We start from the raw sequence: 288358 nt of genomic DNA on the forward strand, positions 1-288358 counted from the left end.
TTACTACATTCTGCATAGGTGAAAGCTAAAAATGGATAATTATAAATGAAATCATAGTGAAGAAATCTTCTGTTTGTTCTGAGTACAGAAACCTCACCACTCAGCAAGACTTGCCAGCAGCATACCACCTGCTATGTTATTTATTTCATCTGATCTCTGTTGTAGAGGCCATTCAAAGTCCCTGTCCTTATTACTAAACCTTGGTATTTGTGTTTGCTACCAAGTAGGCTAACTGTCTTACCATGACCATGACCATGGCCTCAATTTTTCTTTGGAAAATGCTACTGCTGACCAGTAGCAGTAGAACCATGAAAACAAAACAAAAAAAAACAGAGTCTTCACAGGAACTGTATCTAATGTATAGAACTCACTGTCAGACTAAATATGAGTGGATACAAATTTTGCTGAACTTAGAGCTTAGTTCATACATCTTTTCACTTAGGCTTTCTGATAATAGCATATTTGTTTTAATAGTCACAAAAAATATTGTGACTAAACCAGCACCATGTCAGGGAAGGAAAAGTGAGAGAGAGCAACAACATAACTTTCAGAATCATGGGAACCATCTGAAAAATAGATCAGAAAGGCAATCTGTGCCAGCAAAGAGCAACACTGCCATTGCTATGTTTTCTATTTAATCCAAACATGATTACAAAATGATTCAATTGTTAATTGCAATTACAGTCTTGCAGTGATGTGCTACAAAAATAGATGCATTAATAAATGTTCAGTGACTTGAACAGGGTGGAATTGAATTACACTTAAGTGCCTAAGTCCACTTAAACACCCAATAAGTGAAATAGAATCTGCCCCAGAGTAGATTCTATTTTATTCTTTTCTGGATACCTAGACAATCATATACATCTAGTTTTCTAAGTGCTAAAAATGCCACTGATGCACAACTTGGCTTTGTCTTCCTGGAAGTGTATCTATGCATATGAACTGTCAACCTATGAATAAGTGGACCTTTTGGCACTTAGATGATTAGATAAGTAGAGTAACTAGGGGAAGTCAAGCAGGGCAGCAGCCTCAGGCATCACTAAGATGGGGGCATATGGTTCCTGTCCCTTCCCCTCTAGCCTTTGCCATGGCAGGAAGAGTCCTTCACTGCCCAGCTGGAGGAACCAGGTGCAAGGACACCCAGGCAGGTAAGACCAACACAAAACAAAACAAAACAAGACCACTTCATTCAGTGTGCCTTTAGTTTAAATAGTATACCAGCCCAGCTCACACAGTTTCAAGGCTTTTTCGATAAGTGAACAGATCAACTTAGGAATGCTCTTTATCTGGCTGCCTCTTGGCTTTCAACATATTAAATCACCATCAACTTTAAAAACAGCTCCATACTAATGTAGATGTCAGTACTAATCACTTTTCTGGCGTCATCAGATTTTGAAGTTAAAGGGGAAGTTCTGGGCTTTTTCTTTTTCTTGAGTGTAATAATATCTCTTGGGCGGCATATCAGTTTGGTATATACCAACAGCAAGTCAAATTGTGGCTGGCCTTTTAGGGTTCAAAGAATAAAGTAGAGTACAAGAAAAATGCCCTCACGTGCACATTCTGCAGTGGAAAGCCAACCCCAGTGGTAGGGTCAGCATTTTGCAGAATGGCCAGCTTTTCAGGAGTAACCCAAACCCATAAGCTGACCTCAGAGGTGGCAAGCCACAAGCTTATCAACCTTGTCATCTTTCCACATAAGACTTCAGAGCTGGCCAAACACACAGGGGAATGCATGCATTGAGCCCTGAAAAGGTACAGCATCTGGTGAGTGCCGCCTTTGCGTCATGGACTTCCAGAGTTCCCAATGGGCAGTGCAGTATTGCAGAGCCTTCAGGGTAGGCTCATGTCTGCGAGGCACAATCTGTCCCATAGTTTACAGCAATGATCTCAGCCCAAAATATACCCTATTGCTATAGTAACATTCTTCTTTTCAGAGATTATTCTTTTAAAAAGTGCTCTAAATGGATCATAACTAGTGGGGGTGTCACTAGAAACAGATGATAAAGGGGAACATAAAAAGTCAATTTAAAAATGATTTCTGTTACATAAACCAATAGCTTAGTTTTTTCAGAAGGGAACTGGAAATGATGCCAACAAATGCCACAATGGAATATGCAAACTGTCAGTTCTGTTGATTCCTTCTCCCTTACAGGATTAATTAGAGTGGACTTAAAGCAATGTCATTTAGTAATGAAAGGCTCATATTAATAGAAAGAATAAAGGTAAATGCCGATGAACTTTGAAAGGAGGTAAACTCGCTGGCCTGCTCTTAAACCTTCAGAATGTTTTCTAAATTGACTGAAAAGAGAAATGTGTGAAGCTTTAATACAATACAATATAGTGGACCAGATTCTATTCCACTTTTGCTCTATTAAGACCATTCTAAATTAGAAAATACCACTCGTGTAATAGGAGGCAGGATGTTCCATTATATTCAGAATGATTTAAATGCTTTCTCACTAAATAATTTATACATATTCATGTTCTATAAAACCTGTAAAATATACATGGTATTAGTTCTTCTGAGTCACTTTTCAAAGTGTGTTTCTTAGCTCTTACTTACACAGAATTCCAGAAAGCAATTAGCTTTACTGTACAGTTCTCTCACCCTAATGCTTGAGTCACGTTTAGTAGGGAGAATGATGGCATAAATACTATTACTGACATAAGTTTAAACTAGAGAGCCTTTGGATCAAAAGATCCTGATGTTGAAGGAAAAGTTGTGAATATAAGAAAAGACACCTTGGCCCTACGTGTGTGGACATTTGGTTCTTTGTGGGACAACTAGCAGCGGCACATCTTGTACCACTGCTAGTTGTCTCTGGGGAACGCCTGTGCTATGTGCGCCCTCTGGCACATGGCAAGTTACTCCACATGTAAAGTTACTCCAGCACCGGGCTGGCCCCAGAAACCTTACCTGGGGTCCTAGGGGCCTCCTGGGGCTGCAACAGTGGCGATCCTGCCATGCAGAACCTGGCTGGCATCCAAAGTGTGGCTTTGGCTGGCCAGGTTCCAGTTCTGAGTGTGCACACTACCTCCACATGTGCCACTCTACTTCATTGTGTGTGGGAGAGTGGTTTTTGTGGACCCCTTGATATCTGTGCTGGTCAGACTGCAGTTGGAATACTGCGTGCAATTTTGGGCGCTGCACTTCAAGGGGGATGTGGATAACCTGGAGAGGGTCCAGAGAAGGGCCACTCGTACGGTTAAGGGCTTGCAGACCAAGCCCTATGAGGAGAGACTAGGGCACCTGGACCTCTTCAGCCTCCGCAAGAGAAGGTTGAGAGGCAACCTTGTGGCTGCCTATAAGTTCATCATGGGGGCACAGAAGGGAATTGGTGAGGCTTTACTCACCAAGGCGCCCCCGGGGGTTACAAGAAATAATGGCCACAAGCTAGAAGAGAGCAGATTTAGACTAGACATTAGGAAGAACTTCTTCACAGTTAGAGTGGCCAAAGTCTGGAATGGGCTCCCAAGGGAGGTGGTGCTGTCCCCTACCCTGGGGGTCTTCAAGAGGAGGTTAGATAGGCATCTAGCTGGGGTCATCTAAACCCAGCACTCTTTCCTGCCTATGCAGGGGGTCGGACTCGATGATCTATTGAGGTCCCTTCTGACCCTAACATCTATGAATCTATGAATCCAAGGGTCAAAAACACCAAACTCACACTGCTTCCTTGCACTGTAGAGAACAACTGAAAGTGCAGTATGCAGTACCACAGACGTGTCTGTGGTGTCACATACTGCAAGTCCATGATCTTCTGGACGCAGCCCTTGAGGCTAATATATGATGGTTTTGGAGACTGCAAAGGAAACCTTCTTAACATATCAGTCCAGTTCTGAAAAATAACCTAAGCATATAAGTATCAGGGTTGTATTATACAATTGAAATTTCCCGACACATTCTGAGCCAACTTCATTTGATTTTATCAATAATTTATATCTAAAAATATTATGGAACTAAAGTTCATTTAGAATATGGTTTTTGTCCTGTGCTTAGAAAGTGGAATGCTAAAGTTGGTTAGTGCTAGAAAGAAAATGCTTGCATTACAATATTTTTTTTATTGAATTCATTGTTTGATCTGATTGTGCATGCTTGCACCTATTTATTAGTTTTTCTATCTAGGCACATTTTGGAGACAGATTTTTTGTTTGTACAAGTGTTTAGAGAGGAGCTCTCATTAGTACAAGTATAGGTATTTTTTCATGAATTAGCATAGGCAGATTAACATGCATCCTGGTTAGGAAATAGTTCTTCCCTATTAACAAGTTTCATGACAATGAACTTTTTTCCCACATTTTTTTGTTAAAGCATTCCTATAGGGAAAAATTGAGCTTTCATTGAAGTCTCACCTCCCCCCCTCTTTTTTTCCAGTTTTTGGAACCAATATTTTTATATGTGTATGGTTTCTTTCAAATCGTAAAAATATATATTAGTGGCGTTTCATTTTAATCGTAGAAAAATGTGGATTTGAAGTTACTTTTTTAACTTAAAATTGGGTTGTTTTTTTAAAATCAAAGAAAGCGAGGATCCCTGGTGATGATGCAGAGGGGGGACTTTTAATTTAAATCAGTTGCTTGAATTTTTGGTCTAGTTTCACTGAAGGCCTGGATGTGGCTATAAGGATAGAAAGGAGCCACAGGGGTGTTTGAGGGGAATGCTACATTGAGCCCTGCCAGGGGCAATGGTGCAAGGCATAGGCAGGCTAAAGCAGAGACGGTTTGGCCTGAGCCCAGAGAGTGCAAGAGAGGTGGCCTGAGGCTGAGAGTGCCAGAGCCTGAGCCCAGAGAGCCAGGTGCCAACAGGAGGCTGAGACTGAAAAGGCCAGAGCAGAGCCAGCAGGCCTAGGCTACCAGTCAACAGCCAGAGTAACCTGTAGACTAAGGCTGAGAAGGCTGAAGCCTATACAGGAAGGCAAATGGTGACCAAGTGACATCTGCAAGACATAGGTGTGTCTATGGAGGCAGCAGGAGGCCATGATTAAGAGCTCTAGGGGTTAAATAAGAGCCATTCAGGCACAGGTGGTGACCACTGGCCCACAGTGCAGGCACCAGTAGGTCTACCAGGGTGTCAGAGATCCCTATGGAGAACTGCGTGGTTTTGGCTAGTGGGCAGAGGGCCTAGAGTTCACAAGAGATGAGTTAGGTTAGGCAAAGCACTGGTGAGGACACTCTGGGGCTCAGGGGAAGCCTTCCCATTAATTTCAACAAACATCAATGTGTGGCAGGAAAGATAAACAGGGTTACAAAAAGGGGGTTGTAAGAAGATCAGAAGTAAGGGCAGGATTAGGGTGGCCCTAGGGAATGCTGCAGTTGCCTTGGGGCCTGTCCTGGTTCAAGGACATGCATGGGTGAAAAATTGGAACAATGAGAAATTAAACTGTACTTGGGATGAAAAGTCTGCATGCACAAATACAGACTGGGAAATGGCTGGCTAGTCTGCAATAATGAAGGGAAGGACCTGTGGGTTACAGTAAACCAGGGCTATCCAGTTCTAGGTGGCCAAGGGCCACATGCCACATGGGCCACACCAACAGAGGCTGCACACCCCAGGGGCCTCACTGATGCGAGTCACATGTTCCCCCCACCCTCTCCACACCACAGATGTGGCAGCTGCCACACTCACACAGGTGCACTGCACCACAGGCTACCCTCATGTTGTGGGCTGTGCTATCCCACCCCTAGGAAAGGAGCAGGAAATGAAAGCTAATAGAGTTGAGGAACCTAGAGACACTCAGTGCAGCAGCAGCTGAAGAAATAAGAGGGTGGCAGCTGGATAGGAGCCCAGGTGCTATACATTAACCCTTCATTGGCCACCAGTTTTACAGATCTGCAGTAGACTATAAGCTGATTAAGAGCTAACAGTGTGCTTTTACTGCAAAATAAAGAAAAAAAGAAAAAAAATCCACAGCATACTGGGTTGCAATAACAGAAGTGTCACTTGCAAATCAAAGGAAATTATTCTTCTGCTTTGTTCAACACTGGTGAGGCCTTATCTGAAGTACTGTGTCCAGTTTTGGGCCCTACATTTCAAGAAGGATGTGCACAGATTAGAAAGTCCAGAACAGAGCAACAAAAATACTTAGGGGTATGGGAGGCAAAATTCATGTGAAAAGGCCAAAAGAACTAGGATTATTTAGTCCAGAGAAGAGCCGACTGTTGGGGATTACATAACAGTCCTTAAATATCTGAAAAAGCAATTATACAGAGGATGGAGATGGGTTTTTCTCTGTTGTGGTAGGAGACAGGACTAGGAGCAAAGGCCTCAAGCTGCAGCAGAGAAAATGTAGGTTGGAGACTAGGAGAACTCTGTGACTATGAGAGCAGTCAAGCATTAGAACAAGCTAAAGAAGTTGGGCAATCTCCGTTCTTAGAAATTTTTAAAGGTAAGTTGGACAAAAACTGAGCTGGGATGGTTTAGTCAGGGACAATCCTATCTTGAGCAGCCAAACTAGATGACTTCATGAGTTCCCTCCAAGCCTTGCATTCTTATGATTCTATGATCCTAAACCATAGTGCCCATAGACTAAAGTAACCAGTCTATAAACCAGTCTATAAACTAAAGTAACCAGTTTATTCTATGTTTCACGGTTCTCGGTTGTAGCCGTGTTGGTCTAAGGACTTAGGCAGACAAAGTTCTTTGTGTAAATGCGATATCTTTTATTAGACCAACTAAATAGTTGGAAAAATTTTCCTTTACAAGCTTTCTGGCACAAACACTCATTGTCAGGCATTTGGAGAGAGTCTGCTGTTGGTTTGGGTGCTCTCCTGGGTACATTAGAAGCCAACATGCAAAAATGAAGGTCTGTAAAAATGCAAATATGTGGTAGACAATGCAAATGTGTGGCAGGCCTCTTCTCATTATCTCCCAGTAATTTGCTGGGGGGGCAGGGATGTGGAAGAGGGAGCTCTTGGGCTTCTAACTGTTGCCCTTCACAGCTACTCCTAGATCATCCTTGACCAACGCTTATCCAACCTCTTCTTGAAGACCTCCAGTGATGGAGATTCCACACTTCCCTAGGCAGCATATTCCACTGCCCCTTTGTTCTAACAGTAAAGAAGTTTTTCCTGATATCCAATCTAAACCTACTTTGCTGCAACTCCTAGCCAGTGGTCCATGTCCTGCTCTCTGCAGCAAGAGAGAAAAAGTGTTATCCCTTTTCTATACTGCACCCCTTCAGATACTTGAAGACTGCTACCATGACACCTCTTAACTACTTTTCCAGAAGTTGAACATGCCTAGGTCTCTCTTCATATGGCCTACTTTCAAATGGTTCATATGTGCAAAAGGCTAATAAAATTCATGGGAGGGGGGGTAGCTAGTTTAGTGCTATTTTCCAAGCAAACTCAGGAGCATATGTTTTTGATCATATAACAACTCTTATCAAAGAAGCCTCATTAAACTAACTTTTGAGGAAAAATAAATGATCTGGGAGCCAGACAGGTTGGACAGATCCAGCAGGGAGTCAGCATGCCATGTTGGTTTGCAGGTTAAATCTTTTGAAGTCTCTTGACTTCATGCTACAATCTTCAGCTTTGGCTGTCTATACCAGTGGTCCTCAACCTTTCATATTTTTTATACATTTTAGGGGTATTCCTAAGTGTAAATGAAAGTCCTTAAGACTCCTTGACACACTCTCACTTATATTCTGTATTATATTAATACATTTGCACTTGACCCTTTAATATAAGTGAATTACTTTGTAGGCATTTCTGCCCATGATCCTGTGTGCTGTGTCCCTAACTCCTGTAACTTCAAAGGAATTTGACAATTATGAACACTTCACAGAATTGTACCCGAAATGTAAAATTCTGACAATTCTTATTGTTTTTAACAGTGTAATTTCTGCACTATATTCCTCAATGACAGAAAAATGAATATCCAGAATGGAAATATACAGGATTTTATAATGTAACTTGGGCATCAGAATTCCATAAAAGCATATTGAATGCTTACTTAATATGATTTGAATAAACCATGCTTAAACTCATCATGTTCAATGAAAGCTTTATTCCAGACAGAACCGCATAGTGTAATCTCTTCAAACATAAATGTTTTTGCATTATTTATGAAAACTTGGCACATATCTGCCATATTTAGGAATTAGAGAATAAGGGACAGACTTTTTTTTATTTACAGCAGAAACCTCACTCGTCTGCTGCTTACTATGATTTCTACACATCTACAGCGATAATTCAGTAATCATGTCTTTAATATCCTGAGAGATTTAGACATAGTTTCCCATTTTTGCATTTGATATTTAGCCTGTGCACTCTTGATAGGCTTCTAGGTACTGTGATTAATTATTAGTATCTATCACCATCAACTCTAAAAGGCTGGTAGCACCGCCTGAAATGGCCAATCGTGTTAGTAGGTGTTGAAACGTCTTTTAAAAAGGTAAGCAGCCTCTTGCAAGTGTCTCAGTCCCTCTCCTGGATATTTAAGAGGAGCAGGCCTGAGCAATCTTGAAGAAGGAACCTTAGAAACAGCAAACCTGGGAAAGATGCCTTAGCTGAAGTTTCCTATCTTACTGTTAATTTCAGTGGTTCAGTAGAACACAGATTCTTCATAGCCCCTTGTGAAGATGAGAGAAGGTAGCCCAAAGAAGAAATAGCAGAAACAAACAGCTGTGTCAGACTGCTGACAGGTATTTGCTACAGTTTTTATTTCAAAGGACAGTGCTTCTTTTCCAGTCATTTGCATGGGACCACAGATAAACAAAATCTGAATGCAGAAGCAGTACCCATGAAGTAAAAGTTGTAACAATGAGCTGAGATGCTAGACTTTATTTTTTCAATGCACTGCAAATTAAGTGGTTTGCAAACCATGGTGATATGAAAAACCTGGGTTCCACTGTAATTAAACAAAATGCCTTGAGAAAGTAGGGTGGATTTGGACTCTCTAGGTGCTTATACATGTGTAGCAAGGCTGCTCCGATGCACTGTAATTACATCAGATTGGAGCAGAATTGGTTAATCAAGTCTACTGGAGCATGGTAATTATGTCATGCTGTTCCAGCAGTTTCCATTGTCTTGTGTATCAGCATCCGCATGCTGAAAAATGGTGGCGGAGGCACTTTAACTGATGCTCTTTCAATGTGCTTTAGTTAAGGTGCCCCCACTGCCATTTTTTAGCATGAAGACACTGATATAAGAGACGCTTCAGGTGCTTGAGAGCTGCTCAATTAAAGTGCCTCCACTCCTGGAGCATGTGTATAAATTCCCTCTGAGTGTGTAGTATGGGATCTCTGTAAGTTGGAAAGAAGTGCTTCCTTACACAAACCTTTAAAAGCATTAAATATAACATGGCATTGTTCAGAAGCATTAGCTAAGCCAGTGATTCTCAACCTTTTTAGATTTAAGGACGCCTTTGTTAGTTTTAAGACACACCTCGGAAAATGCCAACTCTTAGTTTTCTCTAGTTTTTTGACTAGAGAAAAGTAACAGAACAATTATTTTGCTGTAAAGACCTCAGAAAGACCATGACAAGTCACAGTGCTTTTAATATTATGAAGTCCTGTTGAAATCCGCAGGTAAACCCTCAACTTTTTACCAGCTATTCTCATTCCCTTCCCTCTCCCCTGCCCCCATCTCCCATCCATCCTTTGACTACAGCTACATTCATTCTCCCTTCCCCCCCACCTGTCTCTCATCTATTGACCACTTCAATTTACATTTTAGCTGACTGGCTTTCTTGCATACATACTGGCCTCTGGCTGCTTTACTATTCCATCCAGGAAGAGCACAGACCATCTGCAGACACATCCCCATCACCTGCCCACCCTGGGCAGACTACCCCTACTACAGCACCAGGGTTTCCACTCCATTATTCTGCAGGCCATGGTGGACCAATGAGGAGTGTTCACCAACATCTATGCCAGCTGGGCTGGCAACACCCATGCCGCCCATATATTCATGAACTCTACCCTTCCAGTCCTGGTGGAGAGCAGCTGCTCTATGCCAGGTGTTCTGGACCTGCAGCTATGCAACGCAACTATCCTGCCCCTCCTGATTGGGGACCCCACCTACCCGCTGCTGTCATGGATCATGTGCCCCCACACCAGCCAGCTTGATCCACACCAGGCACACTTCAACAGGTGCTGCAGCTGGAGCCTCATGCTGGTCGAGTGTACCTTTGGACACTTTAACAGATACTCATGCACCCTCACTGCCTGCCTCGAGTTTGCTGAGGCCAACATCCCCTGGGTCATCACTGTAGCCTGTGCACTGCACAACATCTGTGAGGTCTGGGGAGAGCTCTTCCAAGAGACTGGGATGGAGGAGGCACGGCAGACAGAGGATACCTGGCAATGGGAGTGTCAGCTGCAGTGGCAGTGCCAACAACTCCTGCCCCACAGAATCCCTGGGCAAGCTGCATACCTGGCAGTGGGGGCCAGAGCACCAACTGTGTAGGGCACTGGTGGACCACCTCCTCTTCCATCCCTCACAATAGGACACCTGGTTAGCTGCCCAATGGACCCCAGGCCACAGTGTACCCCTAGGACCACACGCCCTTCAAACAGTTTCCAAATATCAATCTTTAATTCCCCACAGAACACTGCAACAGACCCACCCTCCATCTCCAAAAACAGTTTCCCTTGCACCCTCTCTGCCCTACAACAGACTCTCTCCCACCTTCCTGTTGGTTGGCACAAGCCCGCAATGTGGGGGAATGGTAGACAGGAGGTAGGCTCTGCCTGGCAGCAGTCCTAGGGGTCACACCTGGGGATTAGGGGCTGCATGGCCCAGAACATGCCTACACAGGTGGGGCATGGAGCCCACAGGCAGGCAGAAGTTGGCACGGGCCACAGAGGTCAGGCCAGTGGCCCAGGGGCCAGCTTTGGCCAGCCAACAAGCTGCCTTTGCCATGTCTCTGCCCCAAGCAGGAGGCTGGGCCCCTGCTGGAGTGGCTGACTGGGCACAGGGTGTGCCTGACTCCAGCTTTTACATGTGTGCACCTGCACATTAATTAATATACCATTTATCTAGTATCTGTATGTGTCAGTACTAGCAAACTGTGCATTAGAATAATTTAATGTAAATAAATGCTGCACACATGTAGACACTGAGGCTTTCCTGTACATTAAATTAGTCTAACACATATTAAAGTGTATTGTGTAGATGCATCCAAAATGGTATATATCTTGCTTTCTTGTTTTAAAAGCAATCTCTTGAGCTATACATGAGCTGTAAATATTATCCCTTTTATTGGTATTTTTCTGTTAAATTGTACCATTAGGTGTATAGTAGTAGTAATACGTGTTAAACATTCCATGACATATTTGTTTTCTTATGTGTCCAAACCATGTTGCAACATTCAGCTTTCCTTAGTATCTCTTTCAAGTCAATTTGGCATTTTCTTCATTCCCTTTCATTGTTAAAAGGTGCTCTATGAAGTTAGGTAATATGTTTAAACAATGCAAGTCCCATAAATTTAATCTATGTAAATTATTTCATGTCAGGTTACAAAACATTTGTATTCTGAGAGCATGAAATTAACAGAACTGCTTTCCTGTCCCTCTGCTGCCCGCATCCTTCTAAAAGAGACAACATTCAGGAAACAACATCTTGATAAGTAAATACTGGCAATATTGAATAGATAATATTTCATAGGCAGTGGGAGTAGTAATGGAGTTATTCCTTTTATTTAAAAAAAATCCTAAATGCTGTCTAAATACATTTTCAAGTATTCCTTACCCCTGGATTTAGGGACCTCAGTGTACTTCAGATTTCCCTTTCCAGCATGGTTTATTATGATAAATCACTTAAGACAATGACTTCCTAGAAGTAAAAAATATATAAAATCAAAACCCAGTATGGAAAAGGCAAGGCCTTGCCCTTCATCCAGACAGGAGAATCAGCATACAGACTCAGAGTGTAAAAAACCTCAAGTTCAAAACAGTTTAGTCCTCACAAAGCCTCTGTGTCCTTTGTGCAAGAGTTTCTGAATGTCTCTTACACTATCACTTCAAGTATCTTCTATATCAGAAAAAGAACCTAATAGTTTATATTTCAGAATCACAGTTCAGAAGGGAAATCCTAGCAATGCAGGTTGCTCATATTAAATGTGATTGGGGAAGGGAAAGGAAATGGGTTGCTATTTTTATTTCTTTAATAATCCTAAATGCAAAACATTAGCCCTTTCTAACAACAAAACCACCACCAGCAGCAGTACTAAAACCATATGCCCTCCATTTGATTTACCATCAATGACTGCCTGGCTGCACACAGAGCTCTGCTTAATAGTGGCTCTAGGCAACTGCATGCATAATATTCAAAGCATGTTTGTTCGTTTATTAAAGTTGTGATAAGGATGCAAAGCATGTTAATGGAAATAAGTATATAATGTTATTCACATACAACAGAGTGCTTTTAATGTAAGTACTTTCAATGTGGTGTTTTTCTGTGAGGGGACAATTTGGATACTTTCAGAAGTACTGTCTCCAGTGGCATTAGGCAGAAAGCATCAATAGAAAACTTCTGTAAGAGATTAACTCAATTTGCTCATCATTCACATGGAAGCATGTTTCTTTACAGAGGCCAAAAGAATGTTGCTACTTTGCAGAGCAAGAGAATTTCAAGGTTAAGAGGTGTCTTTTGTAAAAGTAGAGGAAATAAGTGTATTATTGGTCTGAATAAAAGCTATGTTCTAAAGCTAGCCATTTAAAAGATTGTATTGGAGTCTTTCCTTTTTTAGCTGCAATCATAATGCTGTTATTTGCTTAGTTGTTTTCCTGGCACATTTGTGATGTTATTATCCTCCTTCTCAAGTTTTCTACCATCTTTTGTTATGGTGCTTCTCTTGTATACAATACTTCTTCCCCCACCCTTTTTATACAATGATCATTGTACATGCTGAAGAGATTAATTCAAATCCCTCCTGTGTCAAAAAGGGTTAAAAATCACATCCTGTGCTTGCTCACTCTCTCCCTCTCCTCTCTTCCAGGAGAGTGCCTCAAACAGCAAGCTTTTACATAGATTGGGCTGTGAGGCGCTCTCCACCCCTCCCATAATCCTGAGCCAGTGAGCTGAAGGGAATGCATAGCTCGTGAAGCAATACGGAAAGAGAAGGTAAACGTGTCTCTTTCACTTAGTTATTAGAGCACCCAAATAGTAGAGTAGAGACCTAGGTCCCAGTCCTACTCCAAAAACTGTTTATAAATGTTATCCAGTGACAGTTCAATGTAAAATGAAGAACCATCCTTGGTGCAGGGACAGTAAAATAAGCCTCAGACTTCCAATGCATGTGAGGTTCAGTACTCTTTAGTCTATGTGCATTGACTTCACAACTGTAGTTGATGTTCTGTTATTTTTCTGAATGGCCCAATATAGACAAATATTTGGAGTAATGCACATAGCAAATAAATTACATTTTAGGATAAATATTAATCTCTAATTATTGGAGTGTGCTTCCCACACTTATTATGCCTCCTCATGTTATAGGCAAATGAACAAATTATATCAAGTAAAAGTGAGGAGGTGTGCCATGCATCATCTGTTCTGCAATACTTGTTTCATATATCTTTTCTTAGGAAGGGGGAAGCTTAGCCAGGGCAACTTAACCCTGAATGTGGGTAATAGATCTGGGGGGTAGCGTACGGGAGGGGTGCAGTGGTGCAGTCACACCCACCCTTTAATTCCTGCTCCATCCAGAGTTTAAGCAAGCTACCTAGCAGCGGTAGTGGCAGCAGCAGCAGCATTTCTATTCAAGAAGTATGGGGGACCTAAACTACCCAAACATCTGCTGGGAGACAACTTCTGGGAGACTGACAGCAAAGTCCCACCGTTCACGCAGGTTCCTATCCTGTGTACAGGACCTCCAGCTGACGCAGGAGGTACATGGTCCCACTAGGGGGAATGCCTTACTGGACCTGGTATTGGCAACGGGGGATGACATGGTAGGAGACCTACAGATCGGTGGTCACCTGGGGGACAGTGATCACCAAATAATAGAATTCACCATAAGACGTCGAGTGGGTAAGGTAACTAGTAGGGTGAAAGTGCTAGACTTTAGGAAAGCTGACTTCAATGAACTCAGGCGTTTAGTCAAGGACGCACTGCAGAGTAAGAGTTTTAAAGAGTTGGGAGCCCAGGAAGGGTGGCTGTACCTTAAGGAAACGATCCTTTGGGCACAGAGGGAGACGATTCCGATGTGGGGAAAAAAGGGGAAAGGGGCCAAGAGGCTTCCTTGGCTGATCAGAGAAATCCAGAGCAGTCTATGGGCTAAAAGGGGGGCATATAAAAGGTGGAAACGGGGAGAGATTACTAAAGAGGAGTATACCTCCTCTGCTCACGCTTGTAGGGAGGCAGTTAGACAGGCCAAAGTTACCATGGAGCTGAGGATGGCATCCCTAGTAAAAGATAACAAAAAATTTTTTCTTAGATATATAGGGAGTAAAAGGAAGGCCCAGGGTGGAATAGGACCCCTACTAGATGGGCATAATCAATTGGTGACAGGCAGGGGGGACAAGGCTGAACTCCTCAATGAGTTCTTTGCCTCAGTGTTCCTAAGCGAGGGGCAAGACAAGTCTCTCACTGGGATTGTAGAGAGGCAGCAGCAAGATGCCAGACTACCAAGCATAGACCCTGAGATGGTGCAGAGGCACTTGGAGGAACTGGATGCGTTCAAGTTGGCAGGCCCGGATGAGCTCCATCTGAGGGTACTGTAGGCACTGGCTGACATCATTGCGCAGCCACTGGCGGGAATATTTGAACGCTCATGGCACATGGGCCAGGTCCCGGAGGACTGGAAAAGGGCCAATGTGGTCCCCATTTTCAAGAAGAGGAGGGAGGACCCAGGCAACTATAGGCCAGTCAGTCTCACCTCCATCCTTGGCAAAGTCTTTGAAAACATTATCAAGGCTCACATTTGCAAGAGCCTGGCAGGAAAAATTATGCTTTGGGGAAACCAGCACGGGTTCGTAGCAGGTAGATCATGCCTGACTAATCTAGTCTCTTTCTATGACCAGGTTACAAAACACCTGGATGCAGGAGTAGGGGTTGATGTCATTTATTTAGACTTCAGGAAGGCCTTCGATACAGTATCCCACCCCATACTGGTGAACAAGTTAAGAGGCTGTGACTTAGATCACTACACAGTCTGGTGGGTGGCGAATTGGCTAGAGGGTCATATCCAGAGAGTCGTAGTGAATGGGTTGGTATCAACCTGGAATGGTGTGGGCAGTGGGGTCCCGCAGGGCTGGGTCCTTGGACCAATACTCTTCAATGTCTTCATCAGCGACTTGGACGAGGGAGTGAAGTATACTCTGTCCAAGTTTGCGGATGACACAAAACTGGGGAGAAGTGGACACACCGGAAGGCAGGGAACAACTACAAGCAGACCTGGACAGGTTGGACATATGGGAGGAAAACAATAGAATGCAGTTCAACAAGGAGAAATGCAAAATGCTGCACCTAGGGAGGAAAAATGTCCAGCATACCTACTGCCTAGGAAATGACCTGCTTGGAGGCACGGAAGCGGAAAGGGATCTTGGAGTCCTAGTGGACTGCAAGATGAACATGAGTCATCAGTGTGACAAAGTCATCAGGAAAGCTAATGACACTTTATCATGCATAAGCAGATGCATGATGAACAGAACCAAGGAGGTGATACTTCCCCTCTATCGGGCGCTGGTCAGACCGCAGTTGGAATACTGCGTGCAATTCTGGGCGCCGCACTTCAAGAGGGATGTGGATAACCTGGAGAGGGTCCAGAGAAGGGCCACTCGTATGGTTAAGGGCTTGCAGACCAAGCCCTATGAGGAGAGACTAGGGCACCTGGACCTCTTCAGCCTCCGCAAGAGAAGGCTGAGAGGCGACCTTGTGGCTGCCTATAAGTTCATCACGGGGGCACAGAAGGGAATTGGTGAGGCTTTACTCACCAAGGTGCCCCTGGCGGTTACAAGAAACAATGGCCACAAGCTAGCAGAGAGCAGATTTAGATTGGACATTAGGAAGAACTTCTTCACAGTTAGAGCGGCCAAGGTCTGGAATGGGCTCCCAAGGGAGGTGGTGCTCTCCCCTACCCTGGGGGTCTTCAAAAGGAGGTTAGATAGGCATCTAGCTGGGGTCATCTAAACCCAGCACTCTTTCCTGCCTATGCAGGGGGTCGGACTCGATGATCTATTGAGGTCCCTTCCGACCCTAACATCTATGAATCTATGAATCTATAAGTACTGTTTTAACTTCATGGCTTCTTATAATCTACCAGATTCCTTCTAAACTCTTCAGTGCACAGGTGTTAATGTGTCCTCTTTTCTTTTTCATGGTCTTTAATGGTTCCACTAATCAAGCTATCCTTTCTTCTGCAACTCTGCTATCAGCTGCTCCTGGTAATATAGCTCCTGTTTCACAACTCTAGGTAAAAACATTAACTCAAGTGTGGAAATGTTTACTCAGGTATAGAAATAACTTTCAGTGAAACACTGGATGCACTGTCAAGATGCTCAGGAAGGCTTGGTTTGGTTTTATTTATGTATTTTCAAAGACCCACATGTTGTAATTTGGCTTCTTTTCTACCTTGGAGAACTCAAAACATCAGCAGAGGCTCTCTATGCCTGAAGAAGGGTGTTTGTACCTGAAAGTTTGCAAGGAACATTTTTACCAACTATTTAGTTAGTCTAATAAAAGATATCACATCTACCGAAACAACCTTGTCTGAAAAAGATATATACTTATTTCTAAGGACAGCAAGACTAAAGACGTAACATCTTTTGATTATTTTTGCCTAGTTGGTTGTGTTTTTTAGACATAATATATGATTTAGCACATTAACACGCATTCCAATAAAGTCAGGGCAGGGGGGGAGGTTCTGTTTCAATCTTAAAACTGAATAATATAGCCTTAGGCCTTACCTCTAGGTATTAGTAAAGCTTCTAGTTTGTTTTTAACTGGAGAAAAATGTGTATTGTGTTATATGTTGTAATGTACCATGCCATCTGCACCACCTTTTTCAAAATCCTAGATCTGCCCATGCCTGAATGAAATAGGCCTAAATTTCCTTGGAATTAGCTTCCGCATACTGTGGTATATGTGTGGGTACGTGAAAAAGTTACCGCAGAGCAGCAGATTCATAGTAAGCCTTCACCATCACATACTAGAGGTGGAATTGACCAGTACTGCACCCTGGGCAATATTGCAGTGCTCCTCTCTACAGCAGCAGGAAAAGTGCAGGGTGTGAGTGTATGTAAGGGGAAGAGGAACAGGATGGGAGAGAGGAAGATAAGGCATCCATGTATCTCCATTCCAGTGCCCCCTACTGCCCCGCCCCCTGGCAGCACCCAGGACTCATACCCTGTTCACCCATTCATCATTACACTGCCATACACATACTTTTAATTAGGTATACTTTGTTTATCTATCCGTACTCAGAGAGTCCTTTGCTAAAATTTTTTTTTTATGCCAGAATTATCAACAAAGTTCTGGCAGTGCTGCCTGGGCCTGCTTTTGCTCCTTTTCAAGTCACTGGAAGTTTGGCACGGATTCCATGACCGCACAGTGCATTGGGTATTCTCTTCTATTGTGCAGCAGAAATGAGCTGGCTAAGGTTTTGTTTTTTGTTTTTTAATCAGAAATGCAGATTTGAGTCAACCATAAATATTTTGCAAATTTAGGATTATTTCAACAACCTTCACCCCTTCCCCCCAATAATAAATCACAAAAACCACAACAACCCTTTTCTGATTTTTCAATTAGAAATGTACTCTGTTTTTAACAAATAGAAGGTTAAAAAACTGAAAAGTACATTTTGGGGGCGCTGAACAAACATTTGATGTAAAATGAAATTATTTTGATAAAATTTGATAAAATGAATTATTTTGACTTTTTACCTCACCAAAAAAACCCAAAAAACCAGAACAAAACAAATGTTTATTTCAGATTGATTTGGAATATTTTTCTTAATTTTTGTGAACTACAAGCAAACCATAAAACCCATTGTAAATGTTATTCTAAAAAGGGGAGTACCTTATTGCAGACATCTTAGAATTTTATCTTCCACAAATGCACTGACTTTTCTTTTTTACCTTTTTAACAAATTCCATAATGTATAATCTAATTAGCCTGTTTCCAGAGGTTTACACCCTTATCCTAACAGAAGTTGGACAAGAAAGCTTACAGTTACCAATTTTCATGTCACAATTCTATAACGGTAGTTTGAAGATCCTCTAAGTTTAAAACTCTGTTTTATATTTTATATTTCCTTTATAGAATACTTAAATCATGTTCTCTCTTGTCTCTTCTTAGGAATGCAGTTGAAGAGAACAAAAAATTGTATGCACTTTATGACACAAGGTAAGTCTAATGAAAAATACTTTTTAATTGTAATTATGCTCTCAAAATGGAGGACTGGCCTCTTTAAAAAGCTAATAATGTTCATGAGCACATACCTGGAAAGCTGAATACATATTCTGAGCCACATAATGTGCTTTAAAGTAAGATTATAATGACAAATATTTCAAATCCGTATGCATATCACTCAGTATCTGCCTAACAATAATTATACTTGTTAAGTGTAATCACATATGGTATATATTATAACATTAATTTATATAACTAACTTCATCCTAGATATAATTTCACAGATTTCAGTAGACTTAAACCAGAGAAGTATTTGGCTCATGAGCCATAATATAAATGTTATAGGCTTTATTTTTGGCTGTCATGCTCTTTCCCCTATCACACTCAGAAAGCAGCAAAAATTCTATTAGCATTCTTGGAAGGAAGAAAATTGCCAATCAGGGACATGTCTGGGCAAAATGAGAGTTTGAGTATGGTCTGCCTATACACTGTCCCTGTTCTTGATATCCCAAAACACCATTAAGCAACACTTCAGCAGGGAATGTGCCTGAGCAGTGTGAGGTTGTAGATAGGTACTGTATACAAGCAACCTTCCTCACTCTTCAGATATCAAAAGGTGTCGTCTACAATCTCATTCTTTCTGTTCTGCTATCTATTAAAACCATACTTTGGCATACATAATAAACTGTCTAAAGGACAGCAAGAAGTTATAGCAAACTTCCACTTTCTTTTCTAGCAACATTTTCTTTTATTACTCTGTATTACTGTAATCAGACCTTTTATTAGCCTTACCATATCAAGACTGACAACAAATCATTTCAAGTTTTTGGCTGGCGTTGTCTTGAGGTTATGTTTGTGTGTTTTAAGAGGTTTGTCATTATCAAGACTCAAAAGGAAATGTTGACAAAGAAGTCAGCATACTTCATTGAGTATATTAGGTAGATCTTATCCAGAAAATACTTTTAAAATTAGATTTACCAGTTATCTTGACTTGACCTTTCATTCAGGTATACATAACTTGAATAATAATAATAAAAAACCCAGACCACTCTTATCCTCTTCAGCTTTACTTTGTCTTTGTACAATGTCTTACAATTTCTTGGACCTCTGCTCACTCACTACTTTAAAAATATTATAAAGAATAAATATAATTATTATAAGTCATAAATACAAATGATATTCATACTGCTATTGGAAAAATAAGCAAAGTTGCTATACTTTTATCTGACTTTTTGTAATATAAAATAAATACTGCTATTTTTTATTTATTATTAATGCTCATTGTAAAGAATATTAGGGTTCTTGGGAAAGGAATTGAAACTAAAAGTCTCATAAATGAGCATCTTTTTACAGAAACTCCTTTATTCTTCTCTCAGTTCAATGAATATAGCGGCCATTCCAACTTCATCAATCTCTTGGTTTTTTCTCCCAATACAGACAGTGTTTTCCTCAGGACAGTGTCTTTAAGAATAGTACTTACAAGGCACCAAAAGCTTCTTTAATGTATTTATGTTATTTGAGTGCATAACCATTAATCTTTATAATGAAAAAATGTGGGTTATAAAGAGCCCTGACCATATCCACCTCTGCCAAATTGTCAATGGATTTTTATTTGGATGTCTGACTCATATTCTGCATAATTCAGAACTTTTCCCATATAAGAAATGGGAGTCAGGTTGCAGGAATACTGTTTAAAATCTATTCAGATAATGCATTTTCTAGCCCAGTCTTCTTGAAGCTAAGGAAATGATTTTTCTTCCAGTCATTAAAAAATAAACAATTTGGGTCAAGAATCTTAGTAAGGATCAGATTTTACCCCCCTACTGGCATTAATAACTTACTCTCCACGTGACCCCACTGAAATAATAAAATCCCTAAAATAATTATAAATAATAAAAACAAGGCACTCTCCTAAGAATGGTGATCTGTGGGTTCTGGCCTCTGCCACAGGTATTAATCCTGTTCTTTAACCAATGACTGTCTAATGTAAAAATTATAAACAGTTTTGTCAGCAACCAAGAACTTCCACCCTTCACAGACAGTAAGATCCTACCTGGGTTACATGGCCATACTCCCTCTTTCTTGTTTTTCTTCTGGCTTCATGAATCTTGGACCTTTGGCACATAGTAGGTCAACTTCATCATGAGAGGTGGAGACTAGGGCACCAACCTCATACAGAGGAAAAGGGAGATGTGGGTTTATGGCCCTTCCTGGAGAAGTGGGCTTAGAACCAAGGTCTCACAGAGTGAGGGCTCTAACTACTAGGCTGGTAGGCAGCAGCCCCTCTTCTTCTGGCATAATTTTTTCATGATGAGATGCAGCCATGCTCTCATGTCAAATAGTTTCATTCCTGCCTAAGGAATTTGGGCATTAAGTAGACTTTTGACATTTCCCCCACTGATCACCAAAGAACTAAAACAGATGCCTAAGTGGTTAATCTGAATTGCTTCTGAGTGTACATAGCTTAAGTTTAGACATCTAAACTACTTACAGATGTGAAAAAAACCAAACAGCACTTTACTTTCAGCCCAGCACATCCTCGCACTGAGTGCAGCGCATGCCCAGAAGCATCATGTTATTTTGACTCGGTTCACTCAACATCTGTATAGATCAGGTGTTTTAGCAGGGCTTTTTTTTTTGTGCTTTTATCTAATAGCTGATTGAATCAGCTGTTAGATAAAAGCGCCAAAAAGCCCTGCTGATGCACTCAATCTATACAGATGCTAGGGAGCTGGATCAAACTAAAGTGCTTCCTCTTATGGTAAAACACTGTTTTGGGTCTTTTTTTTCACTTCTGTCAGTACCCCTAGAGATCATTTCAAACTACAATGTAGGTGCCAAAAAATCTAGTACCCAAATCCTGGTTTGCCTTTAAGGGACCATTGACTTAATTTGCTTCATACTCCAGAAAACCTGACTGTATTCCACTTGTGATAACTAGGTCTCCCATTCTGTCAATGGGTAGACATATGGACAGCTTAACAACTTCTGTCAAGTCATGTTGTAGTCTGCTCCCACTCACTAGGGTCTCTTACTGGTACTCATGCGGAAAAGATGCCTATCTGACACACCAACAGTAGAGAAGGACACCCTCACCTTCTGTCCAGCAGGCTATTCATGTTATTTAATGACTGTGTAATGTAAAATGCGTAAATAATCCTGTTAGCAGGCACTGGAACCCAAGATTTTCCCCTTCCCAGCTGAGTGCCTTTACCAGTGGGATACTGATTCATACTCTCTCTTATTTATTCCCTGAGAAGTCTATAAAAGTCTAGATGTCTGTACTGAATCACTCCTCAGCATGTATAGTAGCCTTAATCTAGGCCAGGGTTGGCAATGCAGGCTGCCAACCCCCACCCCTGCCACTCTGAGAAGAGCATTGAGCAGAAGCCGCGGTGAGGAAAAGCAGGTTGGGCTAGGCTGGACCTGCACCATTAGCAAAATGCAGGTCAGATCAAATGACTAGATATCAGCTCACTCTTAGTAAAATATGGACCAGATTGGAACATCGCAGGCCAGAACCAATCCTTTCGTGGGCTGTAGGTTGCCACCTTCTTGTCTAAACATCTAGTGAAGTGTACAGAGCTTTTTTAGCTTTCATAGAATTCAGGAGGGATAGGGGACCACAGTTAGTGACTTAGGTACCAAGAAACTACTTAAGTAGCCTTCAGGCACCTTAAAGGTGAAATAAGATTTGTGTCTAAATGCCTAGGAAGTATTGCAGCTGAAGCAGGATGGATCTGGCTCACTTTTCTGTGACTTCAGTGTATATGTTCAGCATACTTCGTATATGGGTATCTACTAGATCAATTTGGAAGTTTTTTTTTTTTTTGGCCAAAACCCAAAAGTGAATCAAACATTTGCTTTTCAGCCAAAAAAAAAATCAATTTTTTAAAAAAAAATCTGAAATTTATCTCAAGGAAACAAAATTCCAACTAACTCTATTAATTACATTTTCTCAGCAGCATAAATCAGCAGGTTGTTAAAATTGCTGCGAGGCAGAGAATGCAAGTGATAGCATAATTCTCAGCCTAGTAAGATTAATATTCCTTATATCTCAAAAGATGCTGCTTCACTTTTAGCAGTGATTCTTCAGCTCCTCCTCTGGCTCTTGCCTGCCTTAGTTTTGAGTTTCTGAATCCTTTGAGCTCATTTTGTTTCTGAAGATAAGAAGGAATCTTCATAAAAATCAGCCACAATGACTAGTTCACTAAAGAAAGAGAAAATCAAGTGAAAATTATCTGACAGGCGGTTTGGACTTAACATGAAAACTGAGCCATGCCTACTCACCCTTGGTTATCAGTCCAAGACAGCCAATACTGGCATCCCTACATGGAAAGGTATAGAAGAGTCCTTCTTTCCTAAATCTATAGCCAGTACACCTTTTATAACCTTGGTGACTGATAGAACTCTTGCAGAGAATGCATAAGTTGTCAGAATGTCTCTCCATTGTATTAACTGGCTCCTAGAATAGTAATTGTCCCATTGTTTCCTCTTTTGTCACCATTCCCAGAGTTGTTAAACATGTTACTTGTGGTATGGATCAGAAAGCTGGAATTCTCATCCAGCCATCATGTTCTGCTCTCAAAAAAAAATCTACCCTCTTATGTATCATTAGAATGGAGATAACATGTTCCATCAAATCATCAATTGGCCCAGAGGGCTGCTTCACATCTAATGGCCATCAGCCAATCGATTCTCCATACTAGAGGTTTGACTCCTCACATTTGGCATAGCCATTTCCCAGGGGACTTTATCAATTGTAGTGGAGCAATCATAACATCTGGAAGAAAAGAACTCTTTCTGTTCTTGGCTTTTTGATCAGAATCAGATGGGAAATGCCTCAGTCATAGCTACTTCGCATTTTTTTTCTGTCTAAACCTTTTAGAATCCACAAACGGGACATTCTTTCACTTACAATATCTGAGAGGCCTGATTCAGTAATCATTCTCAGAGCTCCACACAAAACAGAAAAAGGTCATTGCAATATATATATTTGTCCAATAGTTCAAAGGTTAGTGTTTTCACCCAGGATGTAGGAGACTTAAGCCAAATTCCTTTCTTTACCTGAAGGGATTCAAAATCTCCATAAGAGTGCCCTGACCATCGAGCTACAGGCTCTTTGGATGCAGGGATGGAGAAGCCTGACTCAGTCTCTCATCTTGAAGCTGTTCCACTTTGCAAGGAATTAAATATTCATTGAGTCAGAGAGAAAATGATCAAGAATGAACATGCCTTTCTAGCATAGTGGTGGTTAGATGTATTCACCTATCTATGCAACAAAGGATGTTTATGTATTTTATCTAATAACAGGTTAATAAAAAATCTATAAACCTTTATTGGAGCAGGCACTGGAACTCATTTTTGCCACCTCTCCAGTAAATGTCCTAAGTATAGGCCAGAGAGCTACGCTAACTCTTTCGTTCTCACTCTGGTCCAATGAATATTTAATTACTTCATGCAGAGTGGAACAACTTCAACAGGAAGCATTAAGAGCCTCACCCAAAATAGCCTATAGTTTGGTGGTTACGGAGAGCTCCTGGGAGATAGGTGATATACTTTTGAATTTGCTCAGAGGAAGGAAGTGAATCCAGGCTCTGTTATCCATGAAGCTAACAAATAAAAAGGCACAGGCTCCCTTCCCCATATTTTGAAAGGATGGACTGACCCTTGCTTGCTTTGTGAAAGAAAGTGTGTGAGGCTAAGCACCCTAGCCCCAGGACAGGGTTTAAGGTGAGAATCTTAAGTAAAGGAATATACCTCCCTGTAGCCCAAAGACAGGATATAGGCAAACTGTAGCAGCATCAAATGGGAAAAGGAAACTACTGCTCTCAGCATAATGAAGCAGGGGGGTAGGGTAGCAACTGGGTCATCAGCCCTGGCTGCCAACTCTAGGGAGTGGGCAAATGAATAGAAGCAGCTGCGATGCTGGATCAGCCACTGCTGTACTGAGGGCAGTGCAGTAATGCTGCCTGACCCATATGTCACTGTGCCCAGGTCACTCAGCATCACATTATGCCTCTGGCTGCTCTAGTCCAGGGATATCGGGGTATCAAATTCATCCAGGTCATGTGGTGCATGCAAATGGCCCAGGCTAGACTGGCCCTAGGGACTGGATTCAGTGTGCAAAGCCAGTCTGTGGGCCCAATCAAGATCAATCTGGATCCAGTAGGGCCAGTTCAGAGACAGAAGGATCCACAGAATGATGTAGATATGAATTTCACAGGCTGAAGAGGATCTAGAACTAGGACTCTCACTAGGTAAGTGCTCAAACCATATACCCCATGCCTCTTGAATTCTTGCTTTCCCCATTACCCAACTTCAATTGTAGGGGTAGAAACCTAGGCTGTTTCTTGAAAAGCAGAAGATGTGGGTATGAATTTCCCCCATTGAAGAAGATCTAGAACTAGGCCACCTACTGCATAATTGCTCAAACCACTGGGCTCCATCAGTCAGTTGGGTGCCATCCCTCCAAACAGGACTAGATGTAGTGTACTGTAAGCAAGCAATAGGTGCCTAATGTACAGCTTGAGACAAGGGCTTAAGCTTCCAGGAGGGGTAAGAGTTCAGACACCCACTAAAGTCTACATCTAGGCATGACTAGGCTTTTGGAATCATTCTGTGGATGCCCTTGACTCTCTCCAGTCTCTGAATGGGCAAACTGGATCATTTTCTAGGGCTGAGGTACTTATATTTTAAACACCAAAATATAGGTGGCTCTTGAACCAAAAAGGATCCAGCCCGAGAGGCCTTTCTGTACATCTAGTCCACCTGTCATATAGTCCATTGAACATCTGCAATGACTAAAAGTAACTACTAAGCCTGATTGAAAGCTGGGTCCAAGAGAGCAAATGTTCTATATCTCCTTACAGTTTCCTGGCACATGTCCTCCCCTTGGACTATGTTTAAAGCTATCAACAAATAAATGGAACTAGTTACCCTATTAGGTCAGGTAAGAGAAGAAGTACTTTAATTAAGTAATAAAGTATGACAGACTCTGCAGGAGTGTTGATTCATTTACATTTCATACACATTTCCTAAGCACCTGAACAGGGCATTAATCAAAAGTACTGTATCCTCTAAAGTATTTTATTCCTATTATAAAATAGACTATCTATTAAAGAAAAGTTATTAATGTTTAAATATATTCTTATACCACATTAACTTGTTCATAAAGAATGTTCTTTCAGTGTTTCTTAATAGGTCCTTTCAGCTTTTAGGTTTCTCCAACCTTCATGTTCTCCTTACAGCCTAGCCAGGGACAATGGTTCAGTAATGCCAGAGCTAAATGTTCAAAAGTCATGAGTCAGGCCTCAAAAATCTTGAGCATTTTAAAAATAATATTTGGGTCCTTTTTGGGTACCATTTGCTTTTTATCCCTTGAGCTATGCTTCAGATCAAATTTGCAAGTTTTCCTCTACAAGCACAAGACATAGATACTTTATTTTTTTTTCATGAAAGCCAATATTTTCACATAAACCTATTATTATAGAAATTGAGAATCAATGATGAAACATCAAATTTCAGAATATTTACAATGAAATCAAGAGAGCTGATAAAACTGTGGGTGTCTACATGACTCCAAAGTGCTCTAGGGAGCACCAGTCTCAAGCACACACCACCCACTCAGGCCCAGTCCCTTTCTGTGCATAGGAAACACAGCCAGTGGTCTCCCGGTCTCTGTCTCTGTTGCAGGTTCAGGGAAGGGTGGGAGACAGAAGTCATCAAGGCAGCTTCACTATCTTATTTCTGGGTTTGGCTCTTGCAAAGTGAAAATGGGAGTGGGTGGGTAGAGCATGTTCAAGAGCTGTGCTCTAGAGAAAGGTACAGAGTGGTATAGACATAATCTGTGAGTTTTGCCAAGATTGGTTTTATGATTGTAACAGAGAACCCCTGCCTCTATTACTAGGAAGGAGGGGAGTATAACCAGAGGTAGGCTGCAGGGGGCCTGAGAGCAAAGCAGCAGTGGGTGTGAGCTGCCTAGGAGAAAGGAGCCAGAGGCTGGAAAAGGACAGGTTTCTGATTGCAGAATTAACAGCACCTGAACTTTGGGAGGAGAGCAGGAGACAGGGTCACATGACTGAAGGAGGCTGGGCTTGGGCATATAAGCCCAGCCTCTAGTTAGGGAATGAGTAGTGTGGCCCTGTGCGTACAGGAAATGGAGCTCCCAGAAACAACTGGTTGCCGTGTGGAGTCAAGCCAACCCAGGAGAGGTATCTGGGGCTTGGGAAGGGGTTTTTATTTGTGTTAGGACCAGTTAGGTTGGGGGTTTTTTGGTTTGTGGCTATAGAGGAGGAGGAGGCCATGGGTAGGGTGCCTGGGAGGCATTCCCACTATCAGGGACAGGAGCTAGATCCAACCTGAGGAGGCTGAAGCTGTAGGATTGAAACTGGAGCCCCAGGAGGGGCTGCAGCGAAATCAGAGATGAGGCCCGGGAGCTGAGGTCTCATACCAGGACTGAGGGCTCAGTCACAGAAAAAGGGCCAAGGCTAGGATGACTAGACCCTAATATGTGCTTGGAGGCTTGAGGGAAGCACAGCCCCCCACAAGCATGAGTTGGATCTATCAGCAAGAACAGAACTGACAGATAAAGGGACCATAGGAGATTATCTCAGCCCAGGGACTGCCTTCTCAATAAACAAAACAAAAAAACCAAAGGCAAGGCAGATGAGAGACTGGAGGTGAGATGGGGTCAGAGGGAGCCAGCAGGTGGGTCAGACCCTAGGACGCACTAGGTACTGGATTGACCTACCCACAAAGCTCCTTATAATGACCTTTCGGTTTTACTTTGTATTGAAAACTGTAGCTCTGTGTATGCTTGTCTTTGAATGAATAGGCTTTTTGCCATTTACTGCAAAGACTACAGAGTTGGGTTCTATCCCACAGATCACGACCCCCTGTCTCTGTGGTTTTACAAGCTGGATTCTTTCAGTCTTCTTTAATGTTTCACCCTTGTGCAAAACTTGAGAATACTGTGATGCAGTGACTCCACATTCCCCTGGGGGTGCCAGCACCACAAATGTGAGGTCAAATGAAACATGGACATGTTCTCAGACCTTCTAGGGCATGTCTACACATGTGTTTTAATGCTCATTTACTTATTTTAGTGTCACAAAAAACTGTGCACTTTCACTAATGAGCATAAAATAGGCGTATGCACCTTTTTCTAGTACCTCACTAAATGTAATGCACATTAACGAACCTGTAGACACTCCCCTCTTGGGGAAGCAAGGTGCCAGGCACCCAGCACTGACAGGTAACTCCAGAGAGGCCTCAAGCTGGGTGCCTAAACTTTAGTGAACCCATTTAGAAAAATGGGGCTCTAGCTACTTGGGGGGGTGGGGCATCCCTACTCTTAGAGAAGCAGGGCTGTATGGCACCTCCAGAGGTCATCTAGTCCAACATTTCTTAACTTGTAGGTCACGACCTGAAAGTTGCAACAATATATGAAAGGGTCCCGACCAAACTTTAAAAATGGATTCTCCTTTAAAGGAGAAAAGCCATGGCTTTTCCCTCGCAGGCTGGCAGAGCTTCCCTCTCCACACCCCCTTCCCCCTGCCCCACACACTTGGGGGCTGGGGGCCGTGGGCCAGGAGTGAGGGGCACTGGGTCGATAATTATAAATGGGTCCAAGTACCAAAAAAGTTAGGACCCACTGCTCCAGCCCAACCCCCTGCCCCAGGCAAGCCCTGCCCTATCTAACCAGCCCTGCCTGAGCCATCCAGGTTGCCCTCGGGCCTTTGGGGGGGCCTTGAGGCTCCCGGCCTCGCCTCGGGGCTCCCTTGAGCGCTGAGTGAGAGCGGGAGGGAGCCGCAGGGCCCCTCAGGGGTGGGAGCTCTGGGCTTCAGGGGCTGCGTTGGCGGAGGGAGGCGGGCAGCAGCTGGCGGGGGGAGCGCTGGGCTGGCCCCCCGCGCTGGGGCAGCAGCACCTGTGGCGCCGGCCCCAGCGCCTCGGCCGTCGACCCGCCTAGGGGGAGGCGCCGCTCCGCCCCGCTCCCCCGGGACTGCCCGGAGCCCGGCCTGCCGCTCGCCAGGAGGAGGCAGCGGGCAGGCGGGGGAGCTGGCAGCCGGGCTCCGGCGGAGGGGGGCTCCCTCCGGGGGCTGCGGGGGCTCTGCGGCCCGGCGTGGGGGCGGCAGGGGACGGTGGGTGGCGGGGAGCACGGGCGCCTCCGCCTCCTCCCTCGCTCCCTCCCTCCTCGGCGGAGCTCAGGCTAAGCCGGAGCTGCGGCGGCGGCAGGGAGCGGGGAGGGATGTGGGGCTTCGCGGGAGGCAGGATCTTCGGGCTCTTCTCCGCTCCCGTGCTGGTGGCCGTGGTGTGCTGCGCCCAGAGGTAGGGGCCGCTGGGGTTGGCCGGGCTGGGGAGGCGAGGGGGTGCCCAGCCGGCCCAGCACCTCATGGCCTCTTCTCTGCCCCCCTTCCTCCTCCACAGCGTGAACGATCCCGGCAACATGTCCTTCGTGAAAGAAACTGTGGATAAATTGCTGAAAGGCTACGACATCCGCCTCCGCCCGGATTTTGGAGGTGAGGTGCCCCGGGGAGGCAGGGCGGGGGGTGTCCCGGCTCCCCCGGGTGCCGGAGGAGGCGTGGGAGAGGTCCCTCCCCGCGGAGCAGCGATGCTGCGGGGAAGCAGCGATGGGCAGGAGGTGATGGCTTCTCCTCCTCCGCCTCCCCAGGTCCCCCCGTCTGCGTTGGCATGAACATCGACATCGCCAGCATCGACATGGTGTCCGAAGTCAACATGGTGAGTCCTTGGAGTCTTCTGCCGTGGGAGGCTTGGAGCCGGGGTTGCGGGGTGCTCGCTGGTGGCGGGGTGCAGGCTGGCAAGGAGAAGGGGAAGGGGCTGGATCTTGGCTTGGCTGCTGGAACTTGGTTGGGGACCATCCCCAGAGCCCGGGGCAGGAAGCGCTTGGGCCAGTGCCATGTTGGGAGCTGCGGGCTTGCAAGATCCTGCAGTGGAGTAGCTGGCCAAGACCCGTGCAGCCAGAATCCACCTCTTACGTTAACCCACCTCCTCGAAAGCCTGGTGGGCCCGCTGTCAGTCACCCAGGGGCGGATGGCTGGCAGGGGCAGTTTTGTAGGTGGAAGGATGGAGGTAAGGCAAATGTTGCACGTAGTCGTTGTGTCTGGCCGCAAACTTTATGGCCTCGGGGGAGTGTTTTAGTCTTGGCCTGCCGCTGGTACTTGCCTCCTGTCGGGTTGTAATCCAGAGGGCAGCAAAGGCTAGAAAGGCTCGGCGGTGCCAACGGGGCACCGGGCGTTTTGATAGGGGCTGGCTGCTCAGGAGGCGGGGGGCGGGGAGGGAGGCTGGAGCCGCCCCGCACTGCAATGAACTGAGCGCGAGGCTCGGGCGCTGTCCCAGGTGCTGAACGCGAGCAGCTCGCACGCTTCTGGTGCCAAGTGCTGCGGGGTGGGGGGGGGGGGGGGCACGGAAAGCACTCTGGGAGAAGCACCTTGACTTTCTCGTGTGCAAGATTGAGATTTGAGCTGCCCAGGGCACGAAGTGATTATAAACGGCTCAACTCGCCTCTCATCACCATTGCACGGTGTTGGTTGAATTGTTCTGACTTACTATGGAACAGAAATTGCATTTTTTTCCTTGTAAAAATAGTCTCTCTTGTTACTAAACACATGGGTTTCAACACACTGAAAAGCAGGAGTAATGCCTCTAAAAGCAAAGAGAGAAAAGTAGTAAAAAGAGAAATTGGGGGGGGGGAAAAGCAGAGGTTATCTTAGGGTTTTTTAGATACCTTGGCTATCTTCTTCAAGGGTGAGTGTGTGTGTGTGTGTGTGTGTGTGTGTGTGTGTGTGTGTGTGTGTATACACACATACATGTATATAGTCGTGTGTGTGTACACATATGTATATGTGTACACACACACACACACACACACACACACACATATATATTATACACACATGAGTCAATATACATATACACATTCACCCACCCTTGAGGAAGATACCCAAGGTATCTAGAAAAACCTAAGGTAGATAACCTCTGCTTTCATTCCCAATTTCTCTTTTTACTACATTTCTCTTTTTTTTTTTTTTTAGAGGCAAATCTTATAAATCTTATAAATAAACCTGAGATAAATCTATAGGTCTACATACACATCTGTGTGTGCGTGTGTGTGTGTTGCTGCTGCTGTTTGCTTGTTTGCATTTTTTTTGGAGCACGAGAAAAAATATTATTCTGTAACTGGTAAACTCTGACTAGAGGAAGTTTATGCAAGCCTTTCTTTAGTTAGAATTCTTCAGACCTTCTTCCCAATTTCTATTTTTTTCTAGAAGAGTGAGCTGCACTTGGGTAAATGAAGACCTAAAATATACCAGTATATTGGACTTGAGAGTATCTAAAATGAAACTCCTACCTTACATAACTTTGAAGCACTATGTACCAGCACTTCAAACTAATTATTTAGGGGGCTGCTTAAATTATTAAAAAAATAGAACCTGATGAGTTTCTGTAACTTCTTTAGCATAATCTAGTGGATTAGAATCAAAGAAAAGTAGGGCTGGAAGGACCGCAGGAGGTCACCTTGTCCAACAGCCTATTCAAGGCATAATCACCCCTGACATTGGACTGGAAGGTACCAATTTTTTTAGTCATAATACTACATTTGACATAGATTCACCATATAGTTTTGAGCAAGTCACATATTCTCCCTATATCAGGTTTTCTCACCTGAAAAATCAAGGGAGTAATACTAAGTTCTTCCATTATACTTCCACAATCTTCCATTATTCTTACAGTGTAATTCATTTACTACAGTGTCATTCATTTGAAAACTGAGCTCCCCTTCAGAAACCAGAGCTAATTATTATACTTGTTAAATATACCCTGTGGCAGTGGTTCTCAACATTTTTTTTTTTTTTTTTTTTTTTGCAAACCACTTGAAAATTGCTGAGGATCTGGGCAGACCACTTAATAAATTTTTTTTTTCTCTACAAATCAAAGCAAACAACTCATATTTTAATATCAGTAGTCTTACCTCACAAGTACAGATATTTTCAATTGTTCCACAACCTTTCTGCAGACCATGTGAATGAAGCTCGTGGACCACAGTTTGAGAACCTCTGCCCTATGGTATTAAAGGCATGCACTTTTTCATTTATACATCTTTTACTGCCTCCTGTCTATTCACTCCTGCTTCTTCCTTTCCCTCCAGCACTTTGGGAAATGCTGAGATGGATCTTGTTAATATACTTTTTCCTTTCTTAAATGTTCTGAGTAGTGCTGTAATTAAAGAATATTTAAATTTTAAGTACCCACCAACACCTTTTAATCTTTTAAGTAAGTCTGCTACCTCAGACCTGTGAATTTTTCAGGCTTTCACAAAACTCAGGCATGTGCTGACATATTTACTATGGAAATTTCAAGCATTTCCATATAGTGACAGTAGCAAAGTATACTTAAGACTACTAATTTTTTATATCATAATTTGGAAAAATACAGATAGTTGCAGTTGGAAGAACTGAACCGTATCTGTTGAATTTCATGAATGGCTATCAACTAAAATTTTAATCTCTAATATGCCATTTTCCCCTTTTTAACCTCATTAACTACGTAAATGTCTTGCAGGAATTCCTTTCTAGAAGCTGTGTAATATTAACACTAATTTCCCTGATTTTAACCAACTTTTCTATCACCTTTGATATAATAAACCTGTTGAAATTCAACTGTACATTACAGATAAAATAACCAGAGGATATACATCCTTTGATTTTTTGGGGGGGGGGTTTTGGTGAGTTGTTTGTTTTTTTTTGCATATAAATCAAAAACAACTACAGTGATCTTCATTATACTGCCTTGTAGGCAGCTTGTAATATGGCTTTCAATGATATGGTGACAACGCTTGTTACAAGAACTATAGTTTGCATCATGCTCTTTCTTGAATCATCACTGAACTTCAGTTATTCACATAAAAATCTACCAATATGAATTTCCAGTTTCTTATATTTTTGTAAAATTTGCAGCAATATTGGATTTGGGACTTCTGCAGATTTGTGGGAATTTCTGCTGAAAACTATTTAAAAAAAAACCAACCCCTCCCTGCATGCCTTAACTATCTAGACCTTTTTTTATTTAAGGTATTGGATATTGGTATGCACCTCTACAGAGTAAATATTTAACTTCTTCTTTTACTTATTTCCAATATTAATACAGAGTACCTGGCATTTGCAAAGATTTTAGGCTTTCACAAGATCTAAATGCTTTACTGTAGAATTTTTAAATAAAGGGGAGTTTAAATTTGATCTACATCTCTAGGTCTTTAAGTACTTCAAATAATTATAGAAATGATTCAGATCATTTTGCTGTTCTGTTCCATAATCTGTTTACATACTATGTTTCCATAATAAGCTCTTAAGTTAATACTTTGAAGGCATATATACAAAAATTGCAGTCTATGCAGTTCGTTTGACTATTTGGAGTACGAAGGTGGTCCATAGGGTAAACTGTGTGAATGTGAATCTAAACATGTGCCTGCTTTTTGTATAATCAGATGTACAATTTTCCACACTTTTTTGCCACTTTTTTTTCCACAATTTTCCACACTTACACCATTTGGTGTTGACATGAATGTTTGTAGTAATTATGTTTACTTGTTACATGTATTTATTTCAATGGTAAATAGATGTTCAAATTAAAATATACACAGATAGTTTGCCTAATAACATCATATCAAAAGAGAATGAAGATTGGCTTGCCCTTATTGGAGGAGCTCAGCTTTATATTCTGTCTTTAAATTTGATTTACTGCATTTTTGACTCTGTATTTGTTTTTGTGCTACAAATGTTTTGCTTGGGTAAGGTATACATGGAAAAATAAATCAACTCTTACACTTTTTACCAGCACATTAAGCTCTACCCCGACGCGACAATATCTATAAATTGGGACAACTTATACTGTAGTTCTTGCACTTGTGAGTAACCCCATAATCGGTGAATTTGCTCATTTACATAACTTTTTGGCACACAAATATTCAATCTATGATATTTTTGACATAACTAATCATGCATTTTTTTCTGACCATTAGCCAACTACTTTCAATACCAAATGCAGATAAAAAGGTCATAATAGTGGATTAAGCTACTGCACATACATCCTAACATAGTTTTAGGATGTGTCTCAGGGAACTTGTTATGGCGTACAGAACCTTTAACTTCTAGATCACCAAGCAAACCAGCTGATGTTGAGGAGGACTGAAAGTTGCTACTGCTTGGCTGTTGAGTTTTGTGAAATAAATTGTTAACATCTACTTGGTTTTCCATTCATGTCTGAAAATATAACAAAATCACCATTACAATTTGAACTCGAGCTGCTAGTTTCAATTGAAAGGTCCAGAACTAATCCGTTGCCCCCTAGATATCATCTTCTGAGTAAGTTTTCAGGTGGTGGTGTGATGTTGTGTAAGAAGCCTAGTTCCCTAATCTACACCCTTTCTATGGATATGAAGGGGATTTAAGGACTGTTATCTAGTGTTTTTTCACAGGTTCTAATTTTTTTTTAAACTAAATTCAAACCCTAAAAGCCAGTAAGCATAGTTCATGGTACAGTCACACTGCTGTTTTGTGAGAATGTTACACCTGAGAAATTAGCCTGAGAAAGTCAGTCCATAAGCCTTACAGATGTTGGTTCTAAAAAGGGTGTAAGCGTTGTTAACACCTGAAGTTTTATTTTTGTACTTATTCCATTGTAGAAGTGCAAGTAAACATACAACCTTCACTAGGTTTCTACTGACTTTCAAAGCAGTTTTGACATACCCTTAACAAACTATGCTTAATTTTTACTGTGGGGTCATCTAATATTGTTGTTAACTAGGCACAGAACTCCTATGTTGCCTTAGGTGATGGTGAATAAACAATATTTTGTTTAATGTGCTACTATCATTTACTTTGTTACTTGTCATACTAAACTGGTATCTTACTATCTTGTAAATATTTTCCGTTTTTAAAGGTGAAATTATATCATGGATTAAATTTTAACTGGATTAAGGTATTATTAAGTTTCTGGAAGAGAAACTCGATCAGGCGGAGTAATGTTACACTCGAACTTTTTCATTAAAAACAAAAATAAAGGCCTATTAGTTCAAATCTATATAATGGCTGGGTGGGGGAGTATTTATATAGCTTAATCACACATAGTAAGTGTTAGTAAATTAATTATCAAAATGTTGTGCTACCTCGCAGTGCTTCTAGATGTCTTTCCACACTTATGTGAATTGGTGATGGTTATCTGGGTTTTTTAGGTAACTTGGCTATGGCTATTTAAAGGCAGACTCAGAAATGTTGATGTCAGTCAAGCATTAACAGAAAAGGATGTACACTGCAGTCTGTAAGGAGAAGAAGAATTAATTGCTTTCCATTCTCAAGTCATTTAAATCCAGTTATGGGTGGGAACTTCATCGATATTTTTGAGAGCTTATGTACATGAGTAGTCAGATTTTGTTTCAGTGAGAATACCTATGTATATACTTAGCAACATGAACTGAAATAATAAATATAAAAGGATAGCAAAATCAGACAGGCTAAGCTGCAAAACTAATGTAATGACCTGGATGATGGAATAAAATGTAGAGTATAAAATTTATGGGTGATACCAGACTGGGCAGGGATTGCAAGCACTCAGGAGAACAGGACCAGAATTCAAAATGATATTTGGAGAATAGTCCAAAATCAACAAAATGGGATTTAGACAAGTGCAAAGTGCTTTAGTTAGAAAATAGTAAGCAAATGCATAACTACAAAAATATGCATACATACAAAACGGAGACTATATGTTGCTATTTCAAGAAAGGCAAATCTCATACTGGGATGTATTAGCAGAAGTGTTGTATGAAAGGCACAGGATGCAATTATTTCCCTCTGCTTGGTGCTTGAGGCCTCAACTTGTTTATTACACCCAGTTTTAGGAAATGCAATTTAAGAGCGATATAGACACAGTGGGCACATCTACATAAGATGCTGACTGTACAGTAGACTGATACTACTGCACAATAGCTTCACATGTCAAAAATGGTTCTAAGATGCTACTGCACTGTAGCAACACTTAAAAGGCATTCACCGACCTACTGTACAGTAACTTCAGTTACTGCCCATTTATTTAGTACTTTCCTATACAAGTACTAAACAAATGCAAAACAACCACTGCACAGTAGCATCTTGTGTAGATGTGCCCAGTCTAGAGAATAGTGAGAAGAATGATTAAATGCTTAGAAAACATGACTGAGGAGTAAAGATTGAAAGAGGTATTCAACTTGTTTTTAATCTGAAAAAGAGACTGTAGAAAGATCACATAAAACATGTCAAAGGTTATTATCCAAAGGATGGTGGTCACCAGGGGAAGCTTAAGAAGAAATTGGCTTCATCTGAAGGCTATCCATAAAGCCTAGAATTTCTGAATAGAAGTTTCAAGAGCAGGTTACACAAATATCTCTTGGGGATGCTCTGGTTATACTTGATCCTGCCTCTGTCTATTGTGTTGGATTAGCTGATCTCTTGAAGTCCCATTCGCCCTACATTTTTATGATTCTGTGTTCAGGAATATTCCTTAGATTTGATTAATCTCCCATTAAAGTGACTAGGAGTCTGCAGTGATTCCAACAGATGTTGAATTTTGGCCTCTTAATATATTGGGAGATAGTTCTTCCATGAACTGAATCATCAATACCTCTTCTTCAGCTGACAGCCTTTGTAAATGCTAGCACTCTGAAATAAAAGAAAAATGTTTAAAAATACTGTATATCTTCAAGATTCATAAAAGCTAGCAAAATCTTTTCCATGGGCAGTTCCTTGGCAAATAAGAGTGGTTCTATTAAGGAAAGAGTGACATTTATACTGTGGAGACCCTTACAGCCAGATCCTATTCCACCTATCAGGGTGTGGACCCATTTCCATTTAGAGGGCTTTAAAAGAGAAAGGTGTCAAAAAGGCAGCAGCTGTTACATTCTAATTGCTGTGTGTGAATGAACTGAGAATGATTCAAATCTAACAAAAAGAGTCCAACCCTGTTTGAGGCAGTGTTAAAGTTGGAATGGGTTTCACTACTTTTAAATCTCACTTGGTTCATATATATCAATTAGAGCATAACAGCTGCTGCCCTTCTGAAATGTGATAGGGTTTCAAATGTACATGTATCCACCCACACCTTAAACACCTACATGGACTTAGGCAGTGTACATAAGTTGCTTTTTTTGCCATTTAAAGAACTTTATTGTTGTGACTTAACAGAAGTGCACAGCTTTACAGCACTTTAAAATGGGTATAGCACTTTAAATTAACCCTTGTTAAATTAAATATTAAATTTGAAGCTCTGTATTTTACAGTACTTGAGCAACCTACAGCGCTGTAAATAATTTCTCTACACTGGTCAAATTTCTGGTGATTCTACCAGTATCCTATGGGTTTTGTGAGCTGCCGCCTGGCCCCCTGGCAGCTGCAGTGCTCATTCCCTGTGAAGAGGGGGGGGAGGGTGAAAGGGACATGCCACAGGTAAAAGGCACACCGCACACTTGGAAAGTGCAGGGGGGGCTCAGAGCTCCCCCTCTCCCCCCACCAAACACTGCACTTGTCATATTTAAGAGTACTGCAACTTTATAGTGCTATAAAAAGTGCTCTAAATTACATCACTTGTAAAACATACACAGAGCACTTCTTTATATACACACCTGGGCACCTAAATAGGATCCCAATACACCTTTCCTGAGCACCTGAAAAAGTGTTAATGCAAAAGGTGGGTGGACCCAGAACCTCAGTGCTTTTATTGTGGTTTGGGTTTAAGACTCTGATGACAGCAGTTGCAAAAAATGATGAGTTAATGGTTCTTCAAAGATTTGAGAAGGGTGGAATTGGATTGCACTTAGTCCACCTATTAGTTGCCAAGAATATGGCCCTTAGGGTATTTCTATATGGTTCAAGGCAGCATCAGATTTGAGAAACTGCACCAGCTCTGCAAACACTAGCTCCTAATCTAAAAGCAATATAAGTATGTTAGTTCACTGCTCTTTACAGAGGCCAATTAGCTCAGCATAGTACTGCCTCATGCTGAACAGACATACCCTTACATACATTTCATAGATTTCATATTTCATAGACATTAGGGCTGGAAGGGACCTTGGAAGATCATCGAGTCCAGCCCCCTGCCCAAAGGGCAGGAAGTCAGCTGGGGTCATAGGATCCCAGCAAGATAAGCATCCAGTTTTATCTTGAAGGTGTTCAATGAAGGCGCTTGAACCACCTCCGGTGGCAGGCTGTTCCAGACCTTGGGGGCTCGGACAGTAAAGAAATTCTTCCTTATGTCCAGCCTGAAACGGTCTTGTAGTAGTTTATGACCATTCGACCTAGTCGTCATCCCTTGGGGCGCTCTGGTGAACAAACGTTCCCCCAGATACTGGTGGTCACCCCTGATAAACTTGTAGGTGGCCATCAGATCACCCCTGAGCCTGCGCTTTTCCAGGCTAAAGAGCCCCAGGGCTCTCAGCCTGTCATCGTAGGGTCTGCTTCCCTGACCTCTGATCATGCGCGTGGCTCTTCTCTGGACTCTCCCAAGCTTCTCCACATCCTTTCTGAATTGTGGAGCCCAAAACTGGACGCAGTACTCCAGCTGCGGCCTCACTAAGGCCGAGTACAAGGGGAGAATGACGTCCCGGGATTTGCTTGAGAAGCATCTATGGATGCAAGCCAGCGTTTTGGTCACTTTACTAGCCGCAGCATCGCCCTGGAGGCTCATGTTTGTGGAGGGCTACTCAGACTGGTAGTTCTACTGAAGTTAATGTTTCTTGTTATGTAGGTTCTTTGTAATTTGATGTGGGTAGCATAATTTAGCTCATGTTAAGAAACAATGACACCAAAGGCTAGGATCAGCTAGTAAGAACCTGTCTTTTCTCAACAATTTTTGTTCTAGTAATCAGGACTTTAATATATAAAGAAATTAAATTCTGGCAGTGTATTGTGTTAATAATATTTAATATTCTGTGTGCCAGAATATTGTGTTTTACTGTTTAAAGATAATGGAAATCTTTGAGAGAATTGGGTTTAGTAATATTTGGTAAATGGCACATGGCTTGAACCTTTCCAGAACACACACAGCTCCACATACAAAACTTGCTGGGGGAAAAAAATCATGCAAAAAAACAAAAACAAAACCTAGCTAGGAGAGGAATCTGTTTAAGTGGGATGTTGATTTAATATTTGTAATTGAATTTCACACTACTTTATACTTGTGTATGGCAAGAAAAAACCCTTAAGTATAAACATGTATAATTCATTATTGTAAATGTGAATGAACCAATAATTTTAGCAAAATAATATGTTCTGTCAGCATTTAGGAACCAGTTGCATATTGCTCTGATAATGTAACCTGCAATATCAATTTAACATTGTGTAGAGAGGGGAAGGGAGCTGAAACAGCTGTGCTAGAAGGTTTGCATTTATGCGGGTAACTGACAGTTCCTCAACAGTTTATGATTTTTTTTCTTTCTATTAATATGAATAGTGTGTTGTATTGACATTAGTTTGTATGCCAAGTCTGTAGGGAATATTTTTATTGAATTATCAGTTGATTTGTAATTTGGAAGAAAACAAATTAAAGATGCAATAAATAAATAAATAAATAACCCACCAAAAACAAGGCCTAGGCTATTTGAATTTGTTCATATATCATTATAAATTTAAGTTTATTTGGCACATTTGCTCTCCATCTAGCTCAGGTCTATGTTTCTGGCCTTTTCTAATTTGGGCTTTCTCTGTTGTTACTTTAGCACTGGTGTAACTCCATTGTTGGAAATATTAGTAGGTCAGGCATGGGTAATTTAACCATTGAGTGATCTAGTTCTGCTCAGAACAGTGGTAAAAATGTTGAATAGTTAGTATAGGTGTTCATAGGGAACCAAAAGCTCATTCCCTTTCTAAGTGTATTTCACTGCTTTATTGTCTTTCACATTAACTTCTGCCCTGGGACTGAAGGAACTCTAACACTAGCTCTAAAAGCATCAATGCTATGCTAGGGAGGTGTGTTGCATAGGAATGAATAGGGCAGTTTGTGTTTTCCCATCTCCTCTCAGGAAATTCTGTAACTCTTAGATAAGGAGTATTATTTATTTGCCAAACCATTAGGCAATGGATCCACCTTTCCATAATAAAGCTACACAGATTACTTTATACTGTGTTTATGCAATATATAATATATTGGTACAATATATGATAAAACAGTAATATAATTGCCTCATTAAAACCACTGAGCTAAGTTCTGCTAACCTGTAGGCCTTTGTCAACATCCAAGTTAATGGAGTCACATGTGTGTTCCTGACAGAAATTGGACAATTTTTTAAAATAATGGAACAAAAATTCTGCCCTTGATTTATTGTACATCCTACTTTGATGTAAGAAACCAAGGCCCAGACCATCAAAGTTATTGAGGCGCTAGAATTCCTTTGAGAACATGGGCCCAAATCACTTTCCTGGACCTGTGACTTACAGCTGACAGAGCTGTGGCTCAAAGTACTTATATAGACCTCTCTTTGGATCAGTTTTCTAAACATGTTTCACAAAACTTCTAAACCAATAATAACATTTACCTTGTAGTGCCTTTTTTATCTGAGGTTTTCAAAGCCCTTTACAAACATTTAGTTAACCGAGTCTCACCTCATGGTGAGCGAGAGGCAAGGGATATAATGAAAACACTTCATTAATCACTGACTTGAAGCACAAAAGATCTTTAGCAGCATATAGCAACAATATCCACTAATTTAGGACAAATGAAGAATTATATATCTAATTTAAACTACAGAGATTATTTTAAAATACATAAGGAATTTTTATAGCCCTGAGTTAAGATTTATGCAAGACAGAGTTCAATGACTTATTCCTTTAAATGCAAACAAAAGACATGTAATCACAACTGTTTTAGCCCTTGATCTTTCAGTAGAGATGTACAATTGTGTGTCCAGTCACTGTCACATAGCACTGTGCTGGTTTATTAGCTCTCCACTGACTTGCAGGGAAGAGTTTGACCCAACACTGCTTCCTGATACATCTCTGTCTCTTAAGATTGAAGTACATACTTAACTAAGAGATGCATGATGTAGATAATGTATAAGATGTAACTCTGCTCTGTCTTCTGCTTGATTGCAGTCTAAACATAGCTAACTACCTTTCTCTACATAGCTCTGTCTAGACCATGTTTGACATGTAAGTTGTATCCTAGTTATAACACAAAATGTGAAAGATGCAGTCTAGTTGAGACTGGCACTCTCTATATATCACATTTATGCTAAAATTAATTGCAGAATAAATGTCAAGGGTGATATGCATACATACCACTTAAGGCACCATACAATGGTAAACCGGCCATTAAAATGTCTACACGTTATGAAGGAATTTTTTTATGGCTGGTTTGTATGGTACCTTAAAATGAGCATGTGGAAGGTCATGAGGAGGGCTGACAATCCGCTAATTATTCACTTCAGCCCCAAGACTGTATTGGAGTCTTGAACTGGCCCTCGTGCAGCCTGGTAACAGTGCCAATAATCAGCTGATTATTGGCACAAGCCCCAGCCTGCCACATGTTCAAGACCCCAGTGCAGGCTCAGGGCTGGAGCCAAAAATTAGCTGATTGTCAGTCCCAGGACCAGACCTGCACACACCCAGCTTGCTGGTGTGATCAGGATCTTGGGTTCTCTCTGACCTGGCAAGTAGAAAGAATATGATTGGGATCTCACCCCCAATTCCAGAATTGCACCTTCTGTTGTGGCATGGTAGGTGGAGCAATTCATAGGATCAGGGACTAGATCCCATAACACCATTAAACATGTGCTGGGGACCTCTGAATGTACTACAGGTGGATTCTCCATTCCATTCTGGTTACTTAGTGCAACTAAATGGTCAAAGTTAGGTACGTAGTAAGTTGCCAGCATAGTCAGTGCTTTATTCCCTACTAACCTGAATCTTCAGAATAAGGAGTAGACTGGGGAGTAGATGAGACAATTCTGAGGTGGAATATTCACATAGTTGAGCTTCATGGACCTGCTTGCAAATGACTGTGGAGGAGTGAGGTCTGGCTGGGTGAGGAAAAGCCCTACCCCACTTCCCCAGACCTGCTCCTCTGTGATCAGGGGGAACGGGTCTGCCTGAGCAGGGAACTTCAACTTCCCTGCTTATGGAGAGGCACCTCAATTTTTCCCAGGGTGCTTCTCTGTAGGTGGGAAAAGTAGTCAGGTGGTGCAGGGGAGTTAGGGCCTCTCAGGCCCCCAGAGCACCCGCCCAGGGTGGCAGGAGAGTACAAGCAGCTCAGGCTGTTATACTCTTCTACCACAGAGGTAACAGATGTTCAGTGCAATGAAGCAACATAATCTATTATCACCTTTGTTATGCAATTGAATTTCCTCCATGTGGTGCAACAAAGGGTATCAATGTCTATTTGCTCAGCATTTGTGCTGCCTTAATTTTTATGGAGGCATAAATGAGACATCAGGCAACATTTGTTTTCAACGTAGAAGTTAGAGATACAACATTTTTATGCCATTATAGTCTTAAAATATGGCAAATAAGTTAGTTTAACCCAATTCTAGTGAGCAGGAACACTGAATAATAATGTAATACTTCTTATATTTATTTTATTTTTAATATAGAAACTGAACTGTTGCCTTTGTTTTATGTTAGTAAGGCTAACACCTAACTGTATAGCTGTGTTTTTCTATACCAACCTTGGTATGCATGATGCGTTTCTGTCTTTTCAGGCTGGCACATTTAATGAATATAGGATGTTTCATTTAAACAAAAAAGAAAAAGAGCTGAAGGCCAACATTTTCAAACTTTATTGCTTAGAGATTAATACTTAAATCTATATTCATGGTCTGATCCTACAAAATATCTTATGAATGTTAGCTCCTGGAAGGAGCTCTGCTGAACTTATACAAATGTTCACATTGCAAAATTACAAACATGTATAAGCATTGGCAGGCTCTAGGTTTTTAATCATGTAAGTATTCTGCTTTTCAAAAAAACTGTCTTCTGAAAATAAGACCTTTTACATCTCTAGATACACATATAGGTGCCTAAATTTACTCACTTAGGATGGTATTTTGAAAAGTGCTTGAAGTGGTTGGACCTGCCAAAAAGCCAGAAGTTCTTGGGATGCCCAGTAGTAGAAATCTAGTTACACAAAAGAGCTTTACTGACAGAAACTTAGGTACCTACAGACTTTCAAATATCTACGGGTTAGCCAAGAGTTGTGTGGCATCTTTGGTGGAACTAAATTCCACCAAAGTTGCACTGAAGGATCACTCATACTTTGCTCTCCTGTTCCCTTCTCTTCCCTCCATCCCTCCCGTGCTCTCACCTTCTCCCCTTTGGCTACTTAGCCTCACCTGGAAGGTGCTCTCTGTCTGACCTCATGGTTAAGTTGCAATCTTGTTATATTGGTGGACAGTGTTTACATTTTCTCAGGGACATATTAGAGCCTGTGCCCCTCAGCTCTCCCCTGTTCTGGATAGATGCTTTAACTACTGGGCTGCTGGACAAAAAGTGGAATAGGTATACCCATCCACCAGCATCAAATGGATGCTTGGATGTGATTTTTAATGGAGTACATTTTTTTTTGGTAGGATTAAGCTACATTTCTGTTCAGCTAGGGTGAAGTTGAATTGAAACTGAGCATTACAGGATGCCTCTGGAGCAGTATTGAGATGCTTGTGAACATGGTGGGTAGGGACAAACAGTTTTGTAGGGCAAAATTGTAGCCCTGTAAGTCATGCAGCCCTATCCATGAAGCAAAATGCAGCAGAATCTTGCTAGGTGACTTGGGTGCCTAAAAACTATGAAGTGTCACTTATACATTTTACACACTTATACAATAGTGAAAAGAGTTCTAGGTGTCTAAATCCTTTTGTGGGTCTAGGTCCAAGCCTGAATGGAAGCAAAGGCTGTTTGTTCCTGAGCAAAAATCATCTTTGGGAAGCTTCAGATCAGTAAGTAGACTAGGTAATATTTGTGGTGGGGGAAGATGAAGGTACATAGGGCAAAATGTCTACCCAATTTGGCTGATACAGCCAATTTGCTGTATCAGGCAGTGTTCTCCTAAAATGCACTATGCTGTCTACTGAACCAGAGAAGTGTAGATATTGTGGGCAGACTGATTAGCCTGGAGGCAGTGAACTAACACTATTAGGCAGTAGTGCTAATAAACTGACCTGCAGTATTGCATAAACACAGTTACGATGCTTCCAGTTTAAGAGACAGCCCCGGTGGAGCAGCACAATGTGTTTATGAGTGCCACTTCCTGGTACTGTGAGTTTGCTGTGCTGAGAGAAGTACTTCAATCACTGGCTATAATTTTTTTTAAGGAAAGAATTGGAACATCTTGGGCGGGGGGGGGGGGGGTTGTTTTGCTTTGGTTTTTTTTGCATTTCTTGCAGACATGCACTGTGTCAGAAAATTGATTCATCCAGCCTTGATATAGAAGAGTTCCTTAAACATTGTTGAATACCTAGCTTCCAATTTCTGAGCTCACTGAAAATGAAGGACAGGAAAAAAATTATAGGGATGATCAGTGAATTAGAAAATGCATTGAAGAGAGTTGATCAACTGCTGTCTATAGTCAAAACCACTTTGGTAGCATACTCATACATTATTAACCCAGCAATAAAGCTTTACATCAAAGCAGTATATTTTTTCCTGGCATGCCCATTTGTGTGGTATTAAGATTTCCTTTTTGAATTGCATGCCTAAATCTCAAAATGGAAATCAAGAGTTTGTATGAATTAATCTCCATATCCATTAGCAAGATGTTTTCCTTATCTTTATATTGAAAAAATATTAGCTTCTAATTAGAAAATCTCATGCCTTTAGCTGTCCTAAATAAATAATGCAGCCAAAACTCTGATGTTATTCCTTACCTTCCATTAGTTTTATGTAAAATATTCTCTTTTATAATTGTGCCTTGGTTTTTTTTCTAACTTCCACCAAAAAAACCCCCAAACTTGTATGTCACTTTATTAATATGCAGGCATATAGTCTCCTGTTTTTTCAGATGAATTTCATTGAAAAAAGAGTGGTTCCACTAAGGCAACTGTTCCCTTTGAGTGTCTTTAATGATGCTAATTGAGCAGATCTCTTATGACAAAAGTTATAACCATTTATTACTGTCTCTCACCAAAAGCTTCTGAATGGATTTTTTACAGGCTAAAGGAAGAGACTGACTCTCTGTGTCTGCTGAATGAGACAATTTTCATTTTACCCTCCATTTTCTCTCCAATATTTGCCTCTACTGGGATCTGCAGTAGGATACTGACTTTCTCAGGGTAGTTATTTCTTAGTTCATTTTCCTCAGGTGGACAATCTAAAAAAATAAATAATCTCTTCTTCAGGTGGCTGAGGAAAAATTAGAAAAAATATAATTAAATTAAACAGGCTACTAAAGTATGTAGTCTGCTATTTACGGACACCCAATTAGTTAGTTATTTTGAGCTTAACTACAGCTTTTACTTTTTTAAGCACAGTGTGTTATAGCAGAGTCCTAAAATTTTCAGAAATCTTTCTTTTGGTTGATCAGAGAATTTATAAAGTTGCTTGTGCACCTATTATACTACACTAACTAAGCTATTGTTCAGTCCCACATAGTTCAATAAGCACTGTTATATTATTCTGACCTCTTTAAGGCTTATGAAAGCGAAGAAGACCCAAAGTAAAATTTTATGATAAATGTAGAGTTAATGGCAGATCACTTCTGAGGGATTCAATTAAAAGAGCAATAGTACAGTAACAATCTGAAGATTTAAAAGATGGATGTGATTAATTGCTTCTAGAGAACAGAAAGTAAAAATATAATCTTGCAAACTTTAGTGATAAATCTTTATATATAATACAATAATGGGTGGGAAGAATGAACTGGATGTGACATCGATGAAGACAATGAAGGGAAAAGATGTCAGGGTTACTTTTCAATCTGCCATTGAATTTAAGTCATCCATCATTGCCACTGTATTTTGTCTTAGTTTCTAATATTACCACTGGGTCTTTCTCTTTCTTCCTCTTTCTTTCTCTTCCTTCCTTCTTTTCAAAATAGCCGTCGACAGGTGTGTTCTGACTGAGCTCAGGGAGCTTTTGCCTGTTCTGTGAGCCTTTTATTCCTTCTCTTGCTGGGGAGCTGAGGTTAGTGAGTGGGACCCCCCTCTCTGTCCGCCTTCTCGGTGTCCCCCCCCCAGGCCCTGTCATGGTTGGGGGGTGACCCAGGGGCAAAGGCACCCGGAGGGGGGGGGGAGAGCGGTCCAATGGCCCTCCCCTTGCCTCTTAGCTCCTTGAGTCTGACAAGGTTGAAAGGGAGGTTGGGCCCTCTGGGAGCTGCAAGTGGCTCTGAGAAAGAGATTCCAGCCCAGGAGAGTGCCACCCCGCCCCCCCCCAAGAGGTCAGGGACTGATGTGACCCCCAGGGCCCTTTGGAGGATGCTGCTGCCATAGGGCATGATGCTGGGAGTCCTGGTTGGGGGCCATGTACCTTCCCCTGGCCTTGGCAACTCTCCGTGCAGTTCATGTACCCCTCCTTTTCCTTGGGGTTGGATTGTGATTCTGCCTCTGAGGACAAGTTGATGGAATTCCTGCCTCAGAGGGCAGTATCCCCCAACTCAGCTAAGGTACCCCTCCAACCCCCCATGAGGGAGGTCTCTACCCTAGTGGCGGAGCCTGATCCGGCCTCTGAGGAACCTCTCTGTGTTGGTTACTTTGTTGAGTGCCTCATTGAGTTCCTGAGATGTTTGTGCTTTCTGTTAAGGCTGCAGAGGTTATGCTGCACTCCACCCCAGGGATGCAGTGTTATAGCTTTCACCTCCGTAAGCTTGTGGGTCATGTTGGGTGCCTGTTGTGGGAAGCTCTGGCTGGTGAGTTTCAGGAACGGTTTTCTTCCTGTCCTGCAGGCTTGCTCTTCTCTGGTGCTTCTCTTTGCCCTTTTGGCTTTACCTGTCCCCTTTTCTACACCCTTTGTGCATGGCTGCTACAACTTTTGGTTCTCTCAGTGTCAACAGCTGCAGAGATCCTGTGAAGCGGATGGCCCTGTTTAACTTCCTGCTTCAGAAAAGGCTGGACGTCGCCTTTCTGCAGGAAACACACACTGACTCAGTTAATAAAGCCAACTGGCATGCCATCTGGAGGGACTGCATGTTCTTGAGGCATGGCACCTCCCTCAGCACCAGGGTCACAATCCTCTTGTCATCACAGCTGAAGTCTAATTCAGTGGTAGCCCAAGACGTTGCCCCTGGGCACCTGCTCACCATTAGCATCTTGTTAGCACAATATTGCCTCCTCCTAATTAACATCTATGCATCCACTGCTAGGCAAGAGCAGATTGCCTTTTTTGAGACCCTGACCGACTTTTTGCAGATCGTAGCTGATGGTGATGACCTTCTTCTCCTTGCTGGGGACTTTAATTGCATGGTCGATGACTGGCTTGATCGGAATGGGCCAGAGCCCCATCCGTCCTCAGCCTGGCAGCCGTCAACGGCTTTGGAGGCAGTGGACCTCATTGATGTCTGGCATCATTTCCGTGCCAATGTGAGGCAGTATACTTGGCTGAAGGTGACTGCTGGTGGGCTCGCAATGGGATGACTTGACCACCTGTATGTCTGCAGGCATCACCTGCTGTTCCTGTACAGCAACTGCATTACCCCAGCAGGACTATTGGATCACAGCCTAGTCTCTTGTGATCTAAGCCTTTCTAGGAGGACTTGTTTCTGGGAGCCCTACTGGTGCCTCAACACTAGTTTGTTGCAGGATGCTCACTTCTGCAACTGCTTTGCTCATTTCTGGTGGGTGTGGGAGACTGCAAGAGCCACCTTCCCCCTTGTGGAAGCCATGGTGGGATGCAGGAAAGGTGAAGATCTGAGTTTTTTGTCAACAATACATGCAGTTGGAGACAAGCGAGCTCCACTGCTGTGTTTGGGAGTTGGAGGAGGATGTGATGGATCTTGAGGTTGCCCTACATGACACTGGCAGTAATGTGAGTCTGCTCAAGGGTCTTAAGCTCCACAAGCAACATCTGCGGGAGCTGGCAGAGAGTGTAGCTTGGGGTGTGTGGGTCCATGCCCGCTGCCAAGAACTAGCAGAGACTGACACCCCAACTCACTTCTTTGGCCTCGAGAAATGATAAGCTGTGCAGAAAGTCATTGACAATCTTAAGACCCCGGATGGCCAAATATTCACAGACCCTGTCGAAGTCTGGTGACGTGCTGTCATGTTCTACCAGGAACCATTCACAGCTAAACCATTCTGCCTAGAGTCCACTAGACACTTACACAATGTCCTCTGTAGGCTTTGCTTGTCAGAAGCTGAGGGTCTTGAGCAAGAACTGTCATTGGAGGAACTCACAGCTGCTGTTGGGCGGCCTTACTTTGGGCAAAGCCTCGGGCATCGATTGGCTGCCCGCCAAGTTTTGTAAGTCCTTTTGGTCTCTTCTCAGCCCCTGCCTCCTGCGAGTATTTTGTGAGAGTCTCATGGACCAGACCATGCTGGTCAGCTGTTGTCAAGTGGTTCTCACCCTGCTGCCTAAGAAAGGGGATCTTGGCTGTATCAAGAACTGGCAGTCAGTATCCCTCCTGTGTGCTAATTACAAGATCTTGGCCAAGGCTTTTGCCAATTGGCTGTGCACCATTATGACTTCGATCGTCAGCCCTGGGCAGAGCTACTGCATGTCAGGCAAGACCATCTAGGACAATCTGTTCCTGCTTTGAGACCTGTTGAAGCTGAAGACTTCTTTGGTCTAAACATTGGGTTTTTCTCCTTGGACCAGGAGAAAGTTTTCAACTGGGTCAGCCATGACTACCTTTTTCAGACCTTAGAGACCTTTGGCTTCAGGCCCATCTTCACCTTTGGCTTCCGGGTCCTGTGCTGGGATATTTCTAACCTACTGAAGGTGAACAGAACACTCTGTGCCCCATTCCCCATTTTCAGGGCAATCCACAAGGGCTGCCTTCTTTTGGGAATGCTCTATGCTTTGTCCATTGGGCTCCTACTGCACGTGCTGCGGCAGCTCCTGACCAGCCTGACCCTTCCATCAGTCTCTGGCTCATCAGGCTGCCTGTCAGTCAGGCTGATGGCATGTGTGAATGACGTGACTGTTCTCCTTAGCACCCATGGTGATGTCCAGTCCTTGGTTGACTATCAACATGCCTATGAGCACGCCTCTTCAACTCACATGAACTGGAGCAAGAGTGATACCCTCCTTCTTAATCCTTAGGTTAACTGCCTTCCCCCAAAATTGCTTGGGGGTCTTACCTGGTATTGGGAGGGCCTCAAAGCCCTGGGGGTATTCCTCAGACTGTTGGTCTTTTTGGAATGGAACTGAGAGGACCTTGGTGCTGAGGTGGAAACATGCCTGCAGCAATGACTCTGACATCTGCCCAACCTCTCCAACTGCAGGCAGGTCCTCATTATCAATAACCTAGCAGCTATGATGTTGTGTCACCGGTACACTGCATTGGACCCTGCCCTCCCCCCACCAGACTTGCTTGAGAAGCTCCAGCAACTTCTCATGGACTTCTTCTGGGATGGGCATCATTGGCTCCCCTGAGCCATTCTTTATTTGCCGGTGGCCAAGGGGGGCCAAGGCTTAGTTGACATAGTGGGCAGGGTGGCTGCCTTCTGCCTGCAAGCCCTCCAAAAGCTCCTCTACTGTGAGGACTCACTCCCCTGGTGGCAGCTAGTTCACATATTTTTGTATTGGGTGGGAGGCCTTGGTTTTCACTGGGAGCTTTTCCTTCTGGATTCCAACTTCCTGGACTGGGGTGTCCTCCTGCCCTTCTACCAAAGCCTGGCATGGTACTGGCAGGCTGCCTTTTGCCTCCTGTCCCAGACCAGGCATCTGCTGTTTCCACAGTTACTGTAGGAGCCCCTGGTTTCTAACCTGGCCCTACAGCATGGGCTCCCAAGCCTTGCTTCTAGCAGCCTTGTTGACTCCCCTGTCCAATCATGTACTATCTGCCTGGAATGACACCTCAATGCAGCCTGGTCAGACTGGTTGTCAGCTGAAGCTCTGGCTGCCCACTTGGGCATGTGCTTGGTCCACTGCATAGTCCACCTCCTAGGGAATGTGCAGGCCATTTTCCTAGCAGATGCGACAGCTGACCTGGAAGACCACCTCTGAGCACAGAGAGCCCTCCCTGCTGGCAATATCCCAGGCAAGTCTTTTCTGCTGCTACCCATTGTCCTGGTTGTGGACAGTGACTTGGGTGGTGAGCCTGGCACCTTACTGGCTCTTCCCATGCCTCCTGACAGTGGTAACAGGAACCACTTCAACAAGCTTCCACCGAAGTTTCTGTATCTATGGGTGATTCTAGTCCACCATGCCCACATCTTTGCTGCTCATCTTGACATGATGTAGCAGAGGCACATAATGGTACCAGCACTCACACCGGCCCGCCCCATGTGGCACACACTTTATAAGCCCCCCAGCTCCAGAAAAACTGATAACCTCCAGTGACAGTTGCTACATGGGATACTGTCCGCCAGCACTCTTGTCTGCCACATGGACCCAGCAGCCTGCCCCTTTCCTCCAGTGGAAGAGGATCTTCACCATGCTTTCCTTGGATGCCCCCAGCTGTTGCCACTGTTTTCTGCCCTCAGTGCTTTGCTAGAGGTGCTAGACTTGGCCCTCTTGGAGGCCACCTCTCTCCCATACCAGGTAGCCAATGGGGGTGTCACCTGCCTAGCCAACTTCTTACTTGGTCAGGCTAAGATGGCTACCTTCAAGAGCTGTAGGAACTGACTTGCCAGGGCAACTCAGACTACACTCTGCAGCAATTCCAGTTTTTGGTCCGGGCACTCCTGTCACTGGAGTTTGAGCATGTGGTCCTCCAGTGGACAGTGCCTGCTCTCCAGGCTGAAGGGAGCCGTTTGGTTCTTGCACTGTGATGCTGCACCCCCCCCCCCCCCCGGGGTACCAGTAAGGCCCTTAATGGCCTGATATAGTACCGGATGTCTTTGTTTTAGACTGTGTGGGCAGATTTTGAGGGCTAGCCCCAGGCTCTGTTTTCTCTACCTGGGCCCGTGTGTGGGCTGTCCTTTTTTTGTTTTGTTGTATAGTTACCCCCTTTCCACTAATAAACATTTATAAGAGTTGAAGTCTTTCTTTCTGTCTTTCCTGATATCCCTTGCTAAATCTCCCTCTGTTCTTCTTGTCAAAAGGGTAATTTTGTTCATTGTCACTTTTCATAGTATAATCAACCCCTTTCCACTTAGACTCTTTCCCTTTTCCTCAAAATGTCGTTCCCTATGTTTGGCTTACATACCTTATTGATCAGTCTTTGGATTCTGTTCATTTTCTATATCTCCTCATCTATCAGTGTGTTATGGCTGTCAGTACATGGTTCTTAATTTTTCTGAAAGTAGAAAGGGCTTATTTTTAATGATACCATTAAGCTGTATCTTATTTATTCATTGATTTATTTTTACTCAAAGAAGCACCTGAATACTTTAATCCCAAGCATTGATAAAAGTATTAAAAAGTACAGTCAGAGGTAGGTAAACATCAGAAAAGGACTTTGCTGTCTAACATTTCAACCTGCATGTGTATTTGCTTCTGCTCTGTCACACCCTACAAAAAGCAATGTATACTTTCTGTTGCTGTATTACAGGACCCAGCAGCTGTCATTGGTGATTTTTACAGCAATTTAATATGATTCAATTGTGTGGTGGTATGTTTTGTTTGGTTATGATTGTTTAGCTGACTGTGCTTATGTTTTTCACAAAAATATAGGTAGGCAGATGATTACCCAGGGCCTTCATCATTTATCAGTTCAAGAATCTGCTCTAAAAATCTCAACAAATACCTATTTTTATGATTGACAGATACAAGTCTGAAAGAAGCTATTTTAAAATATAACAGGAACTCATACTTTTGAGAAATATCCTTCCTCTTTCCTTTTTAGAGGAAAATTAGTGAACACTGGGTATGTATAAATGTGCATTTACACTGGCTTAAATTTACTGCACAGTAAATTACTGGACACTAAGCGGAAATAGACTGGTATGTACACATGTAGGCATTAAAGCCCATTAATGCTATGTATGGACTGATTTGGGACTAAAGTTAGTCCCAAGTCAGTCCGCACACACACAGTGTTACTGTGCAGTAAGGCATCTACACATGCATTATGGTGCAATAACTAATTGGGTGTAGATTTGGTACCGGTGTGATGCAGTTAAAACATTTATGCTCTAGTCAGCATAAATTGCCAGATTTACTGCACAGTAGAGGCATGCATGTGTAAATGTTCACCTGTACTGAGCAGTAATTTTGGTTTCTGTGCAGTAAATGCGCATGTGTAGATGTGCCCACTGGGTGCTAAACTCTTATCTCCCATAGATGTAATTCCACTGGTGTAAATAAAACCAGAATGTGGCCCACAATATAACAGCTGTGACATCAATTAACAAAAAGCAAAGCCATTCAAAGTTCAACCTCCTTATTGACCACAATTTGTCCCTTTGGCTGTATCTACACGTGCTTAACTGTGGAGTAGACTAATTAGCTGTGGAGTAAAGCAACACCATTTATACGTTCAATGGTATTAGGCTGCAGTAAAGTAATAAACACCACGGTAAGATAGTACTGTCAGGAACAGTACTATCGTACACTGTGGTAATTTACTGAGATTAAAATCACGTGTAGACACTGACCACAGGTATAAATTGCACCTGGTCAGCCCAGCCAGCCAGAAGCCAGACTCCTGCCTGCTGCCTAGTCACATGGCTCTGCACTTTCAGCACCCTTGTGCTGCATCCAGCCCCTCCACCACCTGACACCACCACCCAGAGCCTGGGGCTGACCCCTGGTATCCCCATCCAGCCCAGGCATTCTGTGCCCCAGCTCAGATTGCTGCTGTCCTGGGCACACATGTAGATGCTGCACCCAGGAATAATTTATTTCAGTTCAAACTGGTCTGGAATTTATTGCTTCACATTAGTTACACATGTGCATCCTTTGGCCACATCCCACATGAGCAGGAACATGCACTTTGTGGTGCCTCAAAGGCTTTTGAGGTGCCACAGAAGTCACATGGCACATGTGAATTGGTTTGCCGCGTTGCATATTTTCAGCATGGTGGCAAAATTAGATACTAAGAAATCACAGTATCTAAAAAAGCATGGAGAAAAAAAGTGGTGCGGCAGATGTGGCTGCAATGTGCACCATCCAAAACCAGAGTCAGGCTGGTGGCCAGGCTCCATACACCCAGATTGCCACTGCTGCAGCCCCAGGAGGCCCCCAGGATCCCAGGTAAGGCTGCTGGGGCCAGCCCAGGTAATGGCCCCAGTCTTCCCTACTCTACCCAGGGCAATTCCTCTACTCCACCCAGGGCAATTTGCTGCATACCAGAATATGTCTGCACAGTCATTCCCTGGGGACAACTAGCAGTGGCAGAAATATATTTGTGCCACTGCTAGTTGTCCTTAGGGAAATGCACATTTGCACTCATAGGGACACGCCCTTTGTACATAAGTATGATACCAAAAAAGCCACAAGCACAAATATATCATCTTGCCATAGCTTGAATGCTTTATCTGAATGGTAAAGGTTCTATTACATTTTTGTGAACTGAAATACTGTGGTCACAGTTCTCAGGGTGCTGTACAGAAAAATATAGTATCATAGGAAAGTAGGGCTAGAAGGAACACCACAACATCATCTAGTCCCATCCTCTGTCCAAGTAGACTCATCCCACCCACATGTCATACACATATCATAATTAAACCATTCCACCCCTATGTCCATCCAACCTACTCTTGAAAATTTCCATGGATGGAGGTTCCACAACTTATCTAGGTAGCCTGCTCCAAAGCTTGACCACCCTCATAGTCGGTCAGAAAGTTCTTCCTCATCTTCGACCTAAATTTCCTTAGATGTTGTTTGAGGTCATTGCTCCTAGTTTTGCCCCTTATAGTCATAGAGAAAAACATAGCTCTGTCCTCCTTGTAATCACCTGTGAGGTATTTCTCCAATATCTCTGATATGCAATCCCCCCACAGTCTCCTGTTCTACAAACTTCAGCCTTTCCTCATATATAAAATGAAAGAAAAGACATGCAAATACAAGATTAAATATGCAATCATTTTAGATGTCTGTTTATTCTATAAAGTTGTCTCCTCTATTTGTTATTAGAGTTGATAAATTGAGATGACCTGAACCTGAGGTTTGCTTCTAGGCTGCATGTTTTTTGACACCAACAAAGATCTTATGTGGAGTTACAACTAGTAGTTAATATTACCTTCTAATATTACTGTATTTGCTTAATACGGACCTGTCCTGTTGTGCGCCCCAAGGCTATCCCACCTATACTCCCCATCAAATGTTACAAACTATTGGTTTGGATTGCTGAAGTGCTAATATACTTGTAAAAATTGGCTATTTCCATTAAGGAGTCTCTGCCTTATATCTGTTGCTGTGTAATGGATGTTTTTTTTTTCTATTGGATGCCAGCTGCAGCTCCTGTTAAGAGATGTGCTGATGTCAGAAACCACAAGAATGCAGTCTCATAGTAGACCACAATTTGATGTATTTATGACCTGTAGCTATTGATCAATTCAGGTAACTTTTAAGAAAGGAAGGGATTCTTTCTATTAATGTATCCAAAATTAAAGGATTCAGCTGCTATGTGTAGCCTCAGTGCAGTAAAACTATCCTAAAGTTGGATCTTAGGATTTCACCTTGACAGAAGGCCTCATTCAGCTTAGAGCTAAAAGAGCTCCATGTAACTCATTCTTGTAATCTGTAGAGTAAGAGAGAAAGCTTATCAGGGATGCCTGACACAGGATGGGGTAGTGTGGAGTGAATGGTTCACTGCCTCATCTTAGGCTCTTGGGGTGCCCATACATGAGTGCAAAGGCTGCTCTGATGCACTGTAATTTTAATGCGTTGGCACAGGCACCTGCTAGGGCAGGAATGGGGGGGCATGTGCTCCCCCTGAGATTGGCCCTTGAAAGTGCTGAGGGGCAGGTTGATACACCCCAACTTGGCATCACTCAGGACAGGGCCAGGCACGGAACAGATCTCTGACGGCTCAATCATACGGCCAGGGACCACACTCTACTTCTCTACCCAGCCCTGCCCACCCTGACAGCACCCTGGAGCCTGGAGCATCAGAGAGTGCTCTGGTCAACCAGAGCACTGCCCTACCTCCCTCCCCCACACTGCCCCTCCCTTACCCTCCCTACCTGTGAAGTGTGTGCTCCAATCCTCCAGCAGAGGTGCTGTTCCTGCTGCTGGGAGAAAGGTAAGACTGGGGCTGTTGCAGCAGGGGTGGCCCAGGGAGGGGTGGGGGGTAGTGGACTGCTGTGCCCTCCTCTCCCCCTTCTCTCCCCCTGCCTGGCCCTGAAACAGTTTTTTTGCTGTGTGGGCCGGCAGTGCATTGGAGGGGGCACTAAGCCATGGCATGTGGGGCCAGATGTGGGGCTTTTGGCCCACCTCCAGGCTTGCCTACAAATTGTGCACCCCCCCAGACTCAGGAGGCACCAGTCGCCCATGTGCGTCGGAGCAGACTCAGTTAATTGAGTCTGCTGGAGCATGGTAATTACTGTGCACCAGCAGCCTCCTGCGTCTCATGTATCAGTGTCCCAACATTTTAAAATGGTAGCTGAGGTGCTTGAACTAAAGCTCGTTGGGCGAGCTTTAGTTGAAGTGCCCCCACTGCCATTTTTAAACATGGGGATGCTGATACACTAGACACTGCGGCACTTTAATTAGAGCTGCTCTTGGAGCTGCTCTAATTAAAGTGCCACCCTCCTCCCTCCACTGGAGCACATGTAAAAGTCCCCTTGGTTCTGAGGTGGGTCTAGTTTAGGCTTGCAGCTGTTTCACTTCTTGGTTAGCAAAGAATCACTTTAGTCAGTCTTTTCTTTAGCCAAGCTCAATGTAAACTTTATGGAGCTTAGGATCTGATCGGGGCAGATACCAGGGGAGTGCAGAGAAAGAAGCAGCTTCACTTTCACTGCTGCTGCCCCAAGCTGATCCAGGCACAAGGAGAGCCCCAAGATCACTCCTGATCTGCCCCTCCCCTGCACTGTAGGGATTGGCTATGGAGGTGGCTGGCTCATCTGGGGACAGCAGTGGCAGTTCACAGATTCCTCCTTCCACTGCTTGCTTCTGGCCAGTGGGGGACACCAGGAGGAGGAAGGATGGCTACAGGTAACAAGGGCTCAAATGAGGAAACTGGGTGTTCCCACTGCTGTCCCTACCTGAGCCCAGTACCTCACACAGCTGCTTTCCAAAGGCCTCAGCTGGAGTGGGCAGAAACGGTTTTGCCCTCCCCTTCCCCCTCTATCCCAAGTCATTCAGGGATAGTGGCAACAGTGTCAGTGGGAGTGGGTTCTGCCTCCCCTTCATGTGCCTATTTCCTGCCCAGCTTCATGATATCCTCCACTGACCTGGGGGATCTGAGCAGCAGTGTGCTACACTTTCTTTTAGTAAATCATGGATCTGATGAATCACTTGCAAAATATTACTCTGTGTGCGCATGTGTGTATATGTGTTTGTGTACTGTACCCAATTTATTTTTCTTTCTTTCTGAGAGATTCACATAAGTCTATTGGTTAGTCCCACATCAATTGTAGCAGCCAAGAAAATGTAATTTTTCCTTGGCTTCCAATTATTGGAATAAACAAATGAAGATATGACAAAAGAAAATAAATGTTTTTTATTAATTATTCACTAATCTCTGGGGGTTCAGTGTCACTCAAAGTTAGTGTATATCCCAAAGAAATTACTAAATTCTTTACAGCTCAACAGAGTTACTGCCAGAATGAAGAAAAGATCCTTTAGGAACTGATTTTTAATAAGGCTTCCACTTACATGTGCATAATTTTTGTGCAGCATTCTGACAGAGCACAAAAGAGATCATGTGTGCATGCACATGTAGAAAATTCCTTTTGAGAGTCAGGTTTTTTATGGCATCTGTGACATAAACTTTAAGATTAAGAAGTAATTGTCTAATTTGCATCAAATTGGGCATGTCTACATGTGCATATTAATGTGAAGCAATACACTCCGGAGCTTATTGCTCTCAGTATGCTGTTTGCACATGCGCCCAGGATCACAGTACATTGAGCTGGGTTGGAGCAGCCCCAGCTGCAGGTGGTCCCAAGGGTCAGCCTGCCAGTCTGGGGCTGCTCTCCCCAGCTCTGTGCTGTGGAGGGGCTGGCTGGGGCATGAGGGTGCTTCACAGTGGGGCTAGCCAGCAGGCAGCTCCCACACTGAAGCACCCTCATGCCCCAGCCACATGCGGCAGTGTCTATGCATGTGCTTGCTGTGGAGTAAAATAAATACAAATACTGTCCTGCTGGGAGAAAATTAGTTTACTCCAGCCTAACAGGGGTGCATGTGTAGACTCTGAGGCCATGACCAGATGAGTGCAGCCATGTGGTATGTGGCACCACATACCACACATTCAGCTGTTCTCTGCACTGCAAGGTAGCAGCATAGGGAGGGTCAGGGGGGAGGTTGACCTCAGGAGATCCCAAGGTAAAAATACCCCACATACAAAAAAAAAAAAGCAGAGTGGCACAAACCGGGGCAGCACATGCCACCCAAACTTGGAGCCTGGCTGGCTGGAGCCATACTCCAGCTGCTGACCAGACTGTGAGTGTCAGGATCACCACTTCTGCAATGCCAGGAGGCTCCCAGTGCTGGCCCCAGCACCCCCATCCCACCCAGGGTAACCTGTTGTGTGGCAGAGCACACAAGGTTTATGGCTGCTTCTTGTCCCCAGGGAAACAAATATCCACAATCATGTGGATGTGGCCTGAGATGTTTACTCCACAGCTTATACATTGGTCCAATATTGGATTGGTACCATGTTATCAGATTTGCCCATCACTTTGGGGTGCACTCATTTATTAGGGGTACATGTTTGGGGTCTCTGTAATTCTATCAATGTGCTGCTTGTGTCACTTGTGTTTCTATATGGAACTGTCTCTCTTCTTTCTGCAAGTCCTCACCCCCAGTGGAGCTACCATGCAGGATTTAGTTCCAATGGGGCTGGGTTCCTTCAACCACAGAATCAGTCAAACACATATACACACACAAACACAGATTAATAGGGCATGCCTGAGCCGGGCTGGGTTATCAGCATGTACAGGCTGACCCCCTCATATGCTGCAGACTCAGTTAATCAGAGCAACAATAAAATGCATCAGAAGCATGCACACAAGATAATAGAGTATGTCTGAGTAGGCCGGGTTATTCAGCGTTGACAGGCTGACACCCTCATATGCCTCAAACTCAGCTCATCAGGGCAACAATAAAATGCAGTCAGACGTGAACACACCAGTTAATAGAGCATATCTGAGTCAGGCCAGGTTACTCCTCACTTCCAGCTGATACCCTTATATACCTTGAACTCAGTTCATCCCCCTCCTTTCAATCTCTTGTCACAATGATCCTAGTAGTAACTCCCCTGATGCGCAGACCCGACAGTAGTTTTGGGCATTACAGGGATCTTTTGCTTAGTTAAAGAAGCGTTGCTGAAGAGCAAATGGGGAGGTCAAGGGGCAGGAAGAGTAAATGAGGTTCAGAGGGAAAGTATAGCAACTAGCTTGACCATAAAAGTTATTTATTGCCAGGTATATGAACTTATGATGATACCAGTAGTAATAGCTATACAAGAGAGACAAATAAACAAAGCAGTTACAATATTACATGGGTTCAATTGAGTGTTTGGGGGAGTCTAGCTCAAGTTCGATCAGCAAAAGTCAGGGTTGAAAAGCTGTGCCTGGAGTAAGAGAGCAAAAGTCAGGTTCCTGGAGTCAGAGAGAGAGACAGAGAGAGTTGGGGTCTCACCACTCAGTGAAGCTTGAACCAGTTGAGGTTCCCAGGTGTTTGTTGGAGCTTGCAGACAGGCAGAGCCATCAGTACAATCAATGAAGGTGTTCCAGGCAGGGAAGTAGAACTGGTGCAGTCTTTGGATCCAAGCACCAGGGCAGAAACTTGAGCTTGGGTAGGGCTTTTTGTAGAGCACTAACAATGGCTCAAGGGAGAACACTAGGTTTGTTTATGGGTAAACGATGGCTCATATGCTGGATAATAGGAACTGATCACTGCTGGCTATGGGTGGCATTGCTCTGAAACAGCTCACAATACAGACAGGCAGATTCAATGTAAAGAAGTCATTACTGGACTTGGTCTGATAAATGCTGAGCTGGATGTGTGCAGATGTACATTGATTAGCATTTGGAGCAGGGATCTCCCATCATGCAGTGCTCCCCTGCTTCTCTGGTCCCAGAGTTCAGTGTGGTCCTTGCCTTCGAACCTCTGTTCTCAATTCTGAATGCTAATGACGGTGCTTTCCTGTCTCATCTCCCATGTAAATGAGTTGCCATCTGGTTTCATCTCCAATGTAAATGAGACATGGGGAGTTCCTTCACTCCTATCACCCTTGTCTGGAGGGCTTTAGATGTGTCTCCCACTGCATCTTCATTGTCTTTTGTAAGTCCTTCCTCTAATCAGTTCTTATTCAGGTGGGGAGTGGGGGTAGGTGAGTCCTTTGTGAGTCAGACAGGCTGCATACTTTGCCAGGGTTCCCCAAGAACACAGAGCTGACAGGTAACAACTGATATAAAGAAAATTGACTGTACTGGAAATCGGCCTGAAGTGGCCAATAATTTGACTGATTAAACGCCTGTGCGTGCATGCTTGCAGCTGTAGGACAGCATGCAGGCAGTGAGGAGCAGAGCCCAGCAGCATGCAGCTGATAAGTCTCTTGTGGTGGAAGGGCAGGGGGGAGGGAAAAGGCATGGGGGGGCAGATCAATGCCCCCTGTGGTGAGGGAGGGAAGGGGCAGGGGAAGGTGCTGTGCAGCCGTGGTGGTGCAGGTACAGGATAGAGCCATGGCCTGTTGGGAAGGTGGCTCCCGCCACTGCGTGCACCTCAGGAGGGCACGGGGGGGGAGCGTGTGACCTCAGATCTGCATGGGGGGAGGGCGAACGGGCTGGAGTCGGGACTGCACCGGGCTCTTCTCAGTGGGGGCTGGGCTCGGGGCTGTGCTAGTCAGGTGGCGGCAGCTCTGGGCATGGGGTATGGGGAAATTTGGGGTGTCTGTAGCCCCCTCCATATCCCCCCCTCCCAGTGCTGCCACTATCTCCTGCCCCAAGCCCAGCCCCCACTGCAAAGAGCCCAGCACAGCCCTGGATCCAGCTCATAGCTGCAGCCCTCCCAGCTGCCCTGACCAAGGAAGCAGGTCTGGGGCACATGCCCCCTCCCCTGCCTTCCCGGGTTGCAGTGGTGGGAGCCGCCTCCCTGCAATGAGCCACGACTCCAACCTGCACCTGCCTCAGCCTTCAGGGCAGCACCTGCCCCTGCCCCCTCCCTCCCTTACCATGGGGGGCATTGATCTGCCCCCACACCATGCCCCTTCCCTCCCTCCTCCCCTTCAACCATAACAGACTTACCAGCTGCACGCAGCTGTATGAGAAATTGGATCAATATTGGCCGATATGCATCCTTAAATATCAGCTATCAGTATCGCCTCCCAAATCTCTATTGGTGCACCCCTACTAATTAGCTTACTGCACAGTAAACATCTTGTATAGATGTTCACCTTGACAGGTTAACTTTTATAGTGGTTAGTATCACATGTCCCCACTAATTCAGCCCAATTAGTTGACTTCAGTTAGAGGTTACTAAAAACTCCTAAAAGTTTTCTGTCCAATCTGTTGTGGGTCTTGGTAATTTTTTATTTCAACCACTCTTGTTCTATTGCCTTTTGAGCCCCAGTTCTACAACTGGTGATGTGTGGACAGCTTGCCTTATGCAGAGTCCCACTGACATCTGTGGTACTCTGCATGGACCCTGTAATCAGGGGTGGAGCCACAGGGGGTACACAGGGGGTACAGTGGGCATGGCTGCACCCACCCTTTTGGATTGGACCACACTAAGGGAACCTCCAGGGAATTTTTAAGACTTAAAGGAAGTAAAAATCTCCTTCCCCAACTCTTCTCCCCCTTCCCCCACCAGTCACTATTGCTTTCTCTGCTGTCTCAGGGGTGGGGGAAGCACTGGAGCTGTTTCAGTCCACCCTGGCTGGTCTGCATGTGGGCTGGCTCAGCTGAGGACAGGGAAAGCAGCACTCTGGGTGGGGGGATTCCCTTCCCTGAGTGCTCCTGAGAATGGGAGGGGGGTGCGGAGGGGGATTACTCTCCTTCCTTGCTGTTATCCACACCCCAGATGAACCCAGTCCTGACATAGCTGAGCTAGGGTGGGCAGGAGCAGCTCTGGTGCTTTCCCCAACCCTGGCCCTAGAACAGGAGGGAAAGCAACAGTGGCAGGCAAGAGGGGGGAAGGAGAGGAGAGCAGGGATTTTCCCCTGCTTTAGGCTCTTAAAAAGTCTTGTGGTGGGGGGGGGTCCCAAGGATGGTCTGTCCCGTTGGTGGGAGTAGAGAAGGCTGGGAGCTCAGGGTGCAGCCGTTCCTGCAGTGTAGGTTGCTGTTCCTCTACTTCCCTTTGGAAACTACAAGTCCACCCCTGTCTGAATCTGCACCCATTTGCTGTCATTTGCCAAGTAAGTTCCCTGTTTGGTGTAAATATAAGCTTTCAAATTGTCTTTCATTGATCCAAAGTGAATGTCTTTTGGATATTCACTGTATATGGAGAAGGAGAACAAAAATTGTAATAAAAATTAACTTGGATGAAACATGTCTTGACATGTATTAATCAGATTAGATCTTTTTTTTTTTTTAAAGGGATATTAAACATTACCCTGCAAATTGCATTTTTGTATGCATGGTGATATGTAACTTAAGCTTTTGGCTTACTTTGGTAATGTAATATTTCTACTTTTTAAAAATGCATTATATATATTATGTTAATTAGATCTACTGCCTACTATAGATTGACTTTAAACAACTAATATAGATTAGAAGGTCTACCTACCCCATCAACACAAATATTTACTTAAGCTGAGAAATCCAGAATTAGTGATGCTTTTGGTACAGGATGGGGTTTGTAAGGCTGGTACAAAACTATAGGCCCGTAATGTGTCATTTTTTAGAATGGAATAATAATAACTAGCTCTAGCCTGCTGGATTAGATTGAGCAAGTCACCTCCCCTTTCTCTATGCCAGTTTCCCTATCTGTAAAATGGGGAGAATAATAATATATTATTATTAATAATTATTATTATTATTCTAAACTGCTCTGAGACTGCTTGATAGGAGCATCATAATAATAAATTACTGAGGCCTCGTGCTCATGTCCTGAAGTTGCCTACTGTGAGTTGTTTGTGTTACAGTGCTATCAACCCCCTTAAACTTATATTCAGATATTTCAAGATGGTTTTCATGATCTGTTTGTTATGATTGCTATTAAACTCCTCCCCCCTCTTTTCTTTTGGCTAGCCCTTTTGAGGTATACCTTAGTAAAATGATGAATTATAACTGTTTTTCTCTTCTCTGAATCATCCCCAGTTAACAATGTGAATATAACTGCTCTTGTGCTTCCTCTCATGCAAATGCTCAAAAACCTTTCTGAATCTGGGCTTACATACTGATTATTTGAACTGTTATCATGGGGAGAATGTATATATGAGATTATTCTTGTTGGTGTGCGGGCCAGGCCCTGATCCCGCCCTCGTTGCCATGTGCGGCGGTGATTCCGATCCCATTCTGGCCGCCATGGGCAAGCCGGGAGCGAACCGGGGTCATACCAGACCCATCTTTAGTGCACACACGGGCTATGGCCAGCAGCCCGGGCACGCGGGGCTGGAGAGATCCGCGGGGCAGTTTAGCGCATGCGAGTTAGAATTAGTTACGGAGGCGTAATGGTTGATTGAAAAGATTATTTACTTACACCCAAAGATGGTATTGGTGTAGGCTGGACAGGTTTCCAGGCACAGCTCCCGCTTGAACCCTCGTTGGAGGACTCTGACAAATCGATTGCTCCTACGGAGTTTGCTAGGCTCTGTGGGTCCGGTAAAGTTGGGTTCGAAAAATTTCCCCGGAGTTACTTAAGCTCCGCGGGTCCGAAGTTACAGGAAAGGGATACGTCTAGGATTGCGCTCAGTGACGGGGGGGAGGCGAGAAGCGAAAGCTCCGTAGGCTCGGTTCTATTGCCTCTATTGCCTGCTTAGGGGAGGCGTGTCGGGTCCACGAGGGTCCGCAGCTCTTGGAGATCTTCACACAGAATCTCTCTCGTCCTCCCTCCTCCAGATGTTCGTGGAGTCCTCCAACTTGGGCGGAAACCACACAAGCCTTTTGTATGGCTAGCAAGCCAATCGCTAGCCACCACGTGTGCCTAAATTAGGAATCGGCCAATAACGTGGCGCGAATCCTAATACAAATGGCGGGAACTTCTTTACAGCGTGTATCACTACGATGCAAGAAAGAGATGCACACTGCAAAGAAGCTGCAATCCAGCGGGAAATCCCCCGCTGCACCAGAGTTCTCTCTAGCAGCAGAGAACTCTACTGTGCAAAGAAAGTGACAAATTGGCGGGAAATAATTTAGCGGCGCCGAAGCACACACACAAACAAAAAATCACAACTTTGGGTTGTGACAGTTGGCACAATTTTTAATCTCTTTTGTCTACAAAATGAAGCTCTACAATTAAATGCTTCTATTAGTATAGGACCTGAAGCCAGATCTAAACCCCATTGGAATCCATTGAAAAGCTTCTATTGATATCTGTAGAGCAGGTCCTTAAAGAGAGTAACTATAACAAATTTTTAAAAACTCTAAAACCTACCATGTATCTCTTATATGCTTAGTATGAATTTAATCAACATTAGAGCCTAAAGAAAATACTGTATTTCTCCTATCAGAAAGCTGCAAATCTTCCATTTCCAGTGTCATTAATCTCCGGTTACTAGACGTAATGGAATTAGAGATGTGGGATTTAAGACTTCTTATTGATTTAGGACAAAATATTGCCTATTCTGACACTAAGGACAATATAATATTTATATGAGTAGTAAAAAAAGGGAAAAAATACAATGTTTAGAGGAAAAGGAAAAACTTTTCCTTTCTGGGCAATGTCACAACCCAAAGTTGTGATTTTTTGTTTGTGTGTGTGCGCTTCGGCACCGCTAAATTATTTCCCACCAAATTTGTCGCTTTCTTTGCGTAGAGTTCTCTGCTGCTAAAGAACTCTGGTGCAGCGGGGGATTTCCTGCCAGATTGCAGCTTCTTTGCAGTGTGCATCTCTTTCTTGCACCGTAGTGATACACGTTGCAAAGAAGTTCCCGCCATTTGTATTAGGATCCGTGCCATGTTATTGGCTGATTCCTAATTTAGGCACATGTGGCGGCTAGTGATTGGCTTGCTAGCCGTACATAAGGCTTGTGTGGTTTCCGCCCAAGTTGGAGGACTCCACGAACACCGGAGGAGGGAGGAAGAGAGAGAGATTCTGTGTGAAGATCTCTAAGCGCTGTGGACCCTCACGGACCCTACGTGCCTCCCCTAAGCAGGCAAGAGAGGCAATAGAACCGAGCCTACGGAGCTTTCGCTTCTCGCCTCTCCCCGTCTCTGAGCACAATCCTAGACGTATCCCTTTCCTGTAATTTCGGACCCCGCGGAGCCTAGCAAACTCCAGGGAAAACTTATTGGACCCGCGGAGCCTGAATAACTCTGGGGAAATTTTCGAACCCAACTTAACCGGACCCGCGGAGCCTAGCAAACTCCATGGGAGCAATCGTTTTGTCAGAATCCTCCAACGAGGGTTCAAGCGGGAGCTGTGACTGGAAACTTGTCCAGCCTACACCGATACCATCTTTGGGTGTAAGTAAACAATCTTTTCAATCAACCATTACGCCTCCGTGACTAATTCTAACTCACGTGTGCAAAACCGCTTCGCGGCTCTCTCCCACCCCGCGTGTCTGGGCTGCCTGCCACAGCCCGCGTGCACCGGAGATGGGTCCGGTACGACCCCCATTCGCTCCCGGCTTGCCCATGGCAGCCAGAATGGGATCGGAATCACCGCTGCGCATGGCGACGAGGGCGGGCTCGGGGCCCGGCCCGCACAGGCAATACATATATAGTATATATCTCTTTGAATATACCCAAAATGTATATGAAAATGTAAACATTTTTGGTGGGAAACACTGTTTGGGGATGCACCACGCTTTTCCATCACATTCTGTCTTTTCATACACAACTTTGTGACATCAAATACAAGAAATGGTTTGAGTAATCGCTCAAAACTCTTAAACCATTCCCATTGCAAGAAGTTTTACAGTGAATAGTTGGATTTCCAAAGCGAAACAACTCCGACTCCTTTACTGTCTTGTTAGAGCTTTAAAAAACCCCAAAACAACAATGAGATCAAAAAGCCACCACCACCTGGATTATGGCTCTCAATTGTTGAGATTCCTATGATTTTTTAAAAGGGTCTTCTCCCTACCAGTACAAGGCCATGACCTTTTGTCTGTCCTATCCATAGTAGCAAGGATATTCACCAAATGCTTGGTGGTCAAGACAGCTCATCTTAAGGAGATCAGAGATCCAAGTCTGCCCATATTTGGATAATGAGTTAAGTAAGGAAAAATCATTTCAATCCATGTGACCTTAAACTGTCTCATTCCACTGGACCTCAAAGTCAGAAAAATCTACCTTTGGTCTAAATCAGAACATGGAGGTAAAGAAGAACTGTTAGTTAGGGTGCCCTTACTTGCTAAAAGAAGGATTCCAAAGATAGCAAACTTCATCACCCAACTTAAAGCTGAAAAAATACTTTAAACTTCTAGGAAACATGGTCTTAAGTGCCTATGTCTCACAGTTTGCCAAACTTAGGCCATGGATATATGTACATTTTATGCTCTTTGAATGCTTTACCTCAAGAGCAAGAATCCCTGCTGAGTGTACAGGGGAGTACTTATCAGTTCTACACCCCCATTTCCTGTTCCCCCCACTCATAGTACATTTTTAAGAGCTTTCAGCCATTTCTTAAGCACTACTTTGACTGTGATTCACAGTATCCTCACTGTGTGTCGCACTTCAAACAGCATGTTTTCCATAGCCATAGTCTACACCCCATGCCAGGGCAATTGAAATTAATGTATCTACCTAACTGGCACCACACGGACATGGTTGCATTTCTTGCAGCCTTCCTACATGAAGTTCTTTCCTCAGCAAACTGCTGGAAAGATACTCTTCAGATGTGCAAATGAGCAGGCTTACAGTTACATCTCCATTTTGATGTGTCAGAATGCCTCATAGTATGCTCTGGCAGATTCCTATTTGCAATCATTTTATTGCATACATATTTTTTGTTACCAGTTATTTCAGGAAACCTCCTTGAAACAGTGTAAACCTTCAGAGAAAAATTAAAAGTGTCATTAGAGAAATAAATATTACTTACCTGTAATGTTTTTCTCTTAAAATATGCAGGTGTACTGGGACAGATTCAAGCAGATGTACTTGTCCACATCTTTTTGAATGTTAAGGAACACTTGATAACACCAGACCTTTTGTTGTTATGTAAGGCCTTGCATATCAGAAAAACTGCCGGACTAAGCTTCAGTTTGTGTTATTTCCTCCTTGTCCTATTGCAATTATTTCAGACTTCAAAAACCCTGCTATCCTAGTTACAGTCTATGCACAGGAAAGTTAACTCCAGGTACCTGCATTTATGTAGCATTTGAAGAGACTGTGCATTACGCTAGAAGGAGTATGTGGCAGGGCACTGTTTGTGCCTGCTACTTTAAGGGACAGAAGACAGCAGCCAGCAGGTGCCTGATGAGGGCAACCATTTTGGATTCAGGGCTGCCCATATAACCAGGGCATTTTGCTACTGGAAGGCCAGGCAACAACATTGCCTGGCTGCAGGGCTGCTGGTATCAGCTGGCAGTAAGGGAGGAGCTGTAGGGGGTGGTTAGGAGGCTCCTGATCCTGGGCATGACCTAAAACTGCACCCTGCTGGGAGTGGGTGGCCTGGTGGGGCTCTCAGTTGTGCGGGAGTCCCCAGGAAATGCCAGGCCAGTTACCACCCCAGTGAAAGGTGGGTTGGGGCACATTAACCCCAGCTTGCTCTGGGTCAGGACATTGGAGGTAGAGGGGGCCAGGCACAGCTATGGCCACCTGAGCCCACCTGAAGAGGGAAACCCTGAGCAGAGGGGGCGCGTGGTGGGGCCCAAAGCAGAGGGGGTGTAGTGTAAGATCTTGAGGTAGCACCATGACCAGCTGCTCTAGCTGGGTAGTGAGAGTCCCTGGTGAGACCCTGGAGCACAAGTTCTAGTGTGAGTCACCCCATCTCCCCACATCCAAGAAGGGGGACCCGGAGAGAGTGTGGGGCTAGTGAGGCCAGAGGTAGAGTACTCTCTCAACTGGTCCATCTCAGGGCCAGGACCAAGAAGGTCAAAAGGGCCAGGTGCCCACCATGAGGGGTACCCAGACTTGTGGGCCTAGGACCCTGCCTGGCCTTGGAGGTGAGGCCAGGGCCTGTGTGTGGCCAAAGGTCCTGAGTGGGGACCACGCCCAAGAAAGGAGCCAGCTACAAGGTGGTCAGCAACCCGAATGAAGGTGGTGTAGGCCGCCTGAGTGGAGAGATCAAAAGAGGGTCCTGCCGGGAAGATTCTGGAGCCTAGTGTGGGGCTGGTGTGACTGATAACATCTGGATGCCATCTGCGAGGCTTAAGCTGCAGTGTAGGGGAGGAATAGAGCCGCAGATAGTGCGTCCTGGCATCGGGGCAAGAAATGGGCAGCCTCCCGCTTAATTAACATCCATTAATTAATTAACAACAAGGTGTGGTGGGCGAGAAGGCGGGCAGTTAGCCCAGAAGCAGGTGGGCGGGCCACAGGGAACTCGGCCCAAAGAAAGCCCTGTTACAGACTGTTACTAGAATAACAAGAGGGATTCATTAATTATTCTAAAGTTTAGACTGAAGCATTCCTTTAAATTGTTATTTACTTTTTTTTGTCAAATTATAAGATTTCTTTAAATATTTTTACACCCTTAAAGGACCTCAGATATTTCACATATCCTCAGTAAATTGTGGCGAGGGTGAAAATGTACATCCTAACTACAACTTCAAGTCCCACCTCAAATAAGCACCCTGACCCTCCAACTGCTGATTTTTGTTTTCCTGTTACCTGTAAATCATAAATAAATGACATTGTGAGATGTCTGTTTCTCCTGTAAGTCTCCCCCAAAACACTTCACTCTCTACTGCCAAGTCCTCTCTTGCTTTTGCTGAACAGGCCCCATCAAATGTCAGGCCTTCCAGTTTCTCCTTTACTCCCTCTTCTCTAAACACTTAGAACCCTTAACAAGATTACTTTCTAGCTGTGTGTAATCCTCCAGTAATGCCAGAAATGCATACCTCCACCCAGTCTGTTCTGGGGGTACATTGGAATGACAGTGTTGTGGTTCTTTATCAGGTGAGAATTTGGCCCTCAATTCCAAATTGTATGTTCTTAAAAACTGCATACATTTTAGAGGGATAGTTTTTGACTGTCAAGAGGCATATTGCATTTAAGAACCAATCATCACTTATTCCCTTAAGTGGGAGTCATATAAATCGGGAGTGATATTCTGCTATGTTACCTTTGGTGCACTTCTAGAATTACTCTATACTCATTGCAGTCTAATGAAGCAGAATTGTAGTCCTATTTAGTGAAAGGTAGGATATTTGGTTCTGTAGTGAATTAGAACACTACCCATTTTCCTTTATTTGAGGCTGCTGTATTTTTCTTCCTTGTGTGTGAAACCAGTAGAAAAATACGCAGTGGTAATGAGGAACTCACAAGATCCGGTTCATAATTATTTATAACTTGATGAATGCATTGTACATCTTAGAGCCTTTTCATTTGGTTTTACTTTTATGTAAGCTATCGTTTGAAAAAGAGGTGCGGGGAGGATGGGGGCGGACTTTGTAATTTCAAGTAAATGTTCCTGGTCTATTGTAAATACCATTGTCAGTGAATTCCTCAAAACGACATCTTGCCTTTTTTCAAACTATGTTTTTGCTTGAAGAATTCATAGGCATTTTTGTAATGTCTGAACTGCTTTTACTCATGAGGTAGATTTTTGCCTCTAGGGTACAGTCCTGTAGTGCACTCAATCTTCTGCAGATGCAATTAACATTTTGGAAAGGTAAAACCATGGGCAATTCTGTGTTCCCAAAGTAGAATAAATATAAGAACAACACTGCCATGCCACCATACTTTTCTACTCAGCACTACTTTATTTTTTGTTCACATACATATAAAAATTACTTTTTAAAACAAGATTCCTTATTTCAAGATCCTAAGGAGAAGGAGGAAGAAAAGTATTTGATTGATTCTATCAATCAAAGAAGGAAAGTCTAAGGGGGAAAAGGAGTCCAGGAGAGCTGGCTGTACTTTAAGGAGAACCCTTAAGGGTCCAAGCTACCCTGGTGTGATGGAAGATTAGGAAGTGCAACAGGAGACCAGTCTGTCTAGACAGAAATCTTTTCAATGACCTGAAACTCAAAAGGAAATCCTACAAACAATGGAAACTTGGTCATTGTACTAGGGAAGAGTATAAAATCATTGTTTGGGTCTGCAGGGGAAAAATTAGGCCAAGGCAAGATTTGAAAAACAAATGGTAAATAAAAGGCAACAAAAAGGGATTCTACAAGTATGTAAAAAATTAAGACGACCAGGGAAACCGTAGATCCCTTAAAGAATGCAGAAGGCAATCTAGCTACAAATGATGCAGAGAAGGATGAAGAATTTAATCCCTTTTTTTCTTCAATCTTCTCAAATAGGGACAGCTACCAGATCATGAGTGTAGTTGGCAACAAAGATAGGGAAGGAGTCAAACAGCTTAGAGTAATAAAATAACAAGTTAGGGACTACTTAGTAAAGTTAGATGTTTTTAGGTTTGCAGGACTGGATGAGATGCATCTTAGGATACTGAAGAAATTGTCTGAAATAATTTCAGAGCATTAACTATCATCTTGGAGAATTCATGGAGGTTGGGAAGAAGGGGGAAGAAGAACGATCCATCAGCCAGACCTTGATATCTGGGAAGACGATGGAGCAGTTGTTCAATTACTGTACTATGAAGCACCTAGAGGAGAAAAAAGTGTTAAGGACAGCCAGCATGAATGCACAAGTCATGTGTAAATGCACAAGTCATGCCTGGTCAACCTGATTTCCATCTATGATAAAGTAGCATGTTCTGTGGATGGAGAAAGAGCAGTGGATGTGATATACATTGATCTGAGCAGAGCTTTTGACACTGTCTCTTATGACAGTCTTATTAACAAACTAAGGAAACAGACTAGATGAAAGTACTATAAAGGTGGATACAAAACTGGTTGAATCAACATGATCAACAAGTATCTATCAGTGTTATTTCAATGTCTAGTTAGGAGGATGTATCAAGGCAGGGTTCCCTAGGGATCTGTTCTGGGTCCAGTATTGTTGAATATCTTCATTAATGATTTGGATGATGGGAATGAGTGCATGCGTAGCAAATTTGCAGGTGACACTAAGTTGGGTGGAGTTGCAAACATTTTGAAGTAGGGCTAGGATCCAGAACAACCTGGATAGACTGGAAGAATGGTCTGTAGTCAACCATCTGAAATTCAACAAGGAGAGATGGCAAGTTCTGCACTTGGGACAAAATATTTGCATGCACAGACTGGGGAACGTGTTGGCTAGCTGTAGTACTGCAGAGAAGGACTTGAGAGTTGTAGTAGACAGTAAACTGAATATGACCCAACAGTTGAAATAGAATGGCACACCAGGAGATGGGCAGCTGGGTCTGGAGTCACTTAGGATCAAGGCACTGACTTGGGTCATGATGGATGAGCAGAGTTCAGGAACAAACTAGGCCAGGGAGCCAGAAAGTTGATCAGAGTGGTATCCAAAAAAAACATCAAGAACACCAAAGAAGTAGACAGAGAGAAAGGTTATCAACAAACTAACCAGGGAGCCAGGATATTGAAACAAGAGCAGAGTCTAGGACTGAACTGAGCAAAGAGCACCAGAGGAATAGAAAGAGTGAGATTCCCAACAAGCCAAGTCAGGAAAGTAAGAGAGGAGTCTCAGAGCAAGCCAAAAGAAGCAACAGAGCAGTCATGAATCAAGTAGAGTTCAGTTCCCCAGACACTTCCTGCTGTTAAGGAGTTTAGATGTGGGAAGTGGAAGGTCAGCCAACTCCAGCCAGCCACTCCACAGTGAGCAGGGGGTGAAGCCTGGATGGAAGCTTCATGCCACTCTTGACCCGTCTGAGAGATCCGCCATAGTGTGACAGGCCAAGGCCCCAGGTTCAAAGCTGTGGCTTGACAAAAAGGCCACAAAAAGTATACTGGGTTGTTTCCCTTGCCTATCAAAGGAAGCGATTCTTCTGCTCTATTCAGAACTAGTGAGACTTCATCTGGAGTACTTTGTCCAGTTTCGCACTCCATGCTTCAAGAAGGATGTGGACAAATTGGAAAGAGTCCAGCAGAGAGCAACAAAGGGGCCTGTGAAGCATGACATATGAAGGAAGAATAAAAGAGCTAGGATTATTGGCAGGGGATTTCATATCAGTCTTCAAATACCTGAAGGGAAATTAGAGAGAGGATGGAGATGAGATTTTCTTTGTGGCAATAAGGGACAGGACTAGGGGCAATGGACTCAAGCAGAGGAAATGTAGTTTGGAGATTAGGAGGAATGTTCTGACTCGACGGTGGTCAACAGGGATCCTGGTTTTCTGTGATTTAGAAAAATCCCCAATTTTTGGTTTAAAAAAAGTAACCCCAAATCCACATTTTTCCATGATTAAAATGAAACACCCTATCTATCTATCTATCTATCTATCTATCTATCTATCTATCTATCTATCTATCTATCTATCTATGTGGTGTTTCATTTTAATCATGGAAAAAGACTATCCAGAAAAGTTGTGGAATTTCCATTCTTGGAAGTTTTCAAGAGCAGGTTGGACAAACACTTGGCTGGAATGGTTTAGTCAGATGATCTGACATTGAGCAGGGGGCTGAACTAGATGACCTTGTGAGTTCTCTTCCACCCCTACTTTCCTATGATCCTGTTTCAAACCATAAGCGTTAGTAAATCCTGTTTCAAACCATAACAGTACATTTGTCTATAGTTTACATATCTACAGTGAATATTTTTCTGTTAATACTTTTTGTAATATTATGCAGTAAATATTATTTTAATATAGAATTTTTCTTTTTCTCCATGGCAACTTTTTTATTCTCAAAATAGACTACTGTAATCCAAATGTAGAGACAACTTGTTGAAACAAATATACTAATCCTTCTCTTGTACAGCTGTACTTTTATATTTCAAAACCAGTTACAGAAGCCAGCTTATTTAAGGACCATAACAATTTTGTAGTACAAACATATGTGCTTTTTCATGGGTTTTTTATAGTTATGTCTGATAGATGTGACATTAAGTTTAGCCTCTCCACCCATTCTACTAGGATTTAATGCAGATCCTGATAAATATGAATAATAATAATAGTTAAACCATATTAGCATTACTTGCACATCATGGTTTTATGCAATGTGACTCATCACTCAGTAGAGCTGTTACTGTGGAGAACCCCTCCTCCTAAATATTCAGTGACTTCCTTCCTCTAAACTGAGAGCACTCCAAAGACACTTCAGGCGATCCAAGTAGATTTTCTCCTCTGTTAATTAAAAGCAATTTTTCAGTGCAGAGAAACTGGCATTTACTCCTAAATTGTATAAATATTGTCACCCTTATCCTTTGCTTGCAATCACTTAGAACTTTTGGCTAAAATTTTCTAGGTTTAATCTCTGCATCAAATTGATTTTTTTTTAAGTTAAATATAAGCAAACAAAGTTTAGTTATTTGGGAATATAAATTATTTTAAAAGATCAAGCTGTGCTGTTGTTTTGTTTCCTGAATCTCAGAAAAGCAAAGATCTCTGCAGGAAAGAAAAAAAAAAATATCCCTCCTTCCACATTAGATATACTGCCTACTATTGAAGGTAGAGAGAAAAGGTGTATTATATTCTAAATATGTACCTTCTCTAAAGCCACCATTATAAACTGATACCCGATTAGCTCTCCAAATACTATCTTACTAAATGTAGTAAACCTGATCACTCCCTCCTGCATGAACATTGAGATGGAGAGGGAAAAAGTCTCTACATAATTAGTTTTTCATAATATAGATTTGTATGTGTACAGATAGCCACTTACACTCATGCATGTGTCTGCGGCTAGGCTCATGACCTAACTTCACAGCAGTGGCATAACTTGGGTGGGGTGATCAGGGCATCCACCCTGGGTACTGACTTATGAGGGGAAGGATAAATGCTGCCACTACATCCATGCTATCATGCTGATGATGCAGCAGAAACCAGAAGTTGCTGCTGCTCCTGTGTGGCAGCTGCCCCGTGTGCTGGCTGTGTTGTTATGCCTCTACTTTATAGAATGTGGATGATATACAGCAATGATGCCCAACCTTCTTGCTCCATGGCCTGGATGGGCAGTTCAAGGTCCCTCTGCAGGCCACATCTGGACAGCAGGCCCAATCCAGTGTGTGGGGCAGGCACAGCCACAAACCAATCTAGTCACAAGGCAGTGGCCTAGGGCCTGATCTGGCCACTTGATTATAGTGTGGCTGGGGGCAATCTGGCCACATAACAGCCAGGCCCCTATCCTTCCCTGTGGCAATGGTTTGGGCTGCTCTGGCCCTGTGGGGCTTGTAAATTAGGCAGTGGGAGAAGTCATGGAAGTGTTAATTGCCACCGCTTCCCTGCTGCCAAATTTCCTGACACATGGGAAGTGCTGTGGACCAGATGCCATGGTTCTGCAGGCCGAATTAGGCTCAGGGGACAGGCATTGAACACACCTGATCTACAGCAGAGGGTCAGATCCATTTGCATGCTCTGGGTCTGTAGTAGATTGCTCATCTTCCTGAGAGCATTGTCAACAGAGCCTTCTTCAAGGTAGGAGTCCCCATGGTGAAGGTAGAATGCAGAAATAGAAAACAACTTCAATGCTAAATTTATGCTGTCCATATTATTAGCTCTGTTGGAAATGTGCTCAGCTCTTAGTAGAAACTAGAATAGTCCTAATGTGCCAGACCTTCCATTCTGGATGAAAGAGTCCTTTGTTGTTTATCTGCTGGCAAACAGCTGGGGTGCCTCAATGTTATGGTTAGGATCCCCTCCAATCTCCAGCCAGTCTACTCTTTGTACCAGGAGGATGTCCCAGCCTCTCTCTGTCTAGTTAACAACCCTTCAAACCATCACACTTTAAAAGGAAGGAACAAAAACAGCTCCAAAATATGTAAAATGGGTACAATTAAGGCCCTAATTCAACAATGTCCTTAAGCAGATTCATGCCCCCCAGTGAGGTTGATGAGATTTAAACAAATTCTTAAAGTTAAGCATGTATCTAAATGGTCAAAGGTTAAATGTGCTTGTCTCATATGTGGCCACAGTGGAACTGGGAACTATACACATCCTGAAGGATTTGCTCAGGGGACTAGCTATTATATATTGCCTACATTTTACTAGATTCTGACCTATTTGAAAATGCAATTTGGCAACTTTCAAGTACTTTGAAACCCCAGGTAGTGACTTATCTCTCCTCTACATCTTTATGTTGTGAATTGTCATGCTAGCTCACCAGTAAATGAACAAGCTGATATTTATTGTGCTGCATAGTTGTCTTTCTGTTGTAAATTTGAAAACTAAAAAAGAAAGATACTGACACTGAAGGAATTTCAAAGAGCAACAAAAATTTAAAGTTTAGGTGGTATTGATTTGAGGATTGACTCAAGGAACTAAATATAGTTTGTTCAGTAGCTGTGGATGAAGGTGGGAGAACCTACCAAAACTAGAAGGTTGTCATTACAAGTATGGAACATTTATAGTGCAAAGGGGCATATCTAGCAATGACTGGAAAATATGAAAGAAAAATTTAAGATGGATAGCTGAAAAAATGTCTGCTCAGTGGCATATATTAGGTTATAGAGTTGGGTCACAATGAAGAAGTAGAAACCTATTAAATTAGAATACTTACCTTTTCTAGTGCCTGGGATGGAATTTTTACTGGACAGCAAATTTGCTAAACTGCTGGATTAGATGCCCCAATATCTTTTTCCATCTCTGATTTTTATGTTTCCGCTTTCTTTTTTTATACTTCATTCATTCCCAACCTCCCCATGCCAATCGTCTTATGTTTTTTCTCTCACCATATCTTCTTCTGAATCTTCATTCTTTTTTACCTCTTGCTTCTTTCCCTGTATTTTATATGCAGGTTGCCAATAAAACCTTATTCTGAGCTGGTAGATTGTGTCTCTGAAGCGAAGATATTAATAAATGTTGCTTGTGTATTAAACCACAGAGCTCAATCCAGTGAAAAGCTACAGGCTCAAGAATAGAAAACCTTTAAAAGAAGCACCTGGCTGGACCTTGATCTGTAAGCTGATCAATTCTGAGCAGTATTCAAGTGTCAGGGCTAGAGATCTTTGGTCTATAGGAGCTCCGAAGGAAATATTTGCTTAATATTTTTGTAGATAGGGCACATTATTCTTATGCCATTAAAATTTGGATGCTTTTAAATGTATTTATTTGAGGCTAAAAATGAAATTTCTTTTGGCCTTAAATAACTGATTTTGTTTCAATATATATATTTCTACCATTCTTGAAAGTCTTAAGTCTTAAACTGACTTTTTTTAAGATGCATTATTGATTAAGGTTTGATCCAAACTTATTGACTTCAAGGAAATTTGACTCTGGGCCTAAATTTTACTGATGACATGTTCTTTTATCTGAAAATACAGCTTAGATTTGGAGGAGTTTAGATCAATTTGCAAGTACAAGTGCAAATTTGCAAGTTGCAAATTAGGATCACAGCAGAGTGTAAGTAAAGGTTGATGCTTTGGTGCAGTACTTTTGACAGTGTGTACAAGGGCAAAATAGAGAAGTGATAGGAACCTATAGTGGTTCAATGGGTGTTACACTAGGTAAACTAGAATGGCACTTTGTGTGTTTTTAATTGCCTAAAAGCTATGGATTTTACAAGTGGATTAGGATTTGACCCAAGGTGTCTATACACGTGCTCTGGGATAGGGGGTACACTTTAATTAGAGCGACTCCTGGACGGCTCCTCTAATTAAAATGCCATAGCATCACATATATTCAGGGTCCCACATTTCAAAATGGTTGGGCGGGTGCTTTTACTAAAGCTTGTTTGACGAGTTTTAGTTAAAGTTCCCCACCACCATTTTGAAATGTGGGACCTGGAATACACATGACACTGCGGCACGGTTAATCGAGTCTGCTCTGTCATGTTCTAATTAGAATGTGTTGGAGCACATGTATAGGCACCCTAGAGGCTACCTGATCAACAGATTTCTATATTTGTGCAGTCTCAGAAGGTGGGCTATAACCTGTGTGGTGGCCTCTAATGAAGTAATATCCACACCAGTTGAAAATTCCTTGTGCTGAGTGCTTCAGAATGGTTATCCATGTGAATTTGGGATGTTTTATTGAGTTTTGAGAGAGAGTCTATTAACTTTTTGTGCACATTACAAATCCCATGGTTTTGTTTTTGTTCTCTGCCATCCTCTCCTGAGCCTGTTAAGGAAAGGATAGGCTGAGGTACTTATAAGTAAGGACATTTCTTTAGCTTGTAATTTTTAATTCACTACCTAGGTCCTCAAAATACTGGGTGGACACCTGTGGTAGCATTTCATTAATGCTTAGATATTAAAGGAACAATAAACTTGTATTCTAATGGGGTGTGAAACAGTTCATCATAACCTTCAAAGTAGATGTGGCTGATCAGGGAAAGGATGGCTTAAAAGCATTTGGGACAGGTGAAGAGTAAGTGCATCTCCCAGTGAAATTTTATTGGCCAGATGCTTTTGGAGCCTTGTCGCAGTTTAAATTTCCTGGCAGAAAGTGAAACCCTTACCCAAGAGATAATCCTCATATCTGCAAAGGGAAGAATGTTCTAACTTCTTCACCTATGGTAGTGAAATGCCAGGTAACCTGTGCCTACTGTATTTCTTTTATGTAATACATTATTTTGGCCTCATGTTATTCATGATTATGAATAACAACTTTTTGGATTTACCAAAAAGTACAGAATTGGTGGTGTAGTTTCACTGATCCTAATTATCACTCTGACTTAAATTTGACAAATTTTAAACTTTTATTTTACTTTAAGGAGATTTTTAAAATTATTTTGGACAACAGAGAGGAGGGGTAAACAGACTGATCTAAGAGAATAAAAAATTAACTAATATGTCCATATGTTTTATTTCAGCACCATTTGAAATGTTTGTCTCAAATATTCAATGATCTCTTATTTTATTTCAGATTGTTATTAAACATTCACAATCAGAAAAGATTCACTAAATTATACTGTAAATTACAATCCTGTAAAATGTGTAACTCACAAAGATGGAATGAATATAGAAAATATGTAGCTGGGAATAACTTTTCCAATGTTGTTTATTAATATTAATGATTGCATACATCTATGTGTCTACTAATATTCCAAAGAACTTGCTCATTTCTTTTAACAGATTTTGAGAATAATTAAAGCATTTTTAATTTAACCTGGAATACAAGATATATTTGGAATGACTTTCCTGCAGGAAATGACTTTCCTAGGAATGACTTTCCTAGGTGAAGTAGTATAGGGGAAAAATAATACCTTTAGTCTGATTCTGACCAAACTATTTCAAACATTTAAATTTGTTATGAAGTACAAGAAAGAATGATAGTGGGTGATATGAGAAGTTTATTGTAAACTTTCTCTCAATTTGTAACTGATCAATATCCTTTTTTCCTAAAAGATATGCAAATATATGTGACTTAACTCAGCTAATTAGTATAGAAAAATGCTTAAAATAGAGCACCTGAATTTCATGTGCTCTAGAGCATGTACCTTCAATATTTAGGTATCCAAGTAAGATCATCCTTTTAGCACTGCTTAAGACTCCCTGTCTCCTTGTTGAAGCCACACAGAGCACACCATCTCTGTAACTGAGTGCAGTTTTTAGTTGTCTAAAAATGGATATAGGTGCTTCTGTTTAGGAATGCAGGCCTGAAATTCTGGTGGCCTTTGGCTTTAGGTGCCTCCATTTTTGAGGGCCCATTTTAAAGCACTTTCCTTTCAGAGGGCCATAATTTTCTGTGGGGGGATGCTCTGAATTTTCTGAAAACGTAGGTCTTTCTCAGATGTCTCAAATTGAAGCACCCAGAATTACTAATGAGAAAGTCTTCAAGTATACATTTAAATGTGTCTGAGGTAGCACAGGGATGTTGACCAGTTGGGTTATGTTCAGAGAAGCACAGCTATGCGGGATGTAGCACAACAAACACATCTGCAGTGCCACATACTGCACAGTCAGCTGTTCTCCGCGCTGCAAGGGCACGCTGCCCGTGCGTGCGTTGCTCCGTTTCTTTTTTTTCTGTGGGTGTTTTTGACCCCTGGATATCCGGGGTAAAAAAAAAAAAGTCTGAAACAAAAAAAAAAACAGAGCAGCGCATGCACAAACAGCATGCACGGCTGAAAAATGGAGCTCAGATGCCAGCCAGGCTCCACACGGCAGGATCATCATGGCTGTGTCCCCAGGTGGCCCCCAGAACCCCACGTAAGGCTGCTGGGGTCAGCACAGTGCTGGACCCAGCCTCCCCTATCACCGTTAGGGTAACTCGCTGTGCACCAAAGCGTGTGTGGCACAGGTGTTCCCCAGGGAGAAGTAGCTGTGGTGCAAGATAAACTGCTGATACTTTTCTCCAGAGAATCAAGCATCTGCACTTATCTGGACGTGGCCTTGGACTTTAAAAGTTAGAATTTAAAATGATAAGTATATTAAAATTAAGACAATAAGTTGTCACACATATTAGGGATTCATTTTAACCAATACAATTTAATTTAATTTGACTAAGTTAATCACTACATGTAGAGTATACGAAACAAAAAAAAACATTCAGCAAACTACAGCACTACCTATCTTTATCTTATCGAACAGAGCCCAGGGAAAGTTTGATGACTAAAACAAAAAGGAACGCTTCTCACATTTACTTAGTCTATTAGTTCTACCCTACACTTGCAGTTGACGGGTTTTAAGCTCTATTTCATGTTGTTACATACCAGGCTGGACAAAGTGTGGTCAAGATTACAAAATGCTTAGGACCAGTCTATTTCATTTTTATGCACTGGTTCCACCTACATAGCCATGTAAGTGCCATTTTCAGAACTCATACAGAATTTTAGATTCTGTTTCTGCTCATATATGTGCAGATACCTTGTCTTCCTTCTGAGCATACTCTGAAGGATCCACTATGACCATATAGGCTTAGTGGTGAAATGGGATTGCCCAAGTATATGCATAACTTTGTGCAAGTTACTGAAAGTGTGGTCAAAATAAAAATATGAGTAGTGACTGATGGAGGAGAAGGACCATCTCACTATTTAGCTCAGTAGCCAAGTTATTAGGGCACTCGCCCAAAGAATGGGAGATCCCACCACACCCCAATTCTACCTGTGAGAGCAGTATGAAACTCCCTGAGTCAAACACAGATTTCATGCTCTCTTCTTGGCTCCAGTTATTTTCCCCAATTGGCTACCTGGGGGATCAGTTTGAAAAGAGGGGTGAAGAGTGCTTTGGGCAATGTCTGGCCTGGTTCTTAGATCATTTTGCTAGGACTTGAGAGAGGAAGGTTTAGATTCCTTCTGGGAACGGAAGGCCTAGAACCCAGGTCTTCTCCCTCGGCAAGGGTCCCCAACACTAGACTATTGAGGTAAAAGGCATGAGAGCTATATACCCTCTCCTTGCAGTTATGTGAATACTCTGAAAATCTGCTTTATCACAACTGGAAATAGATTAAACTGTGCATAAAGGGTCAAAAATGGTATGCATACAGGTGTCGGGACCCAGGGCAGCCAGTCAGCAGCTCTCCCTGATTCCCACCCGGGCAGTTAAGCGTTCGTCGGGCAGGTACTTGTGACGCATGGAGTGGAATTAATTAGGTGGACGCTTATCGGTTGCAAAGCAAGATTGTTTACTCACGTCAAGGTGGTGTAAGACGGAGGTCAGAGATACTTAGTTAGTTACAGCTTAGAGATCGTCGTTCAGTCGTTCTGCAGATATATATATATATGGGCCGGCGGTCGGCTTATCGGGCATGCAGGGCAAGGGTACGCCAGGGAGGTCGCGGCGGGAAGACGCTGACAACTGATCAAATTGTCAGATTTATTCCAAGGTGTGGGCAGAGTTGTCTTCGACTTTGCGAAAAATGTAAGCGGGTTTTGTTTGTATGATAGCCAATTGTTTTTTGCCACGTCATAAATCTAATTAGAATCGCCAATTATCTAAGGGTCTTTGTTAGGGTGTTATTTTCACAGGGTTACTCCTTGTTTTCTTTGACCAATTATAATGATTTATATAAAGCAAAGAAGGCAAAAGTTTTTATCTCTGTTAGTGGCGCAGCAATAAATTTTTTTTTGACATGCGCAGAAAAGAGCGGTTATTATCATTATTGTTAACCCTTAGTTAACCTAGTGCAGAAAAAACTGTTTTAAATGGTTATTACTTGTTTGTGACATGGGCACTACTTAATTTGGTTGTGACATGCCACCTTGCCCACGGCACAGCAAGTAACATCATGTTTATGTATAGACCATTTTGTTCATCATTGTTAGTATTTGGCAAGCGGGTGTATATAAAAGCAAAAAGCATGGTTAACTTTGTTTTGAGATATTGTAAAATCCAACAGCTAAAACACACAAATATAGCAATTGATAACAAAAGCATAATGAAGGGTATTAATAAGTTGAGGAACCATGATCACGTGTCCCACCCAAACCAACGGAAGAGGTTTGATAGCTAACCTTGGCCTATACCCGAGAGTCGGTTTGGTGTGTTTCGCAATTTTTTTTTATTTTTTTGCTTAAGACTGTCGAAACGCATCAACCTTGTCATGCATCACTACTTGTTTTTTTTTTTTTTAATGATTTGACACTTCCTGTTTTTTATCCACCTATGACATATAATAAGCCTTTACATTTGTCTCTTGTGTTTTCTCGTGTTTTAGTTAAGAAACCAAACTAAAAAGGCAACATTTTTTCTCTTTTCTCTCTCTCATTTAATGTTTTTGTCTACACTCGACCTTTTTGTGACATCCCCCAAACTTTCAGATTATCAATGTTGTTCTCTTTTAATAATTTAGAGCTTTTTATTTAAAACATTATGATTTGGCTTCACTGCGTAAAGTTTCGAACAGGCTTTAAAACAAAACAAAACAAATATGTATAAGATCATTAATAGGAAAAGAAAAACCATAAAATGAATCGTTAGTTGTGTCTTTGGCCTACAATGACAGAAGGTTTAGGACCAAGTTGGAGGTTTCGAAGTCAGCTCTGTTCGCCGAGAAATCTGTTGGTAACTGCAGGAATAGAGCGACGACCCTGCTTGCGACATATGAGCAGGCAGCCATTGTGGCGTCGACCCGGGTGTGTTGTAGGTTGGTGCTTGGTGATTCTCGCAATCGGGCAGTTACAGATTGTTGCTTTGTCTTTGTTGGGCCTGTAAGGGGACAAAACAGATGAACAGACAAACAAACAAAGAAAAGGGTGGTCATACTCGGTGAACAGCACAGCGGCGAGTTAGCCAGTTGTGATGAGCTATGATGAGCGACCAGGTTTGATCGCCTTCTAGGAGCACAGAGTAGGAGCCAGGATACTGCTCGGGTTCGCAGATGACTTTTTTGTGCACTCGCGGATGTGGTTGACGATGGTGTGGTGTTTAGGGGTGAGCTTCGGCTTTTATGGTTGGGGCTTTTGAAGTGCTAGTTCATAGATGCCCCCTTCAAGTAGTTGTTTGTCGGGGCAGGCTGCGGTGTTATCCAGAGTGCGCTGTTAGGCGTGGGTGCCTCCGGGGCCTGGACCGGTTGGCGGGATCAGTCGAGAATGATTCCTTGAGGATCTGCTCCATGATTTTTCTAGGGACTGAGGTAAGGCTGACAAGTCTGTAGTTTCCAGAATTTTCTTTCTTCCCTTTCTTAAGGATGGGAATTGTATTTGCCCATTTGCAGTTACCTGGGTCCTCTCCCATTTGCCATGAGTCTTCAAAGATAATGGCCAGTGGCTCTGTATTCACATTTACCAATACTATCAGTGCCCTCTGGTGCATTGCCTGTGGCTCCATGGACTTGTACATGTTCAGCTTTTTTAAATGGTCCCTAACTTGTTTTTTTTTTACCACTGTCTGCTTATCTCCTCCCCAACTGTGCTGCCAGATGCAGTAGTCTGGGAGCTGACCCTGCCTGTGAAAAATGAGATTAAAAAGGCATTGAGTACTTTAGCCTTTTCCACATCATCTGTCACTAGGTTGCCTCCCGCATTCAGTAAGGAACACCCACTTTCCCTGATATTCCTCTTGTTGCTGACATGCTTATAGAAACCCTTCTTGCTACCCTTCATGTCCCTTGGTAGCTGCAACTCCAGGTGTTCTTTGGACTTCCTGATTTCATCTCTGCATGACCTGCATCTCTGCATCTGAGGTATCTAATTGACTTCCTTACTTTCTCAGGAAGAGTGAGGTGGCCTCCCCTGCTGCCCCCTCCTGCTTGTTCCTCCTCCAGCTCACTTCCTTCCCCACTTAGCTCAGGGATTTGGTCTCCATCCCCTGACAAACCTAGTTTAAAGCCCTCCACATTAGGTTAGTGAACCTGTCTGCAAAGATGCTCTTCCCTCTCTTTGTGAGGTGGATCCCATCTCTTCCTAGCAATCCTCCTCCTGGGAACAGCAACCCATGATCAAAGAAGCCAAAGACCTGCTGGCAACACCATCTGAGCAGTTATACATTGATCTGCAGGATACATCTCCTGCCCAGGCCCTTCTCCTTGACCACAAGGATTGAGGAGAGCACCACCTAAATCCTTGCCCCTTTCACTCCTGCAGCCTCTCTTAAATACTAGTAAGAGAATGTATGTGAGTCACTATATATATATATAGTGCTTCACTGTACCTTTAAACGTTAAAATGTCTATACCAGTATTGGAGTATTCTGTAAATGGAAAATAAGTGTTTGTCTGCATTAGTTACAGTAGTTAAAGGAACAAGTTGATGCTATAATGCAGTGGTGCTCAATCATTTTCCCTGGTGGGTTGGGTGGACAATGCCTGGTTGTCTGCAGGCTGGATCTGCCTGCACCTGGGGAGGAAGCATGGCCCAGCCCCATTTCAGATGCACAGGGGGATGGGTTGTGGCCTGGCCACAGTTCAACCCTGCAGGGGATAGAGGCTTGACCTGGCTTCAGCCTAGTCCTATGTGGGGAGAAGGGGGGCATGGCCTGGCCCTAATTCAGCTGCACAAAAAGAAAGAGGCCTGGGGGACCCAATCTGGGTGTGTGGAGGGAAGGAAACATGGAAATTTGGCAACTGGGGTGGGTGGCAATATTAATAGCCTCTGCTCCCCTGCTGCCAGATTTTCTGACCCATGGGAAGCCTTGCAGACCAGATGCCACATTTAGCCCATGGGGTGGAGGTTGAGTACCCCTGCTATAGCATCCAGGAACTGATAATACCAGATACATTTTTAGCTCTAGGCTTGTTGATATTTTAGATCTAGTCTAGCATCTGCCAAATAAGAGCTTTGTCATTGATTTCATTGTGGTCAAGATTTCACCAAATATCTCAGATCATAATTGCTTAGTCAGTGTAGCAGGGGCCTCTAAACCCTGATACTTGAAGAGAAGAGAGATGCTCAGCAAAGCAAATAATGCTTGTAGAGAACCTGGCTGCAAAGAGCAGCAAATGTGAGTAGCCTGGCTAAATTCAGCTATAGGACCCAGCCTACAGTCTGCAGGCAGAAGAATGCAGAACTGCTGATTAGGGAGCAATCTGGGTCAGGAGACTAGAATGGAAATTGGGCTTAGGTGCATATTAGCCTGGCCTCTGGCTCTGGGGAGGCTACCTAGCCCTGGCACTGCAGGGGAAAGAACTCTGGACAAAATTGGCTGTTTGGAAGGGGTGCTGCTGGCTAGGAGGTCTTTAATAGCAATAGAGACACCCAAGATGGGGTTTGAAATTTGAGTTTGAACCTTTTTTTTTTTAGTTTACAGAGATTTCCTGTTGTTTGTGTTTACTTTTGACTAGAAGACTGGGTTGTGGCTATGGTGATGGTTTGGAGGCCACCCAGTAGGGTGCCAGAGGGTGCTCTGTATGCTAGCCTTGCTCTGGGAGAGGGTATGAAGGATGAAGACTAAGAAGTTGAGATCTGAGGCAATGGACCATGATTGAAGGTCTCGGCCAGAAGAAAGGGGCCAACCCTGGCAAGGCTAAAGCCCAAACAAAGGTTTGATGCCTAAGGGGCCATGTTTGTTGGTTGGGGCTGAGGGGCCCCACAAAATTGCAACTAAGTATGACCTGTGAGGCATGAGTATGGCAATGGGAAGAATGGAAGCCAGGATTAAAGGCCTAAAGGAACATTGAGGGCCAGGTGGTTGGGCCTAAGACCACTAAGGCCAGGGCTTTGAACAAGAGAGGCAGTGCCAGAGGGGCTAGAGTTAAAGAGACTGCATTTGGGGGTAGGCAAAGCCCCAAGAGACTACATTTAGAAGTAAACCACCAGAAGGGGCTACTCCAACCATTATAGGCAGCCGCTTTGAGTAATCATATTTAACATCAAGGCATGGCGGACAAGAGGAAGGAGGTTAGGAGGTCTAGGGAGCAAGGCAGGTGTCACGGGATGGGATCCCTAAGGATGACCATGTTACCCCTAAGGCCCCTTGACTGTGCCAATTCGGCCCAATGGGCACCCTCTATTCTCATCCGCCACGTCTTGATGGATTTCGTAATATAGGGAGGTTGCCTTCACATCCTGTTGGACACGGTCTTGATGGATTTCCTTGAACCCCGTGGGTCCCATTTCAAAATAGGTGTCCCAGGACATGCTAGCCTTATGGGCTACATGCATGGCTCCAACCGTCCCTTTACCATGCCCCAAGCCTCGCAGATAGTACTGGCATTGTCTTGTCTAGGCCTCACTATAATTCAGCCCCTTGTTCTTGCTGGGCTCTCCACAGCCCAAATGCCACGCCCTCTCTAGTGCTTGGGTCTGTGCATCCCAAAGGCCGTGCCCTTTCTGGTGCCGGGGTCCCCAGACTGCAGTGGGCCCCCAATGAGGCCTCCTTCTTCCCCAAATAGCCTCACCCAAACCACTAGTCTTATAAACAGAAATCAACATCAGGGCTATAACATAACTCAAGCCGCCTGGCTATAACATAATTCGAGTCACACAGGGTGTGCTCTGTCCCTCAACAGTACCAGAAGCTACACTTGCAGTCAGGCCTCTCCCCCTTTGCTTCCTCTGGGGAAGCTCCTTCCTCCTTGGCTGCTGGCAGGGAACTGCCTTCCTGGCCTCAACCCTCGGGTTTATATATGAGCCAGGCCCTGCCCCTTCTGATCAGCTGACTGCTGGCAGGTGTGGGCCAACTAACTCATTCTGGCTGCCCTGGTAACCAGCAGCTGGGGCTCCCAACTCATTGCTAGAGCTCCCTTCCTAGCAGTTTCAGCCCTTTAAAGGAGCAGGGCACCTAAGTGCTCTGCAACAGCAGGATAAATGGAGCCATTAGTGGGTACTGTGGCCAGCTTTGAGAGTCAGATCCTGCTAAAGTCAGGACAGTCTTTCCTACTGACCATCTCAACTCTCTTTGGAACAATAATGAGCCTTTATTATTGTAATTAATGGATATAAGCAGAAACAACTCCCATTGACTTCAAACAGGGATGGGTCCATTTATGACTAGATTGAATCTGGCAAAAAGGGATTCAATCCTAACCTGTAGAAATTAAAATACCTACTGTAGTCCTTTTATTTCTATGCAAGAGCAGGAATGGGATGTTTTTGAATATAGGGTTGATGCAATAGGTGACTGAGTTCTTCAGTCCTTTTATTAATGCTATGATCTGTTCTCTTCTCTTGTATTCTCATAAAATGTAATTGGGTTTTGAATGATCACTCTATAAATGTTCAGCATGAGCTACCTTGTATCTAAAATTCTCACATAAGAACTTAAAATGAAAATGCTGCATACAGTACATTTTTGTTATCTGGCACTTCTGAGTATTTTCTGCTTTGTAGCCTTTTATATAATGAACCATCCTTTCCTGAATGCATTCTCTTTAATATTGTCCTAGTACCTTATTTTCATTTCAATTCAATAGCCCCATGTCTAACTTTCAGAAGGGCTTGGTATGTATCAATTTCTTTGATTTCGGTTCCTGCTGTGAGTGATACACACCTCTAAACTACTTGGTTAGGCACCTAACCATGTATTTAAATGCTAATTCTAGGAACCTAAGTGAGGAAAAATTTGCCTTAAATGACTCTGAAGCCAAGGATCTAAAATGGTAATGTTACATTACATTACCATAATGGTACTAAAGTATTTATCTGTGTTAGTCTGAAGTCAGGCAGAAGGTAGGGCAGGGTGGCACCAGATACCTGATTCAGAAATACATGAGCTTTCATAGGCAAAAACCTGCTTTGTAAGATGCTGTCTGGTTCATTCTCAGAATCTCGCAAAGTTGGTTGTTTCCCATGACATCTCATGTCTCTCTGAACAAGTTAGTCTCAAAGGTGCCACCCTACCTACTTCCTGCCACTCTTGCTTAAATATTTGAAGAATGAGGGCCTGTAATAGCTTGGATTTCTTTTCTATAGTAATAGAGTAAGTGTGAAATTCAAAAAGTAATATAGGAACCTTGGGAAAATTTAGATACCTGAGTCCAACAGCAATTTATAAAAATTCTCATTCAACTGAAAAAAGACTCTTGAGATCCCCTAGGCATTTAAGTCTTTTCAGAAAAATCTCTTAAGCCCCTGAAATTCAGCTACTGTGCATGCCCATAATTACTGCCATATTGGGACCTATCTCTTCCTTAATGCCAACAATAACTGGCAACACCGAGTACAGTATTCATGGTCAGTTCTACTCCAAAATAAAAAAAATCCAGAGAGGAAATGGTAAGGGCATGAGGAAAAAGATTAAAGTCAACCTCTAACCCGCTTGCTCTTTTTCTTCCCAAAGACTTCTGAATTACTTTCTGTACTATGGTTCTAATTCAACAGGAAAAAGGGAGTGTGCCCCCAGTGCAGCTAGTTAATAGCCTGATGGTTAGGACACTCTTCTGGTAGGTGGAAAATGTGTATTCATTCCCTATCAGATTGAGGGAACTGAACCCCTGGTCAAACCTGTCTGAGTGTTTTAACCATCTGGCTATTATGCAAAATGTCACTCTTACGGCCATACCTTCAAAGAGTGCATTTGTCACCTGTATGTAAAGAGTTAACTTAGGTGCTAACTTGAGTTTCAGGTTATGGATCCCATTCTCAGGTACATAACTAAAGGCTTTAGGAAGTGCTGAAGTCCAGGAAAACAATTCAGTCACCCCTCTTTAGTGCTTCATATTGGCTAGTTAAGGCATCCTCACTCCTCAGTCTGTTGGGTATTGTGAATTCCAGCCCAAGGCACATACATTTCTCCATTTCAAGTACAGGGAAGTTAGGTGCCTAACCTGAGTTTTGTGAATTGCAATCTTGGAGTAACAAGTTAGGAGCCAAGCATTTTCAGGTGCAGGAACTCTTAGTATCACCACATCTAAGTTCCTTTGTGAAGTTTGCCCTAAATTTCTAGTATGTGATATATTTATGAGAATCCTACTGCTACAGTACTTGACTGCCTCAAAATACCCTTATTAGATAAGAAAGCATTGTTATCCCTTTTTTTACATATGGAACTGAGGCACAGATAGCCTAAGGCCCAAATGCACAAAGAGCTTTCAGTATTTCTGGGTTTAAATGACTTGTATCCAAGGTCATATAGGAAGTCTGTTGTGGAATGGGGACTCAAAACTCAAGTGCCGGACTGGATGCCAAACTGTTGGACCATTTTACATCTCTAATGTTAATGTATGCCAAAGCTTGGCCTTTAGATATTTGGACCAATATCACCCTTGGACTTGCTGTATCTGTCTGCAGTAATTATTTACTTTCTGTTCTCATCTGTTAGCTACTCTTGCTTGACTTATCCAGTTCTTCGATTTCTAATATCCCTTAAAAAACCTGTCATGTGTAAGCACTTTATCCTTTGTCCTGGCATCAGTTTGTCTTTGAATATGGTTCTGAGTAAAGGCTTCCAGAAACCTTAACATATTAGAAAGCAATAAAAACCGCATAGAAGGGCCTTGTTACATGTTACACTGTGAACTGCCCAAATGTTGATGAATGTTAGCTCAAGTTTTGGAGCAGTCACACATTCAGGCCAGCAGGGGGTTGGAGGACTGAAAGGTAAGAACCTCCCCCCCGGGCCACCGCATTCTGGGCTTCCTCCCTTCGCTCTGCTCCCCAGGACTCCCTCAGATCCCTCCTGCCCCTGGGGGCTTCCTCAATTCCCCCCTGGCCCCACACTCCTAGGGCTCTTCCCCATCCTTCCTGCACTGTCTGTCCTGAGGGAGCAGGCAGGGAAGGCTTAACCTTCCTGTCCAGCCCCCACCACTGCCACAGCTTGGCTACTGCTCTTCTCCTTGCTTGCCTGGCCCAGAGAGCAGCCACGGCCTCCCCAGGACAGATAGTGCAGGTAGCCACAAATAAACAAGGGGGCAATGAGAAGGAATCTGGGGTGCTGGGGAGGGGGTAGTGGGTTTGATTTGAGCCAGTGGGAGAGGGAGGGGTGGGTGGGGTTTTTATACTAACATGTAGTCTAGAGTGGCTACACATTCATGTTACACAAACATGGCTTAGAGATAAACCTGCCCTGTGGCAGCATAACGTTAAGCCACCTAAAGAGTGCTTAAATCTAATTTCAGGTGTTAATGTATGGACAATCCAGGGGTTAAGAGCTTCAGGAGCTGCCTACAATTAATATGTAACAAGGCCCTAGGCTATCAGATTGATCCAATTGAGCAAGCCTTGATTTGTTCTGTCAATTTTAAATGAACACATATCATGATGCAACTGGAGACTGAAAGCTTCTTTGTTTCTTTAGCTGAAGAAGTGCAATGACCCTGGCTTCATTTGGAAACTGAACTTATCAGGAAATATTTCATATTGTCTAAGCTACATGTAAGGATTCAGCTTCTTAAACTGACATTGGTTTTGGCTAGACTCTCTGTCCACACCACCTCCATTTTACTTGGCATTCAGCATTCTCCCAGAGGCTAAGTATGCTATTCTGTGGTTGATAGATCAAAGTTAGAGGTCATGGAAAGCTTAGAGATGGAAGAGTACTGTGACAGATTTTCTGTAAATATTTGCATGGGGTTGCATTTATGTCCCCATTGTGAGTACTTTATACAAACATAAAAGCAAGTTGAGTTTTACCCATGGGAATGCTCTGTGAAGAGAATGTTAAGCATGAAAACTGAAGTAGTCACAGCAAAAATGGTGCCATTTGTGTAATTAACACAGAAGAGGATGACAGTTCACCAAACTTTCTAGGAGGAAGGCCTGAACTTAAGTGCCTGATTTTGTCACTCTTGATCATATGAGTACGTTTACATGAGATGCTAAACGCACAGAAGACTAATTCTACTGCGCATTAGCATATCATGGGAAAAGCCATGCTAATACACTAATGAGCAGTAGAATTAGTCTATTGCATATTAGCATCACTTAAAAGGTTTACGCCGGCACTATTGCGCAGTAGCGCCAGTTACTGTTCAGTGATTTAGTAACTGGTAATATAGGTACTAAACTTAAGATTCAGTAACTACAATGCATTAATGAATGTGTAAACATGCCCCATGGGTAATATTTCACTCTTAGTCCCAGCAGGTGAAATCCTGGCCCACTGAAGTTGACAGCAAAGTTATAGCCAAGATTTTACCCAGTAACTTATTTGTGGAGTAAATTACTCTAGCATGTTCTCATATAGATCATAAATAAAGATGAGACAATCAGGCCATGGCAAGTTCAACAACAATCCAGACATACATCCAGAATCATACATTTGTTTAAGTTTTTTGAAAATGCCCTCATCTTGCTTATCTGTTGTACTTTTTGAAAATGGCTTTTCTAAGGGTGCTGTTAGACATTGCCCTTGGTATAAGTTAAATGCAAGTGTCCATGTGTTACATTGTGAACACGCATGCCAAGAATGCTCTGATTGGCTTAAGGTTTGGCCACTTTGGGCAAGGAGTATCTCCATCTAGTGCTAGAAAATATGTGTTGCCCTAATGTCAGTTTGATCCACCATCAGCAGACTCCAGTGTGGTACAGAGGAAGAGGGGAACAAAGTCATTCATTGGCCTCCTTCCCCTCTTCAATGCACCAGAATTTTTCCAGTGCAAGGATAATTCTTGTTTGGGATGGGCTTGGGTTTGGTTCAGTTTGGTTCTTACTCTTGTCACCTTGGCATATGGCTTGTTTATGCTTTTAATATTCATTGCAGTTCACATTCCACAGTGACCTTTAATTTGTACACAAGATAGTATCATTTCTGTAGCTTCTTTGTTCGTGTTCTTAAGTCTCGTTCCACCATTGAAATGACAGTCCCATCAATTTATCATCCAATTTGTTTTAAGCAGCCAAGGCTGTGATCAGTTTGAGCCTTTAAACTCCTCGTTTTCTTGGTTAGGGATTTTTCTCACAATCTCCTCTTCTTTTCTCTTATCCTTTTTTCTGACTGAACTTATTGTTATAAATGTCCTAATTCCTCTTCCATCAGCACTATCTAACTTGTTATCTCCTGAGGGATGTATAGAACTGCAGTGGGCAAAAAGATGAAATCAATACTCTCTCTAATCCATCTCTAGTAACATACCTGTATACGAATATAACTAGTTGAAGTACCAGTTCTTTGCCCAGGTTGTTATTTTTGTAATTGCACTGCTTGTTTATTTTTAAAGAACATAGTACAACAAATTTAACATTTAATATTTAATGTGGAGTGAAAACAAGGCAAGTGTCAATATAATAATGACAACTGAACTGAATTCACTGCATCCAGAATGGAGGGATACCAGTTTGTTATCTGAGAAGTGAAGTAATTCCAGTCAGTGGAAGCTCCAAAAAGGGTCAAGTGAAAAATAACCCACCTATAATTTTCTTCGGGTGGTATTCAGTGATGTTGGAAGGTTTAGAATAGATAGGACCAGCCATTCTCGAGTTATAAGTGAACAAACATACATACATACAGATATACACTTCATTTTATATATATATAGACTATTGAAATATACTTATGTATGTAACATTGGAAGATTTTTGTATTTTACTATAGCAAATCTTTTGTTAGGTGTAACAACTTGAAAAAATAATCACAGAAGGGGGAGTGCAATAGGAAAGCAAAATGCAGTAAAAGGTAATATTCTGTACATAAATAATGAAAATTAGCATGCATTTAAACATACTCCAAAGGAATTTTTCTTTGTCTTCATAAACGGCCTTCAAGTGAGGTCTATTTTTCTTTTAGCTTAAAGTAACTTGAGGTAAGATTTTTTTTGAAGATATTTGTTAAAAACTGCTTTCAGATACCCCTACCCCCATGGATCAGTTGCTTCTCTGTGATGTCTCCCAATTAAATTCCTAGGATTAGATCGGAAGTAAAGTATTACTAAACTAGTGTAAGAGTATCAGTCTAGACCAGTGGTTCTCAATCTTTTTAGGTTTGAGGCTCCCCATAAAAAAATGACAGCTTTTAGTTTCACTCTTTTTTTTGACTACAGGAAAATGAGAGCAATTTTTTCTGTTACAAAACTCTCAGAAAGACCAAAGCAGGACAGAATGTTTTTAACAATATAAATTCCCATTTGAAATCTCTGGGTTTATTTTACCAATCATATTTGCACACCTAACAGTGCTAATATTGAGTAGCATGCTGCAGCACCCTTGAAAGGATCTCAAGGCACCCCAGAGTGCCATGGCTCCCTGGGTGAGAATCACTGGTCTAGACCAGCTATAATTTTGTTCTATGACCTTAGCAGGTTTATGCAGCATAATAATCTACATAATAATGTTCATGAATATGTTTCCCCTACATTTGACTGCCTTAAACTATGCCTAAAACTACAAATAATATAAAGGATTCTATGATTGCCTTCTGCTATGAAGAATTTCTTCATCTTTCAATAGGAAATTGTTCTATAAAGGAAGGAGTAATTTTCCTCATTCTCGTGACTACAATACTGCCAAAAGGAGTTGATCTTTTTTGTGTGTTTATTCTGGATAATTATTTGGTTCTAAACACAACAGTTTATTCATCCTCTAATGATCCAAGAAAACATCCATCATTGAAATAGTTATTAAAATTCTTAGTCAGTAGACCTAATTAAACAGACCCAGACTTCCCACATTGCAGTAGAAATAGATCACTGTTAAGACTGTAAGACATGTAACATAATTTCTGCCATCAGGTAATCAATGGTATGAAAAATAGAAAACTTTTGACAAAATATTAAGTCTAATTACTTTTCTATTCACTTTCCTTCATTGTAAATACATATTGATTGCAAAGTTCCATGTATTTATTAAGAATGTTGCTGCATGTGGGAAACAGCTGCTGATCAGACTTTGCTGTTTTTCCTTTTCAGAATTGGGATTTTCAGGTTACATATTGATATATTTTAATAAAATAAATAGTTACATTTCCTAATATTTTTCTGTCCTTTGTTTTGAACTTCTTTAGTGTATTTTATATGCATAGTATATTACATTTTGGATTTAAGAGAAATAGTGTAACTGATTCCTACTGTTATGAAAGTAGGGAATTGAATTTTTAATAGAAAAGTACAAGTGCATATATTTATTTGAACAATCCCTCTTTTAAAAAAAATAAAATAAAAGAGGGTTGCTCTTGGGCAACATGCCTTCATATAAGGGGGTAAGCAAGAATCTCCTTTCTCTCCTGATTGTATTGTCTACTTATTTAATTCCCAGTTCCTGGCATTCAGCCACCCAGAAAAGGCGGCCATGGGGGTTGAGCCAACTCGGATAAATCAGCATAAGGACGTTGCAATCAGAGGTGCAGTAAGCACATTGAGCATCTGGGGTGGGGTGAAGTGGGAGGGGATGGGAGGGGATGTTGACCATGGTAGTGGGGCAGCATGGATGAGGGAAAGGGATGTCTTACCTGCCTGGTCTGTTGCTCAGCATCAGCAGTGCCAGCTCAGGAAGTAGCCCTATGGCCAGGCTTCCTGGGGGCAGATCCTGATGCCCCATTCACTCCTCCCCCACCTCCACCCAATACATACATATTGGGAGTAGGGTAATGCCTGTTCTAGCAAAGGCTTCCTGGTGGGGCGTGGTCACCCTTTAAGTTGGCCCCACTCACCTCTCGGTCCTTGGATATGCTGCTTGGTGCAGTGTTGTGCTTCTGCTCTGGGAGGATTCTAGTGCCCCCTCATTGTCAGGCCCTGAGGTGTGTGCCCCACTTGTCCTTCCCTAGTTATGTTATGGGTTGCAGTTTGCTGCTGGTCTATTAAAAAAACACCAGGTTGCTGCTGTTGCCGTGAGCAAAGGGGAACCCAGAGGAAAAAAAATGTGACTTGGAAGGGTGTCTTGGAGGCAAAATGCTTCCTTTTATATCTCCTAGGGTAGAGGAGTAGGTGTGCATACTCCTCCCCTTTCTCAATGCTGCATGCAGCCATGTAATCTAGCTCAAAGACTGTTGTAGTCTGAGTCCAAAGTGGAAAACCTTATAAACTTAGCGGCAAGCAAGGTGGTAAATGGAACAAGTATAACACTAAAGGTTTAGAAAACAAAACTTGCACAAACAGTTGCATGCCTTTGGTTCAGTAAAGGCAAAAATAGGGTTTTGTGTGGAAATCTTTAATACAGCTAAAGTAAAATGATATGTAGCTTCAACCAGCACCACAAGTAATTGCACTTGTTCTGCAAGGGTTTTTGGGGGTGGAAGTGGCAGTGCTCATGTGGTGCTGCCTGAACACTCCTCTAAATCAAGTAATTGTCACTTTAGAGACAGTACATAAATGATCAGATATGCTTTAATTAATGCAGTGAAACAATCATCCCTCAAGTAGCTTCACCAGAATAAAACCAAGCATGGATCTGGCCAATTGCTTCTATAGTAAATTAAATTGCAAGACACTCTTTTACACTGAAAGGCCAATACTATTAATAGAAATCAACTACATAATCCAGTATCCTAAGTGTAATTATTTCAGTTACTATGCTATTTCAGAAGTTTCCTTGGGAATATGCCAACTCAGGACAGTATAATATTAAGCAATACCACTAACATGTTATCTTGAAGAATTTTTAGAATTCCATAGCTTAATAAACATAAAACTGCTCTCATACTGTCCTCTATTTATATAGTCTAGCTTAATAAAACAATTAAGATTTAGTTTGCAAAAAGGCCGGTGATACAATTTGCTTCCTTATTACTGTGCCATACAGAAAGTATGAAGAAATACAGAATATTTCAATAAATTAAAGGACTGAGTTGTCCTATTCCAAATCGTTTCCATCTAAAATGTTACCCAGGACTGCTGATACAACATTAATGCTAACTTCCAAGCGACTGTGACTCAATCAAAATATTATTGGTACATTTTGCCTATTTGTGACTACATTAAAAATCTATTTCTATCTAACAGTGGAAAGATCATGTCAATAAAATAAAAAAAACACATGGTATATATTCGGGTTTTGGGGGTTTTTTTTATATTTGGATTCTGGATACAATGGGAGCTGGCAAAAAATCCTTTGGAGATCATCTATAATCTAAAAACTGCTGCAAATTTGGCAGTGGCTGTGACGGTTAAAATTGTAACTGAGAAGCTGAAGCTAGAGACTGATTGTGCTCAACCTCTACTGCCTTGGGACAGCATGCTGCCTAAGATTCTGAAAAAAAATCCTTTTTTTAATTCTGCTTTTTGGGGGAGGTGGAGTATGCAAGTAAATACAGTAGGTAGATTGCATAAAATAGGGAAGGACATGTTTTGGAAGTAGTAAATTACTGACCATTATAAAGTTCCTACCATATCATGCTAATTAATAAGAGGTGTTAAGAGCAAGAAACCTGAAATTTTGAGGGTTGAAGCAGTATTAAGAAGGGGATATGTTATGCATATGTATTATGGTGTAGAGGCTATATAAGAACAGTTTAAGAGGTCTGGAGTGGGAGGAAAATGAGTTGTCCTTATGTACTATCTGTCACTTGCTCCAGGGGTTTCTGTAGGATGCAGGTGTAGAAAACTAAACTAGGATTAGTCATTGTATCTTGTTTTTCTTTTGCTTTCCAATTTGCTGTTGTCACACTGATGCACATTTGTATTAGAATCCAGAGATACAAGTCCTCACTGACTACCCTCTGTGGACTGGTGGAAATGCAACATGTCTATAATCCCAAGAGCTGACCCTAGTGAAACACAAGGATCTCAAGAACAGATACACTGGTGGGTACTTCTTAAAAGCATGTATCCTTCCTTGGCCCCTGCTCTCTCTGTCTAGGCTATCCAAGGACATGCAAAATGAAAACTACAACTTGGGCAGAAGAAGGGGGACCTCCTGTCCCAATCAGTGATTGTCTCCCTGAGTCAACAAATCAGGCTTCTTCTGGCTTGCTGTCCTCCTGGTCCAACTTATTTTTTCCTCTTCATTTTCCAGTAGTGCAGCTTCAACAGGATGAGTGGAGGGTGCTCTTGGCCCTGTCTAGCCTATGCCTTGGAGGTTGGGGGCCTTGGGGCATGAACATTGTATGCCTACCAAGGTGGGGGGGGAGGGTGTGTGCACAGTGACTGCCTGCAGGCGGTGGCAGTGTTGGCAGCAGGGGCCTGGTGGTGGCAATCAGAGAGCTTCTGCAGACAGCCTCAGTGGTTTTGGCGGCAGGGTGGCGAGCGCTGACCAGTGATCGGCAACCACCTGCAGATGCTGCTGGCAGTGTTGGCAGCAGCCAGTGGCGATCAGCAACCGTCCACAGACACCACTGGAGGTGTCAGTGGTGAGAGAAGGGGTGTGTTGAGCGGCGACTGCCAGCATGCACTGCCGGCATTGTCAGCGGTGGCCAATCTCACGGTGTGCACCACCAATCTCAGGGGCTACATGTGCACCCCCTATGCATTGCCAGTGCCTTGGGTTACTTTTCAGGAAGCAGGCTGTGAAAACAAACTCCCTCACTGTGAGCAGGGTCTAGAGTCTGGGTCTTCCAATCCTGAGCAAATGTCCTATCCACAGACCTATTAGACTAAGTAGTCAGGGAGGTCCCCCCATCTCCATCAAATAATTGATCCATCTGGTTTTATTTCAACCACCATTCTGGGTATGTATGTGCAGTTTTGCATGTATACAGGTAGAGTAGGATCACAGCACATACATGGCCATACTGGATTCCTTCTGAGCATGTTCAAAAGTACCAATCTAGATGTGAAGGTGGAAATAGTATTCAAATTCTACATAATTTGCAAAAACGCTACTTATATAGCCAATCTTAGGAGAAACAGGATTTGGGCCTTAGTCTGGAAAAAGAACTTAAATTGCTAGCTTTGAAAGATTAAGTTTAGCCTGAAACCTGCACCAGCTTAATTTTTGCTAACCCTATCTAAAGGCTAGTTCCAATTCTTGAGGATTTGAGGGTCAATCTTTGGGATGCATTTCTGGAAGGGGGGAAAGGTGGGGTTCCCCACTTCCAGAGACCCACCCCATAGATTGACAGAGGCATATCTCTGCAAACAGAGAACCCCAACTTTCCCTGCTCCTGGAAACCCTCCCCAGAGATCTTGGGGGTGAATTTCTGGAAGTAGGGAACATCACAACACTGGTACAGTCCTGATGCGGAGCCCACCAATTGGCTGATTTGGCAGCCCAAGCCCTGGGACCCCACCAGAATATTCTGACTTTCCCCACTTTCAGAGAACAGATATAGACCAACAAATATATTTCCAAATTTCTGCATCACAGTTTATTTAACTGAGTACTAGGGTTAGATTAGCATATACTAATCCCAAATATTTTTTTACAATATCACTAAAGCTGAAGGTATCTATGCATGTTATCACTTTTACCACTTAAGATCCACTTATACTGTCTTTTTTTAAATCTTAAAATAGATCTTAAATAAATGTAAACTCCCACAATTTAATTGAAGCTCCCCTAATCTTTGGTTTTGTTCTTGAATTAATATGGAGTTGCATAGAAAATCCAATTTTCATTTTTAAAAGCCCTCATAGTTCTGGAAAAAGCTTGAAAATGTGACATAAACATGTCCAAATGACTCTAAGTCAGGAGTGGGCAATTATTTGGGCCTGCAGGCCACAGAGGGAGCTTTGCAGAGCTGTGATGGGTTGGGTCAGTACCTCTGCTTCCACCCCCACAACCCTGCCATGTGCAACAGCTCACCAAAACTCCCTATGTGGGATATAGCCATGGATGGGTGGAGAGCTGGCATGGGCATTGGCAGGTGGCAGCTTCAGCAGGGGCAGCTCAGTTGGGGCTTCCGCCAGCACCAGAAGGGCAGCTCTGAGCTGCCCTTCTACCCTGAAGAGGGGCGGGAGCTGCTGCTAGGCTTTGGCATCCGTGACCCAGGCACAGAGGCAGTGGTGGCAGCTGGGCAGAAACTGCTGCAGGGCACTGGGAAAAAGCAGGACTTGGTGACTAGTGCTGCCACCCCCCAACCCCGCCATGCTAGGTTCCTTATCACTGCAGCTGTCTGGAGCCCATGCTGGGGCTCTCCTCCCCACCACTACCACCAGCACTGCCTCTGGGCTAGCCTGGGCTTCCATGCCTGGCACAACAGTGGCATGGATGGCTTCAGGTCAGGGCGCTGGGTGGTCACAGCAAGAAGGGGCCCAGCAGCAGCTTCTTCCTGGCTGCTGCCACTGTTGCTGCCAGTCATCATGGCCAGGTGGGCAGGTCTGCAGCAGGCTGCAGGGATCCTAACCCCTTGTGCCGGGTGGGCTGGGGCCATGACCGGGTCTGTGGTCTTTCCTGAATGGATCCTGGCTGGTCTCTGTTGGGCCAGTGGAGGCAGCAACCAGAAGGGGCCACTGCCGTGGCGCTGCTAAAAATGGAGTCCAGCCAAGCTGCCCCAGCCCTGCTGTGTGCCCAGGGGCAGTGGGATGTACCACAGGCCAGACTGCACCTGGGTCAGATGAGACCAAGGGAGCTACTACAGGCTGGACAAAATCTCTCAATGGGCTGTATTTTGCCCACCTCTATTCTAAGTGCACAAAAGTAGATAAAACTGAGTTGGTTATTCTTGCAGCTGAATAAGTTAGAGCAGTGGTGACCAACCTTTTTTGGTAGGCATACCACAAATTAAGCCCCTCCCTTTCCTCAAGTGCCTGATTCTCCATCCCCCAGGAATGAACCTGATAGAGTTTGCACCCTGAGGCGTTGGAATGGAGCCAAAGATGCTTGAGCTTTCAGCCATGTGGAACAGAGCAGAGGCAAGGTGTTGCTTGAAAAAGTGTTACTGCCAGAAACCCTTGCTTAGGTCTGCAACTATCAGAGTTTTATATGGTGAGTGAGAGTCCAAAATCCAGTTGAGCCAGGGAAGGACTAACCTGGCTCTTGACAGTGACATCTGATACCACTTCCCACAGCACTGTCCTGCCTCTGCTCTGTTCCAGGCAGCTGGAGTCTTGATTAACCCCATCTACACTCCAGCGACTTCCTGTTACTGAGTGCCCGGGGCTCACATGCCACACGCAGCAGCTGCCTGTGCCACTTATGGTACGTGTGCTGTGAGTTGGCTACTCACTCCTGGGTTAGAATGTCTCTTGTCAAAATCCTTTCTGACCAACTCAGATTTTAATAGAGAATGATATACACTTGAATGGTATAGGGACTGAAACCATTTCCCTTCAGGCTTTTTCCTTGAATCTGTTCACAAACAAGTTGCCTTCTAAAAGGTATTAATCTCTCTCAAATCCAGTCAGACCCTCTTGACAGCCAGTTTGTGTGACTTAGCCCTAACAGTTAGGGTTAAATAGGAAAAATAGAAAATAAATGGTTTGGTATATATGGAACTACAAAACCACTAGACAAAAAGTTCAGATGATCTTATACTATGACTTTATCTTTGAAAACCAGTATTTTGTGTCTCTACCATCCAGGCTTGAATCTCAGCTTTGAAACAGGAGCTCTATTACTCCACTTCAGAACCTCCTGCTTGCTAGTGAAATCCTCAGGCAACTTTATGATTGTTTTGCAAAAGTAGCTCACTGAGGCTCCAAATGTGTTTAATTTTTGTTTTATAGCATATGTCTACCCATTCATCCACACAAATATACCACTGGTACAAAGATGAGGACAACTCTAGTTGATCATCCCAAAGCATGTCCACTTAGGGAATTTGCTCTTCTCCCACTTTGATTTGAAGTAAGCCAGATCTGCCCTGCTGCAAACCTCCTCATATTTTTTCCAGGCTTTAGAAAAGGGTGGATAATGGAGTTAGGTATTGTCTGAGTGAGAGAAACAGCTGAGTGTTTAAGTTGTTTCATTCCAAGATACTGAGTTTTTTTCAATAGTTTTACTTGAACGTAAGATGCATTTTAAGTTATGTTAAGGGTACTTGCAAAGGTATTCTTTATAGCCTTTCTATAATGGTAATAAATAAATACATTCTAATAACCCTCCATTTATCACTTTCCCACTCACCATGATTTCAGTTTAATAATCTCAAAAACTGAAAGTAAGGAGAAAACAATCTAAAATGGTCACTGTGAAACATACCATGGGTTCCCAGAGGGAAGTTAGAGCAGACAAATTAATTCAAATTCATGTGTAAGGCTTAGCTAATATAAGGAAACTGTGGCAATTAGCAAGAAGAAACAGAGGTTTGGGAGCCTCTAAATACAGCTCTCTGCAGACAGAAATTCTAAAAAATGAGGCAGGTCTACAAAGGCCAGATGTATTAGTCCTATACCTAAAGTCCACCAAATCTGAGGCATAAAGGAGCCACATGAAACCTGAAGATCTGGCTTCTAGACCTGTTTCTGAGACAAGATGTGATTATAGCCTAATGTTGATGTTTATGCCTGTTAACTTGCAGGTTATAAAAATATTGTATCATTTCCAGTTTCCTTAACTTAAACCTCTGGTTGTAATTAATTTGGTTAATTTTATTTTAAAGGTGCTTAAGGCTGTGTTTAATACTGCATGTTTTTGAATACAGAGCAGTGTCTTTTAAAAAGCTGTAAAGATTTGAAGGAGAACCTTGCCTGATCTCTTAAGTACCCAAAACACTGTTCATTCCTAAGTAAAGTTGCTAGTAAAATACTGTGAGTATTGAGAGTTCTCTTGCTGTGCACAACCAGCACTATCACCATCATGGGAGGGCTCTACCTCGGTGCCTGTTTCATGTCTAAGCCCATTTGAATTCCCCAAATTAGCCGTTCCGGTCTCTTGAGAGGTCTGATCCGATCAGTGGGCTGTGACCACAGCAGCATACTGATAGCATTGAGCTCAGTAGAAAGCAAAGTAGCCACAGTGACTTCCTTTCAAAAGCATGATGGGTGAAGGAGGAGGTTGTGGTGGGACTGCCCACCTACTATATAGTAAACTGTTGGTTCAAGCACTCAACCAGAAAGTGCTAATGTGGGTTTAATGCCTTCTGCAGGCTGAGAGAATTCAATATTACATCTCCCATCTCTCAGAAAAGTGTCCTAACCACTAAGCTGTAGGCTAGGCTGGAGGCAGTCTCCACCCTTCCAGTTGAAGTGGGGCCATTGTGCAGCAAAGAATACAAGATTATTTGGTCTGGAAAAAAAGAGAACTTGCAAGGGGAATAAGGGGTATCATCACCTGGGGGTGGGAAGTCCTTAGTATTTCTTCTCTGCTCTTAGGTCCATTTGTACATCAAACAGTCACTGAGTAAATATACCATCTCCCCACCACCCTCATCATCTTTAAAAAAAAAAGAGTAAGCCTGTTTTTCATTTCCAAAAGGAACAAAATATAGGCAGCCAAATCCAGGATGGGGTTTCAGGCTATAAATCCTGATTTCATATGTGTAGCTCAATATTCAGTGGATGGGATTTCAGAAACACCCTTCTCTGCAGCTTTCACTATTAGCTATCACAGACAGTTCCTATTCGGCTGGCTGTTGTAAATCCCATTCTGACCCATTCACATTGGATAGGGGTGACATTCTGTACTCTCCTGGATATCAAAATGGCCATATTTTGCTTGTCTACAGGATATTTTATGAACAGTATTTAGACGCAGAGGAATTCTATCCCTGGGCATGTAGCCCTGAGCATGTGAATGACTGTGAGCACAGCACATACTTTTCTAAGAATATAAGAACTGCCATTTACTGGGTAAGACCATAGGTCCATCTTGCCCCCTTCTCCTGTGTCACACAGGGTGCATCTACACATGCATTTTTCTGCTGAGTTGACTAATTAGCTCCTCAGGAAAGCATCACCATCTACACATGCACCCATATTAGGGGGCAGTAAATTAATTAACTCTGCTGTAGGATAGTACGGTCTGGGATACACCACCGCAATGCACATGTAAACGGTGATCTGGGCTGGCTGGGGCATGAGGGTACTGCAGTGCAGGGGCTGCCTGCCAGCTAACCCTGCTCTGCAGCACCCTTGTGATCCAGCCGGCCCCTCCACCACCCACTGCCACCATCTGGAGCCCAAGGCTGACCAGGGGACTAGCCTCAAATGGAGCGCTGGAGATGAGCTGGATCATAACTACACAAATGGTGGTCTGCAGGCTGCTTACAGCCCATGACAGGCCAGCATATGGCCTGTGGGCTTCATGCAGCTTGTGTGCAATTAACATGGGGCCCCTGAGCCACAGCCATGGCGGGGGAGGTCCCACGGGTCCATGTGTTGCCTGCTCAGCCCTGGGGGCAGGGGGGGTCATGTTCTGCTGGTGAAGCCCATGCAATGGCAAGTAGGCTTTGCATGCCTCTGGTGCAGCCCTTGCAGCAAGGAAAATCTTGGACTGTGGTGTACGCCATGTGTGGTCTGCATTTTGGTGCTGTGTGTGGCTCCTGGCCACACCAAAGTTGAACTGTCCTGGCAAATGATTGACCTATGGCATGATGATTAGAGTGCTATGTTGAGAATAAGAGGGACAAGCCCTTTCTGTGTTAGCGAGCCTAGAAGAACCTGGGTCCTGTCTCTGGTGAAAGCCTTAGTCACTCCACTATTTTGGGAAAGAGGTAGTCTCCTCTCTTGCCAGTCAGCACATTAGTACATGTCCAGGAATGGAATCCCCTGGGTTTGCAGTGCCACAAAATGGTCTCTTAAATGATGAGAAAATAATAGAATGCCACCTTGGGTGGCATTGTACTGTGCCAGTACAATATCCTGTGTACTGTGGATTCCAGTCCCAGGGGCTATGCACCTGAAAATTATGTGTGGTGACACTGAGCATTGCCTTGCCTATGTTTCTTTGTGGATTTAGTCCTTAGTTATCTACAGTTGCTACAAGATTACTTTTATGTTATTGAAGCCTAAGAGATTTTGATATAGAAAAGCTGCTGTGACTAATTATTTTCAAATATCCTTTTTCTCACAAAGGTAGTAGTTTATCCCTTTTGTTCAATATCTTGTTTAAAACTACATTAAAACTGATATTAAAATGTGGATAACCAAAACACTCTAGTGGGGACTAGCCTTTTCTGTAGGCATGCTACAAATTATCACTCCACCTTCCCCAAGTGCCACTCCAATCCCTTTGTCCTATCTGATCTGATGCTCTGGTTTCTGTCCCCTCCCCAATCTGCCATATGCAACACAGAGGCTGCCCATGTCACTTGTGGCATCTGTGCTGCAGGTTGGCCGTGACTGATGTACTCTGTCACACAGTGGGCACATCTACATGTGCAATTAATGCAACTGAATATGCTACAGCTTAAATTGTGATGGAGTAAACTAATCAATATGTACATGTGCATTTAAGCACATTAATTTACTGTGCTGCTGGGTACCACTTCTATCTGATGAGACTATCTGGCAGTTCAGTAAATTAGTCTACAGCACCCTAATTGCTGCACATATGTAGACTATGATGCTTTTACTGTGCAGCAAATTAGTCTGCTGCACAGTAAAGCATCTCGTGTAGATGCGCACCATGTGTAGCACTACTTATGGTGTTAGGCCTTAATTATATTCAGTATTTGTGTCCCACTGGACTCAGAAGCACAAACAAGTAATTCTCCACACTTATCTCTGGATGTCAGAATCCATAAAGCACTATTATACCTCCAATATATGTAGGTTTTAGGGAAGAAAACAATCCAGGCAAGAACCAACCTTAGGAGCCAAAGTAACTGAAGCTCACAGGAGGAGACTGAGCAGTCTGGCACTGATGACATTGTCAGGGTAGTTCCCAAAGTTCTCACTTGGAAAATGATTTACCCTGTATTGATTATCTCTTTGCTCTGGCCCTCTTGTGCTTCTTCCTTCACAACTCTTTCACCTAGGATTCACTGTACTTGTCTATTATTTCTACTTACTACTTTCCCTCCCTTCCTCCCTCTTTTTCACTGCTCAGCCCTCTTCCTCTTCAATATCTTAGCCCTTCCCTTTACTTTCTTATTTAACTAGTTCCTTTTAAAACTCTGTCCAAATATACTAAAAAAACAGAAATGTATACAAATGGATTTTTTGCCACATTCATCCTGTTTGTTCTGTTAGAACACTCCACACTTTTCCCCGAATTCTTCTTTCTCTCTTCTTTCTCTTACATTATAACTTCCTCAGGACAGAAACTACTAGCTAGTCTATATTCAGGGCCTACTACAATAAGGACCTATGCATTTTCAGTCCCTGCGTGTGTCTACACATTCATTAATGCACAGTGGTTACTGTGTGTTTAATTTAGTACTTGTATAATCAAGTACTAAACATTTAGTACTTGAGTACTATTGCACAGTAGTGCCACCAGGTAGGAAGCATGTTACAACACTACTGTGCAGTAGTAATGAGCAACAACACAGTAATAATGAGCTACTGTTCAGTAAATGACACTAGGCAACTGTGCCGGGACGGTATTGTGCAGTAATGCCGGTTACTGCATAGTCATTTAATACTTGGTTATGCAAGTACTAAATCACTGCACAATAACAACTGCACAGTGGGTGGCTCATGTAGATGTACCCAGTAGCACTGGTAAATGCATTTTTAGTGACACTACTGCGCAGTAGCCTAATAATACTGCGCAGTAACCTGTTAGCATGGTTTGTGCTGTGACACGCTACTGTGCAGTATTATTAGGCTACTGCACGATATGCATCTGATGTAGACGCACCCTCTGGCTGCTATCCTACTACTATTGCAGCTGTTTATTATGAATCTTGTGGGGATGAGAATGGCTTTCATGTGCCATGTTGAACATTAATTCAATTTATTAAGTTATTTTATTTTGTGGGAGAAGAAAGGGCATGAAGGGGGAAGGAAGGACAGAATCATTTGTTAAAGTCTTTAAGAATAGTTTATAAATGTGATTTTAGCCATTGTGAGGCATTAGTACAATGTGAAATTATAGCAGTCTGTTTTTTAAAAATAACTTCAGTATTACAAAGACACCTTTGGTTTTTTTTTTCCACTCTGGATTGCAGTATAATTGTTTCTGAAGAGAGCATATTGGTTATTTTTAATGAATAAGAGACATTTGAAGAAAATATAGCTGTAGTGAAGAACTGCATATATTTGAAAAATACTCAGTTTTTTCAGAAAGGTATCAGATAAAATATCAACTTCAGATCTATGTATGACATAGAAATAGGCCATGTATATTGTACTGAAAAATTGTTTGACCATAAGTAATTTTTTAGTATAGTGGAAGACTGATGCTTTCATCTGAACAATTCATTTTTCTTAAAAATAGATTTTTTTTCAGATAGATTATCTAGCTATGTCTCAAAGAAACCATTTTTCTCTAAGATTGTACTCATGTAAGAGTACATTTCCCTAGACACTACCTTCAGGCTGAAGAGCAAAATTGTATTTTTGTTTAATTTAACAGTTTAAGGTCAGGTTATTTCTACTAGCCTTACTTTATAGGCACATGCAAGTCTATTATTGCCTACCTTGTGTGTCTGTGTAATACATATTGGTGTCCTGCAGCCTAATGGAAGAGAGCTTGGTGAAGAGTTATCTTTTGTATATAGTGCTAATCACCGTCTTGTAAACTACATCTTCCTGTTTGTATTGTTTAGATCCATAAAAAAGGATGGACTGGTTGCTGAAAATTCAAATACTGCAGTTAAAGTATTTTATTTTTTGTTCCCATGGTGATTTAAACCTTGTGCTGTGGATGAATAAAACTGTTGGCAATTTTTCAATTCTTCAAGGTGAATAGGAGGAAGGAAGAGTTGAAGTTGTCTGTGTAGTTATGCATTTCTATACATTCAAATGTCTGAATTTCAGTTCCTACTAATAACTGTTTCCCCATAATAATTGCAACACAGTAGTAAGATATATTCCACTGAGTTACTGATATCTACCAATATACTGATATACATATACCAATATATATTCTTAACTTTAATTTAAATGCCAATTTAAGTGCAGTGACCTTTTTTTTTCCTTTACTTATTTCCTTTAAAAAAATTGCCTAGCCAAGCTATAGGCTAACTGTACAGCCCCTAATCCTCAACAAGCAAGATACTGAGACCAGGCGAAAAAGAAGGATCTGCACAAGCCATTGGTTTTGCTATGGGAATGTAACATTTTCTGGTGTGCCCTGCCTACCCAGGCAGCCTCTGAGAATTGGATCTGTCAATCTCCAGAGCTTCCTAATACTTCCCCAGTGGTGACTGGTCACAGCTGTAACAAGTACAGAAGTGATCTTTAGTGATTGTTAAGGTGGTTTCTGAATCTGTCATAACTACGGAATACCCTTCCATAAATGAAGGGATGTTCTACCCTGGTGGTCTGACCTACTTAAGAAAAGAGAAAGGAGGCCATTTCTAATAGTGACCCTTCAATGGAAGCTGTTATTTGACTAAAAGAAAATTACAGAGGAAGTAGCCTGAATAGCTGCAGTGCTCACAGGGAGCACCTAAGTGAGTGTGACCAGGATGAGTCAGATAGGGAGGAACAGACTGAAAGTTGCACAGACTCACAGGAGGATTTCTGAGTCTGTAAGCTAGTTCTCTTTCTCTAACCTGATATTCTGCTCAATTATATAATTTTAACACTGCTGTAACTCCAGTGTATCCTGTGGCATTACGTTCGCTCAAAATTACTGTAACAAAGAAAAGGACTGGGGCTAGATCCACATTGACTTTGTGGATACTGTCATTGAGGCACATAACATCCAAGGCTTATTTACTTTCACCTTAACCAACATCATATATGCCATCATCTGTTTCCAGCGCCCCTCCACTGCCTAAATACATTGCACAGGTAGGGAGATCCCTATATGTAAGCATGAATGAACACTGATCTGACATCAGTCCCAGAAAGACAGACAAGCCTGTGGCAAAACACTAACCTTTCTGGACTTTCCATCGCTGATCTTAAGAGTGACTAATCTTAAACAACAGAACTTGAAAAATGAACTTGAATGGGAAATTGTGGAACAAGAAATCATCCATAGACTGAATTGTGTTAAGTATGATCTAAACCAAGACTACAGATTTTTATCCCATTACCTGGATTAGCTTTTATAACCCCTGTGTCTTTCAAGGGGTTAAAGGCTTTGCTTTCTTTCTTGTCCCTTCACTTTGCCTCCCTCAGCAGTACCCCCTCCTTTTTTTCTTCCCCTTCCTTACTCTCTAGGTATGTCTGTAGTGTTGGCAGACACAAACCATGATGCTGCATCTATGCCATCGTAGCAACATGCTCCCTTTCTATAGCACGTTGCTACGGCGATGTAGTGGCTAAAAATAACTGTGCATGACCGGCAGGGTGCAGTACAGGCTGTTGCTGTGCCGTCATTTAGTACTTCCAGAAGGAAGTACTAAATGGTGCAGTAACAATGGCACCATAGGGGCACGTGTAGATGCACCCTTTGTATTATAAATACTCCTTTCTATTTAGTAGCTCTGCTTTCTGTAGTCCCTTCACACCATCTGATGAAGCAAACCAACTGCTTATGAAAGCTTATGCTATGCAACTCTGATTTAGTAGTCCATGGGTGCATCTATACATGCATTAAGGCGCTTTTTCGAATGCACATTAAATTTTGCACCTCCAATATGAGGTACTTAAGAAACGTGAATTGGGTTGCCTCAATGTGCAGTAACTAATGCGCACAGTTTTTAAGTGATGCTTAATGCACAGTAGCCTATTTTACTGTGCATTAGCATAATTGCAGTTTTTTACATTACACTTTAATGCGCAGTAAAATAGGCTACTGCACATTAAAGTGCACCCCATAAGGTACTAATCTACCCTGGCTTCTGCCTAAAATTTAGACACTTTCCTCCAGTTGGCTAACATCTGTTGCACCTGTCCATGGCTTAAATTGATAATGGTTAGGTGCCTAGGATTTTTATACAGCAAATGAAAAGACCTATATGTCTATGAAGGATGATCCAGAGCATGTAGGTACTGAGCAGAGGCATCTGCAGGAAGCCAGTAGGAAATACCAGGCTAAGATGTGTTTCTAAACTTCTGTACCTCTTCAGGACTTAGGTATCTGATTTAGCATTGCACATTAGGTGCCTCCGTTACCTCAGGGTTAAGAGTGCTCAGAAAAAAGGGAAAGGTCATTGTTTTTTCTGAGTCACTTTAAGTGTAGGGTAAAATTATATCCAGTGATAAAGAATTTATGTGATACCAAAGCAAATACATAGGTGTTAGTACTGGTATTACATTTTGTTGTTCTGTTTTCTTTTCTTTTTAAAGGAGTTTACTGTTACTGATGTATTTGAGAGCAAAATTATGTATTCAATGGGAAGAAAGGCCAAACTTAACTGTGAAGAGGCTTTACTATCTACCTATCATTCTTTTTATTCTATGGCAGTGGGTGCACAAGAGATTTTAAATTCATTTACATTCCTGTAAAGATTGATGAAACAGAATCAGAATAAAAAATCTAAGTTAGCCTGTCATTTCAAATATTTTTACAGTGAAATGTTAGGCCTAATATTACAAGGAGAACCTCCCCAAATGTGTAGCATATTTCCTTGAAAATAAGGCACATTAAAATACCAAACTGGTAAAGCAGCTCAGTTGTGTAATTGCCTTCAGCTACATGATTCTTAGTAGTGTTGCATTTTCCACTCACCTATTGGGAGACAGCATGACAGTATTGCTGTGCACAGCTATTAGATTTAATTGCAATGGCTTTATTTTGCCTTTCTTTAACTGGAAAATGTTCATGGCTAAAAATAGAAAGGTTCCTTTCTGATGTCAATATAGCATCTGTGGAAACTTAACAGGTTAGGCTGTGTGCTGCATCACAGCAGAATAACAATTTACAAAATATGCAGATGAGAGCAACTCCATTTGAAAGAAACCTATAAGTTCTTTTTTGGGAGATTCTGACCAGTCAGAACAATGTTGTTTATTCTTCTGTTACTCTGGTCCCTAAACCTCCTTTGCTTTCTTTTGTATTTACGCAACTATGTACAGGATAGTACAATGTAGGCTTCATTCAGTTTAAATGCATGGATTGGTGAAATTAAATTACTCCTGTTTTGTATTTTGTATGTCTTTTCATTTAGCAAATACAGGACATTGTAGCACAGACAGATAAAAGAATAGTGCCCTACCTCCACTGTGAGTCATGTTGGAAGGAGAGCCATTGGCAGCTCAGGCCTTCTCACGCTCTTCAGGCCATCTATTTAGAGTAAAGCTCATTAGAATAAACCATTTAACCCTCAGGAAGTAGCCTTCAGCTAGGGAGCTCAAGGATGCTGTGAAGTAAGTTTTGTTTAACTGAAATTAACTAAAGTTATTACCTTCTGTCAACTATTTTTCTATCTATTTTGGTAGATTTGCAATGGTGTGACACCACTATGCGTTCTTTTTTTTTTAAAGTCTCATTTTCAGAGTATGTCTGATCTCTTCTTACATGCTACAGGATCACAGAGAACACAATGACTTTTGTCTTTTGTTGGAGTATAACCCCAGTAGTACAATGTGTAAAAGATAATTCAAAACTCCTCAGGGTATCTTTGCACCCACGTCTGGCTCTCAAAGATAATAGAAATATTAATCTTGTCATCTTAGATTGCAAAATTTGTAGATTTCTGTACTCAGTGCAAATATTACTTAACTGACCTGTCAGCTACTTCTGAAAATTTCTACTAGCATAAAAAAGGCCTGTTCTTGGATTAGAATACACAAACATACACACATATGTGGGTGGATGTATATGTATGTGTGTGTGTTGAAATTTCATTTTTATTGCTTGTGAAAGTTAGAAAAACAATGGTAACGTTGTGGGTTAATCCACAGAACAGGTATATAATGTGTATGGGTAGTCAGTACAGTGTTAAAGATAGGCAGGGTGAAAGACTTCCTAAGGTGCCAGGAACAGTAAAATACTCTTTCTGAAAATCAAGCCTACCACCCCTCTGGCAGGCCAGGGCAACATAGGGTACTATCTAGTAGGGATGTGCAAAATGAGCTGTAGTTGATTCAGATTCAGATTTGGCCCGAATCAGGGACAGGGATTCAATTCATTGATTCAGATCACTGTCCCCAATTCAATTCAGCTGAATCTGAAGAATTGATGCTGATTCAGAGAAGCAGCGGTTCAGCCATAGACACAGCTTTAAATGTTTTTTCTACATACCTCGAGGTACCAGCATGGCTTGTGAACACTGCAGTGCTGGTGCAGATGGAGCATCCTGCAGGACCGGGTGGGGGGGGAGGAAGGGGGGGTGTTGTGCTCAGCAGTGAACCCGGAACTGGACTGGAAGTACTTCCGGTCCACTTCCAGGTCTGCTGGGGAGCACATGGGAGGCCACCCTGCAGCCCCCCCCCCAGCTCAGCAATCAGCCACAGGAGGACCTTAGGTGCCCCCCCCAGACCCAGAAGGAACCAGTCGCTGAACCAGGGGAGTGTGAGGGGGCCCTAGCATGCTCCCCAGCAGATCTGGAAGTGGACCAGAAAGTGCTTCTGGTCCACTTCTGGGTCTACTGCCAAGCGCGCTGGGGAGCCCCTGTGCTCCTGTGGGACACTCTATCCACCCCAGCATTTAAGCATTCATGAGCTGCCTGGTACCTTGAGGTATGTAGAAAAATATTTAAAGCTGTGTCTATGTCTGAATCACTGAATCTTTCCAAATCGATTCAGAGGGTTCCAATTCAAGCTGATTCAGAGAGATTAAAGGGTCTCCTGATTCAATTCGGATTTGAAGATTCGGCCGCCGAATCGAATCAGGGACTGAAGTTTCACGCAGCCCTACTATCTAGGCTTCTGTAGCATGAAAAGAGTCATCTGCTTCCCAGCTGCTTCTCAGCTGCTATTAGACTATGCTTTCTTGTACACTGTATAGCTAGAGCTAAATCAAGGGTCATAGCTTTATTTCCTTCCAAAATAAAGACAAGTAGATGGTGAGGAAATTTTTGGAAATAAAACCCAAGGGGTAATGAATTATGCTGGGTAAAGAGAGCTTTCTCAGCTTTGGTAGTTTCCAGAAGCACATAATGAAGATGGATTGAAAAGTAAGAGTTGGAGTAGAAGCAAATACAGAGGAAGAAAGAAGTATGTATGTCAGAAGTGATAGAAACCAATAAGAATCAGAGTGAAAAGAAATGGGGTAACTGAGTGGAGAGAAAAATAAATAAGAATTCTGAGAAAATGAAAGGATGACGGAGGCAGAGGAGTGTTAAAATGTAGGAACTGTGAAAAGAAGTTATAGTGTGGTTTGTGTGTGGTTATTCAGCCGATCGTGCATCCACCTAAACAGTGATTCTATCTATCCCACATTCTTCCAATTAACTTATGAGTGAGAATGTCTTGTGAGAATATATTCAATGGCTTATTAAAAAGTAAGTATATTATGTTCACCACATTCCTGTCATCCACCAACTTAGTTACTCTGTCAGATTAGTTTGGTTTGATACATTCCTGATGGAATATTGTATCAAATGAAGATATCTATTAGCTGATTAACCTTTGCATCGTTTGAATAAAACCATCACTGGGGGAAAAAACAGTTTACAGCAAATTAAAATCCATATTCAGCTTGTAGAGATCATATCTCTTTCTGCATCCAGGCCTAGATCCCTGTCAGGGAATTTTATTCTTGACTCAAAGGTACTTTGTTGAATAGCATGTATTCTTTAAAAGTTTTACACATCCAGTTATTCTGCAAACACCTGATAAAAATACATTCAAAGCATTATGTCCATGATTTTTAATTCTGTTCTCCTAGAAATCATAGTTAAAACTGACATTGTTAGTAATGGTAAACTCAGAACACCAAGTGTCAGGCTGATGCCTGTATCGTTTTGCAGACCTCCATGATTTCTGAGTCCTAGAGGAAATATGGGAGAGGATCACCATATGGCATCTTCCTAGAATGTATAGATAACTAGCAATGGCATCGTCAGTGATGCAAACTTCTCCATAACCCCCTGCTAGTGTAATTCCTTCCAAGTTTGGTAGAAATCATCTGTAGAAATAAAGAGGTAATTTATTCCCTCCGCCTTTAGCCTCGCAGCTGAGCTTCCTAACAAGGGTATAATTAAGGCCCTGATTCAGGAAAGCACTTAAGCACATGTTTACTTTCAAATGTATGAGTAGTCCGATTGATTTCATTGTGACCTTTGCTCAACCTTAAAGTTCAGAATATATGAAAATGCTTTGCTGAGTATGAATCGATTTAAGTCCGTGCATTATGAAAAGGCATGTACTTCAGCATTTTGCTGAATTGGGACTTTAATATTGTTTGTGATGTATCCCCTGAGCACCTGAGAGTTGACTTAAAACAAACATATTTCAGGTTAGACTGATGAATACAATTCAGATGCTATTTGAGAGGTTTTCTGATACTGATGTTCAGAATTGGATTTGGAGAAGTGACTAACAAGGGGAAGGCTCTGAGCTGTCCATGCCTTTAGGAGTATTTAAAAACCATTTTAGAATCTCCAAAGGAAGTTGTTCAGATGTTTAAGAGTTTGTGTCAAAAGGAATGATAATTATTACTGGCTGTTCAACTTTTTTCAAGGCATTCCCACAACTTTTCATTTTGCAGCTATTGCAATTATACTAATTATACACATAAGTATACCCCTGCACTTTTTATACAGAATTCCTTTTGTTTGGAGAATGCATATACTCATGGGATCTTTTCAACACAAATTAAGCCAACTTGCACTATTTAGAGTAATTTGTATTATAAACCTTAACTATGTAAACTTAACATTTTGGTCTTGATTATAATTTAAGATATCTGGGAGCACATTCATTACCCTTTGAAACCTCCCTACTGTGCAAATACAATAAAGTTTTTTTGTTTCTTCTGTTTTAATTTACAATTAGATACAAGCCTACACAAAGCATGTTTAGAAACTAGGTATTTTTAAATGCATCTATTGTGGCATTATTCCTCATGCCACTTGGTCCCATAGTATTCTGTGAGCAGCAAAAACATCTAAATACTTGAGTAGTGAATAAGTTACATCAAAGAAAGGATAATAAAGAAACATGTTTTAGCCTCAAAATCTTTGTTCACAAAACCCAAGTGATTCAACTGAATATGTTTTTGAAAATGTGTATTTAGTATTGGAACATGATTGGTATGACCCAGTATAGTTGATTTGTTTTACCTTCACCCTCAAAACCAAATACTGCACTTCACCTGTGAGGATTGGATAGCTAAACTGTTCTTATAAGATTTCAGCCATCTCGTCTGGTTCAAAACAGAACTAGATTTCATGCACTCTGTATTTCCTTTTGGACTTGACCTTGTTTGAAGTTATCTTTATCAAAAGTTTGATTTAAACCCATCATCTAGCAGTGGACAGCATTTAGCTTCATAACCTTTTAATTAATTTGTACCAGATATATATACCTGGTGATGTCTTTTTCCATTTTTTTTATTCTTCTCCTTCATGTTTTTAACTCATAATCTATCTCTAATCTACTTCTAAGTCATTTCCAAGATCTAGCCTGCTTCAGTTCTTAGGCAAAACTTTTCTCCATCCTCAAGTATACGCCTTGACTAATGTAAAATCTTTCTTTTTAACATTCCTGTATAGTTTTCCCTGCAATGTCTTCAAAATGTAGCTATGAAGACAATCCCTCATCTGCCATTCTCATCTGCTTGCTTTGCAGCTTCTCACACAAACATCTACACACGTCGCTTTGGGGGGCACTAGGCTTTGAGGGAGTGTGGCTACCCCTCAGGGTAAAATGATGATCCAGGCGGACCTAGACAGATTAGTTAAATGGGTGGACCAGAACAAGATGCTGTTCAATACTGAGAAGTGTAAAGTGCTCCACCGGGGGAGGAAAAATCCACAGCAAATGTACAGACTATGCTAGCTAGCACCACATCCAAAAGGGACCTGGGAGTCATAATTGACCATAAAATGAATATGAGCCACCAGTGTGATGCTACAGTCAGCAGAGTGCACAATACGCTGGCATGCATCAACCAATGCATCTCAAGCAAAACTAAGGAAGTTATTTTCCTGCTCTGCTTGGCATTGGTGAGGCCATAGCTGGAGTACTGAGTCCAGTTCTGGGCAACACACTTCAAGAAGGATGTGGAGAAGCTTAAGAGAGTCCAGAGAAGAGCCACTCATATGATCAGAGACCTAAAGAGGAAGCCATATGAGGAAAGGCTGATAGGTAGGGGACTATTCAGCCTGGAAAAGGGAAGACTCTGAGGGGATTTGGTGACAGGTTACAAAAATATCAGGGGAGAGAATCAGGGGCTAGGTGAACAACTATTCACCAAAACGCCCCAGGGGAAAACCAGGAGCAACAGTCGTAAACTTCTAGAAGGAGGTTTCAGACTGGATTTAAGGAAAAACTTCTTTACAGTTTGTGTGGAATAGACTCCCAGTGGGAGTGGTGCAGGCACCTACCCTGGAGATCTTGAAAAGAAGACTGGATGCACACTTTGCTGAGGTTATTCGACCCCAGCAGTCTTTCCTGGCCAAAGCAGGGGGGTTGGACCTGATGATCTCACAAGGTCCCTCCCAGCCCTAAACTTCTGTGAATCTGTGTTTTTCCATGCTTCCTTTTATGACTGAACTGAACTATACCATGTTTTCAGCCTGCTCTTGACCCCCTTCTGTTGAAATTCATGTAAGAAATCATCAAGTTAATAGTCAGTGGCTTGAGGGGAAAATATATCTAACTCTTTAATATTTTTAATAAAAAAGGGGCAAACGTACTATTAAACTAATAGCAAATTTATATTTATTTGTGTTTCTCCTCTACCACTTTCTTTCATAGCTGCTTGGGGCAAGGACTGTTTTCATGTCTGGTTTGTACAATGCATAGTACAATGGGGATCTGATCCAGACAGAGACATTTAGATGGTATTATATATGTATGGAATAATAATAAAAATAGACCTTTTTATTATTATTTTTTGGCACGACAATTAAGTGAAGTCAACATTGTTGCTTTATGCCTCTGATTCCCAGCTTTTTTACTCATTGTCACTTAAACCAAATAACATCCAGATCATTGGGACTTGAAGACACAGATTCATAGGGGAAAAAATGATTTGCTTTGTTTTTACATTATGAACTGATGCTTTAAGGAATTCATTGTGCTTCAGTTCTAATTTTACCTTATAACCCCATTAAATTTGTTTGTAAAGATGTAAAATATGAGAGAAGTGTAGCTGGATCCCAACACTGGGAACAGCAGCCTCCCTCTGTGTTCCCACAAAAGTTTTTTAACTGTTTTGCCTCAGAATAACAGGGTGACCTATTGGGGACTTAGTCTGTCAACACATGGGCAAGATGGTCCTAATGGGGAAGGAAGTGACCAAAAGACTTTTAGAATGAACAAGTAACTCAACTGAAATAGAGCTGTAGGTGGAAAATGGGCTTTTGCAATATGGTTCCTGAATCTAGGTATAATAAAGAATGGCCTGCCCTTTAACTACTGAGAAATGTATGGGGGAAAGAGGGGTCAGAAGTGGTATTCACCTTGTAGGGGCCCTGTGCAAAGGTTCAGTTTCAGGCTCCTACTCTTTACCATTTACTATGGTATAACAAACCCTAATACACAACTTTAAAATAATGCAATGCCTAACTGTCCATGAGTCTCATGCAATTAAATGGTTTATGCCATCCTAAGTGCTCCTGAGTGAAGTAAATTCTAGGAGCTCTGAGTATGGTGGGCACAGGAAATGAATAAATAACATAACTATAGTGAAAGCAGCCCTCTGCCCCTGTAAAAGAGCAAATTTTCCTTTATTCTTTGTGCCACTGTACCTCCCAGCATGGACTCCTTGTGAGCTCCCTGAGCCTCAGGGTTCCTGCAGGCAGCAGAGCAAGCTGTATAGCATCCCTTAGTTGCTGGGACTCCTAGCCAGGAGCCCCTCACCCTAGCTTGTCAGCCCATGTACTAGGTTTATATGTCCCCAGGGCCATGCCTACCTCCAGTCAGCTGACTGTCTGCAGGAGCTGCTAATTGCCCAGTAGCCTGTTGCCCTGGCAACCTACAGCTGCTATGCTCTGTCTTGCCTACAGGGTTCTCTGGCTGGGCTGCTTTTATCTTAAAGTAACAGTGAGCCCTAGGCTCTCTGTTACAAGCCCTTACATGACAGTTGTCATTCATTGTTCTCAGGTGTTATCTATAAATTGTTCATATGAGCAGTAAACAAACATCATAGGGAAATATTACCAAAGTATAGGTCTCAAAAGAGAAACCTCCAAGAATGTTTGCTAATATTTATGCATAATTGATTTATTGAGACTGCCCAAATTGCATGGTTCATGTAAGTCCGTGTCAGTGGAGTATGTTTCTAGTGTCTGAATTCCACATAAGTCCTGGATCTCTTTTAGAGAAGGGAATGGACTTTCCCAAAAGCCCAGTACCGGAATAAATAGGAATTTACAAGTGCAGCCTGTCCTAATTACATTATGCACAGTCTGCTGCTTATGTTTCACTGAGAACATAGCCACTGACCTCTGTGCAGGATTTTCAGTTACAAACTGTTTAAAAGTGCTTCAAGCCACTACCCTTGAAGGGAAAGCATAAAGGTCCAGTATAGTCATCTGACCAATAAGAACTAGATGCAGCACCTTCCAGACCAAAGGCTATCAATGTAGGCAGTCAAAAGATCATATACTTTGTGTTCATCAACTGTGAATTCAGAAAACAGTTTTCACTGACATAATACTCTCCAAATACATATGGCTGAATTTGTTTCTAAGAAGATTTATTTCCAGATAGAATTTCAAAAATAAGACTTGGCTTCTGTGGCAACACAGGAAGTTATGTTTATGTCCCATTTAGACTGGATGAGTATGTGGAAAAAGGAACAAGAAACATATTTAATCTCTTTGCTCAAGGTATCCTTAGCTTTTCAAACCCCTCCTGCACTCTCTTATTCAGTATTTAGCTGAAGATCTTGAGAGATTTAGAAAGGCCGATTTTGTGGTCCCTGTGTATCTATGTAAGAGGGTATCCCATGTTGTGGTCTGTAGTCCTGGAAGAGTTAATATCATAGTTTTTCATAAAATGTAGGTATTTACATAATTAGAATATATATTTAAGGGCCACTAAGCATGATAAAGTAACTGTATTTGACATACTGTAGGACCCGTAAGGCTTTAGAAACTTAGATTTGCACTATCTGAATAATGTTGTTGTCATAAATTGATGTTACCCCTTCTGTATCCATGAATATAGTCCTGACAATATAAACCATGGATTGCCATATTCTGCATGCCACATGCTGAGATATTAACATTTATCTAGATTGCTCTGGTTCTTCATTATAAATCAGTCTTTTTAACAGCACAACCTAACATTTGGCCTCTTTACCTAAGCAACAAATCAAGAGAAAATATAATTGTTCCTTGTAAGCTGGGCTCTGGTTCCCAGTCAGGAGCCAGAGTTCAATCAAACTCTAGGTACATTTTGACACCTTCTTGGGTGGTTTTATATTTCCAAACAGAGAAAGAACAATTCAAAAATAAAGGGAATACACTCTATACATACACACAACCTAGTAGCCCTGCCTTCCAAATCCTGAGAGAGAGAGATAATATCATCCAGGGTATGTCTATACCTTCTCCACAGAGTCCCCCAAGAAATAAGCCCTGCCTACTCACTCCTACTTCTTGTGTAGTCACTTTCTGAAAAATACCCAGGCACAATCACAAAATTTCCCAGTAGATAATATTGGAGGGGCTTAATGGCCCGCTTGATTTCAAGACAATCACAGAATAATTTTTGTCTTGCAGCAGGCATTTTCAACTTAAATATTAAATAGGAGACTCCTCCCTCATCTTTGAATTCCTGGGGGAAAACTGGCTCCCTCCCTCTTCAGAGAGATCTATTGGAAGGACTAATTCTTTGTTAAAGTCCAAGATACTTCTCTTTTGGAGATGTATGCTGAAGACTCCACCACTGCCTTCATTTTCTCTTCTCATTACCTAGGGCCCATCCCAAATATTTTCCTCCATATACATGATCCAGCATTTAGCTGGATTTGGCATCAGGCCTGGGACCCAAAGTAACAACTCTTTCCAACTAATGGAAAACACAGCCGCATCATTGAGATATGTTGCTTCATATTCCTGATGTGGCTGAAGCTAATAATGCTTCCTCAGATGTGGTTCTTTAATGTGTCTACCTTCCCCAACCTTCCAATGTTGTTTCAACCTGGGACGCTAGGAAGGCATCAGATTATGACACTGTTAAAATAATGAAAGTTAATATAAGCACAAAGAGTTTGGTCAGGTTTCCTCTTCTCCACTAAAGGAGTCTTTGATCACAGTCCCTCAGATCATGATTTGAACCTCTTTTTTTTACCATATCTCTTAAAAGTTCCAGGATTTGGGAGTACCCCTTTTGGATATGACATTCTTGCCCTTGTCCTTGCACTAAATACAGTACTCAGTGTAGGAAATGAACATGATATTCAATCCTGTTCTGGCAGGAAAGGTCTCTGTAAATTCCTCTATTGAGGAGTTGGCTTCATCCCATCTGAGGGCAGATTTTGGATGAAAGGGGTTTTGGTGAAAAGCTGCATGCTTACTATTAGACTGGTTCAGGAGTGTGAGACATTTTTCCCATGTTTTCAGGGTTTCAGCAATTGACACAATAGATTTGGCACTTCTTTCATTTTCCCACCAGCCAAACCTCATAATACACCTCCCCAGTCTGTCAGGATTTCCATTGGGTAATAACTTACTTTTGGTGGTTGGGGAATAGTAATAAGGCCCTGTTTCTAGGCTCTTAGATTATCTGATTATATTGTTGTTACTGAAACTGCTATGTGGCCTAGTGGTTTTCCTGGGAATATGCCCTAAACACATCTATCCCTCCTGAAAATTGAAGACCTACTGTTAGTCTTCCCTGTTACAGTCCCACAGGAGCATTCTTTCTGATTTTCATTTTTTACCTTCTTTTTCATTTCTATATTAAGACCATTTAGAGTTCAGGGGGGTTTTAACCAGGTAGTGGTGCTAATTTTGTTTGTAGCACCTCACTATGTCACTTTCATTTGTTTAGTAAATCATAGAATAGAATAGAATAGAATAGAATAGAATAGAATAGAATCTTAGGGTTGTAAAGAATTTCAAGACCATAAAAGTGGCATTTTGAAATTTTGCAGATTTTTTACATTCAGTTTTCTTCTGTGCAACTCCACTTGGTCCTTCTACTTACCAATCTGGATGTAGAGCTAAATTTTGGCTTTTCTAGTAGCTTGCACTATGAGCCTTATACCAGTTATATTCAGTTTTTAAAGTTCTACTTGCTAGCTGTAGATTTCCATAAGCCAGACATGTTGGGTTTTTTTTTTCCCAGTCAGTTATTTCATTGCTAAAAAATATGATTTTGGTTGACCCCAAACTATTTGCAAATCCAACCCAAAGTCACAGAATAGTTCTAAGGGGAAAAAATATATTGCTTCTGCAAGTGTTATAGCTGCCTTAGTGCAGTGTTGTGGGACAGCTAACTGGCTTTGACTCTCTCAAGATTGCAAATTAACTCAGGCACGAGGCTGCATGAATACAGGTATGGGCTGCATGAATACAGGTATGGTGCTTCCAGGTCAGGAAGTCGTGTGCAAAGGGAAAGCACAGCATATATTAGCATGGCTCTGACTGGATCAGTAAGTGAGCAGTATAGATGTACCCATATTCCCCAAACAAGCAAGGGGATGGTAGGAAAAAGAATATGGAGGAAGCCTTGAGTTCAGCCTCTCAGTATACCAGGCTGCACAGTTAGTGGGGTGCTAGAATGATGGAGGAAGAAGGAAAGTGGAGGTCAAGATATCTGTACTAGGGTAGCAGCTAGAGAAATTTTCTGTTTTCCTCATTTGGATTTAAGTCAGGAACCAGGAAGTTCCCCTGTTTTTGTCAACAATGTATTGCCCTAAACTCAGGTAATTGAAAAAAGTCCTAAACTATCACCTTGATACCCAATGGATGATGGCATCAATTGTTTTTACTGATATATACTTTACTATATTGTCAGGAATCTTCTTATTAAATTAGAAATATAAACAAATCCTAATCCCCGTCCTCCTTCTCCCTCATCTGATCTGTAAATTGATTAATCCTGGGAACTTTGGAAAGAGAGATAAGAGGGTGAATAATCATTAATTTAGTCCCAGGTGAACCTATGATTTCAAAGAACATCTCCATTTGTCTGACATGGCTATTTTTCTATTCCCATTTATACACAGCTAATTATTGTATTTTTCTTAATTTAAGGGCAAAATATTTCTGATATCTGGTGCATTTTATATATTTACTAAAATTGTTTTAGCTTCTCTTTAGTTGTACAAATTTTGTTTCAGGTGGATACATGACCACAAAATATTTAATAATATTAGCTTGCTTTATTAAAGCATAACAAACAAGAGCATCTGCCTTTAGGTTCGTTTGTTTTTTGTTGGCAGTATTTATGAATGGGCTGTGATTGCTGATGTGTGACTATATCTTCGGCTTGCCTGAAGCCTTCAGTTTAAGCTACACAATTCTGATTTCGGAGAAGAGTGCGTGGCATGGGTATTACTAGGTCCTGCTGCCAATTTTCAGATATAACTGTGTGGGCCGGGGGCGAGCTGGGCCCGTCTTTGCGCACGCGGGCTGTGGCCAGCAGCCCGGGCATGCGGGGCCGGAGAAGACCGGGGGGCGAACTAGAATTAGTTGAGGACGCTTAGTGGTTGATTCAAAGATTATTTTACTTACACCGAAGATGGTCGCGGTGCAGGCAGGAAAACTTGCTTGAGTTACAGTTGCAGATAGAAAAGAAGAGAGGCGGACTAGAGATCCTTCCCGTGAACACTCTTCTAGCCCATCCGGTTGGAGGCTCTAAACTGCGAGCCCGTCGGGCCAACCGAAGAAAGTACTCGAAACAAAGAGCTCTGAATACACTCACACGAAGTTTGCTAGGCTCCGTGGATCCTTTTTGCGCGCAGGGAAGAAGGATATGTCAGGATTGTGCTCGGTGACGGGGAGAGGCCAGAGGCTGATCAGACCTCTGTTGCCTGCTTGCACGCGTTGGGTCTGTAAGGATCCGCAGCACTTAGAGATCTTCATACAGTGTGAAGTCTCCTCCTCCTGGTGTTCGTGGAGTCCTCCAACTTGGGCGGAAACCACTCAAGCTTTTTATACGGCTAGCAAGCCAATCACTAGCCGCCACGTGTGAATAATTTAGAACTAGCCAATAGCGGGACACAAATTTGAATACGAATGACGGGAACTCCTTGCAACGAGCATTTCTGTGCTGCAAAGAAGAAATGCACACTGCAAAGAAAGCTACAAAATGGCGGGAACTTCTTTTGCACCCGGGGTTCTCCTCTGCAGCGGAAAACTCCACCGTGCAAAGAAGCTGCAATTTGGCAGGAAATAATTCAGTGGTGCCAAAGCAACACAAAACAAAAATCACAACTTTGGGTTGTGACAATAACTAATTTGTCTTTGTAGATTTTAGTAAGAAAAACCTCAGCTTTATCTGAAATACAATGTGTAACCTCTATGATGGCTACTGTATCTTCATGATGACTCAAATACATAGAGTATCCAAAACCATTCATTACACTTTTCCTTCCTCCCTTCCTCCCACACACCCATTCAGGATTTATGGCTTTTGTCACAACACACAATTATGTACCAGGAACTTGTGCATATTGATCTCTGGAGGTCAATATCCAGTCCATGTATATTGGCTTTGTCCTCTCTTTGCTCATCTTCATTCCACTGTCCTTGCAATTCTGTCCTACCAATATGGTGCTCAGATGCTTAGATCTCTGAGGACATGCTGAGGCCAGCACTGTCTAGCCTCCCTCAGTTTGTCTTCAGTTTAATAACCCACAATAGGCCCATCACTTCCTCATTTTGTTTCCTATCATGGAATGTTGAATGTTTTAAACATCTCAGCATCTTTATTTCCTTGATGAAAATGATGTCAGCATACTTTTCTTGTGGCTGAGTAAAAGTCTCTTCTGTACAGTATGATGTGACACATTATAGATTAATACACTTTCTTTTTTATTTCCATGAGCATCTTTTTTATCACAGAAAACTGATGACAGTTTCTGACATATTCTTCAAGTGGTTTTGGTATGATGCTGGGCCCCAGGACAACATAATCAGTAACCATAGATCCAAGGTATTTAAATTCTGTCATTCTTCTGATCTCACTTACTCTTCGATATCATCTATGGAGGGTTCACCTTCCTTTGGTATCATGGCAGTACTCTTATTGACATTCACTCTAAATCCTGCCTTCTCAAAGGTACCGTGACACTGTTCAGAGTTAGCTTGAAGGACAACATTCTTCTGCACACGCCACTGAGTCATCTGGAAGAAACACAATCAGTGGCGGTCCCCTATGTATTTTCTTTTATTAGGTACAGGACAACTTCAAGTAGGAATGGACTGTGTTGACATGTGATTTAAGTCAATGTTTACAGCAAATTCTTTACTGTAGTTTATGGCCTAATCTTTACTATAGTGTACTATATTACTGTGGAGGTCACTGGGCACATCCACACATGAATTTGATCTGAGATCAGTTTACATTTAAGTAAACTACTTGGGAGTAAAAACTCCCAGGCAGGCATCTACACATGATAGGCTCCCTCAGGGCCTCCACCTGCTTGTACTCCAAGGCCAGGAGCTGCACCCAGAACTCCCAGTCTGTCTGGTCCCAAGCGTCGTCATGGGCCATGTCCTCTATCCGCTATGCATCCTCACAGGCAATGTCCTTGACCCACCACCTGTCCTGGCAGCCCACCAGACCCATGTACCCACCCGTCAGTCCTCAAGTGCCGTCATCAGTTGGTCCAGGAAGAGGGTCCTGTCCTGGGTCCTCCTTTGGCAGAGCCACTACATCTGCAAGGCCCTGGATGTGGGTGGTGAGCCTGAATCCCAGCTGCCAACTGTTGCCTCTCACCAACATGCAGCTGCAAGGCCTGCAGAGCCATGAGAAAGAAGCTGTTAGTGAGAGTTTGCAACATTTCCAAAATAAGATGATTTGTACCAGGGTCTGTATGGTACCTAGCCTCAGATCGGGGGTCAGATGTACATGGGTGCCCAGGGACCATGGTAAGTCAGCTGGGCAGGCCTGGGGCCAGGCAGCTGCCAGCTAAGCCCCTCATCCCTGCTTGCTACCTGGGGGCTGGCAGGCTGCTGGGTGCTGGCTACAGGCAGCCTGCCTCCCCTGCCCCATTCCCAGGCCAGGACAGGCCTGGGTCCTGGAAGCACCTGCTGCTGTGACTCCAGACGCTACTGCCCCCCCATCCCTCCGTCCCCTTCCTCCTGCAGGCTAGCCACTGTCCTGTGCTGCCACCCAACCCATTGTGCCCAGGCTTGTGGGGGTGCAGGGCTCCTGGATGACTAGGACAAGGAACTGCCTATTCCCCTGCCTTCCCCACAGGGGGCCTCTCCAGGGAGATGCCCCAGGGTCAGCCATCCCCTGCAACCAGCACTGCCCTGAGAGTGCTCCTGCTGTGTATGTCCCATGAGCTGTGCTAGGACTTATTTGCATGGACCACGGTGTGCCTGACCCACTATGCCCTGCTGCTGCTGATCACCATGATTGCCCAGACACACTTGCACACCTGGCATGAGACTCTGGGCTTGGATGGAGCAGGGGGCAAGCCCAGGCTACCCCACAACCTCTGCTGCCACCTGGATGGCTACTTGTGGCTGCTCTACATGTCTCTTTCCCCTGCAGCAGAGGAGAACATAACTGCCAGTATTAATGAGTTCCTCAGCATGTGAGAAGTCCATGCCTGTGTAGCTGCAGGGGCTCAGTAAAGTTTTGTACTGTCTCCAACCTCCCTGTGTGCTGTGAAGGAGGAATCCAGGGGCCAGGGGAATGCAGCTGGGCCAGGCAGGGAGGTGGGTGGAGGGAGGAGGTGAGGGTCACAGCAGGGAAGGCCTTCCCCCCAGTATGGGGTTTACCACGTGGCTGGGGCTGGCATGGCCTGTGATTCCACTTGGTTCCAGCTGGCAGTGGTGGTGTGTGGCTCCTGGCAGACTTGTCGGATGGTGGGGCACAGAATATGGCTACCTGAGCAAGCCCTCTCTCCCAGGAGGAACTAGTGCTGCTGGTGGCCTGCAGTGATATGGCCATCTGCACCTCATGGCTGGGACTGAGGCTGCACAGCCATCAGGGCAGGGCCTGGCCTAGGCCTCCTGAGCTGCTGTTGGAGGCTGCAGGAGGGGAGCTTGGTGGGATGGGTCTTGGTCACGCCACCTGTGCTGGTGTTCACAGCATGACTCTGGCTTGGATCCTGGGGCAGGAGGATCTCTCTCAGCTGCCACATAAAGGTCATGGTCTTGGGGGTACTCCCTGACCAATGATTGTGGTCAGAGATGGAAACCCACTGTGCCTGCAAGGCCTTGACCTTTATACAGCACAGCCATACTGGCTGGTTTTGTCCGTGCTCCTGCATTCAGCCTGACAGCCCCTTGTAGACATGGGCATTGGAGAACCTGCCCCATGTGAAGTGCTGCTGCACCTCCATTTTGCCCCACAGTGCTATGAGGTCACCAGTCTCCTTCATTGGCCAGTTGGGGCCCCAAGTGGCAGGCACTGGCATTGGCGATGAAGGATTTGGGGCTCCTGCTTCAGCTATCTGGGCCTTCACACAGCTGTCCCTGTTCTGCCTGCAGCACCCAGTACAGGGGCACAGCATGAAACTGGCAGCCACTCAGTGATGCAATGCCCCACAGCACTTACAGATTCTGGACAGGCTGAGGGTAGGCTGCAGGCAGCTGGGGCTGGCCCCAGTAGCCAGGAGCTGCCTGCAGTTGGGTTGGGGCACTGGCAGGCCTGGCAGAAGCCTGGAGCAGCCTGCAGGCCTGGATGGCATAAGCCTGGCAGCCATGCAGCACTGCAGTGCAAAGCAGCAATGCTGGGGTGTAGGCAGGTTGGTGCAGCTAGCCTGCAACCTCCACAGTGGGACACAGGGACCTAGAGTGGCTTCAGGCTGCCTGCTTGTGCCCCAGGGCTCAAACTGCCTGCAGGCTTTTAAAGGCCTGAGGCTGGGGCAGGCATAGAGCCAGGCCAGCCCTGAGGCAGGAGACACTTCCAGCCCTAAGGCCTAAGGCTGGCCCCCTAGTGGCAGGACTGACTGGGAGTAAATCTGCTCCCAGTTGGCATCTACACATATGTTACTACACAGTTACTACTCGCACGTAAATTTGCTACTTGCATTTGCAGGTAGCAAATTTACTCATGAGTAGCATCATTTACTGTGCAGTAAGCATGTGCACATGTAGACATGTACATTTACTGCACAGTAAACTATGCTTTTGCACAGTAAAGCATCTTATGTAGACATGCCCACTGTCATGTATATCCCTGAGCAGTGATTTTCAACCTCTGGTCTGCAGAGCCCTGGGGGTCTGTAAACTATGTCTAAGGAATCTGAAAAAGATGGCTATGATCAGTCAAAAGTATGTGAATGCCCACAGTTACAATTCAAAGAGGCCCACACTTCCATTCAAAATTTCCAAGGGGGTCCACACCTCTATTCAAAAATGTTTAGAAGTCCACAAATGAAAAAAGATTGAAAATCACTGTCCCAGACAAAGCAGCCACATACCTTGCAGCATACCTCTCTTGCACCCTAAATTCATGCTCCCAATACATGATTGCAGCCTTTTCTTGTCTACAAAGTTCAGACCCAATTTGTGTCTTTCTTACACCCAAACTGCTTAGTGAGAATGCCCAAAGTGAATATGGCATCAGTTGTGCTTCTTCCCAAAACAAAATCATATTGAGCCTTCCACATCTCAGTTACAATCAGATGCTTTTCAATAATTACTAAAGTTTCACAGTATGAGAGGTCCATTAAATTGGATAATACTTAGTATACAGTATACACCCTCCTTTTGGTTTAAAAATAGGTACCACAAATGAGTACCATACATCCATTTTCTACATCAAATCCAAATGACGTTGAAATGTATATTGTTTGTGAGAGAATAAGCTTTTTGCCATGAATTAGCCTACTTAATTCTATACAGACTTTTATGAATGACTAGTCTTTTCCTGCCAGCATCCTTTTCTTTGATTTGTGAGATTCTAAACATCACTTTCATTAACTAGCAGAGATGAATATGATATCTCCTACTGTACTCAGGAGATACGTACATGCATGAATAGTTAAGCTTATTTCATTTGTAAGATTATTTATTAAATCCTGTGGCAGTTTCCAAATATTCTTTTGATATAACTAATAACTAAATGATCGTGTAGTTGTTCCAGCTACTAGAAGAACTTTGGACTAACTGAGATCACTGTTGCATGAACACTAGATTCCATGCGTATAACTATAAATAATAGTAATATATCGGCAAGGACCATTTAATTTTGGTTATATAATTTATACATGGTAATTCTTATTTGTCTCTGTCTGCTACAGAAATACCAGGGAAAGTTTTCTATCTATCAGGATGAAATTCTGGTCCCATTGAAGTGAAAAAAAAGGCCACTCATCCCTTTGAGGACTAGACTATGATGTATGCTTATACTGAGTACAAGCTGAACAACCCAGATTGACACAAGACTTGAACCACCACACTTTGTTGCTTGGATTTCTAGATGCACAAGTTGCAAATAAAGATAGCAGAAGTAGGCTGAAGTAGAACTAAAAAAAAATGAAGCATTTCTCATGTCCTATTTGTATTCACCCTGCTTTGACTCGTCTCTGAACATGTTTGTTTATTTTAATCCTGACTAAGCACAGACTTTTTTTTATTTCTTATGACTAAATGAGCAAAATAGAATAAAATCTGTGGGAAGCATGCAAAGGAGAAACAATTCTGTTTGACATCAAAACCTTTTTCCTAATACTTTGGGTTGCCATCTATGCCTTTTTTAAGTACTTTGCTGTGGTATATTTAAAACTGTACCAATATTTTTCATCTTCTTTTGTTTGTTTTTGTTTTACTGACTGGGACAATCAAAAGGGAGTTACTCCAGACCTGCTTATCTAAAGTAGGATCTGTAAAAGATGTGTGTGACTACAGATACCTGTAAATGCAAGAAGAAAATCTTTATTTTGTTTAAGGGTAGAAACAGAGGTTGCCTGACATCTCATTTATGCTGCCATAAAAATGTTTATGGTGACACAAATAGATGTTGCTACCCTTTGTCACTCCATATCAGAGGAAAACCAGTTGCATGACAAAAGGTAGCAATAGCCTCTGCAGCTTTATTGTGATAGATGTCTATTAGCCATGAGATGGGAGAGTATGGACAACCTTAGCAGCTTGTACTCCCCAGCTACCTCAGAAAGGTTCTCTGTGGGCTTGAGGACCCACCTGCCCAGCTTTCCCTGCTTACAGAGAGACACCCAGGGGCATCTTGATACATTTCTCCATAAGTGGGGAAAGTTGGGATTTTCTCACCAGGTGCTTCTACATGTGCCTCTCAATGCGTAGTTGGTACTGCACAGTCATTTAGTACTTGCTTGGTACTGCACAGTACCCACCCATACTGCACAGTCCCAGTGGTGCATGGGTCATTTTCGACCCTACTACACAAGAATAACAAGCTACTGCACAGTAGCTTGTTGCTACTTCTCAGTAGTGGCAGCATTACAGTTAGTGCCCACCAATGCTATGCCACCATAGTGACATTGTGTCCCACGTAGATGCACCCATCCAGACCCATCACCACTGATCCTAGGAATGAGTCTAGGTGATCAGAGAGGGCCCCTGCTTGCACATGTGCCCCTTATATTGGGAAGAGAAATAATATATTGTACTCCGGAATCTGAAAAGAGAAACTTATAAGGGATGGAAATCGGGAACTACCACTACGGAGGATTATGCAGCACTGGCTCACACCTGTAGGGGGCAGATCAGAAAAGCCAAAGCTGAAACCGAACTCAGACTGGCTACGGGAATCAAGGACAATAAAAAATCCTTCGTCAAATACATAGAAAGTCAGGAAAAAAACAAGGGCAACATTGGACCCTTGCTGAACCCAATGGGGCAGCTGAAAACTGACACCCAGGAAAAAGCTAATCTCTTCAACAATTACTTTGCATCAGTTTTCCACCAGCCCAAGGGGATAACCCTGCAGGATGCAGTACTACCAGGGTAAGGGTGATCAGATGCCTACAATGGCAAAGATCTTGTGAGGGAACATCTTAAGAGGCTAGACATCCACCAGTCAGCTGGCCCAGATGGAATGCACCCAAGAGTGCTAAAAGAGTTGGCTGACATCATAGCATGTCCAACGGTGAGGATATTTGAGAACTCGTGGCACTCAGGAAAGGTTCCCGAAGATTGGAAGAGGGCCAATGTGGTGCCTATCTTCAAGAAAGGAAAGAAGGAAGATCCAAAGAACTAAGAGAGCTACAGTTTGACCTCAATCCCTGGAAAGATCTTGGAAAAAATTATCGAGAAAACCATCAACAACAGGCTAATGGAAGGCAACATTCTGAGAGAGAGCCAACATGGCTTCATTGTGGGTGGGCCTTGCCTGACCAACCTCATTTCCTTCTATGACCAGGTGATGCATCACCTGGACAAAGGAGAAAAGAAAGATTGATGTCATATATTTAGATTTCAAAAAAGCCTTTGACTTGGTCTCCCATGATGTCCTCATGGTAAAATTGGGGAACTGCAGCCTTGACAACCTTATGGTCTGATGGCTGGGGAACTGGGTCTGTCGTTGGACCCAGAGAGTGATAGTCGATGGAACCAAGTCAACATGGTACATGGTGACCAGTGGCATCCCCCAGGGCTCAGTACTCAGACCAGTACTTCTTATTATATTCATAAATGATCTAGATTTGGGTGTCAGAGCAGATTGACTAAGTTAGTGGATGACACCAAATTCCGGGGAAGTGTGGTCATGCTAGATAGATTGGCAATTCAGGCCAACCTGGACAGGCTCGCAAGGTGGATGGATCAAAATTTGAGGACATTCAACACAGAGAAATGCAAGGTGCTTCACCTTGGGAGAAAAATCCCATATCATACTTATAGGCTCAGCAGTGCTACACTCACTAGCACCATGAACAGAAAAGACGTGGGGGTCATGATTGATCACAAGATGAACATGAGCTACCGATGTGATACTGCAGTCAGCAAAGCAAATAAAACTCTGTCTTGCATCTACCGATGCACCTCAAGCAAGACCCAAAAAGTCATCCTCCTGCTTTACTTGGCCTTGGTGAGACCGCAGCTGGAGTACTGCATCCAGTTCTGGGCTCTGCACTTTAGAAAGGATTTGGAGAAGCTTGAGAGAGTCCAGAAGACAGCCACACACATGATTAGAGGTCAAGAGAGCAGGCCTTATGAGGAGAGGCTGAGAGTCATGGTACTCTTCAGCCTGGAGAAGCAAAGGCTCAGGGGTGACTTGGTGACGGCCTATAAGTATATAAGGGGTGTGCATCAGGAACTGGGAGAATGTCTGTTCACCAGGGCACCCCAAGGGAAGAGAAGGTCTAACAGTCACAAACTGCTGGAAGACCGTTTTAGACTGGACTTAAGGAAAAACTTCTTTACCGTCCGAGTCTCCAGAATCTGGAACAGACTTCCCACAGAACTTTTGCAAGCACCTACTCTGGATACCTTTAAGAAATGCCTGGATGCTTATCTTGCTGGGATGATTGGACCCAATGATCTCACAAGGTCCCTTCCAGCCCTAATGTCTATGAAATCTATGAAAACCTTGCAGACACATACTGGGGAAATCCCCTGCAGGGGATCCTTCTCTCCCCAACATGGGGTGGAGGGAAGGGGGAACAGCTGCAAGAGATGTGAGGGTACCTTTCCTTGAAGACTAGCCCAAGGCAGGGTGCAGCGCCCAGGCATGTCTGTAGACATATCATGGGGCAGCTGATAACACTCCACAGAACACATCAGTTTCCAGCCTTACATAAATGAGGGGTCTAAAAAGCAGTAACATTGATTACCTTATTTTCTTACATATCACACACCCTTATATAAGACATGTGCTTTGTTTGGGGAAGGCAGAATGAAAAAGAAAAGTTTTTCTGGAGTCTTCCAAGCCATAGCATGGCACACTATGGCTGAATGCTCCCAGTTGCAGGCAGAAGGGGTGAAGGCTACTGCTTCCAATTTGGCAATAGCTGTGAGCGGTTTAAATCTTTAGTTTTTGCCTGAATACAAGATTCCTCACCTCCTTCTTGCCCTGGAAGACAGCATAACCTCAAGCATCGTCATGCCTCCATTCCAATAAGGAAATCAACCTCCGTTCTTACACTCCAATTTTGAATAGCCAGATTTGTAGGGGAAGATTCATGTGGTATGCAAATAAATGTGGTACTTTATAGGAATATATGCTGAGGAGATGGCATGGCAGGAAAAATCCCTCTGTGTAGTAAGCAACAGAAAGACTATATTAGCTTTGCTCAGCAGGAGGATTCTCCAAGGCCAGTGTTTCCCTGGTAGCAGAAATGGAGCCGATTAGGGCTGAGGATTTTAGGCCAAATTCTGGAACAGAATGTTTGACCTTTTACAGTTAAAGTGTTCATTGGCTTACAATTACTCTGATTTTTCCCCACTGTAAATGTAGAAATGTTAAAATAAGCAGTAAGAATATGCTAATAAATAACAGATTACACCTAGGATATTTTAAGACTAAGAAAATCAAAGTAATGGAACCTGCTTAGTCAGTGTGATGACACTGTTAATGCAGTACGAGTGCACTCTTTTGGAGTGATAAAAGAAAATGAAGTACACTTAGTAGAAATATTTTTAAAAGATTTAAAAAGTCTTGGATGACTAAATGTGTTCTACTATACCCTTTCAAGTATAACTGCCACAATAAGGTTATTTACATTATTTAGATCAGGTGAAAGCATCATTTTGTACATTGTTTTTACAATAAAATATATTTGGTAAAAATGTTTCAGAGGCATATTCTGCACTGAACAGGCCTGTTGTCTGCCTAGTCAGCTATTTTTAATGATATCAGATTAATAGTTTATTCTTTAAAGTTCACCCGCTCATTGCTAGCAGAAATATTAATTATCCCCAGTTTAAGAAAAAGCAAAAGTTTATTATAAAAATATTAGGTAAAATGTGTGCGTGTGTGCACTCCTGCCACATTTTTTAGTTTAGTTCAAACTAACTAAAGTGTTATCTAGAAATAAGTAAGCAGAGTTTGGTAAATAGAAATTTTGTATTAAATAGTACACATAAGTTGCAGGTACAGGGCTATGCCTTATCATTTATAACTTCCAAATACAATGATTGAAGTAGAACAGTCCTCCTGTGATTAAGGAACTAAATTGGGACAAGAGCTATAGATTATATATATATGAGGGTGGGAAGGCTTGACACACATTTCCTGTGCGGCCTAGGGTAAGTCAGTCTTTGAATTTCATCTCCCCAGTTGTAAAACGTATTGCCACATGAATGCTGAGACTAAAATAATTAATTTACAAGGTACTCAAATGTATGGGAATGAGTACTTCAGAAAAGCAAATAAATAATAAATATAGAGAAGGAAGAAGAAAAATTAATAATACAGAACTAACTAGTATGTCAGATACTAGAATGGAACAGTTTGTATGACATTTTATTTTTTTTAATTTTTTTTTTAAGGTAACCACTTTACACATAGACATTGAGACAACGTTTATGAGATAAGATGCTCTGTAGCAGGGGGTCATGTGCTGCCTGGCCTCAGATCAGGCGTTGTGTGTGCATGGGTGCCCATGAACCATGGTAAGTCAGCCAGTTAGGCCCAGACCCAGGTGGTTGCTGGCCAAGCTGCACATCCCTACTTGTTCCCCAGAGACCGCTGAATGCTGGCTGCAGGCAGACTGCCTACCCTGCCCCAGTCCCAGTCTGGGACAGGCCTGGCTCCTGGCAGCACCTCCTGCCGTGGCTCCAGAGGCTTGGTGACACCCTATAAGTATACAAGGGGTGTGCATCAGGAACTGGGAGAACGTCTGTTCACCATTCTCCTCCTCTTGCAGGCCCACCTGTCTCCTATGCTGCCACCAAGCCCATGGTGCCTGGGCTTGGGGGATGTGGGACTCCCAGACAACTGGAATGCAGAGATGTCCATGACCCCACCGTCTCCACAGGGAGGCCTCTCTGGGGAGGTGCCCCAGTGCCAGCCCCCTGCATGAGGAGTTGTTTGTGCTGACCGAGGGGTGCCAGACCCAGTATACCCTGCTACTGCTCATGGCTACAGTGCCCCAGTCATACCTGCATACCTGGCATGGGACCCTGAGCTTCAACAGTGCAGCGGGCAAGCCTGGCAGCTTGGGTCGGTCCCCACTGGCAGCAATGGTATGTAGCTCCTGGTGGTGTCCTGGGTCAGAAGGATGCAGCTGCCTAGGCAGGGGCTCCCTCTGGGGAGGAGCTGGAGCTGCCCACAGGCAGTGGTGACATGGCTAGCCTGGCTTCAGGACCAGGGCTGAGGCCATGGAGCTGGTGGGACAGGCACTGGACCGGGCTCCCAGAGCTGCTGAACAATGCTGGGAGTGTGGAGCTCAGTGGTATAGGCTTCTGGGGGCCTGAGGGGCCCTTCCCTAGTGATGTGTCATCCCAGGTACAAGGCCATAGTGGAAGCTCGGGCAGGCCACTCATGTTGAAGTACATGGCACAGTTGTGTGCTGCATAACAACTGAAGGGCCCAGGAGGAACATTTCTGCAAGGCCTGGTCGGAGCAGGCACAGTGGGCAGAGGACACCTGGCACTGAGAGCAGCAGCTGCAGTGGCAGTGACAGCAGTACTCCCCCATGCCGAGGCTGCAGGTGAGCTGCACTCATGCCAGCAGGGGCCAGGTCACCGGGTAGAAGAAGCGCTGGCTGGCCATCTCCTTCTGCACTCCCTTCTGTAGCCTGCTGTGTCCTGAGACACAAGAATGGTGTCCAGTTGCTGCATAAAGGACATAGACTTGTGGGCAGGCCTTGACCAGGTGGCCCCCTGTGCCACCGCAAAGCCTTGATCTTTGTGTGGCAGTGGCCTACCGACTGGTCCATAGAATCATAGAAGTAGGGTTGGAAGGGACCTTGTAGATCTTCAAGTCCGACCCCTGCCTGGGCAGGAGAAAAACTGGGCTCAAATGACCCTAGTCAGATAGGCATCAAGCCGCTTCTTAAAGACCCCCAGGGTAGGAGCCAGCACCACTTCCCTTGGAAGTTGGTTCCAGATCCTAGCTGCCCTGACTGTGAAGTAGTTCTTACGGATGTCTAATCTAAACCTACTCTCCAACAACTTGTGGCCGTTATTCCTTGTTGTGCCCATGCTCTCACATACGACCTGATATCCCCTCATAAACATGGGCGTTGGAGCACCCACCCTGTGTGAACTAGCTGAGCACCTCAGCCTCTCCCCACAGCACTATGAGATCTGCTGTCTCATCCTGAGACCAGCTGGGGCCCTGGGAGGTGGTGTGTGGCACTGGGGAGGACACCAGCATAGTTCCCATGACAACTCTCTTGGCTTCCATGCAGCTGTCCTGGTGATGCTGGGCCTGGGCAGCTGCCTGCAGCACCCAGTGCTGGTACACAATGCAGGACTGGCAGCTATATGGCAAGGTGGTGCCAAGCAGCAGCTGCAAGGTCTGGGCAAGCTGCTGGGGTTGTATGTGGCCATGTGGAGCTGGCCCCAGTGGATACAAGCTGGCTGCAGCCAGGCCTGAGTGGTACCAGGCCTGGCAGGTGCCTGTAGCACACTGCAGGACTGAATGGTGCAGCCGTAGCAGCCACATGGAACTGCAGTGTCAGGGAATGGCACTGGCATGCAGGTAAACTGCTTCAGCTGCCCTGCTTCCTGTGCAGGGGAACTCAGTGCCCATGTGTGGCAACAGGCTGCCTGCACGTGTCCCAGGGCTCCAGCATGGCCACAGGTTTTTAAGTGCCTGGAGGTGGGGCTGGCAATCATAGGCAGTGGAAAGCAGGGTCTTGAGGGGGCCTAGCTCCCCTCCCCAATATTTTCTCCCTCCATCTATGGCTGGCATAGATGGAGCCTCTCCTGCCAGCCCTGGGGCAGGAGAGGCTTCCAGCCTTAGGACCCTAAGGCTAAGCTGAGGCTGACCCCCTAATGGCAAGGCTGACCAGGAGCAAATTTGCTCCTAGTCAGCATCTACATATTACTATGCGGTAACTAATTGAAAGTAAATTTGCTACTTGCATTTTCAGGGAGCAAATTAACTCACCAGTAGAGCAGTTTACTGTGCAGTAAGTGTGTGCAGAGGTAGACGCACATGCTTACTGCACAGTAAACTGCTCTACTGTGCAGTAAACATCCTGTGTAGATGTGTCCATAGTGAGTGAAAGGTTTTTTTTTTTATAAAGGAGGGGCATGTTGGGAATAAGGTGTGAGGTGCAGGGAGAGGGGGAATGAGCACAAATGATCAAACTGGACTGTTACTAATTAAAAGATTCAGAATCAGTTATGGAGCCATTTAATTCAAGAGCCATCCTGAGTTATATATCCAATAGAGTAAAAATGTTGTTTTTCAAGGTAAATATGAAATACTGCATAGTTATGAACAAGTGATTGGGAGCAAGATTATGAGTTCTGAAAAGAAGGAAGCTTGAATATTCTAAAAATAGCTATAAATAACACACAGAAGAGTACTATGCTATACCCTGGAATTAGCCTTTAATGGCTAGTAAAAAAATCTGCAATAAATGCCAACTGCTGAATTGTTCATCCAAGGGAAATTACATTTATGAACAGATTAACTGAATTTATTCTAAACTTAATATATTATGGAATTTTTAAACTAGGTGGGGGGGTTTTGCAGAGCTGCTTTGCTTTAGATCAGTGATTCTCAACCAGGTGGTGAGGAACCCTGGGCTGCTGTGGGATCTTTCTAAGGGTACTACAGTATGTCATGCAATATTAGCACTGCTAGGTGTGCAAATACCTACACATGATTCACAATTTAAACCCAGCGATTTCACATAAGAATCAACACTGTCAAAAACATTTTAACCTGTTTTGGCCTTTCTGAGTTCTTTGCAACAGAATAATTTCTGTATTATTTTTTCAGAGACAAAAACTATGTGAAAGCTAAGGACTGGGATTTTCCAAGGAATGCTTTGAGTCCATAAAGGTTCAGAACCCCTTTTTTAGACACTGATAATGATAAGAACAGAAGTCCATCAGCTATAGGGAAAGTATTAATGCAATTCCTCAGACTCTAAAAACATTCTAAAATATTGTTTCTACAACTTAAAATTATGACTTTTAAAGGACCAATAATTATTGAACTGCCAAGTGTAGGTACACATGAAGGAAAATAAACATTTTTAATAGGTTCTTTATGTTTTATAGCAACAGTGGGAAAACTGCATAACTACACACAGAACCAAAATAGTGCCAGTAGAATTATTTTGGTTGGCGAATGTACAGGAGATTACATTGCATTTCTTCAGTACCTTTATAGTCAATAGATTCAGAAATTAATATGTTCATTCCATGTTTCTAGCAATACATTTCATGTGTGTAGTATCAACTATCAATCTTTCTGGAGAATGGTGTATTCATGAGAGGTCACCAGGACCTTCAAAGTATATGTGTAGGTATGAGTATGAAGGACTGAAGGCTGCTCAGACCTTCCATCACCCCTTTAGACCATTGAAACAATATCCAAAGGCCAGACCATGTCAATATCCAAGGCCAGAATTCAGTGCCTCAATGGCTGTAGTTACATGAACATCTGGGAATTTAACCTGTGTCTCCTATATGACAGACAAAGATTCTATCACTGAATCATAGTGGTGGGCTTTGTGTGTGTGTACACACATACTGGGTGTGTCTACATGTTCATTAATGTGATGTAATTACGGCGCATTAAGTTAGTACCTGTAACAACAGCTGTAATAACAGCTGTAATTACAGCTGTAATAACAGGTACTAACTTAATGCATCATAATCAGTGCTACTGCACATTAACGCAAATGAATGTTTTTTGTGTGATGCTTAATACACATTGGACTAAAGCCACTGCACCTTAGCACATTAGTGCAGATTTTGCCAGCTGCACTAGTGCTCAGTAGAACTAGTCCATGCACATTAAGCATCTCATGTAAACACACCCGCTAAATGCCAAAGAAGCTGTGATCTGTCTGCTTTTGTAATACTTACGATGTTTCACAGCCAGAACCAATACCTTGGAAGATTTGGAAGATAGTGCAATGTGTTTAATATGGTCTGGCTTTGTTTATATAAGGATACTTCTCCATCAGTTTTATTTCAAAACTGTAGTCATAAAGATGGAGGAAACCCCCCACAAACAACAAGTAGTGAATCAACAGAGGCATTCCTACTGCTGCAACATGTAGGGCACAGATAGAAGCGACAAGTTTCTCCTGATCTGGCCCCAGAAAGTGGTCTACAGCCATTACCAACAGAAGTGCATGGCTGCAGATCACTTTAAAAGGCCCCGATCCAATGAAAATCTGAACCATTGCATAAGGGTTCATATGAACACATTCCAAAATGGAGCACATTCTATAACTTGTGTCTGCAGAGCTCCCAGCCTATCTTTCTTTTCAGAATGGGAGGGGGGAAAGGGAGCAAAGGCAGTTTGGTCTGGGGTTTTTTCAGTCAGTGCTGGAGGGTGGGGCGGGTGTATTGAAGCCCTGCCCCACCCCAAGGTGGGGAGGGAGTTCCAAACTGCTACACCCTGCCCTCCAGCACTGCCTGGGGAACCCCAAGAATGAGCTCCTACTGTTCCCTTTCCCCCCTCTCACTCTGCAAACATTGTCTGAGCTGGGAGCAGGGAGTGGTATTGCTATGGAGATTGGGCTGCAGGCTTGCAGCAAGCACCTGAAATCTGCAACTCCCTGGCTCAACAGAGAACTTCTGTTGGGTCCAGGGGATTGTTGCAACTCATAGCACTTCCTGCAAAATGCTATGAGTTGCAATGGGGAGCTGCTCTTCTGTCTGCCTGTATTATTGTTGCTGCCCGAGGTGTAGCAAGAAGAGTTGGTACCCTGGGCAAACCCTGCAGGACGGTTAGGGGATGGGGGGTAAGCATGTGTTCCAAGAGTAGAAGTGGGGACTATACTTGGATTCCTAGAGTAGGTAGGGGTACAGTTTTGAGAGCAAGGGCAGGACAAGGGAAGTGCAGCATTTTTACCCATGGCAGAAACTCTTCAACAATTTCCAGCTGAGGTGCTGTTGCCACTACCACATACTCTGCCTGCCCCATCTGTTCCTCTTAAAGCAGCAGTGGCAGTCAGGGACTGCTTCCGGTGCTGGTAAGTCATGGGGCTGCTCTTGCTTCTCAGGCATAGAGTCTACAGGGCTGGAGATGATTCTGGTCCTGCTCCTAAATTGGCAGCCAGGATCGGTGCCCCTATCACCCACCCATAGTTACACTACTGGCTGCTCCTAATATTACCCTGCCTTTTGTAGTGACAAAATTAAAGTGTACAGAGGAAAGTGAGGACTGACAAATGCAAAAATTCAGCATCTGTGGTGCATAATGTAAACAGAGTTACTATCCTCTAGTAGAAATATAATAAAATCTACATAGCAGGCTGACAACTCTACTGCCTGCAGCTATCACATACATCTCCCCAGCTTTAGCCAAGTTGTATCACTGCTTCTATGCAGAAATTCATTGTGTCATCTGACATTTTACTGCTTTCTATTTTCTGCAGTCTGAGATGGCAGCCAATGATTCTGGAAGAAAGAGGTGTTTTCACCTGCTATCCATAGCAAATACATCAGTCTGGAGAGGTTTGCTATTTGTATTCAGGAAGTCTCCTTTTCTTCTGTATTCCACTTTCAAATTTAAAATTCCTTTATGTCTCAGTGAACAGTATTACAGATAATGGGTGCATCTACATGTACAATTAATGCACCTGAATTTTCTGTGCAGAAAATTCATGCTCATTAAAGCGCTTCCTGCCTGGCACACATCTGCATGTGTGCCCCTGTCAGGAGCAAATTGAGCCCAACAGGCCCAGTCCAAAGCTGCTCCTGCTCTGCTTTGCCTCCCTGCAGCAACTAGGGGGAGCTCCAGGCTCCCCTGGGTACCAGCCCCAGGCTGGCAGGTGGCAGGAAGGCTTAGCCCTGAACTCTGGAGGGTGCGGGGGGGGGAGCTGTCTTGGCATACTGGGCAGCTCCATCCCAGCTGGGGTGAGATTATGCTGGCCCTGAGTAGGGGAAGGGGAGGAGCTGTCCTGGCTGAGTGGGCAGCTGCCTCCCAGCCATGTAGAGATTGGGATGGGTCCTGATCTCCACGTAGCTGGGAGGCAGCTGCCCAGCAGCTGGAACAGCTCTCCCTGTCCCAGGGAGATCGGGGTGGGTGCCAGTCTTCATGTGGCTGGTAGGTAAGCATCCCACTGAGCCAGGACAGCTCTCCCCATCCTCTGTGGTCCCCTGCTACCTAACCTGACTGAGAACATTTTGCTCCCAGTCAGCATCATCATGTGTGCTACAGCACATTAGAAAATGAGCCGGTTTTCTAGAGGTACTAGAAATGGTGCATTACACTAATATATTGCACAGTAATTGCTGTGCATGTATAGATGGTGATGCTTACAGCACATTATATTAGTCTAATGCACAGTAAAGCGTCTCATGTAGATGCATCCCATGTGTACTTTCAAAATGAAGAAATGAAACATCTTGTGTTCTAAACACACATGATATTTATCAGATTAGATACCGATGTTTTCCTGAATTGGACTGCTGAAGTGATAGGCTGGCTTTGGAAATGAGATGATTCAGCACTTGAGTTGAATAAGCAATTATTAACTTCTCTTATTACTGCCTTTTATGCTGTAGGCACAGATTTGTGCTGTCTTTATTTCTTGCAGAGGTCCACAACATGTATCTAACTAGCCATGTTGTGTTACTTTAGCAATCTCTTAAATCTCAAAAGTTTAAATGAAAAATAAAGGCCCTGCGTTAGTCAATACAGGGGCATTTTTCCATTGGAAGAAGAAACTGATACGCAGAGTTTATTTCTTTAGTTTAATTCCATTTATTTACAAAGAAAATATGCAATCCTGCTTTCTGAACATAGCAGAAACAAACAACAGGAGGCAGTTTCCTTATTCAGAACTGCAAGTTTGCCTTTATTGCAAGTACTCTGCCTAAAAGAAGCTCTATCTTAGATTTCCTAGGGCCACATTTTCACTGCTTCTCTCAGTGTTTGCTTGCTTTCACCCAACTTCCTGGTTTCTTTTCCATATGTACATCAATCTTATCTTCAATGTAGTCCTTGCTGTGACACCCTGCCTTGGTTGACATGCTAGTCTAGTCCTTTAACTGTCACTAACTAAAAAGACACTTACTGATTTCCTTATGTAGTCTGAATGAAGAGTTCTTAGTATGCACATCAGTTTTTGATTGGTCACTGATTGATGGCCACCATGAACATCTTCCAGCAATAGTCAACTTTTCACTACATTTCAATAATACAATTTCTGAGTGCATGGAATCTTCCATGCCTTCCACAATCCTTAACAAAATTAAGAAATACAATTATGGCATTTTCCACTGTTGTTCCAGAAACACACACAAGGGGAAAAATATGTATGATAAGGACTTTCAGCTTAAATTTTAAATGAGATGGACTCAAGAAGGTAGATTCCAGACATTTTCAAATTGTAGTTGACTCCTGTCTGAACTGTTATGAAAAGCAGAGGTGAGGCCAGTCCAAGAGGAACAGAGGGAAAAGATTGAGGATTGAAGGGAATAAGTGTATGACCATGAGTGGTTTTAAAAATCAGAGGCCAGTTATGAAATGGAACCTGAACAGGACGGGCTGTCAAAATGTTTGAGGATATGAAGAGCACAGTCAATTTCACATTTTTTTCTTAGAATACAGTAACATCAAAGGTCTCAGTTACATCAGTTGTCTGTGCTATGGCAGGTGCAGTGCCATGATGCCAGGCCATAGGAGCTAGGCAGGCTCAGCCCCATGCCCAGTAGCTTATCTTATTGACTTGAATAGGGCTACCTATGTGATTAAAGGTAAATATGGTTTGATATAGTCAAGACCTAAATGAATACCATATGGGTGCAACAAACTGTGGATTACATAGTTAAGCGACATGGGTTATACAGATTAACTATGTGCATAATTTGCATAATTGTGTCTATGCCCACACATGCATTATGATTGTTTTAAGTAATCTCTCACTTTCATATTTCAGGTTATAAATCATTTTATCACTACTTGAAATATCCTCAGTTCAGACTGCCATGCCAGTTGCATTTCCCATTCTAGAAATAGTTTAGACATTTACTGTAATTCCTCTGAAAATTTAATTTCACAGCTACTAAAACTCTCTGGAATTCTTCTTTAATATTATTAACATCAGACTGTTTCCCATATAAATAGCTCTACAGTTTCACTGGGGCTCAGAACTCTTTGTTAAAAAGGACACCAGTTCAGATATCACATTCATTTTTGGAATGAAACGTTCTTCACAATTTTTAAGAACAGTGTATTAGTTATTTTTTTTCTCCTGAATGAATGAAGGTAAATAATACATAAATATTTTCTGTATGACTCTCCATTGCATAAATTTGTCATTTTCCATTTTCATTTATTTCTTTTATTTACGCTGGTTTAAAATTTGTCAACTACTGACCCCATGTCATATGCTAATGGTAAATAATCAGAAAAAGAATTGTTTTCTTTTAACACTGAACAACAGACAGTCTTCAGAACAATCCCTAAAGCAACTTTGTCTTTCTGCATCACAACAGAGTTTTTTTGCCTAAAAGGGTTTCAGCACCACTTGTACGGCTTCCTTTTATAAGTTAAATAAACAGTACATGTACCCGCACAAGATAAAACTAATTTGGGTTTGTGTTAAGTGGTTTCTTGTGAATACAAGCTAATAGCTACATAAAGTGAATCCATTTTTGTCATTTTAGTTGTAGGCTACAGTGAAAACCACACTGATTTGTTGATATTTTGAGGAGTGGTAGGCCTGTAATTATATGGTATCATAGATAGATTAATTCCTGTTTAATCCAGGGTTGGGGAGGGGGGACACAATGGTCTTTGGAAGCAGCTCAGTCACATTTTAAAAAGAGAAAAATATCAACAAATTTCAGCAGTACAGGACCACTGTTCCTAAGGATTTTCTGCTAATGGAAGGATGAAAGTAATAAGTAAAGAAAAAGAAACATCCCCCTTAGGATAATAAATATTTTGATAGATTGCAACTAAAGGATACATGTTTTGAGCCATTTGTATTAATTTTATTTTTTCACTAATATAAATGAAATAATTCTGTTAAAATCAGGGTGCAGAACAGGATTTTCTTAAAGCTTAGAATTTGGTTAATTAATCTGAGTTAAAGATTGAGAATTCTGGGAGTTCAGCAAGTCAGTTAGCTGCCTCCAAAGGACAGTCTAGATCTCTTACATCCTAAGCCTACAAGGAGCCATTAGCAAAGGTGAAGCAGAAGAGCATGTCAGATCTCCCACCCCTCCTTTGATAGGGGCAGAGGGGCTGCATGTCACTGACACAGCCCTCCTTGGGGGGGGGGGGGTGGACTACATGCTGTCAGGCGGTGGAGGAGGCACATGTCACTGCTACAGCCTTCATGATGAGAAGGACTGTGGAAGCTGCCCCTGTTTTGTGAGGCCCACATAATATGCCACCCTGGGCAAGTTGGACAACCCTGGCTCATTGGGTAGAGCACTTGTCTAGTATTCTAACCTATAACCCAGGTTCTAGGCCCTCTTTAGCCAGACAGGATTCCCGCCCATATCTTCCACTTCTCAGGAAAGGGCCTAACCACCAGATTATTAGTTAACCTCAGGGGTAATGACTGCTTCTCCTCTTGAAACTGAGCCATTGGGCATACAAAAGGATAAGAGTGATGAGGTCAGAAGGAAAGAAAACAAAAGGAAGCCTTATTTTGTAGATTAGTGCAGAGGAAATTTCCTGAGAGTGGCCAGGACTGGACAATCCAGTCTTGCATTCTGCTCCCTATTCCCAAGACTATTCAAAAAAATTAAGTGTATAGTATAAATCCATAAGTGGTCAACAGGTTCCCAAGCATGAGCTCCTCAGCCTAAGGAGGGCTTAGGACCCAGAGCTTCCACTCTTTGGTTGAGTGCTCTACTCCCTAGGTTATCATGCAATGTGTGTATTTGCACCACCGTAGTAATGATATTTGAGAATGAAAGTTACCCTGGTTACCTCCACCTGCAATGAATTGAATATTAGTCCATACAAGATAGGCACCTCCCCTTTAAACACGTTGGATACTGAGATGATAAAGTCACCTAATATGCAGCCTGAATCAGGTGATGGCCCCAAGGAAGGGAAGGAGTTATTCAGCATTTCTTTTTGGCTCACTGTAGTCTTTCTTCTACATACCTAATCCTGTTGATTTGTATCACCTTCTTGAGGCAAAGGCATCTCATATTTAGGCATTGCAAGACCTACATAGAGCTGCCTACAGGAACAAATTAGATCTGGCCCCAGATTCAGTAAGTCTGAATTTTTTGCAATGCACAAATAAGATAGACAAGTCCCCAGATACAGAGGCTGATATGACATTTCCTATAGGATGCACCTTGCCTTCATCCATGCATACACAAACAAAATTTGTAGCAGCTATATGTGTAATCTGCAAGAATTCTACCAGTCTTGTAAATATTTATTTGGTTATCATACATCTGCCTTGTTATTAACTTATTTGGTATATATTTACATAATGAAATTATATTTCTACAACTGTTTGTAACAAATGCATCCTAATAAACATGTTTTCTAAGCAAAAAATGAATTACTGTCTGGGGGAAGGATACTCAGTGTAAACATTCATTTATGACCAGAATAAACTAGATTTTCCATCCACAGTTAGGATCAGCTTGTCAAAAAGATTTCGCTCCCATTAGAACATCCTAGTGAAAAGGCCAAATTTCTAAAGTTTTCAGCACCCAGCAGCTTGTCTTGTTGTGAGTGGGAGCTTCTGAGGGCTAAACCCCATCCCATATGTTAAGTATATTCAAAAAAACCTAGGTGGATTTGAACTAACTTACATACATTTCTCTAAAAGGAATAGGTTAGTCCAGTAGCAAATGAAACACAACTTCATTCTTTGTTTGGGGTGGGGGGGGAGGAGGAGGGAAACACACAGGCTGCATGTGTAACAGGGTAAGGAGTGACCCTGTTCCTGAACAGATAGAAAGTTACTTGCATATAGTGAATAGGGAGAAGTGAGCTAGGTCAAAGACAGGGCAAGGGTAATTACATATGAGGCACTGCTGGGGAAACTTACAAACTTACACACCAGACACAGATCGGCACTAAAGCAGTGATTGGCAGCAATAAAAAGAACACATCAGAGGCTATTCATTGCCCCCAGGGGCATTTCACAAGACCAGATGACTGAAGAGAGAACAAGAGAAGAAAGGGGCTACACCAAACCCAGGAGCACCCCATCTGCTAGAATGGACCAACCGGGTGACAGTATAACCATGGCAGGACAAGTACAGAGAGTTGAGAGACATGAGGTACTTACCTTCATTATCTTCAGACCCAGAATCAGCTCCAGGGAGGAGAACACTGACACCTGTAACAAAAAAGAAGAGGAATCGAAACTAAGACATAAGGAGTCCTAAACTGAGTTGCCATGGGGAAGGGGGAAGGGGAAAAAGTGGGCTTATGTCAAAGCTGGCATCTCATTTGGGGGGAAATAACTATCTTATCGTTCCATCATACAAAGGCATGGCAGGCGAGCCCCAAAGGGAGATCATTCGTTAATCATCCCTGACCCAGCCACAGCCTGCACTGGCTGAGGCCAGAAGGCTAGGGGTGCTTCTGCACTGTCAAGGACAGCTGAGCATAACCAAGTGGGAAAGCCACCCCTGATTCACTGACAGGCACATGCCTCTTCCTCCTGCCAGTCCTCTGTCAGGCACGGGCATCTGTCAGCTGCAGGCAGCACAGTCTGCTCCCTGGGTCTGTACCCACTCATGAGAGGCATGGAGGCCCCTGGGTGAGTTCCCACACACACACCCAGGGATTCCCATGCCCTCCATGAGTGGGCACAGACCTACAGAGCACAAGCAAGCTGCAGGGAATGGGCAAAAACCCTTCTCTCCCCTCCCCCATCATCAGGCACAGATATGTTGGCTGCAGACAAGCAGCAGAGGCAGTAGCCACTTATGCTTCCTGGTACACTTGCAGAGGACATGGTGGTCCCCAGTTGGGTGTACAAATGCATGCCCCCTGCAATCAGGTGCAGATCCAGGGAGCTTAAGTGGGTTGCAAGGGATGGGCAGCCATCCCTCAATGCCCCCTCATTGTCAGGCACTGTGCTGACTGTACTCTATGAGAGCCTGGGGGTTGGCCTGCCTGGGTCCTCAGCCAGAGCAGCCAAGCACAGGACAAGTTCTGGCATGCCTCCCTGTACAATGGGGTTAGCAAGGGCCCAGAGAGGAGTCAGGGATGCTGGAGGACAGTGAACTAACTTGATCTGATAGGGGGGTTGGTACTGAAATGTGTTGTTCTGGACTAACCTAATTTGAATAAATTTGAGCACACATCAATCCAGGAGTCTGCTAGCCTGGATCCTACCATTTTTAGTCTGGACTATGTGCTCCAAACTTCTGCATGGTTATGGGATTGGTTGAAATTGCAATCACTTAGTGCAGATTATGTGTAACATCTGTACCTAGTTATAGTCTTCCTATGTGAAAATAAGCAGCTTTTAAGAGATCTGATGTAAAACCAATTCATGTCACCTGCCAGAAACTTTGCATGCATTTAATTCACAGTATGAAATATAACTTGCTTTTCTTTTATATCTATAAATCAAATGAATTGGTAATTCTATTTCAGTTAGTAGCTGATAATTGTAATTCTAATTAGAAAAAATTACAAACTGTAATTCTAATCAGCATGGGAGCTAATTAATAAGCATCATGGGTTACATTAGAATTCTGCCTCATTGCAAAAACAGGGACTAAATAAAAGTTCAGTGCAAATTGACAGGCTGGATAAACATTTGTTTTCAGGTTACTCTTTGATTTACAGTATCCTGATTACTTTGGGATATCCTGTTATACAGAAATTTTAATATGATTCTAAGCAATGTTACTTAGGTCTTACACTAGGAAAATCTAGAAATTATTGGAAGGCAAAATATGTTTAAAATACAGAAAAGGGCTCAAAGTTCTGACAAGATTACATATGTATGCTTTAAATAAATATATATTGACAAATATTTTAAATCCCCTTTTTTCTATGCCAAGATCTGTGCTTTACTTATTAGGTGTTGGTGAAGTTATTAGTTCTTATATGAGGTGAATAATACAACTCTCCATTTTGTCTCAGTTTTTTTGTCATCAGCTCTTGATAATGAAACATGACTCTTGGAATTCAGATTGAAAAGCTATTAATTTCTGATCCAAGTTACAAATTCACAGAAACAAAGTCCCATCAAAGTGAATAGATACTTATGTTAAGGTATAAATCGAAGATTTTATCTTCTTTGGCCTACATATATTCTGGTTTTATTTAAGATTTTAGACTCTTTTAAGCAGCTAAAACACTTTCTAGAGATAGAAATACTTTCAATACAAAGTAAATTGTCTTGTGATGGGAAAGGAAAGTGAAGCAAACATTTTAGCTATAGATCAACATACAATAGGTAAAAAAAGAATATGTATGAAAACTCAAGTTTAAAAGAAACTTAATGTAAATTCCCAAGTCAATGAATAATTCTATTTTAAGAATTTCCAATTTTTAATAAAGCATTTCTTGTTGTTTATTTGCTAACTTTCCAAGTATAAAATAGATATTTTAACAAAAATATTGTGTTATTTGTTTTTCACAGACATTTTACATTTGCTTCATGGAAACATAATTTTTTCATGTCTTTATTCATGCTATGCATACACAAGTTTTGAAAGGTAATAATTAGGAGCATCTGCTTACATTTAGCAGGAGCAGATGTTAGAAGAATTAAAATGAACATAACTATCACTCAACATCATTAAGGAATAGGATGTATATGAATTCTTGAACACTGACAGGCAGTTAAATATTGTACATTGATACACTTATTCTGTTTTAAAAAATCTCATGTTCAAATTATCTTCATAAGCAGTTGAATTAGAAGTGAATTGCATAAGTATTTTAGGATATTCATTTCTGTTCCCCTTTCCACTGGAACAATAAGTTGTTTGTCAACCATGATGGCTGAAATTAGCAGCTTGCATTGACCAGTCAATACCAGTGCTTATTAACGCCACAGGACAATCCAGTCAGCTCATGAAAAATGTAGAAGTATTCCAAATGACTTTGTCACATGGTCAAGATCCATTGTTAGTACCAAAAATTACAGCTAAATGCCAGCCTGGAAGATGAACAGCAGGGATTTATGTACTCAAAAAAGCCCTCTGATAATAATTTACATCCTCCTTAGGGTATCGGTCTTCGGGTGAGAGAGCTGCAAGGAAAGTGGTAGGGTGTAAATTTTATAACATTCGTTTATTCAACCACCTATTGTTCATCCAGTATTCTGAGGGGGCGGCAAAGGAAAATAAAACCAGAAACTTGATTTCATGAAAATTATAACAAATAAAATGTTCATGAAAATGTGTAGTTTCTTGAGTTTGATTTATCTATATAATATATAAAGGACTTAGTCTGTCTGTCTTTGTGTCTGTCTATGTGTCTGTCTGTCTGTCCATAATGCTCTTAGGGGTGTGTGGCTACAGCCAGTGCTGTATCAAGAATGCCCATCAAGAATGATGGGTGGGGCATGGCTCCAGCAGGCAGGGCCAGTCAGAGCAGGCCAGGTGGATGTGGAGTGTGGGGGGGAAGAGGGGTGGGTGGCATGGGGATAGACATGGTTCGGGTGTGTGGCTTGCAGCTGGACACAGAGTGGCGGCAGTGTGGGGCAGTGGGTGGGGGCAGGGGTGTAGCAGCAGCCGCACACAAAGTGGGGGTGGCAGCAACCAGACATGAGTGGCAGCTGGGGGTGGGGAGTGGCAGCTGGATGTGCAGTGGGGGTGGGGCAGCTGGACATGGGTGGTGGTGGGAGGGGTAACAGAGGCTGGATACAGAGCAGGGGTGGCGGTGGCCGGACGTGGGTGGTGGCAGCTGGAGTAGCGGCATGGCAGCATGAGTGGCGGCAGGGATGCGGCTGGATGCAGAGTGGGAGAGGCTGCTGGATGCAGAGCATAGGTGGTGGCGGCTGGACGTAGGTGGCAGTGGGGGGTGGTAGTGGCTTGGTGATGTGGGTAGCTGTGGGGGGGTAGTGGTGGCCAGACATGAGTGGGGGTGGTAGCAGCCAGATGCAGGTAGTGGCTGGGGGGGTAGTGTGAGCTGGACACGGAGCGGGAGGGGAGTGCTTGCATGTGGCAGCAACATGGGGTGGGGTACGGTGGTGATGGCTGTCGCATGCAAACTCCTCCCTACCCGCAATTCCATGTGGTGGTGGGTTGCTGTGCTCCATCCCCTCCCACTCCCCCGTCCCCCTATCATTGTTGACGGGCCATTCACTAGTTTATCTATCAATCACAAATGTATGTCAATTACTTCACTACACAAGCAGCCCTTAGATTAATGCTATAATAACAGAAAAGCACGCATGCAATAAAAAACAAACACTTGAATGACGCAAATACATTTGGTTTCAGTCTTTCAGTGAGATATCAACTACAGCACAGAAATTTAAAAAAAAATGTCCTTGTCCTTTTCTTCAGTACCAATTTCAGACTAATGTCCTGCTAAAAAGTTACTCCTTTCACCTTCTAATATTTAAAGAAATCATAGTATGCTGAATACCTTCACAAGAGTTTTTTAACATTAGCCATTTAGAAATGTCTATATTGCATGCAAATATGGATATTGTAAAAATTGTTCACAATTACTGTTTGAGAGTATTTTTATTGTCTCTAGATGAAAAGGGGATTACAAACCTTGTACCTACATACATAAACTACAGTCATTTTAATTATTTTTCTACAATGAAAATAGTTAAAAGAAAATATGACTGTAAGCTGTTTCCAGATACTATTTTTCAGGGTTTTCTACAGATTTAGATTTGAGGCACCCCTCATTAGAGTCAAGGTACCCCCTCAGAAAATGCCTGCTCTTAGCTTTCATTCATTTTTCACTCATTCCACTCATGTTTTAACTATGGAAAGTAATTCTTTTGTTTCAGAGAACTCAGAAAGATCACAACAGGGCAGAGTGTTTTTGATACTCTGGATTCCTAATTGAAACCCCTGAGCTTATCTTTTGAATTATGTTTGTATACCTCACAGTGCTAATGCTGTATGGCACCCTGCGGCACCCCTGAAAGGATCTCAAGGTACTCCAGCATGCCTTGAGCAGAATCACTGTCTATTTAAAAAGGCTAGTCCATTAAAACGAGAAACTACAACTTTTGGCACTTATAATTTCCAAAGCTGGGCAACATTTCACCCTGCTTATGTACACAGATATAAATTTTAATTCCCTAGCTATAAATGCCACACAGAAATTTTTATAGAGTTTTTATATCTGTAAGCAGTGCAATATATGTCTTTAGGAAGAAGTTTTCCTTTGCCCACAGTTAGGGCCCAATTTAACCAAATGGGTAAAATCCTTCTTTGCAGTTTAATTCGAACTTCTGCACTGCAGAGATTCTGTATGTGTATGTATGGATATAATACATCCAGATATGTAAATGTAATATTTCCCTTTGAACACAGTGCTAGGCTTTAATTATATTTTTTTCTGTATTTTGACAAACTTTTTTAAGCATAACTGTTTTATAATCTAATTATCCAATCTGCAGTAAAGTTAACTTTCATGTTAACTTTCAGAGTTTCATAGTTGGTAGGATCAGAAGGGACCTGAGCAGATCATCAAGTCCGACCCCCTGCCATGGGCAGGGAAGAATGCTGGGGTCAAATGACCCCAGCTAGGTGTCTAGCCTCTTTTTGAAGACCCCCAGGGTAGGAGCAAGCACCACTTTCCTTGGAAGTTGGTTCCAGATCCTAGCCGCCCTGACTGTGAAGTAGTGCCTCCCGATATCTAGCCTGAATCTACTCTCCATCAATTTATGGCTGTTATTCCTCATTACTTCCAGTAGTGCTTGGGGGAACAGGGACTCTCCCACTGCCTGCTAGTACCCCTTGGTCAATTTGTAGACAGTCACTAGATCCCCTCTCAGCCTTCTCTTGTGGAGGCTGAACAGGTTCAGGTCCCATAGCCTCCCCTTGTAGGCCCTGCCTTGCTGCCCCCTGATCATGTGGGTGGCCCTCCTCTGGATCCTCTCGATGCTGTCCACATCCCTCATGAAGTGCGGTGCCCAGAACTGAACGCAGTACTCCAACTGCGGCCTGACCAATGTCACATAGAGGGGGAGGATCACCTCCTTGGACCTGCTTGTGATGCATCTATGGATGCATGTCAAGATGCGGTTAGCTTTCCTGACTGCGTCCCCACATTGTCGGCCCATTTTGATCTTGGAATCAATAATGACTCCGAGATCCTTTTCTGCCTCTGTGCTGATAAGAAGGGAGTTCCCCAGCCTGTAGGTTGGGGAATTTGAACGAGGTGCTTTTCACCCCCTCATCCAAGTTGCTGTTGAAGAGGTTGAACAGTACAGACCCAAGGACTGAGCCCTGGGGAACCCCACTGCCCACATCCCTCCAGGTCAAAAATGACCCATTCACCACCACTCTCTGGGTGTGGCCCTCCAGCCAATTAGCAACCCATCTGACCATGTAGGCATCGACACCACGGTTGCCTAATTTTTTAATGAGAATGGAGTGAGAGACAGTGTTGAAGGCCTTCCTAAAGTCCAGAAAGACTATGTCCGCCGCTGCACCTGTGTCTAAGGCTTTTGTGACCTGGTTGTAGAAGGCCACCAGGTTGGTCTGACAGGACCTGCCTGTAATGAATCCATGTTGGTTGCCCCTAACCATAATCTCCCCTGCTGGTCCCTCACAGATATGCACCTGGATAATTTTCTCAAAGAGCTTCCCCAGGACCGAGGTAAGACCTAGGCCTATAGTTTCCTGGGTCCTCCTTCCTCCCTTTTTTGAAAATGGGGACCACATTGGCCCTTTTCCAGTCCTCTGGCACCTTGTCAGAGCACCATGAGTGCTCGTAAACCCATTCCAGGGGTCCCATAATGACCTCTGCTAATTCCTTCAGCACCCTAGGGTGGAAATCATCAGGACCTGCTGATTTGAACATGTCTAGTCCCACCAGAAGTTCCCTGATGAGGTCCTCACTGACCCTGGGCCTGGCTATGCCTCTCCTGGGACCGTCGAAGATCCCGGTGGGGGGGGATGACCTAGGCCCTGCTCAGAAAAGTGAAGGCAAAGAAATTGTTAAAGAAATCAGCTTTGTCATCTGGTGCGACCACCAGATTTCCTAGCATGTCTTGCAGGGGCCCCACATTACCCGCTATCTTATTTTTACCCCCTATGTATTTAAAAAAGGACTTCCTGTTATCCTTGATTTGGGTCGCTAGTCCCAGTTCCACACCACCTTAGCCTTCCTAACAGCCCCCCTACAATCTCGAGCCAAGGAGGTATAATCCTCCCTGGCGATGGCCCCTCCCTTCCATTGGGTATACGCCTCCTTTTTAGCTATGAGACGTTCCTGGATGCTTTTGGTGAGCCATGGGGGCTTTTGAGCACTCTTGCCCCCTTTGATCTGCATTGGGATTGTCACCCTTTGGACTTGGAGGATCATCTCCTTAAGGAATGACGACTCTTCTTGGACTCCCAACTCCCCTCCCTTTCAAATTATTAGTATTGTGTTTGATAGAGCAAGATATAAAACTGCATTTAATATTTCATATAGATAAGGAAAACATGATGGATAGGCAGTTGGAAATGAAAGTTACTCTTGCTCTGAAACTAATGTTTTGGGGTTTTTTATTTTTGAATTATAAAACAGAAGGAGAAGAAAATTAGGCCACATAGACTTGCAAGTAAACTCTTGGATCCACTAAAATCAATGACAAAGCACTTCAACAAAGTCAGGATTATGCTCAATATTTGTATGTAATCTTTGCTGCAACATTGTACACTCATTACTGTAGCATTGGAATATTCTCAAATATATCTTTTTAAGAATTAAAAAAAATACATTGCACCTGCTATTACACCGTTTGTCTTCATTAGCACTTCATTTAAAATTTTGACTAAATAGCCAGAGTTGTGATGGAATCTTTGGCTTCAATCCCATGAAGTCTTGAAAACAGTGGGATTCAAAGACAGTGCTTGCAAAGTATGCTCAACAGCTTATAGTTTTGGTCACAGAGTCTCAAAAATGCTCTCCAAAGGAGCACCAGTATTCCTTTTGCAATAGAAAATGTGATTGTGAAGATATGTATTTCAGTGTCACCTGAAGGCCATGGTTTTTCTTAATCTTTTGTACCTTCATATAGTTCTGTTTTATTAATTTTTTTTTATCTCAAGTAAGAGAAAATTGCATAGGTTCTGAAGTGCCCTCTAAAACACCCTTTGAAAATTACACGGTGATAAAGCTGTCAGTACTGAGCACCTCCCTCTGAAACATGGAGTCCTGTTTTATTGAAAACTGTGCTGTCCAGCTTGAATGTTTTATCTTTTCAAATGACTGGTACAATACTATGCACAGCCATGGTCCCTAGTACTTTACTATTGGAGCACCTTGCAAACATTAATACATGCGTATCTATACAACCAAGAGCTATGAAAGTATTGGAAAACAAGCCAAATTGCATCAGTGCTATATCTGTGTTTTTGGGGATTTGCTCCCAGTGTTTTAATCTAGGGGTATTTCAGGTAATTCCAAAGATGTACATTTTATATGCTTATGCTCAGTTGTGGCTAGAACATGAGAAATCTCTCTCAAATGTGATACATCCCAAAGACAAAGATCTCTTAGGATGATATTTTCTATTGTAACAACTGTATATTTGGGATAAAGTTAAACAAGCTTTTGAATGCAAGACATTCTTTGTCAGGTCTCATACACAGGAAGCCAGGCACAGCATAGTGAAAAACAGCAGCGGGGAGGCACTGAGTGATATTCTCAGGGATAGCAGACATACAGTTATCAGGAAAAAAAGAAGCTGATTACTAGGAGAGTAAGGCCTATCAAAAGGGAGAAGGGTCATTCTCACTTTTCTTGTGTGGAAAGAATTCAGTAGTTGGGTAAAATATAATGTGCCATAAATCCAATAGCAATGTTTAGTCCTTAGTTCCTAGGGACTGCCCACATCCCTCCAGGTCAAAAATGACCCATTCACCACCACTCTCTGGGTGTGACCCTCCAGCCAATTAGCAACCCATCTGACCATGTAGGCATCGACACCACAGTTATCTAATTTTTTAATGAGAATGGGATGAGAGGCTGTGTTGAAGGCCTTCCTAAAGTCCAGAAAGACTACGTCTGCTGCTGCACCTGCATCTAAGGCTTTTGTGACCTGGTTGTAGAAGGCCACCAGGTTGGTCTGACAGGACCTGCCTCTAATGAACCCACGTTGGTTGTCCCTAAGCATAATCTCCCCTGCTGGTCCCTCGCAGATATGCACCTGGATAATTTTCTCAGGAGGAGAGGGGCTGGGAATATTTATCTCAAGGTCTGATCTTTGTCAAGTATAGGCTGTAGTTGTTTAATGATGATCAGTTCCAGCGTGGGGTGGTAGGTGGCAGGGAGATTTATTTTTGTTCTATAGTAGGTTACTGTGGGATATTTGGATAGCTTTTTCAGTTGTACAGTATATTTTTCTACTGAAGTGTCCTTGTTGTATAAAGGCAGGTCTTAGGTTGGGCAGGTGGGCATCACAAGTGTTCTTTTCCAGGCAGACACAGTGGTATCTGAGGGCCTAACAGGAGGGCCTGTTGTCTTGCTGGACAATCAATCCCCCACCATGTTTGGGTGATAGGAGACACTGGGACTTAGAAACAACTCATGACATTACCTTAGACAGAGAGTAGAAAAATCAGCATCCCACGCTGGGAGAACCAGTGCTTGTAGGTAAGCCAGTTTACTCGAGCCACCAAAATACCAAAGGGAAAGACCAGGTATTGGTTGCCGAGACAACTGCCTTCCTTCCTATTTAGAAACTTCTTTTATGCTACTGTGACCACTCTCCTCCTCTGACATGCTGAAGGGAAGTCTTCTGTGTCTGGTTGCCATGTCAACCATCCTCTCTTTGCTTGCAGAATGCCTAGCACCGGTTGATATGGTAACCCTCCGCAGAACATTTAGACACGTGAAGTAGGTGACATGCACTGCGGAGATGACACTTTTGGTTGCAATAGAAAAGCCTTGGTATTTTGGTATGCCACGAAACAGTGGCCTCAGGCAGAAATTGCCAACACAATCATATCTTTAATATATGGATAGACATTTCTTCAACATGAGCTAAGAGCAAATGCTGACAAGACCCATCCAAGTCAACATTACTGCTTCTTATCTTTGACATTAGATGCATATTTTAAGGCAAAGGCCAGTTCTGGCCACTGTTGCAAATATTCATAAGAAACTTTCTGAGCCAAAAGGTCAGACTCCCTTTCTCTTGCTCTCTCCTTGGACCTACATAGCCCACTACTCAGCTAACAGGAAAAGTTATTGTGAACAACAGGAGAAGGAGGATGCTTTTAGCCCTACTTAGACTATGATCTGCTGGTTACGCCACTTTACTGGAAAATGTAGGTACAAATCCCCTGTATGTGAAGGAAGGCTTGGAGCCCAAGTCTTCCACTATCTGGCCAAGTGCCTGAACCTGTAAGTTGCTGGCTAGCAGGCAGGATAGCTCTTTTCCTCCATTTTTCTGAAATACATGTCTTGGGGAGTCTGGGGTGGAAAAGAGGAATGGGGGAGGGGGAGACCGGCAGAATCCAAAATCTTTGTAAGTAGCCCAAAATCTCACTTTCATAGCTAACCTACACTGCATAAGTGCTCTACCTGTCTAAAGATAAAGTTGTATTTGGATGGATGTGAGTCGTACTTCCACGCTGTCGGTATAGTCTGATAATATCACTTTTTCTTTTAATACTAGTGATGATTTATAACTGCATAATAGATTTTTCATTTTCCATAGTTCAAATTTCTTTAGGTAAATCTGCAAAGTAACAAAGATCAGTTTGAATGTTTTTAATAAAATTAAGGGGAAATTCTAAGGAAAACTTGGGTTAAAACTGAACAATCAAAGTTTCATTGTTTAAATGTTGAAATGAAGTGTTTTGATTTTTTTAGTTTGGGTAATTTTAAACAAAAACTCAGCAAAATTGAAACAAAATCACAAGTCATTTTGATGTTACTCAATCTGCATTTTTAACCAAAGAATATTTCATGGAATATTTTCGCCTGCTCCTACTGACCAATACTGATGCTGCTACTGAATAATTTTGGCTGACGTACTGTGTCATCATGTAATATTAATAGAAGTGAATGAGAATAGGAAGAGACGATGGAGTCAGAGAAAACAAGGGTCTGTAAATGAAAATACTGATATGAACAGCCAAGTTTGGAAGGAGGGTGATGTGTGATGTTTCTGTTGCACTGGTGTCAAAGCTACAATAAAGCCATCTGAACCATGTAATCTAAACCATATAACTCAATTCTTTAAAAATGTGCCTCTTATTCTGAAGTAAACACATCTAATTTTTAAAGTTATGTGGACAGTAATAAATGAGGTTTCATGGCACTTTGTTGTCCTTTAAAAGAATGCTCACTTTATGAGTCCATGAGAAATAAATTGTCTAAAACTGCTGGCAACAATCTGATTTTGCTATAGATCAATAAAGCAGTGGTGTGAATGTACAAAAAATATACATCTAAGACAGGAATCTGAATTTCAGAGAGGTATAAAATGATTCTCAAAAATAGCAAAAGATAACATTTTCATAAATAATTTTGAATCCTTCCCAGTTTGTATTAATTTAATAGGTCATAATGATTGTTACTAATAATATGCTATTAATGAATAGTTTTTAGAAGCATACCACTTTTTATACCAACTGGCCAACTGGCCAATCTGTTAACAATCCCTGTAGGTAACACACTAGAATGGGCTGTAAACTGTAATAGTTCATTTTATGGGATTATTGCTGCTGTGTGCACTAACTTGATTTTTGACAGAGACAATATTCTCTATTTGTATATTCTGTTACTCTTTTACTGAATACAGAAGGTGAAAGTTAAAAATAACTTTTCCTATAATAGGAAATCAGAACATTTCCATTTCTACCTAGTATATTATAATGCATAAGAAATTATATTTCATTAGTACTATAATTTATTATTAATACTATAGTATAGTATACTTTGATATAGTATATATGTTAGATATACTCTACATATAGTATATATAGTATATATTGTTTGAAAATGATTTGTAATGATTATAGTGCATTTGCTACATGTTGAGTGTGTCTACATGTCACTGTTCAGTGACATTAGTACTGAACCATGTTTGAGTACTTGGTTAGATTCACTGGCTACGTTACCATAGCAGCACGCTGTAGCTGGGCAGTGCATCACTACAGGGACATAGCTAGCAATCACACGTAGACCTACATGAGTGCTACGTCACCATAGCGCACCATACAGTGGCGTAGCACATTGCTATGTTGCCATAGGACAACACGTAGATGCGCCCATTATGTTTTAAATCTTTGGAGAGAAAGGTACCATTTTTGAGGATTATTTGATTACCATATATATTTGTAGCATATATAGAGATGTAATTTGTAAGTCTTCCTTATGCTCACTTTCCCACAAGGTAGAGATCATGCATACAATATAAAGAGCATAGGTAAGTTCTGTTCTATTCAGGTTTTTATATATGGCCCTCATTATTCAAGTACCTAAACATCTATTCTAAGTGAACTGAGGTTATATTCATTGAAGTGAATGCCATCTATCACAAAGGTGGTTTGGTTTGGTTTGGTTTGGTTTGGTTTGGTTTTTACATAATTTGATATGCACACACTCCCACCCACCCACCAACACACACACATACACATGTGTGTATATATACATATATATATTTGTATTGTGTTTATGTTAATGTATGGACATAACAGTGAACATTCCTGGAGCAAAAGGGAATGCAATTTATTGCATGTCTTAATTCCTGTGGGATGAACTCCCACAGTCTGGGACTGGCCCCCAAGAATCTGTTTCCCGTACAGACTAGGTTTATCCTTCCAGTAGATGTTTCTGCTATGCCTGATGAGCAGAACTGGTAGCCGTAGTCCTTTTCCTGGAACTTTGTACAATCTCTTAAATATGGTGGGTCCAAGCCACTCAGTGCCTTAATGGTGTGGGGAGAGAGTTAGATAAATTTGAATTCAAACATGGAATTGACAGTCCATGGAAAAAAACTGCATCCTGGTTAGGAACCTATAGTGCTAAGGGGACGGGTTGCTACATTTGAACTATCTGGAGTTTCCCTTTAGCTGACAGCTTCATGCCTATATGGAGGATTTTGCTATATCCTAAGTGGTAAGTGACAGAAGCATAAATTAATGAAGCAAGTTCATCTGTGCACCGGATGGTGATCCACCAGGCTCTTCTGGCTAGCCATAAATGATAGACTGTGTTGCTTGAAAATATTGCTAAATGAGAGATTAGCATAAGGTGCTATCTATGAGCACTCTGAAAATTCAAACTAAATTAGAAAGTTATGATTATGCATCTTTTGCCGATGGATATTGCACTTCAGCTCTGATTTCCTCATGGCTTTCTTCTGCCAGCCAGCATAACTTCTGTCTATTATTTCATCCAGTTAAGACTGTACAGGAGTAAAAGCTGTGACATTAACTGATTTTTTACTTTGAAAAAAAGTATTTTGGAAGTTCATTTAATGCATTCATAGGGGCCAATTCAGATGCTAAGCACTCTCTATAATGATTGATATTTATGTGTGAGGGGCTATCTCCCTTGATGGATTTCCCCTGACTTAATAAAATATAGCAGAAATAATATGTTTAGTTGGCTCATTTTTCCCAATCAGTTAGTGGTTAGACCAAGCACACCAATCCAAATCCTTTTATGTATTCTTCAAATGCTTTCCATTATATTTGATGAGGGCTTGCTTCTCTTTCAGTGCAGCAGTCATCAGACCACACTAATGACTTTGTGCCTTTATTCCTCTCCTAGGTTATACAAAACATGAATATTTTATTGTGCTTTTTTACTCTACTCCGTGTGGGATCACTGTTTCTCTAATCCACAATTTCATGACACTGTACATTTTAAGCAAAAAAAAACAGAGTACTTTGCTATTTCTATTATTAATAGACATTAGCTTTAATTAAGCGATGACTGGGAGAGAATGTGTTTGTTCTCATTCATCAACATCAGAAAACTGGTTGCACAGAACGCCAGGAGGTACATTGTCCTCCTGGTGCACTAATAGGAGATATGCATGTTTAGTGAGAGTAGCATATACCTCCTCCCCTGATGAATGATGATAATTAGTCCTACTAAAGAAAGCTTTTCAACCAAAAGATTGGAACAGATTCTTCTGAGCAGTTGTGGCAGGTTTAGGCTTTAAAGCATGAACTAGATTCAGTCAGTTCTGCAAGGATCTCTTGCCATATGGTCCCTTTATTTTACAAGTCTGTTAGTTTTCCAGAAAGGGGACAACTTACCACATGTCCATGGCACTGTATTTTCCAAACAACTAAACCAAGTTTGTCAAAGTATAACAAATGATTTGCTATATCATTCAAGGTAAACTTCACTAAATAAAAATCCTAAAGACCATAAATATGGTAGGAACTTTGTCATTGTTTTTTTTTCCTAAGATGGAACTTGAGAAAGGTTGCCCAGTCTGAAGCACTGAAGAAGTGCAGTGCCTGAAAGTGGGTTGTTCTCAGCTTGAAACGCTTTGCCAGAAATCAATGGTTTTGCTTAAAATCGTTCGTTCCTACCAGCCTGAGAGAAGCAAGCTTGAAGGTCTTGGTATCATGAGTTCAAAGAACCAGATGCAAGTCAGGCTTCCTATGGCTCAAACAACTGTAGTGTTAGGTTTTAGTGTAAAATATAACATTAATATAGCAGGGTCTAAAAGCAGGCCTATTTTCTCTGAAATAATCTGTTTCAGTTTTGTACATGATAATTAGGGTAAAGTACCCTTCAAAGGATACTTGAACGCTGTCATATTTTTAAAGTTATTGAAGTAAAGACATTTTAAAGATTTTTCTTTGCCTGTGTTTGAACATAAAATCTTGATATCACATTTCTGTGTCTCAAGATAATTTTGCTAGGACTGCATTGTGTAATATTCACATGCTTTTTTATACTTTTTTATAATACCATAGATAAATTCAGGAACCATATGGGCTACAGCAGGGATGTCAAGCTCATCCAGCATCAAGGGCTGGAGAGGTGTCAGTGGGCTGGTCTGCAAGCTAGATCAGGCAGTGCCTGGAGCTCCAGGTCCAGCCCCTTCATGACATGCAACACACACAGCCCTAGCACTCACTGTGCACGTGGGGCTGACATGGGGCATGTGCTGCCTGTGGTACACAGGCTGGACCCAATGCAGCAGGCAGCACAGGGGGTTGGTCCAGGGTGCTGCATGACACTCATGCCCTGAACCCCCTATGCTATGTGCAGTGTCAGGTCTAGCCCACACACCCTGTGCCAGCCCCATGTGCTGCATAGCCCTGGGGCTGGCATGTGCTACACATAGCATGTAGGGCTGGAGTGGCCCTGCACACTGCACATAACACAGTGGACCAACAAAGGGCATGTGCTGAATGCAGCACTCTGCTGGATTGGCCCTACATGCTGGCTCTGGCACAGCCCAATCTGGACCATTCCCAGAGCCAATGCACAGGGTTGGTCCAGTGGAGCACCATATGCCATGTGAGCCCTGGACCAAACCTCTGTGCTGCTTACAGGGTGCACAATGTTAGGTCCAGCCTGTGCCCTGCATCCAATGCACAAGGCTGGGGCCAATGTATAGGGTTGGTCTAGTGACCCATGGGCCAGATCATATGGCTCCACAGAACATATGTTTGACACTCCTGGAGTAGAGTTTGTCTTAGAGCTTCAGGTGTAATTGTATTACTGCTATGATTAAGCAAAATTAGCAAAATCTTAAAATAGCAATGGATATTTTTTTTAATGGATGCCTAAGGTCAGATTCTTACAGCCATATTTGTCCTCTTAAATAAGTGAACTGGTTTTCAAAACTGCTCAACATGCAGGAGGGTCCGCTTGCTTTTATACACCCCAAACCTTGAAAATCTTATGTAAAAATATTGTCATGCTAGTGGAAGTTTTACTGAGATGTACTTCTACTCTTGGATATTACAGCCACTTTAACACCTATAAACCATTGATACCACACTGTCACATATCCCATATATATAAAAAGGGTCTTTCTGGTTCTGCTTTCAAGTATGATTTTGAGTTCTGCTTAAAATATTTTGTCTTGGTTGTTAGAGGGGCTCAGTTTGGTTCTCTCTGGGTCTGTCTCTCAAGCTATATAGTGTATATATAATAACAATATTTAGTTATGAGCAGGGATACTCTGTTAAAAAATCCAAAGTTCGCTAATAAAACCCCCAAAATCCATGGTTTTCTGTGATTAAAATGAAATGCCACCATATATACAGGTATCAGTTGAACACAATGTTTTATTGATATATTTACAATTTAAAGTAACTTGGAAGCCTACCAGTGCCTCAATCATAAAAAAAAAAATAAAAAAAATCATAAAATACCTATATATATTAGTATTTCATTTTGGTTTTTTTATCATGGAAAATCAGAGCTCCCCCTGCCCCCTTTGCTCACCAGGGCACGGGTCCAGCTGTAGCTGTCTTCAAGCTGCGTTGTAGCTCTGAGCAACCCTGATTTGCTGGTGCCCCTCACTCCCAAGCCACAGCCCCTCCCCCAGCTCTGCCAGTCCTTCTCATTCCAGAACCGCAGCCCCTGCCTACCCCGCACTTGCTCCCTTCTGGCAGCAGCTCCCTCCCTGCACCAGGACATGGGTCCAGCTGCAGCTGTCCCCTCTGCTGCTTTGTGGCTCTGACCAGTGCTGGCCCCTGCTGTTCTGCTCCTTGTGCCTGTTGGCAGCAATAAGGGACAGGTTCAAGTTTTGGGGGGGGTCCCAAATAAGTTTAGCTTTGGCTTGAGCCCCCACCCAGAAACCTGGGACAACTAGATTTAAATTGGGGTGTCCTGAATGAACAAAATTATCCCTTGCAAGCAACGTACCAACAGAAGCCTGATTTATTATAGGACAAAGGAGAAGGAAACACAAAGTAAATCTTAAAGCACTTTTAAACTCTAAGGCTTAAGTTCTATAGTCCAGTCCCACCTGGGCTCTCTGCTCTCCTCAGCCCTCCTAGGGCCACTCACTGATTCCAGGGCCCCCAGCCTGGGCCTACTGGGACCTCCACCTCTCTTACAATCCCATCCACATTCCACCAGATGTTACCTGGCCAGCGGCAGACTGTCCACTCTGCCTTCTGGCTAGACAGCCCCATCCCTAGAGGGTCATGTGACTGGTCTGACTATAGCTGCTCCCCTGCAGCCTGGCTCCTGGTGCCTGACTCACTCCTAAAGTGGCAAGTGCCCAGAGTGCTCTGGTGCACCCCACCCCTCAGGGAGCTTCTACCTAGACCAGGCAGTCTGGACTTGGGAAGTCCACCCAGGGTGGAGAGCCCTGGGGCCCACCACCCTATGCCTTCCTTACTGGCTGGATAGGGGGACTACATCAGGGAACCCTGCAAGCTGCTCCAGGAGCAGCTCCTTGTGAGCTGCTGAGATACACTACTGGGATGCACTGTGATGTGAGCAGCTCTGGGGGGGAGGGGGTCCCTGCTCCTCAGTGAGCTGCTGGGGTTTACCAGTTCTTGCTGCATAAGCTACTCCTATGGGGCGTGAGCTGCTGGGGTGTGATGGTCCTCACTCCCACCTCTTGGCTTTGGCGGGTGACTGCTGACCTCTGCCAGTCTGCTGTGCCCAGGTCTTTGCTCTCACTCTGTTGCCTGTTTACTTCTTCTGTTTTACTGTCTCAGTTTATCAGCAACACTTTGAGCAGCTGTGGACCATTTCACATTATCAGTTGATGATACAAGATGGTCCAGCCATGAAATTAAATCCAGGACGGTGTTGTACACTTTGTGTATTTGGTGTTTTGGGGACTGTAAAATGTCTAGTGCTGTCACCAGATATCCACAGTTCTCTGCAACGTACTTCAGGCCAGCATGTAGGTCTTCTACTGCTAAGAGGCTGGCTAGTTCCTGCAGAACAGATATATCCCCTTGTTCCATTAATTCATGTTCCATGAATCTATAGAGCTGGCAGTACTACACATGGTAATTTACACAGTTGAACTATGTATTCCACGTGTCACAACTGGTTCAGGTGGAAATGTTGAAGAATCAACACTGTTCCTTCAGGTATCTCAAGAACCACACACAACAAGCTGGAGCTTTCACTAAAAGCGACTTCATCAAAGCAACAAAGTGATCCACTTGCTTGAAGGTATCTCGCCAAGTATTTCCTGCCAGAGCAAGTATGTGCATAGCAACAAATATGTACACAGTTTGACTACAGGTTGCAAAGCACATCATTCCAAGCTGTCACCATGTAGCTAGCACTGTCTGTTACACATGCTAATATTTACTCAAGTGGGATGTTGAATTCCACCACACAAAAAATCAAGCCTTGTCAAATGGTGGCATGATTAACTTTCCTCAGGCACACTGTCTTTACCAGAGATGGTGCAGGAATGCCAGCGTGCCTAGGAGGGCATACCTTGAGCACCTGAAATAAAATGTTGAAAACTGGTCTATTTTGGTTGTTTCATCAGCAATCATGGAAATGACATTTCCCTCAAAGTCATTTTCCTCTTCAAAAAGAGCTGCTAGGTGGGAATACACTTGGTCTATCTTGGGAATGGCACCGCTTCCCTTAAAGTCCTTGCTCAAAAAATCCCTGAAAACAAGTAATTCCATTTTATGCAGAGGAAAGTCTGCTTTTAAACACATTTGAACAAAATCCAAAGAGATGGTGTCAGTATCACAATGGTCTTTGGCAAATGTAGAATGCTGGAATGCTGCAGTCACAGTGCATTGTTTCTTTACTGCTGTTAATGGGCCTGCTGTTTCAGAGTCTTCTCTTCTTCTCTTTTCATTCTGTTTATGCTTAGTGCTTTCCATGCATTCCATAATAATCTGCTTTTGAACAAGGTGTATAGCCTTGCTGCATGCAGTGCAAAACAACATAGTACCATCAGTGTGAAATTTATCCTTGTCAAACTGAGTGACATGGTCTTTAAGGGGTGACTTTTGCACTCTTTGGCATCTTTTCTAGACTTGAATGCAATGTCTGGAGGCTGAAGAAAAATTTGAGATGCATCAAAACATAAGCTCCTGTACGCAGGGACCAACTCAATCCAAGATTGCATTTTTTTTCATGGAAAGTGTGAAATCAAGTGTTTTCCGTGAAAAATAGCAAGCAAGCCCCAAGATTTTGTTGGGTTTGTGGGGGAAAAAAGGACTTTGTGGTTCCACACTGAAAAGGCAGGAAGCCTTCCCACACTAGAGCAAGTTGTGGCAAGTCCTACCAGAGCTTTTGAACATGAGGTTGGGGTCCTGCGGTCAACACAGGACTGCCAGGCTTTTGGTGCCGGTGCAGCCCCTCAGCAGCTGCTTTTAGAACCCAGGCCCGCTCACAGGAAGGCAATCCTCCCTCTCCACTCCCCACATCCCCCCAGTCTATACCAGTCTGACCCAGGAAGCAAAACTAGCCTGGACAGACATCCAGGCAGCTCCAGTTTCTTGGACAGGTTTCCCAGTTGACTGTACCTTACAGCATCCACTCTCTGCCACTGTGTGACATGGGCCTATTTGATGTGCCAAGGAAGATCATGAGCCAAGACAACCAAAGAAACTACAAGCCTCCCATAATAAGAGAAGCTGCTACAAACATATCAACTAAAAACTTAGGACACAAATAAAACAAGGAAGAGAGTGAGGGTCACAGGTTAATAACAAAGGATGCAGATGGGGACAGGGAGCAGAGCATACCAGCCAAAGCCCACTGGCCCTGCCTGTTCATGACACCCAGTGACATTCTGCCTGAAGGCATCTAGAGGAAAACTCACCTGGGTTCTCTGTATCCAGAGCCTCCTTCCTGCAAGATGGACCCAGGGTCTGCCAGAGCCAATGGCAGTTCTTATGCCTTCAAATGGCTTATGCCAAACATAGGTCTGCCAAAGCCCAATGTGGAAGATGGGAGGGGTTCTACATGCCTTTGAGTGGGGGGCAAGGGGGGTTCTCTGTAGGGTTGCCAACTCTGAATCTATTCTGGGAGGTCTCCAGAAGGCCAATGTGCCTGTGCCATACAACATGAACGTGCCCACATTCTTGCATATATCAGTTATGGATTACAGTGTGTAGCTTTACTTCAGGAAGGCAAATGCATATGACTATTACATTTTAAAAGCCACTGGACTACTGTATAAATCGGATTCAACATTTAATATTTATTTTAATGAATGCCCTATCTTTTATGTCTCAGGTGACTCTTAGCAGTATCCTGGAGATTTATATCTAATTCCTGGAGACTCCCGGGAAATCCTGGAGGGTTGGTAACCCTAGTTCTCTGTAGTGTTGACCATGGGCAGCCATGGGCAGCCAGCAGCAAGATCCAAGGCTCTGTAAACCAAACTGCTACTCACACACCTGGTGCCTTGTTGCTTACATAAACAGTTAAATCTTTTCTGCCATCTCTATGCCATTATATCACCATTCACCCTTTCACATACACTCATTCAAAAAAGGGCATACAGAGTTCATTCACTTATGTCAAGCAAAAGAATACAAAATGGAGTTTTCAGGTTACTTACAGGACAATACTAACATGGTTACCTTTCACTACTATGACAATTCATGCTACACAGAGCAGGATGGTGCACAGTCCTGCTCTTGATGGCTAGAAAATAATATTTAGAGGTTTTCTTTTGGGAATTGGTTTGTAGGTAAAGTAGATATGTTCCAGGGGAATGGCAAGGGTTAAGTGGTTTCTAAACGCATGTTTGTGACAAAGTTTCCTTCAAGGCCCACTGTGTCTGAAGCCAGCAGACACACAGGATGGGAAATTGAAGACATGTACCACACTGTTCCATAACATGAACAGTGTATCCAAACAGAGATAAGGAACTCTGCAGAGATAAGGAACTCCAGGTCACAGTTCCCAACTGCAGAGACCATGGGATTTCTGACTTTGGACAGAACAAATTAGGAGACTAGTAAATAACCAAATTAAGCTGTGTGCATGTGATGGGTTCGGGGAGCAAAGTAATATGCTGACAGGATAGAATGTGCCCAGTATGATGACCACAGGGAAACCAATCAATGATGCCCAGGAATGAAGAGTCATAAGAGGAGAGAAAGAATACAAAAGGAGGGATTTCAGATCAGCAAAGGGTCCCAGAGAGGGGAACTTGAGGCCCCCATGGACAGAGGGCTCACCACCAGCCTGTCTCACCCACCTGACTGATGGGTGGTGGGCCTCAGCTCTTGACCTCCAGGCTGCTGACATCTAACATTCAAGAGAGAACCACAGAATGAAGCGTGCGTACTGGCCAGATATACCTTCCCTCTATGACAGTCCTAGGACTGGTAGATATAGAATTGGGGAGGTTATTTTGTTTGGTTTGCTTGCATTATTCTTATCTGATATCACTGTGTATCAATAATATTTGCCTATTATCAAATGGAGAAGTCACGGTCGGTCTGAGGTTTTGGGTCCACCCAGAACAAGAAGAATTAATATCTTTAAGGTATCTGGGTCATAAATCCAGTGCCAACACTCTATCCTCCCACTTCCTTCCAAGAAACCATCTTGAGCCATGCAACACACTCCCGCTCTGAGCCTCCCTTGCTTGCAGCACCTCAGCCTGAGCTGTAAAGTATGGGGAGCTAAAGCCATCCCTGGTCCCTGCCAGGCCAGGGGCACAGCTGGAGCCCCTCCCACCCCACCCCTAGGGCTGGCTTGGAGATTGGGAGCTCACCAAGGTGAGGAAGGGGGCACCGCCCTTACCTAGCAGGACATACAGTGCCAGCAGCAGCAGCTCCTGCAGGGAGTGCAGCCTGCTGTGCCTCATGTCTGCTGGTCCCTGCCACAGCCTCTCCTCTCTGGGTGCCTTCATTGCTGCCACCCCGAGCTCCAAGATCCCAGCCCCACCCAGAGGAGGAGAACCTAGCTTCCAGTCACCCTGCCTCCAATCACCCTCCCCTCATTCCTCCCAGCCTCAAGCAGCTCATTGCAGGCTGGAAATCTGCCAGCCTGCAAGGGGAAACTGATGGTTTCCTGCTTCAAAGGGGAAAATCTGTGGGTTTTTTTCCTGCAGTGAGAGAAAATCCACATTTTTCTGCATTTTCTGCAGAAAATGGAAAACCCAGACCCCTGTTTATGAGTTAGGTAACAATCCCACAAACTCCCTTAGTTTCCCTCTTAATACAAAGCAAGCACACAATTTACAGAGGTAATTTGTGGAAGAAAAGAGACGGCAAGAGAAAAAGTTCCAACAAAGCTCACATACATTTTGGGCTTGTCAATACTGCCTCCATAGCAAACCCAAGAGCACTGCTATGAAGTATGCTCCACCCTTTCAGACCCTCTCTGTGTGGGCCAAATATTGGGCATGACCATTCTGAGGGTACACCAACAATAACATCTGAGAAATAGCAGATCTGGCCCACTGTAAGGCAACTATATTGTAGGAGTGTGTAAAGCTTCAGATCTGATTTGGAGAAGATTCGGCCCAATTTGGAGGCCAAATTACCGAATCCCAATAGAATTGGGAGAAGAAAAAAAACCCTCCGAATCAATTTGGAGCCTCCAAATTGATTTGGAAAAGATTCTGAGATTCAGAGATTTGGAAGGCAGTCTTTCAGGGGAATAGAAACTGAGAAGAGGGAGGGGGAGCAGGGGGCGACAGACTGACATCTGTAGCTGGCCAGTGACTGTGATCTTTCCCTGAGTCCCCTTCCAATCGCAGTGCTCTAGGTGAGGGACTTAGAAACAGCAGATAAGCCTCTGTCTGCAGACTTTCTATGCCTTTTGTGAGCTGTTTCTGACTGAGTAACAGCGTCTGAAGGTACTGAACTGGCTTGGCTTCCTACCTAGTATGTCTCCTGCTACTTTCTGTTCTTGGAAAGGATTGGATTTAGATTACTAACTAGAATCCCTCTACTTATCCCTATCCAATCCATTTCTTTCAATTTATATTTGTTCTTGTTTGGTTTTTTCCCCACACTTCTTTAAAAAAAAGCTGTGTTTTCCCTGGCAGTGAAACCCCTGCACCTATCTCCTTGAAACTTGGCAGGCCTCATGCCCTCAAAAGGGGATACCATCCCTCCTGTTTTCATCCAAATATGCCTTAACACACATGACATGAGTTTAGCTTTCAGCTGCGTGAGGTACAGTTTCCCAGAAACCCCATCATTTATTTCCTTGAAACTTGGCATGCTTCATGCACTCAGAGTGAGCTACCATCCCTGCAATTTTTATCTGAATCAGCCAAAAAATGACAGTTATAGGTATTTCAGTGATTCCCCATTATAGTCTATGGCTGCATTTCCGAATCTCCCTGAATCAGCACCGAATTTTCCACAGCTGATTCAGCCAAATCGATTTGGGACAGTGATCCAAATCTCCAAATTGAATCATTGTCCTCTGAATCAGCTGAATCCAAATCGAATACTTCCCTATTCACATAGGCCTACTATATTGCCGCTATTGAATTTTATAATATTATTTAAAGATTTCTTGTTTGTTTTATTCTGATGTTAATTTAAAGTTAAAAATTAACTAAAATTGAGAACAGGGTACAAAAATGATGTTACATTAGTACTGCTTAAATATTTTTTATACGAGTGTAAACATAGTATATTTTTTTCCTCATAAGAAAATTATTGATCTGATCCAGTCCTGATTGTGATATTTTTCTTTTCTCCTCACCAGGATTACACCTTAACTATGTATTTTCAACAATACTGGAGAGATAAGAGACTAGCTTATGCTGGAATACCTCTCAATCTTACCCTTGATAATCGAGTGGCTGATCAACTCTGGGTGCCTGACACTTACTTTTTAAATGACAAGAAGTCATTTGTGCATGGAGTTACAGTGAAAAATCGAATGATCCGCCTTCATCCAGATGGAACAGTGCTTTATGGCCTCAGGTCTGTACTTTATGATAAAGATTTCATAAGCATTGTTTTGTATTGTTGCTATTTATTTCTTGGTACAAGGTTATTACAAACTCTGTGTAGCATATTATGCAACCTTCAGTTTCAATCAGAAAGATGCCTGTAGAAAATAAATGACACACTCAATGTTTCTTAATTTTGCCAGGAGTGTCTTCAGTCAGCTCATATCTGTTTATGTCTAGTAAACATATCTGGAAAGGCCTGTGGTTACAGACATTAATTGCAAACCTGAACATCCATTTAAAAAACATGGACAGGGAGGTGTTATCTCCTCTGTTGATATCCAGGACTCTGTAACAGGAAAAAAAAATCCTGAAACACTAGAATCAAGTACATTTAAAACATAAATGCATACATCTTCTAGTTTTTTTCTAGGAGGACCCAATGCTGAGCTCTACTGAGGCCACTTTAATTTTTACTCTGAAAGTGTAAATGGCCCTTAAAATACACTGCTTGCTATATACTTTATAGCTTTGCTGGAACAGCTGTGTCAATTAGGAGTATGAAGAAGTCACCCCCTTAACAGACCAAATTAGGCACTGTTATAATAGTAAAAATGTGCTTTTTCTAGTACTCCTTATTCTACACAGGACACTAGTTCAGGCTGATCTAGTAAAAAACAGTATTGCTAGTAGGAACTGCATCTACTCTATGGGACATTCCCACTAGTTCTATCAGCATAGCCACATCAATGAAAAATGTTAAGGGTAAAAAAGATTCAAGCCCCTGTATATTGTCAGACCAGTACAAAGGGGTCTAAGCACAAATTAGAATCAAACCTGAACAGTTTAAGAGAAATTTCAGAAAATATAGAATTATTTCTAGAACCTGCAACAGGATGGAGTCAAGTCAAGTCAGTCCTGAGGCCGCTGTGACTATTGGAGCACCTTAGATGCTATAAAAACCCTCCTAGGTTAGCTGAGTTGCTTTGCATCATTGGTGATTCTTCGGGCAGAGTGACCTGGTGACACCCATCTCCTCTGCAGGTATGGATAGCCATTGGCTCACAAGGACCTCATCCGCCCTTTGACAGGTCCTGTTTTTAGCCTTGCTGGGTATCTACACACCCTCTTCATCTGGGCTAGCCCAGGTGGGGGCACCAGTTTAGTTGCTCAAAGCCCAACTATGGAGCAGGCTGCACTGGTTAACATGGTACCAGACAGCAGACTAAGGCAGTCCTGGCCTAAAAGGCCAAGCTTGACCACAAACAGGATGGAGATAGGGTATATTTCTAGCATCATCATTTGACTATGATACTATCTCTCCTCTTTTTATCTGGAGTTTCAGTTTCACTTGACATGGCCTTGACTCCTCACCCCCCTATGTTCTATTAAATTTTGTGTATTAATTATGATTGGCTGAGTCTTTTTTAGATAAAAATAGGAAGGCTCACACTTTTATGAAGGGCTTGAAGAAACTGAGTACATGAATGTTCAGAAAATGATTGTGGTGCAACTGGGTTTGATGAAAGAAGTATTTTGCTTTCATTTAGCTTTGCATGCCAGAGATCAGTGTTTCCACTTTTGATACCTGGCACCCACTTTTTTCTGTATTAAAACTGTTGGCACACTTCACTCTTACACCCAAAAAGGTATATACATATATATTTCAAAACTTATATCCCACCACCCTTCCAGAGGAAATCATACCAGTGCTGAGATCTACTGTAAAAAATAACACTAAATACATCTTTCTTTAAGCAAAGATTAGTCTCTATGGGCATTTTTACATATGTATGCATTGGAAATGCATACAGTTGTATAAGCAGTGAAATGCACATCAGTGCAAAGAAAATAGCGGCGGGGTGCTTTTGAACTAAAACACCTCAGAGGTGCTTTAGTTCAAAATCTCACCACACCATTTTCTGCATGCTGGTTCGCATTTCGACACTTATACAACTGCACGTGGTACGATGCCATTCACCTTAGCTCACATGCGGAGCAGACTCAATTAAACAGTGGATCTCTGGCGCATCACTAGAAAAAAAATATGTGTATAAATGCCCTATATCAGTGGTTCTCAGCCTTTTTTAGCATCGAGGCCACCACCCCATAACTTTTCTGAATCTCACAGTACCACAGTTAAAAACGCTGAGATCTAAATTCAGAAAAGATACAGAGGGCTTTGAGGCTAAAAAAAGTTGAGAATCACTGAACTAGCTGGTGCCACTTAAGGGCATCTGGGGCAGGTCCTCACACTGTTGTGCCCTGTTCTTTCTACTGTCTGACCCTTCCCAACCCCCCTCAGGGGGGAAGGGCAGCCCCCTGCAGGATCTCTCACACGGGTGACCAGCCCCACAGCCCCTTCTGCCAGCCCTAAGGAGCATGGGAGGAGTGGAAGAAATGAGCCAAGCTGCAAAGAATGGCACTGTCTATGTCCACCTGCCCTCCCACTTGCAGCAGAGTGAGCTGCTGGGAGCATTGGTGGTGGGATCAGCACAAGGGCTTTCTGGACTGGGGAAGGGCAGGAAAAGGCAGCAGAAGTGGTAGCAGTCCTCAGAGGCACCACTGGCCTAGACAGGGGAGGAGAGCATTTATCCACAAGGCAGTCATGCAGTAAACTTCCGTCCCTCTCACAGCACACTAGTGTGTCACAGCCCACCCTCTGGGAATCACTGCCATAGAACATATTCAAAATGGCAAGATGTTTGGTGGTCTTCCTATGAGAATTTAAATATCTACAAAAACCTTAGAAAATATATGTTTTTACATTACTTCCAAATATGAGCCAATTAGCTGACTGGCACTCCCAGCTTTAGAGGCACACTGAAGTCAAGGGCTCTGATCAACTTCTGAGGTTGGGGTGTCAATCAGCTGACTGGAGGTCCCAGCCTTGGAAGTGCACCAGAGTTAAGGGCTCTGATGCGCTACCAAAGCTAGAAGTGATTGTCCTGGCCACACATTTAATTTAAGGCATGATGGAAATCAGCTACAAAGTTATTATGCATATTTTGTGTAATAACTTTGTGATTTATTGCCTGTTTTATTGCATCATTAATTGCATAAATGTGTGGCCAGGTAACTACTTAAGATATGATTAAACTGGTTGAGCATATCCTAAATGTAACATCTACAAGGGCCTCACTCTCCATTTCCTTCATACCAAATATAGACAGCACTAGAGCCCAGTTTTTGCAGTATATCTGAGCTTTCAAATAACTGGATGAAGTTAAACTTTACCTGGGGCTGATAAAAAGGGAGTAATATTTGAATCCTTGACACCATTGATCAAAGGAGGGCATGTCTACATGTGCATTTATCCAGCTTAAAGTTACTGTGCAGTAAGTGAGAATAGGCTGGTGTCTACACGTATGGGTGTTAAAGCACATTAATGCTGTGTGGACCAGCTTGGGAATAAAGTTAGTCCCGAGTCAGTCCACACACACAGTCTTACTGTACAACAAGGCATCTACATATGCATTACTGTGTAGCAAGTAATTTGACATAAATTTGAAACCTGCATAATGCAGGTATCAAATTTACACCCAAGTTGGCATAAGTCACCATATTTACTGCACAGTCCAGGTGTGCATATATAGATGTGCACCCATTCTGCACAGTGATTTCAGTTACTGCACAATAAATGTGCATGGTGCATGTGTAGACACACCCGTAATCTATTATTCAGGAGCTAAGGCGATATGCAGACAGTTGGTTCTTCTAGGTTCTTTGCTGTGCGTAATTACTCAAATGGTATCAGTAGTAAAAACACATTCCTTCTAAATGTCTTCAACCTCTCAGGAGACTATGCCTCTTCCTGAATACAAGCCTATGGGGAAACTGGAGATGTTACAGGAGGAAGTGGTCCATTTTTTGAGCAACTCCAGTTCTCAAAAATGTGTAACTAAAGTGACGCACATGCCCCATTCACTCACTGCACCCTACTTGATATGACTGACTGCTAATTTTTAAGGTGATTGAGCCTTGGTTATCTCAAATTTCTCTGCTGCCTCAAAGACAGTGATTTGCCACAAACACCATGGTTCATAAGGAATGATGTATTTAATAACTCCAAGAATGAGACAGGAGCTTTTCAGAACCTGGCCTGTGGTTTTGAAAGTTCCTTCCATCACACATCGTATTGATGACAGATCTCATTATGTGCTAAATAAGTAAAACATTTGTGTCTATACAATATTTCCTCAATAATAATGCAGAACAAATCAAATCAAAACAAAAGGCTTTTAGAAAGAGGGGATGGAAAATATGGCCTATTTGATTGTTTACATGCATACCATAAACAAAATCAGTTTGCCCAAGACATCATAAGAATGAACGTTATAAACCCACAGAAAGAAGAACATTTTTGTGAGTCTCTACTATGATTATTGTAGTTTAATAAGGCACTCAGTCTTAATATCGAGCTAGGAGGAGCATTGAAATAACCAATAGCTCCTTCACAGAGAATATTACACAATTTAGATTAATCTCTTTGGGCAGGAACCATTTGATTATCTTGTGTCTGTATTATGACTCCTGGCACAATAAAATTGAGATCCCTAGGTAACAAGTTAATATAATAATAAAGTTCAGGAAGAAGTAGCAAGTAAAAAGCTGGATAAGGGGACCTTATGCAAGTGCAAATCTTTCTTTTCTGTATTGCATTCATCTAAAATAATATGTATTTGTGTTCGGCCTGATGTTTATTTGACCCTTTTAACAGTTTCTATGTCAGTGCTCTGATGCTAGGTTCTGGGAGTCCTAGCATCCTACTGTGCCAGGCAGTATCTCGTCCATAACAAAATTAATAGAAATGTTTCTTTGTGAGAGCAATATGAGCTTGAAGGAAAGTATTGAAAAATACATCAAGTCATCCAATCCAGTTCTTACTTACTGGTCATAATAAGGTCCAAGACATATGACCCTTGGTTGTAACCTCAACTCTTTGTTCAGAAAGTTATCCTCTGCATACCTAAGAAGTTACATGGGTGTAGATTGTGTCCATGTTGGTCTAAGGACATAGGTAGACAAGGTTCTTTGGGTGAATCTGATATCTTCTATTAGACCAACTTAAATAGTTGGAAAAAATGTTCTTAGCAAGCTTTTGGGTTTATAAAGCCTTCATCAGGCTGAGGAAGCATCTGCAGACGAGGAAGCACACGCCAACTGCAGATGCGTCCTCAGCCTGACAAGGGGTTTTTAAACCTGAAAGCTTGCTAAGAAAATTTTTCCAACTATTTAAGTTGGTCCAATCAAAGATATCAGATTCACTCAAAGAACCTTGTCTGCCTAAGAAGTTACTAGACATTTTATCCAACAGATATAATGGAATTTAAAATCCCCCATTAGTACAATTGCATAATAAGTATTTCATTACTTCTGGGCTTATACTAAAGTTTATTCCCTAAAAAGTCATACAGCAAACATTGAAGGTAAATACATGTTTGAAAGATTCATATTTTATAGCAAATATGCCAGGTAGATATATCTTTTATAAATGTAGATTCCCTGTCTACTTGGCATCTGACAATAGTTAAACACTCTGATTAAAGAGTACTGAATTGTTTGGATCCTTGATTTGTATCACAACAACCAATTGAATTGTGTGCATGCTAAACTAATCTCATGTTATAAGAAATGTGGTTTTGTAAAGCTGATAATTGTTGGGATTTTGCCATTTAGAACATTCATACAATGATCGCCGATCAAAGGTGGCATTTGTTTATTTTTTCCTCAGTGCCTGATTGGTGGTAGTTTTATGTGCCAAGTCAGAGCTGTTAATAGTTATACTGGAGAGAGACTAGTCTTTATAATTAGTAGATCTAAATCTAGCACCTTGCCTGAGGAGACAACAGAGCATTGGGCAGATGCTCAATGGAGAGAAATCCTTCCCCTAAACCACAGAACAACTGGGGAACTACTGTCTATAAACTACTCCTGCCACTGAGACACATGTTAAGAATAAAAGCAGAGCATCTGCCATGACAGGCATGCCATTGGGCAGTTGGAAGTAAAATGGGCCAACCAAAGGAATTCTTCCAGGAAATGGTATTTTGTAATTTAAAACTTTTGGATATTAACAACATAGAATATGTTCTAAGACCAGGAAAGCAGAGCATTGTTACTTCCATAAGCTATATTTGGCCATGTGGGAGGATTCAGATTCTACTTTGCCTTTTCCTTAGCCTCCCCTTATAAATGTAAAAATGGGAATATCTGAATAGAAGCAGTTCCACTGGCTGTACCTGCACTGGGCCCACCCACTGCCAGTTGCCTGTATCCTCCCCACACATTAGTTTCCTTTAGTGTGATAGTATTGCCCCAGATGTCTGCTGGAGGCTAGATTTGGCCATTGGAAATTCAATTCTAATTATGCACCAGCTAGTACCATTTACAAGAAAAATTCAATCTGTTTGAAATACCTGATATGTTTGAAAATAACCATTTTTTCTTCTAAATCTGGAAGGAACAGAGAGCACATTTATAATAAAATAGAAAAAATTACTGGAGCTTCAGCCTTGTTTATTTGTCATGTCTTACCTCAATATAGGCTTAAGTAGAAACTCCACAATAAATTACATCTGCTTTGGCAGGGGATAGTTATAATGATTACCCTTTTTTTAACTTTGGATTGCCATTTTGAAATTTCCAAGAGTGGGGAAACTAAGGTGAAATGACATGTTACACTTAGACCATACTATATCTGTGAAATCTTAAAGTGGTATTAAAATTAGAACATCTGAGCAGTCACACATTAAGTTAATACCATTTCTTGCTTGCCCAGCTCTGACTTGCTACTAGATGCTGGTAAGCAGGGGCATGGCTAGGAGCCAGGACACCTGAGCTATATTTTGCTCTGTGGAGGACAGGAGCGGGGTAGGAGGGAGGGAAGTTGCAGTGGGGGGAGCAAAGAGCTTGGAGTTAGAAAGGCATGGGCACGGGGCTGTGGTGTCCCTCCACAAGCCTCCGTGTTCCCATCCTGGAGCAATGGGGTGATAGGAGAGACTGTGCTGCAGGGAGCTCTCCATTGACCCCTGCTGATTGCCCTCCCCCTCTCCCCCAAACTCCTCTCTGCCACCCGATCCTTCTCCAGAGAGGCTTCATCTTTTGCCTGGATCCCAGCAAAAGCCATGGAAAAGTTCAGTTGACCTCAGTTACTTGAAGTTAATTGAAATTTTACTGTGCTGTCTGACCCATTTCACTCAAGTGCTGCCAGCTCTCCCATGGCCATGTGGCTTAACGGGGGGATGTGGCTTCCTTCCACATCCCCTGTTCCCATCCTGGGGTTGGAGGTGGGGAGAGGACTGTGTTCCCTGTATGAATTCCTCAAGATTTAGTGTAGTGAGAGCATGAAGCCCCTGAGAGTGGGAGAAGCATGCTACTGTGCTAAACCCTGGTGGCTCCACTTCCAAGAGTGTGGAAAGTTCATCCACAGAACAGGAGAGGATGTGACTCAGTACAGTACATCCTGAGATGCTGAAAGACTACATATTACTCATTTTACTTCTGTGGAGCAGACTGTAGTTACCCTAACATGACCAAGGTAGCATGGCCCAGAGTTAACCCTCCCCTGAAGCGGCATAACTTTGAGATGCTCAAAGAGCATTTTGCATGAGGTAATAAACTTTAACATGGGACACTCACATTTTAATTAGGGGTTTGCGAAGCAGGCCCTATTCAATTTGGATTCGGATTTGGCCTGAGTCAGGGACAGTGATTCGATTCGTTGATTCAGATCACTGTCCCTGATTCGATTTGGCCAAATCCAAATCTGAAGATTAAATGCTAATTCAGAGAATCAGCGATTCAGATATAGACACAGCTTTAAAAGTTTTTTCTATATACCTTGAGGTAGCAGGCATGGCTCCCGATGCTGGGGCGCATGGAGCGTCCCCCAGGAGTGCAGGGGGCCCCTCCACGTGCTCGGTGGTAAACCTGGAAGTGGACCATAAGTACTTCTGTTCCACTTCTGGGTCTGCTGGGGAGCATGCCAGGGGGCCCCCTGTGCCCTCCTGACTCAGTGATTGGCCACAGGGGGACCCCGGGTGCCCTCCAGACCCAGGAGGCAGCAGCCACTGAGCCGGGGGCTGCAGGGGAGGCTGGCCATGTGCTCCCCAACGGACCCAAAAGTGGACCAGAAGTGCTTCTGGTCCACTTCTGGGTCTGCTGCCAAGTTCACTGTGGACCCCCCTGCACTCCTGTGCGACGCTTCATGCACCCCAGCATCGCAGCACTCAAGACCCTCTGCTACCTAGAGAGAAAAAACATTTAAAACTGTGTCTACGTCCGAATCTCTCTGAATCTCTCTGGAGGATTCTGATTCAATTCAGAGAGATTAAAGGGTCCTCTGATTCGATTTGGATTTGGAGATTTGGCCACCTAATCAAGCTGAATCTCTGCCTGATCAAATCTGGGACTGAAGCTTCGAACAGTCCTAATTTTAAGTACCCTTAGTATGGTCTAAGTGTAATGTGTAACTTTAACTGCTTTCTCGTGCCTTTGAAGTTGTGGCCCTAAGCATCAGGCTATCTTGACAGGCTGGTGAGGGTTTTCAAGGTTGTTAAGGAAAAAATGTTTTTGGTTTTCAAATTTGTACCTTGGCAAACACAGAAGATAGTATAAATATAAAGTTCACATGAAGCCAATATTAGCATGATGAATTTCCATAATTCTTGTTCATGGTTTAGGCCTCGATTCAGCAGATCTTAAAGAATTTTTAAAGCCAAGCATGTGGTTAAATACTCTGCTGAATCAGAATCTAAATGGCAGTACTCATATATTAATACATTAATTTTAAAATTCTGTTCTAATGTTGAAAGTCTTAATATAATTTATGTGATCTATTTTTTACTGCATATACATATTTTATTATTTTTATCTTAAATTAATAGACAAATGCATCTGAATGTAGTGATCACTAATTAGATATCTGCTTAAAACTTATTAGGAAAATATGCTAACTTTGGGAATAAGAGAAAAGGTAGTATTACATTCAAATTAGGCTTCCTCATTTTGAATTCATTCTCTCATTCTTACTATGCTTTGCATTTCTTTGTTTAAAGGTCTTGGTAAAGCTGTGTGGTATGTCAGTAAAAAAAGAAACTGGACAAAACTGCGGCACAGTAAAGAAAAAATCATCATTAGAGCAGGTTAACATTTTTCAGCTGAAACTTTACATAGGCAAAAATGCAAGTCAGATTAGCCCATGTTTATTCAAAATACTTTACTTGACTTGGAAATAAAAAGCAAAAAAAGCCAAATTATTTCATTCTTTTTGAAATTTGGATTTTTATTTCATTTCAGAACATCCCTGTTTATTTAAAAAGAAACCCTCAATATACTGAATTTTAATTCACTTAAAACTTCAGTCCACTTGTAACAAAGCAGCAAAAAAAAAATATTTTTTTCAACTTTTCAGTTCAACGAATTGTTTTTTATATTTCAGAAGTACTAACGCACCAAAATCTGTTGTTCACAGAGATCTGATCATCCTATTATTTGTAGAAATCTTTTACTACTTTTCACTTTCTGATAGAAAGCTGGGTCCTTCAGTCCTGACAACTAAGAAGAGAGAGGTAGTGAGCCATGTTAATCTCAAATCAAGTAGAAGGCATGGTGGAGTTGCACCTTAGAGAGTAACTGAATCACAGATGCATAATCCTCTGTGAGCAATGGTTCACTTTATGAGATAGCTCTAGAAGCACATACAGCTTTATCACATAGCATTATATGACAAAGTAAGCTGTTGCTCATAAAACCTTATGCAACTCTGATTTGGTTAGTCTACCAGGTCCAACACTACCCTGCCTTCTGTCAAGCCTAACAAATGTTTGAATAGTATTTACATATGCAAATAAAACCATTGAACCCTGGAGGGAGTACTCACAAGTAACCCAGAATGAGTGGTCCTGTCGAAGTTAGTGTAACCGCTCACGTGAGAAAGTAGTGCTCAAAATAAAACCTGTAGTAATAGGTTCAGAGATGTGTTTTTTTTCAACGTTTCCTCACTTTAAAAACAAGAATTGTTCTATTTGATTTTTGGCATTTCAGAATCACAACTACTGCTGCTTGTATGATGGACTTGAGAAGATACCCACTGGATGAACAGAACTGTACTCTGGAAATTGAAAGCTGTATGTATATAAATAAATGCAAGTCATGCCAAACAGAGAGTTTTCATTTACATAGTCCAATAGATATATGAATTTGTGTCAATTCTTAAAAAAAAATTAATTTGTGTTTGTTTACTTTTTTCCTTCTTTAAAATGTAAAGGAATTATTAATTTGAGGCTTGCGTGCAATGTTGATAAAAAATGGGGCTAGGAGACTGAATGAAGTAATTTATCACTCCAGCCTGATTAGCCAGAGCCAGTGACTGGGTGCTTATCTGTAACACGAGAGAATGGATGTTCATATTTTAATCAGATTCACTTTGAAGAGCACAAACACTGAGAGAGAATTTTCCTTCAGTGTGTTTTACTATGCATGAATGGTCTTGTTGCAGGACCCCCTGGGCTGTCAGATAGGCCCATTTATGATCTGGAATTCAGTTCTACATAAAAACAGATTCTCTCTTCATCCTAGTCATTTCCTGTAATTGGAATATTCAGATGCCTTATAATTGTAGTTCAAGATCCACTGCTCCATTTCTATGACATGATGGAGAATACTGGGAACATCTACATACATAAAATATCAGTACACAGTACCCTGAACTCCTTGTGTCATTTACACTTGCTCTCGTCCCTTTCCCACTGGAGTTAATGGACCTCAAAGAAAATTCCTGTCTAAAAGACATTAATTTGCACTGATGGACTATTCCATCTCTTATGATATTTAACAAAGCACCACTTGGTTTTGGTATTGGATAGCTAGCTGGGGTACAGGCAGCCCCCACAATGTAGCACCCGCATGCCCCAGCCAGCTCCAGTCACATGTGTTGCAGCGCACGTAACTACTGCACCATAGGATAGTACTTGTCTGTGACAGTACTATTTTGTGGCAGAGTTAATTAATTTACTGAAGAGCTTATTAGTCAACTCTGCAGTAAAGCACACATGTAGCTGCATCCACGATTTTTTACATTACAGTCATCTGTAATAAGGCTCCTAGAATAAAGCATTAGAGGGGAGACACTTCCTGATCATGCTGTTTCTTTTATTCTTGCCCCAGATTTCAGAAGAACTATTTGGAGAGAAAAAAAGAGTGGGGAGGCAACAATCTTTGTGACCCTGTAGTAAAGCCTTCTTTAAAGACAGACTCTCAAAATGATAATATATGAAAATCCCCAATATGGAATAAAATAGCATCCAACAATTCAACTGCTATGCCCTAATTCTGTCTGCAAACTTTTAAAAAGATAAACCATCTACTAGATGTTTCATGGTTAAAACATGGTGTGATTTTTCTTCCTTATATTTTCTGCCCTGTTTCCAGATGGCTATACCACAGATGACATTGAGTTTTACTGGAGAGGTGGAAATAATGCAGTCACTGGTGTAGAGAGAATTGAGCTTCCTCAGTTCTCCATTGTAGAACACAGATTGGTGTCAAAGAATGTTGTCTTTGCCACAGGCAAGTGTTTTCATTTTTTGTTTGTCATGTGTACATACAGAGTTAGCTTCTTTACATGTCAGTTATTATGTTAGTATTTTATATTATTATACAGTCATAGTGCTGCCAACTATACTTGCATTAAGAAAAATTGTTATCTGGTAAATCCATTATGCAGTAACCCATGAAGCAGGACTACGTCTTACCAGAGACAAAGTTGTTGACAGTGGATTTGGACCCGGCACCTATACCTTTGTTCCGGGCGGGCACAACCCTCAGACCAACCACAACACCTGTCAGTCAATAATTGGCGAATGTATTGATACAGAGTAAAAACAAAAAAGCAACAATACAAACAATCAAACAATTCTATATCTACCAATCCTGGGGCTGCCATCAAAGTCAAAGCACATCTGGTCAGGATACAGGCTCCACTCTGAGACTCTCTTTGTTAGGTGTCAGCAGTCTGGAGGTGGGATGCCGAGGCCCACAGCCCCCCTCCAGTGGGGTGGATGAGAGGAGCTGATGTTATGCCCTCAGTCCATGGTGGCCTTGGGGACCCTTCCTGGGGGTCAGTGATAGGGATGAGGACCCTTCTCAGGGAGCAAAATGGAGAGGGACAGGGAGGGATGGGGCAAAGGAGGGGACAGGACAAAAGGAGGGACCCTTTGTTAATCCTTATGACTCTTCATCCATGGCTGTCTCTGGTTGGCGGTCTCTCTGTGGTCACATGTCCACGTAGCCTTCCTGGCCTTCTCCTAATTTGGTCTGTTCCCCCAAAACTAGGACTCAGCCCCCCTGCTTTCAGGGACCTTGTTGCCAGTGTCACTTATCTAGTGTTATGGGACAGTATGGTACATACTTCTTCGCTTCCCAGGCTGTTTCCTAGACTATGGGTCCTTGTTGATCTTGTGCTAGACAGCCCATCTGCCTTGAAGGCTGTGATTTTGTGTTATGGGATGCCCCCCTTCAATTTTCAGGCTGTGACCATCATTGGCCACAGATTTTTTTACTCTATTACCTGGCCTCATTTCTGAAGCTTACTAAATAAGCCTAAAAATATAGAAATGTCCTTGATAGGTTCTATTGTAATTAATATTCATATGCCTATTGACCCTTCTTTGAGCCATGTCCTGTCCTAAACCAGGTCTGACTGGCATAAAACCTCTAAAAGCAGTCTAAGCAACCTTTAACCTAGTTCTTTTGGCCTGTCTTTCTTGAACTTTCTGAAACTGCTTTCACCTTTGACATCCTCTTGCCTGCTCATTTCCTTTTCCTCTTCTGCTCTTATGTAAACTTTGGTCAAGCAAATGATATACCATATTGCCATTAAACAGTTTAAAGCCTACTGTAGTCTGCAGACTCACCCCTCCCCTTAATAAGGGCCTGATCTCTGGGAAGGATCCTAATACAGATCTTCAACATTAACAAAAGGTAGTTATAGATGTGACTAAGTGCAGCATGAATTGAAGAGTGTAACTTTAGACACCCACATATGAATTTTGGCTATATGACCTGCTCAAAACACACAGTGAGACACTGGCAAGACTAGGATGACAGCTGAGGAGCACTAGGTTGCTAGACCACAAAAGCATGCTGCCTATTGCACCTATTCTTTCAAAGCACTTTGACAAACTAAACATAGATGTTTACAGCAATCACTTCATACACTCTTTGCATGCAGCATCTGCTTCAAAGAACACAGCAACCCCACTGTATTTCAGAACAAAATATATGTATTGCTGGGAGTGTAATTGAAGGGAATTTGTTTGTCAAGCAGTTTCATGTCTCTTTTGCCGATAATTATGAAGAAAAAGGTTTTGTTTAAATGGAAAAAAGCAATTTCCCTAATCCTTCATCAGTCCTTTATGCATTTTTTCCTTTCTGCAACCATATTTCCTGGCAGCAACTGTTTATCACACACATATATCTGCCTTTTAAAATATTTGCTTCATGTCACCGATGGAGAACATCATTTTTTTTTTTTTGCTTATTATGGGAGACTCAGAGAGGATTTTAGGACAGTATAAAGCTAAGTTTTAGTCTGAATAAGTGAGAAATGCTTTTATGATGGAATCAGGAATAATGTAGAAAGAGAGAGACCTGTTAAACTTACATAAAAGAGAAATCCAAAGAAGTATGAGATAACAATCTCAAAGAGATTGTAGAGGAAATAAAAATGGGATTTGATATTTATATAGCAGAATTATTATAGTTATTTCTAACAAAAATTTAGAAGAGATATAACATTTCATGTTTTAAAGTTTAAGATAGTGCAAGGCTTAGAGATAAAGCTGAGACACTTTTAGCAGACTAGTTATACCACTATTATGGTCAGTTGTGAAGTGTTTTGTAACTTCTTCTTAAGCACCTAATGCTTGCTACTGATGGAGACAGGACATAGAGCCTCAAGTTTGATCCAATGTGGCACTAGTACATTGCTATCCAAAGAAGTCATCATATGTCTTTCACAAAACTATCTTCATGCTTTCTAACACAAAATTCTCCAAACTTGGAAAATCTCAACTGCATCATGCAAAAAACGAATGTGCCATCTTTCAAATTCTTCCTCAAAACCTACTTCTGTCATACAACCAGCTTATTAAGCCAGTAAGGGCTTATAGTTAATTGTTGTTGTTATTGTAGTTTTTGTTGTTAATGACTGTGGCTGCTTTCTAGAAGGTTTGGAGAAAACTTCAAAATGTTTTACTTCTCTCTGGGCATGTCTACACACAATGTTATGTCACTGTAGCAACAAGCTATGGTGACGTAGCTTGGCACTGTGGCGGCGTTATGTTGGCACGTACAAATCACTACTCCAATGCTACTGTTAGTTGCAACAGTGCAGTAGGGTCAGAGATGACCCATGCACGGGTGAACTGTGCAGTAATTGAGGTTATTTAATACTTGCTAGAGCAACTACTAAATGACTGTGCAATAACAAATGCACAGTCAGGGGCACGTGTAGATGTACCCTCTGTAGACTCACCAAATTTCCCTGGATAATGAGTCCTTCTGTTTTCTGTGGAAAAAAGGCTGGTGCAATTCATTTTTAGATTAGCCTTTCAGAGAGTCAAAGGCGGATATTAGATAGTTCATTGAGAAGAATTCCTGTGTAGATCAGATTTCAATAGAATAATAATTTGACAGATTATGGAAAAATAAAAGAACACTTCAGACACATTAAAAAGCTGTTGTATAAACAGTCATTTTAGATAAAGTGACTTATTCTTTCTGTGCTTCATGAAGAAGCAGTGCTGTATGTTCTTGTGCAAAATATTTTGGAAGTGGCAAAAGCTCTGTTTCCATAGTTACAACTAAGAGGCAAGGACAACCAGGAAAAAGACAGATAGTGGCTGATATTTTGGTACTTGGATGCCTCTGTCTATTGAAATGGATGGGACTTAGGCCTTCAGATCAGCTAGGCAGCTTGGAAAATCTCATCCTTGGCTTTCAGCTACTTTCTGGCTACCAAACTATTTAACTTTCACAGTACTCCTAATTCCAACTGTTGCTCACTCTATAATGTGGTTGCACGCAATTTCTAGATGAGGATATGACATTAAGATAAGTTGCTAGACAGTACTTTTTTTTTTTAAGCCCAATTTAAATGTTATAGAAAAAAAGTATGGTTGTCATCAGAACTCTTGCCTTTATTCTTAAAATTGAAGTGTTCATTCTTCATTTGGGAAAAGTGCAGAATCTCAGGAAAGTTTTTATTTTACAACCTTGAGAGTTTTCTACTGCAAAGGACCAAACATTTAAAGGGGGTCCTGCAACAGTTGACCTGAAAGTCATAAAATATATATATATATATATATATATATATATATATATATATATTGCTGTCCAGATAAAATGTACAACAGAGGCTGTTCAGGAAAAGAAAAACATAACCCACTTTGACTGAAAACTTCATAGTAATCTCTAGTCAAATTATCTCCTTGTTTGAAAAAGGAAGGTACTCTTAATAGGTTTTGAAAATTAATTATTTGGCATGTTCTGAGAGATCAATCTTAAAGTACATTTCCAATTAGCTAAAGAAATATCCCAGAAGAGCAGATTTAAATAAGAATTCTGTAACTGACCAACTCTGTTATCTTGGTTTCTACTTGGATAAAACAGCAAGAGACTAATTTAGCCTCGGAGCTAGGTATTTGAGCTCAGCTTGCTGGCTTTTAATGAAATTGAAACAGAAACAAGTAATTGCTTTTTACCAAGCAGTTAAATAAATGAAGGGTTTTTTTGTACTCAGATATTGATTAACTATTCATTTTCCTTTCAGCATTCTCAGTCATGTTGTTATCCCTATATACTTAAGACCATTTTCTTCCACTCCCTCTTTCATACTGTACTCTTTAAATTATACCACTGAAATCAACAGGTACTACTCAATGGAAAGAAAAGTACCTGAATTTGGCCCTTAGACAATATACTGTTCTCTAGGCCATTCTTTAGGGAAAACAACAACAACAGCAACAATGCAGTTTTGGTAAAATATTACTGTATTTATCTGCATACCACACTCACCTTTTCCCAAAAATTAGCCTTCCAAAATTGGGGTGCATGTTTTAAGGGTGGGGGAGCAACTTTTTGCCCAGATAGGAGCATGGAGATTATTCTTTTCCTTCTCTTCCAACTGCATGGAGGGAGGGACAGAGGCCAAGAGAGTGGGGGGTGCAGCAGTGTGCTTGCACTGTTTGATTCCTACTCTACTCAGAGCTTAAAACTAGTTGTCTGGAAGAAGAAATGGCATTTCTATGCAGGCAGTAGTGATAGAGTCAATTGACTTCATGATATATTATAATCTACTGGATGTCTGGCAGTTCTAATGGTTAAAAGCTCTTCACTCAACAGATGTCAATGATCTCCTCTTCTTTTTAATGATCTTATTGTTCAACAACTAATCAAGCATGCTTTCTTTGATAACTTTGCTGTCTGCTAACTGTTCCTGGTCTCTACTCTCCTATTTCTTAACCTTGCTGACTATTCTGGTGCTTTCAAAATCCGTTATCCATCCCTGGAGTCCAGTCTTCAGTAGCAGCTACAAGTTCAGCTTTTGGCTGGCAGTTCACCTTTAAAAGCGTTAAAACTATAGCTTTTGCCTAAGCAGGAAAGAATGGGTGAGTGAGCTGAAGATTAATCTCTATCCCTGATATGTGCAGAAGGCAGGGTAGATATAAGCCTTTAAAGACTAACTAAATAAGGTATATAGAGGCAGCACAAGCTTTTGTGAACCCAAGGTGACTTCATCTGGTGAAGTTCACAGCATCGGCTGAAGTGAACATGGTTTCACAAAAGCTTGTGTTTTCTTTATATATCTTATTCAGTTAGTCTCTAAAGGTTAATATCTACCCTGCCTTCTGACTGACTTCAGATTAACATGGCTAATTATGTCTCCCAGTTCTGTGCAGAACTTTTGTTCTTCATCAAAAACAAGGTACATATGGTATGCTAAGAAATACGGTAACAGTTAGACTTGCCAAGTAATTAAGCTAGACTTGCCAAGTAATTAATTTCTAAATGTAGCATGCCATAATTAACAAAAGGTTATCCAGTGACAACTTTAATGCTAAGCAAGCCAGGAAATCAATCATCAGATATAAATGACGTTTGAATTCCTGTTTAGTATACAGAGTTTTGGCCCTGCATTCTTGTTTACACAAGGAAGAAACCTCTTTTTCTAGAGACCTTCCATATAAAAAAACAAAAATGACCTCCCTTCAGAACAATCTTCCTTCTCATCCATCCCTTATGGAGTCCTGTGGGCTATACAGAGCAAGAGAATCAGAGAAGGAAAGCCCAATGAATCGTCTGTGAAAGTGATGAAATAATATGGGCTAAGGTAACTTAGCACTTGGTAGTTTCAGAGACAGGCACTATTTAAGGAATCTCAGAAAAGCTTGTAGATGTGGTGTCTTCAGTTGGACAAAATACCTGTAAAATTTTTTGATTAGTCTTAAAATACAATGTCTACCATACACATACACACACACACACACACACAAACTAAATATATATGTATAAAGTTTGAAATTTCCCTTGAATCACAAATGCTGATACATTTGTATTCTGGAGAAACTAAAATTGTGTTTCAGAAACCAAATAGGATTTCAAGACTCTACAGCCACTTAGAGAAATTGACATTTGTGTCAGTTTTGTTGCTAAGAGCAGCTGTGAAAATGACATGAACATCAATTTCCTGAAGCAGCCCTGGGCTAGGTGTACTACCCTGCATGTGGCTTTTGTGCAGCCTGTCCTTGGAGCTTGTTATAGAACCAGCAAGACTTGAAGCTCATCACATGACTTCCAGGCTCTGAGTTCAGGCTCTGTAACAGGGATACTTGAGTCTCTGAGCGCTTCAGTTCTGATCAGGGTGATCAGGGCTTCCAAGCACACTGTAGCAGAGTTGGGAACCAAGCTCTTATTAGAATTCAGATGTTCATGGCTTTTCATCCTGGTATGCCAGAGTTTCTGGCACTGATGCAGTCTATGTGGTGCATCTCCTCCGCTAGGCAAATTGTTGTAAAGCCAGGGGTTCCTAGCTCTAGGGCATATCTTCTAAGTAGATCTCTTAGAGGTAAAGACAAGGCTCTTCCTGACTTCATGGTAGATGTGCCATGTAGGTTGTGTAGAACTATGTCTCAGAGCTTCTAAGGTTCCCAACCCAGAAAGAGACTCTGGAAATCCAAGCAGGGTGCTGTTCAACATCCTCTTAGATTCAGCCATAATTTAAGAAACCTAAGATATTTTGAAGAAAACATTCCAGGTACAGCGAATTGGGGTTTTCCAACCAAACTTTGGGTTCTTATAAAATATCTAACCAGCCCTAGTAACAATAGTTTCCAGGGACGCTAAGACGGAATGCAAGTGACCATGAGAAGCAAAGCCTGCTCCTTCCCTGATGGTTTTACCAAGCAGGAGGATGTTCAGTCCCTCCTATATTTTTAAACATACTTTGTTTTAAGAGGGGGCTGAAGAAATAAGATAATGTAGGCAGCTTTGTTAGAAAGAATGAAGCTTTGTTAGCAGAAAAATGGGCATGGCTTGAAGGAGAGAGTCTATCCTTGGAAGTGAGGTACTGTTCATTAGAAAATGAAGGTAATAAAGCAAACTGATGCTTTGTGGGATTGTTTGCCAAAAAAGCATAGACTGTTCTGCACAACAGAAAAATTCAGTCTGGTTCCCTCAGTGAGATAAATTATTCCATCACCAATGTTTATCCATTCATGAACTGAGACAGCCAGACATCCCTTAAAATTCACTTCTGACTCAAATCATCACAAGGGTCAAATATATCTACTAGGTGTTCAGTGAAGATTTTTACCAACTCTGTTAAATAAAGCAAATATTCAGGGGCAAGCATGCATATGAAAATATACACCATCCTTTTCAGCTAAAGTTTGCAAATCTTTGCTTATTTATTGACCTAACTAGCAAAATGCCCATCATGAATGATGCGGGGAGGGGCAGAGCAGGGATGGAGGCCCACATCTGGCCCTGCATCCTCCCCACATTGCTCCAGGTCCAGCCCTGCCCCCCTTCCCACCACTATTCTGGGTTCTGCAGTGCTCCCTGCCCCCCACCCCCACCGCTGTTCTGGGTTGTGTCACTGCTCTGGGTCCAGCCCCACTCCACTTGCTCTCCCCACACCCCGTGGCACAGGGAGTGGCCCTAGGGTATGGCACAGGGTGTGTGGGGAGGTGTTATGCATGGCTGCGCCAGGGCATGTGGCACGCAACCATGGGGCATTGCATGGAAAGGGCCATGTTTCAGCGGTGTGAAGAATGCCTGCCAGCTGTGGCCATGTGGCAGGGGCAGCGGCCCTGGTGTGTGGCATGGGGCACTCGGGGGGCCTTGCTGAATGATCATGGGGCATGGCACGGGGAGTGTCCATGGGCTGCACCTGTGTAGTGCAGGGAGCTGCCTCAGGGTGTGGCATGGGGTGTACGGGGGTGGTGCCACGCGGAAGTGACGGGAGCATGGTGCACAGTTGCAGGGTGCCACAAGGGGAGTGGTGTGGGGGGCATGCCACAGCTTCATGCTGCATCAGGTAGGCGCTCCCGCACCCTCAGTGAAGGCTCCCTGCATGGTGCCCAGTGGCCGCCATGGCCAGCACGCCCCTTGGCCACATCTGGCAGTCGCTCTCCTCAGTGGAGGGTGGGGGAGGAGCTGCAGGGTACCACATGATGAGCAGGTGTGGGGGGCATGCCCCACCCCATGGCCTCATGCTGCAGCTGATGGGTGCTGTCTGCACACCTCCATTCCAGCTTCTCACGTGCTCACATGCCACACCTCCCCCCAATGCCCTGTGCACCCCATGGCCGCAGCCAGGGGGTGATCCCCGTGTGGGGGTGACGTGCAGCTGCAGGGTGCTATGTGGGGAGCAAGGGTGGGGGGCACACCCTGCCCTGCAGCATTGTGCTGCAGCTGGCAGGCTCTGCCAGCATAGCCCACAGCTGTTCTCTGTGCCTGCTCCCTGTAAGGCCCCCCCCCCCCTTGCTACACCTCACTACATGGCCACACATCACACTCCCCCCAACAGGGCCTCAACCCATGCCCCCCCTCCCCTCATCTCCCCCTTCCCTGGTGCAGCAGAGCACACCCTGGCCGCCTCCATCTCCACCTTCACCCATGTGTCTATCTGTTAGTAAGGCTCTGGGAGGCACATGCGCAATTGGCCCAGAGTGTTATGGATAGACAGACACATAGCCAGAAGTGCTACAGCTTTTATTGTATTCAAATTTTGGAACATGATGAAATGTATAATGTCCAGTTAAAATCAGTGGAAATTGATATAGGATCAAGCCTTTTTGGAGGATTGGGCCTTGATGTGTTAAGAGAGTGTTTTTAGAATAGAGAACATGATTGGAGCAGTTTCATTGGCAGTCAGAAATATCAGACCACAGATAATAATGGGAGCATAGAGCATTGGGAATAACAGATTTTTTTGCTCAAACTGAAAAACAAAAAAACCCAAAAAACTCATTTTGTATTGACAGCAATAAAATATTTTGAAAATGTCCAAGAATCAAACATTTGTTTCTTGAAAAATTAAACAAATGTTTTAAAAATACATTTAATAACAGTGAGGCACATTTTGATATGCAACAATTTTAAAAAAGAAAGACAAAAAGTTCTGTTTAAAAATGTCAAAACAAAGTATTTCAACATTATTTTTTTTTTCCCCTCCTGCCTGAAACAATTTACTCAGGTTTACATGAACTTGCAAAATTATTTCTTTTTCCTAAATCTCCCTTTTTTGGTCAAAAATGTTTCAGAGAAAACATTTTGCCGAATTGTATAGAAGCCTGAGTTGACTGTGAAGGGCTTTGAGTACGCCATGAGTCCTTTTCTAAATATTATTTTAATAGATTTTTTTCTGACACTTCAGACAGCACATATTTATGTAAGTGCCAGCTGAAGAATAACTATTTTGTGCGAATAATAAACAATTCAAAATTGACAGACTTTAAAGTAGGCTAATCCTCTTAGTAAAATAATGTGCATGCACACCTGTTTTTAAAAATTAGCCAATGCTCAGCCTATTGTTTGATAGTTAAAAATCAAGCTTGCTGTCACTCCTCTTCCTAAAATTTAAATTGCTTGCATACCTAGCTTTCATTTGAATGTCATGAATTCAGCTAACCAGTAATACATTGAATTCATTTTCCCTACTGTTCTACAGATACCCCATCAAGTGTGCAAGCTTCAGTTTCTATGGAAACTAAAGAAAAGAGTTTTGTCTTCAGTGCCTTTCTTCAATATAAATAATGCTATTTTTTTCCTTCTTTCTTAGGTGCCTATCCAAGACTGTCACTGAGCTTTAAGTTGAAGAGAAACATTGGATACTTTATTCTTCAGACCTACATGCCCTCAATACTGATTACCATTTTATCATGGGTGTCATTTTGGATCAATTATGATGCATCAGCAGCACGAGTTGCCCTTGGTATGTGATAAGGATGAGTGGGACATTAAAAAGTCAGATTAAGTGTAGCCTTCAGAGATTGTTAAAGACTGCATCATGATGTCAGTATTTTGAAATTTCAAGATCTTTTTCACTAGAATCATGTCATTCTGCATTGCCTCAATAGTGGCGTGTTTTCCCCTCAATGTAGAAAAATGTAGCTGCTGTTAAATCCATAATGCTAGTTGCTCATTTAGGGCTCTATCTTGCTCTCATCAAAGTTAATGGCTCTTTTTCATTGATTTCAGTGAAGGGCAGATTCCAGGACCATATGTTAGGCATCTGATCGACACCTGCATTCAGGGTTAGCACAGTTGTGTGTAGGAAGACAAAAAAGTGACTCTTAATCTTTGATCTTGGGGTCTATCTGGTCTAAGCCAGCCTCTGACTCAAGTTATGGAGCAGTTCTATCTTAAACTGGCAGGAACAGTCCTCCAGACCCATGCTGTTGCCTGGGAATTGTCAGAGTGCAGTACACTGCAGCAACAGACACAGTGTTGCCTTTCCCTCTCAAAACATCCAGGATTCAGAGTAGGTACAGCAGGTGGCATACTCCTAGCTACCACTTCTACCTACCCAATAGGGGCAAAGCAGAATTTAGTACTGGTTGATCTGATCCCAGACATTTTCAGTTTAATGTTTCCGTTAGATCTGGTGACTCTGGTTCAGGTCCTGTGCAATGTTTTGATTCTCGCATTCAAGGCAGCACAGTGGCCCACCTTCACCAGAAGGCTGGAAAGTCACCACACTACAGCCAGCGTGGCCAGTAGCGTTGTGCAGAGAACTCTTGGAAAACGAAGGTTTGAACCTCTGGGGCTCAGAGGGGATCTGAAGCTGGGTCTCTTGTCAACTGGCAAGTGCCATCTTGTCATCAGGCTGTGTTTTATAATAAAGCAGTGACATTCAGGAGAGGGCTTTGGCTCCTGGATCTGAAGTGGATGAGGTTCCTCTCTGCATCTGAGTCAGGTATCTAAGCTCAATAAAGGGGCAGAAAGTTAGACATCCCCTTGCATTCATCATTTCGTCCATGCAGCCCCTAACTTAATATGAAGGATATTAAGTTAGGGGCTGCATGGACGAAATGACATTGACATTGACATTCAGAGGCATCCAAGTTACTCCATGCCCTGTATAGGGAGTCACAATGATTACCACTAGAGTCTACAGTCCACTCTGGGGGACATACACCGAAACTTTGGCAGCACAGTGGGCACATCTACACCAGATGCTATGTCACTATAGCAACGAGCTGCAGCGATGTAGCTCATTACTATGGTAATATAGCATTGGTAGGCACGAACTGTGACACCACTACTATGTTGCCGTAGCAATGAGCTACCGTGTTATAGTGCATCATTATGGCAACATAGCTGCTAAAAATAATTGTGCACTGCTGAATGGCGCAGTAACAACTGCACCGTTGGGGGGGGGGGAGAGAACATGTAGACGTGCTCAGTGTCTAGAGATTAGGTGCCTAGTTCCTTTATTAGACCTACCTCTACATTCCCTGGTTAAATCTCTAAGGGGTGATTGGTAAACAATTTAATTAGATGCTCCAGGATATGTTACAGAAGTTTATGACTCTCAGTGATTGACACTGGGATTGGTCTGATCTCTGTCTTACTTTGAAGTCCTTTCACGGGAGGAAACAGAAGGAAAAACTCCACCACAAAGAAAGTAATTTATGTGATACATCTATAGAAAAGCTGGACTCCCTGGGCACTGTTCCTTGGGAAAATATCCTCTCTCTTCCAGTGCTAGTAATAAGCTTTTGCATGGAATTTATCAAAATGTGTTTTGATAAATATAACTCAAATGTATCAGTTACAGTTCTAGTTTTATTTCAGAATTGGATGTTATAGCCCATGCAGTTTTTGAAAGAAGCTGTTATAGGATAAAACTTCACTTTATTTCAAGCCATGAAATAGTTTAGATCAATGCACAATTGTTTTACAATGTTTATTAATGATTTGGATGCTGGCATAGAAAGTTTGTTGAGTAACTTTGTGGATGTCATGAAACTGAGAAGGATTGTGAACACATTGGAAGATGCGAGAAAAATTCAGAAGAATCTTGACAGATTGAAAAGTTGGGCTAGAGCTAAGAGGATGAAGTTCTATGTGGACAAACACAAGGTGCTACACCTCGGGAGGAATAATCAAAAGCACAGATACAAAATGGGGGGCACCTGGCTGAATGGCAGCTCTATGGAAAAGGACTTGGAAGTCTTGGTATATCACAGACTTAATATGAGTCTGTAGTGTGATGCAGCTGTACAAAAGGTGAATGCATTTTTTGGATGCATCAATAGAATCATTAGGTGCAAGACATGGGAGGTGTTAGTGCATCTGTACTCAGCACAGTTTAGGCCTCATGTGGAGTACTGTGTGCCGTTTTAAATTCCACATTTTAAAAAGGTTGTGGAGAAGTCAGAGAGAGTTGGCAGGCAACAAAGATCAACAAACGTTTGGAAAGCAAGCCATTTGAGGACAGACTGAAGGAGCTAGGTATGTTCAGCTTGCAAAAAAGGCACTTAAGAGGGGACAGGATAGCAGTCTTCAAATACTTGAAGTGCTGACAGAAAAGAAGAGGTAAAGCACCTTTTCTCTCTTGCTCCAGAGAGGAGGATGTGGACCAAGGGTTTGAAGTTGTAACAAAGTAAGTTTATATTGGATATTCAGAAACACTTCTTCACTGTTAGAACAGTGAGGCAGTGGAAAAGACTGCCTAGGGAAGCCGTGGATCTCCATCACTAGAGTTGTTCAAGAAGAGGTTGGACAGCCACTGGTTGAGGATGATTTAGGCATAGCTATGCCTATGTTCTACCATGGGTATTTTCAATGCTTCTGAGCTTTGCTGGTTGCTCCCACTGCCCCCCCTCCCCTTTTTTTTCTGCCATGTGTGCCAGGATGTTTTTAAATCTCCCCAAAGGCATTGGGTACAGCTAAGGCTGGGGACTTTAAATGGGGTGTGCCAATTTTCCTGCTAGGAGCAAAGTTGGAGTTTCCCGGCTAGAGAGTCTTGCCCCTTCACTCAGGGCCAGACCAATCATCATGTCTGGAGTCAGGAAGGAATTTTACCTTACGGTCAGACTGGTACAGACTGTGGGGGTCTTTCCCATCCTCGGTAGCAGGGAGCATGGCCCTCTTGAGCATATATTGACATTTTATAGAAGGAGAAATTGGCTGCCATGATTCCCCTGATTCACCTGTGTTGTGTCAGGGTTGAGGGTAGTGTTATGTAGGGTTTAGATGATGGTGTATGGGAATGTTGGGACAGGGATGACTCTGCCTCCAAGTGGGGGTTGGATTTCTAGAGGTCTCTTCCACCCCTGCTTTTCTATGACTCTATGTGTATGGGGGGTGGGGGGTGGGGAGGATGGAAAAACTCTTTACACTAACCTGAAAAATATACAAAAATATCTTACAAATATGCTATGGTACATCTTTCTGCAAAGCAAGTGACACTGTTTAAATGGACAGAATGGTTTACAGCTTCTTATGCCCCAAATTCAGAGATTAATTTTGTTTCAGTTTCTTGGAGCAAAGCAAGCTGTGATACATAACATATCAGTATTTTTACTTAGTTCTTGATATTGTTCAGTCTGCTTCACTTTAAAACCAGGTGATGTAATTCTGAAATCATAAAAAGATCTATTAGAACATCTCTCCTGTTTTACCAACTGATTTTATCCTGTATAGCCTATTTTCAAGTGCTGTGTCCATTCTCAAATAGAGAAGTGAAGATCCTACTTATGTAATCAAGATAAATTATCTAGATCATTATTTTTCCTGACTTACTGGTTACTGAGTGCCTCCTGTATGAAGCAGTACTTACTGTTGTCCTCTGAAATTTGTTGTTTCCATTTATTCTAGTTATAACTCACTGCATCATTCTAAACAACTCCTCTCCCTGTTTGGTATTCACCTGGCATAGTGGCTTACCATTTTATCTGCCTATCTTCTTCCCATTGCTCATTAATCAATATATGCTTTATAATTTAATCTTTCCTCATAAAACTACCCTCTCACCCCTCAATTTTTTGGCTTAATTTTCCCCCCATTTTTATCTATCTAACCACATAAACTTTCTCCAATTTTTTTAAGATGCATGAGGCTGATGAAGGAGATTTACCAAAAGGGAAGAAAAAAACTAAAGCATGATTTACTAGCATGTGTAAGATGCCCATTGAAGCTGGCTACTGTTTTATTTCTTTGTTTAGGAATTACAACAGTGCTGACTATGACAACAATCAACACACATCTCCGAGAGACTTTGCCTAAAATTCCTTATGTTAAAGCCATTGACATGTATCTTATGGGTTGCTTTGTATTTGTCTTCTTGGCCTTACTTGAATACGCCTTTGTCAACTACATTTTCTTTGGAAAAGGCCCACAAAGACAGAAGAAGCTTGCAGAAAAGACAGCAAAGGCAAACAATGATCGTTCAAAATTTGAAGGCAGCCGGGTAAGATTCTTTTGTCTTAAACTATAAACTATAGTAGTTAATTTTTCTGTCACTAAAAGGAATTGACCACATACCATAATCACCCCAAACAATACAAATAAGCCTTGCTCTCTGTGGGCAGTATCCATCATTAATACATCTAAGTATATTGTTAAAAACCTACTTATGGATGCAGAAATTTAAATGGCATAAATACTTGAGACACAAGTATGTGAGAGTATAAAAAGTGTGCTAATTTTAGAGCTGGCCCAAAAACTAAGACCCAGGTCCACAAAGGTATTTAGGTGCCTATCACCAGGGGATTTATTTATGGGTTGGAGCCTATGTCTATATGTTCCCTTCAAGCAGATGGGCGAATAGTGACAGAAAATAACTGAACCATTGCTCCTACCATACAAATTGATTGTCCAGCATAGCTGAGTCAATGTAAATGGCATTATCAGTTACTGCTACTTCAGGCCAACAGAAAATATTATTTCCCATTCCTGGAGACACTGTTGAAGTAGCAGAGTAATCATATCTTAAATGGGTATTAAATCTGGGATATGATGCTTTCTGGGAGAAAGTTGCTGGAGCAAGGCTGCTTATCCTGGTTTATGTGTAAAGCACAGTCTAAATCCTTGAAAGTGTTTTTACATCTAAGAGGTCACCCTCACCCTTAGCGTTGTCTCCTAAAGACAGCAAGTTTTGGATTTGCTTATCAGTGAATGGGTGATAGAACATAAAGCCCTAGTTGTGTCACCTCACTGACAACGAGTGGTATCTTACATTGGGATAATGGGATATTTTGATACTGTATGAACTTTTTTAGAAAAAAATTCCCCAGAGCAACATTTTAGTACAATTGATACAATTTCAGTTTGTTTTCAGTAGTTTGTTTTCATCCAAAATATATTTTTGACAAAAATGGTTCTACTGATTTTTTTTTCCAGTCAGTCTACTAGACAGTGTGTTTTCTATTTGGCTTCTCATTACAAGTGATCACACTGACAAATTGATTATCTGTACAGTATATCAAATGGCAACACGAAACCTAAATAATTGTCACAGGTGCTTTATTCTTCTGGTGGTACCATGTATTGTTGTAAATGCACCAAAACGCACGACTGATTATCAGGTGCTTATCTCTGCTAACATACTTTTTAATAGTTGAATTAATTTTAGTCTGACAACATTATGCAGTGAAGACTCCATGGCAATTGGGAAGCATTGTTTAGCTTAGCCTAGTCTGACCTAATCAGGAGAATGAGTTCCCTTTCATGAAAAGACAGATTGAAAGTAAGTGTCACAACTGAAAACAATAGCGGACATTATAAGTGGAAGCTGGTAATGCAGATGTAGGTGTACATGACAGTTTATTTCTCCCAATCAGAACCATCTGGCAAATGTAATCCCTTTAGGAGATATCAATAATTGGGTCTAAGCATTTAAAGTGTTACCAATATCTCCCCATGACTGATTGTTCTTCTGCACTGAGATCAATAAGCCTATCTTTATATTGTTAAAAGAATGATGAGTATCTTTAGTACTAACAAAAGGGAAGAGATAATAGTACTGACTTAAGCCAGGCAGAGTATTCTCACATGCTGTACAGACTTTTTCCAGATACTTCTCTAATTTACCTTACTCTTGACCTACAATGTCTTTGATATTATACTTTTACCTTCCTACCCTCTTTTAAACATAGATTGAGAATTGTTCTGATGATTTAATAATATGTAAAAAGGAAGACTAGAAATAACTAATTTTCACCTCTGGCCTGAAGTCAGCATATAAAATTAGCTCTCCAGAAGAGAAAAAGTAATGCATTATCTAGCCCACCTACGGATCCCACTTGTAAAAGAGAACTCAGAGCATAATGGAAGCTTAAATGTAAGAGTGTTGAATGCAAGGCTTTGTTATTCAAAGACATTTAGCATAAGTAATAATGCATATTCCCATGCTATGTTCCAAGCATTCGGGGCCAAAGTCTCTTTCACTGCTATGAAGCATTAAGTGATATTATATATATTTTTAGGCTTTTAAGTCACCCAGCTGCATCCTATTTTGCCTCGTCTAATGAACTCAGCCACTTGTACATAGCTAAATTCTTTACAGAGTTCCAGTTCTGCCCAATGTGGGTAAAAGTGTCCCTACCTCAGAACTGATTCAGTGCTCTGCTGGAGGTGCCTTAGTCAACTTGCACTCTGCTGCAATTCAATGTCACCATGGACACACAGAAGCACAAAATAAATCTGTAAAACTATAGGGTGCCTGTAAACATGCAGAACGCCTGCTCCGATCCACAGTAAATAGTACATCAGAACAAACTCGATTCATCGAGTCTGCTGGAGCATACTAATTAACGCACTCCAGCAGCCTCAGCATCTCATATATTCAGCATCTTCACACTTCAAAATGGCACCAAGGGTGCTTGAACAGTCAAAAGGCTTTAGTTAAAGAGCCCCCACTGTCACTTTGAAGTGTAGGACACTGAATACATGAGATACTGCGATATATGAGATACTGCTCTCGAGAGCTGCTCTAATTAAAGTCCCCGCCCCCCGCCTCCAGAGCACGTGTAAAGATTTCCACAGACAGCCAAAAGCTGTGACTTGTGGGTGAATGTGTGTCCATCTCACCTTCTGCCCAGCAGCCTACACCAGCATAAGGCAAGGGAGACCATGGGGATCTAGATCTGGGGAACACCTGCCACTGAGGGAACTGAACCCTGATCTCCCACATCAGAAAACAACCTTACTATACATGTGGTCCACAGTCAGGAGGCAGGGGTAGCAATTGCCACCTTATGTCCTCTTCCCAATGAATCCTGTTCACCATTACTTACCATTAGACTACTCATCAGGCAGGTGGTGAAGGTCTTCCTGTTGAGTCAAGTTAGGAGGGAAACATCCTCGATTCAGAGGGAATCAGAGGGAGAACAGACAGCAGGTAGCCTGACTTTGTGGCTCATGGTGCCTGTGGGGAGTGAGCTCTTGCTTTCAGTATTGTTTGTGCATTATGCATTACAGAGGGCATTGTGGGTCATAGTCCCATTCTACTTGTGTTGATGAAACTACCCTTGGACTGGATCCAGCCCCTCTTACTAAAATGCAATCCAACATCATATCATGATTTACAATGGCATGATTCCAACCATACATCAGTTTCTAGGATGAACTTGGCTTTGAGCAGTTAAAATGGCAACATGTATGAGCAGGGGTCAGAACCCAGTGTTCTCACTTTTCTAGAGCAGGGCAGAGCCCTCCCACCACCCTGGCCACAGAGTTAGACTTACTCTTTGTCTGGGACCATGACTCGTATTTTTGACTGTCCAGTTGACCAATTTGCAGAGAAGTGGGGTGGAAGGTGCTTTGGGGGGGGGGGGCAGTGCGGTTTAAGGCATTGCTAGGACATATAAGGTGTGGATTCAAACTGCTAAAGGTAAGGGGGAGCCAAGAACCTAGGTCTCTATTGTCCCGGGCAAGTGTTCTAACCACTAACTTGTTTGTGATGAAAGAAGAGCCTCACACTGCCTGTATAGGTGTCTAGCTGCCAGGACCTGCTAGGTTCATATGCCTTATGCAGTCAGAAGCAGGATTGCAAGCAGAAGGAGGCATTTGAGGACAGATGTAAATTCCCCATTGGAATAAATAGTGATCCACGGGCCTCTTCTGTTGCACTGGAAGTGTCTAAGTGCTGCCCACTGAACGAAGAGGAGAGCTGTGTGCTCCTGAAGGGTGAACTGCATACTTGCTCAACATTAAAACAATAGGAGAACTCTGTACCTGCACAAGTGAAAGATTAGCTGCCTAATTCTGATCAGTTCTATCAGGATTTTTCCAGTGGCTACACTTTGGATGTTTGTGGGATGAAATAGGATTTAGACCTTTGTTCCCAATCCACAGCTGACATGGTCATTTTAGTTCTGTTGAAGTCTGTAGAGTCAGTGGAACAGTGCTAACAAATATCAGCCCAAAATTGAAACCGCTAGGTAGGGCTTTTCAGAAATTTTCCAAAGAAACCATTTTGTGAGAAAATGGCAATTGGTTCACTATCAAATGCGCTATTTATCACATCTCTGATCTGAGGTGGAGGTTGGCACTTCCCAAGTCAGCAGCACTGGGGAAGTCCATCTGTTGAGTCTGCTCCAGACCCAAGGACTGGAACTATAGGTCTCTGGTGCTGGTTTAATATACTCAGCAGGTCTGCCAGGATTCATGGATTCAGAGCTAGGTTCTCCATCCCTGCAGTCATCTCCTGGTAAGAATATGGGGTTCTGCGGCACTGGGACACAGCTACCAGCTGGACTGCCCCTGCACAAGGTTTCCCAGCACAGAAAGGTCTGCAGCTCCAGAGCAGACAGCCACACTAGGACTTCCAGGCTCTCTGCCCTGAAGGCAAGATCCTCAAAGACTGTCACTGCCAAATGACACTTGGTTCTCATTTCCACAGAAGTGAGCATGACAGGCCTGAAAACCCTGGCTGGCTCTGAATTTCTAGTCCCTGATACCGAGATGGAGCTAGGAAGCTAGAAATCTTGAAATGGGCTCTTCTCCCCAGGGCAGCCTGCACAAAAGGATAGCTTGGGAGCCCTAGGTCCTGGGAATTGCTTCCTGCTTTGTGACCTTGACATTCTTGTCAGTTTTGCTCTAGCAATAGTATTTGCAAGCAAAAATTGATTCATATTTTTGTGTTACGGGAAATTGCTTTTCTTTTCTTTCTTTTCTCTCTCTCTCTTGCACTCTCTTTTTAAATCTAGATACAGTTTAGACCCAAAGCAAACTTAAAATTAAAAATAATAAAATTCCCACAAATTAGAAGCTCTGTTTTTCAATTGGTTCTACCAACTAGTGACTATCAATATAGATTTTAACATGATTCCTAGCTAGAGGATCTTGCCCTTCTACTCTGGGTCAGACCAATTGCTACATTTGGGGTCAGGAACCCATGGTCAGATTGGATAGACTGTGTGGGTTTTTGCCTTCCTCTATAGCAGGGGTTGCGGACCTCTTTCTTGCATCTCTCAAGTGTATTTTAACAATCCTTGCAGCAGAAGGAAATTGCCTGTCATTGCCCCCCTGCTTTACCTGTGGTAGGTTAGGGTGCTATGCTTTCTAGTTATTTGACAGGGTTGATTGTGTAATTTTAGACAATGATTTGTTACAAAATGATTTGTATGGGATGGTTGGATATGGAGATCCATCCTCAAGCAGGGTGTTGGACTAGGTAAACCCTGGAGGACCCTTCAACCTCCACTTCTCTATGATTCTGTAAATGACATTGGAAATATCAATTCACACTTCACTCCTCACAGTGCTATCAATATTAATAGATTTCAAGTTAGGGCTAAAACAGATTTTTAGCTTTTTCTAAACCTGTTTTTGCCTGATTTTGTTTATATTTTAGCTTAATAACAAAATTTGGCTATGTTTAAAATGGATTCATAAATGCTAGGGTAATTGATTCATAGATGCATGATGTAAAACTCTACCGTAAATGAATTATTAAAAATCTGTTTTCCAATAAGTGTCAGAGCAGACAGCTGTAACTTGCAGTTTAGTGACAAAATAGCAAATTAGTAAATTGAGACCAGGAATTCAAGACCTCGGGTTGATACAATCCTCTCCAGGAAGAGGGGCTACAGTACTGTAGATATCTGAAAATTTATCAGCAGGGATTCTGGTTTTCTCTGATAAAACCCCCCCCCAATTTTCAGATTTAAAAAAGTAACCCCAATTCCACACTTTCTGTGATTAAAATGAAACATCATATATATAACATACTATTAAATCTAAATCTGCCCTCTGTCAGTTTGTGTCTGTTGTTTCTAGTTACTCCAAGGGGCACTCTGGTAAACAGAGCATTTCCTATCCCTTGCCGCCCCCCTGACAAATTTGTAGACAGCCACTAGATCACCTCTAAGCCTTCTCTTACTGTGGCTGAAGAGATCCAGGTCTCTCAGCCTCTCCTCATTGGACCTTTCCTGCAGGCCCCTAACCATACGAGTGGCCCTCCTCTGGACCCTGCCAAGGTTATCCACATCCCTCTTGAAGTGTGGTGCCCAAAACTGGATGCACTACTCCAGCTATAGCCTTACAATGCTGCATAGAAGGGAAGTATCACCTCCTTAGACCTGTTTGTGATGCACCTGTTAATGCATGATAGAGTGCAGTTAGCTCTATTGATCACTTCATCAGATTGTTGACTCATGTTTATCTTTGAGTCACCTATGACTCTGAGATCCCTTTCCACTGCTGTGCTGCTTAGAAGGTCATCCCCCAGGCTGTAAATGTGCTGGTCATTCCTTCTCCTTAGGTGCAGTATTTTGCACTTATCTTTGTTAACCTGTATCTTATTTTGTTCTGCCCACTTTGTCAGCCTGTCCAAATCCACCCAGATCCATTCCCTGCCCTCCAGTACTTTGCCCCATAATTTGGTGTCATCTGCAACTTTAGACAGCATGCTCTCCATACCCTCCTCCAAGTCACTGATAAAGATATTGAACAGCACTGGTCCAAGGACCAAGCCTTGGAGGACCCCACTGCCCACACCTTTCCAGGTCAATACTGACCCATACACCATCACTCTCTGAGTGTGTCCCATTAGCCAATTCACCACTCACCTGACCATGAAATCATCTAAGTCACAGTTGCTTAGGTTTTTTTATGAGAATGGGATGTGATACCATATCAAAGGATTTTTTAAAATACAACTATATGACATCCCCCTCGACTTCTATGTCTAAGCAGTTTGTGACCTGGTCGTAAAAAGAAACAAGGTTTGCCTGGCAGGATCTACCTGCTATGAATCCATGCTGGTTGCCCTTCAGCATTATTTTTCCTGCTGGACTCCCACAAATATAATCGTTAATATTTTTTCAAAGGTTTTCCCAAGGATAGGGGTGAGACTAACCTGTCTATTGTTACCTGGATCCTCCTTCCTCTCCTCCTTGAAAATACGGACCACATTGGCCCTTTTCCAGTCCTGTGGGACTTGTCCTGAGCACAATAAATGCTCAAACAGTCCTGCCAGTGGTTCTGCCATGACACTGGCCAATTCTTTCAGCACCCTTAGATGAAGGTCATTTGGGTCTGCTGACTTGAAGACATCAAGCCCCTCCAAGTGTCCCTTCACTAACTCGGTGCTAACCATTGGCAGGCCAGTGTCCCTCCTGTGCTTGTCCATAGTCCAATTTGGAGATATATTATTATCCATGTTCAAGAATATGTTGCAAAAAACTCATTGAAGAGTTCAGCTTTGTCCCTCCTATCTGTCACTAATTGCCCTAGCCTGTCCTATAGGGGTCCTATGCTGCCATGTGCCTTCTTTTTGCTCCCTATAAACCTGAAAAAGGACTTTTTGTTGCCTTTAATTTTTGTTGCCAGCCCAAGTTCCATTCCTGCCTTGGCCTTTATACTGACTCCCTGCAAGTGTGAGCCAAGTAGGTATAATCCTCCTTGGTGGCTATATTCCCTGCTTCTACCGTCTGTATGCCTCTTTTTTCATCCCTAGGCTTTCCTGGATTTCCCTGTTCAGCCAAGAGGATTTGTTGGCCCCTTTGCTCCCCTTTATGTGCAATGGGATTGTCCCCTTCTGTGCCAGAAGGATTATTCCTTTGAGGAACAACCACTCTTCTTGGGCTCCCATCTCACCAAGGCTCTTGTCCTTCAGTACCTCACTTACTAACCTCCTGATATTGAAGTTAGTTTTTCTGAAGTCTAGCACTTCTGCCCTACTGGTTATCTTCCCCACCTTTTGACAGATAGTGAATTCTAACAATTGGTGGTCACTATCTCCTAGATTACTCTCTATCTGAAGAACCCCCACCTGGTCATCCCCTGTAGCAAACACCAAATCCCCTAGGCATTTCCCCTACTGGGACCATATACTTCCTGAATTAGGTGAAGGTCCTGTATGCAGGTTAAGAACCTATGTAAATGGTCAGACCTAGCTGACTGCTTCCCCCAGCAGATGTCAGGGTAGTTAAGATCACCCATGACAACTATGTCCCTTGAGCATACTACCTCTGAGAGCTGCCTTGAGAATTCCAGGTCTAGCTCATCCACTTGGTGTGGTGATCTATAATAGACTCCCACTACCAAGTCCCTTTCACCCTGACCCCCTTGTATTCTGACCCACAGTACCTCAATATGACCCTCCATATTTTCCCACTCTATCACGTCTATACAGCCTATAGCCCTCAATGCCTACTGCCCGATTGTGGATAGGGTCCCACCAGGTTTCAATTAATCCAACCAGGTCAAAGTCTTTGTTTGCAAGCAGGAGTGTGAGTTCCCCATGCTCCTAGCATTAGTATAAAGATATTTAAGCCCCCTGATGGGTGCCCTTGGTACCCCCCTGTCCTGATGTCTATCGGGCCCTGCAGTACCTAGGAAAAGCCTTGTCTAAAATCAGCCTGCTCTTTTCCCAAAATATTATGTTCAGAAATCCGTGTCTGAAGATAAGAAAGTAAATATCTCCTAAGTATTTTGGTATAAATATATATAAGACAAATGGGGTAATATGATGCAGGATCTCTTTTATCACCATTTTTAACAACTGGGACTATTATATTTTCATTCCAACGTTTTGAGTAAATGTCTCCTAAAATAATTATATTAAACATTTTGGTCAGAACTAGACATCACAAACCAATGAATTCCTTGAAGATTTCTGGGGGGATAAAATCAAAGCCCAGAGCCTTTCTCTTTCTCAGGAAAGATATATATTATCTTATTTAACATTCAAAGGTGAGGTTAGATCTGCTTGTAGCTTAACAGATAAAATTTTCTTCAGATAATATTTATGCCTTCTTCCTTCTTTCCTTTAATGAACCTAAGGAAATATATTATTTTCATAGTCTAAAAAAAAAAAAGAAAGCCATATTGTATCACATGTATATCAAATTATATCATGTATTAAAAATACCAGAGTACCTAAAATTTGTACTACATTGTGTGCCATAATTCAGATAGATATGACAAATTCTAATCCAGTAAACAGCTACTGTGTGGGAATAGTGGGGGAAAAAAACAGATTAGTTGCAGAGCTATAATCAGAGACATCCTTTGCAGCAAATCATTTCTTGTTCTTGAAACATCTTGGCCAAAAAAAGACTTTGTCAGTTGGCCAGACTCTTCTCCAACATAATGGCCACAAGCAAAATTCCCAAAATATGGAGACAAGTGAAGGTCATTGCTATTCCAAAGCCCAGAAAATCAACCACAGACCCAAACAACTTCCACCCTATATCCCTGCTTTGTACAATGTATGAACTTGAAAAAATGCTACTGGCTCTCATGTCTTCCATCTTTGAGAAAGTTATACCAGTTGAACAGGCTAGCTTTCGCCCTGGATGCAGCACTTGTGAGCAAGTACTGGTGCTCATTACATATATTGAAGCTCAGTACCAGTGCAAAGAGATCACCGGAGCTGCTTTTGTTGATTTATTAGCTGCCTATGATACTGTATGGCAAGATGGCCACCTGCTGAAGGTATCAAGGGTCATCAGGTGCCAGTAGACCTTCCATCTCTGATCAATGCTCCTGTCTAACCAGTGATATCATGTCCATCTAGGGAACACTGGCTGCATAACCCTTCTACTAAATAACCGTCTCCCACAAGGATCAGTGCTTGCACCAGAAGTTCAAAAGATCACAGACGTGATCTTCCTGTCACCACCAGCCAGAAATTCAGCTATGCTGATGACCTGGCACTTGCTACTTCAAGAATGACCCAGGCTGAAGTCCAGATGCATCTTTGCAAAGACCTCAAGTTACTTGAAGAATATTGGAGAATCAAAGGAAGTCTTGGTTGTGATAGTGGTGTGATTTTTCAGAGGGTGCAACACATCGTGAACAACTGCCCAATTAGATCAAAATAAATCCATGCAGCTACCCCTGAAGCAGTTGAATGGTTATCAAATTTAAATATTAATCTATGAACGTTGGAATCCTAAAATGTCATATGAAAGAAAAAGAAGAATTTATTGATTAAAAGTTAATAGTAAAGAATCCATTGCACATTATTTTATTGGAATAATCTAGTGCTTTTGCATTATTTTTATTTGGGATCACCCATTTTTCCTCCTGTTTTGCTTCATTGCCATTCTCAAAGATGCATAAACCACGATTCCACTTGTGGAAGAATGTTGTAGGACCATTTTTTGTAATCTGCCAGTGCCACACATAAATTAGGAAGTTCAATACAGGATGCTACTCTCTCACATGAGCTGGTTTCTGTGGTGCTACCCATTTATGAATCAGAACAATTAGTTATTTTTCTTTTCATACAATATTTACTCTCTGTGGTATTTGTGAAAAGATTGCAAATTTTTTATGTCGCGGCCCGGCAAACCGCAGCCCATCAGTCACAGCCAACTGCAGCTGGAATTTCCGGCTAAAGGACAGGTAAGGATACCCCCACCTCTCAGGCAGGGGGGTGGGCCAAACTCTGTGCTGCTGTGGGCCCTGCAGAAGGAGCCATGGTCTCTCTGCCCAGCTCTGGGGGGGCTGTGGTTTGCCAGGCTGTGGCCAGTTCTGGTCTGGCAGCTGACCATGCTATGGACCGGCAGCCAACTTGCCACAGACCAGCACCGGGCTATGGCCTAGGGATTGAGAACCCCTAGCTTAAAGGATGGATCCAAATATAGAGGCTTTTACATACATGTATAACTCACATCCCTCTATTCCAGTGGTTCACAACCTTTTCAGGCTCCAGGCAAACCTCAATAGATTTGAGACACTCCTTGATAGACTTTTTTTGACTAAAGAAAAGTAATAGGACAACATTTTTGTTGCAAAGAACTCAGAAAGACCACAACAGGTCAGTATGTTCTTAACACTGTGAATTCCTATATGAAAATTCTGGGTCTATTTTGTACATCATGATTATACATCTAACAGTACTAACATTGTGTAGCACCCCCATAGCTACCGTGAAAGGCTCTCAAGGCACTCCTGCTTTATGAATCACTGCTTTATGCAGTTCAGTTTTGATATACAGTTTGAGTATGATTACATGTTCCACTTAGCATGTGCTAACCTTAAGGAATGGTAGACTGTTGTTAAAGTTAGCATGTGCTGCAAGCATTACATATTTGGGCTTTAAATCCTCTATAATGTGCACAGCTCTGACTTGCAGTTAGAGGGCCAGTGAGCAGGAGCATGGCTAGGAGCTGACAAGTCTGCTCTATGCCTCTCTTGCTTGTTGGCTGTCCAACAGCAATATACACAGACCCCGCTGCCTCAGCACATGCACACGCACACACACACACAGGCCCCAGAGTGCACACACAGACACAGCCCCCTGTCCCTAAACTTGCCTTTGGCTGCGGTTGCTGCTGAGCAGCACAGCAGGGTTATGGGGGCACGGCAGTGGTGGGGCTATCCCTGACTGTGCAGAGCTTCAAGGAGCTTGGCAATGTGCAGCAAAGCTCCCCTGTCACTACATGAGCAGTCATGAGAAGTGGGGGTAGGGGAATGCAAGTGCATGCCTCTGATTGCTGCCAGCACTGGGATGGGGGGGACTCCCTGCATGTTCCTTGGCTCCATGTGGCCCTGCACAATCAGGGCCTGTAAACAATCAGGGCAGCCCCCACCCCCGTTGCTGCTACCCCACGCCCCAACTGTGCTGCCCAGAGGTAAAGACAAATCTGGGGATGGTGTGTGTGTTTGGAGGGGGGGAGGAGAGAGGGGAGCTGAGGGGAGCTGAGGTAGTGTGCTTGAGCTGTATACACGAATATATGTATGTGCTGGGGGTGCATGTCTGTGTGTGCTGGGGGGTGTATACATGTATGTGCACATGCATGTGTATGTGTGCTGGGAGTGTGTAAAAAGCCCCTAAAAACTGGGGGGGTGATGTGTACTTGGGGTGTGTATCTTTGTGAGTGTGCACATGCATATGTATATACTCTGCGTGTGTGTCTATGCACGTGCAGAAATGCTGGGTGAGAATGTTGTGTATGTGTGTGTGTGCACATGTGTGGGGGAGGGTTGCATGCATGGGGAGGGTGTGCATGAACAAACTGGGGGGGATATGTGCATATGCATGTGTGTTTTGGGGTGGGAGGGTGTTTGGGGGGTATGTGCATGTGTGTGTGTGTGTGTGTGTGTGCATGTGTGCTGGGGGGAAGTATCCCAGTGTGCCACCAGTGGCCCTGCAGCTTCCTTCCCATCCTCCCCTGTTTCTCCCCTTTTGTCACTCACCAGCTGCTACTCCACTGTCTAGCCTGTCATCACATGAGTATCAGAGTCCAGGAGGACAGCTAGTATACCTGGGAGCAGTGCCTGCTAAGGATACTGGAGGACTGCAAATTAGTCATTTGATCCCCGTGGAACATTTAGAAGTTAAACTAAATCAATCTGCCTAGCACAGCTCAGAGATAATCCTTGCCTCAAGTGGCATAACTTTAAGGTACTTAGAGGGCACTTAGCACTAGTTAATGAGCTTGAACATGCAGTTGTCCAAGTTTTATGTGCTCTTAACACAAGGTACTTGCAATGTGTAATCTTACCCTTTGTTTCTTTTGCACTCTAAGTCTGGAATACAGGCTGATTTAAAACTAAATTAATATGCAAGAACTCTAAAGCGCGTCTCTCTACAAGTCGTCTTATAGCAACGTTGTTACTGCACTGTGCTTTAGTACTTCCTTTTGGCTTTAGTACTTCCTGTGAGCCATGCGCATGACTCACAATTAGTTTTCACTGCTTCTTCAGTGTAGCGGTGCACTAAAATGGGGGAGCACACTGCTACAGTGAAGTAGCTGCTGATCATGTGTAGACTCATATGATTGCTACGTCATCGTAGCATGTTGTACAGCAACATAGCGCATTGCTACAGTGACGTGGGGCAATGTGTAGATGTGCCCTAAATGTACTTCTCTTCTAATGTTGCTGTTGATACTCTTTTAAGGAGGAGGCGGGTATAAACCAGTGGTAATTGTGTTTTACAGGTCATTCTTTGTGCCTACTCACAAAGAATATGTGTTTGCTACAGATGCTAGGTAAATATTGTCAGTTTTGGGCTCAAGCTGTCATAACGTGTGTTGTAACTTCTGGATGACTACCATTCCATCCCAGTGTAGTGTTCAAGAGGGCAGGCCTGATATCAGTGAAGAGTTATGAACTACATTGTTCCCTTTTAGTAGAGAAAGTATGTTAACCCACTGGTGCCTGATCTACAGATGATATGAGTTGTTATTGCCCTTAGATCAGATTTGTAAAGGTATTTTAGGAACACAAGGAGCCAAATCCCAAAAGGATCATAGGGATTGTGATGCTGAAGGTTTCTATACCTAAGATTTAGAGTCTCAGCCCTAGGAACAGAATATACAAGCCCAGACTGTGCACCTATGTTTCCAATATTTAGTGGAGATTGAGACCCAAGGACTACAATTTATACCAAGTAGAAACTAAGGCAGTAGGCACATAAGCTAGCTATTGCAAAGTGCTGAAGAAGGTTGTGTTGCTGGAATCCCAGCTCTCTCTTTGACTTGGGTTCCTCTCAAAAATGTAACCAAGAAGGGGTGACTGGGGCAGTAGCCCCAGGTATGAACCTGGTGGAAACAGGGGGAGACACAAAAAAATAGAAACAGCTATGCTACCAGGCTGGATAGTGCCATGCCACCAGCAGTGCAGCCAGTGATGCTACCCAATGCATCACTGCCACTAAAGTACTCAGGAGTCACATTACAAGTGATGTCGTCTTCCAGCCCGGACCTCTAGGCACTTACATGAAACAATTTCTTGAACACAGGCACTGAAGTCATCACTTTATGTATAGGTGATGCTTGGCTTTTCACAACAGTGGGTAAGGCACTCATGCAGGAAGTAGAGTCCCTGGGTTCAATTCTGCACTTAGCCTGGGAGGGAGTCCTGGACTCCAGTCCCTTCTTCAAGTGGTCTTTCTGCATTTTATCCAATGATTAATTCAAAATGCATAAATACACCTAGGAAAAGAGCAGGAACACAGCTGTCTCCTCCTCCCAGGGGAGTGGCCCTCTTACTGAATGACAAAACCATGCACCCTCTTGCTTGTTCTCTTTGGCCCCATGACTTTTGCATATCTCCCTGCTCAGTAGCATAGCTTCAACAGCCCAGTCTATCCCATAGGCCAGGGGTTGGCAACATATGGCTCACAGAGCCCTGGCTTCAGCCTGTGGAGCCAGAGAAATTTACCTGTGGCCATACCCATGCCAGGGTTGGGCAGTGAGGAGCTGCATCAAGGATGGGCAGATGGAAGCTGTGTTTGTGCTGCTGCTGCTTGTTCCCACCCTGCATCAGACTAGTCAGGCTGTTCTGGCCTGTGGTTTGTAAAAGTTGCTGGCCATTGCCATAGGCTTTAGGCTTCTAAACTCTCAGCTTAGACATAATAATAGCAATAGTTCATCATTAGGCAGCTATGTTTTCCTAAGAAAATACCAGACGGTTAGGTGCCTACTTATTTAGGTACTGTGGATCATTTACTTGCACTTAGTGCAATTTAGACCCCAAACATTTTATTGGATCTTAAACACCTTTAAAAACAGATTTCTTAACAGAGCAAATGAAAGCTCAGGGAAGTTCCCTGTTCCAAGATGTTGACTGTATACCGAGGGGACAAATGTATCTTTGGCCATATACAAAGGTACAAATGTACCTTTGAACCTGCTTTAAATTGGGAGGTAGAGCTCCTGCTCAAGAGCAGGCAGTTACAGTTTAACAGATGCTGCACTAACCTGTAATGATATGTGAGCTACATCACCTTAACTTTGACCCAGGATGAAGCATGGTTAATGATGGGAAAGGAAGAAGGGGAGAATAGGTTGCTCCCTTCTATCATTACAGTCACACAGGTGTAACAGTTGTAGAATACCAGCTTGCACTGGTCTCCTTTGATAGCAATACAGTTGTTACATCTGAGTCTCATTAGGAAGGGCCATCCCAGAACTTTTCAAAAGAACATGACATTTAGAAAGAAGTGTCAATTGTGCCATTCATTCCCATACATAGAATTTTGCTTTGAAAATTTAGTTCTCTTGGTTCTGTGTATAAAAGCAATGGTGCTGTAGTAAGACAGTTAGAAATAAAGGAAAAGCAGGGTTGGTTTATTTTCAGAGATTATTCACTTCTTCTTAAACATGTTTTATATTGTTTTATTGCTGGGATTTTTGGGGGTTGGAAATTATATATATCTAGATCTAGATAGATATATAGATATTAGGGCTGTGTGAAACTTCGGGTGCTGATTCAGTTTGAGGAGATTCAGCCTGATTTGGTGGCCGAATCTCCGAATCCAAATCAAATCAGGGGACCAGTTAAAAGGTTCAAATTGATTCAAAGCTCTCTGAATCAATTTAGAAAAGTTTTGGAGAGCTTCGGTGATTTGGGCAATCCCCGCCCGCTGCAGCTGGAACCGGACTTCGAGCTGGTAACAGGGGGTGAGGGGGAGGCAAGCCTGGAGGGAGGGGGGGACAATGCGGACCCCTGCTAGGCCCCATCCCCTGTATGCTCCCCCAGCCCTCCTGAGTGCCCCCTGACCCCTGCCCGCTGTCCCTGCCCCCCCATGGCTGCCCCACCCACCCCAGCAATTACTGTTAAAAGAACACTGATATTGGAGCACATATGATGTAAGTATTCAACCTGTGTTTGGAAATTCAGTTTGGAAACCTGTGTTTGCAACTTTGCAGTACATAGCATATGCTACTATATTATCAGCTTTAGGTCTTAGGGACAATTCTTCCTTGCCTTTCACCTTACATAGTAATTTAGAGCAGTACAAGCCAAATACAATATGAACTGACTTGGTAACATCCTACATCCATTTTGCACTGGCATAAATGACTGTGATGGAAGACTGTGCTTAATTTCCTTTTGTACATCAGTGTATATCAGTCAAAGTCAATGTATCAAACTTCATTTTTATTTGGTGAATGGTGACAATAATGTGGTATTCTTTCACAGAATCTTTAATTTTCCCTAGCTGGTAATGTTTTTAAAGTCTTAACATCTTTCCCATTCAATTCATTGACACTGAAGTTCTTCCTGATTAGGCTAAAATTAAAATAACACCCCCTTTCATTCCTCTTTTTCTTTTCCTTTAGTAGAGGGAAACCCTCTGTCTACAAGTTAGGAAAAGGAAGCTTATTTTGTAGAGTAACAAAGCCCTGGAATAAAAATAGAGCATGCCTGCATCTTCTGAAGAAAGCCACTTTATTGGAAAGCTAACCAGAAGTTTAACTAGCATTCAGATCAGGCAGTGGAAATGCAGAAACATACTCACATCTGGGAAGATAGATGTAGGCCAGACCCCAGTATCTCTGAGCTCTTTTTAGTTGTTCAGTTTGCCCAGCAACTCAGGTCATTTATTCCCCAGTCCTCCCTAGGTTTACAATCACAGATAAATTCATTAATAACATGCATCTATATACAATTTGATTTGGTATATGTTAATGAAAGCGGTTACTCAGGAAGATCCCCTCAGATCAGAGAAGAACTTATAAGATTCCACATTCATTAACAGCTGATTAGTGTTTATCTAAGATGGACTGCAGTTATCGGTTTGGTTTTGACTCTTGACAGTGAGTGTCATTCCTTATGGTAATGGGTGTCAATTATATTGTGTTACTATGGTCAACAGTTTGTGCTTTTCTGTTTAAATCAGTGAAAACATGGCCTTGCAAACCTGTCATTATATAAGGTTACTTAGAGCTTCTATTATTTTAAAGTTACACATCTGCAAAAACAAAATACAGTTCCTATCATTATATAATGAAGGATGTACACAAGATGGAGGCACTTATGCCAAAACCTCTAATGTGTTCCTTACAATCATCATGAACAACAGTGTCAAAGCAGGCCAGAGAGAAATGCTAACTTTCAGACCTAGTAATGAGAATCCTGATCAATGTAGTTCTTCACCATGCTTGTAATTATAAAATATTTTTAAAACTCTCAAAGACAGAATGATGGGAGATGACTTTTAAAGCAAAGTGGTTATCTAAAAGGTTGATTATCTGCTATCTAGTATATTGGATAACCATTTATAGCTGAGCAAAGCAGGTCTAAAATACTATCATTCAGATTTACAACTTGCATGTGTAGAAATGACTAAATAAATAGCAAGGCAGCAGAGGAATGTGGTACAATCAATTTCCACCACTTTAAAATAATTTCAGTGGGTTCACTTTGGGTAATAGCCTTGAGTAGAGTCATTATGACATAGTGTAAAGCAAGATGGTAACTTAAGAGACATCTTTTACATGCTTTTTTTACATTTATATTTTCTGGTATGATCAAAAATTGTCTGCATTTTATTTAGATGTTTGGTACTGAAGAAGTACTAAACATAACTGTGATGGAAATGAGCAGGCAAAATATTGCTTCTGTCTCCCTTTGTGGAATACAATGATTGAATTTTTAGCAGAAGATTTGATTTTACAACACCCCTCAAAATTTATGGCATATTAAGCAGAGAATTAAATGAACCTGAAATAATTCAGATATTACAAATTACCTAACAGTAAATCAAACCTCATAGCAGTTCCCTAGTATAATAAAATGTTTTCAAACTGGCTTCAAGGCTGAACTGATCTGGAAAAAAAAACTTGTCTGGGAATTAAGATTAATGAAGATATATATGGTAGTCACTGGCAGCTCTTTCCTTTCAGTTCTTCAATAACAGTATAATACTTGAATATTTGAGCACCTCAAATATGGCTGCTGTCTTGGAATAAAGATTTTGGTGTGCCAGTTTTGATCTTTAGCAAATATATAAAAAAAAAATGTACATCAGGTTTTAGGTCTGCAAAGTGCACTTATTCTTTAAAGATGGCAGTACTTAGCATATTAGGTTGAGCAGAGTTCTTGGTAAATATGTATTCCTTCACCTGAGAAGGGTGAAACCAGAGTGTCATTATAAGTCTTCATCTTCTCCAATGAGCTTTAGCAGAAAAGAATAGATATAGCTATAGATAATGATTTTTTAATGATTTTAAAGTAGTATAATAAATTTGGTGAAGTTTAAGAAATCTCAGATGTGTAAAAATCAGGGCTAAGTACAGTCCAAAAGCCTGAGGCTGAATCAGTTCAGTCTTTGCAGGTTAGTTAAAACTTTAGAAATTAAACTAACTAACAAGTAAACAGATATTTACATTTTGCAGCCACATGCCTACAGTGACTCAGTCCAGAAGCAGGGCAGGGAGTGGGGAGTGCTAAAGCATGACTGTCTGGCACATAGCTAGCATGAGCTATGTGTTTGCTTCCTCTTCCTGATGCCCACAAGGTCTCTGGGATTTACAGACCACAATCACAGCCGCATGACTCTGCAGGGTTGCTCATCACTTCTTCCTGCTTCCGGGTGTTTCCGGGATTTGTTGTCCACAGTCGCAGCCAGCAGTAAGTTCAGCGGGTCAGGGCAGCTCTGTACTTGGGGGAAGGGGGGTTTAACCCCCCCTCCCTGTTCCTAAACCCCAGCCGGGGTTTGCTGGGGGGCAGTCCCTACTTCCCCCTGCCCCACCTCAAACCTTCTGTCCTGGAGCAGACAGCACAGCCCAGCCCAGGGCTGGAAAGCATGCCAGGATGCTGTGGGACTGTAATTTAACTTGAACCAAGAGGGGGTCTGGGACAGAAGTTTCATAAACTGCTTTGACCCAAATCAGTTGCATGCGATCCTATATTCAACCAGACTTATGTTAAACCAGTTTCAACTATTTTGAAACTAGTTTATGTGCACTGAACTTCTGTCCTGTTACAGATTTAAACCGGTTTCTGATGACTTAAACTGTAACTTATGTCCGTAGCCCAGATGACAAGCTTTCAAAAAAGACCCTGTTTTTAAACATGTAAGGTATTTTACCATTTTTCATGCCTCTTACCCTTCCAAAAGGAGTGACATTAGAAATGTATCACACATGCAGAGAACTCTAATCACTCAGTGACAGTGAAGATGGGGGTTTGATTTAAACGACTGTGAAATAAAATATTAACGATTTGCATATACAGTTGTTGCTGATTCAACAGAGAATGAATTCATGATTCGGTGTTCAGCTGTTGCTGCCTGCCTGAAAGAGTACTCTTCACGAAAAAAGTCAGCTCTGCGAGGAGTGACAACAGTAGAGGAAGAAAGGAGACAAAGGATGCAGGTTCAGAGAGAAGAAACTTTAAAGGGAAGGAATAGGACAAAAGTCTGCTCTCTTAGCTGCCCCATGGCCCACCTTGAGCAGGAGGGCTAAAGATACTCACTACTCAGAATACCCTTTATCCAAGTGAAGGGGAGAGGCAGGGGCAGCTTTTGAGAAATGAATGATGTGGGTTTGAGACCTCTAGGCTTATGGTCCTCCATGTAACCATTAGAATGACCTACCAAAGGTTTGTGTCAGCAGATTTTATGCCAGCTGCATGTGTAGATTAAAGTGACTATGGATGCTGCACTTTGTATTGAGGTCAATGCTGTTAGTTTGTACTAGGTGCACAGAGCATACTTACAATGCTTTGCCTCATATCTAGATACTAACAGCAATTAGGCAGGAATAACATGTCCAGCTACTCAGACTTAGGACCTCAGTGCATGTACAGAAGCTCAGGATTAGGCACCTAGGGCTTTTTATAGTTGAAAAAATATGGACACCCCATGAGATCCATGGCTGCTGGAGTTGAGTTATTCATACTCCTTTTTGCAATTTAAGTGCCTGGTCCCTTTGTGCGTTTAAATGGCAGTTTCCTAAGCACATACCTAGGAATGCTTTAATCATTCCCTTGCACTGAGGACAAGTGTGAACATCAGGCAACATACTAACTGGGCACTGTACCTGAGAATGGGGAAAAAAGCTGAAGAGAAGGAAGACCCTCCTATGTTTTAGCTCTAATGACTGAATGAGTAGGAAACTTACTCAGGAAGTGACGGAGACAGTTTCTAGGCTACCTTTGCCCAGATGGGATTTGAGCATGTACCCTTGATTTCCAAACATAATTCTCTCTATATGTCACAGGTTATACATTATCCAGGCCCCTCTCTAGTGCTCATTTTGAAGCTGAGCCACTGTCCCTTGTATTTAATGCTCAATGGATAAAATGGATGGCGGACATTAAGAGCAAGGCAAACCCCCTCTAATTTAATCTTGTCCTCCTGACTCCCTTTACCCACTTCCCTCCCCTGCCCAGGTCCAGCTTCAAAAGGAGTCCTGTGAGAGGCGGGAAGGTAGGACTTGATCATGCCTAAACTGTGGCATCATGGTTAGAGCACTATGTTGTAAGGTTTAGGGAGCCATAGATCTTCTGTCTTCTCTGCTTTCCAGGTAAATACCCTAGCCCCCAGCTATCAGGCTAAAATAGAGCAGGGCCTTCTGCCTCATCATACCCTGTTAAGTCTGGGTTTCTGGCCAGCTAGCCTTTTCATGACTTACATGCAGTTATGAGTCCAGAATGAGTATATGTAATAGTTGTATACCTGCCCAGGGTGACATGTAACCTTGTGCACATGCTCTCCATCTACCTGTGGAGAGCTATGCATCCACAGCAAAAAGATAATAGATTTACAACCTGAATTTAAGTGCCAAAAACACTACTAACACTGCTACAAAGCTTCCATTTAGGTTCACAGAAGGAAACAGAATTATTTCCCTAGTTTATTAATTTAGATCTCATTCCAGCTTCCTAAATATTCTCAAGTTCTTTTCAGAAGTTAAGGAAGAGCTTTCTAGAGGGTTTAGGGAGAGGAAGATGATGTGTCTTTATAAGAGGTCAGGATTTGTGTGGGTGATATATTTTACTGGACCATCTGTATGGCTGGAGGCCTTAAAAACAGAGATGAGTACTACGCGTCTGTGGTGAAGTGGTAGCTAATGGAACTCTGCAAAGAGGGCCGATGTTGTCAAACTGGTAAGCAGGGAAACAGATCTGCTGCAATATATGATCTGGGGTCAAACCATGCAGGCTTCTGCCAATATGCTGCAGCAGTCAATAGCAAGTTGCTGTTGGTCTGGATCAGAGATACATTTGTGTGCTTCATGAGAAAAGTATAGCTCTTCTAGATGTTCTGCAAAGTGGTTTTAAAAATGCTGTTTAGTATTTGTACGAATCAAAACCAAAAGAACAGTCTGAATCAGTTATTTTCTGAGAAAGCTATAAGTGATAAGTGCGTGCGAAAAGGCTTCTCAGTTTCTGACTGAGCCTGACTGCCTCCCTCTATAGATTCTGCTTATATTCCAGTATCTTGCACTTGTTTTTGCAAACCTCAGCCCCATGCTCATATACATAACAGATGCAGCTCGCTACTGTAGTGAAAAACTATTCTTCTTAACCAGCCCTTTGGCTTCTGAAGCCTACTAAGTCAATTTAGCTTGAGTTTTTTAATATTATTATTTATAGGCACCCATTACAAAACTATGGAATTGCCTTCAATGGTTTGCTTTTTTATTTGCCTGTTTTTTATTCTCAGAACTATATATTTGTATCTTGTTTGCATTCAACTTCATAAAACATTAGTTCTACTATGTCATGATTGTTTTCACTGGGAAAAATACATTGTAGCATCTGTAACTCATGAATGAAATATCCATTTCACATTAATTTTTAACAAGAACGAAATAAGCTAAATGCACATGTACAGAGAAATATCTATACCTATGCTTTTAATACATCATTCAGGGCTTGCAAAGTACTTCCCAGATGACTGTTAAATCTCTAAAGCTCCATAGTGCAAGATCACTTCATCCATTACTGAAATGCAGTCACTTCTGGAGCAGAGAGGTCTCACTGCACTCAGCAGTTTAGGGTGGAAAGTAAAAAACAATTTAGCAGGATGAATTTTAGATGTGAAAATTAAATAACAGGAACTGGAAATTACCCTGAACACTAGCATTAACATAATATGCTTATACCATTTTTCATGGAAAGCCAAAGTCACTCAAAGAAAGCAAAATATTCTTAAATTGGCCCAAAATGGCCAGCTGAGCATTTTTTACACCTGTTGATGCTTTCCATTGGCCGACAGTTGCCAGAAAGATCAGAAATGGTTCCTGAATCTAGCATAAGGAAAAGGAAGGAACAGATTAGGGAACAAAGCAAGTAGAGCAGCAGAATAAGGACACAGGACCTCAGAAAATCAGACTTTAGCAAACTCAGGAAACTGGTGGACAGGATCCTCTGGGAGGAAAGTCTGAGGAGAAGAGGAGTCCAAGAGGTGACTCTGCTTTAAGGAGGCCATCTTAATGGGCACAGGAGCAAGCGAGCCTGATGTGATGGAAGAATGGAAAGTGCAACAGGAGACCCACTTGGCTAGAGAGCAATCTCTTAAATCAGTTGAAACTCAAAAAAGAAATTCTGTAAAAAAGTGAAAACTTAGTCATGGCACTAGATAAGAGTATAAGAGTATTGCATGGACTTTCAGGAAGAAAGACAAGGCCAAGACATGATTTTAGATGCAGCTGGCAAGGGACATAAAAGGCAAAAAATCAAAAAACCAAAGAGAGAGAGAATTCTGCAAGAATGTCAAAAGCAAGAGAAGATCAGAGAAACCACAGGTCCCTTACAGAATGCAAAAGGCAATCTATTTAGGAATGGTGCAGAGAAAGCTAAAGTATGTGATGCCTTTTTTACTTCAGTCTTCACATACATGGGTGGAGGTACCACATGATGAGTGTGGTTGGCAGCAAAGATAGGTAAGGAGCCTAGAGTAGTAGAACAGGTTAGGGATTGCTTTAAAAAGCTAGGTGCTTTCAAGTCAGCAGGACAAGATGGCATGCACCCTAGGATACTGAAGGAATGGGTTGAGGTCATTTCAGAGCTATTGGCTATCTTCTTTTAGAACTCATGGGAGTTGGGTGAGGTCCCGGATTACTGGGAAAGAGTAAACATAGTGCCCATCTTTAAGAAAGGGAAGGTGGAAGATCTGAGGGACTACAGACCAGTCAGGCCGACCTTGATGCCTGGAAAGACGATGGAGCAGTTGTTCAGGGACTCTGGTGTGAAGCACCTAGGAGACAACAAAGTGATCAGGAACAGCCCGCACAGATTCACCAAGAGCAAGTCTGACCAACCAGATTTCTTTCTGATTATGTGACAGGCTCTGTGGTTGTCGAAGGAAGAGTGGATGTCATATACCTTGACTTTAGCAAGGCTTTTGACACTTGTGTACCATGACATTTTCATTAATAAGTTAAGAAAATACAGATTAGATGAAAGTACTGTAAAGTGGATACATAACTGGTTGGATCATCCTACTTAATATTTAGTTATCAATGTCACAATGTCTAGTTGGGAGGAGGTATCAAGTGAGATTCCCTAAGGGTCATTCCAAGGTCCAGTATTGTTTAATATCTTCATTAATGATTTAGACAAGTGCACAATTAGCAAATTTGTGAATGACACCAAATAGGGTGGAGTTGCAGATACTCTGGAGGATAGTATCCAGACCAGGCAGCCCACATCCAGAAGGACCTGAATGCACTGGAGAAATGGTCTGCAATCAATCAGTTGAGGTTCAACAAGAACAAGCGAAAAGTCCTGAACTTGGGACAGGAGCATTGCATGCACAAGTAGACTGAGGAATGACTAGCTAGAATGCAGTACTTCAGAAAAGCCCTGGGGGTCCTTGCAGTAGACCATAAGCTGAATATGAACCAACAGTGTGCTCTTGTTGCAAAAAAGCCAACAACATACTGGGTTGTATCAGCAGGAGTGTCACTTTTAACTCAAAGGAGGTGATTCTTCTGCTCTGTTCAGTACTGGTGTGACCTCACCTAGAGTACTGTGTCCAGTTTTGCACCCCACACTTCAAGAAGATGTGAACAGTTTGGACAGAGTACAGCAAAGATCAATAGAAATGATTAGGAGCCTGGGAAGCAAGACTTGTGAGGAATGGCTGGAAGAACTAGGGCTATTTAATCTGGAGAAGATTGAGAGGGGGCTTGAAAACAGTCTTTAAATACCTAAAGGTATTTATAGAAAGGATGGAGATGAGCTTTTCTCTATGGTTGTAGGGGATAGGACTGGGAGCAACCGTGTCAAGCTGCAGCAAGGGAAATTTATGTCGGAGTTTAGGAAAAACTTTCTGACTATGAGGGTGGTCAAGCATTGGAACAGGCTAACTAGAGAAGTTGTGGAATCTCCATCCTTGGAAGTTTTCAAGAGTAGATTAGATATTTGGCTCAGATGGTTTAGTCTGGAATGATCCTCTGTTGATCAAAGGTCTGGTCTAGATGATCTTGTGAGGTTGCTTCCAGCTCTACTTTCCTAGGATCCTATGAAAGAGTGCAATTTGTGGACTTTGAGTGGGCTCAATTATCTGCTGATACAAAATCCATGAGGCTTGGACACCAGAGCTGTAGTCAGATGGGAGGGCTGAGGCTAGAAAGGAGGGACACCTGACTACCTATGGCTCTGTAGTGTTCAAATGAAGCAGCTGATCTGGAGCAGGATATTTTCACAAGCAAAAATTATCAGATCCTTTTTTCATAATTCATCAGAAAAGGCAGCACCTCCCAAGAGCATATTACCTCCAAGGCCATGTTTTTCATTGCCTTAATACAGTCTTAAAGGAGAAAGTAATACCTATTGACTGAATTTACTAGCTCTTCCTCCTGCATCACTTTACTATTCCTTCTGACTGTGTCCAGATTGCCAAAGAGAAACAAGCCCTACCCATCTGCTGCCCAAGCCTACAATTAAGCTGCATAGGCAGGTTAAAGGGATTCTAAATACCTGACCAAGACATGCTCAAGACCCCTCTAAGCCAGTGGTGCTCAAACTCCAACCCAAAGGCCAGATCTGGATCATAGAATCATGCCATCTGGTGTATGGATATACCCACAGGTCCATTTGGTGGTGGGCATGGGCGACTGGTGCCACCTTAGTGAGCGGGGGCACATGTCCCCACAGCAAACAGTCACCGACCGGCAGGGGGTGTCCCACATTGGCCGATCTTGCTCACCAGGGGGGATCCTCTGCGGCTGATTGCGAGATGACTGATCGCTGCAGCTAATCACTGCAGCCACTTCTGGGAGCACAGGAGCTCTCCACTCCCTGGTTGGCGCTTGCATGTGGGGCACTGGCACTCCAGCCTGCCTCCCTGCCACCCCCCCCATCACCTGAGCAGTGAGCACAGCTGGTCAGGGGGTGCACTGGTCCTCTCATGGGGTGCATGTGCACCCCCATGCACCCGCTACACATCGCCACTGGTGGTGGGGGAGCAGTAGCACTATGCCACCTGTGACAGTGGGAGGGCAGTGGCAGTGTTAACTGTCACAGCTCCCAGAGCCACAGCAGTTAACACTGCTATAGCTCCTGTTACCAAATTTGCCCATTACTTTGGGGTGTGCTCATTTATTAGGGATAGTTTCTAGGGACTTGGTGATTCTGTCAATGTGCTGCTTGTGTTACTATACGGAGCTGTATTTCTCCCTTCTGCAAGCCCTCACCCCCAGTGGAGCTATCTTGCAGGACTCATTATCAATGGGACTGGGTTCCTCCAGTCACCAAATCAGTCATACACACAAACACACACAAGTTAACGTGACACGCCTGATCTGGCCGGGCTGATCAGCATGGACAGGCTGACACCCTCATATGCCAAGAATCAGTTCATAAGTGCAACAATAAAATGCAGTCAGACACAAGCACACAGGTAAACAGAATCCCTCTGAATCCAGTTGGGTGTCCAGCTGACACCCTCATGGGCCAGCATTCAGTTCATAAGGGCACGTCTGAGTCAAACTGGGTCAATCAGCCTGTACAAGCTGATCCCCTTATGTGTTTCAAACTCAGCACGTCCCAATCTTTGGCCTCTTGATGAGCAGACCCCACAATAATTTGGGCTTCACAGGGATCTTTAGCATAGGTAAAAGAAGCGTTGCTGCAGAGCACAGGAGGAAAAAGAAGCAGAGAAGGAAAAATATACCCAGTTACTACCAGTTTGCCTATAAAAGTTATTTATTGCTAAGCATATGAAATATATAATAGTACTAGTAGTAATAGACATGCAAAAGAAAAACAAACACAAACAATGACAATACTACCCTGGTTTCACTAAGTATTTGGGGAAACTTAGCTCAAGCTTAACTGATACAGTTCAGGTTCAGAAGTTTATGCCTAGAAAGAAGAGAGAACGCTGGGAATCTCACCGAGTCCACGGTACCCAGGCTGCAAAGCTGACAGGCACAGTCTGTAGCACAATCCTTGAAGAGAGAGACGATCTGTTCTTCCAGCGTCCCAAGAACGACAGGGGATGGTGTCAGCACAGGAGTTTTCTTCTTCTTCTTTCTTTCTCCCTCTTTCCTCCTGCTTCTTCTTTTTCTTTCTTTCTCTCTCTTTTAAGCACACACACTTACAGATTTTTATACCCTCAGTTCAGTTGCTTTGAAGCACCCTCAGTAGTGTAAATCATTGTCTTTTCTATTGACAAGGGGTTATCTGGTTTGGACCATCTCAGGAAACTGATTGATAATCAGGAAACACTTAAGATTAGGGAGTAACCCAAATACTTGGGAGCCAGCTTGAGATTCCTATGGATGGCAGATATCCTGATGGGATATCTCATGGTTTCTTCAGGAACAATAGATAGCTTGCAGTATCAGGATTTTGGATTTTTACTTGTTGTGCACAAGCCTCAGCTTAGCATGACTTTTCCAGATTTTACTATAGTCTTTTAACAGACTTAAAGCAATTATTGGGGTGCTCATAACCTTTTGTGGAGAGGACTCCCACCAGTCGTCTCGGGAAAGATACGACAACACCTGGGATTAGGGCTCCAGCAGGCTGGATGCTGTGATGAACCCTTAACCATTGTTCAAATGTTGCCCGTACCCCCTCGGACTCAGTCTCTTGCCTCAGCATTCCCTAACCCAGCAACCGAGTTTTAGTCAATCAAGTTTAAATAGGCCTCCCATAGTGGGACCGGGGAATGTACGGCCCGAGATGCCTATTAAACTTAGAGGTGTGTGTGTGTGTCTGGGGGAAGAAAAGTCCTTAGCAAATCCAAATTAGAACTGGTCTGATAAACGCTGAGCTGGGTGTGTGTGAACATGGGTTAATTAACATTGGAAGCACAGATTCCCCATCATGCAGCGCTCTCCTGCTTCTCTGGTCCCAGAATTCACTGCAGTCTCTGCTTCAGGCTTTCTGTTTTCCATCTCATGTAAATGAATGGTCATCTGGTTCCATCTCAGATGTAAATGAGACCTAGGGCAGTTGTTCACTCTTATCACCCTTATCTGGAGAGTTTTAGGTGCGTCTCTCGCTGCATCTTAATCAGTTTCGTTTAGGTAGAGGAGGGGAGGGAGGGGGGGGGTGAGTCCTTTGTGAGTCAGACAGACTGCATCCTGTGCCAGGGTTGCCCAAGAATACAGAGCTGAGGCATAACACTCCCCTGCTGCAAAATTTCAGGACCCATGGAGAGCAGCATAGTACCATATGTGACGCCCTATGGCTGGATTCTGCACATGGGATTGGGCTAGCACACAGCTGTATCAGGTGCATGAGACTGGGCCAGCATGCAGAATCAGGCCAGCATGCAGGGCAAGGTTGGCACACAGAATTGCACCCACACACCAACCCTGCACACTGACCCCATGCTGGATCAGGCCCATGGACTGATCCTGAATACTGGATCTGGCCCACAGAACAGCCCTGCACCATTCTTCCAGTCCATGGAGCCAGTTATGTTGAGCGCTACTGCTGTAGTTGTTCATATTGCCTAAATATTAAGGAGTGGGTGAGGCTTGTTTTTTGGCTTAATTGTCAAAAGGTATATTGTCTCTGGATTGAAGAGCTGAAAAGTTGTAAAAAAAGTTTAAAAAGCAAAGAATTCAGGATACCTGTAGAAACATTTCAGCAAAGCTGAAGTGTTCCTTGCTTTTGTGCATTTCTTCTTATTTTATGAGCAGTTTATTTTTCTGGTAATAACAATAATAATTCTAGTGTGGAAGACTCTTTCAATGTATTTAATTTCCTATAGTGGAAGTGCTGTCAATGTGTTGTTTTTCTCCTCCCCAGCAGTGCAGATAAAACACTAATTTATACCTAATCCTGTAAAAGGCAGGTTTTTTTGGAGGGAAAAAGGTGTCTGACAGTGCATAATGTGTTGTTTTTGCATCATATGCTTTTAGCATGATTCTGATCCCAGTCCAGCAAACCATTTAAGTATCAAGTTTAACCAACAGAGTGTGCTTTGAAAGGAGTAATTCATATGTTTACAGTTAGACATATGATTTGTTGATTTGGGACATCCATGAATTTGAATTTTATTGACACATGAAAACAATTCTGAAATTCTAATGTCCCATTTTTTCTTTCTACCAACTTAGGTGGATACCCATGGAAATATTTTGCTAACATCGCTTGAAATCCACAACGAGGTAGCAAGCAATGAAGTTACAACTAGTGTTACTGATGCTAGAAATTCAACAATGTCCTTTGACAACTCAGGAATCCAGTACAGAAAACACAGCTCACATCGGGAAAGCTTTGGAAGGCGTACAATGGACAGAACGGGCCCCCACAGCAAAAGGGGTCATTTACGAAGAAGGTCTTCACAAATGAAAATAAAAATCCCTGATCTAACTGATGTGAATGCCATAGACAGATGGTCAAGGATGGTGTTTCCGTTCACATTTTCTCTTTTCAACTTAATTTACTGGCTATACTATGTTAACTGAGTGACTGAACTTTTTTAAAGGACTTCAATTACAATAAGTGAAATATTACTCTGCCTGTCAAGTTTATATATATTTATATATATATGAACTTTTATTATATATATAAAATACACATGTATGTGTGTATACATATATTGTGGGAAGGTGCATAGAAATATACGCTATATGTATATGCACACATGTTCATATTCATTCTGAGATTATGGACAATTTATCATAGAATGCACATCAGAGGATTTTTTTTAATTGAAAAACAGGTGTCCTCAAAATATTAAGCCTTGAGAAAGTAAGTATTGTATAATATCATCACAAAACATTGTGTGTCATTGAAGTTTTCAAACAGCTGTCCTCATATATAAATCAGTATTCAAAAACATTATTTGTAAATGCTGCCATACACACTAATCAGAAAGTGATGTAGTTACATTAGTTAGTTTCAGATAGGTCATTAAAATTGCATAGCATCAATGTTAATTTCATCACACCAAATTTATTTTCCGTGCTAATATTTTTTGTTGTTTGTTTTTTATGTTGTATTAGATTAGCAGTCTTCTATGATCACTTATTTTCTGTTGTGCAGTAAGTAAGCCTGGTCACAAGAAAGGTACTGCTGTAGTGTTTTGGAGATATGCATGTGTTCATAATACTTCCAAACATCCATTTCAAATATCCATTTGCACCGGAAGGAATCTTGGTAGGTACTAAAAGGTACAGTGCATTTTGCTGCATTTGGACTGGTTTCAACTACCATGCCATTTTGACAGAGAACAACACATTTTTAGTGCAATGTAGTTAAGAATTCAATGATTGCCAACATATTCTGCATCCACTATAGATTTTAAAGATCATTATTCCAGTAAAAACATAGAAGACATCTCAGGTTACTTGCTACTCAACATGGAACCATCTAACTATTTTCTTTTTTAAACTTGCATTTGTTTTGTCAAACAGTCTTATAACATTGTATGTTACTGTAAAATATATTTGCATAATATGCACATATAAGTATATTTTATCAGGATTTTTCTTTTTTGTGCTTGCTGTTGTGACTGCATGCTGTGTCATATTTTTGTTTTTGTGAAGTTACAACTTTTTATTATCTAGATTGAAAGAAATAGAGCATTTCTACTACTCCAATTCAACAAGAGACCATTTTCATATTTTATTTACATACACACAGTATGTATCTGGACACTCATGCGGCCAGTATTCTGAAGTCACAAATCACAAACAATAACAAACTTGTCTTGTTTTAGAATTAAATATGTTCAATCATTCTCTTTATGCAAATATGACCACTTTTGTTTTCATTCCAGTTCATCCCCTCATCAGTATTCAGTATTCCAATATTGTAGCTCTAGTAGTAAAGGTAGGCCAGTTCAAAACTGTAAACTTAACTGTTATTTATCAGAACTAGATCTTTCTAAAGAAAAAAAAGATATATTTTTTGTAAACAATGTTTCTACCACAAACATTCACGCATTGAACCAAGGACAGGAGGAGGTGCAGGTGTAAAAAGGAGATGTAAGCATGGTTCTGCCAGTTCTCTTCATCCATGTGGAATTTCAAGGGGACTTGGTGGTGGGAAGACTCCAGTTTTTGGCATTATCCAGAGACATGCTTGGAGGAAAAATGTGTGGATATGCAACTGCCAAACAAAAGCAAAATGGGATGAACTTGAAAAGGCTGCCTTTGATCCAACATACCCTGTACCCTCAGTAATATCTGATTTGTCTGTAAGTAGTATTTGTGCTGCAGTATTGTGCTGCTACAGTGTAAGGTCTTTCAATGTTTTGATTCTAATTTGCTCCAAAGTACAGAATTACTTGGAGCAAACTGATAAACTTTGTTCTGGGCTAAAATTCAACATACAAAATCTCAGGATGCAAGATCTGAGCTAGCATCTGATTCTTGGACTCATCTTGGTATTATTGAAACATTTCCTGTAAGTCATGAGTAGAACTGTACAACAAGATCCTGTCCTATGCAAGGACCTTGCAGAAAAGCTGTACTTTAATTCTCATTTGCCATGATTTGTGTAGGTAAAAGGTTATGCATGTGTGCAAGTGTTTGTGGGATCAGCACATTTATGTTCCCACATATTTGTCTAGGGTGGGGTATTCAGAGCAACTATCACTGTGGTACTCAAGCAATGGTAATGTATATCAACAACATAGCATTAAAAGCACCAAAAGAGCTGCCATTATTGGCTTGAAAAAAAATCACTTTTTTTTTTTAATTCCCCAATATAAATTGCCATGCTAGATCATATTTGTATTTTGAGATTCATAATAGCTCAATCATTTTCAGACTGAGAATGGATTAGATCATAAGCTTCATGACATTATAGTCATACATTCATTTAAATCTTTAAATCACTAAAAGCACTTACTTAATAGGGTTTTTACAAGCCTTCATTGACTTTCTACCCTAAAATTTATTAAGCAAGCATTTTGATTAAAATATGTAAGTTTCAATGGTTTTTCATTAGAAAAATGACATATATAAAGCACCCTTTGAGTAGGTTATGTCAGAAGGAATAACTGGATTAGATTGCTTTTTCAGAGGGGCCAGATATGACAGTTGCTGAGCACAAGTGCATGGCCAACTCCCATGATTTTAGTGCTAGTCTCTGTATTTCCTCCTAAAGGCTTAGCACTTAGAGTGATGTGACCAGATACAAATGCTAGCTTTCATTTTAAAAAGCAGGAACTTTTCTAGTCCTCTTTCTTGCAGAAAAATGACCAGTTCAAGCCCCGTTAAAGTAAATATTGGTCTTTCCATTGACTTGAAATGGGGGCTGGTTCCACTTGCCCATTATGTTTTTTTCTTCTTTTTGGGGTGGGGGGGTGGGGGGAGGGGTGGAATATATTATTTCCCTCCAAAGTATGTATACTAAATTGGTGGACATTTCACAGAATTTTCTTCACATAAGCCTTGCCCAATGTTGTGGGATATACGTACTTCATACTCTGCACAGTATTTTGAAACCTGACAAAAGCCAGCAAATTCTAAATTAAGGCTAACACTCTCCTAAACTCACACCTTCGTGCCTTTTCTGTCTTCTTCTAGCCCCATCACAGACACACGCAGCATGCTAAGAACAAGCTTACCTTAACTTTACATTTTCTGGCTTTTGTCAGCTTATGCCAGGTCCTGAATGTTATATACCTATCAGTGATTTTAAACTTTTAATAATAACAACAATAATTCTAACTGCTTTACACCAGAGTAATTCATTCCATAACTAGGTTTCCATAGTTAGTTAGCCCTTTTCTACTTCAGAATATAACAAATGTCATTCTGGCATCATTCATTAGGAATATTATTGTGGGTAGCTCTAAGTTGATTTTATCCCATTGTAAAGATAAACTGCAATCTATGCTTTTTTTTCTACTTATGGCACATTTATGTATTGTTGGTATTATTCAGGAGTGGGAATAAACCATCAAAAATTGAATAATGAAGGGACAATATATGAAAATGTTGACGAATGAATGCTCATTTATTAAAAAAAAGGATTTAAAAAGTAACTGTTCTATTTTTCCTAGGTGGGGTAAATTTAGCAAATTTGTGTTTCTTCTGGTTTCATGTATCTTCTGATAGTTAATCAGATACTTTTAAAATAAAAATAGAGGAGAACTTATTTCCAAATTGGCACAAAAGTAAATACATTGTGTCTTCACTTGGAATCGATCCTAAAATCAGGTGCTTTCTTCATTGTTCTGAAACAGTGCAAAGTTCCATCCATTATAATATGGCAAGACTCTTCATGGAAAATCAGACTTGAGGAAAGAAAGATTAGTCTGCTACAAGCTATTTTCCTTTTCTGCAGAACAATCTTCCTCCATTTCCTATGTAGCCTTGTTCAGCCTTGTTCAGGAGGTAAAGAAGAATCAAGATCTGAATAAAATTCCACCTGTTTCACACAAAAGCAAGAGGAGGTCATTAAGTCATGAATAATTAAATAAAGAAGCAAACAGTGTCCTAGGAATACAAATTGTAACCTTCATACTTTTTTATTATTGTTATGAAGTTTATTTTAGGGGATAATGGGTACTGAAGGATTTCAATAGATTTTGTTAAGTCACCTAAAAATAGGTAATGCTGTCAATGAAAACTAAGAGAAAACAAGAATTTTAGAATGACTGTGCAAGTCCAAGAGTCCTGGGAAAAGAGTTTATGTTAAAAATAAGACCATATTCTCCTATGTAAATCTCATGGCATATATTGGTTTATATTACAACAAAAGTTGTAGTTAAAGCTGTTCAAAGCTTATTGAAATCAGGAGAGATTCCTGCTGACTCCAGTAAGTTTTGATTTAGTTCTGGTGGGTGTCAAAGTATCTACCAATGATAAATGTAACATTCATTATGCATTTAAGAAACAGGTACAGATACATTGATTTAACACAGTTTTAGAACCTTTTAAAGGATTACTCAAATACATATTTTAGTGTTGTGAGTGAGAATGTCATGGAATTATAAAAAGGCAGGACTGAACAACTTCAGGAGGTCCTCTAGTATAACTTCTTGCTCAAGGCAGGTTCAGGCCTCACTGCTTTCTGCTTGAAGGCATCTTTAAGGGTGCAAACAGAAGTGGTAATCTTCACCAGATCTGGCCACAGAAAGCAGTCTATAATCATGACCAAACAGAAGTGCAACACTGCAGACAGCTTTAAAAATGGCTGCATGGGTGAATATCTGACCCCTCATGCAATGAGGGGTCAGATGAAGATGTTTCAAAACAGAGCACCTTCTGTAACTTCTGTCTGTGCTGCAGGCCAGCCTTAGGCTTTTTTCAGAATGGGAGGGGGGAAAAGAGCAGAGGGAATTCAGTCTGGGGGGGTTTCAGCTCACGCTGTAGGTGGGGCAGGTGTATTGGAGGTGTGGGGGCTCCAATTCAACCACCCTCCAGCACCAGCTGGGGAACCCCTTAGAACAGGAGTGGGCAAAATACAGCCCACCAGGCCATTCTATCCAGCCCATGGGGCCCCTAATTTTTTTTGAAAATTTATATTTAACTGCTCCTGGCTGCCTATCAAAGGTTACAGGAGCCAGGGGGAGTAGGACCCCAGGGGGAGTTGGCAGTACTCAGTAGCAAGGCCAAACCAGCCCCACCCCACCTTCAGCCCCCTCCCAACCCCACCCAGAAACCACTGCTTGCCACAGCTTTCACTGCTTCCCTGCCCACCCGCTGGCTGCTCCAGCACCATGTGACCCACAGCTGCATCACCGGATTGTGGGAGCATGGGGCCCATGCCGGTACCCCAAGGCCATGAGCGGGAGGGTGTGTGTGTGTGTGTGTGTGTGTGTGTGTGTGTGTGTGCACGTGCACGCACATGTGTGTGCACATGCATCCCTGCAATGAGGGAGGGGGAGAGAGAGAGATCAATGAGGGAAGAAGAGACTCTGTGTGTGTGTGTGTGCATGTGTGTGTGTGTGCAGTGAAGGAGGGAGAGAAAGTGTGTGCACATGTGTGTGTTCATAGGACAAGTCCCACACGCACACCCCACCATACACATGCACCCCCACCTTGCACTGTGATACACGCAAGCTCCGAGACTCAAACCCTGTCACACACCCCAGCCATCCTCCCACCGACACATATTCCCCACAAGCCCCATACCCACCCACACCCCACATATCCACACACCAACATCCCCCCACAAACCCACAAGCTACTGTGCAGTCATTCACCAAAAAGCCATTTGGTGACACTACTGTGCAGTAACTCTGGTTACAGCGCAGCCATTTAGTACTTGTTTATACACGTACTAAATGACTGCGTAATAATGACTACACAATCAGTGTCTCATGTAGATGCAGCCAAAGGAACCCAACCTCTCCCTTCTCCCCTGCTCTCCTTCTACACTTGTTCTTAATTTCTTTCCTGGAGCAAAGGCAGCAACTCTCAAAAGCACCTTCAATTTGTCTTTAAAAGTGTAAAGCCTACAAATTCTACAGTGACTGGTGATGTGGGCTACTTCACTATTTAGGTGTTTTACTTTAAGTCCTGAGTTTTGCTTTCTGAAAATAAAGTCTTATTAAGCAGACACACAAAATAATTAGTTACTTTTGCAAATTAAAGCTGAGGTGTAGTGAGGGCAAAGTACTATATAGAGGATATATTAAGTAGGGGTGTGTGAAACAGGTCGTATTCAATTTGGATTTGGAACCAGCCTGAATCGAGGACATTGATTTGGATCACTGTCCCTGATTTGATTCAGTCAAATCTGAATCTGAAGATTTGATGCTGTTTCAGAGAATCAGTGATTTGGCCATGGACACAGCTTTAAATGTTTTTTCTACATACCTCGAGGTACCAGGTGTGGCTTGTGAATGCTGTGATGCTGGGGCAGATGGAGCATCCCACAGGAGTGTGTGGGGGGGGGCGGGCGCGTGCTCGGCAGCAAACCTGGAAGTGGAGCAGAAGTACTTCCGATCCACTTCTATGTCTACCAGGGAGCATGCGGGGTGGCCCCCCTGCATCCCCCCCAGCTTGGTGATTGGCTGTAGGGGGACCCCGGGTGCCACCCCAGACCCAAGATGCACCAGTTGCTGAGCCAGGGGGACGTGGCAGAGCCACCTGGATGCTCCCTCGTGAACCCGGATGTGGACCAGAAGTGCTTCTGGCCCATTTCCGAGTCTGCTGCCGAGGGCTGTGGGGATCCCCCACCCCCCGTCCATGTTCCTATGGGACACTCCATCCACGCCACCATCTCAGCATTCATGAGCTGCCTGGCACCTTGAGGTATGTAGAAAAAACATTTAAATCTGTGTCTATCCGAATTGTCAAATCTTTTCGAATCTCTCTGAATCGATTTGGAGGGTTCCGATTTGATTCAGAGAGATTAAAAGGTCTCCTGATTCAATTCAGATTCAGAGATTCAGCCACCGAGTCAGGCCAAGTCTGCGCTGAACCAATTCAGGGACCAAAGCTTTGCACAGCCCTAATATTAAGTAACCAAATGAGCTGCAGGTGTGATCTATTTCTGGTTAAACTAAAATAAAATTCTAGCAAATAATTAATCCAATAGAAAAAAAATATTTGTAAATGGGTTTCTGTTTGAACAATTTGTCTTACATTTGTAATGTGCCTTTATAGTAGGTCTCTGACCCAACATTGCAGCATATCATGTTTTAAGCCATTATGTGACTTGGCATCATGACAATACAAAATCATGATTACTAGGCTTTAGCTCAATGCAACCTCCATATCTAAGAGGAGAAGCATTCACTGCCTAACAGAAGTGAAGATGAAAGCAAATACTTGGTGGACTCATCCATAAACTACAATATAAAATCTTCAGGTTATTAATGTTAAATATTTAACATGTTTTGTTTTATAACATAACCAATCAATGGTAATAGGATTGACGCAGTTGTCTCATTGGTGCCGCTGTGTTTTATATTTGTATATTTTCAAGGGGAATCCTACTATCAGAGAAGTTAAATTTAGTAAGATACCTATATTTTGTATTAAATAGCCAGATTGCAGTTGTGGATTGGTGTACCACTGCTCTGAGTTAGGCACCTATTTAGGAATGATCTGTGTGAGCTCAAGCCTATAAACCCTTGCTCCCAAGTAAAGTGACTACTTCTGTAAGCAGCCCCAAAGGATCTACTAACATTATTAGCTACTATGCTTGGTAGTAAGTGTTTTCCAGATCAGTTACTATATTAATAAAAGAACTAACCACTGCTTGACAGTTCCTCAGTCTGCAGTTTAAAATGTTGTTAGCTTTGTGGAAGTGCCACAAGGGATTCTGCTTTCTTGTACTTCAAAAATTATCAAGAAGAAAAAGAAATTCATGGGCTACCATGCAATTGAAAACCTTGTAAAGGAAACTTCCTCTTTCACAATCCACAGACACTCTCTAAACTTTGCCTTAACTTTAACATTTTCCCCACAGTGAAAGAAGAAACTTGGTATCAGAAACTCTCTAATTTAGATTTTGCCTGTCAGAGAATTCTTGCATTTCATCTCTGTTGAGTTTCTTGTTCAATATTCTGTCAGCTACATGAATGAGCGCACACACCCCAACAATTTCAGCTCCATAAGCCTTCGGATTTATTTTTAAAATAATCTACAGCCCTATGGGAGTCAAACAACTGCCATGTTAGTTTTCTTTCTTCCTGGGGACATTAGGCTCCTCAAAAAGCTGGTTGAATTGTGAGTACCCAGAAGCATGATCATCTTTTATATTTTGGTAGCATCTGGCACTTTCTTGACACTGTCCACAAATACAGAAAGATACAGCTGCAGCCCTGAAGGGCTTAGTGTCTAGAGGACCAGTAAGCTGGGCAAGATAAGGGAAATGTAAAAATACAGTCACTCAAAGTATTTGTGATTTATTTGTAATAATACATTTCCCTCTTTTTACTGAATGACTGTAAATGCATAAACAATGCTGGAAACAGACCAAAAATGACTCCTTCCAGCTGAGTGCCCTATTCACTAAGCTATAGGGTCATTTTCCTTCTTGCCTATTCTCTTTCTTGTCCCATGAATCTTGTTTTCTTTTCTGTGCAATGGAACAATTTCAACAGGAGGGGTGGGTGATCAGTGTGACATCAGCCTAGCCTACAGCCTGATGATGAGGGCACCTACCATATGGTTTGGAGATGCTTCGTGCTGTGGAGAGAATTTAAGACAGAATTACCACTTCCCAAGTATGTGGTCTATAAATTAATCTATTGTATGAAATATGGACACTACCACCTATTCTCAAGGCAGGCTTCTAAATTCCAAATGGCTGGAAGTGCCTACAAGAGGTGAAATTTAAGATGTCACTGTGCTGAGTATTTCCCATGGAGCTCTAATCAGCTGCTATCTCTCTGTGGGTTTTTTGGATCGCCAGTCAAATGCTTCTACCTGTCTCAGTGAATTACATGGGGAGCCTAAGCACCTAATTCTGGACACTAGACTACTAGTTTACCATCTGAGAGGCCAGGCACCTAAAAGTTAGACATCCTAACTTCTCCATTGGGATTGGCCCTTATTCTTTCTATATAAAATGGAGGTAAGCTTTACAAAGATTTCTGGATGTGTTTTTCACTATCTTCTTATATTTTAAACCAAGTATTTTGTACCCTTTGAAATTTGGGGTTCCAAATAGAACCTTCTAACTGAAACATTTTTTTAGTTGGGCCTTATCCAATCAAACACTTAGGCTAAGTACAGACAGTCAAAAAGCCAGAGGCTGAATCGATTCAGTCTTTGTAGATTAATCTAAACTGCACAGATTAAATTGAAACAAAAGTGAACAGATATTTGCCTTTGATTCAGGAAATACAACCACATGCCTGTGTGGCTCAGGCCAGAAGCCAGAACACAACTCTCTGCTGTGTGTTCACTTCCTCTTCCTGCTGTCCCTAAGGTATCTGGGAATTGCAGTCCAGAATAACAACATCAGGACTTTGTAGGGTTACTCATCACTTCCTCTTCCTGCTTCTAGTTGCCTCTGGGATTTGTAGTCCAAATTACAGCCAGCAGTATATTTGAGCAGGAAAAGGGGTGTTTAATGCTTACCCCCCCACACACTGGCCCCAGACCCCAGCTGGATTTTATCTCAGGGGAGCAGTCCCCTCACTGTAGACTGGGCTGCATCCCCAGCTGGGCTGGCTTCCTCTCCTTCCCCCCCTCCCTTGTCAGTCAGCCCTCACTGCTCCACCTAGGAAGCAGAGGGGTGGGACCAGCTCTGCTCACTGGAACAGACAGCACAGTCCAGCCCAGGGCTGCAAATCATGCTGGGATGTTGGGGGACTGTGATTTAACTTGAAACAGGAAGGGGTCTGGGACAGAAGTTTCATAAACCAGCTTGACCTAAATTAGTTAAGTCTGTTACTACATTCAGCCATGTTTATCTTAAACCAGCTTCAGCCATTTTGAAACTGGTTTATGTTCACTGAACTTCTGTTCTGCTACAGATTTAAACCAATTTCTGTTCACTTGAACTGGTTGATGTGTAACTTCTGACCTTAGCCCTGAGTATGTACTGAACTTTAACCTTATGAGCAACCTCACCGAGATTAGTGGATTATTTACATGGTTAAAGTTCTTGGCAAGAAGACACCATTTCAGTTAGAATATCACATTTTGGAACTCAACGCAAACAGCTTCAACAATTATCCTTGTATTTCAGCTAAAAATAGATTCCAGAAAAACTTGGAGGGTCATCATACAAAAAACTTCTTTACAAGTATCTGGTATAATCGGCAAGGCACATTGTCTCTGAAGCTGCAACTACTGAAGTTTCCTGTGTGACAGATAAATAAACAAAACTTTTTTCACAGTGGTCTGGAAAACAGTCAGATCACCCTTGCAGAGGGTTCTCCTAGATCAGTGATTCTGTAGTGATGATCTTCCGAGTGCACTAGAGGTAGGGTGCCAACCCAATGATTTTTTTTTTACCGACAATCTGAAAATTTTGTACTGACAACCAAATGTTTTTACTGACATATGTTTTACTTAATGTAATTGTAACCCTTCTGCCAGGCTGTGGGTAGCAGTACAGCAAGAACCTGGTCCAAATTTAGGGGTTTAACACCAACCATAGTAAAAGAGTTTGGTTGTCAGTAAAGAGTTTGTAGATTGTCAGTAAAACAAAATCTTGGGTTGGCAACCCTGCATGACAGCAGCAATGGCTTTACACCATGATGCCTCCACCACTGGCTTCCCCTATTTACCTCATACTCTGACAATCTCAACCTTGCCACTCACCATGCTGCCCCCTAGCCTACCTCTGCTGGCCCTGATGCCCACATCTCAGCATAGACTCCTCGTACTGGATTCCTGTTCCCCCTACCAACCCAGCCACACCACCCCATCCCTGTCCTGCCAGGGGCCACACAGCCCTACCTACCTGCAAAGCAAGCAGTGTTATAGGCAGGCGATAGGGTTCAGTAACAGTAGCACATGGTTGGGTGAGAGGAGAGGGTTAAGGGGGCTCCCATGGACCACAAATCCCTGAGCTGAACTGTACTCCCTATCAAACACCAGGTGTTATTGCTCTGATCCGTCTGTCCTTCAACATTCAGCCTTTGTCAGATGTCTGCCCTCCCACTTGTCCTCCCCATTCCTTGCCCCACCCATTGCTTCTGCCCCACAGCCTGTGCTGCCCTGCTACCACTGCCCCCCATCTCCCTCCCAGTGTCCCATCCCCAAAGCTTGTACCCCCTACCTGACCTCCCTGCCACTTACTCTTGCTCTGGTTCCAGCACAGCTCCAGCTTCACTCCAGCCTGGGGTAGGGTCATAAGTTTGTTCTAGCCCCAGCTTGGTCCAAAAATAGCTGTTTGCAGTGATAGGAGCTCCAAGCAGCCCCCCTCGTGATCTGGATCTGTTGCCACTGCTGCTGCTACTACCAGAATGGGCTGGGGCTGAGGCTGGGGCAAACACATCACAGGTGGAGCAGAGACTGTGGAGAGGGGGAGGGGAGAGTTGAGGTGCAGGGCAGGCGGGGCAGGGGGGTCCGCACATATTAAATGGAGAAAATACCTCATCTTGGATTCAAGGAAACATGGTAGTACACACTAAGTAAAAGTGAGGAGCAAACAGTAACCTAAAACAGAATTTTTTACAGAAATATTATCTCATTACCTTATGAATTTAGTAGTTTTACTCAACTTAATTCATTATTAAATGTGAGTCTTTTAGTGGTGAGGTTATGTCAGTGGTTCCCAATTTTCTATTTGTCAATGAATTTTCTTTTCCATTCTCTGTTCTGAGATTTTCTTCTCCAACCACAAATGCATTCTCATATTTTTTAAACAATATAACACATTAAACCATATACAATGAATAGCTCAGGGGCAAAATCAAAGTGGGCCTAGAAAGGTTAATGAAATAACCATGGTAAAATCACAAACTTTTGCTGTTTCAGGCATAAATTACAAAATAATTTGTAAATAATTATACCCGCTGTTGTTTGGGTTTTTTGTTTGGTTGTTTGGTTTGGTTTGGTTTGGTTTGGTTTGGTTTGGTTTGGTTTGGTTTGGTTTGGTTTGCAAGAATACTGCATGGATTTTTTGTGTGTTACTTTACACATCACATTTCTGTCTATCTTTTTTGCCTTTACAATATATTTCCTGAGTGAGCAAACTTTTCCTAATGACCCCATTGATGTTGCATTTAGCTTTATCATCCTATCTCACAATCTTGTAACATTCTGAATACAGATGACAATTTTGACATTCACAAAGATGTAGCTTTAATTACCATGTTGATTACTCAATTTGAAAAACCAGATGCCTAAATATCATGAAAGGTAGAGTAGAACAAATCCTGATAGTTCATATTTTACAAAATTACAAGCATTTCTTGACCTGGAGGGTGATTTAAAAAAATAACAATTGATTAATTAATTGGAATACCAAGGGCCTTTTTCTTAGTTACACAAAGGCCCATTTGTACACTTCTTGCACTTGAAAAAGAAATTTAGTTTAAATGAGAATCAGGATTAAAAAATTAGAAGTGAGATCAAAAAAATATGAAATTTACTTCAGATAACAGAGTATAAAAAGGAGAGTCACCCATGCTATATAAAGTGATGGTATCTTTTCCCAGTTTCCCAAGGTAGGCAGCATTTTAATCTTGGGAGATTCACATAAAACACCACAAGTTTTACATTTTATAGCAGATAATTTTTCACTATCCTTTATTTTTATGCATGTGATTTACAAATCTATGTTCCAAAGAAGCTCAGATAGCATAAAATCAGATTAGTATATTGTACTCAACTCTAGTGTTCCCTCTAAGCTGTGCGGCATGCACAGCCATGCAGGCATGCTCATGCCGCACTGCCAGGCATGCCTACATGGCCGTGCATGCCATGCAGCTTAGAGGGAACACTGCTCAACTCCTTACAGATCCTGACTTATCAGGAATGCTAACTGTGGAATAATGAAAACTAGCTCCTAATCACTCACTCAACCAGCTAGAAGATTCAACGAAAAGATTCCAAAGGCCATTAAAGACAATATAAAGGCCATATAGGTTTCAATAGGCTTGGACAAGAGCTAAAGTTAATATCATCCTGCTTGATATCAATATTGTTATCAATCCAGCCCTTAATCTTCTTCAGTGGTTTCAGGAATTAAATATCTCCTAAACTGCATAATACACATGTTAGGCACAGGCATACACAAAGCAACATAGAGTAAAGGCTTAAAAATCAACATTTTAATAGGCAGAAAGAAAAGCAATCCATGTAATTTTGGATTAATTTAATATGCAAATGCTGAATAGGAAACATTAACCAAAAAAGCACTTCTACTCGGTCATTTATGTCTCTTCTACTCCCTGCCAAGCAGCAAAACTCAAACATCTCTGTAAGAAGATTGTTTCTTAATATCAAACTAACTATCCTTAACTTGTTTATTGAACTTTGACTTCTATACCTGTAGGGAGCTCCTATTACAGTACATTCAGAGCCAAGTTACCCCAAATGGAAACACATGGTTCTGGCATATGCCTGGCTTTGCTCTTCCAACAGGCATTTGTAGGCACAGACTCATAATAATCTGAGTCTGGAATTGCTGATACACTTTCATCTATACGTGACCTTTGACAGGAGACTGAAGAGTGAACATGTTAAGTTTGGAAAGGGGCCTATTGCTATGCCTAGCTTCCAGCTCCTGCTCCCAATGCTGTTTCTGTATCTTGCATTGAATAATCATTGGATAAAATGCATAAACAGTGTCAGGAAGCAAAGCTGTTGGCTCCTTCCCTTTCAGGGCACTGTTCTTGTCACTTGGTAGCAGAATAGGGTGGCCATCATAGAGGACATTCTGGTTTTCTGCTACTCTGCTCTCTGTCCTCTATTGATATGCAACCCAACGTCTTTAGGTCCTCTATTTTTCTATTCAAGAGAAAAATAAAGGACATGAAGGCATCCAGTTTCTTATCAATAGAGGACAGAGGACAACTGGACTGTCCTCTATGATGGCCACCCTATAGCAGAAACAGGTTGTCTCTTGCTTCCTTGACTTTTGATCCCATGTATCTTTCCCTTTTGGCTATCAAGCAGATCAGCTTCAACAGGAAGAGTGGAGAGTACTGTCAGTCCTTTCTTACATATTGTGTGGTATTCAGGGGACCTTTTTACAAAGTAGGAAATGTAGGTTCAAATCCTCCTCTAGCTCTAGGCCTCTGTGGGCCTAGGATCTGGGGCTCCTGTGTCCAGGAGCGTGCTTTAGCCAGTAGGGTTGTTGTCAGTGAGTTGCTGCCTCATCTGTCCACCAGTTCTTTTTTTATCATAACTTCCTTATGTGGATCTTATTCACTTTCTCAGGTGAATTCCATCAGCTTTCATAGAAAGGGCACTTCCTATTGGGATAAAGAACAGATGGATCATGTCAGGTAGCTTTGACTGTCTGTTTCTCTTAATTTCTTGGTTCTCTGACTTTTCCTTAAGAACTTTGTTTCTTTTTCCATATTTTTCCTCATCCTTCATCTCCTTTTTCTTTTCCTGAACAGGTTCTCCTTATCCTTGCCAGCCTTTCCCCTTTGCCAATCTCTCTTATCTTTTTTCTCTCTCTCATTTTATTACATTCTGCTGCTGTGTGTTCATCTTTCTTTTTTCTCTGCTACCCACCTGTCTGCTGATGTACTAGAGCAGTTCATGTAGCATTTTCTGGAGGATGGGCTGCACCTGCATTCAAAACTGCCCTTTTTCTTACTGAGTGGTAGTAGATGATGAGGGCAAAAACCTATTTCACCATATGCATCCAAATAGTAGCTACCTAGCTTCATAATCAGGGTGACCATACATCCCAGTTTGGCTGGGACACACCAGGACTCCACAGCCTGGTATAGGTGGGTTGGTCAAAAGCCCCAGACTGGAGTCTGGCAAGAAGGCAAAGCGGCATAGTTTGCCAGGCAGGTGGCTAGGAAAACACCACTGCTCCTGTGCAGGATCAAGGACATGCACATGCAGGCAGGGTAGTGGCTGTTACAGTCAGCCTGCCTTGCTCCTGCACACTGACTAGATCAAGCCACTATCTGTAGGAGATAGTTAAACATAGTATGAAGTATCTTGGTATCTGAATTTTGATCCATTATATATTTGTGAATAAAGATGGTTGGGAAAACTATATTCACTAAATGTAATGCAGTTTACAATAATCAGCCCCATGACAGCCTGAAGCACCTTCTTTCATTACCTCAGCAAAACAAAAAAAAACATTGCTCCTAAATGTTCTGCCTAACAACCACCAAGGGCGAAAAAAAAGCCCAGAGTAAAGCAATATGCTTCATTTATAACAAAATCTTGCTAGCTCTGGGTATGTTGAAGAAGAGAATTGGCACAGCCATCTAGTTTTGTATAATTATAGAATCACAGACTCATGGAAAATGAGGGTTGGAAGGAACCTCAGAAAGTCATCTAGTCCATCCCCCTGCTCAAAGCAGGACCATCCTCAACTATATAGTCCCAGGCGAGGCTCTGTCTAGCTGGGTAATAAAAACCTCCAGGGATGGAAATTCTACAACTTCTATGGTATCCTGTTCCAGTGCTCTACTACCCTCCTAGTGAGAATTTTTTCCTAATATCTAACCTAAACTTCCCTTGCTGCAACTTGAGACCATTGCTCCCTGTTCTGCCACCAGCGAGAACAATCTAGCCCCATCCTCTTTGGAACCTCCCTTCAGGTAGTTAAAGACTACTGTCAAATCCCTTCTCAGTCTTATCTTCTGCAGGCTAAATAAACCCTCAGCCTCTCCTCATAGTCATAGGACCCAGTCCCTGAACCATTTTGTTGTTCTCTGCTGGACTCTTTGCAATTTGTCTACATCCTTTCTGTAGTGGAAGGCCCCATAGCTGGACATAGAATTCCAGATGTGGCCTCACCAGTAGGGTTGTGCAAAGGTTTGGTAGCTGATTCAATTTGGAAGGGATTTGGCCCAATATGGAGTCCGAATCTCTGAATCCAAATTGAATCGGGAAATCCATTAAGAGGTCCGAATTTAATCAGACCGGTGCTGCTGCCAGCTGCAGCCTGCAGTGGCAGCTTGCTGTTGTCCCCCATGCAGATCTGGGGGCATGCACCCCCAGGAAAAGCCTGACACAGCCCTCCAGACCAAAGCCCTCCCGGGGGGTGCGGAACAGTACTCACTGACAGTTCCAATTGCAGTTGGCGCCAGTCACTCCTGAGGCCACTGCAGCAGGGGCTAGAGTGAGTGCGGAGAAGCTGTGCTGCATCTTGTGCCACCCAGGGCTCTGCTTGCTGCCAGTCCCCCCAGTGCCCATTGTACCAGCTGCCTACACCATGGCACAGCACAGCCCAGGAGCTGCAGTGAATGGGGACATGTGGAGCCCAGGCACAGGGGAGGACATGCAGAGCATGGTACAGCCCCAGGAATGGCACCTCTGCCCCTGCCCCTTCCCTAGTCCCAGCCTCACTCCCTCCTTCCCTCACCACCTGGGAATGTATCCCTATCTGTCCCTTGAATTGGCCGAATCTGATTCCAAATCCAAATTGAATACTTGCTGCTTCACACATGCCTACTCACCAGCACTGAATAGAGGGGGAGAATCACTTCCCTTGATCTACTGGCAACACTGTTACCAATGCAGCCCAGTATACCATTAGCCTTCTTGGAAACAAGAGCACACTGCTGGCTCATAGGCAGCTTATTGTCCACTGTAACCCCCAGTTCCTTTACTGTAGAGCTGTTGCTTAACCAGGAAGCCTCACAGCCTGTACACATGCATGGGGTTGTTCCATTCTAAGTGCAAGACTTTGCACTTGTCCTTATTGAACTTCATGAGATTTATTTTGGCCCAGTCCTCCGATTTGTCTGGGTCTCTCTGAATCTTAATATACTTCTCTCCAGTGTATCTACTACTCCCTTAAGCTTGGTGTCATCCAAAAACTTGCTGAGGGTGCACTCCATCCAATCTTCCAGATCACTGGTGAAGGTATTGAACAAATCTGGCCCCAGAACAGACCTCTGGGCACTCTATTTGATACCAACTTACAACTAGATATCAAAACATTAATTACTCTCTTTTGATTCCAGTTATCCAGCCAGTTTTCTATCCACCTTACAGTCCATTCATCCAACCTATACTTGCTTATCTTGCTTGCAAGAATGCTGTGGAAGATAGTATCAAAGGCCTTGCTAAAATCAAGGTATATCATATCCACTGTTTTCCTTGCATTGGCAGAGCCAGATGTCTCATGATAGAAGGTAATCAGGTTGGTCAGGCATGACTTGCCCTTGGTGAATCCATACTGACTGTTTGTGATCACTTTCTTCTCCTCCAAGTGCTTAGAAATGGATTCCTTGAAGACCTGCTCCATGATTTTTCTGGGGACTGAGGTAAGGCTGACTGGTCTGTAGTTCCCAGAATCCTTCTTTCCTTTCTTAAAGATGGGCACTATATTTGGGCATTATATTGCCCTTTTGCAATAGTCTGGGACCTCCCCCAACTGCTACGTGTTTTCAAAGATAACGGCCAGCAGCTCTGCAATCTCATCAGCCAACTTCCTCTGTACCCTCAGATGTATTGCATCTGGCTCCATGGACTTGTACATGTCTAGCTTTTCCAAATAGTCCCTAATCTGTTCTTTCACCACTAAGGGCTGCTCACCTCCACCCCAAACTGTGCTGCCCAGTACAATAGTCTGGGAGCTGACCTTGACTATGAAGACCAAGGTAAAACAAAGATCGAGTACTTCCGCTTTTTCCACATCATCTATTGCTAGGTTGCCTCCCCCCTTCAGTAAAGGACCCACACTTTCCTTGATCTTCCTCTTGTTGCTGACACATTTGTAGAAACCCTTTTTGTTACCCTTCATGTCCCTTGATAGCTGCAACTCCAATTACACTTTGGCCTTCCTGATTTCACCCATCCATGACCAAACAATGCTCTTATACTCCTCCCTTGTGGTTTGTCCAAGTTGCTACTTCTTGTAAGCTTTCTTTTTGTGTTTTAGCTTACTGAAGAGTTCCCTGATAAACCAATCTGGTCTTCTGCCATACTTGCTCATCTTCCTGTTCATCAAGATAGTTCATTCCTGTACACTTAGTAAGGTTTCTTTAAAGTAAAATCAGCTTTCCTGGACTCCTTTCCCTTTCAGACTGGTCTCCCAGGGGATCCTGGCTATCCATTTTCTGAGTGAGTAGTCTGCTTTTCTGAACTCAAGGAACTTTACTCTGCTACTCTCCTCCCTTTCTTTCCTCAGGATCCTGAACACATGGCTGCTGCTACCCAAGTTGCCATGCACTTTCACTTTCCCCACCAATTCTTCCCTGTTTGTGAGCAGCGGGTCAAAAAGAGCATGGCCCCTAGTTGGTCTCCCCAACACTTCCACCAGGAAGCTGTCCCCAGTTCTTTCAAAAGATTTTCTGGATTGCCTGTGCACTGCTGTATTGACATTCCAGCAGATGTCAAGGTGACTGAAGTCCCTTGCATGATTGGGAAACTTACCCTAGCTGTTTGAAGAAAGCTTCATCTACCTCACACTGTAGCAGGAACTGAACTAATGTAGCTAGTGTTAGAGTTCAATAATAGTGAAATGTAACTATGTTACTCTTGTTCTGTAAGCAACTTGAAAACTCCAGTTTGTATCCTTCTGCTTGACATAAGTAAATGAACTCTGCATAGCCTTTATGTACGAGTGTGTGTAAAAGGGTGAATGGTGAGAGAATGGTATAGAGATGGGAAAAAAGATATGTTTATGTAAGCAACAAGGCACCAAATGTAAGTTATCAGTCAGTAACACAAAGAAGATAATGAGGAGGAGGAATGCACCCATCCTGCCAGATGGGGAGCAAGAACACTCCAAGGCTGAGATACCAGCTTTGATGACCAAACTGACCTCGGGCTGAGATAAGCTGAAGATGAATGAAGAACAACCACAAAAACAGGAGCTGGGTATGGAAAAACCCCAAAGCACTGAAACAAAGGATGCCAACCCCTATAAAAGAAGACACTTAAAATGCCAAGTTGGGTAAGTCTCTCTCTCTCTCTCTCTCTACTGCTGTTTTGTCAGAGCACAAATGCATCTGTTCACTCCGCTCCAAGCTGCTATCTCCAAGATCTTTCTCCAAGTTGCTATCTCCAAGATCTTTCTCTCTCAATAAGGCCTGGACCAGCCACCCAGTGCCATTATTGAACAACTGCTGCTAGTAATTATAATGTCTGAATGGAATGGTTGTATTGTGTGTGTGTGTAATGATGTGCATAATAATTTGTGTGTGTATATATGAGTGATGTGTCTGAACCTCTATGTCTAATTCATGTACTCAATAAATGTGGAATTTTGCCTTATTTCCCCTTTATAAGGTCTCGCTCATGATTTGAGCAATTGGCAATTTGTGTAACGATAGTCCTGGTCTGGTGGGCTATAGCAGACACCCACTACAACAACAACCTTGTTCTTCTTGCCTCTGACCCTAACGCAGAAACTTTCAACAGGTCTATCTCCAGCTTCACACTGGAGGTGTAAGCAATCAAATAACTCTTTTACATAAAGCACCACTCCTCCTCCTCTCCTCCCCTGCCTTTCCTTCCTGAACAGTTTATACTCATCCATGAAAGTACTCCAACCATAGAGTACCTTGGTGGGAGCTATCCCATCAAGTCTCTTTTGTTCCAATCACATCATAGTTCCATGACTGCGCAAATATTTCCAGTTCTTTTTATTTTTTTCTCAGACTCCATGAATTTGTGTGCAGGCATCTGGGGCAACTAGCCAATTGCCCTACTTCTCAGGAAGAATGAGAAGTTCTCCCCTGTTACCCTTCCACTTGTGCTTCCTCAACTTATCACCACTTATCCCACAGCTTTGATCTCCACCCCCTGGCAAGCCTACTTTTAAGCCCTCCACATTAGGTTAACGAGTCTGTCTGTGAAGATGCTCTCCCCTTTCTTCATCAAGTGGATCCTGCCTCTTCTGAGCAATCTGTCTTGAAACATCCCATGGTTGAAGATGCCAAAGCCCTGCTGGTGACACCATCTGTGAATTCATGCATTGATCTTCAGGATTTGACTGTCCCTGCCTGGGCCCTTCCCCTTGATTGGAAGAACTGAGAAGAACAACACCTGAGCCCCTGTCCCATTTCACCCTTGCACCTAAAGCCCATGTAGTCACTTTTGATTGGCTCGGTGTTACCCCAGCAGTATCATTGTTACCCAAATGGATGAGCAGCATGGGGCAGTTGTCAGAGCATTGGATGAGTCTTAGTAATCCTTCCATGACATCTTGGATCCAGTCTCCAGGCAAGCAGGAGACATCCCAAGACAACAGGTCAAGCCAGCATATGGATTCCTCCACTGTCCACAGAAGGGAGTCTCCAACTACCACCACCTGTCACTTCCTCTTGGTGGCAGTGGTCTCAATCCTCCCAACCGTGGTGAGGCCTGGTTTGTCCTCTTCCACTGACAGAATGTGCTCTTTCTCCAGAGTTGCTAGGGCTCTATATCTGTTCTCCAGGCACACTGCTGCAGGTGTGGATGAAGACTTCTGCTTGCTGTCAGAGTTCAGAAGCTTCCAGCTTCCACTTTCCTGGGAGTCCATGTCCTCTTCCTTCTCTAGCACTGCCTCTGGCAGTCCTTCCTCCACAATCCTAGAGGTCTCCTCCAGCATTTAATTGATTAAGTTCTCATGGCTGAGGATGCTTTGGAGCCTCACAACCTCCTCCTGTAACTCTCTTGCATGTTCCTTAAGTGACACCACCAGGATGTATCACTCACATTTCAGGCACCCCCCACCTGGCTGTCACTGGAAGGAACCTGAAAGCCACAGTTTCCATAGCACCAAACCAGGACCTACATGGAAGCTTTGACAGTGGGCTGTCCTGCCTAGACACATATCTCGCAAATGCAAGAAAAGGAAAAGCTGGCAGTGGCAGTGTCTCTGGCATTGTAGCATGCTCCAGTCATTTATTTGGGTCTCTTAACCTGCTGTCTCTTTTTTTCTGCCCCTTTCCAAACAGCACTTCCCTAGCAAACTCCCCTGTAAGCTGGCCTGTTCACTGCTGCTTTGTCATGAAAGGTTCCCTTTTCTCTGCTTCCTCTCACCAAACTTACAGTGAAGAAAGGATAGAGTTCCCATGCAAACTCCATAGTGTAACTCTCTTCACTCTGTAAACAAGAGTATTAATTATTGGTCTAGCTGCTGAGTTTTAGCTACTTACCCTATATGTAGGTTAGCTACTCTTAATTAAAGGAAGAACTTACCTTAAAGGCTCCTCTTCAAAGAAGGGATAGCAAACTGCCCTGTTTGCTGTCTTTTTTTGACTCAGAGGCTAGGAACACATACTATACATAAACTGGTTTAAGTGATCAGATACTGGTTTAAACCTGTAACAAAACAGATGTTCAGTGTACATAAACCAGTTTTAAAATGTCTGAAACTAGTTTGAGATAAACCTGGCTGAATGTGGCATCAGACTTAACTGATTTAGGTCAAACCTGTTTATGCAATGTCTATCCCAGACCCCTTGCTAGTTTGAAAAAAACCCAACTCCTTCAGTATCTCTGAACTGGACAAAGCTCTCTGTTCCACATCAGGGCTGGCCCCTCCCCTCTGCTCCCTCACTGGAGCTCTGGCAGAGACTGCATACCACTGCCTGGCTTCTTTCTGCTAAGCAGGGATTATTCCCCCTGCCCTTCTGCTTTACATGGACACCTCTCAGCATTAGCTAGCAGACCACATGCTGGCTACAGTCCATGCTCTGGGACAAAAAGGCAGACAGGCTTTTTGGAGCTAATCAACAGGTAGCTAATCAACAGTAATGTCCATCCTTGGAAAAGCTGTTTAAGAAGAGCTTGAACTAATGGAAAGAGGCTTTGTTTTCTTAATGGGTTGATAAACACTGAGTTAGGGGTGATAAACATTCCCTTCTGGGCTGCTCAGCAGGGGAGGGGGGCATCAGAGTGTGCTGCCAGGGCCTGGCCACACCCCCTCCTTCTCAGCTCTGTGGAAGAGATGGGAGGGCTGCTATAGCATCCCCCAGCTTCTAGCCTGAGCAAATCAGGTGCTCTAAAGGAATTGCAGGGTGAACATCCATTTATCTTAGGCCTTAGACTCTTGGGCCAAGCTCAGTGAAATGTTCCACAACACCTGAGAGTTGTTAAATGTGCACAGCCCCAACTTACCACAGTGGGAAACAGGCTACTCAGTAACTTGTCAGATCAGCCCCTAATTTTACATGGACTGGGATGTGGACCTGTTAAAAAGGATCAGTATATGTGAAACAGTGCTATTAAGATAAGAGTCTTGCATGGATAGAAGCACCGTGCACTGATGGCTGATCATGCAGTAGTGATTTATGGTATAGAATAAGGAGATAATCCATTTCAAGGGACAAGCCAGGAAAAGTTAGATGATTTCTTAATGCAGAAATCTGGAATGTAAACCCTGGCTTGTCAAGAATGGAATGAAATTGATTGTCATTCTCTTCCACAAATAAACATTTTTGCTTCACAATGGTCCATCCCTAAGAAGTGTTGAATGTCCTTAACTGACCTTGACAACACGGGATACGCAGGACTTCACAGAAAAAAAGCCCATAGACTGCCATATTATCTGTACAATTGGCACCATCTCCTCCAGCATTGTCATAGTTGGTTTAGTAGTGACGTTCATTGGCACTAATTCAGTAGGAAGTACGCATTATAACTGCACCTTACCTAGTTAAAAATCAGTTCTGCAGGAGATCCAAGTGAACAATGCATTGTTTCTAGATCCATTAAGTTTACGTGTTAGTGCTGCCTTTATGGGACATACTGCTGATATATAGTTGTTCATAATGGATTCTGAGAAGATGCCACATACTAGGTCAGCTGCAATGCAGAGAATACTAGCTGTTATTAAGTATATATACGATGTTTGGATTTCAATTCTTTTAGACTTCCACTTTAACAGTATCAAGGACAAAACGAACCTCAAAATGGCAGAAGTTGCAAGTTATGCTCCATAGTATACACAACCCTTCTTTTACATAATACAGTACTTGTCACAGCTGCAGTTGTGGGGGTTTTTTTAATTTAATTGCTGACTTCAAGTGCAAATCACTGTGAAATTTAACATACACATTTTAAAAATGCAAATTGCATATTATGGCAAAACTAATTTTAACATATTATTTTGCACTGTTTATGATAAGATTTTTGGAAGATCTCCAGCTTGGAGATCTGAGTGTTAAGAATACAAACTTAAACCCTAAATAAAGATACTAGCTTTGAAGAAAACTGAATCCTTATATTAGGGTTTTGCTTTGTTTCACATCAAAGAGCACACATGGTATACATGGTTGTGTGTATGTGTCAAAGACACACACCGTATACTCGTATACATATGCACAGACACACATATATGCATAAATTATAGATACATACTATACATAGTATACATATATATAATGTGTGTATATATATGTGTGCATGTTTGTGTATAATACATACTTACTATATGTGTGTGTGTGTGTGTGTGAAGTTTGTGTGTATGTATGCATGTGTGTGTGTGTGTATGTCTGACCTGCATGCAGTGAAGTGCCATCCATGCTTTTCTTTCCCTTAGCTATGCATGTTTTGATGTTTAATGCATTTCGTTCTAGATTATTCTGGTCAAAATATACATTTCGCTTGTTTGTTTGTCTTTTTGTTGTATTTTGTCTTTTTGTTTTGTTTTTTGCTGTCTTTACATTGGTGTAGGTCAGTGTTTCCAAAATCAGGAAGATAGAAGGACTAAATATTTGTTATCAATAGAGACAGGTAAGTACTAAGGAGTTCTGAAAACCAGGCCAATGCCAAAATAATTATTTAGGAGTTCAGCTATAGTTTCTTTCTTTCTTTGAAATTCTTGTCCCTTAAGATTAGCATTAATCCACTGCTATGATAAGCTTAAAGCAGTATATTTGTGTAGTTGCATACAGCATGCAGTTGAAACAAAGAGCTCTTGCTGAGGATAAAAACAATCATCTATTAACATAATGTGCTGGTAGGAAGCTTGCCAAGGTTACGTTGGGCTGCAGGCTATATTGCCTTGAAAACAGTATTAGGATGCAACTAAAAGCTTCAGGCTATATAGGAGAGGAGTGCAGAGACAGTGCGCTGCCGCAGGAGCCTGCAGAGGAATTTAATCAATGGGAATTGCCTGGGTGTATGAGGACTCTTGAATTATGCACGGTTTGGATTATATTTCCACATGCAACAGAATACATACCTGCTGGAAGAGAAATAGAGCTGGAGGAGCCCTTTACCCTTGAGTCTAATAACCTAGTGGCTGCAGTATTTGCCCAGAAAGCAGAAGTCCTGGGTTCTGAGTCCCGTATCACCTAGAAAGAGTTCTAAACTTACAGCTCTTCCTTACCAGAAAAAATTCTCTAAACCCCTGGGCATGGGCTAGGTCTTGGCCAGGGTACTCTCTAGTTCTCCTCTGAAACTGGGGCATTGCAGCTTTCTCTTAGTTTTCTGTTGATAAAAAGCACTGGATTTGTTGCTGCCAAACTGAACCTAGACCAGAGGCCAGGTCTCACTGGGTTCATCTACACAAGATGCTTACTGCGTGGTAGCCTAATAACACTGCACAGTAGTGTGCCGGTCAGAAATCATGCTAATAAGCTACTGTGCAGCGTTATTAGACTACTGAGCAGTAACTGTCCCTAAAAAAATGTGCACCAGCAATACTGCACAGAAAATGTATAACACTGCCAGCTGTGCAGCCTAGTGAGCACATTCAGTAGGAAAGCAATGGCTGAGTATATTTTCATGGAATTGAAACTGGGGAGGGTCAAATAATGCTGTTATACAGGTATAACTTAGGCACATGAAAGGGTAATAGGATTTAACCTCTGGTCCCCAGTTCCACATAAACCAGTTTAAGCGAACAGAAACTTGTTTAAACCTATAGTGGTGAACATGAACCAGTTTCAAAATGGCTGAAAATGGTTTAAGATAAACCTGGTTGAATGTAGTATCAGGTTTAACTAATTTAGGTCAAACCAGTTTATGAAACTTCTGTCCCAGACCCCTTCCTGGTTCAAGTTAAATCACAGTCCCCCAGCATCCCAGCATGCTTTGCAGCCCTGGGCTGGGCTGTGCTGTGTGCTTCAGAGAGCAGGGCTGGCCCTGCCCCTCTGCTTCCTAGCTGGAGCTGTGAGGGCTGGCTCACTGACCAGCTCACTGCCCCCTACCAGGCAAACCCTAGATGGGGTCTGGGGCCAGGGAAAGGGGTTAAAGTCACCTAACTCCAAATATGGAGCTACCCTGACCTAATAAAAACTTAGTGCTTGCTGTGATTGTGGACTACAAATCCCAAAGGCACCTGGAAGCAGGAAGAGGGAGTGATGAGAAAACCTGCAGAGTCCTGCTGCTCTGATTGTGGACTGCAAAGCCCAGAGACTTCTGGGGCAGCAGGAAGAGTAAGAAAACACACAGCCCAGGCTGCTTTTATAGCTCTTCAGTTTATAGTTTTTTAGAGAAATAACAATTCCTGTTCAAGCTTTTATGAATTTAGTGCCACCCCACCTCCCACCTACAGCAGACCACGTGCTGGGGCCTGGACGTGCCCCCTCCACTCCAACGGGGGGTGGGGGGGGAGTCTTGGAGGGCTCTCTTCCCTTTGGCAGTGACTGACAGGCATGCTCTAGCACCCCTCCCCCCTTCCCCCCTGCCAGCTTCTGGCTTCAGCCACTGCAGGCATGTGGCTGCATTCCCTGAATCAAAAATAAATGTGTGTTCATTTGCGTATCGGTTCAATCCCTGCAGCTTAGACTAACCTGCAAAGACTAAATCAATTCAGCTTCAGGCTTTTTGACTGTTTATACTTAGCTGGTAACTAGGAGCTGCCATGTCTGCTCCATGTCTGCCTTGCTCACCAACTCTCTAGCCATAATGCAGGCTAACGATGAGGGTGGACGCCTCTCTCCCCCACACACCCCTTGAATCACCTGTCTGCCCACCAAATTGCCCCTTCCACCTCCCTGATTGCCTCCCCAGCCCCATAATTGCTCCTTCCACCCCTCATCAGCCTCCAGGTTGCCCCCTCTGGCTTCCAATCAGCCCTCCCCCCCAAGAAGTTCCCCAAGCCACCTGAATTCCTGTCCCACTGCCTGGATTACTGCCCTGGATCCCTGATCACGCCTCTCAGCCTCCTTTGTTCCCTTGTCCCATATAGATCCCTACACTTCCCCCCTACCTTCTATCAGCCTCTCCACCCCTGGATAATTGTGCATTAGCCCATTTTACTCCACGGTAGCTTAGCACATGGTTAGTAGTGATGCTTTACTGAGAAGTAGATTAGTCTACTGTGCAGTAAAGCAACTTATGTAGACACACCCAGTGTGTAAGGAAAACAAGTGTAAATCTCAAAGGAGTATGGATACTTAAATAGCTGTCTTAGTTTCCTTAAATTGTTTTGTTTTTTTAATGGAGAAAAGGTACAATATTATCAATTGTTGCATAAGCTAGAGCTATATATAACAGCAACTGATTATGAGAATGTTCCAATTAATCATAAAAATTCAGGCTTGGTGAACTCTGTTGTCATTTTTAATGAACGAAGTATATTAATTAGAGATATCCAAGGAGATTTTAAAAGCTAGTAAGTGCCATGATGCTGAAAACAAGATCACTGCATCAGGACCTTGTTCTCCACAGGCACATCTACACAAGATGCTATATCGCTGTAGCCACAAACTACAGTGCCATAGCTCATTGCTATGGCAACATAGCATCTCCAGGCATGAACCATGAGGCCAACACTACCATGCAGTAGGAATGAGCTACATAGTGGCTAAAAATAACCATGTAGCAATGGGACTGTGCAGTAACACTGGTTACTGCACTGTCATTTAGTACTTACTTACGTATCTGCCCCAAAGGCATATCTACACATCACTATACTTTGACTTGTTACTTGCTAAAGCACAGTGCAGCGGGTGGTTACTGTGCCATGCACACAGTGCATGGTTAGATTTTGCCACTATGTCACCGTAGCAGCACACTATACTGTGGGAGCACCTCTACAGTGATGTAGCTGGCAATTGCATGTAGAACCACATGATTGCTACATTCCCATTGCGTGCTGTACAGCAATGTAGCACATTACTACTTCACTGTAGGGAGAGATGTAGATGTGCCCCATGTGATTCTTTTGTGTTGTAATCTTTAAATAAATCTTTAATAAGCATGGTACACAGTTATGGTTAGATGACAAGAGGAGAAAAGTTAAAAGTAGAACCAATATACCCTTTCTATTTCTTGACAGATGTATATGGTTAAAAAAATCTGGAAAAATCACAACCATAGCATGCACATTTATGCCATGTCCAAAGTACTATTTGTTGTATTTAAAAGGCTTCGAAATGTAGAGAATGAAGGAACAAAAACAGTGATAAATTTGCACAAAGTTTGTAGCACTATAAAAAAATAGATTAATACATTCTTAGATGTTAGGGTTGGAAGGAACTTCAGTAGATCATCGAGTCCAACCCCCTGCATAGGCAGGAAAGTGTGCTGGGTTCAGATGACCCCAGCCAGATGCCTATCTAACCTCCTCTTGAAGACCCCCAGGGTAGGGGACAGCACCACCTCCCTTGGGAGCCCACTCCAGATTTTGGCCACTCTAACTGTGAAGAAATTCTTCCTAATGTCCAGTCTAAATCTGCTCTCTGCTAGCTTGTGGCCATTATTTCTTGTAACCCCCAGGGGTGCCTTGGTGAGTAAAGCCTCACCAATTCCCTTCTGTGCCCCCATGATGAATTTATAGGCAGCCACAAGGTCACCTCTCAACCTTCTCTTGTGGAGGCTGAAGAGGTCCAGGTGCCCCAGTCTCTCCCCATAGGGCTTGGCCTGCAAGCCCTTAACCATATGAGTGGCCCTTCTCTGGACCCTCTCCAGGTTATCCACATCCCTCTTGAAGTGTGGAGCCCAAAATTGCATGCAGTATTCCAACTGCGGTCTGACCAGTGCCCGACAGAGGGGAAGTATCACCTCCTTGGTTCTGTTCGTCACGCATCTGCTGATACATGATAAAGTGCAGTTAGCTTTGCTGATGACTTCATCACACTGATGACCCATGTTCATCTTGGAGTCATCTTGCCACCCACCAGACTGTGTAATCATCCAAGTCACAGCCTCTTAATTTGTTCACCAGTATGGGGTGGGATACCGTATCGAAGGCCTTCCTGAAGTCTAAGTAAATGATATCTACCCCTACTCCTGCGTCCAGGTGTTTTGTAACCTGGTCATAAAAAAAGACTAGATTAGTCAGGCATGATATACCTGCTATGAACCTGTGGTTTCCCCTCAGCATAACTTTTTCTGCTCGTCTCTCACATATATGAGCCTTAATAATCTTTTCAAAGACTTTACCAAGGATGGAGGTGAGACTGACTGGCCTGTAGTTGCTTGGATCCTCCTTCCTCCCCTTCTTGAAAATAGGACCACATTGGTCCTTTTCCAGTCTTCCAGGACCTGGCCCATGTACCACAAGTGCTCAAATATTCTTGCCAGTGGCTGTGCAATGACATCAGCCAGTGCCTTCAGTACCCTCGGATGGAGCTCATCCGGGCCTGCCGACTTAAACGCATCCAGTCCTTCCAAGTGACTCTGCACTATCTCAGGGTCAACGCTTGGTGGTCTGGCACCCTGCTGTTGTCTCTCTATGATTCCATTGTGAGACTTGTCTTGCCCCTTGTTTAGGAACACTGAGGCAAATAACTCATTGAGGAGTTTAGCCTTGTCCCCCCCCTGTCTGTCACTAATTGCTTTTGCCAATTCAGTAGTGGTCCTATTCCTCCCTGGGCCTTCCTTTTACTCCCTATATATCTGAAAAATAATTTTTTGTTATCCTTAACTTGGGATGCCATCCTCAGCTCCATGGTAGCTTTTGCCTTTCTAACTGCCTCCCTACAACTGTGAGCTGAGGAGGCATACTCCTCTTTAGTAATTTCTCCCTGTTTCCACTGCTTATATGCTCCCCTTTTTGCCCTTAGGCTGCTCTGGATTTTTCTGGTTAGCCAAGGAAGCCTCTTGGCCCCTTTCCCCCTTTTCCCCTGCATCAGGATCATCTCCCTCTGTGCCCAAAGGATCACTTCCTTAAGGCACAGCCACCCTTCCTGGGCTCCCATCTTGCCAAATCTCTTACCCTGCAGTGTGTCATTGACTAAATGCCTGAGCTTACTGAAGTCAGCCTTCCTAAAGTCTAGCACTTCCACCCTACTAGTTACCTTTCCCGCTCTATGCCTTATGGTGAATTCTATTATTTGGTGGTCACTGTTCCCCAAGTGACCACTGATCTGTAGGTCCCCTACCATGTTATTTCCCGTTGCCAATACCAGGTCCAGTAAGGCATTCCCCCTAGTGGGACCATGTACCTCCTGCATCAGGTGGAGGTCCTGCACACAGGATAGGAACCTGCGTGAACGGTGGGAATTTACTGTCTGCATCTTCCAGCAGATGTCTGGGTAGTTTAGGTCCCCCATGATTACCGTCTCCCTGGCCTTTATGGTCTCCGAGAGCTGCATCAGGAGTTCCAAATCTAGTTCTTCCCCTTGGTGTGGGGATCTGTAGCAGACCCCCACCACCAAATCCATTTCCCTTTGTCTCTGGGGTATGCACATGTTTACAGCACCCTGGCTTAGGTGCAACAAAGTTGCTACAAAGGCAAAACTCTCCAATAGAGGACTGCTCCTTAGCTGTTTCCAACCCCTTCCCACCCCCTGACCCCTTCCTCCCCCCGAACATGTCAATGAAGAGACAGGTTTACTGACAGGCTTGTTTGACACTATGGCAACATTTGATGGGACTGCCAGAAAGCCATCTACTGGGGCCAAGGCTGAGGGGACAGTCTCCAGTCTGGGGCTGCTTGCAAGCTTCTTGGGGTGGCAAGGTCTTACTAGATGGTTTCCAACCCCCAATCAGCCCCTGCTGAAGCTGCCTGCCACCTGACTCCTACAGGGCTTCCTGACAGCTCCTCACTGGACAGGCTATCAGAGAGTCAACAAGCCTCTCACTCCCCATCTCCTTCCCCTTTGGAATGGAAGAGAGAAAGCAAAGCACTGCAGGGTACTACAGGTTAGGGAGACATATCTAGATGTTTGCTTGGATGCAGTTTTGAGCCACAAAGAAGTTTCTGTTCAAAAAGCAACTTTTATAGAGGCGAATTCTCCATTTTGTGGCAGCTCTACTATTTTTATAGTGCCGCAAACAACATGGTCATTCATGTTTTGTCACACAAAGCTCACATGTAAATCATGACACAAGTAATGTCTGCCAGAGCTGTACAATTTATGTGAGCACATGCTTATAAACGTGCTTATAAACACATCCTTATAAATAGGGAACTTGGTTTTCTCTGATTTAAAAAAAAATCCCCAATTTTCAGATTTAAAAAAGTAACTCCAAATCTACATTCTTCCATAATTAAAAGGAAATACCACTAATATATAGATATATTGGTTTGAATGTTGTGTTAACTATTTTAGTCAGAAGGATAGATTAGATAGATGTTTGGCGCTCTGTGTGCACACACATATATTGCTAAAATACATTTTAATTACATTTCATCTTTCTTAAGGAATTAGAAGTCTTCTTCTACACTTTAATCTGACAAACACTAATTTAGGAATGAAGAACCTAGGAATGAAGAAATACACTATTTTAATTTTATGTGGAATATAGGCAAATAAAATCATTGAGAATGACATACAGATTATTCCATCATGGGAAAATGGGAAATTAGAATAAAAACTGGGCCTGTGATTCCATGGGGTATCTTGATCTGTTTTTAAAGGCAAGACAAACAAAGTTATGTAAAAAGATTTTCCTCTTAGTCCAGATTGATTGTTATATTTACATAGGATTTTGCATAGTTTGCTAAAGAAACTAGACTTGATTTAAAAATGTGTTATCTGTGTGCAAAGCTTTTTTCTATCTTAAAATAAGGAAAAGGCACAACAGGTGTCCTACTCATTTGTAATGCTTTGAGTAAGGATATATTTAACATATCTGCCTTTTTTCAACCAACTTTTTCCCCAAAATGGCCATTGGGATGAAAAATAGACACAAGGTCAAAAATGTTACAAGGACCATTGAAAGGGAATATATAATAGGATAGATTGCCAGAATGATACAGCTGCCCCTAACTACTGTCGGCACTTCAGTGACCGTTTCTTGTGTGAATAGGCTGATTTTTTAAGATGTGAACATGCTGTACTCCTTGTCATGTGCTCTGTTTCTCCTGCTGGCCCAGGAAGCCTTCTTAGCTGCAAATGATGTCTGTGAAATAAAGTGAAGATAGTGAGAGGGTCACAGTGAAAGAATCCTGTGTTCTGCAGCTGAGTGGTTTATGAAATGATCTAAAGTCCAAGAAAATTCTGTGAGGAAATCTGGTCTGCTTCTGCAAAGTCAATTCTCTTCAGCAAGTTATTCTAACAAATCTGAACTTGTATTAGGATAACCTGAGTAAGGAGCAACAGAAGGCATCACATGTGTAGTTTTCTGCTTCAGCTGCAGCTTAAAATGATGGGTATAACTTAGCATTCTGATTTATTTTGAACTCCTATCTGGATAGGAATAGCTGAAAAATTTCCATGGAGCAGAAATAGGAAGAGGAGTCAGATCTAAGAATTTTGGTTGAAGTGTACACCAGAACTGGAGAAGGAGATTCCCCAAGTCTTTCTGGTTATTATAATGTTCCCTGCTGCGTCCTCTTTTATTTTTAAGGGTGCATTAAAAAGACATTCCCTTTGGTATCTGTGCCTTTCTCTCTCACTTGCTTTCCTTCTTACATAAGATGAACAAAAAGTTTCCTTTGACCTGGCTCTAAAATCCCAAACAGCCCCTTAGGAACAACACAGAGCTGTTCTACCACTGCTGAATTATGGTCACTGATCTTGTCATTGTTTTCAGTACCTGATGTTCACCTTGATTCTCAGGTGTGGCAGCCCAAGAATAAAAACAAGGATGCCTGGACTCAGCCCAGGGTCCAGTTTTGTAAGTAGACATTACAATTACTGTTTTAGAAAATCACTATCTTCCATAGCCATTGCATAAATGGAAATCATTGTGAGGTGAAAATGAAGTAGTCTATAGAGGGACTACTTCATATCCTGATCACACCAGTTCTACTCCATTAACTTCAGGGATTTTACTCCTGAATTTGTCTGGTGTAAGCAAGAGAAGAATCAGGCCTAATGGACTATAGAGGGGGAAAGAACAGAATACAAACTACAAAGGAGGATGAAATGCTCATCACAGATGTAAGACAAACAATTGTTGTCAAGGTTAATTTGTAACTATGATGGTCTAAACTTCCACATCATATTCCTTCTGAAAATGACAGGATAACTTAATCCACTGAAGAACGGCAATGTGAACTCATCAATGTGCACTTTTCACACATGTTCCCAAAAGTGAGCATTTTACTATATAGCTCTCTACCTCTGCTTTTTACTTACACATGAAAGGAACAATTTGATTTTAAAGCATGTCATTAAGTTAAGCTATTTGGTGAAAGAACACAGTTACTTTATTTTGGTAAAGTAGACTATTCTATAAGAATATTCCTAACCAAAGTCAGGTTAAGTAAAGATGCTAGCTGGTGTTTTGACTCTCAGTGTGAGCTGCTACTGGTTTCCAGGGAGTTTTATACACAGTATGCATCTGAAAAGCTGCCCATTAGATGTTTCACTCCCAGAAATCATTGATTCACATTCCAGCAGACTTAACTCAGCCATTTGCCATTCTGAACTACCATATTTACTCATTTCCAAAATTAGGTTTTTTCCCCCATTTAAGATGACGGGAAAAGCACCTTGTCTTGGAACTGAATATGAGGTGTGGCAGGAAAGACAGACAGCAGCTATGGCTCCAGCCCTGACCCTGAGTCAAGGCCAGAACCAGAGCCACAGCTGTTGCTTGTCCCTCACACTGCATCATACTCCAGCCCCGCCATCACATCCTCCTTTCTTCTCCCCCACCACTGCCTCTTCCCCCACTCCCCCTGTTACTTCCCCTTGTTCCAGTGCCAGCAAGCTCTATCCCTGCTCCAGCCCAGGACTGGGGGTGGTTAGAATTTAAGACAAGCCTCTAATAATTATATTTTAAAATGAAAAATTATAACACATTTATTTTGTATTTAATCTAATTGTAGTCTTAAATTCAGGGTCATCTTGGATTTGGGTAAATAGAATAAATCACTTGGAGCTGCTGGTGGATACTATACAAAGGATATTTTGCAAGAGAACTTCAGTAGTGAGGCCTCTGATGCTTTCAATGAGTACTGACTGAGGATTCCTATGGTAGAACTTTTCATGATGGCTTGATAAATATTCTCCTTGCCCAGTCTTGGATGCAACTTAGCTGCATTTACCTTAACTCTGTCACTCATAGATTATATTTTTAAATTGTATATATATATTCTATGTATTTTATCTATTTACTTTAAGCTTACTTCAGCTGGGTTGTAACAACCACTGCTATACAAGTTTTCAGGAAAAATCAAGTTTTTCTTCATTGTTGTTTACCTCAATCTGACTGGCAGGTAAAGTATAAATCTGTCCCCAAAAGGTGCTGTTAGAAAAAAGACTGAGATTAGTGTGTCTACAGATGAATATAGCTACTTTGAGGGGTCACAAGCAAGATCCCAAACAGGAGAGCATTAGGTATCAAAGCACTTAGGGTATGTCAGCACCACATCTCCAGCACCCTTAGGAAGAAACATACCCAAGCACACTCCATATCCTCACTCTCACTTGCATACACAAACCTAAAAATAAAGGTGTGAAACTACTCACAAGACAACCCATTCCCACCCTACCCCCACTCCAGCCACGTCAGATGTCAAAATAGAATCATAGGTTAATAGAAAGTTTGGGTTGGAAGGGACCTCAGAATTGCATCTAGACCAATTCCCTGCTCAAAGCAGGACCATCCCCAGCTAGATCATTCCAGTCAGGGCTTTGTCAAGCCAGGCCTTAAAAACCTCCAAGGATAGAGATTCCATCATCTTTCTTGGTAACCCATTCCAGTGCTTCACCACCTTCCTAGTGAGAAAGTTTTTCCTAATATCCAAACTAAACTTCCCTTGCTGCAACCTGACACCTTTGCTCCTTGTTCTGTCATCTGTCACCACAGAGAAGCACCACTGAGTAGCTCCATCCTCGTTGGAACCACCCTTCAAGTAGTCGAAGGCTGGTATCAAATCCCCTCTCTGTCTTCTCTTCTGCAGACTTAATAAATGTAGTTTCCTCAGCCTCTCCTCATAAGTCATTTTTGTTGCTCTCCACTGAATTCTCTCCAACTTATCCACACCCTTTCTATAGTGGAGGGCTCAAAACTGGACACAGTACTCTAGATGTGGCCTCACCAGTGCAGACTAATTACTTCCCTCAGTCTGCTGGCAAAGCTCCTACTAATCCATCCCAGTATGCTGTTAGCCTTCTTGGCAACAAGGGCACACTGCTAGCTCATATGCAGCTTTTTGTCCACTGTAACCCCCGGGTCCCTTTCTACAGAGCTACTGCTTAGCCAGTCAGAACCCAGGCTGTAGCTGTGCATATGATTCTTCCATCTGAAGTACAGGATTTTGCAATTGTCCCTGTTGAAACTCATGAGATTTCTTTTGGCCCAATCCTTCAATATGTCTAGGTCACTCTGAATCATAGCCCTACCCTCCAGCATATCTACTACACCCCTCAGTTTGGTATCATCCGTGAACTTGCTGAGGGTGCACCCATCCCATCTTCCAGATCATTAATGAAGATATTGAATAAAACTGGCCCCAGGACCAACCCCTGGGGCACCTCCTTCACACCAGCTGCCAGCTAGACATTGAGCTATTGATTACTACCCATTGAGCCCAACAATCCAGCCAGCTTTCTATTCACCTTACAGTCCATTCATCCAACCCATACATCCTCAGCTTGCTTGCAAGAATGCTGTGGAAGATAGTATCAACGGTCTTGCTAATGTCAAGATATATCATGTCCACTGCTCTCCCTGCATTCACAGAGCCCATTATCTCATGATAGAAGGCAATCAGGTTGGTCAGGCGTGACTTGCCCCTTGGTGAATCCATACTGACTGTTCTTAATCACTTTCTTCTCCTCCAAGTGCTTAGAAATGATTCTTTGAGGACCTGCTGCATGATATTTCTGGGGACTGAGGTGAGGCTGACTGGTCTGTAGTTCCCTGGATTCTCCTTCTTCCCTTTCTTAAAGATGGGCACTATATTTGCCCTTTTCCAATTGTCCAGGGCCTCCCTGATTGCCACACATTTTCAAAGATAATGGCCAGTGGCTCTGCAATCTCATCAGCCAACTTCTTCTGTACCCTCTGATGCATTGCATTTGGCCCTAGGGACTTGTACACATCCAGCTTTTCTAAACAGTCCCAAACCTGTTCTTTCGTCACTGAGGGCTACTCACCTTCTCCTCAAACAGCACTACCAGGTGCAGTAGTCTGGGAGCTGACCTTGTGTATGAAGACTGAGGTAAAAAGGGCACTGAGCACTTCAGCCTGTTCCTCGTCATCTGTAACTCGTTTGCCTCCCCCATTCAGTAAGGGACCTATACTTTCCCTTACCTTCCTCTTGCGGCTAACATACTTGTAGAAACCCTTCTTATTACCTTTATATCCCTTGATAGCTGCTACTGCAATTGCACTTCAGCTTTCCTGATTTCATCCCTGCATACCTGAGCAATATTCTTATACTCCGCCCAAGTTGTTTGTCCAAGCTTCCACTTTTTTTAAGATTTGTTTTGTGTTTAAGCTCACCAAAGATTTCTCTGCTAAGCCAAGCTGGTCACTTGCCACATTTGCTATTCTTCCTGCACATTGGGATTATTTGTTCCTGTACCCTTAGTAAGGTTTCTTTAAAATACAACCAGCTCTCCTGGACTCCTTTCCCCCTCAGCTTGGTCTCCCAGGAGATCCTGGCCATCAGTTCCCTGAGGGAGTCAAAGTCTATTTTTCTAAAGCCCAGGGTACGTATTCTGCTGCTTTCCTTTCTTCCTTTTGTCAGGATCCTGAACTCAATCATCTCATGGTCACTGCTGCCCAACTAGCCATCCACTTCTACATCCCCCATTAACTCTTCTCTGTTTGTAAGCAGCAGGTCAAAAACAGCATGGCCTCTACTTGATCTCTCTAATACTTGCACCAGTAAGTTGCCTGCAATGCTCTCCAAAAGCTTCCTGTATTGCCTGTGCACTACTGTATTGCCCTCCAAGCAGATGTCAGGTTGATTGCAGTTTCCCGTGAGAACCAGGGCCTGTGATCTGGAAACTTCTGCTAGTTGTCTGAAGAAAGCTACCTCATTCTCTTATACATCTATCTCATACTCCTGGTCTGGGGGTCTATAGCAGACATCCACCATAACCCTTGTTGCTCTCCCCTTAATCAAAAGACTTTTACATACAGCACAACTCCGCCTCCTAGGTTAGCGAGCCTGTCTGCAAAGATGCTCTTGTTTCTCTTCGTCTCAAAAGCTTGCTTGAAAGCAACCATAAATGGCACCCTCAGAGTGGCTTCATTGCTGCATTTCTGTCTTTGGTGTGAGGTGCTGGAGATAGGGGAAAGAATGAGTGGTTGAGCTCATCCCACCCTAAGAATGTTAGGGATGCAATGGAGATATGCCCTAAGATATATACTAGCATATGTCTCCTTCTACATTTCTTCTACCCCAGCCCTGTCTCCAGATCCCACAAAAAGGGTCAAGGACATGTTAACGTGTAGTTAGAGCATACCCCATATGATCAATTTCTGATATTTCATAAGGGACATGGAGAAGCAAAGTACAATTAGTGCAGTCCTAAAGCTGCTTTTACTTTTAAACCATGGGCCCAGATCATTTGGAGTGTTTATGGGTGGCCTGCAAGTGTTTTTGCACACCCCCCAGTCATGACCCCCACTCCTAATGCAATAGTGGAGATTCAGGTACATGGGCAATTTTGATAATTTACAAGTGGGGGGGAAAAAAAGACTTGCATGTTTTTATTCAAGTCAAAATAATTTCAGAGAATTACTGGTAAAACATGATCCAGGTAGACTTAAAAATATAGTGCAACTACATTTTTGGTGTAAGATGCAATTTCAATAATTACTGAGCTCATAAGTAGTGAGGACACAAAGGCTGAGCTACATCTTCCTGCAGAAGGGGCAGAAGATATAACAGTATGCAGTGTTAAAATTCCATCTATCTTTTTTCATATAAAATAATTTCATGTTTTGTACATGAACTTGGTATATACTGAGGGGTTTGGTATATTGTTTCAAAGAAAAATGGAACTAGTAATGAATCTAATAACTTACCAATTAGGGTTCATGAAAGTCAAAATATTTATGGAAATAAATATACTAGTTACTAGGGCTGTGTGAAGCTTCAGGTGCTGATTCAATTCAGAGGCGATTCAGCCCAATTAGGTGGCCGAATCTCCAAATCCAATTCGAATCAGGAGACCAGTGAAAAGGTTTGAATCGATTGGAAGCTCTCCAAATCAATTTGCAAAAGGTTCAGAGACCTTCAGCGATTCAGGCAGTCCCTACACTCACTGCCACAGAGAGCTGGATCTGGACTTCATGCTGGTAAGTAGGGGGTGGGGGAGGGGGAGCTAGAAGTGGGGGGAGGGGGGCCATGGGGGGAACTTTGCCAGGCCCCATCCCCTACCTGCTCCATCAGCCCCCCTGAGTGCCCCCTGATCCCCACCTGCTGTCCCAGCTCCCCCCATGGCTGCCCCACCTGCCCAACCTCCCAGCTCTTTAAAAAGAAGCCCCCACTCACTGGCTGCTTCTAGGCAGGGGGGTGATCCCTGCTGCCCCCCACTGAACCACACCATGTGTGGGGCTCTGCCACGAGCCCCCCAAACCCTACCCACTCTCCTGGCCCCCTCCATGGCTGCCCTGCCCGCTTCAGCTCTCAGCACTTAAAAAAAAACAAACGAACTCACCGGCTGCTGCAGCAGCCTTGGGGCTTATGGGGGTTCATGGAAGATCCTCACCCTGGCAGTGCAGGACAGCGGGGGGCAGCAGGGATTGCCTCCCCTCTCCCCCACCTGGCAGGAGCCAGTGAGTGAGAGCTTTTTTTTTTAAGGGCCAGGAGCTAGGGTGGGCAGGGGTCAGAGGGCTTGTGACAGAGCCCCTCCACATGGTGTGGGGCAGTGGAGGGAAGCAGGGATCGCCCCCCCCCCCCCCCCACCTGACAGCATCCAGGGTTTTTTTTAAGAGCCGGGAGCTGGGAGAATGGGCAGAGCAGCCATTGAGAGTAGGTGGAGGATGGGGCCGATTCAGAGATTTGGCCAATTTGGCTGTGGTCAAATCTCCAAATCAGATTCAGCCAAATCAATTCAGGACAGTGATTGGAATCACCAGATTGAATCACTGTCCCCCGAACTGGCCGAATTCGAATCTGAAGTGAATACTAGCTGCTTTGCACGGGCCTACTAATTACCTAGATAAAAGTGCCACTGTTACTTTTATAAATTCCGAATCATCCAGCCCTTAACCTTTCATTACATGGATTACAGACTTTTCCCACAGGATCTTGTCTCATTTAATGCACAGCATATGATGATGTAAGTAAAGACTGCATCATAATATATATGCACAAAGGGACTGAATTAAGTTTAAACATTAACATTAATTTTGGTATTTTCCAACTTTTATTTTCTTAACTCCCCTCTCCCCAGGCCTTCCATTCAATCTCAGTCTTCTCTATGTCTCCCAGTACTACTCCCTCTGACTAAGTCACTGTCCCCGTCCCTGTTCCAGTCTCTTTGTCTGGCCAGTCTCAGACTTTCATCCATGAACCTCCTTGTTCTAAAAGCCAGTCCAACCCAACCCACCCACACCTGGGTCCAGCCTGTCATGATCAGCCAAGATGGTTCAGCATAGTGGCTAGTTACAAGTGGCAATGGTGTTTGGTCAAAAGTCCAAGCAGAAGTCAAAAGTCATCAGTCAGTAGCCAAAGTGTCAAAGTGTCAAAGTGGCATGAGCAAGAGGTAGGTCCAAGGAAAGAAGTTGTGGGTCAATTGCCAAAAGCCTACAACTTGGATGTCAAGTCAAAGGGATGAGGCAGAAGGCAGACCCAAAATATCCAATGTCAGGTGCCAAAGAGCTATGGCTAGAAGACCAAGGCAAAAGGCTAGAGCAAGGAACAGGTTGTTAGAGATAAATCAAGGAAGAGACAGAAGCCAAATACTAAGAACCAAGGATCAGAGGAGGGACAGACCTGTTAACAGCATGAGGTTTGGTTGCCTAAGGCCCATCAGGAAAATATAAGTTTCTCTGAATCAGAAGAAGGTCACAGAAGTGTTAAGTGTGCAATAACAGAATTCTTGGGACAACAGAAGAGAAAACCGGAAAATGGCTGAAGGTCAAATGCTAAGAGTTTTGAAGTGGGGACACTGAGCAGAGAACACTGGACAGTGCCCACATATCCAAGGAACCTGTGGATGCAGCCCAGCAAAACTTTGCCTGGAGACATGCACAAAGGAGTGACAGGAAAACAGCCCCACCATCTCTAGGTTTCCAATGGTCATAGCCTCCATCCTGGTCTGGTAGATTGCAAGTTTGGCCAGTGTCAGGAGCAAAACAGGAGCAGAAAGCATGGTGAAGAGCTATGTACAACTCAGGGGCTGCTTATAGATTACAATCCCAATGTGTTGTGCAGCAGAAGCCAGGTGCCAAGATGGTTCCTTAAATGCAGAGTCAGGGCCAATCAGGCTGGTGGACTGGATCAGCAGGAGCTATCTAAACTCAGCTGGACCTAAGAAGTCTTGAATATTTGGAACAGAGACTCTTCCCATCTCTTGTCTTCCCTGTACTTCTGCATCCTTTCCTGTTTTTGCTGTTGCCTGGATACCAGCAGGGGAAGCACAGAGACCCCCAAGGTATTCTTTTTCTCCACAGTTCTGGCACGAGGCAAGGGATAGCAATTGCAAGGAACACTTCACTTAGTATTTATAGTCCTGGCCTGGAACATGCCCAGTAGAAAGATCTTGGAAGACTTTAAGTCAAACTATGGCTTCTGCTGAGCATTTGAAAATTGAACATTTTCCAAATGCTTATAACTTGGATGCTGTATAAACATGTTTCATATGGCAGCACATCACTAACACAAAGGCAAGTTTCTCCCAGACTGCAAGTTTCTGTGCCAAAGCACATAAGCACTAGTGTCAAAGAAAAAGGTCTATATTTTTAAATTAAAAAACAGTATATTTTTCTACTACTATTCTTGAAAATAGCTGAACAATTGAAGTTGAAACTTCCCAGAAAAACTCTTCTTCATATGATTTTGGGTAATTTTGGTCCAACTGATTAAAGTGTAGATAAATTACAAGGAATTGAAGGAAGGATCTTTTAACATATAGTGTTGGAAAGTTATAACTTTACCTGGAATTATTAGACTTGCCAAAACCATTTTCTAGGAAACACTCAGTATTGCCAACCCTCAAGTTTTGAAAACCTGTATTTGGTAGCCTCTGATCAAAATGATGAGATTTTTTTTAAAAAATACCTTTTGGAATATTTTTGATCTGCCTTCTGGTTTTTGACCTTCTAAGTTTCATGTTTTTGAGCTTTTTCTTCATGACAATATGTGACAGAAATTGCCTCTGTTTCTGTCATGCTTAAGAAATAAAAACACCCAAATATTGTGAGACTTTGCATGAAAGTATGAAAGATGGCAACACTGGGCACGTCTACATGAGATGCTTACTGTGCAGCAGCCTAATAACACTGTAGAGTAGCATGCCAGTCAAAAACTGTGCTAATATGCTACCGTACAGTATGAGGCTACTGCACAGTAGACATCGTGAAAAAACTATGCACCAGCGCTACTGTGCAGTAGTGAAAGTTACTGTGCATTTAGTTAGTACTTGCTTAATCAAGTACTAAATTTAATGCGCAGTATCAAGGGTGCATTAATAAACATGTAGACATGCCCACTGAGTCTTAAAACCTCAAAACTGTTGTCTGAAAGTCATGTCTGTTCTGTCTCATAAATCATCAATAAATTGGGAGGTAGAAAGGAAATGGGGGAAGGGGGATGAAATTAAGGAAGTAGCCACTGAAGGATAAAATAAAAAGAAGTAAAACAAATTTAAAAAGAAATACAGTAAATTAAAGAAGGTCTTGTGTTTTAATAAATTGGCATTTGGGATTGGGGTGACTTGGAGATGGGAGCAGGAAGGGAAAGCATTTTTGGGGGAGCTACTGCCGCTGCCCTTTGAAGGAAGCCCCAGCTCATGGGTATCTGATCTAGCCCCCTACCTTATTCCTCCCTCACCCTCCCTAGACCCCACTCCTGGATTTGTCCATGCCCTATGACCTGGCATGTGCTCTGCAGGCTGTATGCATGGGGTTGCACCCCTGGGGAAGAGAGTGGGGAGGATTCATCCCTGATAGTAGGAGGGGGAGTTGATTTGCTACCAGAACTGCCCCCTGGCCAGTAGAGTTCAGGAGGTGGAAAATATGTCCACACAGAACAGGAGAGTGGGGGAGGGGACACTACATCACAGGATGCTAAGGACTGTAGCTTGGGTGGTTCATTTGTGGGAAGTGGCCACATTAATGGAACACAAGGGCTATGGACAGATATTACACATAAGCCAGTACAAGTGATCAGAAACCGGTTTAAACCTGTAACACAACACAATTTCAGTGCACATAGACTGGTTTCAAAATGGCCAAAACTGGTTTAAGATGGATGGATGTTTAACTTAACTGATTTAAGTTGCCTAAGCAGGGAGAGCAGCCTGTCAGAGGGTGCACCAGCTCTCTCAAGGGGTACACATGCACCTCCATGCACCGCTACTGAGAGGCCCTAATCAAAAGACCAGCCAGACTTTTTTTCTTGTATCTTTTCCAAAGTAATGTGAGAAAAATCAACTAAAATGTTCATTTTTGACCGACAAGGGGAAACAACATATAATTTCACCTATCCTTTTCCTAGGAATCTTCTGTAGGTCTGATCCTTGATGAGGTTGAAATAATGGCTTTTTCTATGTTGTGCATCTATCCACAGTAGCGATATTTATACTTCAGATGTTCCTGATCTCCTGACCTCTCCTGGAGCCATTACAAGCAATTTTTATTTCTTTCTCATTTTTCTCAGGCATTTTAACTACGCACATTTCTACTTGTGAGTTCAGGAATAATATACAATAAACTGACATTCTTCCCTTTTCCAGTTACACAGTTCATGGTTCTTTCTGGTCTTCTCTCAGTTCATTGACTTTAAGGTTCTGGTGTCAAATTGAGCCCTCAAGAGTCAGTGAAACTACAAGATGTTCTGCTGATACCCTTCACTATTTTCTGTTACATTCAATAGTTTAGCCTAATTTTCCTAATGCAATGAGAGCTGATTGGTGGGAACCAGTTTTTGGCTCATTGTGCTGCTTAAATTACTGCCAATTTAATGAGTGGATCTTAATTGTGAAGGTTGGGACTTCCTAAGGAACATAAAGGAATTCTATATTCGATAGAATTCAATGGGGGTTGGAAAGTTACAGGAACTGAATAACTTTGACAGTTTCAAAATTGCAAGCTCACTGCTATTCCTCCAGTGAGGCTGGAAGAGTTTGTTTAAAGGAGTTCCAATTTGCCACCCACTGGATTTGTACTTCAGTCCAATGCTTTCCATGTTAATCAAAATTTTAGCTCAAGGTTTATGAGCAAGATGTGTCTTGTTTGAAAGCTGGCTGTTTGCTGCAGTTGCCACAAAGTATGAGTTTCCATTAAGCCTAAATGAACTACCCTGAGCAAAAGGGTCAGAGCGGAGCTGGAAGCACACTGAAAATGTTAAAAGCAAGGCCATTACAACATGATCTCATTTGTACTGTGATTAGTAATCTCGATGTTCCTGGGAGTAGAGGCTTGAACATAAGAATGACTGAGAGAGGCAGATAGAAGTGAAGCGAAGCATGGACTGACCCCTAAGGGCACTTTTAAGTACTTTGTTTTGCTTTCGTGAACATCAGAATGACAGAACGCAATATTTTAATTAAACTATCCCTGTGCTTCTGAGCTTAGCGTACATTTCTCTTTCAGAAGCAAGTTGCTCCCCAGGCATGTCTCCCCATCTGGTATTTCCCCAAAGCTCTCATAACTGCAGTGTAGTCAGAAAAATCCACCTTGACAGACAACCAGCAACACTAAAAATAATCTTCCCCACCTACTAGGAAAGCCAGGCAACTGCTATTCACTATGTGTATGTATCGATTCCATCATTCACACTCTAGAAGTAATTGCTCCCTCTGAGCATGTTTATAGAGCCGTAGAAACTCCTGGTTTCCTTGCTGCATGTCACAACTGTTCAAAATCTTTCAGAAAGCAGTGTTGTGTGTGGAGCACAGAGCACACCCTAGTTACTGAATTATGTCTGATACAAACTAGACAAGAAGGCATTTTGGAACTCATACAGTTAATGGAAAGCTTAGAAAGAAGCTTGGCACATGAAATACAACCTACTGAGGTATAGTCTTAAGGACTTACGTGATCACTGTCTTCCAGAGCTTGTTAAGCTCAGTAGTTTGGTTCTGCAGATGTCCATGCAAGCAGCTGTTTCCACTCAACTTTGATCTGAATGGGTTTTTGGCCCCCTCTTGCCCCACATTTCACTTTCTGCTCCAGGTTCAACCTCAGTTTGTTTGGAAACTGCCAAGTTTCACATTACTCCTGCAACAACGTTGGGGTTTGACACTGGTGCCCAGAGAATGGCATTCCCCTGGGGGCAGGGGCTGAGGAGATTCTATTGCCAGATTTATTTATGGTTTTGCATGTCTAGTGTAAAATGCAGAGAGTCCTGTGCAAATGCTGGCTATGTGCAAGAATAAGTATATTGCAGTCCATGCTGCTGTCACTTAGGAATATTGTTTCAGATAAATGTCTCTCTTCTGTGAACCCTAGTTTCTGAGATGACAAAATTATTTCCTTTGAAGCCCTGAACCAGACACACCCAAGCTCCAAGGAGGAGTGGAAGTTCAGATATGCTTCTGTACCTAGCATTCCTATTTAGCTACAGGTGCCATCCCATTCAACACGCAGCTGCTCTAGATCATTCTTGAGGGAGTACCTTGTTTCCCTTACACTGTAGAGGTCTTCTTGATGGCTTTGTGGTCTTAGTTCACCCTTCCAAGGCAAGGGAATGCATATCAGATGTTTTAGTACCTAAATAGAGTTGCCCACAAGGTGGTCAACTTGAATGAGGCCTTAAATGTCATCAAAAAGTAGCAGAAGGTTTTGATCTATTTAGTCAAAAGCAACAGAAAATAGATACAAAAAACCTTCTTATTTGTATGTTTGTTGATGTCTGCATGTCCACCCATAGACAAAGAATTTTGGGTTATTTTAAGTACTGCAATGGAAATTTTCCTGATGGAAAAATACCCAGTTCTTCAATGCAATACAATGTTCTCACCTCAAAAAATGCAACTCATGGATGCAACACCAAATCCTCTTTTAAACCTTCAGCATACCTGTAGTGTCCGCTGTGATACCAGTTCTAGTCCACTACGAGTCTTATATTAAGGAACAAAAGTTACAATGTGTGATATGTGGCTATGTTGCAATGAGACAATACCAGGACATCTGCCAATAGATGGGGCTTATGGTTGTCTGACCATTTTAAAAGTCACCCATTTGTCATCATGTATATTCTTTAATGGGCAAGCGCAAAAAATAATTCTTGTTATGGTAGTGTTAGAGCGATGTTGTAAACACGAGGGTCCAGAAATTATGGGAGAGGCAGAGACTTTTTTGGTGGGGGAGGGTGATATATTTTATTGGACATTTAACAGTGCTCTTAACTTGCAGTGTTCATGCTGATATCTGTTCTAGTCCACCACTTCAGCCTTCTATTAATGTAATGAATGTAATGTATAATGCCTTATATGCTAATATATTACAATGAGACAACAGCGTTCTTAACAATCACTATGCTTGTTTCCCTCCTCAGACCCGATAAAGAATGCCTTGCATTTGAAATGTTGTCTAACTTTATCCCAATCATGCAGTTAGTCCAAAAAAAGATATCATCCCCACAATCCTCGAAAATTCCTTGAATTCCCCAAATATTCATAGATAGCCATACCTCTGCCAGTTCACTCATAAACGTATGAAGAGTTAACTACATGTCAGAATGAACTATTGCTGCTGCTTATAACCTGTGGTTAAAACTTTGGTCAAGCTGTTGAATATGATTGTTTTTATATATTCAAAGCCTATGAATTTGTTAAATTCATAGCTTGGAATATTGAATAGTGCAATCATTCTTTCTAACATTCATACCAGATACGTAGATGAGGGGTTAGATTCTGGTTTTACCAAAATTAATCAGTCCAGATTTCTTTTATAGGAAGACCAAATATCCAGGAAAAAAGGAAAGTGAAATGTATATGAGGGACAAACACTCATTTTGGAAAATGGATACTAAGCAAAGAGAATTAAAAGAATTCAGTCGTCTCTCCTGGATTAGATACACATTGCTTGAATACAGCTGTGTGCATTGCTCTGGAAGTAAGGAGGAAATACAGAGAGTAGAACTGATGAGTTAATTAAATAGTAGGATACTAGCTTTGTGGAAAAGTGAGGGTAGCTTGCACAAAGCCTTCCAAAACATTTTAAACATATTTCAAGGGTAGTTATACTTCCCCATTTCCAGTTCATATTCAGAGTTATTTGGAACATTGCTGGAATAACATACAGCATCTGTGACTACTTCAAGCATAAATTTTGACCAGATAGACCTCCTACAGCATACAAAGAGCTTGAGAATATTCAGCTTCATGGATGAGGGTGAATCATCCTTATGAATTTAATATTTCGGACATGTTTATAACCTAAGATGCTTTGTAAAAATTGTTGCTATGATAAATGAATAACTCTGGAAGAAAATGCTGAGGCAGACAGAGGGATTTTCTATATCCCTCTCCTAAGGAAAATCTTGCATACACCTTCATCCATGATTAATTGGTTTTACTTGTACTCTAATACCAGGTCCATACAATATGAACCAATGGAATTTTCCATGTCTATTTCATTCTAAATAATAATTTTCACTTTTATACAAAGGGCTGCACAACTTATCTAAAGAACCACAACATTAGCTTTCTCTTAGCTTTGCTTACCCTGCAGTAAGTTCAATATTTGAATCTTTAATGAAAATAAATAGACTCCAACAATCTGTGGACAGCAGGAGAAATGGAAGTAAATAAAGCAGTGTATTTATGACTTCATAAAGCAGAAAAAGTCACTTTATTTTATTGCTTAAATAGGCATTTGTTTTATCTCAACTGTGTTAAACACTAGAGGTGGGTCCCTAAATGCAGGAGCGTATGGCTTGTGGTGTCACAGACTGCTTTGTGGAGCCACAAACCACAGGCAGGGAACATGAAAGCATGAAGTGTGCTGGCAAAATTTGCTACCAGGAAATCTCAGTAGGAAAAAAAAAAAAAAACTCAGGAAAAAAGCAGCGCAGAACACACATCAGTAGTGTGCACCAGAACAAATAGAGAGCTGGACATCCAGAGAAACACTTGGGCAGCTGGCCAGGCTTTGTGTTGCCAGATCTGCACCCTTGCTACACCCCAGCTACAAAGGTGTTGGCCCCAGCCTCCCCTACCTCTAACTGGGGCAATTTACTGTGTGTGTGGCTCATGTTCAGGGGCATGCAATAGGGCACATAGCCAGGGCACAAATTTGTGCCCGTACTATTTGTGCCTCTACAATCGCACACCCTTGCACATGGAGACCCACCCTAGAAGGCTAATTTGTGAGTCAAACATGTTTTTGTTACACTGGTGACTGGTGTCTTCCCAGGACTTTAGGATCCAAAGCACAACATATTATCAGCTTAGAAGAAGTGGAGTTCTTTTCTTGAAAACTCTTATGTGAAAGTTATTGGATGATGTTTGTATTAAAGTAAACCCTGCTGTTTTTTGTTATCTTTGATATGAATAACTCTCAGTCTTAGTGGTCACCAGGCTGTACTTGCTTACCATAAGGACCATAGATTTTCTGTAGGTGGTCAATCTTTTGCCCTCCATTTTTGACTGACTGACCCAGCTTTTCAGTCTGTCAGCAGAAGTTAGAAGATTTTCCATTCCACAAGAATTCCTTGCTATGAAATTCCCCCAAACAGGCAAAAACAAATATATTTTTAAAAACACTCTTTATTGGACAGTCATAAAATGAGGGGTCTACAGGAAGCGTGGGAACAGACCCCAAAGAAACTGTGTACAATCAACTTAAAATAATATAAAATCATACCTGATCAAATCTTGAATACTGCTTCATTTGATAGCTTGTGTTATGTTGGTTCCAATGAAAACCAAGGCCCCAATGTGCCAGTTACAGTTCTTTTATATAGAGATCTGCACTGAGGAGCTTATGGTTTAAAGAAGGCATTATTCTTCCAGTTACAGCAAAGAAAAAGTCATTATTCAAACTACTCCGAGTTTCTCAGAGCCTCTTTTTCCTGTAAGCGTGTACCTGTTTACCTCTATGTCCTTTCATATCAAGTCAGCTTAATGACAGAGCTCTTTTCTCTCTTTGACAACCTCATTCCAAAATGTTCCAGCAACCCCCTGAAGCAAAGCGTTAATTTGTATTACAGTGCTAGCTATCTACTTGTTAGGGTGCATTCACATCAACATATTTGTTCAGATGCCTTTTCTTTTTTTCCCTCAATCCAGTTGGTGTTGAAACATATACTATATTCACTTACATACCACACAGACCCTTTCCTTCAAAATCAGTCCTGCAAAATTGGGGGGTGCTTCTTAAGTAGGGAAGCTGATTTTCTTTGCTGGAATAGAAGTATGGAAGACTAGAGAAGAGTAAAAACATAAAGGTACTTGGCTACAAGATGTCTGCCATGGTTTCTCCCTGCCAACAAGCCGGAAGGGGACAGATTGCCATGTTAACCCTTTGACAGCCACTTTCAAATTGGCACATTTTGGCAAGTTTTATCCCATAAGAAGGATATGGGAAATATGTAGTACTGTGGTGGGTGGTACAGTACTACATATTTCCCTGGCCTACTCCTTAGACTGGGGATCCATAACTGTGGAGGAGGCAGGGAGTAAGAAGGGGTTGGTTCTTCTCTCCCAGTTGAAAGGAGGGGTGGGAGGGGCTGCCCCCCACCTCATTCTCTGCTATATCCTACGTTTCTTTCTTTGGGTATAGAAGACCTGGGTTTGAATCCTTCCTTAGGGCCCTGACATGGGATGGGCAACCTGTAATCCTGGATCAGTGTTAGGTCTAAGGTGCAATAGTTTCTAACTGTGTAGGGTTGGAAATGAGAGCTATGGATCATTGAGTAGAGGATCATAACAGTTTAATATTAGGTATAAGCCTCACTTGAGCCTGGGAAGATCAAGAGATACCAGATTTCCGTATATAGAAAAGTTTTATAGGTATATTGAAGTTGTGATGTGCAAGAGGCAAGGGTTTCTTAGGTGATATCTTTTATTGAACCAATTGTATAGCTGGGACGGAGTTAGACAATAGGCCTGTGCGAAGCAGCTAGTATTCACTTCGGATTTGGATTCAGCCGATTTGGCTGCCCTGCCCGCCCCAGCTCCTGGCACTTGGAAAAAAAACCCTGGACTAATCGGGTGCTGCCGGGAAGGGGGGCAATCCCCACTGCCCCACGCTGTGTGGTGGGCTCTGCATGCGCCCTCTGACCCACCCCTCACTGTCTTAGCCCCGCCCATGCCTCCCTCACCCAGCCCCAGCTCCAGCCCTTTAAGGAAAAAAAAACAAAAAACCCCGCACTCACCATTCCCCTGCATGAACCCCTTGAAGTCCCAAGGCTACTGCAGCAGCGGTGAATCCTGGGGATTTTCTTAGGTTTTTTTTTCTTAAAGGGCTGGAGCTGGAGCAGGTGGTGCAGCCATGGGGGGAGGGAGCAAGGGGGGGGCATGGGACTCATGGAATAATTCCCCATGCAGCATGGGGAGTGGGGGGCAGTGGGGAATGCCCTCACAACCGGCAGCAGCCAGTGATTGGGGGTTTTTTTTAAAGCACCGGGAGCTGGGGTAAGCGGGGAAGCCAATGGGGGGGGGTGGATTGGGGAGCAGGCAGGTGAGCTTCAAATCAATTTGGACCTTTTTATTGGTCCCCTAATTCGATCCAGATTTGGAGATCCAGCCACTGAATTGGGCCAAACCTCCTCCGAATCGAATCAGCACCTGAAACTTCACACAGCCCTATTAGACAAGTTTTGAATGCAAAAACTGATGAAGAATATCCTGCATCTGAAAGATTGTCTAACTCTATCCCAAGTTTGCAGTTGGTGCAATAAAAGATATCACCCTAAGAAATCCTTGCCTCTATATATAAAAGTCATTGTTAAACTAATTGTAGAGACATTTTGGCTGGACCCTTAACTACAACACTTGGTTTTACAATTGAATGTGTAAAAAAGGTTTTTAATTACTTCATTTTTTAAAATAGTGGTCCCGTAGCTTATTTGACATATACAGTTGACCTGACAGTATGTGGTTATAGCCAGGTTTTTAACTTTATTCATATGCGAGGACTCGCATAATTGACCCATCATTATTAAGTAATGCAAGAAAACCTTACCACTGCTGTTAATCTACCAAGTGTCATGTCCCTTGGAAGGAAAGGTGCTGTGGCCCAATTACCTCAAAGCCAATGAATATATTTTTTACTTTAAACATTTGAGCAGCCTAATTTTATCATTAAAATCACACCGTACTTACTCCTAATGTCATTAAAAAATAAGATGTGCTTGAGGGCTTTGCTATGATCAAGGTTTAAGTAAATAAAAACTATCATGTATTTTAAACCAAGAGAAATTTAAAGCAGATGCAATCACACTTTCTTTGGAAAGGATACAGATAGTTTTATTTAGGTTTGAAAATGCATTGGTCAAAATTAAACAATATCTCTGAAAATTATGTTCATGGTTAGCAAAGGCTGTCTTAATAGATCTTATTTTGCTAGTGTTACAATGTGTTATCTAGTAGGAAACATATTTTTGGGTGAGAAGCTAATTTACCCAGGTGCAGTGCAATCCCTTGAAGGTCATAAAGTGTGTGTCCCAAATGGGCTTAATACATTATCACAATATTGTGAAAAGGCAGAGTACACTAAATTATGGTGGTAATTGCTTCCATATTTAGATAAAGAATAATTACTATAGAAATATATACAGAGCTGTTGGAATAAGAGCCAGATGTGGGCTTGCTTTTATCTGTGAGAGCTCATTCTAAAATTACAGAGCTAAACGGTGTATCTACATGAGATACTTTAATGCACACTAGCTTAATTTAATGCACATTGTGGGCATGTGTTTACATGTGTGTGCCCTTAATGCACATTAAAAATGGTGAAATTAAGCTAATTGCACCTAAATTTGATACTTACACATGCAGGTATCAAATTTAGGCATGATTAATTAAAGTGCATTAATGCACGTGTAGACGTGACCTAGCACTAACTTTAGCGCCAGGTCTGCCCAGCCAGTGGGGCACATTGTAGGGACTTGGCACTACCTTTAGTGCCAAGTCTTTGCATGTGTAGACACCTGCCAAAAATTGCTTCATGCGCATTAGCTTAATGTGCATGAAATGTAGTTGTGCTTAAATGCATGTGTAGATGTGCCCAAAGTGTGATAACTAACTCCAGGACTAAAGAATACATACTAGCACTGTCTCATTAATGCAAATTTATAAATTAAATCATCACCTGCCTTCTCCTAAACTGAACAGACTTTTATACTCCCATGCTAATGAATATGGTCTGACTACACATGGGCTGTTCTGGCCAAGTAACCAATTGGTAGTACTAGGATAGCATTCTACTTTCACTGAAGAGCAATAGTAACTTTTCCCTGTTGTGGGTAGGTCTTGCCTGACCAATCTCATTTTCTTCTATGACCAGGTGATGTATCACCTGGACAAAAGGGAAGAGGTTAATGTCATATATTTGGACTTTAAAAAAGCCTTTGACCTGGTGTCCCACGATGTCCTCATGGAAAAATTGGGCAACTGCAGCCTCAACTACACTACAGTCCAATGACTGGGGAACTGGCTCTGAGGCTGAACCCAGAGAGTGGTAGTTGACAGAACCAAATCAACATAGCACTCAGTGACCAGTGGTATCCCCCAGAGCTCCGTTCTCAGACCTGTACTCTTTAATGTCTTTATAAACGATCTGGACACTGGTGTCAGAAGCAGACTGGCCAAGTTTTCTGACAACATGAAACTTTGGGGAAGAGTGTCCACACTTGAGGGTTGGCTGGTGATCCACACTGACCTTGATAGGCTTGCAAGGTAGGCAGATGAAAACCCAATAGCATTCAATATGGAGAAATGCAAGGTGCTCTACCTCAGGAAAAAAATACCCACATGACACTTATAGGCTCGGCAATGCTAAACTTACTAGCATCATGACCGAAAGAGACTTGGGGGTCATGATTGACCACAAGATGAACATGAGCCACCAATACAATACCACAGCTGGCAAAGAAAACTAAACTCTGGCTTACACATACTGATGCATCTCGAGCAAGACCCAGGATGTTATCCTTCTGCTGTACTCGGCCTTGGTGAAACCACAGCTGGAGAACTGCATCCAATTCTGGGCTCCACAATTCAGGAACAACATGGAGAAGCTTAAATGAGTCCAGTGGAAAGCCTTGTGCATGATCAGAGGGCAAGAGAACAGGCCTTATGAAGAGAGGCTGTGAGCCATGGGACTCTTCAGTCTGGAGAAGCTCAGGCTCAGAGTTGACTCGGTAGCAGCCTATAAGTATATAAGGGGTGTACATCAGGATCTGGGGGAATGCTTGTTCACCAGAGCACCCCAAGGGATGACAAGGTCCAATGGTCACAAACTCCTGCAAGACTGTTTCAGGTTGGACATAAGGAAAAAAGTATTTACTGTCCAAGCCCCCCAAAGCCTGGAATAGACTCCCCCAAGAGGTGGTGCAAGCACCTACTCTGGACACTCTTAAGAAACATTTGAATGCTTATCTTTCTGGGATCCTTTGACCCTAGCTGACTTCCTGCCCTTTGGGCAAGAGGCTGGACCCAATGATCTTATGACATCCCTTCCAGCCCTAATGTCCATGAATCTATGGTAGGATTCGCCATCCTGCATTTGTGGCAGTAGCTTTTTTTTTTCCTTGCCAGCAACACTTAGCTTATTAGTTTTAATTTTTGTTCCTGAATCGCTTGGAAGGCTGATACTGTTCCCCAAATTAACTATATAACAGATGATTCAAACAAAAATAAGCTCCTACCATATTGGCTTTTAATATATTCTGTCAGTCATTTTTGTGCCAGACATTGTCCTGTAGGCAAGTTATCCATCTGCCTACAGAAAATGATCCAGTTAGGGTTGAGGGAGGTTGGGAATGTCACATCTGTGTGTATTTTAATTTCTGTGCTTTCTATAGAACAAATTCTTTAATTTCTTCAAAAGACTTAGTACACAGCCAGAGTTTACTCACATTGTAAAAATACCAGACACAAATACTGATATGCTAGAGTCATTGGATCTGTACAAGACCTGTCCAAACCCCATTCAACTGAAATGGCCATCACAAGTATTTAATGAAACTGTGTTACATATGCCTGACATGAACCAATCAGCAAAGGTCATTCTGAAATCTGTAATCTCCAGCCATCATTGCATCTTAATCATAGCCTACAGACAGCCCCTTTTCCTGGGTGGTTAAACAAGAGTTTAGCTAGGTAAGAAGGAGCTATGCAGAGCTTGCCTGATCACTTGATTGATTTCATTTAAATTTCATTAAGCCGTCTTCTACCAATAGTGTAACTAGGGGTGGGTAAGTAGGCGCCTAGTTAGAAGGGGCACTGGAATTGTCCCCCACCCCTGTAGAGTTCACACCCTGGGAGCAAGAGAAGCCCTACAGCTTACCCATGCCAGGAATTCCAAAACAGCCCCCCAGTGGCAGCTGCTGCTGCTGCTGCTGCTGCTGCTGCTGCTGCTGCTGCTTTAAGAGCAACAGCTGGGGTGGGCAAAGCAATCAGCCACTGCAGCAGCAGCTCAGCCAGGAACTGTTTAGGAGTTATAGAATCATACTGAATCATAGCTCCTGACATAGGTAAGACTGGTGTCCTGCCACACCTCTATTCTGGCAGAGTTCCAGTCTTCAGAGAGCTGGGAGGGAGTGGGAGGAAGGCAGAGAGACAGGGGGCACCATGTGCATGGACATCTAAGATTAGATAGAAGATCATACAGATTAGATAGAAGGCAGAAGCCTCAGCACTCAGATTGCTTGAATTAAGTGACATTTCCTGAAAATAAACATAATACATGCATAGTGTTCCGCATATTCAGTTTTTACTGAATTTCACTGGTAAATTACTGGATTCTTTCATTGAAGTTATTCAGTTTTTACTGATTTACACCCGTTTTTCAGTGTAAATCAGTAAAAAAAATGATCGGGGGACGGTGGCAGCAGCTGCACATGGAGCGGGGGACGAGGGGAGTGACGGTGGCCATGTGGAGGCTGGGGGAGGGTGGTGGGAGCCACTGCCTGGGTACACGGGATGCCTGGCTCTGACCCCAGGTGAGGCAGGAGGGGCCACGGGAATTGCCCCCAGGGTGAGTGGTGTAGTATTGCAACAACTATAATTGCTTTGATTGCTTATCTTGTTATTTCTCCTTATATATAAGGACAAGATTTAACCATTAAGATAAAGTTAATCTTGTTATGATTTAATTTTTACTATAATTTGATCAGTCATTATTAGTGCTTGAAATTAACCATTTATTTATTTTTTTTATTGCTTAGCATAAATGTATTTGACATATTGGGCTCATGATTTTAGACATATTTGACCTATTGGTCTCATGACTTTAGAACTTAAATTTAGTATAAGGAACATGCTTGTGTAAGGGTTCGTGGTATGTCTGGTGTATGTGGATATGTCTGGCATATGTGGAAAAAGGTAACGAAAGAGTGAACAATGGATGTATGTGACAGCGTGGAAGAAGATAGTCCTCTTGCAGCAGATGAAAATAGCCTTCTGTGGTTTAATGGTTAAGGGCTGCAGTGGACGTCAAGTCAGAAGTTAAGAATTACAAAACACTAAATCATGCTTCATCCTGATGTCTGAAGAAACCAGCATGGGTTTGTGGCGGGCAGATCGTGCCTGACCAATCTAGTCTCTTTCTATGACCAGGTTACAAAACGCCTGGACACAGGAGGAGGGGTGGATGTCGTATACTTAGACTTCAGGAAGGCCTTCGATATGGTATCCCACCCCATACTGGTGAACAAGTTAAGAGGCTGTGACGTGGATGACTACACAGTCGGGTGGGTGGCAAATTGGCTAGAGGGTCGCACCCAAAGAGTCGTGGTGGATGGGTCGGTCTTGACCTGGAAGGGTGTGGGCAGTGGGGTCCCGCAGGGCTCAGTCCTTGGACCAATACTATTTAATATCTTCATCAGTGACTTGGACGAGGGAGTCAAATGTACTCTATCCAAGTTTGCAGATGACACAAAGCTATGGGGAAAAGTGGACACGCCGGAGGGCAGGGAACAGCTGCAGGCAGACCTGGATAGGTTGGACAAGTGGGCAGAAAACAACAGGATGCAGTTCAACAAGGAGAAATGCAAAGTGCTGCACCTAGGGAGGAAAAATGTCTAGCACACCTACAGACTAGGGAATGACCTGCTGGGTGGCACAGAGGTGGAAAGGGATCTTGGAGTCCTAGTGGACTCCAAGATGAACATGAGTCGGCAGTGTGATGAAGCCATCAGAAAAGCCACTGGCACTTTATCGTGCATCAGCAGATGCATGACGAATAGGTCCAGGGAGGTGATATTTCCCCTCTATAGGGCGCTGATCAGACCACAGTTGGAGTACTGCGTGCAATTCTGGGTGCCACACTTCAAGAAGGATGCGGATAACCTGGAGAGGGTCCAGAGAAGGGCAACTCGTATGGTCAAGGGCCTGCAGACCAAGCCCTATGAGGAGAGACTAGAGAAACTGGACCTTTTCAGCCTCCACAAGAGAAGGTTGAGAGGTGACCTTGTGGCTGCCTTTAAGTTCATCACGGGGGCACAGAAGGGAATTGGTGAGTATTTATTCACCAAGGCGCCCCCGGGGGTTACAAGAAACAATGGCCACAAGCTAGCAGAGAGCAGATTTAGACTGGACATTAGGAAGAACTTCTTCACAGTTCGAGTGGCCAAGGTCTGGAACGGGCTCCCAAGGGAGGTGGTGCTCTCCCCTACCCTGGGGGTCTTCAAGAGGAGGTTAGATGAGTATCTAGCTGGGGTCATCTAGACCCAGCACTCTTTCCTGCTTATGCAGGGGGTCGGACTCGATGATCTATTGAGGTCCCTTCCGACCCTAACATCTATGAATCTATGAATCTATAAGACTGCAAGCAATGGTCCCCCTGAAGATTGCAGACCACAAAGCTAAAAGATCATGACCTACCAATCCCAGCCTGCCAACAGGACAAGGAAGATGGCCTTCACGTCTGACTCAGTGGAATCCATGGGCTTGTATGGACAATTATCACTATAAAGAATGAACACAAAGACAAGGCTTTGTCTTCCACCTACAAGGAGTTTTGGGTGTGTTCAATAAGACCTGACACCAACTATCTTGGTCAGCCTGGCCAACCACCAGACTGACCTTGAGCAACTTTAAAACTTGGTAACACCTTAACCTGTGCAGGATTGTCCAAATATCTGCATGTGTGTTTGTTTCTTTGAATGAATGCATGAGTGAGTGAGTGAGTGAGTGAGTGAGTGAGTGAGTGAGTGAGTGAGTGAGTATGCATGGGAATGAGTGAAGCAAATAACCTTATTGTTCGTTATTCTTTTTATGTTGTACGTTTTATGTTCCAATAAATGTGTTGTGCCTTATCCCCGATAAGATTCCAGCTTGTTTTAATTTACACTATACACCCAGTGTGCACAACAGTGGGTCCCAGATGCACCCGGCAGCTCTGGCTGCAGCCCTGCTCCAGGCACTGGGAACTGCGAGCTCTGCTGGGGGGACAGGCAGGAGAGCCTGGCTCCACTACCTGCGGCAGGCAATGCACCTGGCTGCTCCACACAGGCCCATGGGGCTGGAGCCGCTGCTCAGGGGTGTGCGGCTCCTGGCTCTGATCCTGAGCAGGGCAGGAGGGGCCAGTACTGATGCTGAGGTTGGGCCCCCCCACCAATGTCTGGCCATGTGCCACTCCCCTCTTCCTCCAAATACCAGGGCAGCCTGGCAGTAAGCTGCTGCAGCAGGGGGGAGGGGCATAGCACAGCCTGTAGGCTGCTCCCAGGGCTGCAGCAGGGAGCAAATTGAGGGGAGCTATTAGTGGGTGCAGGGCACAGGGCAGTGGGGTGCAGCTCTTGCTGCTACCTTCCCCCTGGGAGGGCTGTGGAGTGAGGGGATGCGCGGGCTCTTCTCAGGGGCTGAGAGCCCCCAGATCTGCATGCAGGATGAGAGCAAGCTGCTGCTGCTAGCTGGGGCCCAGCCCAGCGCAGCTCCTCAGCCTGCAGGCCTCCCAGGAGGCGTGCAGCAGCAAAAGCCACGCCGCCATCTCTGCCCACTTTGCTCCCTGCTGCAGCCCCAGACGTGGCCAATGGGCTGTGCAGCACCCCTCTCCCTGCCCCTTCACTAGTCCCAGCCTTACTCCAGTTCCTCCCTCCCTCACCATGGGAACGTATTATTATTTTCCCTGATTTAAACCGAATGTTTTTCTTTTCTTCCTTTTATCCCAATTTCAACCCAGTTTTTATGTTTGGAAGATAAACCCTAAAAAATTCCCAGAATTTTTTTTTTAAATAAAAACTGAAAATGCAGAACACTATGCATGCAACATTTACACTATAGCAATTTGAATCTCACAGTGAAAAGGCAACAAGTGATTCTGTGCTCCTAGAAATGTCAAACTTTTTTAGCATTTTCACAAGATGGACAGTGATCATTATTTCTTTGGCTGCTATCATCTTTCCATTTGAAATAAAAATGCTTCCTGCTTTTATGATGCTTTTCTGCACTCAACTCTGATTACTTTAATAGAAAATAAACATTTAAAAACAAAGTGTTTACATGTGGAAGGATCATAGTGGTCCTTAATACTCCCTTTTAAAAGCAGATAAATATTAGGGGTGTGCAAAATGGCACCATTCCATTTTGACTTGCGTTTTGACATTTCAACAGAACAGAGTTTCATTTTGACTTTCATTTAGCTTTGAAACCTCTGTTCTGTTCCATTTCATTTCATCGAAAGTTTCACTGTTTCGATGTTTCACCCATAAGAGCAAAGCAGCCTATAATTTTGTAATTTCTGGCTTGATTTGGATGTAACTTGCAGAAATCGTAGCCCATTCTGAGGGCATGAATCCTGCCAAGTTTCAAGGAGATAAGTGCAAGGATTTCAGGGAAACTGCACCTCAAATTCTTGAAAGCAAAAAGCTCATGTCACGTGTATGTGTTAAGCCACAGTGCAAAACTGCAAGCATACTAGCCCATGATGATGCCACAAAGCTTATCAAGTTTCAAGGGGATAAGTGCTGGGGTTTGGGGGAAACTGCTCTCAAGCTACAGACAAGCAACACACATGACATGGGTGACACTGTGTGTGTTAAGGCGCAGCAAGGTAAAAGCTGCAGGCCTGCTAGCCCCTGCTGAGGCCATGAAGCCTGCCAGCTGTCAAGGAGATAGGTGCAGGGGTTCTGGGTTCTGGGGCCCTGCACCTCTACCTGCTGACAGGCAAAACTGGAACACACAGCTCACTAACTGACACCAAGGCAGAAAGCATGGCAGTTCAAAGAATGCTGCCTTTTATGCAGTTTTTCCATCCCTCCCCCAGAGCACTGGGATTGGAAGGGACCTCAGCGAACGGTGACAGTCACTGGCCAGCTACACAGTCAATAATGAGAGCGCCCCTTCCCACCCACACTTCCCCCTCCCTCTCTTTACTTTAGTTTCTGTTTTCCTACAGGCAAGCCCAGCTTGAGCTTTGAAACTCGAAACTTTTAAAACATTTTGAAATGTTTTGACTTGCCTCATTTTGTTTTGAGGCTGTTTTGAAGCTCTTTGTTTCATTTCGATTTTGCTGTTTCAAGCTCGAAACGAGTCGAAATAGCTTTGAAATGAAACTGCCAGTGAAATTTCACACAGCCCTAATAAATATTACTCTGCTTTTACAGGCATGAAAAGTGGTTAAGTTAGGATTCACTCACAACTGAACTAAAAATAAAAAGTAAAATCTTCAGATATAGAATCTTCAAATTAGTGTATCCTGGCTGGTCCCTAATTTAATTGAAGATTAAATTATTTCACCTTGGCTTCTTCTCTAATTATTTATCCAACGCTTCACTACAAGAATTGTAGTGGCAGGGCTAGGACCATAGAGGATTTGAAGTGATTTTTGTGAACAGAGTTTTCATATCTGCCCTTTTTACTTGTAGTCATCACTTCTGAAGAAGCTTGAATCAATAGCTTCCTAAGATTTTCTCAAATTCTTTGTTTCTTTGGATATTACAGTTTGTCATTTAACCTCAGGTAAATGATGAGAAGATGGCACAAGAAAGATGTTTTTCAGACCAGTTTAGCACAGAGCTTGAGCCCTTGTGAGACTGGAGATGGTTTGATGAATTACATTTTTTTTTGCATCTTAGGTAATACTTTATAGGGTAAAAAAAATGGTTTCTGTACAGCAGTATGTGGGTGTTCCCTTGTGCAATCTACGTCCTGCATACAACAGTCTGATGTGGCCTTGTGCAAGCTAGAGGTGCATCTAGTTCTCATATCAGTGTGGATCTATTAATGGTGTGAGCATGTTGTAGGAGGTATACAAAGCAATTATTTATGTGCTCCTGTGCTTTAAAATAGGCCATCAGGCTGAGGTACAAGAACATTGCTTTTCCTAGCATTACTGCTAACTTTATAGTTCATAACTCAAATACTCTGCCATGTATATTTGGTTAGGCTATGCTATTTTATGAGACTTAGTAATGTTTTAAAATATAAAGTCCTATGAGGTACTGAACACCTGCAATATTTATAGAAAATCATGTTGGGAATGCTTCTCTAAAAATAAATACTGATAGAGTTTGCCATGTCCATGCTGAAAGCCCAAGAGCAATGAAAATAAAAAGTAAACTTGCAGAGACTAGGGGTGTCTTTACATGTGCTCTGGTGCTAGGGGGGCACACTCTAATTAAAGCTCCTGCACCACCTTGTGTATCAATGTCCCCATGCTTCAAAATGGTGACAGGGGTGCTTTAACTAAAGCTTGTTCAACGAGCTTTAGTTAAAGCACCCCCCACCATTTTGAAACACAGGGATGCTGATATATGAGGCTCCAGCAGACTTGATAAATTGAGTCTGCTCCAAAATGCCATAATTATAGTGTGTCAGAGCAGCATCCCTGCACATCTACAGGCACCCTAGCAGCTCAATTCTATTTCATTTTACCTGCCTAAGTGTTTTGTATGTATCATGTAACTGCAGTTTTGGGCACTCGTGCATAGATTGGGATGATATTTTCCTTGTGGTGAAAAGGAATCACCAAAGATAATTACCAAACAGAAGTAAAATGGAGGAAGAGCAGACATCCACCTTTCAATCCAATAACCTAGTCTTCAGGGTACTTGCCATGGGAGCAAAAGACCCAGATTCTAGGTACCCTCAGCTAGAGGACATTTATTTAACTACTAGGTCATGATTGCCCATGATTATGTCTCTCTCTCCACTTAAACCTGGCCTGCTGAATCTTGTATTTAATATTCATTGGATGAAATGGAGAAACAACAGCGGGGTTGCTTCTGTCCCCCTGAGAGCAGGGGTTCAGGTTACAATATCAGGTCTTCTATCTTCCCAGGCAACTTCTATCTCATTGAGCCACACACTTTCTGCCTTGTTATCTTCCTCCTAGACCTACACATTTCCCTCTCTTGTGGCTGTCCTTTAGGCATACTAGGACTCTTGACATTGGTTGGTCCATGGCCTGGTGGTTAGAGCAGGAGATACATATTCAAACTCCCCCTGAGTAGGTTGGCCTTAGAATTTGGATCTACTGCTCTATGGGCAAGTCTGCTAATCACCAGACCAGTATCAACCTCATTAGTCTCAAGGCACCCCTATCTTTCACTTATTTTTTGACTACCAAAAATAATATAGCATTTTTTCTGATGTGAAGAACTCAAAAAGACTGCAACAGATCAGAATGTTTTTGACACTATGGACTTATATTTGATATTTCAGGGTTTATTTTGTGAATCATTTGTAGGTGCTTACATCATGTGTAGGTGTTTGCATACCTAACAGTGCTAGTAGACTTTATTTCATGCCAAGACAATAATGTAACTGCAGACATTTATGAGGTGCTCCCCCCACACATGAGAGGCAGCATGGAGAAAGCACAAAGACAGGTGTTTGCAAATACAACAAAGTCATGGTTGATACCATCATGGGCCATTTGGACAGGAGAGTTAACACTTATTTACTGAATGAAAAATATTTTGGAAGTTTATGAAGGATATTAAGAGTGAAGATAAGTAGTTTATATGTGCTGCAATGGAGGAGTCACTAGTGGAGGGATTCAGAGAAGAGTGATATAGGCAAAGCATGGGGCTAGGAAAACTAGCTATTTGTGGGGCAGGATTACATTTGTCAAGAAGGGTGCAGATGTGCAAGTCTGAGTGTTTTAGTATGTGAATAAATTGTAAAGACCATACTTTAGAGATGCTATGCAGAAAGAATCAGAAAAATATAAACACAGCCTGGACAGGATAATTCAGAGTGCTTCAAGTCAAAGATGATGTCTAAGGGTGCCTATACATGTGCAGGGAGGCTGCTCCGATGCATTGTCATTCCAGCGCGTCAGAGCAGACTCAGTTAACTGAGTCTGCTGGAGCGTGGTAATTACCGCAATCCAGCAGACTCCAGCATCATGTGTATTAGTGCCCCAGCACTGAAAAATGGTGGTAGGGTGCTTTAAAGTTAATTTGATGAGCTTTAGTTCAAAGCACCCCACTGTCATTTTTCAGCACGGGAGCACTGATACACATGACTTTGCAAGCGCTTTTAATTAGAGCAGCTCTTGGAGCTGCTCTAATTAAAGCACCCACCACCTCCTGGAGCACATTTATAAATGCCCTAAGTTCCAGGCATTGGCAGGAATTTAATGTTATTCATAGTGACTGAGAAACACAATAGTGGGACATGGTGGGGTGGAGATGAAAGGTTCTGTTTCAGAAGTGTTAAGCTTGCTCATGGCTAGAAATCCATGAAGTAATGTCAGAGATGAATCAATATTTAAGCATCATGTAATTTACTATGCTAGATACATCTATGCTGGTGGCTTCTTTCAGATGGGAAAGAACCTGTTGGCAGGAAGCAGAGGATGCTGGGGATGTGCTTCTTGCCTAAGAAGAGAAGAATAGTGTTTTGCAGTTAGTGGGTAGATGCAGATATGCTCTGTTATGAGAAAAAAGCATATTCTGCTTACTGAGCTTGTTCCTGTGACTTCATGTTGAGGACTCTTCCTATTTGTACTAACCTATCAAGGAGACTGAGGTATGCAGTGACAGCTTTTCTAGTGTAAACCAGGCCTCAGGAAATGAAACTTTTAGACTTCCTTCGACCTTCGGACTCAAATTCCTTTCCCTAGTTGGCTGATTTTGAGAGGGGAGGAATGTTGGGTAACATTTTATTATGACACAATACATTTGCAGATGGAAATATACAGTGTTGAACTTGAAAAAAATTGCTGAGAATTTATTAGGATATCTATCCTTGCATCATGCCTGTGAATATTTTGCAAATGGATATTTTATGCCATTTTAACACTTTCTTGCACAGATTGACTATTCTATACACTGCTCTAGCTTCTAAGAAAGACAATCAAAAATCTAAAATGGAAGGTGATGTTAAAAGGACTATAACTCAGGGTCTGTCTCCAGGGTATTTGTAAAAAAGAACTGCAGGAGATGAGATGAAAATGGCTTACAATATTAACTGCAAGCTAAAGGAGAAGCAAAATTCAATAAAACTTAAATTTAATTAGGTTATAGACCGTAGCTTAGGGAAATTACTTATATCTGCTTTATTTTCTTGATAGACTTAGCAAAATAAAACCTGTAATTTACCAGCTATTCCATAAATTTGTTTAAAATATCAATCATATAAAGTTTGAACTTATGCACAGAAACCCATCATTAACACAATTACATTCATGATGAAATGTAAACATTATCACTTAGTGTCAACTTCTTAGAAACCAAGAAACTGAAATGTATAAAGTAACTTCTAAGCTGTCATTCACAGAATTGCATATGATTAAAAACTGTTTTTGTCTTTCACATATTTGAATGATTAGATATTTTAAGCCATATTTCAATGCTGCCAGAGAATGAATTAGAGTCTGATATATATACCCGCCTAAAATACATTTCCCATTTCATTTTTAACCCACTTTTTATTGCCCCTTAGATGATACTTACAGGATTACTGCTGTTGGTGTTCTCTAAGGCAATTTAATAATCACCAGCGATTGCTTGAGCTCCCTATCAAATTCAGAATCAGGGCTTCAGAAAGCTTGCTACAACCATTTCCCTTCTTTGCCCCACCAAACCTAAAGTTCAGCAGGGTTCATCTGATACACAAGCAAAATATCCATCCAGATTTACACTGGCAAGAGTACCTATCTGTATTAATAAGATTATATTCTACTTTCTATTCTGTGGTGGGGACAGAAATATGTTGCAGAGGACTATCCTTTTCCCTTTTGTACAATTGTGTGCATGGGTGGATAGGATTTTGAGGGTCTAAATGAGCCTAAGTAGTGTTAAATGCTTCACCTTTTGAAGTTCCTTTTGCAGAGCATGAGTACATTAGAGTAGGACAAAACAGAGCCAAAATATCTATGCTATGCAGGTTTTGTAGAAGCATCCTGATGCACTAAATATTGAGCTGAGGATTTAGCCTTAAATACATATGTTAGTATCTTTGTATTTGCATCTTTTGTAACTTTGCAAACACTGGGCATCATTTTATTGAATGGGACTTAATAACTTAAGTGAAGGTTGTGTTCAATATGTTTCCTCTTAGTTCAAATCAAAATTATAGCCTGCACAATTCTGTAAAGATCTGTAAATGGTTTACCTTTAAACTGTGACCATTTAACTGAAAAACTCTGGATCAGTATGATTCTTTCTTGTACATATATATTTTTTCAGTAACAAAAAAAATCTATTCTAGGTGCAATTATATGAACAAATGCACTTCACTTCAAAAATGGTGTGTCTACAAGCTGCCCTACAGCAACATTGGTATGGCTCTGTGCTTTGGTAGTTCCTTTTCCAAGTACTAAATCATAGCTCAGTAACTGCTCATACTGTACTGTGCATGCAGTGCATGCAGTGGCGACATGTAGGGGGTGCACAGGGGTGCATGTGCACCCTCTGAGAGCACTGGTGCACCCCTTGATAGGCCATGCTTCCCACTTAGCTCCAGTAGCCCCCCTGCAAGCACTGGCCAGGGGGTGGGAGCACCAGATGTAGCACCGTGGCCACTTCCAGGAGCACTGCAGCCACTTCCCAGTTGGTGCGGGGGGACCCTCCCCCAGTCGCTGACTGGTCGCTGTGGTGGGGGCATATACCTTCCCGACTAAAGTGGCACCAGTTGCCCATGGATGCATGGTTAGTTTTTGCCTCTACTTGGCCATAGCGGCATGCTAGAAGTGGAGAGCATACTACTATGGCGAAGTAGCTGTTGATCACGTGTAGGCTCACATGATTGCTATGTCACTGTAACACATTGTATGGCAATGTATGGCGGCATGTAAAAGTGCCCAAAGAGAAAAAAAAGAACTATATATTTATACAGTGTGTGGATTGCAACATATTAACCCTGATATTCACAGCACATGGATTTTTATAGTGACTATCTCTAAAAAAAGAAAAAAAGGAAAAAAAGGAAAAAAGAAAGGAGTGAGGAACAAGGACAGGAAATTATAAAAGGAGAAGAGATGAGGTGAGAATATGTGATTTATCTCCTGCCTTTCATTCAGGCCTCCTGAAGAGATTTAAATCAACCAATGACAAGAAACTTCCCACAAATGGATGCATTTTTTTCTGGAGTTTGCTTTCTACTGTATATGATCCTTTCCTTCACAGCTAGCTCCCCACTCCCCCATACTTGCCTTGGCACTTTGGGAGTGATTTACTAGTTTGCATACAGCAAAATTTGTCATCTTCAGGTTGTAACTTTCTGTTAGAGTTCCTTGTGGTACTGCAATGCGCCCAGCAAGTTGAGACTATGACCTTATATGGGGAAATCTTTTAGGGTCAAGTGAAGTCTCTGTCAACCTGTTGGACGTCTTTTTTCTTGGCCAGAGCACCAATGTTCCCCAAAGACACAACATTTTACAGCTATAAAAACTCATTCATCTCCAGCTTGATGGCAGTACTCACCTATGGACTATACAAACGTGTTTTATTTGAAACTATAAAGCTCACCATATTCTTTAAACCTAGGAATGATTACTTCCTAGTTCAGAACATTGTGATTTTTAAAGAAGTCAGAAGAGCACAAAGTATGGCAAAAATCTTGTGTCAAGTACTTGTAGATTTTTGGAGGAAAAACATACATGTCCAAATGAATGGCTTTCCAGAAAAATCCAAAAAAGAAACTCTAGCAATTAAAGACAGAAAAACTATCAACATGATGGACATAAAGCTATATTATCTTCCAAGAATTCTAGTAACTCACAGTGAGGAACCTGAAACGTGTACTTCTCATCTTCTGGAAACCTAAATTTGTCTAAGTCACCTTGTCTAAAATTGTTACAATTCTTAGGGCACAATCCTCACTTTAGGGAAATCAGCTGGTTTATGCCATCAGCAGATTTGGGATACAACTTTACCTTGACGTAAGATGCTGTGACATCCCACAGCACGGAAACTGTAAGTAGTAAAAAGAAAGGTATATGAACCAGTGCAGCAATCAGTAGTTTCAGATCGTCCAGTGAATGGAATTCATTGAAAGTGCCTTTCAGTGAAGCAGAACTTGAAAACTAGTTTCATTGCGCAAACAAGTTTCAGGTTTTCTGCAAATAATAATATGACTTGTCACCACATGAAGCAACACATACTGTTTAGTCATGGGCTTAAAATTATTGAGGGTGGCTTGCTAGCTCTCTGCTCAAATGAGTCACAAGCCAGTATAGGGAAAAGGTGTGTGAAGCTAAAATGATATATTTACATAAGTAAATGTGTGGGAAGAAGATAAAAACAGTTAACACCATAGTCTACCAAGGATTAGTCAGTCACCATTAGCAATCCTCTACAGGGGAATGAAGTAAGGGAAAAAAGAATAGTTCTACACTTTTAATACAATAGGATACATTTTCTCGTACCTAAAACTTAGGTGTTATTAAATTACATTGCAAAATATTCTTCAGCCAAAAGCAAAGTGACTTACTTCATAACATATTCAGCATGCTTAAAAATCTCATTGATTATGTAACCAAAGTGCATTTGGGGCTGTAATAGAGCCCAAATAACAGCACCAGACACTAAAGTATTCCATTCACAGAACAAGTATAGTAGAAACATCCTTACATTTACTTGCTCTGTTTTTATCTATGTTCATGCTCAGCACCTACACAATAACTTGTAAATTAAAGGCACAGCCCCATTTCACTATTAAGTACAGCACACACACTGAATAAAAAGCTGGGTCCTGCCCTGAAGTTCTTAATAGCTAGAATCAAAGGCAATAGGTGAATATAATTAACAAATGGACCATAGAAAAACAGTGTGACTACCAGAACACCATTGCAATTACTAAGTTTTATGTACACATATCACTTCTAACCCTTGGAGGATCAGATTATGCATATGCATGCCCAACCTGTTGATGAATACCAAAAATCAAAATGTCTTTGGTTTCTATTTCAAGTCCAGGGTCACAAGACCATGAAGGATGTTTTAAATTCTCTACTTAAAAAGACCTACTGTTTCAATAGGATTTTATTGAAAGGGTGGAATGATATGCTTTGGAGATTGAGGTAAGCTTTGGGGAGGAGTAGGATTTAACAGAAGCATAGATGTTTGATTCTTGGGTTTAAATCGTAATACATCAGAATATAAAAGCAATGGCATTTTGTGCACATTTTCTCAGTTGCTAAGCAAAGCTCTTGCTCATGAAAATGTATACTCTCCTCTCCAGATTATTATTTACTATTTTGGATTTGTCTTATAGATAGGTTTTTGCAAAGGAAAGAAATACAAAGGAATTCTTCATAGTGAAAGTACAGTTTAGTGATCCAATTCATTCTTTTCCTGACACTTCTCATTCTTTCAGTTTCCTTTGGTTGCTTTTTAAAACCATAAAACTACTGCTAAGATTCTCATGTCACACTGTAAAGTAATCCTTTACTTTACCTTCTTTCCTGTTCTTTATCTCCACTATCTCCACATAGACTTTTAAGAAGGAAAACACTTACAATTGCACTTTTGGGGCACTATCCATACTCCTTTTCATGCTCTGCTCCACTTACCCATCAGATGAAGCAACTTCTGTGAGCCAAGCAAGAAAGCCATGCAAATTGACTTGATCTGTTAGCTGGCACAGTAGTATTCTATTAAGAAACACCTGCACCATTTGTCACACCCAATCTATCCCATCACATAGCTTGCTTTAAGCTGCATGACCATAGACAAGGAGCAGTTTGTGCATACATTCACCAGTGCTGGCAGCTGTGAAGGGAACCTGGACTATGTAACTCAGGGAGGGGTGGCAAGGATCAGGGGATCTACAGCAGGCTTGGCAAAATGGCAGGATTGGTGGGGCATGGCAGATCTGCCAGGGGTGGGGAGTCAAGGGGCTAAAAATCACCCAGTCAGGGTGGGTGGGGTTGGAAGAGCATAACCCTGAGGCTGTGGCATGTATCTTGGTTTTCCCAGCCCTGGGGCTGCCCTCCAAAGACGTGAAGCCATTTAGTACATTGGGCTAATCCATTCCCAATCTAACTTAGTTCAACTCCACAGGCTAATCAATTTAGTTCAGGTCAGCCATTTTTTGCCTGATTTAATCTTCCCAAACATCTGCACAGACTGGCATTTAGATCAACCCAAGCATAGTTAGGTCGATGTAAATATAACATCTGTACATACCCTGAGTGATCCTATCTGGAATAATCTGATAATTTAATATCTGTATTTTAGGACTCTCAAGATTTTTTAAATACTTTCTTCATTAAAATTAATAAAAACATCTTTACTGCATCTATATTGCAACACAGATAATTATCTGCTGTCCACAGTAGCATTAGCTCCTTTTGCTTTCTCTGAAATGATTACCCAAATCTTGGAAAAAACCCAAAAGTTTGCAAAACCAAAACAACTTAATATTTAGCCCTCTTCATCTTCTGAGGGTATTAAAACCACTGATTAATTTTGACAAAAACCTTTTGAGTAACTAAAAAAATGACATTTTATGAAAATGACAAAGAAATAAATACATTGGTAATGTGTGTTTCCCCCATACAAACACATTTTGAAATCTCTCCTGCCAAGAATAAAGTTATGTGCCTTTATTTCATGTGTTTTCAACAATCTGGAGAAAAGTGACTGAAATAAACACTAAATGGGGCAAAATTTTGTTAATAAATTTAAGAGACTGTCAATTACATTATCAAATACTGCCCAAAGCATCCTTCTTTTTCCCATGCTGTCACTTACCTTACAAATCAGTCTATTCCCAAGCAGCAGTATCAGAGCCTTTTATCAAAGCACCATGACTAAAATACAACAGTTGCCATAAGAAATAAAATGACTGTACGTAGGCATGATAAATTACAATTTAACCCCTTTAGCATAAATGCGTTTACTGTAGGTTTATTGATTACCACATTAGTGTCACAGGCAGGTAAGCCTGGCTCAGGAAACCTCTTCCTCTTTCCTTCCCCATCCAATAATTGTCCTTTGTTCTTATTGTTCAAGGACCAGAAGTCACTTCAAATTCTACTCTCCTCCT

The 288358-nt window shown here is 42.5% G+C and overlaps 1 protein-coding gene across 2 annotated transcripts; it reads left to right on the plus strand.

The window, feature by feature from the left end:
* The first annotated feature begins 26441 nt into the window (after positions 1-26441).
* On the plus strand, positions 26442-223218 carry GABRB3 (gamma-aminobutyric acid type A receptor subunit beta3). Of its 2 annotated transcripts, none has more exons than XM_059720968.1 (9): positions 26442-26507; positions 28723-28814; positions 28967-29034; positions 165600-165820; positions 175837-175919; positions 177223-177360; positions 187139-187291; positions 191532-191776; positions 220035-223218. In XM_059720968.1, exons 2-9 carry the CDS (start codon positions 28742-28744, stop codon positions 220383-220385), a joined length of 1332 nt encoding a protein of 443 aa, XP_059576951.1. In that variant the 5' UTR covers positions 26442-26507; positions 28723-28741; the 3' UTR covers positions 220386-223218. The 2 variants fall into 2 exon arrangements, with proteins under 2 accessions (XP_059576951.1, XP_006267008.1); XM_006266946.3 differs by lacking the exon at positions 26442-26507 and adding an exon at positions 28457-28623.
* Positions 223219-288358: the final 65140 nt, after the last annotated feature.

Source organism: Alligator mississippiensis, chromosome 1 (genome assembly GCF_030867095.1).
Source record: "Alligator mississippiensis isolate rAllMis1 chromosome 1, rAllMis1, whole genome shotgun sequence".
NCBI classification, from domain to species: domain Eukaryota; kingdom Metazoa; phylum Chordata; order Crocodylia; family Alligatoridae; genus Alligator; species Alligator mississippiensis.

Excerpts from the sequence above, each read along its gene's own strand:
- GABRB3 (XM_006266946.3), top strand. The coding sequence starts at position 28,544 with ATGTGGGGCTTCGCGGGAGGCAGGATCTTCGGGCTCTTCTCCGCTCCC. Across the intron at positions 28,815-28,966 it reads CCTCCGCCCGGATTTTGGAG|GTCCCCCCGTCTGCGTTGGC; the intron begins GTGAGGTGCCCC and ends CCGCCTCCCCAG. Across the intron at positions 177,361-187,138 it reads GAATGTTGTCTTTGCCACAG|GTGCCTATCCAAGACTGTCA; the intron begins GCAAGTGTTTTC and ends CTTCTTTCTTAG.